Source organism: Microtus pennsylvanicus, chromosome 10 (genome assembly GCF_037038515.1).
Source record: "Microtus pennsylvanicus isolate mMicPen1 chromosome 10, mMicPen1.hap1, whole genome shotgun sequence".
Taxonomy (NCBI): Eukaryota; Metazoa; Chordata; class Mammalia; order Rodentia; family Cricetidae; genus Microtus; species Microtus pennsylvanicus.
In genome coordinates, this window is record NC_134588.1 from 58,574,898 (window position 1) to 58,863,255 (window position 288,358).

Consider the following 288,358-nt stretch of genomic DNA (forward strand, 5'->3'; position numbering starts at 1 on the left):
TATTTAATTTTCTTTAAATTTAGTTCTTTGCCTTTGGGAAATTTGGTAAATGTCAGTTCAGGTTTTCTTCCACTTTTATGAATTAATTTTTCACCCTTAATTCTTCAATCTGCCTAGAATGTTCTTTGTATAGAATGTTTATCTCTCTTTCTTAATGACAATCCCAAGTCACTTTTAATCTATCATGAGCTCAAATCTGCCCACAGGTCTCTCAACAGCAAGGTCAGACATTAAGTTACCATTCCCCTCTTAGCCTGCTTATAATCTGTGGGGCAGTCTAGAGATGCTCCATGGCCCTCAGCTTGGCCCTCGGCATTGATGTTGGCCAAAGTCAAGGCTCTGTTAAGATTCTCATAGACTCAAACTTTGGAGGATGCTTACTATGCACATGCATGCGCTCACTCTCCTTAGCTAGTCTCCAGTCTCTTCCACAACAAACACTTAGCTGGCTTTCTCAGCATCATTCCTGTGTGTGGTGCACAGTTTCTCTCTCTCTCTCTCTCTCTCTCTCTCTCTCTCTCTCTCTCTCTTTCTCTCTCTCTCTCTCTCTCTCTCTCTCTCTCTCTCTCTCTCTCTCTCTCTCACACACACACACACACACACACAATTTAATTAAAAAATAAAAAAGAAATACTTTTTTTTTTTTGGTTTTTAGAGACAGGGTTTCTCTGTGGCTTTGGAGCCTGTCCTGGAACTCGCTCTTGTAGACCAGGCTGGTCTCGAACTCACAGAGATCTGCCTGCCTCTGCCTCCCGAGTGCTGGGATTAAAGGCGTGTGCCACCATCACCCGGCCAAGAAATACTTTTGTACCTGTGCATAGAATTCCAGACAAGGGCAAAAGAGAAGAGAACCTAGGGCAGTGGGGAGGAAGGGGCCCTAGAACAGCTGAGCTGGGAACAAGGTTGGGAACACAGACAAGGCTGCAAGGGCCCGGGGGCCTGGCCCAGTTTGTGCAGACTGTATGTTGTCTTGAATAAGTCTCTTTATTTCTTTGAGCATTTGGGTGCATCTGTAAAGAACAATACTTCACAGGACAAAGCACAAGTTAGCAAAAATGCTCCCAAATCATTTTGCACAGAGGAGAAAGCAATACTCCGGGAATCCAAGCAGCGTCCTCACTGTGCGCCTCCAAATGCAGCCTTGCACGGGCAGAGATCATCTCAAACTCAAGCGTGCTGACCCTGCCACGGGGTTAGGTTCAAAAGCTGGCTTTGCCTCAGCCAGGGATTCATCCACACAAGCGCCCTTTTCTGAGGGAGCTGCGGAGTTTTGCAGACCCTCTGCAAAATGGAGGACAATAATAATCCCTTCCTCCTGTTGGCAGAGAGAATTCAAGTTACACAGCACGCTGAAGGCTGAGGCAGGGGAATCATGGGTTCAGGGTCAGCCTGGTCTATACAGTGACAGAGACCCTGCCTCAAAACAATTTCCTTTTCAAGCCAACACACAGAAACCACACAGAGACCCACCTGTAGAGCGAACACTCGGTAAATACTAGACAGATATTGTTTCTTTACCTCAGATACCAACTGGTAATGTTGAGTTTCCTCCAAAGCAGAAGTCACGGCTGTCAATACTTTTACTTTCATAAAATATAGCCATGCCTGGCACTCTTTTTCTAACCCTAGTAGCTAGCCCAACAGATAGGTGGGGCGCATGCGATTTTTTTTAACTTCATACCCAAGCCGCGGATTTGTGTTTGTCCACACACTTCCACACCAGATCCAATAGTTCTGATTCAAGAACACAACACTAGAGGTCCCTGTGGTCCTTTAAAGAAATACTTTGCCTCCTGTTTTGTTTTTTAAAGATTTGTTGTGTGTGAAAACAAACAAAACAATAACAACAACAACAACAACAAAACAGCAAGGACCGTGTGTTTGAAAACACCAGGGTTTTTTTACAGGTAGTTCTCTGAAATTTTGGGGAGCAGGTGCTGTGAGCTCTGAAGTCATAGTGTGTTCAAATCCCAACTCAACAGCTTTAGCGGCTGTCACCAGGACTAGGTCGAGGACTAGGCTAGACAGTGGCTATTGCTTAGTTATCTCTCAGGGTGTGAATGTGACCTGAGGCCCTTACACAGATGGCAAGACCAGCGAAGAAGCAAGGAATCGGACATTTCCTAGGAAATGACGCGGCCGTGAGAAGGCCCCGACTGTCGCACGTGCTTTGGTGACACGCCCCCTCACTGTGAGTCCTATGGAAGTGGAGAGGATAGGAGACCCGGTCAGGGGTTCTAGACCGCCAGTCCGAGAGCGAGCGAGGCTTCGGGAACTGCAGTTTGACATGAGAGCCGCTAGAGGTAGCTGTGGAGACGCACGGAGCTCCTAACTGGGCGGCTCTTTCACCCTCTTGCCCAGGATGGGAGAAGTTTGTCCTTTTCCCAGGCTGATACCTCTGCTTCTCTGGAACTGCGTCCCCATTTTGTCCTGATTATCATCTTTCCTTCCCTTTAAGGAAGAGGCCTAAAAAGAGGCCAAGTGTTCCCGACCAGCAGTATGCAGAGGTGGAGTTCATAGGATTGTTCTAGACTCAGGGACCTGTTTGGGAGGCTCCCCTAGGGGCAAGACTGGCTCAGCAAGGACTTCTAGCAGCCTCCCCTACACCGCATGAGGTCAGGCGATCTAGTCCTCCCTTTTGAGGGATTGGCAAAAAGTGACTGCGCGAAATCAGAAAATCCCCAGCACCATGGGATTGGGCTGAAACATCAGGCCCTAAGCCTGACCCTCCGCTCTTGGATCAAAACAGGAACACCTGCGTGACCTCTGGAACAGGACCGGGACAACCCAGAGGAAGTTCACAGCGCCACCCTGTCCCTCAGCTGAAGAAAGGTATCAGCTGAGTAGCACTCCATTGTGTAAATGGACCACATTTTATTTATCTATTCTTCGAGGGGCATCTAGGTTGTTTCCAGGTTCGGGCTATTATGAATAATGCTGCTATGAACTTAGTTGAACAAATGTCCTTGTAGTATGGTTGGGCATCCTTTGGGTATATGCCCTAGAGTGGTATTGCTGGGTCTTGAGGTAGGTTGATTCCCAGTTTTCTGAGAAATCGCCATACTGATTTCCAGAGTGGTTGTTCAAGTTTGCACTCCCACCAGCAATGGAGGAGTGTTCCCCTTACTCTGCATCCTTTCCAGCATAAGCTATTATTGGTGTTTTTTATCTTGGCCATTCTGACAGGTGTAAGATGGTATCTCAGAGTTGAAATTTGCATGCAAGTGGATGGGACTAGAAAAAAGCCATCCTGAATGAGGTAACCCAGACCCAGAAAGCTGAGTAAGGTATGTACTCACTCATAGGGGAATACTAGCTGCAAAGCAAAGGATAAGGAGCCTATAGTCCATGATCCCAGAAAAGCTAAGTAACAAGGAGAAACCTAAGAGAACATGCATAGATCCCCCAGGAAGGGAAATAGACAAGATCTCCTGAGAAAATTGGAAGTGTAGGGGTGGGAGAAGAAGGGAAGGCAAAAGGGGAGAAGGCGGGGAGAAGAGGAGGGAGAGAAAAGAAGGGGGGGAGAAAAATAGAGGGAATTAGATGGTTGAGATGGGGGAAGGACAGAGACAGAGAACAAAAAAAGAGATATATTGATTGAGTGAGCTATTATGGGACTAGCAAGAAACCTGGCACTAGAGAAATTCCCAGGAATCTGCAAGGATGACCCCAGCTAAGACCCTAAGCAATAGTGGAGAGGGCTGACCTTGCCCTGTAGTCAGACTGATGACTATCTTAAATGTCATCATAGAACCAATATCTAGCAACTGGTGGAAGCAGAGGCAGAGAACCACAGCGGAGCACTGGGCTGAGCTCCCAAAGTCCAGTCGAAGAGTGGGAGGAGTGAGAATATGAGCAAAGAGGTCAAGACCATGATGGGGATACCCACTGCAATAGCTTATTTGAGCTAATGGAAGCCTTCTATCTTTGGCCTGACAGTGAAGGAACCAGCATAGGACCAAACTAGGCCCTCTGGATGTGGGTGACAGTTGTATGGCTGGGGCAGACTGTGGGGTCACTGGCAGTGAGATCAGGATTTATCCCAACTGCTTGTTCTGGCTTTTTGGAACCCATTCTTTCTAGAGGGATACCTTGCTCAGCCTAGATATAGTGCGGAGGGCCTTGGTCCTGCCTCAAAGCAATGTTCTAGACTTTGTTGACACCCCAGGGGAAGGCTTACTCTCTCTGAGGAGTGGATCCTGGGTGGGATAAGGGGTAGGAGAGGGGAAGGTGGAGAGAGCAGGAGGAGGGGAGGGAGTTGGAACCGGATCTGGAATGTAAAATGAGAAAAGATATTTTTATTGAAAATAAATTAAAATTTTTAAAAATCCAATTTTGAAAACTTAAAAAAAAGGTATCAGCTGGTACACTGGAAGGGCACTGAGAGGCAAGAGAAATTATGCTCAAATTACAGGCTCCGCCCGGAAACCACTTTGTAGAGACTAGAGAATTCAGCCCCTCAGGGGCACACAGAGGTCCGTGGAGGGAAAGTGATTTTGTTTTGTTTGTTCAAAGATACACAGCCAGTGAAGGGCAAAGTTGGGATTGGATCCCAGGGGTGGTGTGTCCCATAACAGCAAATGAATCTAAGGCATCACTGAGGGGAAGACAGCATGGACCAATCAGAACTGAGCATGGAAATAAACCCAGGGCCAGAGGTGAGGAAGAAATCCGCTCTCTGCAATGTTGTGAACTGGTCCTCAGATGCCCTGGGGTCTCTAGGCTGAAGTGTTCTCATTTCAGACAATGATTTTTGTGTTTGCTTAGGTGCTTCAGAGCTGACTTCAGAAGGCCTCTGAGGCTGAACTCATCACAGAAGTGGGGGGCAGGGAGGTGTTTCTGTTCAATAGGAATGCAAGGCAGGGCCTTGAGTTTGACTGAATTATAAAGAGGAAGCACACAGGTCCCTACTCCAGTTTGGTCTGCGCTCCCTGAAGAACTAACTTGTCTGCCACCTGCTCTTCTCAGCCTCTCATTCATCCCAGAGACCAAGGCCCACTCCTTGATCCCAACTCCCCTCCTAGCTAGAAGATTCTTGCCAGAGCTTCTGTGGCTACACATGTAATGGCCAAGCCTCTGACATCCCTTCCCAGACAGTGACAGTAGTTATCCCCTCGCCTGAAGTACGTGAAGGGAGCCAGCTTTTCCCAGCATCCATGGTTCCTAGACACAGGGCACAGGAAAATTGGTAAGAGGCCTGCTGCCCATTCTTCAAGCAATAAAGTAAATTGGGCGTGGTTAGCAAATTCGGGACAAAGGTCAGACGCTTCTTGACTTGTCCAGACAGAGCCAGTGAGCCCTCTAACCAGGGTCTGTCTGTCCAAAGCACATACCCTTCCACTGCCGTGGTACACCAGCATCCAGAACACTTGACTGCCGGCTTTGATTTGGCCACTTGCCAGCTTTGTGACACTGGGTAAAACTTCAATTTCCTTAACTATACAGTGGAAAGAGCACATCAGTCATGGCTGCCTTCCTGAGTCATCTAAAAAGATTAAAACGCCAAAATGTGAAAATGACAGGCAAAGGGAAGGCAACCCTCCAGCAGGACAGGCTCACTTTCCAGCGGAACGTGTAAGGCCTCGTTGTGTGTGTCAACGTGACTAAGCTAGAGCCATCAGAGAGAAGGAACCTCAGTAGAACAAACACTTCCATGAGATCCAACTGTAAGAAAAGGAGAGAGGACACCAAGCGCCAGCCACCCAGCTACACAGCAAGCCATGGAGTAAGAAGTAAAGAAAGGTATACAGGAATAGAGAAAGATACAAGCCCAGAGGCAAAGGTAGACAAGATAATTTAAGAAAAGCTGGCTAGAAACAAGCCAAGCTAAGGCCGGGCATTTATAAATAAGAAAACGTCTCCATGTATTTATTTGGGAGCTGGGTTGTGCCCCCCCGCCGCAAGAGTAAGGAGTAGAAAAGCAATAACTACAGCCATATTGCAAAGAGCTGCAGGTGTCCTCTGGGGGCTGAGAGTGTTCTAATCAGTGATGACAAGAAGACGGGGACCCTGTTCTTGTAGTTGTAAGGTAATTTCCAGCCACCAGTGAGTTAGGGAGAGCAGCTGTGAAGTAGCTGTAACTGCAGATCCAAGCCACAGCCAAGCTAGCACCACCTTGGCCTTCTCCTGGTAAGTGCTAGGTCGAGGGCCAGGATGCTGGGTCCGGCTTCTGCCCTCCACCACTGTAAGGTTATAAGTTTGTGCTGTTTCAGGGCACTAAGTCTGTGATAATTCATTATGTGGAAAAAGCTAATTCAATTTTCAAAAGCCCCAACACATAAATTAGGATCCATCTGGCTGCCAGCAACAGAAATTGAGTTTGCAGAACCAACAAAAAGCAGGTTTTCTGAAACAGTACCCAAGTGGTCCCACAGCCCAGGCAGCTCCTTGGGTGAATCCAATCAGGATAAATGAACTGGAGATATTTCCAGGATGGATTCCACTTTTAAGACTTCATTCATTTTTGTTTGGTTTTGCTTTTCCGAGACAGTCTTGTACCCTGTTACTGTGCAGCTGAGGATGATCTCGAGATTGTAACCCAGGCGCCGGAATGATAGGCCTGTGCCCAGCCACTGTTAAATTCTAAATAAACAGCGGCTGGAAAGATGGCCGTGCAGAGTTTGAGTTCCCAGCACCCATCTCAAACAGCTTACAACCGCGTGTACCTCCAGTTCTAGGGGGATTTAATGCCCCTGGCCTCTTCGGGCACCCTGAAGCACATGCGCAGCCTCCCTCCCATACACACATGTACACATAAAGAAAGAAATCTTCTTAAGAAATTCTAGGGAAACAGCAGCTGAGCTGCCTTCCCTGACAACCTCATCGATATTATAAAAAGCTGGGGGCTGGGATGGGACTCAGTCGGGTGCTTGTCTAATATGTTCACAGTCCTTACCTGGCTGTTCTGGAACTCTCTGTGTAGACCAGGCTGATCTTGTACTGAGGAGCCTGATCCACACTCTACACCCTCCCATAAACTGAGCTTGGTGGCACATCCATGTGTTTGGGAAATAGAGGCAGGAAGGTTAGACATTCAAGGTCATCTTTAGTGACATAGTAAGTTACAGGTCATCCGGGGCTCCTGAGTACGAGGTCAGCCTGGTCTACACAGAGAGTTCCAGAACAGCCAGGTAAGGACTGTGAACATAAGTCTGGGTCAGTTTGCTAGGGCAGGTGCTGGGCAGGCCTCTGGTAGAGAAGCCTCAGGAGGGGTTGGTTGCCTCTGGAAACACCAGGACAGATGAAGCTTGGTATGCGAGAACTCTATAGTTTCCCCATGTTTTAGGCAGCACGCAAAAGTACCTCACTGCAGTTTTAATTTGTCTTATTCATATCTTTTTATATATTTATCGGCCATCCACTTATCTTCTTCTGGGAACTGTGTATTTAAACTTTCTGCCCATTTCCCTAGCGAGATCGTTTCCTTACTATTGAGAAAGAATTCTTTAGATAGTCTAGATTTAAATCGTCTGTCTGATAGATGTGTTTGCAAATAATTTTCTTTCTTTACGGCTTGCTCTTGTTCTTTCCCGATAGCATCTTCACTAAGCAGTCTTAGTGAAGCCCAGTTTATCATCTTATCTTAATTGAGATTTTTGTGTTCTATTACCGAGAGCATTCACCCATGTTTCACTCCAGAAATGTGCCTGCTTTGGGCCTTATGTTGACACGTATGATGCATTTTAGGTAATCTTTGTGTACAACATGACATAAGAACAGTACATGTTCCCGTGTAGATGATCCAGTTGATCCAGTACATACCATTTACTTAGAAGTCTGTCATTGTCCCTCTGAAGATTTCTTTCCTTTATCTAAAACAGTTTCACTAAATACACGGTAAGACTCCTACCCCAGCACTCGGCAGGCCTGAGCCTGCTTGTGAGATCAAACATGATTGAGCGCATTCAGGGTAGTAGAGCTGATAATGTCATAGACACTGTTTAGTAACTGCGCTCATTCGTAATGCTGGCTATCTGGCAGCGTCATTTCACATCCCTTACATCTTATTTGTTCTACATTTATTTTATATTGAGTTAGAGTTTTGGTGTCACAAATCCACTATTTTACCATGCACTTCAATGGTTTTTAAGACATTCAGTTTTCTGGTAACCATGATCTAATTCTAAAGCATTTTCACCGGCCCCTACCAAAACCTCACACCAATTGCCGGCCCTCCTAGGTTCCTGGCAACCACTAGACCACTTTCTCTATAAATTTGCCTCGTCTGGCTATTTAATATAAATAGAGTCCCACAATAAGTGGTTTTTCAGTCTGGTTTCTTTTACCCATGCAGTAGCATCTAACAGCACTTCATGTCTTTTCATGGCTGTTGCATTCCATTGTTTGAGCCACCGCACCCACGAGTCCATTCCTCAGCTGTGGTGAACTGTTTCCAGTCTGGGGCCATTATACATCACGCTGTAGGACCGCTTCTGTCCACGCTTCTGTAGACACATGTTTTCAATTCTTCCTGGTATATACTTGGTAGAGTTTCTGGGCCATGTGGTAACTCTGTTGAACATGTTAAGGAGCTGTCAAGTTGCTTTGCTCGGGGCCCTCATCATTTTCCATCTCCAACGGCAACAGCAGTTTCTTCGCATCCCCTCACATCCTCACCAGCACAGAGAGTGTCTACTGTGTTGTCCTATTGCTTTGTGGTTTTGGCTTGCATCTCCCTACTGACTAACAACACTGAAAGTCTTTCGTGCGTTTATTGACCATTTGCCTCTCTTCTCTAAAGAAATGTGTGTGTTGACTGTGTGTGTGGTGTCTGTGTGTGTATGGTGTGTGTCTGTATATGTGTGGTTGTGTATGTGTCTGTATGTATGTGTTGTGTGTACGTGTATGTGTTGTGTAGAAAGTGTATCTGTGTGTGTATGATGTGTGCCTGTATATGTGTGTTGTGTGTGTATGTATGTGCATGTATGTGGTATCTGTGTGGTGTGTACGTGTGTGTGGTGTGTGTAGTTCAGAGGATATCTTGCAAGAGATATCCTTGCAAGATTCTCTTGTCCACTGTGTGGGCTCTGGGGATGGAATTCAGATGTCATGTTTGGAAGAAAGTGCCTGAGCCATCTCTGTGCCTCCAGATTTGATAACACTGTCTTTCATTTTGGTAGATTGGCGTATGTAGAATAACTGTGGACTTAGAGAGATTATTTTAGTCAAAGAAGAAAAGATACATCCTTCTTTCCAGTCCTTTCGGTCTTGTCTCAGACACCGCGTACAGCTCTTTCTTACGTTTAGTTCTCAGCTTTCATTTTTAATTTGCTTTGAGAAAGTCTTACTACATAGCATAACTTGGTCTTGTATTAGCTATTAGTCCAGTCTGACCTTGAACTCTGAATCCTCCTGTCTCAGCTGCCTGAGCACTGTGCCTGACTTTTAATTTTTTTCTTTTGGTAAACAACTCCAAGGATGAGAAGTTGACGTTAGCAAGGCATTTGACCTGGTTTGGAGGCACAGACCTGTAACCTGGGGAATTGCAAAGCTGAGGCAGGGAGAGTTGAGTTCTAGACGAGCCTGGGCTGAATAAACAGTGAGATATTGTCGGGGGGGGGGGGTTGAATCCAATGTGAGCTATAGTATTCACACTTCTGTGGTCTGAATTGAGGCCGTTCAGAACTGTACCTCAAACATGCTCCTTTGTTTGCTGTTTAGATTAAGAACCTAAGTCTGGAGGTGCTGACTGCTTCACATGCTCACACAGCAAGCAGGAACGGGGGTCTCTACAGTCAGCCCCCCCACCGCGGGTCTAGAGCTGTCCCTCTCCAGCCCCCGTAAGGGCCAGTGTTCTTCTTCCCTGCACTGGAATCTTAGACATCCCAGGGTCTGACTTCAGCCATCAGGAGTCAGATACAAATGAGTCAAGAATTAGAAAAAAGTAAAGCACACAAAACCACAGTCAAATAGAAGAAAAAGCAAAATTCAGACGGATACGCATTCTTACACCCCAAACCCCCAAACCTCCAGAGCTTCCTGCCTATGAACCGAGAGGGGGAGTGCTAGGGTGTCTTGGCATTACTGGCAGGTGCTGTCTCAAAGGCCCACGGTCCTCCACTTCCTGGAGTGGCAGCCACAGAACAAAGCCTGCAGAGACTCCTTCAACACCTCCCTTTCTCCCATCCTTCCAGGCACAGCTGCCTCTGGGCACCATCCTGGAGGAGTAGAAGATGAAGTGGAAGGTGTCTGCTCTCATTGGCATCCTTCAGGCTCAGTTCCCGGGAGCAGGTAAGGGCGCTGTTTCCGTGGCCGGGCACTTTTAGGGGCTCTTTGTGTGTCTGAGCGGCAGCAGAGGGGTGCAGAGGACCTAGCGTTTCTTTTAAAGCCTTATCTCCCAAAGTCAATGACCAGAGGGGCAGGACTGGGTTGGGTCCCACACAGGTATCTGTTTTATGTCAGCCGTGCTGGGTACCGGCTCAGGGGCCACTGTCGGAAAACACAGCTGTAGATTGTCCAGTGATAAGGAAAGAGGAGAAAAGTCTGTGGAGGGAAAAGGTGAGGAGAAACGAAGGAAAAGAGCAACTGAGCCAGGTCAGCGTGGAGAGGCAGCATTTAAACGGAAGCCGCGCAGGATCCGAAACACCAGCTAGGCCGCGCTCTGTTCTGCCTCCCAGATAGCATGTCTCCTTCCTTCCCCCTTGGGTTGCCATTGCCACTCTGATCCGTTCTTTCCTCCTTTGTCAACAAATGACATTACCATGGTCAGTCGGGGAGGGTCATGGCCTGTGGCCCTAGGTGGCCTGAAACACTTTGTAGGGTGGAGTCAAGAGGACTTGATGGAGGGAAGGGTACGAAGAAAGCGTCCTTGTTTGCGGCGTTTGGCAAGGTGCATTGTCACTTTCTGGCCCAGAGTTCGTGTTTAAGCTCACCTTGTCAGTGCTGCCCCCACGCCATGGCCACCAGCCCTATGACACCCCCTCTCTGCCTCAGTGACACGCTCACATGGCTCTCTATGTGACCCAAGCAGTCAGACACTGACAGAAACGTTGGGGGAACAGTGGAAGAGTATGTGGTAAGTCACTATCACGAGTCCTAATCAGCCCAGAAGAGAATTTGTACCTGTGCTGGTTGCGGCCCTCGGAGGCTTGGCTTTCTGTGTGTTGTAGTACTTCCTAGTTCAGAAAGTGCCGGTGAAACATGGTGTCTCTTTCAAGAAATGGGACAGTCTGTGTTTGAATCTAGAGAAACAAGGATGGTAGCTGTGAGGGATATCCTTTCTCCACTTTACGGCTTGCCTCAGGTGGTAGTTTGTTGAGCCACAAGGCTGGCAGGGGAAGAACAACCTTCATCATGGTGGTATCACCAGGGAAGGCACAGCAGAGCCGGGCTAGCACCTCGGGGTGGTGAGGGCTCAGTCATCAGCTTTTCTGTGTGATCGTAGTGCTTTTCTCAGAAAGGGCCTGGTGGGTATGACTCACAGGCTTCTGTGGGGTAATAGCTTTGGAGGGAGCCCACGACAGCCCTTCCTCATAAGCAGAGGCAAAACCTCTTCACAGCCTGGGAGGTTCGCTGACTTCAGAGGCAGCGCTGCAAGCAGAAGTTCTGGATTTGCAGCAACAGGCTCCCAAGAGATGGAGGGAGGAGATGGTCAAACCTTCCCCTTTTATCTGCTTCTCACTGATCCATGTGCAGCAAGTTCTGGAGCTCAAGTGGAAGCTTAGTGAGTTAGGGAGAGAAACAAAGGGTGGCTGGGTTGGTGCTGGCTGCCAAGAACAACAAACAAACCCCACCCAGAGGGCAGGAGGCCTGTGGCCATTTCCACCAAAACAGAGGAGGCCTCCACTTTTCGCATTTGCATTTTTTTTGGGAAAACACAAACATTGGGGTCGAAGCCAGTGTTAAACTGGTCAGTCCACAAAGCCTAGCATGACTGTGTCCAGGGCCTCAGGCAGGAAGAACTAAGATGGAGTCTGGGTGGCGCAGAACATGTCTGTCGGCCAACCCCCAGCTTCTGGTACCTCTAACTGCTCCGCCATGGCTAAGAATGAACCAGTACAGTTTTGTCCACTCTCTTATATTTTGGTTGTGAGCCTAGCCTTTAACGGCTGAGCCATCCCTCCAGGCCTGGTTTTGTCCACTCTCTAGTGAGGAAAGGCATCTCTAGGGTGAAGCCTCAGGGTCTGAGACGCTGAGCAGAGAATGGCCTAAGAAGGTAGCAGGCAGGGGCATGCCAGTCATAGCGTTTCCTAGGAGCAAGTCCCTAAGCAACCTAAAGAATCATGATGGTCCTGGATTTTGTTAGGTTTCCTCTAAAGCAAAGATACTAATGCCTTCCTTGCAGAGACGTGATGGCAAGAAGTGAATGCAATGTTCCATATATAGAGATATACGCACATACACACACATAAAGGACAATCGATAAACAGAAATTGAATTAATTACTCGGAACAGAAGATGGAGACCTTTGGCTGGGATTCTAACTTACAAAGCACCAACCGGCTTCTCCTGATAGCATACAACTCGTCCCTTCTCTGAACTCTGGGCACACTGACACCAGAACAGAAGACCAGCTGTGGGTCCTGTGGCAAATGTGGATCACAGCTCAGGCTAGCGTAGGATGAGCCTTGGGTCCATCATTTCAGTATCTTTAGAATACTGTAGGAAAATGTTCCTTCGAAGTGAAAACAAGACTGAAAATGGAAATAGAGAGGGCAGGGGAGAATTCAAAACAAAATGCCCTGGTTGCCAGGGTCAGGGTGGCCCCCAGCTCTGCTGGCATGGGTGTACACTGACTAGGGATTTATACACACATAGCTTAAACAGCAAATCTTGGTTGACGCTTCTGGAAGTGGGCTTGAAGGAAGCGAAGTTATGGCGTCGCTAGGGGCTCACAGATTTTCACCATGGACTTGTTTTGCCCTCCAGTCCTTGACTCTTTCCAAGTCCTTCTTCTCTTAATTCCCCTGCTTCAACCCTGCTTAGACTTGGGAGACTAGACACTACATTTACTGCTGCAAAAATCTCCACTGGCAGCCTAAGACTTTAACCTAGGTTTATTAAACCGCTGTGTTCATCTAGCACTATGTTTAGTTTTGCTTTTGTTCTTTAAAAAAATAAGACTAGCTGGGCATGATGGTGCGTGCTTTAAATTGCAACAGTTGGGAGGCAGAGGCAGGTGAGTCTCTATGAGTTCCAGGTCAGCCTGAGCTACATAGTGAGATACTATATAAAATAAATTAATTAAGGCTAGGCAGTGGTAGTGCATGCCTCTAATCCCAACACTTGGGAGGCAGAGGCAGGTGGATCTCTGTGAGTTTGAGATCTGCAAAGAGAGTTCCAGAACAGCCAGGGCTGTTACACAGAGCAACCCTGTCTCGCCCCCCCCCAAAATAAATAAATATATAAGATTTAATTTTTATTGAACATACACCTTTTCTCTCAAAAGTCATCTAGCATGTATGTGTCTTATATTTGATTTAATAGGTTCTAGGCACAACAGAGAATTGCTTTAGATTTAATTAATCTAGGCACACAATTTGAAAATACCTTTCCCCCACCTCGCTTTTATATCTATTTAACCGATTAAATAAAGGTCAGAAATAGTTCAGACTGATGCTTTAGTTCCACTCAAGACAAAGCTGCTGCTTCTTTACAACAGAATGACGGCAGTGCAACCAACAGGAACAAATAGTGAATTGGGCTGAAAGAAAATTAAACTAAATCGTTTGACCTGTTAGCTGAAACAGTCATTTTGCACTCTGTGTAGTGACTGCAGTCCCCCAGGAGAGAGAGACCCTTGTTGGCTCTCAGACACATCCCGGTGCTCAGCACAGGGTTTAGAACCGAGTCGGTGCACAGTACATAGTCCACTGAGTGAACAGAGTGGAGACATTTTCACACCATCGGCTCGAGTGGTTTAGTAGGTGGCCTGTTGGATGGGCGTCATTTGGATCTTGCTTCTCAACAACTTAACATTAAACCGTGTAAGACAAAAGCAAAACTAAATTAAACAGTCAGGGATTAAAGGGGCAAAGGTGAACAGGATAATCCAATGTGGGTTACAAAGTTAGAGATTTTAAAAGATAGTTATTAAAGTGTTGTGTTTAACCTTATGGAATTCTACCGTTCAGTTTTGCAGATTTTGCTTTGGGTACTAGCAGTACTCATGCGTGCTAGGCAAGCACTCTAGCACTGAGCTGTATCCTCGACCCCTTTTTTTTTTTTTGACAAGATCTCACACAATTGCTCAGTCTGCTTGACTATTACTCATTTTATAGTCCAGGTTGACCTTGAACCCTCAGTGCTCCTGCCTTGGCCTCCCGGTAGCTGGGATTACAGGCCTATACTCTCAGTCCCAGCTATTTATTTATTTTGAATCTTAAGAAAAAATCATTTCAAATGACTAAACTGCATTCTATCTTATAACTAAGAAAATGCACTGTTTTATTTTATTTTTTTACCCTGTGTTTGCTCTAATGTGGGGGAAAGAAGGCGACCACTGCTGGAGATGGACAGTTAACAAACTAATAAAGCAATAAAGGTATGGTAGGAATAGAAGATTCTGTGGATTCTAGCATGAATCCAGCTAGTGTGACCTCCACGTGTGGTCTTCATGACCACTTTGCACAAATATGTATCATGCTTTTTTCAGTATTTCCCTCTAGGTAGATACTTAGGCTGTTTCTAATACTTGTTGTGTTTAGGAAAAATACACATGAAGCTTGCTTTACTGGGGGGAGGGGGTGTGCAAATTCGAGCTGACGATGAAAAGAGCAGGCCAAAATAAAAGAGCATTTCACAGGGGACTCTAGACTCAATAATCCTCTTGAGAAAAGAATGTGACTTTCTCTCTATGACCGTCTACACATGGTCGTGTCTTTCTGGACCATGCAGTGTGGTGAGGAGAGTGAAAACCGTGCAGGAAGAAAGATCTGGATGGAAGTCAGGGCTCGTCCATGGCCTCTGCCGGTCAGTGAGTGGCCCTCAGCTCGTTCCTTCCTAAGACGGTGGGTCTGGTGCCCTCCTCACAGAGTAGAGATGATTCAGAGGTGGCCGGGCTCAGGGTGCTTGGGAAGTGTGCCTCAGTTTCCCAGTCTTCAGAATAGAATATTGTTTTCCCAGTGCAGCAAAGCAGGAACGCAGCTCAAGTGTGCTTTCTTTTTCTCCCTTTCACCAAACTGCAGAGTAAACCTGGGCACAAATGTCTCTCCAAGCCTTAATTTCCTTGCGTGTGTGTGTGTGTGTGTGTGTGTGTGTGTGTGTGTGTGTGTGTGTGTGTGTGCAATAAAGAATGATGAGAAAGTTGAAGGTTCCTTTCAGCTACAGAGTGAATTACCTGCGGTCAGACATTGTGAAGGTTTTAGGAAGGCTTTCTCACCCCGCCTCACTGGTATTGACTCTCAGAATTTGAAAAATAACCTTTTTTTCTGCTCAGAACTTCAACTGTCTCTTCTGGTAGGGACTCCCACCCTATCACATTGTTTTAGACTTGCTAGGCAAGGCCTCTGCTTTGAAAATGTCCACATCTTCTAGGGTGTTCCTACGCTTACATATTGGTTGCAGATCTGTTGAGGGCCAGGCAAGAGTTGATGAGAAAGAAAACTGATGCTTGAAGTAACCAGATCGCAGTGGTGGACTCGCTGGGCTCCCGTGTCCACAGTGGTGGACTTGCTGGGCTCCCGTGATCACAGAGGTGGACATGCTGGGATCCTGTGATCACAGTGGTGGACTTGCTGGGCTCCCGTGGTCACAGTGGTGGATACGCTGGGCTCCCGTGATCACAGTGGTGGACACGCTGGGCTCCCGTGGTCACAGTGCGGACACGCTGGGCTCCCGTGGTCACATTGCGGACACGCTGGGCTCCCGTGGTCACAGTGTGGACACGCTGGGCTCCCGTGGTCACAGTGTGGACACGCTGGGCTCCCGTGATCACAGTGGTGGACACGCTGGGCTCCCTTGGTCACAGTGTGGACACGCTGGGCTCCTGTGATTACAGTGGTGGACATGCTGGGCTCCCGTGGTCACAGTGTGGACATGCTGGGCTCCCGTGATCACAGTGGTGGGCTTGCTGGGCTCCCATGATCGCAGAGGTGGACACGCTGGGCTCCCGTGGTCTGTTTTGCTCACCTGTTGGCTGTGCGCTCTTAGCAACATAGTTTCCAAACTCAAAGGGGGATAGTAAACAGAAAGCTCTAGAATAAGGACAGACAGGATCCAAGTCCCATCCAAATGGCTTTTTCCCATGTCCCAGCCATCTTTTCTGTTTACAGAGGGCACTTTGTGTGACTGATCTCATAGGCGTAGTTACTGTGGCCAGTAGCTCAGAAAGTTGTAGACTTCTCTATAAATGAGGGGAACGAGTCTGGGGATGGTGGTGTATGCCTGTAATCCCAGCACCTGGAGGTAGACAGGAGGACCTTATCCTCGGTGATACAGCGGGTTTGAAGCCAGTGTGGGCTACTTGTCTCAAATAAAAATGAGCATAAAAAGGAGAAAATTACTTTCAAAGATTTGGTGACTTGCTCAAGCAGGGGCTGGGCCGCAGACATTCTCCCCGGTCCTCAGCCAGTGTGTGCTCGAACTCTCTGAGGCTACTTACTTGACTGTTGTTACTGAGCGGCTTTAGCACACACTTGAAGGTCCAATTCTGAAGCGGGCTTTAAAAGAAATCCCCTTAGGAAGTGCTTAATTCTATTTTCTTTTCAAATTTTGAAGTAAAGAATCACTTTGACACTGAATATCTTTGTTTGGTATACAGTTTTCTGCTGAGTAGGAAATATGGGCGTGTTAAGACTGGAACTCTGTTCATCTCGGGCATATTATTATAGGGCTGGACTCATATTTTCCCCAAATCTGGTAAGCCCATATTTTCCATCTTAGTCTTAATAAATGTAAGTATTTGGGGAGTTTTCCTTGAGAGAGATGTACCTCAGTTCGCAATTCAGTCCATTTCTATGTGTGCTCAACACCCACTCCTACCGTATGCATGGAAAATACATTTTAAAATGTAAACTAAACCATATTTGAGAGGGGTTGACCCCAAACAATTGACCAAATTAAACTGTTAGGAATATAGCTTGATCCAGTGGAAAGTTTCATGGGTATTCAATTCTTTCAAGGAACAGCACAATGTTAGACATAGGTTCTAAAGTGAGTTTTTCCAAACTAAATCCTCAAAGAAAATGGTGAAACTGCCGTTGAGTGACAAATATCTTCAATCAGTTTGCAATTACTTACTTACACGTTTAGCCCCGGGCCTTGCATCTGCCTGGGCTGTGTTCAGGGAGGGCAAGGCTTTGTGCTGTTGATGGGGCAAAGTCAGCATCCTAAGAAGGCTGATGCTGAGAGCAAAAAGCAGGAAGCATTGCAGAGCCAGACCCGTCTCCTAGAGTGACCGCCTGAGCAGGACATTCGTACATGCAACAGGCTGTGGCACTGTAGGTACCATTGCCTTAGCCTAACTGTGGGGATGGGGAGACAGCATGCTCAAAACATTCACAACACGGTCAGCCGCTCCTGGAATTAAACAACTCCCACCACTCTCTTGCCAGAGAGACCAGAAAGCCAGCCATGCACGCCTATATTGTTTCCCATCATGCAAAATTGTACTAGCCCCAAGACTCACCGTGACTGACAGCCATCAATCAGACCTGCCTGTACTTCCTAGACCCAAAGAGATGGTGGGAGAATCCAAGAGGAGGCATGGGGGGAGAGAAGCAGCGACAGTCTGGAGAAGGGGAGCAGAGGTTGCATCCTATTGCCCCAAAGGAAAGATGGAGAGTGGAGGGGGCCACTGAGCCAGATGGGCTTGTTAGGGAATAGCATAAGCCTAGGTGCTGTGGGTTAAAACCTCAGTGTGGGTGCTGGTGAACACACCTATCGGAGCATTTGCTCTCACACTCTGGTCGGTGCAGGTGCCTGTGCACCAGTGTTCTTACATAGATGACAAACATGTCTTCTCTCAGTGCGCTTTTTTTGGTAGAATCTAAAGGAACAGCATCCTCATAGATGCAGCTTCTAAGGTGACTGTGTGTGTGTGTGTATGTGTTTGTTGTATTCTGGAATGGGTCTATGAAGATATGAGTGTGTTAGTGCATGTGTTCCATGTATTTACGCCTCTGTATGCTGATGGACATGTGCTGGTATCTGCAGGTATGTGTATACGTGTATATCAACATGTAGCCTTGTGTGTGTGGCAAGAGAAGCTGTTGTTCCAGCCCCGCTGCCCTGGAACGCCTGTCCCTAAAGTGAGCCTGGCATTTCCTCCCTTGCACCTCTTTTCACCCGGTTCCCTGGCTAAAATGCTAACTCTGCCTTACTCTCAGCCTCGGAAACCCTGCCTGCCCCTAACACTAAACCAGATTCTGAATGATCCCCAGATGCGTAACCATCATAAATTATCTGCACGAAATAGCAAAATAAGGTGGAAAATTGTTGTTCTCAGAACTCAAGTTTAAAAACAGCACACAAATATTTCCCTATCGGGAGCTCTTCTCAGAGTTCAGGGCCAGCACACAGACAGTTTCAGGACCGCATAATAATCATCAGAAAATGTCACCAGCTCCCCACACTCTCCCTCCACAATACTTATCCCGTGTGTTTTGGAGCAAAACAGCCAACGCACATTTGATGCTTTCCTTGCAAGCACTCCAACAAGGTAGTCTCTAGTGAACTTGGTCTTCAAGATAGTTGGTCAAACTGGTTTATTTTTAGTATCTGATTACCTAAGTTATCTGGCTAATTTCATTATTGATTAATAGCAATCTACCCTGTTTTCCCAGTCAAACAGCCTGTAGACAACTGCCCTGACCGGCCTATGAGCAGGCCCATTTCTTAGAGCTGGACGTTCATGATGCCGGAAATTATATTCTATGGTTTTAAAAAGAGTCTGAATGTGGCTTCCAACACACCGCTATATGGTCTGGCCTAATTTCCATCATTCTTGTCGACCTGTGCTAATTTCCACGCTGAGCTCAGTAGCAACGGAAGCACATATAGATTGGATGCCACCCAGGACTGTTTCGAGGTAGACTAGAGGGCTTCAGAAATTCCTCCTTTGATTTCTCAGAGCAGAGAAAAATCTTTGTCTTTTCTCCCACTTAACTATCAGTGCTTCAAAGCCCAGGCCCATATAAAATACACAGATGCTTTCTGGACAAAATGAATCTTGCTCGTTTTCTTTGGGCTTCGATGGGAACAATAAAGATGGAACTACAAAAGGTTAGCAAAGAGGATTATTCTTTTTCTTTCTATTAAGCATAGAAGCTTCAAAAGAACAGCTCAGAAAAGTCAAATAATTGTATCCACCACTGCTCACCCATCCATCTCCCCGCTGACCTGTCCTGTGAAATACCCTCGGAAATCTTGGCCAGCTCTCACCTGCCCATTGCAAATGCTGCTTTGTTAAATGTTCAAGTCTGTAAAGACCATGAGAAAGACCCGATAAAACAAACTCCATTTCAATGGCCACCTCATCAGGGAATAGCTCTTTGGGTTGGGGGTACTTCTAATTTTCAGAGCTTTGTAGTCTCTGGGTTGGGAGTTAGCTACTTAAAGACTTAAAAACAAGCTGCGAATAAAGTCTACAAATGTTTGCTACCCAAAGGGGCCAAGGTGGGCGCCAGAGGAAGACTTAGGGAGCAGGTTTTTGATCTTCATGACAATTTCTTGATTGCATTGATTTAAAAAGCACATTTGTCTATTTAAACACGAAGGTTTAGACTTGAAGCTGGCCTAATTACTGGTTTCCTTTCAGTCTAGAGCTTCCTCAAAAAAGTCTTCTCACTTTGAAGAGCACAAAATGGCTCCTTGGCACCAAGAGACAGAGAAGATTGGACTGTGAGGGACTTTAAAGTTTGGGATTGAAAGTTTTCTAGGCATAGCCAAAGTCTGCAATTGTTTCAGTTTTTAAATAGCAGAACAATGGTCGGTCAACTGGCCAGGCATCTAAAGTTCAGTGCAGAATGACCACGAAGATGAATACTAAGTTGCTGGCTCACATGGGAGGTCTAGCTCTCTTGGTTTGGGATGCTGCCCCTAAATAGTCTCTTCAAGCCCACTGTCTTGGTTAGGGAGACCGCTTGGTGGTAAAGCGCTTGCTTGCTGTGCAAGCATGAGGACCTGAGTTCGGTTCCCCAGCACCCACATAAAGACAGGTGGCAGCATGCACTTGAAACCCCAGCTCTGGAGGACAGAGACAGGAGCCCCAGGGACTCCCTGACCAGCTAGCCAGTTGAGCTCTAACAGTGAGAGACCCTGTTTCACAAAATAAGACAGAGAAGGAATGGTGGAGGATGTTGTGACATCAGCCTTTAGCCCCACAAAGCACACTTGCACACACACACACACACACACACACACACACACACACACACACGGCACACCTGAACACAAGTGTGGTTTGCCTCTGCAGATGTTCAGTAGAAGAGAGCATGTGACCCAAGTGCTTGAGGTTATAAACATGTATATGTTTAGACAATGCAAACACTGTGGCAAGTCAGTTAGTCTGAAAAGGGGGAAAATATGTACTAAGTATCAGGAACCTTCACTCACTGCATGAGGCCTTTGAAAGCTTCCTGCACGAGAACATTGTAACTATCTAAATGCTAAACATCCTTAGGGGAATGCTGTCTAAGAAAAGGCTGTTAAACAAAGTACAAATCAAAACAATGGCCATCAAAAAACACTTGTCCCAGACATGGTGGCACACCCTTCAATCTCCGCACTTGGGAGGCAGAGGCAGGTGGATCTCTGTGAGTTTGAGACTAGCCTGGTCTACAGAGCGAGTGCCAAGACACTCAAGGTTACATAGTGAGACCCTGTCTCAAACAACAAAACAACAAAACCCAGTTATCAGAAAGAAGATACAGAGCACACCTATTTTGTGCTTTTGAGCAAGTAGTACTTAGCATCAGAGGCTGTGGTACAGCCCAACTGCATGTCTTGGAATAAACATTTCAAAGAAAGACAGGTGATGAGGCGCTATCCGTGAAGAGGGAGTGTGTTCGTGTGTTCAGGCATCAGGACGATGGATGCTGTAGCACCGTTGGGGATGGCCCTACATTTCAGGAGGAGCAGCGAGGCCCAGAGGGGCATGGCTCGCTGCAAGTGTCACCAGAGCCAGCCTGTCCTCACAAACGCCTCGTTTTATCTTGGTGAAGGACACGCATGCAGGCTGTAGTGGCCCTAAAGTAGAGGCTGCTCATTGGTCTGTCTGACATTGGCCATGGACTTTGAGACAGGAGCTAGGTTTGTGTGCTGCTTGGAGAGAGGAGCAAGGGAAAAACAAAAGAACAAGATCTGGTGGAAGGGACAGGATACTCCACCCTTAGAAACCCAGACAACCAGCAGTAGCTCTTGGTAGCCCCTCCCACCTGCAGGCTGGTTCTTGGATGAGGAGGCCCTCTCACAGCCTTGAACACCCATTGTAGAGGCCGCTCCTCCTCCAGGTGGGGTTCTGCTTTGCCTCTTTCCGCTGCTGGCTGTGTGTGTGGCCTACTCCCAGCAGTTCTGCCTCCTGCACAGCTAAGCATCTTTCTAGTCCCAGGGAGCCATCCCTTGACTCCTGGAGAATGCCCTCCGGGTGGTCTGTACCAAGAGCACACAGTTCCTCAAACGATTCTTTTTCAAGCTGCCCTGAGAGGAGCTCCCATTCATCTGGGAAGTGCTAGCGTAGCCTACTTCACATGTTATAGTTATCCTGAACAGTGGAAGAACTGAACATCTGTGCCCCTGTGTTGTGAAGCCCGCAGGGACCCCTTCTACACTGTTCCCTAGAGTTTGCTGCCGTAGTGAAATTGCAGTTGCAACTTGAGCTAAATCTACCTCGTTCCCCACCACTGTCTCAATCCACCTTTTGTTATTAACACAAAGCCACAGTCTGGGTAAATTGCAAAGGAAAGAAGTTTTCTTGGGCGCTTGGTTCCGGTCCTAGGTTGAGAGTCCATGTGTGGTAATGACCTTGTTCCTGGGAGGAAGTCAGGGTCGCCTGTGCCCACCCAGCTCAGCCTAATCAACAAGCCCCAGACCAGAGAGAGCGCCTGTCTTACACACACACACACACACACACACACACACACACTATATATATATTTTAAAAAGTAAATACATACAGCTGGGTATGGTGATACATGTCGTTAATCCCAGAATTCAGGAGGCAGAGGTAGAGTTGGAAGACCATCCTGGACTATAGAGCGAGTTCAAGGACAGCCAGGGCTACACAGAGAAACCCTGTCTCAAAAAAAAAGGAATTTTTTTAAAGCGTCAAGATGGATGGTATCTGAGGAATGATACCAAGTTTGATCTCTGGCTTCCACACATGTGTACACCCAGGAACCAAAAAGTTTTCACCAGAGCTTTCTGAGGGGACAAACTGCGTTCAAACCCTAACATTGGCAACTGTATTGGTAACAATGTGCCGTAAAGCAGTGGCTTAAAACCTGAAATGTTATCAGGGTGGAAGCTCAGTTGGTAAAGCAAAGGTCAACACCCGAGTTTGGGCTCAGAACCCACTCTTTAAAAATGCCAGGTTTGATGGTACATACATGTTTTCCCAGTACAGAAGGGCCTGGCAGACCCCTGGGGTCACTAGCCGGCCAGTCTAGACTACGACGTGAATTCCAGGCCAGTGAGAGATGCTGTCTCAAAAGTATATTGCTTCTAGGGACAATAACTAAAGTTGTCCTCTGTCATCCACATGCACGCACACACACATATATGTGCCCCCTACACCACACACACACAGAACACACACACACACACACACACACACACAGAACACACACAGAGAGAGAGAGGGGGGGGGAGAGCAAAACAAAACCCAAATACCCAAGAAATGTATTGTTCTACAGTTCTAGAAGCTAGAAATTGAAACTCAGGGTGTCAGTGGTCTGTCCTCAACCTGCCCACACTCCTTCCCCACTCCTGACAGTTGCTGGAGTTGCTGGCATATGCATCTTAGGCGTCTTCATAATCTTCATGAGGTGTCCTTCCTGTGTGTATCTCTGTCCAAATGTCTCCATTGTATAAGGACACCAGTGTGATTGGGTTAAGGCCCATCCGAAAGATCCCATGCTAAGGGGGCTGTGCTCTGGCCTATTTTCGTGGACACAGTTGAATGCATATCATCTACCAATGCTTCCCGGGATCACCTTCCAAATAAACTGTATGGATTCTAACCTTAGCCTCAAGTTCAGTCAAGAATGTGACCTCAGGGAACTCAGAGATATCATGAAGTTCGGCTAGCACCAGGTAGCAAGTGTCACAGAAATCCTGATTTGAGTCAACATTTTGATGTCTCATTTAAATGCAGACATATTCTTCTAGGGCTTTCTGAGGGCTCTGGGCAAGGTTGTTTCTAGGGTGATCCAGTCTCTACCACCGGGCAGCAGTCAGGGAAAGGCATCTGTACTCTGGTAGCCTCTGAACCCCCTGCCGCACGGGCGCAGCTGCAGAGCAGTCTCTGGAAGATGGAATAAGAGTGTGTCACAGGCATGGTACCTCCTCTCTCGGAAGCACCGGGGTTGCCCTTTAGAAAAGCATCACCCGCACATTCTGCAGTCTCAGAATGAGTCTGCTAGTGATTCGAGCAGTGGGGCTTGATCTGCAGTTGAAACAGTTCTACCCCTTTCACAGCCTCCTTTTCCCATCCCAATTCTGCCGTCCTGGTCCCACAGAGCGGTGACATGGCAGAGGGACCCTGACATGAGAAGCCAGCCTGCAGCTGGGCCCTGACTCTTCTGTCTTCCACGTGGTCTCCCTGGCTGGGGAAGAAAAGAGTGGGTTTCCAGGTCACAGCTGCCAGGCCCCACCTGTGGGGTGGGTGGCTCTAGCTCAGTCGTGAGTGAAGAAGTGCTTCAAACCTGTTCCCCTGGGGAAGATAAAGTAGGGATCAGCTGTGCGTCCCGCTGGCTTCCTGCCGCCAGTCAACACTGGAGAGACTGGATCAGAGTTCAGTTCTCCCTTGTGAGAAAACTGTGTAGACGAAGCGGCAGCCATGTGGGGCCTGGTGAGAGGATTTGTTGATTGACGGCAGAATTGCTTTGACTCTGCTACACCCTGTCCCTTCCTGCTGCAGGGCAGGCACCTCTGTCCACTATTTGTCCCGCTCGGCCCTTGGCTATGAGCCGAGGTTCTGGAACCAAAGACTATTACTGTCAGTACTTCTTAGCTGTGTGTCCTCAGAAGCTCTGGAGGTCTGGAACTCCTTGTCTGCTAACAGCCTGTATTATCCACTCAAAGGGCTAACTTCACAATGCATGAAAAGTGGCGAGTTTGGTGGCTGGAACAAGCATTGAATACACGCCAGCTCACGAGGACAGGCATACTGTGTTATCCCCAAAGGCTGGCTTGTGTCGTCAGATAACTGCTGTCACTCATTCACTTTCCAGGTACTTATATTTTGCTTTACCAAAAGAAAGACCACGAACAAGGTCCCTGATGTTTTATTTCTCTCTGTTCTCTATATGTCTAAAGTCGATCTTTGATGTTCTCAGATGGTAACCTAGTGCTTAGGCCAAAGGACCAGGTACTAAATATTATAGGATTTATGGTCCGTATGAGCTCTCCCAATCACTCAACACTTTCATTGTAACACAAAAGCAGCCACACATATGTGCAAACAAATGAGCAGGAGACATGCCAATAAAACTTTATTGCAAAAACAGGCAGATGCCTAGACTCGTTGTTTTGTGGGCCATCCTTTGCACATCCCTAGTTGAGAGCAGTGGAAACAGAAGACAGGTACCTGGGTCCACGTCTGCCTCCACCTCTTGGTTTGTCATCTTTGTTTAGGAGGCAGTTCCATTGGTAAGCATCATCCCACCTCCGTTCCAATCACACAGCAGCAGGGAGAGACCTGGGGGGGGGGGGGTCATCCCCAGGTAGCCACACAGCCGGATGGATTGGCTCCACAAGCAGATAGCACAAGGTCCAAGCTTCAAGTCAAGATGACATAGATTTGTTGGGGGAGCTTCCTTCAGGCAGATTGCTGTCTTGCTAAAGTGAAATGGAAAATCAAATGTGATTCCGCTGGCCCTGGTGATAAAAGCTTTTGTTATTGTTCTCAGTTTTGCTGTGTTCATGGAGAGTTTAGTCATAGGGGTTTCTATTCTCAGGAACTCACGGCACAATACACAGCTCACTTACCTTCCAAATAGTTGTGCTCAACAGAATGGGGAGGGACAATTATGAGAAATCATATGTGATAAAGCTTAATGAACAGCCTGTGTGTGGTACACAGGCCACCTCTCTAATCCATACCAGAAACTCTGTTGTCAATCCAAGCACGGCATCTTTTATCTCAACCTTTTGCATAATCCTTGAAGTTGTGTTGACTTTGAGAATAAAAATCCAGCCTCCAGTCAAGAAAAGATGAAAGCAGATTGGAATTAAAAAGCCAGTTCAGCTGGGCGGTGGTGGCGCACGCCTTTAATCCCAGCACTCAGGAGGCAGAGGCAGGTGGATCTCTGTGAGTTCGAGGTCAACCTGGTCTACAAGAGCTAGTTCCAGGACAGGCTCCAAAGCTACAGGGAAACCCCTTCTTGAAAAAACAAAAACAAAACAAACAAACAAAAAAAAGCAAGTTGAGAATTCAAGTCTGGGTGAAAACTGCATGAGTCACTGTAATTCACTGAGACAGTTCCGAGATTTTCCCACTTGGAAAATGAAAAGTTCCACGATGTGGTCTGCCTCACCGTCCCAAGCATCCTCCTCTTAGCGGGGTACATTATCCTCTTGGAAGCAACCATCCCCTTTGGGTTGTGAGTAGAATAGAGTTCAATGGTTCTCTTTCATGATATAGGGGCTATTTCTCCAGCACAGCATAAGAAGTAGAACCTCTTCTAAGAGAAGCTTCACACAGTGGCAATGGGAGGAAATTAATAAGAAGCCCCCCCACACTCCACCTCACAAAGGGGAACCCTATGTGTGAGCGCATTATCAGATGAGTGCTCAGGACACATCTGAGTTGTGTCGGGGACTGTTATGCGACATTCCCCGTGAATGATCCACAGCGTTGTGAGGTGTAGAAGCGCAGCTATCTGGCTTTCCCTAGTGGAGAGGCAAGATTAAAGAAGGTGAGACTTCCAGATTGGTGCTGGGCATTGTTGTTATTTGGATCCCAAGCTTGCTCTCTCTGCACAGTTGCCTGGGGTCACTTAGGTGTCCGTCTCTGGCTGGAGAGGTGGAGTATGGCAGGGCGAGGAAGTTTATAGGAAACCTAAACTTTACACCTCAGCTTCCATTATTACACACGTCTCTCATTTTCTGTTTGTTTTCCTTTTAGAGGTTACATTTTCCAGTCCCGGTTTTAACCCAAAGAAACATTATGTAAATTCCATAATGTTTTATTCCATTGAATAAGACAAGCTGGAAAAACTACGTAAGAGCCACTGCCTAGCCTAACAGGATGTGGATACTTCAGCCATGGCTGAGTTTGAACAACTTAGCGCTATGCTTTTCTGAGGATAAGATACACTTTTAGATTCGGTCTGTCTCTGGCTGAATCAAGTCCCTCTCAACTGAATGCTGGAAACAGGGTAACTCAGCCTGAGCTCTGTTGATATTTTGACCTAAGTAATCTTTTGATGAAGCCTGGCCTCTGTGCTGTAGAATGTTTACTGGTACCTGGACCTCCACTCATTAGATGTGAGTGGTACTTCCAAGTTGTGTCAGGCCTAAGTGCCTTTAGATGCTGCAGAATGTCCCACGGGGGCTGAGAACCAGTGAGATGGAGTCGTGACTTTTGTTCAGTTGCTCAGTGATGATTAGCCCGTGATAGGCAATTCTCAGCACATTTGGTCATCAAATGAACCAAGGGGCTGCAGCTGATCCAGTACTAAGCATTTTCCCAGCATGCACTGAAATGATGATTTTGGAGGTGTCACATGCCATGTGGTTCTATCAAGGACAGCCATCAACCAAAGCCGGGTAACCACTTGACTCCAGGTGCCCTCCAGCCGGCGATTCCTTCTGTCTTTCATCTGTGTTTCTGACAATGTGATGGGGTTCAGGGAGGTCAGTTTTAACAGAAGTGAAGAGATAATAGGTTTGCGATCTAAATTAAAATTCTGGGTTTATTATGGATAGTTATGTGACCTGGGGTCAGTTTCTTGGCCTCTTTGAAACAATCTTCTTAATTAACCTTGCCTACCTTGAGGTACAGTTGGCGGGATTAAAGCTGTTGCATATAAAGAGCTCAGGCGGAAGTGGGCACGGGGTAGAGCTATAATAAACGTGTTCTGGTACTATAAATTGAAAAGGAATGACTGACTAGGGACTGGGTAAGTAGAAAGGCCAGATGGCATACTGGAAATATCAATGGTGACTGCCAGTGGTCGTGTCTGTCTGTGGCCGATCTCCAGGTTTTCTGTCAATCTCTGAAGAGTATTCTTACATTCAGCTCGCAGGAAGCCATCTCCACCTGGCTTTTCCCTCCCTGTTTCTGCTTCTCTGATTCCTGGGGGACCTGAGTTTTCCCAGGACAGAGGGCTAAAAAGTTGTGAATTCCTGTAGAGAATCAAGATTGTTGGCTTTGGCCAACAATGAGCTGAACCCCAATGTGAAAAACCAGTGAAGTCTGCAGCCTGAGCAGCCAGCCGTGAGCAGGAGCTACTGGCTCAGGGAGGGCCAGAGGAGAGGCCAGAGGACAGGAGGGGAGGCGGAAGGTTCCCACAGCCCAGGGTATCTAAGTAGAAACTACCAGCATCACAGTTTATGACAGTCGCATCAACACAAACAAGCAGGGAGAGAGGGCCAGAACTTCAGCAAACTATCTGGGCAGCGGAGCCGGAAGCAAAGGCAGGAAGGAAACTTCTTTTGGTTCTTCCTCTCTTCTCCCACTGCTACATCAAGGAATCTGGGCTCAGTCAAGAACCTTGAAGATCCTTGCGTTTGGACTCTGTTTCGGTGTCCCTGGGTAAGGAGCTGGCAGAAGAAGTCTGGTGGCTGAGCCAGGAAGGCTGCAGACAGGACTGAGGTTACATCTGGGGTTGGCTGCCCCTGAAATAGAGACTTCTGTTTGTTCCTGTTGAGACTCTGCCATTCCAGGTCTGCTCTAAGCCCAGTGCCCTGCTGGGCCAGGCTGGCTCTGCTTTACATCTTAACCACCGTGTTTTCACACCGAATGCCACATTTACAATCTTTATGTCCTTGTTTACTCACTATTGCCCTAAGAGCAGTAATTTACTGCTAGGAACGTCTCCCTTGCCGTGGATCCATAAAGAAAATTAAAACGATGCGCACGGGATCCAGAAGCCAGCAATTCCACTGCATCCTACTTTAAATCGAATAGGCTTCATTTTCTGCATTTAGAACCTGAACATAGGCACTTTAAGAGATACTATTTATCATATTTTATGAGGTCAAAGCATACTTAGCACAGAAAGCTTAGAAAATATAGAAAGAAAGAAAAAAGAACAAAACTATTTTTTTAAAAAAATGGACACACCACAACTCCTGAGTATGGTCCCTATTTTCCTGGGTAGGGAGGTGCACGCATTTAACTTTGTAACTGTTGTTTGGACTAAACTGTAAATCTCAAGCTTAGTCCCTGCAGACAGCTGTGATTTATTTTACCTCTGCCTACTGGACATTTAGATGGCTTCAAATTTTGACACATTGTGAATAATGTCGCTGAGGACACTCCCCACATTCCTGTGGATGTATCTGCCCCGCTATGTGATTTTCTCCTTGGAATGCATTCCTGGCGGTAGAGCTGCTGGGTGCCCCTCCCCTGGCTGCCTCTGGTAGCTTTATGGGCCCAAACTCTGTGTCACAGGCTTCCATTTCTGAACTTCAGGCATCTCTCTGTCAGATGGAGATTAAACGCGTGACGCGGGTACATCACACACCTGGCCTGCTATTATCCCCTGACAGAGCGGATGTGCACTTAGGAACGGCCTCCCGACCTCAGACACCATTTAGACTTCTTGCCTTGCACGATAGTATGTTTGATTGGGCTTTTTCCCTCCCAGTCCCTGCCCACTTTCTGCTCTCCCCACGAGACCTTATTTATCAGTTCGCTCTGCCAGTATCTTTCTTAGATACTGAGACTCAGTTGATCCCACCAGGTTCCTTCTTCCTAGTTCCTCCACAGGATGGAGCAAACCTCATGGTCAGAGTAAGAAGAAAGCCTCATGGTCTCTGGACTCAGTGACAAGCTATTGATTGAGAAGCCCTGCACTAAGACTAAGACCACAGGAGTTGCAGTTGATTCTCAGAGGTGGCCCAGGGCCAACTGAGAGGCCTCCTGGAGTCAGAACAGGGAAGTCTAGTGCTGTCGCTCAATAGCCTCTCCCGGGGTGGAGATCCCATCTGATGAGCAACCCAAGACACAGCTACTCTGTTCTCTCCCACAATTCCTGCCGCTCAAAACATGCACACAAACAAGAAGAACCACTAATGTTATTCATACATTTACTTCTTCAACAAATATTTACCAAGTATGTATAATACCGGGGGGGGGGGCTCTATGTGCTTTATAAACATGGACAAAACAAAATAAAACAACGCCGCCAAGATCCTACAGAGCTAATATTTTGAAGACAGAGACAGGCAATGCAACAGGATAAGTAAGTAAATATGTAAAACAAGTAGTGATAAATGCTAAGAAAAATAAGATTGGGCGGTGGGGCTGGGTACAAGGAAAGTGCCTTGTGTCGGCGGGAGGCGTGCAGGGATCCCTTTGCTGGCAAGGTGGCATCAGAATAGAGATGGGAAGGAAGTCCATGAGTGAGCCGGTCCATGTGGGAGAATGCAGAGGTCACAGTGCCAAGAGGGCCTACGCACCATGCTCAGAACTGCCCAGAGATGGGGGAAAGGCCTGGAGGAGGCACGCTCAGAGGTCCGAGTTCAGCGGTGGAGGTTGGAGCGTGACAGTTGCCTACAGGATTGAAGACTTGTGACTCTAAGAGGGATGGATGCTGATACCCGGAACCAAGAAGCATGATTTTTATGTCGTAGCAGGCTTATCTGAGCACTTTACACGTAGAAAAGACAGAAGGAGTTGGTGGTGGGCTGAGCTTGTGGCATGCACACGGCTCTGGGTTTGATTCCCAGCATCATCCAAAAACAAAATAAATCCCTAGAAGTAAATGCAGTCGGCTCTCTGTACTTGTACTTGTGCTTCTGCACCATCAGTTGAATTCAAAACTATTTTTTTTAATTATAGAAAGTTTCCAAAAGCCAAACGTTAATTGTTGTACATGGAGCCCTGCACAGAATCCGTGGAAATGGAATGGTGTGTAAGGAGCCTTCCACAGCTTCTCCCACAGTCTCACAAGGCTCCGGCTTCTCTCTGGTGTCCATGGTTGGAGTCAGGCCGGCGGGAGTGTAGTTTTGTTGTTGATTGAAGAGAAGGAAGTGTCATTGTTTCCTACAGAACATTAGGTAGCAGTCATATGAGATGTTGCCAGTCATCGAGAGGCAGCCAAGAGAGCAGGAAGGGATTTGTAGGTTATATGCAAATACCTTGCCATTTTTGAGAGGGACTTGAGCAGCCTCAGATCTTGTCTCCACAGGGATTTCTGAAGCAACATCCCACGGAGGACTGACCGTGTACTTAGTGGTGCTTGCTCAACACCTATTCACTGAGCTCCTCTCTGCCAACACTACGGTGGTGTAGACGAGGTGGAGAGCAAGCTTTCTCCTCATCACAACAGCAGGGGGGCTCCTCCACATGTGATGGCAGCTATCAGTGTCAGCTGCTCACATCTGTCACTACATTTATTCCTTCTAAAACCCTTATTGTTATTTTATAGAGGAAGAAACTAAGGCTCGTAGAGGATATACAATGTAGCCAAGCCTACTAAGTACCCAGTCAGGGTGTAAGCTCAGAACTGTGCTGCCAAAAGGCCTCTAAACCAAAGCTGTTGTTGCTAGAAACTTTCTCCTACATTTGAACTGGAAAGTTCCTCTCTAACCAAATCTTTCAGGTGGCCTCTGAGGCCACTAGCCACCCCTTTCAGCAGCTCTACCTCCTGCAGTGTCTGAATGGACACTGTTCCTGGGACACAAGAACCCTAATAGTATAAGTAAGTCATTTGGGCACACACTGGACCCCAGATTTCCCCGCTACCAGAATAAGGTCCTAGAATTGCTCCCTAAACCCACCTCCTGGCTCTAAAAACCAGCGAGTTGTGATCTGATGGAATCGCTGCTTGGTGGTAATGCTTGGGTTTGTGTGTGTGTATGAGCGCATATTCGGGCATGTGCAGGCCAAAAGTCAGTGTTGGGTGTGGGCCTCAGTTTCTCTCCATCTTTTTTAAGACTTGGGTTCTTACTGGATCTGGAGCCCTCTGAGCCTGCTATGGTGTCTGGATGGCAATCTAAGGAGTCCTCCTGTCTCCACCTCTCCAGGGCTGGGATTACACACGCACGCTGCTGAACATGGTCTTCTTACATGGGTTCTAGAGACTCAGATTCAAGAGTTTACGCTTGCCTGCCAGGCACTTTACCAGCCGAGCCATCTCCCGGGTTTAGTTTTTGATGAGATCCTCTGTTATTCTACTAAATGTTCCTCTAAATCCAGACCTTACAAGAGAGATAAAAGAACAAAGTTTCTGGCTCTTGGAAACACACGTCTGTGATAATTTCTGTTCCATATAACAGCTCAGAGATGTGAGGGGTAGAAGAACCAAGTGCAAAATAAAATTAGAGACACGCACATGACCACGGGACAGTTGAACGGTGCTGCTCGGTAGCTAGTACCCCGACCTAGTCCTTAACCTGACTCTCACGACAGCCTCGGGTAGTTTCTGGGCTGTAGAATCCCTCCATCCCCTTGCTTAGGTAAGAAAACCTCAGCTCAGTTATTTCTCCCAAGGTCTTACTCATGCCAGTATAGAGGTACCACTGTATTTTTTATTCAAACTCCACCAACAACCCAATAAGGCTCTCTAGAACAATCCAACCCATGTGAACCCATTCGGAAAATCTGAAAGAGACCCTTGAATATGTAACCAACATCTTGCTAAACTGGCCCTGAAACTCCCATTTGATTGTAGCTATCACATAGAGAGTTAGGAATCAGGTTTTGCTGGCTAGCCCCATCCATCTCTTTAACAAGTCAGAACCCCTGCTGCTGTGACTACCTGATGATCTATTATAGTCCTGGTCCCTATTTCCAAGGCCAGGAAGAAGGATCAGGTTCCCAGGCTGCTCCTGCAGACACAGTGAGAAAATGAATTGTACGTGCATTCGTGAGGACGTTGTCTGCGTCTGATGGGGGTGAGTGTGTGGGCAATTCCTTTCTAGATCTGCTGATTCTACATAAGAAAGCCCAGCAGAGCTTTACCTATGGAGAAGACTCCAGAACAGGAAGGATCTTGGTATTATGAGGTCTGTTTATAGCTGTGGGTACATCATCTGATGCCCCTGATACTGCTAAGGTCTTGGTGTAATGGGAGCTTTGGGTAGAGATGATCAGTAAGATCCTTCTGGAAAAGAAGACAAGAAATAAAAATATATCTCTACAATAATGTTGTCAGAGTCAAATGCTGATAGACCTCTTCTCTGCCCACCAGTCGCTACCTGCCTCAGACCCTGCCAGGCTCACAAACCCAATCTCCTGCCGACACGATCGAGCTTCAGGATAGGGAACGACAGGAAGAGGTTATGGAAAGGGAATGAGTGGAGGAAGAAGGAATTTTTGCAAAACCAAACCAGCAGAGTAACTTAGTAATGCATCTAGGTTCTGAGCTAGACTCTCGAGGTTCAGATCCCAGCTCTGACACTAGCAACTGTGTACACCTGGACAAGCTGCCCTATGCTATGCCTCTGCAGCCAGCTGTAAAACGGGCACAGTCTCACCGCCCCACGGGCTAAGTGCTAGCTCTGGCCCTGGGCTTGGAGCAGGGAAGGCGTTGGACGGAATGGACAGCTGATTCTGGTAGGCTGTACCTATGGAACAGAAACTGGGCAGATGGAGGAAGTCAGGCAATGGAGGGAAGGTGGGGCATGGGGAACACCAGGAGATACTTCCACCTGCCAGGAAGAACAACAGTATTCACTCCAAGAGTAGTCTGGTTCTCCGATGGCTATGCTGCCCTGCTGTCCCCAGCGGGCTCTGGAGCACCCCTGCACAGTCTGGGACCCACTCCTTTGGGTTTACTTGGCAGGCAAGGCTTCTGCCTCCCTCCCCCATACCCACCAAAGGGTCCCTGTGAACTGGATCTCAGTGGCTTCCCACCTGCTGCCAGGGACCAACTGCCAGTTCAGGAAGGAGGCTGGGGAGAGGTCTCCCCAGCTGGGGCTAACTCTGCCTGCAGAGGTTTTAAGAGAAGCTGAAGACACGAAAGGAAAAGCCCCCTCCCTGCTCCTCAGAAGCCAGCAAGTTCACCAACCTGCTGTTTTTTCTTTCTTTCTTTCTTTCTTTCTTTCTTTCTTTCTTTCTTTCTTTCTTTCTTCTCCCACCCCCACCCCTTCGTGAAAACATGAGCTTCTGAAATGGACAAGTCGGCACCGACTTTTATCTCTGAAAGTAGGGGAAATGTTGGACCCGTAAAAGTTGCTAATAGACGATGGGAGAATGACAGAGATTTGAGGGGACCTCTTTTGCTTGGTACTGAAAGGGCTAAGCCCAGCACGGGCTCCTACCTCCTCTGCTTCTCTTAGCAGTGAATTGTTGACATCTCAGAATACTGCTTTATTGTGTTGTTTGGTGCTTGAGACAATAACATATCCTTCTAATATTTTCCCTCAGATTTAAAAGTTTGCGGTAAAATACATGCAACATAAAATGTACCACCTTAGCCATGGTGGGTGTACAGTTCAGTGATATTCAGCACACTTGTTCGGTTGAACAACCGTCTGTCTCTAGCTTCTTTTCATCTTGTAAAACTGAAACCATATATCCACTAACCTCCAGCTCCTCGTCCCCTCCCACCAGCCCCCACCCCTGCAACCACCATTCTTTCTGTTTCTATGATTTTTTACTTTCCCTGTGTGCCTTATATAAGCAGGATCATACAGTATTTGAAATTCTGCAGCTCTTTATTTTAGCGTATTATCCTCAGGGCTTGTTCTTGCTGTCGTCTGTGTGAGAATCTCCTTCTTTTGGAGACTGGGTAATGCTCCAGCTGTATGTACAGACCCCGTCTTGCCTGGCCACGCACCGAGAGATAAGACCTAGGGTGTTTCTGCTTAGTATTGTGGGTAAGATACTCAGAGCGTGGACATACCGAGGTCTCTTTGAGAGTCTGTTTTCCACTCTTTTCAGATGTGTAGAAGAGGGATTGCTAGATCATGTAATAGTTGAGTTTGTGCTCTGTGCAAGAACCGCCTCGCTATCTTCCGGGGCTCTGAAATTGCTCCACATCGTGGCCAGCACTTGTTTCTGGTTTTCAATCATAGCCATTCTCACCAGGGTTGAAGCGATTTGAATTTTGAAGAGAAAGAAACATCCGAAATGAAAATCTCTTTAATGCCAGCACTCAGGAGTTCTATGAGTTCAAGGCCATCCTGGTCTAGACGGTGGACTATAACCAGCCACGGCTACACAGTGAGAACCCGTCAAAAGGAAGAAAGGCAGGAAGGACAAGTACATGCTACTTTAAATGCGGCATACTATTTTAACAAACTAATGATTTAAATACATGTAAAAATATAGTAACGGGATGCATATGGTCCTTCAGAGACAATGCTCGTAGGAGAAAGGGAGAAACATGTGAAGAACTGGAGAAGACAAGTTAAAGCAGGACAAGATGGCAGAAAGGAGACAGGCTCCGAGGACAGCTTTCTAATTGCAACTGGATGCAGCCCCTCGCTCAGTCACAGGTCCTGTGTACACACGTTTGCCTGGGGACCCTGGCTGCTTCCAGCGGGGGGGATCTGCAATAAGAACAAGCCACAGTTCCTATTTTGGGTCAGAAGGTCAAAAGTGGGGGGGGAAGCCTTCTGCCCCCTGAGGCAGACCCTGTTTCGGGGCCAATAGCCTCCCCCCCCCACTTTAGCCCCTGTGCCTTTGTAGGGCTGGGGTAGAGGCCAAAGTGGGTGGCATTCAATCTCGGGTTTCATGCATTTTTAAATCTGCTTTTGAAGGAGCAACGGCATTGCAGCCCTTTCATGTCAGGGCAACTGCCTGTGAGAATGGGGGAGGTGGGGAGGGCTGAGCTCAGGAGGGGCTGCCCTGGGCCTTTGTTTCAGGAGGCTGCATACAGCGGAGGTCTTTTCCTTTGAAAACCCCTGCCCAGGAGCACACCGGGCCACATCGCCTTTTACAGACCTCAGTGAAGGGGACCCAGATCCAGTGCTGGGCTACGCTGGGCTTGGGTCCTCATCTCCAACACCCTATTTTTTTTGGTAAACACAGCATGTGGAGGGGATGACAGCATTTCCCCTTCCATCCCTGCACAAAGTCGGATTTGCATGGAATTTCACCACCAACTGGATGAATAGAAAGAAAAGCGGATGGAGAGGGCTGAACAGACAGGGTATCTCAATGGCATGTCAGCTACACACAAAGCCGGCAGGAAACCTTTAATTAACCCTGTTTCGAGACACAAAGCCCCCATAACATTTCATCCTATTTGAATAAATATTTTCAGAGAAAGGACGGTGAGAGCCCTTTTATTCCTGGTCCGGGCACACTAATTTGGTGCCACGTGTAATTTTCAGCTGTCACACCAAAGCACCGAGGACGAGAGAGAAATTCTTCCAAAAGTTCTTCCTTCCATTTCATTTTTATTCCACGGTGACACCTCCCTCTTGGGAAAATCCTGGCCCAGATTTTATTCGCCTTTTGTCGGCTGTCGGGAGTTAAAACCTCACAAATACAGCCTCGGCCTCAGCCCGGCCTTGCAAGCCGTCTCTGCATGAGGAACCTACCCGGTGCTCAGGGACCCTGGCTTCCCTCAGCTGTCACTGCTGCAGAACTGTAAGGACGCGGTTGTCCTTGTGGTGTTGACAAAGGCAAGCGCACGCACAGATGTTTGGTTTATTCTAGCATTGGTCTTTTTTTTTTTCCAAAACATTTAAAAATTGCCATTATGTCAACCGACAGCCTCTGTTAAACCAGCTTTCGTCAGGCTCTGGACCTTCTAGGTCCGTGTGTGCTTTACCAAACACGGAGATTCCTGCTAAGTTGATTCAGCACGAAACTCCTGCTTGACACCTGGCCAAGGAATCTCAGAATCCCATGAGTCCCGTCTCCCACCATTTCCCAGGGCTGTCTCATTCCACACTTTGTCCTCAGCGGGGATCCTGTGACTTCAGTTTGGCGCGAGCCTCTCTCACTCCTGATGTGTCTTTTTAGTAATTTTCTGTCCACTGGCCCCACCTGATGCTTGGCTCTAGCTGCCCCCTTGCCCACGCTGGGTTCAAGCTGAGCCCCACTGCTCTGTCCCACTGAGCACCCGCTGAAGTGATCCTTTATCTCGAAGGGCTGGGTGACCAGCTCTTACTGTTCTTCAGCAAGGATCTCTGAGAAAGGGCTCTCTAACTCATCCTGGCAATCATTATTAATCGTTTTTACAATGTATGATGATAATCTCTGATAGCTATATTCTGATGTCCATTTTATAAAGGGTTCTCATTATGATGTCATCTGTAACCCCACGGAGACAGCGCCTGTCACTTCCTCATGACAGATCAGGAAGCAGAGGCACAGGGAGACTGTGAGATCCGTAGAGGACAAAGCAAGGGTTAATATTATGGAATGAGGACTCCCCTCTTTCTTACACCTAGTCAGGTGCTTATTCCATGCCATGATGTTTTGCCATGAAAAGACGCTATAACGCCAACGAGAGGACGGTGGGTGGGCCAGACCCACCTCGCGGAAGGAGATAGGGATCCCATGGGTCCAAGCAGAGCTAAATATTTGGGCAAGGGCAGCAGGCTTGGGGTCACAGAGCACCCGCCTGGAGGAAGGGCCTCTGGCCTGCCTGGCCGCCTCTTCATGGGACCACCTTCCTCTGTTCATACAAAGAAGGGGGATCCCAGTGGTCAGCGTTAGCATCATGATGCTTTCGTGGGGGCAGGTGGGAGTGTGCCGTGCAGACCCTCTAGGCAGAGAGCAAGGCCTGCAAGATAAGAAAGGATGTGGTGGCAAAGGCAAGCCTTCTAGCGTGGGAAAGTGATCCGCGTGCCATTGGTGGTACGCCTGCCACATCACACGGCTGGCTGCTGTGCTCCATCAGGGTGCTGGCCAGGGGGGTAGGGACACCTCGCCTCCAGTCTTCATTGACTTTTTAGTTCTCCCTTTACTGTGTTTTCCCACAAGCAGCCTGCACTGCTCGCTGGAGCAGCCCCTTGAGCCCCTCCATCCCAGCTGTGCTGTGATGTTACATGGCTCGCCCATGCCCCCGTGGCCCTTTTCCTGCAGCAGCAGCAAGGGGCTTCGGTCTTCTTTAGTGCCTCCTTTCTACCTGCAGTGAGTCAGGCAGATGCCGTGTTTGAATTTGTTTCTTTATTTGAAAATTGAGGGTAGCGAAGAACCAAGAGTTTTGGACTGTGATGGAAGCGTGTGTCCTCCACTGGTTCTTCCACACTGCTCACCTTACCCTGGCCTAGGCTCTTGCTGTGTCTTAGGAGCAGAGCTGAAGCCCCTCTGACCCAGGCATGCTCTGAGGAGTTCGGGGCTTCAGCATCCTTCCGCATCACAGGCAGAACCCAGACAGAGTGGAGACAGGCCCAGCTATCTGCCCTGGGATGGATGAGGCTCTTCCAAAAGCTTCCTCCTCGGACTCTTAGGTGGGTGCACACACACAGAAAAGCCCCAAGGCAAGAGTGTCTGCAGTGGAGTGTAGGGAGGCCAGCTTCTTAGTCCTGCCGTCAGGACTGTGACTCTCCTGCTTCTCGTTTACAGGGTAAGCTTGGGTTACAGATCATATTTCCTGGGTTGCTCAACCACCTGATACCCAGGTTCCACCAGTTTAAGGTTCCCACACTGGGACAAAGCCTGGAAGAGGAGTGGCCTCTGGGATGCACCCAAGTCCATCCCACCTGGTCTCGTCTATAAGGCTGACTGTCTAACCGTCCCCTTTCTTCCTAATATCCTTTTGGTTTGTTTGTTATCGTTTTTTTGAGACAGGGTTTCTCTGTGTAGTCCTGGTTATCCTGGAACTCACTCTGTGACCAGACTAGCCTAGAACTCACAGAGATCCTCCTGCCTCTGCCTCCTGGGTGCTGGAATTAAAGGTGTGCACCACCACCGCCTGGCTTCTGGTATCCTTTTAAAACTCCAAATCCTTCTAATAGGTGTCAGCCCTTGACTGCTACTGCAGGTCATCCGCATGTGCTCCAGGAGCTCGGGCGGGACCTCGCCCTTCGGCACCCAAAGACTTGCCACTTCAGCTTTCAGAGAATAACAAGGGCTGCTGGCTGTGGGATGTGGCTTTGAATTGTTTGAACTAGAGGCGCCCAGCAAGTTCTTATTCCCCCAGAACCTTGATCCTAGGCTCTGATCTCCTCAAGGGCCAAGGAATACAGAAGGAGGTCTCAGAGAGTCAGGAGAAGCCTCGCTGTCCTTGAAATGGAGCTTAAAGCAGCCTCCACCCAGCAGGAGGGTGGGCAGGTGGACAGGTGTCTGATCTTCAAAGGTGGAAAAAAAAAAGGTCCAAACTACTTCCAAAGAAAGGAGGAATCTAAAGGGGTGGGTGGTCCCTGCCTGCGCTGATGCCAAGAAGGAAGTCTGGGAGGGCTCCACCCACCAGCTTCCCAGCACTTCCCAGCACCAGCTCTGGCTCCTCGCGGGCAGCAGAAGCAGAAAAGTGGGCCACATGTGGTCTGGGCAGTCCCTGTCAGAAAGTGAGTCACCATCACTGTGGTCAGTCAGGTGGCCAGGGCTGCTTCGGTTTCTCAGGAAGTGGCTGAAGGGATTCTGTGTGGGGGACGGAGAGAGGACAGCCCCTCTTCTTGGCCTCAGGGCATGCCTCACATTCAGAGCTAAAGACCATCGCTGCAGGCTGGCCATATGGTGCGGTGGGTAAAGGCACAGGCTGCCAAGCCTGAGGACCCGAGTTCAGTCCTCAGGACCCACGTAGTGCCTTTGGGCTGCCACATGTGTGCTGAGGATGCGTGTGCCTCCCCCCCCGTAAATACACAAATACATGATATTCGCACAGAATATCATGTGTTGGGTACTTTGTATCATTGCCATCAAGAGGCTGACCTGTGTTTCAGGGTCATGAACCTTGCTGCTCATTAGACAGTCTCTGCCTGCTAGCTATGTGATTTTGAGCAAGTGACGTAGTTACTCTAAACCTCAGTTTCTCGTCAGGGAGGTAGGGAGAATAAGATTCATCTCCCTAAACAAACTCTGAGGAAGTATAAGACAAATGTTTAGGACCAGAGCTGGGGACACAAGACAGTAATAAATACCAGCTTTCCCGCGTGAGTTTTCTAAAGAGCATACGGATATTTAAGGTTGGTGAGAAAATAGGGGGAAAAAAGGGTGGTTACTTTTTAGGTCCCTAAGAGGGACCCTGACTGTCTTCCTTGGCACCACAGGACGTGACCTAAAAGGCCTCAGGAAGGTAGTAAGGGCCTTGCGGCACAGCCTGCAGAAGTACTGATTGGATCAGCAGCTCAGAAATGGTGGGAATCAGGACCTCTCAGCTTTTCATCTACCCTTCAGGCGAACTTGGACTCTGTCCTAGGAGACTGTGGTACCATTTGCAAAAGAGCTCACCTCCTGTTCCCCTCCCTTACCAGGTGGGAAGCATAGGTCCTCTAGGGGAAGAGACCCAGAGCCTTGGAACCTGAGTCCAGATGGATTTCTTAAGGGATTTCTGTGATGGTCCGTGGGTGCTTGGGGACCCACCCAGCCTCCAGAGCACTGCTGTCTCTTTCGTACAGTTGGGTTCCATCTGGTGTGGTGTCCTTCCTCCTAGCTCTTAAGGGTCAGCGACTGGCCTAGATGCAGAACCTGTGCTTCTGGAGAGAGCAAGGGCTAGAAAGAGACATGGGAAGAAGGGGAAAGGGAATAGGTGTCAACACAAAGTGTTTGAGAAACATTCAGAGAGGAGAGAAGCCTACTTAATCTGCACTACAGAGGCACAATTCAAAACACACCCAGGAGAATCTATGACAGGAGACTTTGACCCTAGCGATCCAGTCCCGCAATGGGGAGTCCTGGTGTGTGTGTGTGTGTGTGTGTGTGTGTGTGTGCGCGCGCGCACGCACGTGCATGTGTGTGCTGCCCTATGTCTCCGTGTTCCCTGTAAACAAAGGCACTAGGGATGCATGGCTAGTCTCCGTAATACCGAACAGAGTAATGAGTGTAAGGTGGCCTCCGTTGCCTTTCCCCAGGGAAGCTGGGATCATGGTGCCGCTTGACCCACCTGGAGTCTCAAATATCTGTCAGTTTCTTAAGCTCCTGTGCTCACGACAGTTTGTCTTGTGAACTTTGTGATTGTCACGAAGCTTACAGGTCTAAAAAGAAATAAGAGCTGTCCCACAAAATGATCACAGAAATTCGTCTGAGTTTTTCTTTCGACCTCGACCTCACTGCATGTGAATTCTAGGTGTGCTTGCTGGGGTCTCACTCTTATCTGACAAATCCATTCCAAGTCAAAAAGCTGCTGAAAGCAAATGAGTGGAAATGGCTCCAGCAGAGGTCTTCTGCTCCCTTTTAAATAGAAAGGGTCCCAAGGTTGTGTGCGCTAACTGTAAATACCAATTAGCTCCCAATAGCTCTGAGCAGAGTGGTGGAGATCCAATAGACGAGGACTCAGACCCAAGACAGAACTCCAGTGATGTTCTCTGCCAGCCTGATTGTTGATTTCAAGTTTTGTGTAAATCTTACAAGCTGTAGGAGTTGTTTATCCACAGCCCAAGAATGCACAAGAAATCGGACTGGGGAGATGGCTCAGGGCATAAAGGGCTTGCCACTCAAGCCTGATGACCTTGGTTGGGATCCCAGAACCCATATAAAAGCCAGACACAGTGGTGTAAGCATCTGTAATCCCATGGTGCTAATACAGGGAGACAGGAGGTAACAAGAAGCGTATGGGCCAGCTAGCTAGCATAGTGTATTTGTAGATAAGATGAATGATGTCTCGTAACCAGATAATTTCAACAGCAAAATTATAAAAAATACTCTCAAGTCTTTTTTTAATAGCTAAATAACTGTCTTAATCTGGGTGGAACTTGTATCTTCATTTTTATTTAATGTGGAATGGGCTGAAGACTTGAAAGATTAAAGGGTCTTGCTCAAACTGGCTTCTGAAATGTCCTTGTCTTTAAACCGATTAAGGATACCCCACAGTGGCTGCTGTTCACCTGCTCCAGCTGGTGTAAGAATTCCCAAGCTGAACTTTTGTAACTCAGTAAGATCCTGCGTTAGCTGTAGCCAGGGTTAAAGTAGCATCGAGCGTTGGCAACCCTGACCATTTTCCTTTGTATGGAGGCTAGTGTGGGCCTGCATCAGCTGGGCCGTAGCCGAACAGCTCTCTTCTCAGCTGTGTGTGAGGAAGCTGTGTTTCCCCTGCTTCTGAGCAAATGGTGTCTTAATGGGAGGGTTGCCCTGACGAGTCCATTTTAACTGGAGGCCCTACTGAACTCGAGCATCCACTGAATGATCATCTCTTTGGTTCTTGGCTTCTGCCAAATTTGGCGCTAAGAGGGCTGGAGAGATGGCTCAGAGGTTAAGAGCACTGACTGCTCTTCCAGAGGTCCTGAGTTCAATTCCCAGCAACCACATGGTGGTTCACAACCATCTGTCATGAGGTCTGGTGCCCTCTTCATGTCCAGCAAGCACAAAGATGGACAGAACACTGTATACATAATAAATAAATAAATGTTGAAAAAAAACTTGGGGCTAAGAGACCAGACCTTATAAATGGTCGTCAGGTGGCAGTGATCCAGCTGGAGCTGGTTTTTAGACTCTGGAGGTTTTGATTTGGGACATAAGCAACACGAGAGAAGTAGAAAATACGGTGCCAAAGTCATAGGTGAAGAGGCGAGAGAGACTCAGCGCCGTGAAAAATGAATGCCATGGCCATGCTAAGTGATCTGGTGCAGGTTCGGAGTGGACGCTGGCAGGGAGGTCTGTTCATGGGCATAGAAGAGACAACCTTGGCTTTCTGAGGGACACTGACTGAGGGAGGGGTGGCATTCCAGGTGATGGATCAGAAAAGGTCTAAGAACGGAGAGGGCGGGTGTCACTGAGGCCCCAAAGACGTAGACATGGCTGGCTGGAAAGGACACTGACAGCTGACATAGGTGGAAAATAGACTAACCATAGTGTGAGGCCCCGAAGCCACACAGCGGGGTGGGGGTGGGTATTCAGTGTGTGCAAAACCAGACCTAGGCTCCTGGGTGGTTTGAGCACAGAGAGCCGGCACAGCCGCCGTTAGACCAAGCTGTGCAGTGAATGTGAGTGGCATTGTCACATCAAGTAATTGTCCCCACCGTGTGGTCACAGCACTGTGAGTGTGGGAACAGATTGGCAGATATCTGGGGGCTGCTCGCTAGTCTAGACAGACCACCTTTGCTTCTGGTTAGGCCCACCACGCCCCACCCTCGTTTTAAAAATAGTAGGCACAGAGTTCAGAAAATTCTAAAATGCAGAAGAGAATAGAGAAACAAACCTGATTGTCCATCCACCCCCAGAGAGACCACTGCTGCCAGTCACCTAGTCCCTCTCAGACTTTATTTTTATACACTACTTAAAAAAAAAAAGAAAAGAAACATGATTGGGACTAAGCAACCCAACCAGCGATTAACCATATGGGATGAATATTTTTAGTGACAGGTGGTTTGAACCTTTTTAGTAACTAGGATCACAGGACATTTTTAGGTAGGAAAAGCCTACCTAGACACCTTTAAAGATCTTTTCCACTAGTAACGGATCTAGAAAACATGCAATGTTAAAGATGAAAAATTTAAGTCTCTTTAATCCTATTGTCCAGAAATCACTACTGTTGATATTTGGGATATTTTAGTTCACAATAATGTTCATTTTAAGAAAAAATAGTAAACATGGGCATGGTGGCCGCAGACCTAGGTAGGAGGACTCGTGAGTCCATGAGTTTGGGGTCAGCCTGGCCTACAGTGAGAAATCATCTGGAAAACAAATAAATGACAGCAGAAACTAATGGTTCGGTGATCTTGTTCTTCCAGAGGATCGGAGTGGTTCCCAGCACCCAGGGAGGGTGGCTCTCAACCACCTGTAACTCCAGCTCCAGGAGATCTGATGCCCTCTTCTGACCTCTGGGCACACACACACACGTGGCATACACCCCCACCTCACACACACACACACATACACACACACACACACACACACACACCTACATACAATACAGTTTTTAAAAACTAAAGACAAGGTTAGCATCACAGCATATACAGTTTGGATGTGGCTATTTTTGTCTACTAAACCATAGGCGTTTCCACTTTCTCACAGCGGTGCGTAGGATATTAATCTAACGTTTATTGACTAGGCAGTTCCAGCCAGCCCATTCAAAGCAATGGACAAAGGCTAACTGCTTTGATCCCCACAACAACCTTTCCACAGAAGGGCCACATTTCATCCTGCTTTCACGGATGGATAGGAAGGTGCAGGGGTGTGCTTGGAGCCAGCTCTCCTGACCCCAGGCTCTATGCATGCTGTATCTCCACCCAGGTCTCAGGGATGCGTCTTTCTACACACCCCAGCTCTGTTCCATTGGTCCCCACACGCCCCGTGAAGCCCCCCACTATCACATCACATGTGCACATGCTAATGTACATAACATACCCAACACATATGCTCAACCTCATATGTCCACGAGAAGCTTTTCAAATATGTAAATCCCTTTGAAATCTCCAAGTCCCTTACAGGCTTTGCATCTGCTCTTCAGGATTCAAAGACCTTTCTTCAACCTGGTTCCTTGGACAGGAATGATTGTATTTTACGTGGGTGGTTAGATAGAAATACATGGCCCAGGCAGTTGGGGCTGGCCTCTCTATCATGTGTGCTAGACCCTAGGTATCTGTCAACATTGGCTTTCCACGCTGTGGCTGAGCTGTGCTAGAATGCTTTCTTTTTATCCTCTTGTCCCTATAGCTCACTGGCTGGGTTCCACCAGCCATTTGATCCTATTTTTGGTCCTGCACAGCATAGCCTATGAGAGGAGAAGTTAAGCATTTCCATGGGACCACTGAAGATGCTCATGGCATCCCGGTGGAGACCAACATGGCAGTGCCTTCTCTGCCTGCTTCCTGGAACAGGAAGGGAGACCCAAGGCTGGCAGCTGGCTCTCCAGGTGGTTTCTAGATTTTGCACTAAGCTGTCCTAAGATGCCACTAAAAGTCACAGGGCTGGTCTGCAGCAGTGTGAATGGGTGGGGGTGTTATTGAGGAAGGGGACTTCTGGACCAGCTGGAGTTCCTCAGATGGCACATGCAGGGACAGGCCACCATTCTGGGTCTGTCCGAGAAGAGGAGAGCTTTAGGTGTCTCTCTTCTGGCACTGTCTCCTTGAAGCTGGGGTTAGGGTAGGTTTGGGGTGAAACTTCCCTCTGCCCTTTCTTTTGCTGTCTCTAGGCTTTTCCACCTGTTTTCTCTTAAGGTCCGGACAGACAAGCAGACTACATAATTTCATATTAAGTCATTAGCAGAAGGCAGAAGCCAACCTGTTACTTTTTCGGGATCATTTCCATTTTAGAAAAGAGATACTTGGAGACCAAAATACCCCCATCCAAAGATGTTTTCAGCCAGGAAAGCTCCCTACTGTTCCTCAAATTATAATAGCATGGCCAATACCCTTCCCCCACTGATGTGCAGAATGAAGAGACAGGCTTGGGTCAATGGCTGGGTTGGCAAAGTGCTTGCCATGCCAGAATGACAACTTGAGTTTGGATCTCCAGAATCCACATGCGAAGCCAGGTGTTGTGGCTTATGTCAGTCATGCAGCATTGGGGAGGCTGAGACAGGAGGATCTCTGGGAGCTTCCTGGTCAGCTGGGCCAGCCAAATCAGAGAGCTCCAGATTAATCCAGAAAATAAAGTGGAAAGAAATTGAGGAAGACAGCAGACATTGATCTCTGGCCTATATGTGTGTGCATGTGCACACATACACACAGAGAGAGAGAGGTGGTGGGAGAGAGAGAGAGAGAGGTGGTGGGGGAGAGAGAGCAGCCTGTATACCCCAGGGGCCTTAGTTTCCACATTGTATGAAATGAGACTAATCATAGCACATAACTACAAGAGATTTTCAAGAATTGAGATAATACATATAAAGATGATATGGTTAAGCATAACTCAGTATGTATCAGTTCTTAGGCATTGTTATTCTTCTGTTTAGAGAACGGCATGGTGGCTTGCATGAGAATGGCTCCCTTAGATTCATATATTTGAATGCTTGATCCCCAGTTGGTGGAACTGTTTGAGAAGGATTAGGAGGTGTGGCCTTGTTGGAGGAGGTGTGTCACTGGGGGTGGGCCTTGAGGTTTCAAAAGCCCACACTGGTCTCAGTTAGCTCTCTGCCTGCTTCATGCTTGTGGATCAGACCTAAGCTCTCAGCTACTGCTCCAGCTCCATGCCTGGCTGCCTTGCTGCCACGCTCCCTGCTATGATGGTCACGGACTCTAAACCTCTGGACTGTGAACCCCCAATTAAGACTGTGAACCCCAATTAAGTGCTGTCTTTTATAAGTTCCCTTGGTCATGGTGCCTCTTTATATTAGGAAAGTAACTAAAACAGATGAGTTCACAGATACTGTGTTATTTTATCCTGACAACATCTATGAGTTTATTGTTACTACTTTTGATTGAGAATCGGAACTTACGCAGTAAACGGTACTGACATAGAGTCCAGTGCTCTGGGCGGGCGGGAGGGCTGAGAGGGCACGCAGTGGACCAGAGTTTTCCAGGTGCCACAGAGGGACAACAGAAGCCAGAGAACCAGAGCCACCATCAGGATGGCCACACATCTCAGGGGCAGTGCCAGGTGCCTGGAAAAGTTCAATCTAGATAGTTCCGCAGCCATGTTTAGCTTCTGAACTTATTGTCTAAAAGGAAGGAACTCAGGACAGCTTTCTAGGGTAACTTCCTTTGTTTTAAAAATAAGTGAAAGTAGAGAAAAATAATGCAATAAACTACATGAACACATTTTAGTGTTTAGAAACACACACTAATATAATGTGATGTAGAGTCCTGATCTAGAGACCAGACTCTAGCCGGACTCCAGACAAGTAGGCATCATCAATCTTTGGCAGACATTCCTTAAATGGTCAGCACGCCTGTGTGCAGAGCTAATCAGGGATCTGGTCCTAAGCGAGGGAGACAGGTATGAAATGAAGGCAGAGATTTCAGGGTTTATTCCTGCTTTTTGTTAACCTTGCAGACTCAAGGAGAAGTCAGTGCTTTTTTTAGCGAGTGGAGGCCCAAAATACTTGTTCCAATAAGATGTTTCATTCTGTTTTTGCTTTTTGAGATAGGATCTTGCTAGGTATTCCAGGCTGCCTCAGGCTCCTTAGTGTTGGATTTCGGTTACATGCCACATGTCATAAGCGAAGGTTCTTAAAACAACAACAACAACAAGTCACAACACCATTGTCCCACCCACAAAATTTACAATGGCTTTTAATTTCAAATATCTACTTGAAGTTTTAATGATTTCTCCAACTATCTTACTCTTTGACTTTACAGTATTTTTGACTCAAGTGACAATATGTTTCTTTGACTCTCGAATCTCTAGACTCCTTCCTTCACCCACCCACCCCCACCCACCCACCCACCCATTTAGCTCCCCTTTCTTGAACTGCATTCATCGAGGAAGCCACGTTGCTAATCCCACAGAGTTTCGCGCAGATTGGATTTCTCTGGTTGCACACCTGCGCTGTTATTTGACACAGTCGTTCTTTCCCCCCCATACACACACGTGGAGACTTGCGAGGACTCGGGTCTGCTGTCATGGCAAGAAGGCTAGCAGGTGGCTGGTATACTTTCTCCTGAGGTTTATGACATCTCCCACACATTTTCCTGGTGATGCTAAGGGCCGATGACAACCACTGCCTGGAGTGGCCATTTCATTAGGAGTGATTTCTCTTTTCACTTAGGGGTTGGAATAGTTCCATAGAGAGACGTCTTCTCATCCCCTGATGCATACTCAGGACAAATGCTAGATTCCTTTCCTTCATCTACAATGACTGTCTTCTCTAATGAAACAATACAGCACCTGCAGTTTGAGTCAAAGCAATGCAGTGGAGAGGGTTCTGCTGTCTGAGTAGGAAACGGCCTCAGACTGATCATTATAGAGACTGAGTAGCGGGTGGATTATATCTGTTTAAGTGATTTTTGTCAGGAAAATCTTTAAAAAAAATTTTAAATTAGAAAACTGTTCCCCATAGTTGGGCCATAATGGCACATGACTTTAATCCCAGCACTCAGGAGGCAGAGGCAGGCGGATCTCTGTGAGTTCGAGGCCAGCCTGGTCTACAAGAGCTAGTTCCAGGACAGGTGCCAAAGCTACAGAAAAACCCTGTCTTGAAAAACAAAGACCAAACCAAACCAAAACATAAAAAGCAGAAAACTATTTTCCATCATCCTCAAAGGTGATATTTTAGGGTCTTGATGAGTGTGTGGGACTTAAACATACCTACGCCTTTTAACATTTGACAGTTCCTCATCTTGTAGATGCACAAATGGATCATCATTGGCTACTGGGAGAATCCTCAATTTTAATATCATCAGTTTGCCTCCCAAATTGTGTATGTGTGCTGGAGGGCATGCACACTTGTACGTGTGAAGGTCAAACAACGACCTTGGGTGTCCTTCTCTGGGAGCTATTCACCTATATTCTTTTTGAGTACCTTGCTGTCCTGGAACTAGTGAAATAAATTGGCTGAACAGCCAGAAAGCCCCAGGGATTCTCCTGCCTCCACCAGCCCAGAGCTAAGATCACAAGTATGTGTTACCATGCCTGGCTTTTGGATGTGTGCCCTGGAGACTGAACTCAGCTTCCCATGCTTGTAATGCGAACACTCCCTGACTGAGCTGTCTCCCTGGAGCCCCAGATTCTTTTAAGTATGATTCTAGAAGTGTCTGTGCTCTAACATGATGTGGTTATCCTATTTGTGTGGAGTATTTCCAACTCAGTCTTGGGCTTGACCAATTCTCCATGGCACGGCTGCTGTCTTCACAAAGGTCTTTGCGTACAGGACTCCCGTTATTTCTGCGTGGCCATTGTTGCCTGGAAGTATCTATGAGACGCCAGTTAGACTCTGTGGTCAGGAGTAGAATTTTTCTCCCCACATATCAAGCAAGTGTTTCTCTGCCACCCCCTACCCCCACCTCCACAGCGCCCCACCCCCAACAAGCAGGTGTGTCAGGATGCAGTTGACTGTGCTGGTGGGTGGGTGGAGAGAAAGGAGATTAGAATCTGACTTTAAAGGCTCAGGCAGTGACTAGTTTGAGACCAGCCCTCCTTCCCCAGCCCGAGGTGCCAGTAGAAGGAAAGGAGGGCAGTGAACGTGTTCATATCTTTAGTGTCTAGAATTAGGATGGTTTATCTCACAGACTAAATCAGAAAGAGACACTCGGGAGGTGGGCAGTAGGCTCTGCCTAATCCGCAGGGGGAGGGTGGGCTACACGGTGCAGGTAGAACCCCCCAGAGATAAGCACAAGACTGAGAAGAAAACTGAAAGGAACTGGTCAGACCAGATGTGTACAGCCGGCGTCCTGGGCCCCGTCGACCACACATCCATATCCCCTCTGAGTATAGTCACGTGTTCTGCTCGTGCAGATGGTGTGTGTCTAGTCAGCATCTGAGTGACTTCCTCTTGAACATGCCCGAACATTCTAGACTTTGTAGAACATCTCCCATGAAGGGAACTTCCCTGCTACACGAAGCAACCCCACATTCTGTCGTCACTGGGTGGCTTTGCTTGTCATCATGTGGATGGGCAGGAAGAACCACGCTTGCTCTCAAAACAGCGTCCAAGGTCAGGCTATAGCTGCTCTCAGGAAGAAGATGAGAGAGGGCCCTAGACTGGAGGATACAGAAGGCGAAGTGGGGGAATGGAGGACCTGGGGTTGTGTGGTCTTCACAAGAGACAGAACTACCCAGAGGCAAGATGAGGAAATCCGAGTAGGAAACTAGTGATGTCAGGGAAAGGCTTTACAGCTGATCTCTACTGCAGGGGAGATGCCTATGTGTGAAGATTTAGAGAAACCAATGGCTTTGGATGGCCAAGAGGTTGATGTCGTCACCTCTCAGGCCAAGCTGTTTTTAATACTTCTGTGGGTCAAAAGAGAAAGGAGATCCATCCAGAAGAGCAGGCTAGCATGGACTGTGGGGGGCCAAGACTCAGAGTAGAGGAATTCCATGCATGGGCAGGTGGTACAGGTCTAGGCCAAGACACAGTGAATCCTCCTAAGGACATGCAGGTCACTGGGCCATGAGGCCATTGAGTCAGGTACTTATGGTGTATAAGGGGTCACACGGACATGAAACCACTGTCTTTCTCAAGAGTATATAGGGACTGAGGTATACCTCAGTGGGAGAGAGCGTGCCTAGTCTTGGGTTCAATCCCTAGCACCAATAAGCAAACAATCCTTTCACATCGCTTATACAAATGACACATATATGTATAAATATTACATGTGATTTATATTATTTTACACACACACATATAGTCTGATGCTACTGAATGACATTCACAATTACAGTTAGAATTGTGTGTGTGTAACCAGGCAGTGGTGGTGGCGCACGCCTTTAGTCCCAGCACTTGAGAGGCAGAGGCAGGCGGATCTATGAATTCAAGGCTAGCCTGGTCTACAGAGTGAGTCCTAAGACAGCCAGGACTACCCAGAGAAACTCTGTCTCAAAGAACCAAAACAAAAATTATGTGTGTGTGCGCGCACGTGCGTGTGTGTGTATGTGTGTGTGCATGCATGTTCCATTGGCATACATGTGGAAGGCAGAGGGCAACTTTCAGGAATTGATTTCTGTCCTACCATGTGGGTCCTGGGTATCAGACTCAGGTCTTCAGGTTTGGTGGCAAGCATCCCTACCCGCTAAGCCAAACTACTAGTTCCTTAGTGACATCTTTGACAATGCCAGACCACATGGATACTAATAATATCACGAAGTTGTACTACTGAGAGACGCTGTAGCTATCTTTGCTTGTGTGCATCAACACTATGATGTTTCCACAAGGGTGAAGTCAATGAACAACGCCTTTCTCAGAATTAGCCCTGCTGAGTGTCCCATGACTGTTCACACTTTTAAATCATTTCTGCCAGGTGCCTGTGACCCTGTGATTTTATCTCTTTAAACAAAAATGATAAACACAATTTACAGCCGGGCGGTAGTGGTGCACACCTTTAATCCCAGCACTTGGGAGGCAGGGGCAGGTGGATCTCTGTGAGTTCGAGGTCAGCTTGGTCTGCATAACAGTTCTAGGACAGCCAGGGCTACACAAAGAAACCCTGTCTTGCAAGATCTCCAGAGTAAATTGAGAGCATGGGGACCTTGGGAGAGGGTTGAAGGGGAGGAGAGAGGCAGGGAGGGGAGCAGAGAAAAATGTAGAGCTCAATAAAAAATCAATAAAATTAAAAAAAAAGAAACCCTGTCTTGAAAAACAAACAAACACACACACACAAACAAAACAAATACACAAATTACAGGAACCACACCCTACTGGGAGAGCACTGACTTCGTCTGCGACTTGTTCTGCTTTGCTGTTTCTGCCCTTGAAAAAGCCACCATCTTGTCTTATTAATTTTACTGCCTTCCTAGGCTTCCTGTTCTCGTGCCCTGTGCTCTGTGAATGCGTGTGCACATACATGTGTGTATGTGATCTCACAAACACATGTAACAACAGATATGCTGGGCTCCCGCCAAAACTGCTTTCTGATTTTTGTTTTGTGACGGGATATCTTTGAAAATAGTGCCCCCAAGAAAATATATCTTTAACCTCAAAATGAGAAAAGATTTTCTAAGCCTATGGATAGAAAAAGAGAGAGAGAATACTAACCACACATATTATATGATGGGAAGGGATGAATAGTGTCAAGCGTGTAACACACTTGGATGAAAGTCCATCAAAAAAAAATGGGCAAAGTTCATCACCATCCAACTCATAAGATAGGAAATGAAGTGAAGAAAACGTGAAAAAAATGTCCAGAATTATTAGTAAACAAACGCACACTTAAAGTTAGATGCTGTGTTTTGTTTCCTGGGTAGACTGTATAATTTGTTTCTAATAATACCGAGCATTAGTGAGAATATAATAAATCAGATTCTTTCAAAAATTGCTGAATGTAAATTGGCTCTATTTACTGGAAAGTAGTTCACCCGTAAGTTTAATGGCTCTGAAAAGCATTTCCCCATTTCATAGCTACCTAGCTTCATGACTCTTACTTTAATCCCAGCACTCGGGAGGGCAGAGGCAGGTATATCTCTGTGAGTTCAAGGCCAGCCTGGTCTACAAATTGAGTTTCAGGACAATTAGGTCTGTTACACAGAGACACCCTGTCTTGAAGACCCCCACCCCTGCCAAAAAAAAGAAAAAGAAAAGAAAAGGGGGCTGGGGCATAGCCCAGTGGCAAGCTAGCAAACTAAAGCTTTAAGATCAACTCTTAGCACTGTGGGGGCAGAAAAATCAGTGAGAAAGCTATTTGTGTTTGAGATTGTTTATTGTAACACGATAGAACTGAAAATCCATTTCTAATGGTAAGGGTGTGTATACAGCACCATTTCAAACAGTAAAAGCAGAAACCGTAAGGATGCGATCCCCACTTTTAAAATACATTGAAACAAACACTAGAAGAAACCAAAATGTTGTTAACAGTGATGATATTTGGGTGGTGGGGTTTTGGGTAGACTTCAGTTTCTCTATCATACTCTCCAGTATTTTGCAATTTTCCTATAGTCAGTATTTTTATTTCCATAATCAGAAATGCCACACAGAAAAAAAATTAAGTTTACCCCAATTTTGAATTAAGAAATCAAATTCTGCCTAGTACATTTTGACTATTCGGAGAAGAACAAGTTTGGTGGGAGAAGATGCTGTCAGGTAGTGTTAGAGATGTCTTAGCGTGTGTGCAAACACTCTGATGTTTAAGTGGAGAGCCCAGGCTGGCTTTCCGGGGAGAGCTGTGGCTACAGATGCTAAGGTTGAGGTCAACAGCAGACAGAAGGTATTTTAAAGCCTTAGGAATTAGTGGATGAGATCACAAAATGAGTAAGTTTCAGCACGTTAGAAAATAGGTCCAGGAGTGAACTCTCAAGTGTCTCCAAGACATTCGGAAGAGAGGCAAAGCTGTCGCTGAGGAGAAGCGGCCCAGTGGTGCTCCGTGTGGTCACCCACTGGCGCTGGATTCGGCAGTGCTCGTCAGATCAAACAAATGAACTCTAGGGACTACTTTACTCTAAAACCTCCGATTTTTGGCACGGACATTTGCCTTCAGCTAGCCCTCTCCTTTCCGGCCCAACTCTCAAGGGTAAGATGCACGCGTGTGCTCGCGCATGTGCATGCATTTTGGGGGTACGGGTGGGGGGTGCGAGCAAGGTAACAAAAAAGATTGGAAAATGCAGACTCAGTGTTTGAGAAGAGCTTTAAGTTAACGAATGTGTTAAAATGTCAAGATCCACAGTAAGTATTCTCTCTTGGAAGGAGAGTCGTGGAAAGCGACAGGCGAGGATCCAATCTCCTTCCCGCTCTTCTGACTTTCTTCTGACAAAATGCTTAACCGGATGTTGTATCTGAAAACTTAGATGCCTTTCCACCTTCTGGTCGTGGTCACGAGCCTTGCAGGTGCTTACTTCGGCTAGGCCATATTTGCTTAAATGGACTCAGGACCACGCGTGAACAGATCTAACTTGTCTGTTCCTTTTTGTTTTGTTGCTGACGTCATTTGGTGGTGCCGGGGATTGAACCCAGAATCTTGCGTATGCCAGGCAAGCACTGCACCACTGAGCTACACCCTGCCCTTAAATTTTTATTTATTTATTTATTTTTATTGAAACGAAAAAAAAATTCCGCCTCCTCCCAGCCTCCCATTTCCCTCCCCCTCCTCCCGCCCCTCTCCCCCTCCCCCCACTTTTCTCCTCCTCCCTCTCCAGTCCAAAGAAAAAGTGAGGGTCCCTTCGCCTAAGCGTCCCTTATTGGGAGGAAGACACGGAGGGTAGAAAGATGAGTTCTCCATTAGCTGGACCAGGGTGACAGGGCTCAGTGCGGCTACTGAGCACACGGAAGGAGGCTGAAATGGAGCCTGCCTGCTCACTGCTTGTGGCTCTCGAGGAGGCTGGCTTTGAGGTGTCCGCGCATTAAACTGATAGATGGCTGCTTCGTGCCTCGGAGAGGTGTTTTGGCTCAATGTCAGGGCTCCCATCAGAGGAGCCTGAGCTCCAAGGGCTTTGAAAAATGGCTTAGATGAAAAAATGGACTCTGTTCAATAATAAATTATAATGATGGTTTGTATTTATGGGGCATCCTTATGACTGAGGGAGTCCTAAGTTCTTTATGGATATTAACTCGCCCTTCCCGCAATAGAGAAAAGATAATTTTATCAATTCAATATTTTTGAATCTCCTCTCTCCCTGCTCTTGCAGTAAGAGGGTAGCTATTACAGCAATGTTTTCTTGTATTAATTTGGAGGCAATAAATCTTCCTTTCATCTTTTTTTTCCTCTGCTGGAAGTTTTTTTCTTATTGGCTATCACACAAGGAATTAAAAATGAACAGTAATGCCTAAAATGTGTGTGTGTGCATTTATATGTCTCTGTGCATGTAGTATCTACATAAATATTTAATCTTTATGGGCTCAGCCTTCTCCCTCAGTTTTCATGAGCTAGAATTTATTAGCTACTGAACCAAGGAGCTATTATTATTTGCTTTGCACCTAAATGATTTAAAAGTCAATTATGAATTGGCTAAGGGGATTGGAGAGCTGCAGCATGTACTATTGCTCCTGTACTTCGATTTGTTACCAAATGTCTAGAATGAGGAAAGAGACTAACAATGAACCAGTCCGAGATGAAACTGGCCAGACAGTGGCCCTAGGTCACTGGAATATGAGTCACTCTGCTCATCTGGGTGAGTTGGGGGGTTGGGGAGATGATGATGATGGGGTTACACACAAACAAATCAGACAGCAAAGCAGAATCCCAGGACAGCCCAAAACAAGGACGCAAAGCAGGCTCACCAGAGGAGAAGCTGTGGGAGCAGCCAGTCAGCAACCCCAGCTCTGAGCTTTGCAGCTCCGGCCACAGCAACGAGAACCAGCGTCCACCTGCTTCCCAGTCCCCTGGGAAGATATGTAAACACTGAGTGCATTTTCTCTTTATCTGAGCTGTGCAGGCTGGAAGGTAGTAATAACCATTACAACAGCATTATCTGCTAAACAGAGAACTCCTCTGTGGAATTCAAGTCCTCTGAACACCCGAAATAGTGGGGGTCTGGGTGGGGGTTTGGGGCGGCAAAGGAACAGTGCAGAAGAGCAAGGCTTGCTTTCTCAGCCAAGCCCTCCACCAGGGGCACCAGGATTTTAGGCTTTGTGTCTGTAGGAAAGACTGCAAAAAAAAAAGCAGTTGATGTTAACCTCAGAATTAGCCAGGAGCGAATGGTAAATCTTTGTTAACAAGCTCGGAGCCCGCAATAAATTTTTAAAAGTGAGAGCGCACCACAATAAGCGTGTGTAATAAATCCGCAGTTGCCCGTGGGTTCTGGAACAGGAGCCGGGGTCTGGGATGCCTCTGCACGTTTACCAGCTAATCAACGTGTTCAGCGGTCTGGCTTCTGTTGTCGATTATTACCAATCCCCCGCTTTGGAAACTGAAATGGCTGCGATGCGTATCTTAAATGCAAATGTGTGTGCACGCATGTGTGTACAGTTACTGTACTTGAGTCTGTGTATGTGGATCTGTGTACATATCAACAAACACGTGCATACCCACCCAGATATGTTTTCACTCATGATTGAAACTGGATTTCAAATTCTTCCCGTACAACACGTTTTCATCACGTACATTCTCCTTCTCCCAGACGCCCCCACCTCCCAACCCATCCAAGTTTATGCTCTTTCTTTCTCTTTCTCTCTCAAAACAAATTAAATCAAATCAAAGCAAACAAACAAACCAAATCAAAGCCCACAAACATGCAAAACAAAAGGAACAAACAAAAGACCAATAAGACAAAAAAAAAAAAAAGAGCCAAGTTCCACGTTGGCCAAGGAGGCATGAGGCCTTCTCAGGAGTGAGGGCAATGCACCCTCTGACACACCACTGTGGCCATCAGGTGTCGGTTGCAAATTTCTTTTGGCTAAGGGTGAGACCCCTTTTCTACTTTTCTCTCTCAATGTTGGGACCTCCGCTGGCTTGAGCTGGGCAGGTCTCAGGTACTCTGCCATAGTCTCTGTAGTCCACCTGTGCATCAGTCCGGCCGTGTCTAAAGGACAATGATGAAACTAGATTGGACTTTATAGTCTGTATTTGGGAGCCCCCTAAAATGAAAAAGAAAATGGAGATGGAAAAACCGTATCTCTAAATGATAACTTTTCTAACAAAATTGATTCCAAAGTTTAATATTAAAAAGAAAAACCAACTGGCATAGTAGTGCACACCTTTAACCCCAGGTAGATGGGTCTCTGTGCATTTGAGGCCAGCCTGGTGCCTGGTCTCCATTTGGTGCCAGACCAGCAATAAATAAATAAATAAAGCCAAAGAGATGCCTTATACAGGACAAGCACTTGCTGTGCAAGCTTGCCGAGCAGAGTTCAACCCCCAGACCCACGTAAAGGTGGGAGGAGAGAACCCCACAAAGATGTCTTCTGTGGCCACACTCGTACCATGGTATGTATGTCCTCCACATGACACACAGTTTAACACCAAACAGAATGTAGCATAATATAGAGATGGAATTAAAACACAAGCCTATCTGTTACCTTGGGTTAATTTAAAAGCAAGCTGATTTCCCCCTAAAGTCAGTCACAGTTAACGCGGGCAAACAGACACGCGTGCTTGAGGAGGGCACTGGCGTCGGCTAACTTGTTTGGTTTCTGGTCTGCTAAGTGGCAGATTGGTACCCATAATGAGATCTGTGTGGAGCCACAAACTCCAAAGCTGCAACCCCAGCCCCCAATGAAGCTAATTAAGCCTGAGTCTTGGTCTCCACAGCGAGTTGATGCCAGAATAAATCCAATGTGCTGTCAGCAGGCTGAACCAGGAGCACAGAGCTCCAGAAAGGAATTTCTATGCAATAAATATCACTTAAATTCTTCTCCTAGTTGGAACTGGTGTCAAAGTCCAAAAAAGCAATATTCCCTGGCAACTGCTGTCTGGAGTGTGTGTGTGTCTGGCCATGTATCATCTCGGCACTCACATTAGCAGAGGAGAGACACAGTGAGTTAATATCACCCAGCTGGCTGCTCAGAGAGCCGCTTTAACTGTAGCTAGAGAAATTCTGCGAGGGCACGGCCAGTCATCAGTGACCTCCAAACGACTAGATGCTCAAAATTTCCTGGTAGCCTGGGCTAGATAAATAACTCCAGCTGCCCTGAAATAAACAGGTTCCCCCAGCTGTCTCAGAGAAACCAGTTCTTTCTCTTGCCGGTCACAGAGCTTGAGAAACCCACAGGCGAGGAGGAAGGGAGGTCGGGAAACCTCTGAACAATGACTACCGTATCAACTCTGGTTTCTAAGATGCTGGCTACCCCAGGCAGGCTGGCATGGTGAGGTGTGTGTGGGTCTCGTGGATGCATTGTTCTGTGTCCAGACAGGTCTTAGCAAGGAGATGTGTGGAGGAGAAGCTCGAGGGTGGGAGGAAGAAAAGAAGGGACAGTGGAACCAATAAAAGGAGCTAAACAAAAGATGTCAGGTGAAGACGGGGAGAGGTCTGTGTCACAGAATACAGTGTGGATAGCACTGGACTCTTTCCAGTAAGTGTCCTCTCCCTCTCCCATCTCATTTTTATTTTTTATTTTTTTTATTAGAAATTTTGCCTCCGAAACAAAAGCGACTGAGGTTTTACATCGCCGCCATCACCCTCCAGTCCCAGGTGTCCCATAGCGAGAACAACCTCAGGCAAATCCTCTCCTCGTTTCTTCCTTTTATTCGCTTTGCTTTCTCAGCTTTTTGTGTTGAGGAAAGTGGGAGTGGAGAAAGACAGACAAGGCTTTGGGGGTTTCCCAAGATTCGAGAGCCTGCACCTTTGCCCAAGGCAGGAGATGGCTTAACCCTGTGCCCAGAGAAGTGCTTCTGCGGCAGAAGGTTCCTGCTGGGCTGTCTGAGTCCCTTCAGGAAAGGCGGCCCTTACACGTGCTCCCAGAACAACGGAGTTGACACTCCCTGGAGAGAAGCAGGCCTTTACAGAGCTCCCCTGCAGTAGGAGGGTGGCCTCTGCATTTGGAGTTAAGTGTTTGTAAAAAGCCTGCCAGAAACACGGACTGGGGAGCTAGGCAAGCTGCTCAAAGAAAGCCAGAGCATAGCTTCACATTCAGTGAGCTCCAGAGCAATCCCCGGGGTGACCGGAGTTCAAGGAGAGTGGCATCTGCTTGGGGGAAATTATAAACTTGTTATTTCCATTTATAAATCAGGCTCCTCCAGGGACAGGACCTTGAAAGCAGTTTTTATTATTGCCCACTGAAAAGACAATTGCTACTGGCCACAGTTGGCACATTCTGCAGAAATACAATGTCTGAAGCACTTACTATAGAAGGCCTGTGTCTGATTAGCCAGTGCTGGAATTTCTGGAGGTGTTTTGTTTTCTCAAGTAATGAGAAGGCCATCTCCAGGGGTGTGTGCTTCTTAAATCAGCAAATAAGAACATCAAAAACAAAACAGTTTGTTTGTTTTTCCAAGCTGTACCTTCCCCAAGTTAGAGGGTACAGGAGTTCAAGGTTAGTCTGGGCTAAGGAGTGAAGTCCTGTCTCAGAGTATCAAAATTAACCAAATAAAAACTCCCTTTTCAGGGTTCCTCTGGTCTCTCCTCCCATAAACCAATAGGGCATAGTACTCACAGAAAAGGGGAAGTTTGTTAGCTAATGAGTCATTGTGGGGTTTTGCTGTTGTTTTTGTTTTTGTTTTTTTCAAGACAGGGTTTCTCTGTGTAGTCCTAGCTGTTCTGGAACTCCCTTTATAGACCAGGCTGGCCTTGAACTCACAGAGCTCTGCCTGCCTCTGCCTCCCAAGTGCTGAGATTAAAGGTAGATTACTGGTTTTAAACAGGTAATAACTGGTCATTTCTATTAATTTAATGAATTTAGGAAATTACCTTATGTAGATTTGGATCCAATTCTAAATAATCTTTTGTTTAAAATTATTTTATGTGTATGCATGTCTGCATACTACATATGTAAAGTGCCACAGGAGGCCAGAAGGGGCCATAGGATTCCCTGGGACTGGAGTAACGTGGTTGTGAGCCATCATGAGGATGCTGGGAATCGAACCTGGGCCCTCTGTAAGAGCAGCCAGTTCTCTTAACTGCTGAGCCCTCTCTCCAGCTCTCTAAATGGTCATTTTGATGAGGTTTGTCCTTTCAAAATTGCTAAAAGTTCCATTTTTAGTTCCTGAAATAAAGACTTTAAATTTTATGTTCACAAGTCTGTTCAGGCTCCAACGAACTAGGGATCAAGAGAAAAGAAAAAGAAATTAGAAACCCGGATACTTAAAAATCCCAAGAAGTTTTTAAACATGTGTGTGCATTATCTTTTTTTAAAGACAACTTTTGTAGGTCACTGCTACGCCATATGAAGGGCTTTGGGCATTTGAAGTCAGGTTGGAGGCAGGAATGAGACGAATTGGGAACAGCCTCGTGTGCTAATTTCAAAGGGCGGTGAAACTAGCTGTGGGCTTCTGGGATTGTTGCCTCCACCTGGCCTGTTCAGGGGCGTGAGAAAGCTTTGCTGGACCCAAGTCACTGGTCCCATTACAGACTCTCGATTCTCTGGATGACTCCTGCAGCTAGAAGGCTTGCCAAGATGGCCCAGCCACATTACCTCCAGCTGTGGCCGTTTCATCAAACAGAACTAAAGGAGCAAGAGTAGATGGTTGAGGAAAAAGTAAGATCTAGGGGGAAATGCAAAGAGGAGACAGAGAGAAAAAGTCTATTGGCCCGAAGACAGGATGACCCAGGAGAAGGAAGGAGGTGGGCACCTGGAAAGGGAGCAGCCCTGCAGGAAGGAACGACAGACCTTTACAGGAATGGGAAATCAGACTGACCTCTTTCCCTGTCTGGTCCATTCTCCTGACATCATAGGCCAAACCTAGGTTGGGGAAGCAGCCGCATTCCTTCTTAACATCCCGTAGTCTAGAGCAGAGACTGTATTCCCAAGCTGAGGCTGACATCCCTGCCAGCAGGGGCTAACACACAAGGGGCAGACTCCCCAGCTGGGGCTGCCTCTTCTGCCTCTTCTGCCTCATGCTGCCTGCATTTGGGGAGGAACTCCGGCAGTGCTGACTGGGGGTTTCAGAACAGCCTCAAACTGGACTTAGAGCTTGTCCTGGGAAGTGACAAGCGAAGTCAGGCTCTGCAGTTGTGAAGACACACTTCCATTAGCATCCTGGCCATGAAGAGAACCCTGTGGCCAGAGAACCTGGGTTCTGTGTAGGCTGGATATTCGACCAGCCAGTCTGGGCCTCCAGGACCCTTATAACTTTACCCTACTAATTATTCAGCCTCCTGCATTAATGGGCGAATTGGTCAGAACCAAACTTTAACTTCAGTATCCCACCAGCTGCCCTGTTTGTCCCCCCTCCCTTGAGTGTGTACGCGTGTAATTTAGGTGTCCACAGACATAAAGTGCAGTGGAGAATTGGTAGGCTGGAGGTTGGCAGGAGGTCTGGTTGGTGAAAGCTGTAGGACTGTACTTTGACTATTTTCTCTCCTTTCAAAATTATGTATTTGCAATGCGTTGTAGACGCTGGGTAAATCAAGAGGCACAAAGAATAACCAGATAACCCATAATTTCACAAACCAGAGTTGAAAACACTGTTAAGGGTTTGCAGTGCTCCCCCCCCCCCCCCCCCCCCGCCGCCCCCTAGTCTTTCTTCGGCAGACGAAGTATTTCAGAGCTTTAGAGCCAACAGAAGTTTTAAGATACATCCTGTGACTCTCATGAGTCCCTGACCATCCTGGCGAGACGTCCTGGACTCTCAAATTACGCAGCAACTGAAGAGCACCACAGGTTGAGCAGGGTCGCTTGTCAGAAAGAGCATGGGGCAGCCGGGCTGGGTGTGGCGGCCGGCAGGGTGCACTCCTTCCCCGGGACAGAGCAGCCACAAAAGCAGCTCTCCGCCCACCACCGCCGGTACGGGGCAGCATTCCGCTCCCTGCGAGTCCTCAGCTTGACAGCTGCAGGCACCGCGGGCTTTGTGGGCCTTTGATCCACGCGAAGTACGTCACAGGCGAGTGTTAGCCGGGCGTGGGCTGGGTACCCGAGGGTTGCCGAAGTGACAAACACATCTCCAGGAAAGGACTGTGATGTTGCCTGGCTCTGGCGGTCTCATTCTAGCATCCCGAGGCTGGGAAATGCAAGTGCCCTGTGCCGTCCCCTCACCTCCACCCCCACCCCTACCCCAAGCAGCCAGCTTTCAGAACTCAGAAAACAGAAAATAGTCACCCGGGAGGCAGGACTGGAGGAAAAGCTGGGTCTCTTTTCTACACCTTGCTGTGCACCGGGCAGATTCTTCTGGGGCTGCGTTTCTCTTCGACTTAGTCGTGTCAAACGTTTTCGGAGACTGGGCGTACAAAGCTGATAGCACAGGAAGGACAAGAGGCGGTTACTTTAGGCTCAGCCCCAAAGGCAAGGATACAGGTGCAAACCGCCCGTTCTGCATTCTTACAGTACTGTGGCCTCCTGCTGCTGGCTAGTGAGCGAGGAAAAAGAAAACGATTGTCTCCCATCTTGCAAGAATTCTCAGGGTTTTATTGTTGTTTTGTCTTTTGTTTTGTTTTTTTTAGACAAGGGTGGATTTCTCACCAAATAATTAGTGAAAAATGGGTTCAGAACAGTGGTGTGTCATTAAAAAAAATGACCAAACTTTGAAAATGGAACTAGGCACACAGTAGACCCTGGGCTCAATCTTCAGTCTGAAAACCAATGAACAGAACATTAGTTACAGGTTCAAATATCAGGCTCGATATGTTCCCCTCCAGCCTCAAGACACCTCCTCTGGACCTCTAAATTTAAAACAATAGGCACAATTGTTAATATGGAAAAAAATTACAAGAAATATAGGCATCTACAATAATTGGACATACAGCAGAGGTAGTGTATGGGTGGATTTTTTTAAAACTCATTTTGAAAAGATCAACAATTATATCAAATAAAAACAAATGTGTGTTTCTGCACATTCAAATTTAAATATATTATTTGTAAATGTTCTTGTATGTTTTGTTTTGAGCCAGGGTCTCACAATGTTGTCCAGGCCAATCTTGACTACAGGAAAGAAATGATCTTCCTGCCTCTGCCCCTGAATTTGCTGGGACTCCAGGTGCACAGTGCCAGCCAGCTAAGCCAATATCTGTTTAACTGTAAATGTACCCCATGGTTTCTGACTTTAAGGTTACCCTGTAGATTAGGATTTACTGGAACCACTCTGCTTGAACACAGCACAGAAAATGTGCCAAAAGGGGGAATGCTCACGCTGAGTGTTGAGGGTGAGAGCCCAGGCACGCTGAACTTGAATGAAAGGATGGGTTGGAGCTAAGAGCCCTTGGCTGGTCTTCCTAGACGGCTGGCAGCCTCTTCCAAATGAACTCTGGGTGCGTTTTTTGATCAGTTATCAGAAGGATGCTGATCCTGGCACTCTTGGTCCAGTAGGACCTAGGTCCCTGTCAAAGGCAGGGCAAGAGGCCTGATCACAGCCTGGGCTTGACCCAGGGAAACAGGAGTGCCCAACCTTTCTGAGGACTACAACATACAAGCTCAGACTGTCACGCTCCTACCAAGGCCAGCAAGTCCCTGATCAAAGGGAACGTGAAGGGCAGTCTGGGAATCTGACACTTTGTAACCATTTCATGAGGCACTCATAAGCAGTTTTTCTCTTGATGACTAGCTTTAAGCCCTGATCCCAGAGCTGGACCCAGCAGGACAGAAGAACTAGAGATGTTATTTTGTTAACAACTTATTCAGGACGCAAAGAACCCAGGGGGAAATAGCTTTACGTAGGTCTCACACCACAGGTTCTGTGTTAGCTTTGGCCAAAGCTCCCACAGGGTGGGGGTGGGGATGGGATGGAGGGCAGGTTTCTTTCCAGTCTCACACACAGGCTCTTTGAAATGTAAGCCACAAAATTCATTTATTTTATAGCACTAATGATCTTTAACCAATCAACCAATCTGCTAATTATCTGAGCAATTATATTATTAATGAGGTGGGAGGGGCTGCTAAACCTGGGTTTTCCACCAAGCAGAGAGGAAGCCACGGTGTTTGTCCTGAAATCGCACAGGAAAGAACAGCGCAGAATAAAGTGTTTGCTTTGCACTGAAAATAAACAAACAAACATGACTGTGTTTGAGGCTGCTGTGGGCTGGAGTTCCTGGAGGAGGAAGCCTTGGTGGAACAACAGAGCTGAAAAAGGCTTGGAAAAGCCTGGGGGTGCAGGACACTGGTGGTATCTGGGTGGGGAGCACTCCGCGACACTCCAGAGCACCGCTGTTTGTGCTCTCCTGACTTCACAGCAGGAGAGTTTGCCTTTGCTCCAAGTCCATCTTAAATCAGTCAGGTCTAGGCAGGGGAAAGATTGCGGCTTCATTTTGGTTGCAGTATTTTTTTCTTTTTTAACTTTTGCAGTATTTTCTTCTTTTCGCCTTCACTGACATTTGGTCTGCAGGGGGTTTAGACTTGTTCTGACAAATCGTGGGAAGGAATGCTGGAAACCACTACCAACTGAGGTTTCCCACCCCCTTCCACCCCACCTCTCAGCCCCAGCAGTTCCTTGAGTTTCTAGATTGCCTAGAGCGACTGCCTGCAGGACTGACAGAGCATGGCACCCACTCCTGCCCCTAAGCAGGCTGGCATCTTGCACCTGTTTCAGAACCCCCCAAGACACAGGTGGGTGTGAGGTCTCCCAGGGTAGTTACAGCAGTCTCCCAGCTGGTCCGCAGAGAATGACTTCAGGGGAGGAAAGTGGGCTGGAAGAGCAGAACATTCTAGGACTCTGTTTTAAATAAAGGTATACACTACACGTTGTCCACGAGACAAAATGTGAGCGATGAGCACAAGATGCCCTTACAATGCCAAAGTCAGTTCTCTTGAGCATTTCTACAGCAAAGGGACAGACTGAGGCTCTAATTCCCATTGAGAGAATATTCAGGCTGCCCTCCCTCTGAGAGTAGTATATCGGCAAATGCTGGGGAATAGATATGTTTATATTTATAGAAATTTCCAGATTATCAACCCCAGAAGACAGTGTTTCCCAAAGAATATTAAGCATGTGAACACAGGAAAACAGATTTAAACACCCTGCAGCTCAAATGATTCCAACACAGGACCCCAATCCGACTTTGCAATCCTTTTGCCGAGTTGGTGGACTCTGCTCAAACGCAAACAGAGTGAACCCCCACCACACACCCTGGAGCTAAATTACAGCTGTGTGTGTGTGTGTGTTTCTGTGAGGGAACGTATCTGCATCTGTAATTTTCTTGAGTGCCTTCTCATGAGAACTGGTTAGCTCAACTCGGACAATGCCAGCATAGGCCTGTAACCACCGTCTCTTCAGCGCGACTATCCATCCTCGCTCCTGCCGCAAATGGGAGGCCACACAGCCCTGGAAGCGTTCCTCTTTATAGGCCACATCCGAATGTCCCATGAATGATGGGGCGAATAAAATCGGCGTTTCTCTACTTGCTGGCTACGTGAGCCAGGGAAGCCCTGGAGCTCCGAGCTGACGGGGCTTCGAAATGAAAGCATCTCTAGATTCTGAGTGGTAGTTTTGACGACATTTGGAGTCCCCCTGTGTGAGAGCAGAGAGCCCTTCTGCTTCCCCCCACCCCCGCTCTCTCTGAGAGGTAGGTGGAGGATGCTTTGGGGCGGGGACTAGCCCCCACCTGCCAGTTTCTGCCCACCCGGCCTTGAGATAAGGATCCTGCCCCCGGTCCCTGCCATGCCACCGTGGACAGGCCTGAGCCTGGGCTGGCTTGTCCCCAACCCAGACAAGCTCCTGGGACTGGTTCTTTCCTTGATTTTCACGGCGGGGGCACCCGGGCAGCCCTCCGATGTCAGGAAGCTGCCCCCGGCTGCCCCCCGAGCGCTCAAGCCGGCGGCTCTGCGAAGGGTCCGGGGGCGGTGCGGTTCCGGGGAAAGGGACCGCAAGTGGGGGCGGCCGTGGCGGAGTGTGAGCGGTTCAGAAGGGAGATCACTGGCGATAACCCGGCCCAGGATGGTGCGGCTCGACAGGAAACCTCGAGCAGGGAGCCAGCTGCGGGCCGGGTGGGGGAAGGGTGCCGGTCGGTAACCGCACTGCAGCCGGCGGGACAGCCACAGGGCGTGGGACAGCGGCCTCATGCCTGGTGTCCCCTCCCTACTCACTACCTTTCACCTTTCAGGATGCATTCACTCATGCCAGGGCTCTGGGTGGGCTGGAGAAAAAAGCCTAGCAGCAGAGTTTCAAGCGTTTCTGAGGGAGGTACCCAGGGTTCACCGCAGGAGGCCTCAAGGCAGGCTGTGAGCGGACCCCTCTTTACAGTCCAAATCTGCTCTAAAATCAGAATGGCACGTCGTCCCCCAGGCTCCAATCCAGATGAGGCGAGGTGACACACCCACAGCCTGATTCATTGGTGCTGCCTGCACACAAGTGCCTGCAGCTTGAGGGGTCCCCGCGGGGTCACCAACAGCCCCGCCCCTGAGAGCTGCCAGCCACAAGAGGGCAAACTAGGTGACAGAAACCTGGGTTTCAGCTGGGGATGCTGTAAAACCTCTCCCCATCCAGTGCCCCGAACAACTGGGCCACCAAGATCAGCTCCAGGAAGACGGTGACAAGCTGCAGCCTTCTTGGTTCCTTTGGTCCCATGGATTCCCTTGGGTAATCCAGGCTGCCTTAACTCCTGAGGCCCAGAAATCTGGGGAGAGTCATGTATACTATCTCCCGGTTAGGGTGGGACCCGCTGAGGGGACTCGTGGATTTAAAGGATTGTCTTCTTTCACGCGCCAGACCCCACTCGTGCTTAAGTGTGTGTTGGGGGCTTGTACAGTGAACACGTCTCATTTCCACAGCATTGGGCAATAGCACAGTGGCCGGCACTCAGCGTTTCTATATACACACAGAAATGTACATAATGAAACAATGTTATGTGTGCTATCTGCATGTGGACACCTGTTCTTGTGTGTTCAGTGCAGGAGATCCGAGGCCCATGTCGATAACCCTTCACTTTACTTTTGGAAGCAGCCGTCTTCACTGAGCCTGGAGTCACTGATTTGACTCAGGGAGCTCCTGGGATCCCTCTGCCTCCTGCTCCCCCACCCACTGCCAGGGTTATAAATGCAGGCCATTGACCAGGCTTTTATGACAGTGGTGGGGAGCTGAACTCAAAGCCTCATCATCAGGCAAGCGCTTTACCTACTGAGCCGTCTCCTCTACCATCCCTGCTGATTTTTTTTTTTTTGGTGTTTGTATAGTCCACTTCAGTATATATGTATTTTAACTTTATTATGATGGTGAATCTTATGTATTTGGGAAGTAGAGGCAGTGCTGGGGTTTAAACACAGGGCCTTGCCCACACTAGGAAAGTACTCTACTCTAGAGTACTGTTTTGGTTCGGGCTCCACCTTTAACATTTGTAAGTGTGTCGAACTTGCACAAATACCCACAATGCCACACCCCCATCACCACTGTTTATCTCCACTCTCCTAAACAATACTGACTCTAGATCCAGACACGGCTTTCCACACACACGCACCTGTACAGCCTATATGTTCTCTTTTTACCCACACGTCCTGTATATACCCCTCTAGAGCCTGCAGTTTGCACTTTTATTTTTAACCTAATAATTCTGGAGATCTTTCCAGATTAGGAAACATGAAGAACTCAGTTGTCAGTGTGAAGTTTTCTGTTTTTCCCCTCCCCAGACAGACTCTCCTGTAGCCTAGGCTACCCTTGAATTTCTGATCATCTGGTCCCTAGCTTCTGGATGCCGGGCTTACATGTGCTGTAGATTAAACTTAGGACTTTATGCCTGTTTGGCAAGCAGTCTGCCCACTGAGCTACACCCCCAGTTTTATGTGGACATCTTAAACTGATATAAAAATATATCATATTTTATCAGATTCCCGGTTGGTGGATATTTTTGTTATTTTCATGTTTTTTTCTTCTGCAGGTAATGACATAATGAACATTTTTGTAAACACACCTCTGCATACATACCAGAAGTTTTTACAGAGAATAAGTTACATGCTCAGAGAAATGGCAAATTCCCGATTAGCATTTCGACACAGAATCTGTAACGTGAGTGAATGTCTTTTAAGTAGTCTAATGTGCCGAGTAAAATCCTGTGAGGGCTGTGAGAGGAGGAACAAAGGCCGAGGAGTGGCCTCTCCATCGGGCTGGGCCACGTGTGTGCTGCTGGACCACAGGGGCCACTTCACCTCCCTGACCTTCAGTCTCTTTACTTCCGAAGGGGAGCAAATTAGGACTGCCCCCCAGTTTACCTCACTCGGTTGTTACCATCAAATGAAACAAAGCGCTAAAAACTCCCAGTGAGGAGCCAGTGTTTAGTGTGAGCGTGACTGTGACAGTCAGCAGCCATATGCCCAAGCTGGCGTCGAGAGGAAGGAGGGACGTTCCCCTCTGCTTCTGTAGATGTATGCAGATATGTAAACATGCACACCATCCGTGGATTTTGTTGTTTATATATGCATTGTTGTTGTTTGTTGTATGTTTGTTGAGACAGGATCTCACTACATAGCCCTAGATAGCCTGAAGCTCAATATGCAGACCGGGCTGGACTCGAACTCAGAGACCTTCCTGCCTCTGCCTCTCATGTGAGGGATGCACCACCCACCTGGCCCTATATATACATTGCTTTACATGTTGCTTGTATAGTCCACCTGTAGAATAGTGAAAAGATCATTAGGGGGCCATTAAAATGAGTATGTAGAGGCTGGCTCGGCAGAGAAAGGTACCTGCTGCCGAGCCTGATGACCTGAGTTCAGTCCCTCCAACCCACACGGTGCAAGGACAGAACCAACTCAGGAAGCTGCTGTCTGACCTAAGTGTGTGCACAGAGAGAGATGTGCAAAGATAATTTAAGATATTCAGTAAACCTATGAAGTAAACTGAAATTTGAAGCATGATTATATAAAATGACATGAGATGTTGTAACATACAAGAAGTTATAGCACAGACTGAAGAAAAGCAAAGGTTTTTACTTCTTCAGGAGAAGCGTTTTGATTCAGGGTGGTTGCCAGCGATAAAGAGCAGACATCTTGGGAGGCAAGCTGCTGTTGCAGGTATAAGGGACTGTGCTTGAATGGGAAAGCGTGAGAGATTTGGCTATCTTTATTACCTTTCTGCACTTCTATCATGAGTTCATTTTACTTGAAAACAGGAAAAAACAATCACGGAAAAAAATGTAAAATTATTGCACAAGCCACAACTTTCATGAAAACAAAAATACAGAAAAGGAAAAGCACGCCCCACGATCACTCTAAATCTGAGAAATAGGCTCTTTCTCCACTTGATGTCTTTGTCTGAGGGAATGTGTAGTTTGTAGATAGTCTGTGACCAGGTTAATGGCTTCAGAACAGGACAGGCAGGACAGGACAGGAACAGGAATAGATGTAGTTGTATACCCAGGAAAGGAGAGGAGGCTGGGGCACCTCACCGTGGGGACGGACACACTATGTGGCCCGTGTAAATGATGGAGAGTGGCTTTGAAGGTCAGAGTGATCAGAGCAGCTCCACTAAGGATTTGGCCATCGTGTGTCCTGGTCTCTTGGTAACAATCTGTGTACGACAGCCAATGCCATGTGCCTCTCAGCTCCAACAACTACAACAAACAGTACAAGCAGGAGACAACCTGCCCTGCAGGCTTGACCCATGGAGAAGAAAGGGCTCTGGACCTTTCTTTTCAGTACTGAGGACCAGAAAGACGCCCAAGAGCAACACTAAGTGGTGTTTCAAAACCTCTCCGAGACTGTTTCCCCACTGGCAGTGTAAGAGTCACCGTGATGTCTGCATAAACCTCACCGTGGGTCTAGGCACCGAAGCACTCTTCAGCTAGCGGCTAGCACCACTGTGCCGTGTGTTTAACATGTATCCTTCTTGCTGCGGTGAAAGTAAAAGAAGGCAGCAAGCCCTGATGGGAAAGCCTGTGTGCCCCCATGCTGTGGTCAGTGGGTTGGCACCATGTCCAGGGCTCTGCTCTACACAGTCACCCCCACCGCTGGTGCCACTACCTTCCTGAGAACATGTGACTTCCTGTTTTCTGAATTCTTAAGCTACACTGTCATAGTCAGTTGAGTCTGAGACTGGGGGTGGGGGTGGATGTCAGCAGGAGCCTGGGTCCCAAGCTAGGGTTCCAGAGGGGAGGAAGCTTAGGGGCTAGGAAGGAGCTCTTCCTACCTGGATTGTGAACTGCTTGATTACCACAGATGACATTAAGTCCTTTGTACTTATGAGGTCTGAAGGACCATATAGCCTGGGAGGGGCCTAAGATGGTGTCAGGGTCACATGGTAGCAGACCCAGGCCTTGGTCTCACATGGGCTCCCCTCCAAGAACATGATCTTACCTGCAATGCTGAAGTACTTCCTATAAACTGGACAAAAGCTGGGCATGACCATGGGTGGGAATGGAAAGGCTGAGAATTAGAGCCCCCCACCAGGGGTAGGTGGGTGAGGAGTTTCTTACCCCCAGGCGTGTTCAAGCAGAGGCCAGAGGCACTGGTCAGAGAAGTCCCTGTGGAGGTCTGGAGCTGAAAAGCATCTCTGAGGTACCGGGACCAAGCGGGGCGAGATGGGGCTCACTCCAGGTGCACTCAGGGACTTTCCAGCTGGGTGACCTTAGGGAGCTGTGCTTCTTTTCTGCAAAACACAACTGGCAATGAACCTGTCGGGATTGTACAAAGCTGCTCTGAGCATTGAACCAGACTGTGCAGGGAGAATGCGCTTTCTAAAGGGCACGCAGACCAGCACCGATGTGAGTCTCGTCAGGATGGGTTTACGAAGCCAGTAGTCCTCAGAATGCCCCCATGCAAAGAGCATCATCTGTGGGCCAGGTCCCCCGCACACAGTGGTGATCTGACTTTATCCTCACATGGTCCTGAAAGCCAGCGTTCGCCATTGTGTGTGAGAGAGTCTGTCCAGCTTCTGTCCCCAGACCTAGCATGGAGGGGAGGGGAGGACCTGTCCTCTATTCTTCCTGCTGCTGTACCTACAGATCCTCTGTGTGACAAGGATGCTGCTGGAGACCAGCAAGGTGGGCACATGCCACCACGCAGGGGCCTCTCCATACACTGACCTGCCCTGTGGTGTCAGTCTCTTTAAGTCCTTCTTGCAGGAAGGGATTGAAGCTCAGAGTTAAGGAATCTCTCAAACACTCAGCTCATGAGAAATAGACTCCCACCTTGACCCTGAGAGACTTTCTAAGAGGCCTACACTCCTTCCTCATGTCTCCTCGTGAGAAAAACCAGAATGAACCAGCCGGGTTTCCCAGCACTTGCTGAAGAGATATGCACCAAGCGATGTGATCACCCGTCACTGTGACTGCGTGTCCAAAGCGAGGGCCGTGCATTCACAGGTGGGGTGGGGGGGATTTCTGGAGCCTGCACTAAAGATGAGATTCTCCTGAGACGGAGGGCCAAGGAAGCATCTGGAGTCAGGGGACACTCCAGCTTTGCCGTTAACTGGCGTGTGTTCCTGATGAAATTGCTTCAAACTTCTGGCCTCAGTTTACCAAGGGGCAGACCGGGCCCGATAAAAGCTTTCTACCTGCCTTCTGGACTCCTAAACTCCATCAGACACGGGAAGTCATCTTAACAGCAGAAGCTGTGGTCAGATGGTTTGAGGTAGTCTTAGAGCAGATACCCAGCTCCTCAACCGGATTTGCTACAAGGGGAGTTTGGTGTGGGGACACAGCAGGGTGTATCAGCAGCCATGACAGGGCCGGGCTTATTAAAACCTAATCCCTGCTGTCAGAAGCAGATCCCAGCTGGGAGACACTAGAGGAACGAGATTCTCCTAGGACTCCTGTCTCCCCAGGCTGCCCTCTGGGGCTTAAAATCTACGCTGACACGGGAACCAGGGCTCTCGTGAGGTGACAACAGCGTGCTCAGGGGTGGCTAGGCTCACTCTTGCTAATGATCCAGGACATTAGTATCTGAACTGACAGACACTCCTTGAGCTGTCTCTGGCTGGCTGCCCTGGGGGCCTCCATCAGTGAGTATCTCACACGGTCTAGTCCAGGTGTCCTGCCAGAAGGCAAAGACACCAGCTTTTTAGTCACGGGCTTAAAGCAAAAATAGAAGTAACCTTGCTAGCTAACGTTAGGAGGAACAAACCAGGTCCCTCTCCTGGTAGGTATAGCTGTATCTAATCCTCCATCAACAAGGGGCTAAGTAAGCTTACTCCCTTCATACAGAGAGGAAACTGAGGCTTGAGATGCTCGGAGCCAGGGGCGTGGAGCCAGCCGCTCACTGCCTTAGAGCAGAGAGACAGACAATGAATGTGTTCTCCTCTCCAACGGTGACATTTTCTCTTGTGTAGATGGTATGGTTACATAGCTGTGGAAGGCGAAATTTCCCTCTTCGTGCTCTGGCTATAGCAGCTCGGCAGATACAGGGTCTCCCTCCCCAGGTTCTAGCTCAGCCTCCACAGGGAGCCTTTCTAACAGGCAAGCTGGCTCCTGGGGGCTGTGGTTCTGGAGTATGGGCACAAACATAAGATAAAATGGCTTTCCCATCGTACAGGAAAACAGTGCCTTAAATACCTCCCGACAAGCACTCGAGTGCTGTGCCTGGCTGGCGTGGGATGTGGTAGAGATGTGATAGGATTTGCTAGCGGCTCAGGGGAGGAGATGGTTGAGTCTTTGCCTGCGGGTGGGAGGGGGAGAGCACGGTCACCGTGACAAGTGGCGCTGTGAAGAACTGCTGCTGGGTGAATGCCCTCAATATCAGACACCATTGCCCTTGCTGAGGAAACAGAAACCCTGCCATTCAGAGGGCTTTAGGCCCAGAGAAGTGAGGTTATTTTCTAGGACCAACACAGCTAGGAAGAGGCAGGTGAAACGTGGAAGCCATCTATCCCCAACACAGCCTCTTTCTAGTTCTGCAACCCCTGGCACAGAGCCAATGGCCAACAAATAGCTAATAAATTATGTGGCTGACACAGGTCCTGAGTTCTTGTCTGGGATTTTCCTGGGCCACATCACGATGCTTTTGAGGCCACCCCTCTAGTGCATATGGGACTGAGGAAAGGGAGGCCCCTGCAAGGCTTGGGCTAATGTCCTTTCCTCGCCAGCCCTACACGTAGTGCTTCTCTTGCTGACCGTTAAACTACGCTACTCTTTTAAAAGGGAGTAGGAAGCCTTGTCTCTATTACTCATCTTTGGGGGCCGGAGAGTGCCCAGCTCCCCGCCTGCCCCCAACTGTGCTGACTCTGCACAACACAGAGGTATTTCTTCTTATTTGTTCTAAATTTACTATCCAGTATTTTTTTTTTTCTGTTCTCATTTCACACGACAGGCAGCTGAGCGATTTTCTCTGGGCTCTCTCTATGAATCTCAACCACCCTGTAAATCGCCACTGACATCTTTCCAGCCCTGAAAGGAAATGTCACTCTTGCTTTGGTAGCCTTTATTGGGGGGCTGGCTGGCTTCTTAGGGGCTCTTGGGTCATTATTAGAACAAGGAGCAGCCTGGGGCTTGGCATCTCCCCATCACTGAAACATACCCTCCTTTCAACTGTAGGACATTTGATGAATGACCACCCTGGGCATGGGGTTGGGGGCGGGGCAGGAAGCAAAAATGAATCACAGCCATTGGCCTCCAGGGCTCACAGCCTGAGAAGGGAGGTCGGAACTTAAGAGAACTATCCAGGTGCATAGACTTTGCATCCTCCGCCATTCACCGGTTACCACTGGGGAGCTCAGGTGGCAGGGCATGGGCATGATTTCTGCGGGTGTGGGGCAGAGCTGGCAGTGGTGGCCCAGAGGAGGAGCCAGGTGAAGCCAAGGTGGGCACGGCAGGAATAAGAAAGCCCCTGCGAGGTTAATGGAGCACAGGGCATAAGGGACAGGAGGAAGGGCTGGGGTGTGGCTCCATAGGGACTGTGCTCCCTACCAGGCACGAAGCCCTGGTTTGATCCCCAGAACCACCAAGCATGGAGGGGCACACCTGCAAATCCCAGCACTTCAGATGTGGAGGCAGGGGCATTACAAATTCAAGGTTATCCTAGACTATCTAGTAAATTCAAGGCAAGCCTGGAATGCCTGGGGAAGCTGGAGAAGGGACAGGGTGGTGGCTTGGTCTGGGAAGGCAGAGCCTTCCTGGGGCAGCACAGAATTCCAGGGTCTTTGAAGTGTCTGGATCATCATCGTTTCTAAGCAGGGACTGTGGGAAGTTGACAAAGACATCTCTGCCTGGGGCTAGGAGGGATCTGGGATTCGAGTTGAAGTTAAAAGGATGGAGGGCTTCAGAGAGGTGGGCATGGGGACAATGAACGAGAGTTAAGTCACCAGCTTCCATGGAACGTGTGGACAGCCAAAAGCGCTGGGTACCTGCAATTCTCAGTGTGTTTCTGGTGACGATCCAATGGGGCCTTAATGGTTGTGCTCCAAGCCACAAACACTACACAGAACAAACACTGAAGCTTCCGACCTGTTTCACAGGACATACCTAGCCCCAAATGACACAGCTAGGTTTAAGGCAACGCCTGTTCACCTAATCCACGGTCTCTGCCCCTATGTGGCTGGCCAGCAGCCACCAGAGGGCGCTCCTGCCTCTGGAGACAGGCTGGAAAGCCATAGAGACCTCTGCTTGTGTGCTTCTCAGGCAGGGGCAGATGAGGGTTTTGTGACACTGGGCCAGTTCTCAGGTCCAAGTGCTGCACACGTCACCTAGTAGGGGGCTCATCAAGATCAATAAACAGGCTTTGCTTGCTGACGCGGTGTGGTTTTTTTCCCAAATAGGATTGCTAACTTCTATTTAACTAACGTCTCTCCTCCCCCTCACCCCCTACCCTTATCTAGAGATAGTGTCAGCTACACATGCTTTAAGCGCAGTGTAACAAACAGCAGAAAGGCAGGGGTGGGGGGATTAGGAATCCATCGAATTAGCGAGAATGGCTAAACAGAAGAGGTTCCGAGCTAAAAAGTGTAGGCTGCCTGAGCTTAGAGTTCAGTTTATGCAAGGTCTCCCATGCCGCCAAAGCAGAAGTTCTGTGGACAGTTTCATATTTCCCCTGGTCCCCCCCCCCCCCATTCTTCCCAGGCTCTACCTGGCTGGCTGCTGCAGGGCTAGGAGGGGTGTGTTCCTGTAAGCTCGGGCACAGCTGACAGTTTTGTCTCTTGCCACAGAGGCACAGAGCTTTGGTCTGCTGGATCCCAAACTCTGCTACCTGCTGGATGGAATCCTCTTCATCTACGGTGTCATTGTCACAGCCCTGTACCTGAGAGCAAAGGTGGGTTCCCCTGGGCTCCTGTGGGGGGGATGCCTGATGGGGCTTTGGCACTGGAGAGTCTCCAGTCTGGGCTACGCTTGGTGTGCATGGGAAAGGCAGGGGACGGCCAAGTGTGCACAGTGGGTGGACTGTCCCCAGGTGGCAGACAGGGCAGGTGCACTGGTGAGGAGGGTCTGTACGAGTGCCTGGACATGAGAGTGTCCCATGGCATCTGCTGGCCAACGGGAGACTTATGCCAGGTAGTGAAGGACAAGAAAGTGGATGAGTTGAGGTCTCTTCTTGGGGCCTGCTGCTGAGCTGCTTGCTAACCAAGGCCACACCAGCTTTTCTCTCCAAGCCTCAGTTTCCCCATCTGCAAATGAGAGTGATGGATAACACAGTGATTCACCAGGCACCAGAAACTATGAATTTCGTGGAAAGGATGTATCTGGGGCAGACAGATGTCTGATTCGTTCAGGGCACTATAACCCATTTCCTTTCTGGCATAAGATTTTATTGGAGAAAGTCTATTTATTTATTTACTTGGAGATGATGCCTAGTTGATTTGTAAGGTTCCTGCCAGAGCTCCGATTCTGTAAAAACCCTGTAGTTCCTCTCAGCTTAGGTGGCATGTGTGGTTATGCCAATTTTGGGCATGTGCTCATGACAGTAAGCCAGCACTTAGGAAAGGGCTGGCGATGATGCCAGCAGGCCAACTTAGCAGGCAGCTGTCTACCCTAAGTGTCCCGGAGTCTTTGGAGAAAGGAGTGCAGGAGAGTGCTCCCTGGAGGAAGGAGTGCAGGAGAGTGCTCCCTGGAGGAAGGAGTGCAGGAGAGTGCTCCCTGGAGGAAGGAGTGCAGGAGAGTGCTCCCTGGAGGAAGGAGTGCAGGAGAGTGTTCCAGGAGAAAGGAGTGCAGGAGAGTGCTCCCTGGAGGAAGGAGTGCAGGAGAGTGCTCCCTGGAGGAAGGAGTGCAGGAGAGTGCTCCCTGGAGGAAGGAGTGCAGGAGAGTGTTCCCTGGAGGAAGGAGTGCAGGAGAGTGCTCCCTGGAGGAAGGAGTGCAGGAGAGTGCTCCTGGCTCCCAGCAGGCAAAGACTGAGAGCCCTTTTGGCACAGGGGGAGGGCCAAGGCCTTTACTTGGGATAATTAGCTACTTTTAAGACTAAAGTTGTAGAGACATCTTGGAGATGGAGCTGCATTGTGATTTTCTCTGCTCTATTGCAGTTCAGCGGGAGTGTAGGTGCTGATGCCAACCAGCAGGGTTCCAACCAGATCTACAATGTAAGTTTCCAATCTGCAGACCTGCCTGCACAGTCTTATCCTAGGACCCAGGGAAGCGGAGCTGTAGGTCTGGTCCACAGTTATCAGCCCGGTGACTGGTGGCAAGTTGTGCGATGCCAGTTTTCTAACCCAAAGACTGGGGAAGCAATGGTCTTGTCCTCACCGTAGCACAGAGCGGAGCATGATGGTGAGATGCAAGGCATAGCCCCGCCTCTAGTGAGTGAAGTCCCGCCCACCAGCAATTCTAGAGCGCACCGAAAGGCAGTGGGTCCGCGATTTCCTCTCTGGGAGCCTTGGTTTCACTTGCTAATGAAAATGTTATCATGAGCCCCAGTAGACAGCTGAGCAGGAAGGAAAGCACACGGTAACTCGGGGTTCCTGCCATACACCATGCTAGTATCAGCTGTTTCTGAGGTACTGGCATGAAGAGGAAGCAGTTTTCACGACTCTCATCTCTCTCCATGCCTTTTTTCAAAAATTACATGTCCTGGAATTGAAGAGTCAGCTAGGAGTGGTTAGTGCTCCTACAGAGGACCCAGGCTTTTCCCCAGCACCCATATGGCTCTCAAACACCTGTAACAACAGTTCCGGGGGGGGGGGTCTGAGGCCTCTTCTGCAGACATGTGGTGCGCAACATACAGCAGGCACACACATGTACACATGACAAATAAAATGTAAAATGATTTGAACTTATTGTGCTCTGTGTGTGTGTAACACGATGCACACATATAAGTCAGAGGACTCTCTCCTTTCACCACGTGGGGCCTGGGGATTGAACTCAGATCCATAGGTACCTTTCCCACAGAGATACCTCACCTTCCCCACGCTGCTTTTTGGGAAACCAAAGCCCAGTTTCAGTTGATGAGGTTCCGTTCTCCTGAATGTCCCATCTCCTGTTGTAGGAGCTCAGTCTAGGACGAAGAGAGGAATATGACGTTTTGAACCAGAACTGGGCTGGGAATCCTGAGACGGGAGGCAAAGAAGTAAGGATCTCCTTCATCTCTGGGGTGGGAGGGCTTTGAAGGTGGGCTGCTCATCCTAGCACAGAGGGCGCTAGACTCGCAGTCACATGGCTAGGGACTGGGACAAGGGGATGACAAAGAACCTCTTGCTGCCAACCCCTCCCTCTCTTCTTGGTTCCATTCTGCATCATAAGAAGCCCGGTCATGGGTAATGTCACCCTAGTCTTCACCCTAAGCTCCGTTGACCTCTCCTCCGCTGCTCCTTAGCCAACCCAACTGTACACATGATAGCATCACTTGCCTCCATAGGACAGCCCTGATGTCAAGATAGACACAGGAAGGGGCTAAGACCTGTATTCTGAATACCCTTTTAGAACATGGCCACCTCAGCTCCAGGTGACTGTGTCCTCTGCCCTTTGTAGATTCCATTCCTGTAGGGAGGGGAAGGGCCAGATGACTCCTCTGTTGGGCTAGAGGCCTCCTAATTGCAGGGGTCAGGACAAAAGTTCAGTTTAAGGTCAGTACTACCCAAAGCTACCCAATGTCCTCAGTGTCTTTGGTCATACCTGTCCACTCAGCCCTGACCTAGGTCCTCTGAGTTCGGTGTTGGGTATACATTGCTAGAGGGCGTGGAAAGTAGCAAAGTCCCTAACCCCTATTCCATCCTCCAACCTCAGCTCTTCTCCTTAGGATCAGGAGGGGGAGGGGAAAGGCAAGGAGGGAGGGTGCCAGAGCTTCCCGTGGCCACAGCTCAGTAGAACCTGATGAGCATTGACTGGCTGGCTGGGCCTTGAATGAGGGGACCCAGCCCCTGTCTCCCTTTATGGTGCATATAGGAGTTCTTTAGCAGGGGTGGGGACGGCTGAAAGACCATCAGCAGATCGCCCCTAGGGCCTGCCCAGGTGGGGACGGGAATGTGTGTGCAGGAATATGCATAACCAAAGAAGTCTAAGGCGCAAGGCTGAGGAATGTGGAGGAGACAGACACAGGAAAAGGCAGTGTGGGTCAGGCAGCATGGGGTCCATTACACTTTCCAGCCTGATTTCTCTCTAATCTCTCTCTTTTCTGTTCCTTAACAGAAGAGGAGGAACCCCCAGGAAGGCGTGTACAATGTACGTAGGAGAGAATTCACCATTCACTCTAGAGAGCTGGAAGAAGGCTGGGGGGAGGGGCTGTTCTCCCTTCAGTCTTTCCATCTAGGCCAGGCCTCCCCTGCATGGTTATGTGTCACCTGCTGGTAGGTTTAGAACATCCCTTGAAGCTGAGCAGGGCCACTTTTTTTTTTTTTAATTTTAAAACCATGGGCTCTGAGCCTGTCCTGTGGTTGGGGAACATGGTGGGAGCTGCAGCTGCAGGCTAGGCTGGGCTGGAGTGTGGAGCCGGCATGTCTGAGGGGATGCTGAGCCCAAGGGCTGGAGTATTCCGAGCACTTTCTCTCATTGCCAAGTCCATCCCATCGCCACATCAGGCCACAAAGGTGCCACTCCCACTGGTGGGACCTCACAGTAACTGGCCGATCACAGCCTGTGGTATTAGCTGTGGAGAGATGACTTGTTCAAATAAATGACTCATTGCTCCTCTTGAGCCCTTAAGTTGTCCAGTCACCCACACCTATCCTGTACGGTTTATTATCTAGAGCAGGTAGACCAGAGAAGATTCTCCAGTCAGGCTGAGGAGCACAGGAGACTTAGTTGTGGGCAGTAATGTTCATAAGTCTAGGCCTTAGAACCTCGAGGACCAGAGCCTGCCAGCTTGGGAATCCAGAGGCTTCTGGGGAAAGGCCCATTCTGTCTCGGTTAAGAAAATACATCGCCTCTCCTCCTTTAGGCACTGCAGAAGAACCAGATGGCGAGCGCCTACAGCGAGATCCGGGTGAAACAGAAGGTAAGTGCTGCTCTTCCTCGACACCCAGGTAGGTGCCTTCTGGCCTTTCGGACATTCCTGCTAGTCTTCCTGTTCCACCTGTGCCCATGTGATGGCTGCCAAAAGTGAAGGTGTCACTGGAAAGTACATGAGACTAGGGATGGGCTGAGATGTCAGGGCTAAATGGCAAATCTCAAATCCATGGCTAAGCTTTGCTGGAAGCAGATTCAAACATTTAAGTAATGCCACTGTTCTGTACTTACTGTCCGGGGACACTGGGTCCTAGGGGAGAATGAAAGAATGTTCATTAATGATTGCATAAGGATCTCAAAATATCCAGAGTAGAGCACTGAGTTCTGAGTAGGCAGGCGACTCTGTATGATGAACCGGCTAGCATGTGTGGACAGTATCTTCCATGGGCGAAGACATCAACTTCCCTTGGCAGGAACAAGGTTTGAGCTAACTCAGTATCAGAGCTCAAAACCATCACCTAGATGCCAGCCTCAGTGAGCCTTTCTGATGACAAGATTTTGGAGCTGTGTGGAGGTCCCAGATGCCAATGATCTGAGTTGGACAGTGTGAACTTAACTGCTATCTGAGGCACATGTCATCTTATTCTATAGAAGCAAAGGTCTGGCCAATGGCCTTCTGTACCAGAGGAAGGGATGCTAGCTGGGAATTAGTCCCTTCTGATCCTGAATGGGGCAGTTGAGCAAGAGTGAGTGCTACTGCTGATTCTCCTCCTTCCTAATCTTGCTTACAGAGGCAGAAAGACAAGGGGCACAATGACCTTTACCAGGTAAGAGCTGTTGTCCACTTCCTGGGAGTGCTGTTCTGACATGGGATAAAGCTGAAGCTTCCATGGTTTGCTTGCTGGTGGCACCAGCCCTTGTCAACAGACAGGGAGAGCAAACCCAGGGCACACAAGCAGACCGGAGGCCACTCCACTGCCATTATGTCTCTATAGCCGGGCTGGGATCCAGTTGTGGAGGCAGATACTTAGCTTTAACCAGAGGGCTGCGGGAATTCCATGCCATCTGGGGATAGCAGACAATAGCAGCTATCTAAAGAATGGGACGGGAGCCCCCAAAAGGTGCAGGCAGAAGTAGGTAAAGGACCCTACACAGGTGATTGGTTCCTTTGTCCACTGCCTTAGCTTAGCTCTGCTCAAAATCCTAAGACTTAGGAAGATCTAAGAGAGTGAACAGAAAGATTGAAGAAAGAAAAATAGGCAGCTTCAAAAGAGAAATGTTGTAATCAGGTGCCTGGTTTATGTAAATGAGTGAAAATTATGCAGACTATGTGCAGAGAACCCACTTTCTAAAAAGAGATCCTCTGTTGGCTTCGTCTTTTTTGTTGCTGGGCTTGCCCAAGTGCAGCTGCTTACTGGCAGCGCTGAAGCTGAAGTCCCGTTGCCTTTTCAGTCCCTGGAACAGAGAGAGGCTTTCCCACCCGTGAGACTGGGGCCAGCGTTGCCTGCCTGTCCAAACAATATACCACAGTGGCCAGAGACTAGAAACTCCTGAATAAGGACTGAAGTCAAGGAGCCACCAATTGCCCTATGACTAGTTCAGACTTTCTGTGGGCCCAGGAAGTACATTCTCTGGAATATCCCAGATTCCAGCTTAGTATGTTACATGGGGAAGCTGCCTTCCTCTTTGGTTGGATGGGGAGTCTGATAGATCCCTGGTACTGCAGGGGATAGTGTTTGAGAAACTGACAAAGGGTGAGAGCCAAGCTGGAAAAAAGTTGCTTCAAAGTCATTTTAGCAGGACAGAGAACCCACCTTTCTGTCAGCCTTCTGAGGCACGAGGTGATCTTCTCGGGCTGCCAAAGGCAGTGGAATCCATGATGAGCTACAAACAGTAAACTTGTGCCTGTGGACTCTTGTTCATTCTTTTGTGATTTGCTTCCACCAGGGGCTCAGTGCGGCCACTAAGGACACCTATGACGCCCTTCATATGCAGACCCTGCCCCCTCGCTAAAAGCCAGGGGATTTCCCACCCATAGGCCTGACCTGCTGTTGACTGTGAAGGACAGAGGACAAAGCGTATACAATTCAGTTTATTAATTTCGCTGCCACTATTTTATGAAGAGGATGCTTCTGGTTGTCACACCCGTCTTCTCCAGTTCCAAAGCACAGTACACAGAATGTCGTCCCTGAACTCTCTAAAGGGAGCCCCCCTCACTCTCTTACCTCAGCCCAGTTCCCACAGCAGAGCCAACCCCTAGCCAGGGGTTCGGGGTGGGGGCACTGACATCCTTCCTTCCTTTCACAGCTGAGTTCAGTTTGCTTTTTAATACCCCTAGAGAAGGCCTGGGTACTGTTTGTATTGTTCTATTGATATTGACTTAGTTTGCTCATGCTGTAAATTTGGCTTCTGTTGTCATCCTCCCCACAGTCAGGATGACCTATATAATTAGGCCACGTTGTAAAAGAGAGAGACAGGTAGGAGGGAGCCTAGGCAAGTGTCAGCCAGAAGAGACTGAAAGAAGGGAAGCAACATGCTTGGAAGGTCCCCAGCAGTTACAAGGGGCCTCCTTGTATCAAGCGTAAATCTCCCAGCTACCGTGCCAAGCACTCCAGGAATGGAAAGATGCCTTATCTTCATGGAAAACACACTCATAAGAGTGCAAATGATTTGTGCACAAACTGGCACAGAAAACAGGACGTCACTGCATACAATAAACCGGTAATAATAAAGCCAAGGGAGTAAGAGAAAAGGGGGCAAGTCCTGCTTTCTTTCCGGAACTTGGGTCACTGCTTCTTGAGTGGCAAGAAGACCAAGCCCACTCAGGTCTGCAGTGCTCACACAACAGTGGTACAATGAGCCAATCAGTGGACTGCAACCTCATGGTAGAATTAAAGTGCCTGTGACCATGGATGGAGGACCCACTCATCTTGGGGGTTTTAATTTATACTAAGTAAACCCTCACTGTTTTGAATAATAAATGCTTTGCTAAAAATGTTGTTTGAAGCCTTATTTCAGTGGTGAAGCCTGGGTAGTAATGGAGACAGGAAGTTAGCAGGTGGGTACCAGTAGATGAAGCCATCCTGAAAGTTGCCATGAGGATGTGGCATTAGGCTGGCAGTTGTGCCTCCAGATAGGGAAATGCCCGGCCTCGTGACTGAGCTGGAAAAGGATGGTGGGAAAGCTTCCTGAGGTGAACTTCATTACGGAGTGCAGAAAAACTCAGGCGGGGCAGTAACAAGTAGAGCAGAGCATCCAGGAGTGAAAATGGAGCACTATCACTTGTTTCATAGGATTTAAAGCATGTTAAAAACAGTCTTATCTCGTGGTTAAAATGTAAAGCCATGTGACTTAAAAAATCATGATGAATCAGTTCAGTGGTTGAGAACATTTGCTGATCTTGCTGAGGCCCCAGGTTCAGTTCCTGGTCTTGGGAATGAGAGCACCTCTTCACAGAGAGCACGTGCTCATCACCTCATCTCATGGAGAACTTCTTCCTATGGGGCCTTGGGAGCAGCTAGAAGACAGCTTATAAAAGGAAGGGTCACAGTCTCACCTCAGAGGTTTGTCACATGGAGTTTGACTATCTCTACCAAAAAGGATGTTCAAATTTTGAAACTACTTTAAAAAATAACTTCATAGACTTACATGCAAGACATAAATATTAGAGGGAAATAATGGAAAATAACAAGTTAATTTGACTTAGGAACAAAAAGTAGGTCCCACATCTGCCTTTTGGCTTTGGCACTTTTGTCATTTTGAGATGGGTTGTCAGCATATGCCTGTCAGGGGTACCTCCCAATGCTCAAGTCTTCTATCTGTGGGATTCTCCTTTCCTCAAGAAATCAGTGAGCTCTACCAAGTGCCAGATATTTGTGTCTAGAGCAGAGGCTTAGGTATGCGCATAGCAGGGCCGGAGGCCAGTTCGAGATGTGCCACTTTCAGAGGATCCTCTCCCACCACCTCTGGTTCAGGCCTGGCATGAGATGCTAGAGGTATCTGGGTCTGTCAGTCAAACGACAGAGCCCAAAGAGCCAAGTCCAATCCCAGTCAGCAGTCACACACACAGTGATTCAGACGCTCCAAGGAGTTCCTTTGAAGGATCAGTCAAGGGCCAGTGTGTTTGATAATGCAGAGCAGTCAGGTCTGAAGGAAATTCCTGCTACTCAACTCAAGGTTCCATTGAGGGTTTGGGTAAAGAAAACAGGGGCTACAGCTCACTAAGGAAGTCAGAGGGTAAGTTTTATAAGACTAAGCTTCTTAGACTCTGAGGTTACTAGGAAGACCTGTGGAAAGAAATGATTTGGAAGGCCCATGTGGTTATCTGTGCAACTGCCTGTGTAAAGCAGCCAGAATACCAAGACAGCAACTTCACAGAGATACAGACAATGTGAAAACACTTGGAAAATGGTTTAATGTTTTACAACAGAAATTGCAACTGTACAGTTACAGTAAGTTTAATATATATAAAAATTACAGCAGACAAATGCATCTACACAAACCCACCATTTCATTCTGATTCACTGGCACCCACACAATCTCTCCCAAGCCCTGGCCCCTCTGCCAGCCCCAGAGGAGGAAATCACATAAAGGGCACTTTTACAGAGACAGCACCGCTCACAGTCCCCACCACTTCCCCAGGCCTCTGGAGGATCAGCTAAACCCCAACAAGTAGAACTGCTTGTGTTTCAGGTTTCTCAGGGGGCACAGATAACAAGGACCAACACTCCAAGTTATCAGCTGACTTCTATAAACTATTCCCACGGGAGGAGAAATGGCTACAGACGCTCTGGGGCAGTGAGGCTACACAATAGCCACCCAGACTGCAAAGTCATCTTAAGGAGAAATGTAAGAGGACACCCAATAACTACTCAGGAATTCTTACTGCCTATTACAGCTGCTGGGCAGTTCTGGAAAGAATCACGTACATTATATTGTAAGTTTCCACAAAGAAGAACTCAAAGTCACATTTGAAAGTACACAAAATAACATTTGGGGAGGCCAAGGTGCCAATTTCCCTTGTGTTCCTCCCTTGACAACAGTGGAAAAACACCCCTGAATCAATATTAATTAAAAAGGGGGGGGGGAGAGTGAGGGAGTTAAGATATTTAAAGACAGAAATAAACATCTTTAGAAAAACACAATCACTGTCTCTTTAAAACCAGACCCCAGCTGGGCAGTCATCAGTGACTCCACACTCGTGTGGACACCGTGGAGATTATTACTGAATAGTATGTACACTCAGAACCTTTCATTTTTATTACGAACACCTAGGCAGTGAAAACTGTTATGCTAATACATACAGACACACCCAAAACATACAAAAATACTATTATTTCAAACTACCAAGAATGGGACAGCGCAAGTTTTCATGCTATGACTTTAAGAGCATTACACTGAAACAAACAAGAAGTTAAATGACATTTTTCTTTTAATATCCTGGAAATATACCAAAATATACATCTAAGCTTTGGAATTACTGAGGTTAGACTAATGCAAGTGCTGGGTAATCGTACTTAATACACAAGTCTAAGGTTCTGCAGGAAAGAAATTGTCTTTGGTATCTGCATCAGGCTAATATTATTAACATTTGGATTTTGCTTTGGGATAGAGCTTGTATGACCCTAGAACCAAATACCCCCCTCCCCCAATGAACTGAGATTAAAAAGATCCATGTAAAAATCTCCTTCATTTGAGACCCCCCACCCCACCCACCCCAAGTTAAAAAGTCACAGGCATCTACCTAGCACAAAGGTTATGAAATACAATGCATAGTTGCACAGTGGTGCTGCAAAAGGAAACAAAACTACAAACAAGAAAAGAAAAGTTTGATAATTGCTCTGTATGTTTCCTCACAAACGGGACAGCCACTTCCAAGCAGTTCCAGTAAAGAAAAGAGAAAGAAGGCTCAGAAGGGCCCCTTGGGTGTGTAGACCCAGCCCCAGAGGTGAAAGCACCCAGCAGAGCAGCCAATTCTGTGCCAGTGTCTTCAGCGTCCCCATTCTGTGGAGCGGCCATCATGTAGCAGCCCCAGCTCTAAGGCCTTGTGCTAAGCTCTGGTGATGACCCTGGTTGTTGTCAGAGGGGTTGTGGTGATGGGGTTTTGGCTTCGGTTTTGGAAAATCTCATGTGCCAGTATTTTTCATGCATGTTCTGCTCACAGCTAAAGAGTCAAAACTACTGAGCAGGCACCTGAACAAAACTCTCAACTTGGAAAAAAAGCTTGCTTGCCCTTTTGAGCTGGTCAGAGGTGTCTCCACCTGCCCTTGGGCATGTCTCCAAGTGCCAGGACGCCACAGACTGGATTGAGGCTGAAGACTTCCCTTTTCTTTGGTTTTTTTGTTTGTTTTGAGTTTATACAATCATTAAGAAATCTTTGGTTTTGGCTGGAAATGGAAAAACAAAACAAAACAAAGAAACCACCCTCCCCTGGCTTATAGCAGCAGTGTTATGACCTGACCTGGTTAAGCTTCTTATTTATCCCCCCAACTTTGGGAGTGGGGATTAAAAGTTGAGAACTACATTCAAAGAAAAGGTTGAAAGGGCCAGGAATGCAGCTTCCAAAAAGCCCATTGGATATAAGATTGTCAAATAATAATAATTATTATAATAATATCAACAATAAACTTAAATATTTGGTTGTTTCTTTGTTTTTGGTCATGTCACACAGGAAACAAGAGAAATGTGTATGCGGCAGTCATCTTAAATGAACCTTTGGGTGTCCTTTCTACCAAGTCTTGGCAATGAGCAGAACCCCAATGTTCAGAGGAAAAGGGTCAGCTGTGACCCCACTTGGAAAATGCCAAGGACAGAAGCTGTGTGTGTCTAGCAGTTGGAAATATGGGGCAGATGGGGGAGAGGAGAGCTGGCAGTCTTTGAAGGCAAGGTAGTGGGGGAAACATAGGAGACCAGTAATGATCCCTGACAACAAAACAAACAGGAGATTGCAATTTGCCCTCAGTTTGTAGTAGCTTCAAAACAGAGACATTCAGAGGCTTAGGGGCAGGGCTCATCCCACCCTAGGCGACAGGTCTTATGATGCTATAGGCCAGAGTTCAATGTTGCTGAGAAGAGGGAGGGCAGACTTGGCAACTCTGTAGGGTCGAGAGGAAGTTAAAGCAAATTACTTAGTCACGAGTTAGAATGAGGTATACGACAGCTCCTGGACAACTGGTGGGCAAGAAAACCCCACACTTACTCACCTAGCCTTCACTACTACCACAGAGAAGAGGAATGACTGAGGTCCACTCTGGGAAGAGGTACCTCCCCCAGTGAGTCCTCCTGTGGACTGAGTAATGCACACATTCCCATGGAAGCAGAGGTAAGGAGTGGGAAGAAGGAAGTCTTTCTCTCACCATCTGGTCTTAGAGGAGACACCATTTACCATTTATATCGTATAAAGCCAATGTTGTAATATTGTCACAGTCTTGGCAAACATGCCACCCCCACAATGTTTGCAATTTTATACCTAACCAGGCTAGCACTAACTAGTTTACTTTATCCTTATAAAACATGTGCCTTCTGCAGACTCATGTAGGAATGGAACCCAAGACACACTGCCTCCAACCAACCTAGCACAGTGCTTCTAAGAGAGACAGTCACACCAGTGTGGGAAAGTGCATTTTGTTTCTGTCATTAATTTTCAGACCTGAGACACTCTCAGGGCTGGATGGGCACTGACCGTTTTTATCTAACGAGATCACATAAGGAGCTTCCATGCAGATGCTTCCTTGTTGAACCAGCACTGTAGCCAGCTGTCTTGTCTGCCTGCAGACCTTGGGATACAGCGATGGAGATCACTACCACTGGCAATTTAGGAGAGAAGCTCTGAGCTGCTTTTGTGAGGTTGTGGTTACGTTAAACAGTGATGAACAAGTAAAGAAAACAAGGGAAAATGTTACAGCAGACCTCAGCTTCTCCTTTTCCCCAGTAAATTAGTCTGGGGTTCTTAACTTTCTGACAGTGTCCTGGGTTTAAACCAGAAGGTAGCAAGGGTGGTGGAGTCCTGTGCAGTGTGGGCAGACTCAGGGATGCAGAAGAATCATAAACGGCTTCCCTCCCTGAACCCTGGAGCTTCACTTTCACAGTCGAAATGATGTTCATGATGCATATTGTTTTCCCACAGCATTTGTTTCAAGTGCTCTTATTTTAATATCTCTATTACCATATAAACCTACCTAATGCTTTGAAAAGTCACACGACATTAACACTACTTTTATATAATGTCAGAATAACAACAAGTAAAGCTTTCATGAAGTTTATCAACCCAATCACGTTTGTTGGACCATTAGTAACACGTGTTTTTTCCTTCTCTCTCCATGTCTATGTTTATTTATCAATAGTATTCCTAAACAATGAACATCTTAATTTCCCAGAGGCCATATCTTAAAAATACTGTAGAGCAAAATAGCTCTACAGGAGAGTAAGAGAACATCATTTGGCTTTCATGTAGTCTGCTCTTCATAATTAAATATTGACTGTTATCTAACAACCTGCTATCTAACAGGTTGGATGGACTAGTTTTATTTTTAAGAATTAGATAAAGAGAAATAAAAATTCTACTGCTATTTTTTTTTGCACTCCTCAAGTTTCTTGCTCGGTAAGAATATCAATGCCATGCTGAGCAATTCTAGTAGTGTCCACAGAGCAGCAGGGAGGAAGAAAATCAATCTCTGCGAAGCAAGAATGACCGAATAGACATCTTTCCAAAAGTGAGGAAGGAGTGAAGGAATGGGAAGAACAGAGACTAACTTAAGCATTTTCTCTATCCTTTGACTATTTGGAAAGCTTACTGATAAGCAACAGTACAGCAGTGTCTTTGGCATCAAAATCAAATCCCACTCAAGTTCTGTGAGCTGGGACATTTATTAAAAAAATAGTTCTTGAGATATAGTTAGTATCAGAACTCAGGGAGTCAAGAAAGTCTTTTTCCTTTAACCAACATAGTTTCACACTTCTTCCATCTCATCAACCAATCCTTAAACGCCACACCTTACTATAGGTGCCAAGTGTGGGGTTAGCTTTAAACTTCTTGATTTTTCTTTTGTGTTTTGGTCTAGACAGAATTATCCTTGAAATAAGAAAAAGAAATAAGGTTTAAAAAATATTGGGCTACTACTAGCACAGCATTCACTAACATGACAGAGGATGACTCACTTCACCTTAATTTTCCTAGATCAAGATATATCACTTACCTCCTCCTCTCCATTCCTCTCCAAACTCCTTGGACACATGTCTCTATCTGTCTCTTTTCATCTGCACAGTTGGACATGCACAGTTCCTTTGCCTAGGCTTTAGCTATGTACAGAGGTAATGGATCATTAGGAGAGGTTGGTAGGTCTGGTGAGGGGGGGCATGGCAGCCACAGACAAGAAGGGTTGTAAATCTGCCCTTGGGCACCCTGAACTTACTGGACACCCCACATGTCACCCGCATGCCTCTGCACACTGTCCTGCATATCAGATGACAGAGGCCTCAAACCCCCACCCAGTCACAGGGAATATCAAGTTTCCTTTGGCAAGACAGATATAAAGAAAAACACATATGAGCAATATTTTCCTTCTAACATAATCAATTTCTCCTTTCTCCCACTCCAACCCCCCCAACCCTATAAACAGGATCCCGAATACATACAGCATCAATCATGTTTATCAACCATAATAAACATTAGTTCAACTAAATACTACAGCTAGAATTATTTCCACTATTTATAAAGATTTTTTCTTTCACTTACTTGGTTTTTACGTCTAAAACCAGTTCGCAACAATGCTAAGCTATGCTGAGGTATTTTATGAAGGTGCCAGAAGCTGTTACCCACGAGCATTATTCTCACAGATTAAGGTACCACCATTCAAAGAGAAAAAGGGAAGGAAAAAGAGGCAAGAGATCCAGATCACAGAACTGACACATGACTCACAAGCTCACTGCTTTTAGAAAAGGCCAAGAGCAGAAAAGTCAAAATAATTTAAGAATAGAATGCCGGTTAGAAGAAATTCTAGACACAAACCAACTTCCAAGGAACCCCCCTGCCTCCTGGTAGAACTTTATTACACTAACTCTCCATGGATGAGGAGGAGAAGGCAAAGAGATTCCATCAACCTTTAATAATGAAAGCAACTCATTTCTGCTTTTCTATTCAGGCCTGTGTGTACACTGTGGGTGCCATCATGTAAGCCTAGAGTGGCTCTTAGTTTCAGAGAAACAAGCAAAGAATTATTTTTCCTCCTCAAAAGTGAAAATAATATTAAGAGAGTCTTATTTTTACAAGTCTCTGAAAATGATTTCAAAATAGCCAGGGATTTCTTTATATGAACAATATAACATGGTAAATGCTGTTCACACCCACAAATCAAAGTAAACTCATAACAGTTATGAATGAATTACTAAATCAATTTCTGCCCACTTGGATAATTATGGGTTTTAGGTCTTTTAGTATTTCCCTCCCATTAGCACTGTAATCGTGAATGTTTTCGGTTCCAATTAAGTACACTTTATGCTCATCAACTTCAGCAGCCAATTTAAAGTTTCTGAACAAGCTTTCCTGCTGAGTTGCTAAGGTCCTTCCTTCTGTCTTATCAAGTGCTCAGGTAGATTTTGGTCAGAGTTCCTCAGGGCCAGGGCCAACTCAGGTTGCCAGCAGGAAACTGTCTTCTACACACTAGGGCAGCATCTCTCCTATTTTGGGAGAAACATGAACAGGTGTCTCTTTGCCTTCCTATTTCAATGACCTTATTTTTCTCTTGGTCAAGGAAGATTTGTGAGGATTACATAAGAACTTAGACTGTAAACTAAAGCATTTTTTTCTAACATAATATCCCTATATTTACAAATGTACCTGGCGTTTCCAGCAAGTTAAATGTTATCATTTAAGCTAAACTGAAATACTGTCAAGCAAAAACCTGTGCTTCTGGATAATAAAGAGATAATTTCTCCAATTTTCCCAAATAATTGAAGGATAGACATAATATTAAAGAGGTATAATTGTGCTTTTTCCTAAAACAAATGAATGATGATATAGAACAAACTGGCAAGATGATCACACCCAAAATCTTTTAATTGATATTGTCCCTTTAAAAATATTCTATTAAAGCTCATGAAGCACAAATAGGTTGGTCCTACACAAGATGAAAGCCGGATTCCTTTGGTTCTATTTTGGAGTAATAAGTTACATAAACAGGATGGTAATGACCTTCCTGACAACAGATAAGTTTCCTCATTCTAAGGAGCTGCCTATAGAACTTCAGAGACATTCAAGCTAACAGAGCATTCTACTGATTCCTAGAACAGTAATACTGCTCCTGTGAGAAGCCTTATAGATCCTTCTGTTGTCATTCAGATTTACACAGGGTATAAATAAAGTTTCTGCCAAACTGCATTGTGAAACAGATTGAACAATTACATTCACTACTCTCCAGGCAAATATATCACAGGCAAATAGAGTATCCTTAAAAATGTATTTAAAATTAGTCTTTGGCTTACTATGTGTTAACTAATATTCAGGGCTGAAATAAAATCTGCATCAATGTCAGGAGGAGGAGAAAAAGGAAATAACGAGCTATAATAACCTGTCTGGTGTTTCTTCTGGAAATGCAGAAACTCAACCAAATGCTTTTTATTCAAATGACCCCTTTAGTTTCTAGACTCCCTCATAAAAGGCAACACTTTAGCTTAAAAGATAGATCAGTTAATTCAAAAAGCATTTGAGATCATTAAAAAAAAAAAGGTGCTATCAACTGAAAAGTACTCAAGGTGTTTGTGAAACAGAGACTTAGAGAATATCGAGGGTGGTGATGAAGGTGGCTCTAAACTGAACGCCCACCAGCAGGTGTTAGTAGTGTGTCACGTACACATGTACTAAGTACCTTTTGTTTTACAATTTAATTTTGAATATATGAAAAAGGAGAGGGAAAAATTAAAGTTATCTTCTTCTAAAGATTTTTTTCTTCTCAATACAGCACTTATGCTGGTTTTAATGTCTATCCTCAAAGACATTAAAAGGCAGCATTTCTTTCTCAAACCAACTAGAAACTATAGACAAAGGAGGACTGACAAACCATTGGACTGACATGTAAAGTTAATATCATCTTTAAAAATCAAAGTCTGGCCGGGCGGTGGTGGCGCACGCCTTTAATCCCAGCACTCGGGAGGCAGAGACAGGCGGATCTTTGTGAGTTCGAGGCCAGCCTAGTCTACAAGAGCTAGTTCCAGGACAGGCTCCAAAGCTACAGAGAAACCCTGTCTCGAAAAACAAAAACAAAAAAAAACAACAACAACAACAAAAAAAAATCAAATTCTGTAGGGGAATCTTATTTATGAAAGATTCTTTTAACAATATAGGATTAAACAAAACAGCCTTTCTCTGTCCTTTTTAACTCCCTGGGCCAGGTCCCTTGAGACAATACTTACTTTGGTAGCGATTCTGGGCATTAATGCTATAATGTCTAACCTGGTATGGTGGGCAATCAACATTTCTCTCCCTGAATTCTTTCTCCTAACTTCATCACTCCCAAGGGAGGGTCTCTCTGCTAGGAGGAGAAATAGTATTGACAGCCCTATAATCATGTGCACAGATTAAGGTTAGAGTGTTAAGTCAAAATAAAGATTAAACTCACAGGAAAGAAAGAACTGATGGGGAGGAGAGAAATTATTAACTGACACAGCCATTCTATTTACACACTGACCTAAACAAACTAGCTAAAAATCATGGTAATGTCTGCCCAGAGGATATTACAATTTACCAACATAGAAGATAAAAACAAGCAGCAACTTTCACATAAAATTAATCAAGAAAAATGAATAAGAAATTGTCAGTAGCATCTATCTCCTCAATGTGTTTGAACTGCACATTATAACTAGTCCATTAGTACAGCAGCTTGCTAAAATTGACTTTGGTTCAAGCTTAGTTTAAAGAACAAAGCAAAACAAAACCACCCACACCATACAAAACAGGTGGGTGAGCATTTGTTAGTTTCCCTGCTTGCAGTTCATTGATTCTTAAAACAAGTTTAGGAAAAGTTAAGGGTCAGAGAAATTCGGGGGTAAAAATTCAATATCCAAGAAATAAAAGGAACTAAAGAAAAATTTAAAGGGGAACCAAAATGATTCTGACCTTTAATACTAATATGACCTTTCTCTAATTGAATCACAAAAAAAGATACACATTTGTGTCTGTGTTACTGCCTTTCTGAGCAACAGTGCAGAGAGACAAATGCACAGAATCCAAGTTTCCTATGGGCATAAGCAAAGCTATCAGAAGGAAAGTCACTTCAGCTCAGTGCAGACCACAGAAACTGAAGCAAGCACCTCAGACACCAATGGGGACCTTAACTCCAGTAAGGGCAACTTAGATGAACTTCACTGCGATGACCCAGTCATCTGTGAAAATTCTGGTCCAGATAGTATAATAATAGGGCATTGTCAAAAGGGGGAATTTAATCTCTAAATTACCCTCATCCATCTTCATCCATTTTCACAAGCTCTTCCTTTTCAATGGGCTCATTTATGTAGTCTAGAAACACCCTGAAAACAATTACAGGAGCAAATCACTTTTTTACATCAAATAAGAGATGTGTATTGTCACCAAACCTACCTAGCAGGGGCATAACAAACCGGAGACACTAACAGGGTGTGAAGTTCCTGCTCAGCCTTTTTCTGAGGTTCTATAGATCCTTTGCCTAGTCAGGAAAGTGCCTCTGTCAGTCAAAGAACTGAGGAAAGTCTGAGGCTTGGAGGAGCTTCTGAGCCACTCAGCGGACAGGAAGTCTGTGACTCTAGAGCACTGGTTCTCAACCTTCCCAATGCTGTGACCCTTTAATACAGTTTCTCATGTTGTGGTCACCCACCAACCATAAAACTATTTTCATTGCTACTTCATAACTGTAATTTTGCTACTGTTATGAACTGCAATGTAAATATCTGATATGTAAATAGTCTTAAGTGACCCCTGTGAAACAGCTGTTTGACTCCCCCACCTCCCCACGGGGTCAAGACCCTGAGGTTGAGAACTTCTGCTTTAGAGGAAAAGGTGGCAGATTCAGACTCTATATATTGACCTTTTTGGGATATTAATTAGTAGGAAACAGTCCAAAAGAACTTCTTTAAGAAAACAAAGAAGACTTGTTTCTTAGTTTCAGTAAATCAATTTGATCTTGACCAAAGGAAGTTTGGATAGAAAATTTCCATAAAATGAAAACAAACAAGCAAACAAATAAACATCAACAGTAGGAGCATTAAAAAAAAAAAAAGAGATAGAAATCAGGAGAACCACCAAGTCAGGTGTCTGCAGTAGTCTTTGCTCTCCGGAACCAAAACCTGCCCTGCAACAGGCACAGCTGTTCCCATTGAAAGTAGCAGAAAGCAGCACTGTTGCACCAGAGGGTTTGGGCCTCGGGGTTGCTCAATGATTAGGGGTGAGTGAGAGCTACAGTTCAGCAGGAATTCTTCCTACACAAGAGTGCTCCAAAGGCACCACCTGATGGGGAGGAGCGTGTGTGGAGCAGGAGTGTGCACACACTGCCTTCAGCTTCTGCACCAAGCCTCTTGCATAAGTGGCAAAAGAAAATCATTTTCTAGCACCTCTGTAAGAGTCATCAAGGATAAGGAAACCAGCAAGAACATTCCTGGAAGTTAAGAATGCAATTCTCCCTTAACCCCAAAACCCTCCCTCCCCACAGTGTGGGAGCTCACTGAAATAGGATCCAGGAGCAAGAGATAAACATGTCCAATATATATATATATATATATATAAAAACAATAACAGAGATACAGTAATACAGGCCTGCCTAAATTGTACCAGTTAAGAAAGGAACCCCCAACACAATTGATACGATTATAAACACCTTGTTATGACTTAATGGCCTGTACAACAGACCTATAAAAATGATTTTTTGAAAAAAAAAAAGAAAGAAAGAAAGAAAGAAAGAAAGAAAACACAAGACACCCCTTCCTCTACTGGAACTGGTCACCCACCTTCGCTTGTCATCATGACTGCTGGAAATGGGAAGTAGTCCTTTCATTTATTTTTGTCTGTCTGTTTTGGATTTTTTGTTTCTGTTTTTTTTTTTCTTTTAAATTTTTGGTTAGAAAGTTCTCTAATCCATGAAGCAATCCTGAAAAGACATTGTTTTTTTTCTTTTTTCTTTTTTTATAAAATTAGGCAAATGTTGTTCTGTCTCCATTCTTTTTTTTCCTGGTAAGTGTATTTTTTCTTTTCTCCATGTCTCCCTCATCTTCACAACATGGTGGGAGGAAGCCAATCACACCTGTCTGTTTCCTAACAGCTGGCAGCCCTTTATGCTGCACTGGCGAAGGTCTGTGGCAGCCCAGCTCTGCACCCAGCTCACTGTGCCTTGGAGGCAGTGGTGGTGGTGGAAGCAGCCCCACCGGCAGAGGCTACTGTGAATAGAGAGTTCTGGATGGATTCAGCAGAGGTGGAGGAGGCATGAAGGCTGGCTGTAGGTGCAGAGTTTCCTGTGGAGGCTGCAGCTGCAGAAACCAAGCTTACTGGGTTGCTGGTGAGCAGAGAGAGGTTCTGAGGGTTCAGGAACAGAGGGGCAGTCACGATGTTGGGGGCTCCTCCTGCATTGGCAAATACCAGGTTCCCAGTAGCATCCAGTGACGTTATTGGAAGAGAACCACTAGAAGCAAGAGCTATAGACAAGAACCCAGAACAGAAAGAACATTAAACTTCATCCTGAAGAAGCCAAACCACCCATCAGCAAAGCTCTACTCAGCAGCAGAGTATACTCTTCACTGACTATATACTCAATTCTAATGCTCCAATTATAATGTTATTATAATGCTATACTTAAATTACAATGCTATACTGACATCAAGTTTATTTATAATTTTGAAGCATCCAAAGAACTGGAAGTCAGTTTAATAAGTATAAGCAGGACAAATGAATGGGGAAGAATCAATCATGTTTCTATCTTTTAAGTCTCAAGTTTATGTCATTTACTTACAAAGATTTGTTAAAATCCAACAATTCTGTTTTTTCAATGAAATTGACTTAAAACTATCTCCACTCAAAAGACTACTAGTTAAAGTGACTGAGTGTTAAAAATACATTTAGCTTTTAACAACAACTACCATTATGTAACACTATTTGACAAAATTTGTATAAGATGAAAGTCATCTTTCCAAAGGCTTTAGTCATGAAAATTTATATATTACTAAATAAAGAAAAAGGCACAATTTAAAAATTTTGTTTTTATACTTCTAGAGGCAGAACACTTGACTCTTATGAACTGTGCAAAGAATACTGTTTATTATAGGAGGAGATACAACACACAATGATGTGTGAGTGATCTAAGGCTAAGATTTGCTAATGAATGGTGCAAAATTTTTCTATGATGCTTCCCCACAGGACATATCACTAAATGTTATTTCTAGTTGAAAGGAATCTCTGATTTTGAAAATGAGTATACATACAATATACAACCTGGAGCCCTGGTGCAGACTGACAGACGTGTCCTGGACTCAAGGCTCAGGGTCACAGAGTGACTGTACGTCTTTCTGGAGAATGCTCTACAGACACTCATGCCTTAGGAAAGGCATAAACTGTAAGCCAGAGATATGCCCTATGCAGGAAAATGGGACTCATCCCAAATATTCTAAAGGATGCTGTTGCACAATGAAAACACTACACATCCATCTAACCATCAGTCCGGACACAAGTCGGTCAAATAGAATCCAACAAACCAGCAGGGCAATGCAGGCCACAATTCGATTTCTATCTTGTAGTTTAATATTGCCTACAGTAAGTATCTGGTTAGACATATCACTCATTGAAACGTGCCAGGACCTGCCAGCTTGTTTTTGAACCTATAATTCTTATTTAATTATAAAGTATTTTAAGAAAAAAAAAACCAAACAAACCCAAAAATTCTTTCAGTCCAAACATGAATTTTCCCCAAATAAACATCTTTAGGCATAAAACTTAGATCCTGAACAAGACAAGGTAGATCTTTCACTGTATGAAGAAGTATCACCTTAAGTAACAATGAGAAAAGGCTGACATGGACCCAAAAAGGCCTTGGAAAAAGTATTTATAATCCAAGAACATATGTCCTACACTGATGGGAATATACAGAGGGGTAAATTTAACAAGGGTGAAAAATATCCCAGAGATCTGTGGGATGTATGCTACCATTCCACATGGCTATCTTCAGGTGGGGATAGAACTGGGGAGTTTTACTTGAAGAAGCTTGCCTTGAGATAGGTTAACATCAGGAGGAAATCTATCTTTCTATTCATAGAGAAAGTAAAGTGCAGATTTCTTGGAATAAATCAAATTATGCAATGTTTGCTGTTCTGACAAACTCACCTGTACATTCTTCTACAAAACTTTTTTTTTACAGGACATCTTGATCTTCAGGAACAACTTAATCAGCATTCAACTCTCTCCTCACCTTAATCTCTAGCAAGGCAGATAGCCTCCAACACACACACACACACACACACACACACAAACACACACACACACACACACACACTCAGGTGCAAGAAGCAAGAAAAAAAATGCTACTGACCTTGAATAGTAGCCAGTGTACTGTTGCTCATCAGGGCTGGGCTCAGAGCCCCGCCCAGAGTTCCCGGATTGAGACTGAGTAAGGCACCTCTGCAAGTGCAAAAGAGGAGTCACTCTACTGCCATGCACACATACCTGTTATTTTGACAACATACCAAATTGATAATAAAATAATAATGATAATAAAGAAAACTTCAGCTTAGGAAAAATATGGGTATCTTTGTTACTTTCTGTATACTTTCAAATGGTTACAAGTTACTGCTTCTTTGATATTTACTTGTATAAACAAGATTATGATAGGCATAAAATATAAAACTTTTAGTCATTCTGACTTTTCTTTGAATTACTTCATTAATTTTTTTCTAGAAAAAAACTGGAAAGGATAATCCTTATTCAACAATAAAAATATAAAATTACCACACTATACTCATTGCTTCTCTATTCACAATAGCTAAGGAATAAATGAAATTAACATAAATTGATGAATGGATAATAAAACTGGTACAAATATACAATAAAATTTTATTCAGCTGTAAAGAAAAGTGAAACCTGTAGGTAAATGTAGAGAACTGGAAAACATTAAGTGAATATCCCGGGCCCAGCATGACAAAGGCTGCATGCTCTCTTTCATATTTGACTCCTAGCTTTGAATCTTTAGCTTATGTTTAACTTGGAGTAACCATAGGTTAGAAAGCCTGAAAGGGTCCATGAATGGGGAGACAAGAGGCCTTAGTAGGGTAGGAGACAGATGTGTGGTATGAAAAGAAGAGGAGGGAAATATGGGGATTAAATGTTTGAGCAGAGATGGGGTGAGGAATGGTGACAGAGAAGGAAGATGGGTCAACAAAAACTAAGGATTTATGAAAAGCCTTATGGAAACACCCTGTGTGTAAGCTAATTAAGACACACGATAAACAAATAACAGAAAGCCAGGCAGTGATGGCACACACCTTTAATCCCAGTAGTCAGGAGGCAGAGGCAGGTGGAACTCTGTGAGTCTGAGGTCAGCCTGGTCTACAGAGTGAGTTCCAGAATAGCAAGGGTTATTACACAGAGAAAGCCTGAATTAAAAACCAAACCAAACCAAAACCCAAACAAAAACCAATGTTGTTCCCAGAAGACACAAGTTATTAAACAAAAATCTCAGTGCCATTCATGGGATCCTTCCCTACAAGTTATTGGTCTGTGAGGCTCCAGAGGCTAGCCCTCTTATTTAAAAAAAAAAAAAAAAAGTTAAAACAAACACTATAGGCTATTGCCTCTGCTCGTAGTTGTCCATCATAACTAGATTTTAAGACCCTATTACTGAACACACATATACTTAGGTTGCAGTATATAGAAACATCAATCTGGAACTGACAAGGAAATTTCCTCTCTGCTGGCTAGCTTTCACGGTGCCAAGAGGTGCTATATAAACAACGGGAGAGAAAAGGTAGCAATAGTCTTATCCAATGCTAGATCCTGTATGTTACAATACTGACCAATCAGGCAAAATATATTTATTGGTACAATAGTGGTATGACTGTACCAGGGGCAAACAACTGATTTCTGACTTGACTTGTGACCTATTCATAGAGGGATACAGCCAGGTACTGAAAATCTAGTCAAAAGGCCATGGATGAGGAGGTCATGTCAGCAGACACCAACTGTTGTTGTTTTATTAAATGGCTACAGTGGATTGCCCTTTATAACTATGTTAATACCCGCAGATCTATGATGCTGTTAACCCGGGTCCGAGAAGTTTGTTTTTGTAATGGACAATGATAAACGCAGACTCATAACTGGTCAAATTATTGAGTGACTGTTGAGTATGCAGCCTTAAATAGGACATCTTCCTGGGGCAGACAGGGTGTAAGAGCTGGAGTACTATTATAAAATGCTTTCTTCTAGACATGACAGTGCAGTCGCACACAATGATTATCTGAATAAGATCGAGCCAGCCAAGTTAGTGTGGATGGAGAAGGGCTCAAAAGGCTGCATCCCCAGTTAAGGAGCTAATGGCAGTTGATGGCTGCAGAAAGAGGGGAAATAATTTTTCTTTTGTGGGGGAGGATATCTCACATTGGTAGGTTACCCAATTCATATGCATATAGGCACACTAATTAGATTAGCTACTTGAAGAAAAAAAAAGACAGGAAACACGAAGTTGTGTGTGTATGAGAGTTCAGGGCAGTTTGGGAGGAGTGGGGAATAAATATAATCAAAATAAACATTGTATACATGTATGAAATTATCAGAGAATAAAAACTATATGAAAATATATAAAACCAGACATGGCTTTACTCCAAGTTTTATCCATTTTTGAGAATAAGAAAGAAGGTAAACTACAATTTAATGAAGAAAGCTTAAGACTATGGAGAATTCTGAGCTCTCTTCCTGGCTCTTACAGCTGAGTCACTCACTGACTCAGTCCTGTGTCATCATGTGAAAATGGTAGTGTGGCTACTTAGAAACTTATGTTCATATCTGTAATCAAAGCAGTCCAGCTCAGATTTGCTGTTCATTTAAGACAGTGATGAAAACTCTTCCCTATGAGTTACAGTAATGGGTTTCTAGTTGTATGGTGGTTTGAAAGAAAACAGCACCCCGCAATGGGAGTGGCACTATTAGGTGTTGTGGTTTTGTATGAGTAGGTGTGGTTTTGTAGGAGGAAGTGTGTCACTGTGGGGGTGGGCTTTGAGGCCTCCTTTGCTCAAGCTATGCTCAGCTCAGTGTAGTAGATAATTCACTTCCTGTTTTCCTGTGGATCAAGATGTAGAACTCTCAGTTCCTTCTCCAGCACCATGCCTGCTTACATGCCAATATGTACCCACCAAGAAGATAATGGACTGAACCTCTAAGATGGTAAACCAGTGAGGTCATGTCTCTTCAGTGACTGAAACCCTAACTAAGAGATTCTGTTTTGAACGCAAATGGAATTGGAAAGCTTCTTACCCAGCAGCAAACTGTGAGGGTGCCATCAGGCCTGGGTTGAGTCCTGCAGCAGCAGCCATGGCAGCAAGACTGGCATTTGCTGGCAACTGAGCAGCTCCTTGGAGAGCAGCAGCAGCTGCTGTTTGCAAGCCAGATGGTGTCACCATCACCTGGCTGGCCCCGAGAGGAGAGGGAAGAGGCGTGGAGGTGGTCTGTGTTGTGCTGGTCTCACTGGCACTAGAGGCCTCAGAGGTGGAGGCTGAGGCAGAAGGGGAGGGACTCAAAGAGGGAGATGTGACTGCTGAGGAAGCAGGGGGTGCTGTAGAAATCACGGTGGCTGTGTTGTTGGATGTGGTGTCTGTAGTGCCTGAAAAGAGAATCAGATTAGGAAATGACCTTCTGTAAATGTGTTTGGAAAACTAGTCATTTCATTCAGTATCTTGAATCAAGGCGATTATTAACCTACTACCCATTAATCCTTAATTTTTCTTTTTCTTAAGAATAACCTAGTTTTCTAGATTTATTTCTACAGATAATAATAATGATGATGATAATAACAACAACAACCATTTAAAAACCAAAGCTATCAGTCCTTCTTTAAGAGACAAGAGCAATAACACAACTCTGAAAGAAACAAGCCTCTCCCCTCCTTCAGCATCAATGTTCTATTAAAAAAAAAAAGAAAAAAAGGAAATGAGGGGCTGGAGATATGGCTTGTTAGGTTAAGAGCATTGGCTGCTCTTGCAGAGGACCCAGGTTTGACTCCTAAAACTAACATGGAAGCACACAATCATCTATAACTCTAGTTCCAGGAGAATCTGATGCCCTCTTCTGGCTTCCAAAGACAACAGACACAATTATACCAGCATTGGTATTATGAAGCCTAACCCCCTTCATTATGTCTTCATAAATCTACAGGACCAAACAATGCCCTGTTGCTGTGGTGAACCTGTCTGGTAGACTCAAAAGTACTTCCCCAGTTGCATCCTCTTCTAAGACTTAGCCCCTTGTTTTACAGGAAGATAAATGTACTTTCTTATTTCTCTTCTACAGGCAAAAACGTTTCAATGTACTTTGAATCTTTTCTTGACCAATTTTCCATTTTATGAAACCTAATTTTACCGGTAATGTTAAGTTCTAAAACTGCCCATTTTCACAAAACCGCAAGTCTTGAGGTCAAAAAGCTTAAATTATTACACTTTCCTCTTCACTACATAATCAAATATATCAGCACCTTGCTATGTCTTGTAGGCTTACTAGGACAATACTAGCCAAATTAGTGCATTTAATCTAGGCTAGGAAGTGATGAGTTCAGAAACTATCCAGGGTTATCTAGTTGTAATATATTACCCAAATCCTAGGTAGGTATCTCCAATTTGAGTATCATGAAACCACTATGACATAATATATCAACATGATCTTTAAATAAATCCTCCCAGCCATAGAGTCATGTTCCAATTCATATACCTCCTTTATGCTCCAAATTCTTGGCAATTTAATTTACCTGAGCACTCTACGCAGCCTTTTGGGGCCTTAGCACCCTTAACAAGATGCTCTCACATGTCTTACAGGGTACTTAGTAGGCATTAGATCCAAGCATAAGTAGGATACCTAGCACCTGTTTTCCACCCTTTTCTCTCTTTTTTTTTTTTAAAAACCAGCTTATTGAAGTATAATTTATATTCTATAAAACTTGTCCAATTTAAGTGTAAAGCTCAATAACTTTTTATCAATTTCCAGTGTCACACAATCCAGACTGTAACACTTGCACCACCAAAAATTGAGATCCCTCACTCCTACTTGTAGCCACTTGCCAACCCTATCCTGCCTCCACAGACTGGTATTATCTTTTAACATTTCACATACATGGAATTGAACAATATGTGATTTTGTGCATCTTAGGCTATTACTTTTAATGTTTCACTACAGTGAAACAGAGTCAACACTTAGCTTTTTGAGGATGAATTCTACTCAATGGTGCAGATATGATGTGTGAGCTTTGGCTTGTTTCCAGTATGGGGTTGTTATAAATATGCACACACAAGAGTTATGGTGTGGATATGTTTTCATGCTTCTTGAGGAAACTGATTCACTGGATGATAAATCTATATTTCTAACTTACAAAGAAAATGCTAAAGTGTTTTCCACAGTGACTGTACCACTTTACATTCTCCTACGTCATGCACTATGAACTGTAGTTTTTCTGATCCTCAAACCTCATCTATCTTTTGATTGCAGGCATTCTATGAAGTATGTTTTAAATTTCCCTAACAAGCAATACTGTTGAGCATCTTTTTCCTGTGCTGTTTTCACTTGTGTACCTTCTTTGATAAAGCATCCACTTAAATGTTCTGGGCTGTAGTTTTACTATTGAGCTTTGACAGTTTTTAGTATATTCCATATATAATTTCTTTTTTAAAAGACACATGTTCTATAACAAACATTTTCTTCCAATCTTTGTCTTGTGTTTTCATTCTCCTCAAGATGTCTTCTATAGCAGAACAAACTTTGTTTTTTATGATCTTCTATTATCTTTGTGTTTGTGTATGAGTACAGATGTCCACAGAGGCCAGAAGACGAAACTGGACTCCTTGGAGCTGGAGTTACAGGTAGTTGTGAAATACCCACCACAGGTACTGAGAACTGAACTCAGGTTCTCTGCAAGAGCAGCAAGTGCTCTTGATTACCGAGCCGTCTCTCCAGCACTCATTTGTAGGTGATGTATCTATGAGTCCTTTGCAGTACAAAATCATAAAGACTGCCTACAATTTCTTAGAAGTTCTATGGATACATCAGTCATCTGACCCATTTTACTTGCCATGCACAAGAACCTTAAATAATCTTTGTGCATTTTGGCACCCAACTGCTGCAGGAACATTTGTTAGGGACTTTGAATTGTCTTAGCTATTTGTCAAAAATTAACAAAGGATAAATTTAAGCCTCCTCCCAATTGAGAGCTTTGTTTCATGTAATCTACTTTATGAACAGTTTATTCTTGCCTTGATTACTTGTATCTTTATAATTAGCTTTTGAAACCTGGTTATGTATATCCTCTAAGTTCATTCTTCTCAAGTTCTTTTCATATATATTTAAAAATAGATCCCCGTTATATTTATTTTAGAATAAGGTATCAGTTTATTGTTTGAAGTATGACTGTTGAATAGAAAATAAATCAATTAAGCTAGAGACAGACAAGTGTCGTTTTAAGAATGCTGAAATGTGAAATGTCTCTTAGAAGTTAATCTCAGGCCAGAGAATAACAGAAAAATATTTGCCATACAAACATGAATACCATGTCTCATCCCTAGAAAGCATGCACACAAACACGCACTTGCACACACAAGCACACAGTGTACACAATGCCAGGTAAGGTGCTGTGGGCTTTCTAATTCCAGTGCTGGTCAGCTAGCTCAGCCAAATTAGTTAGTACCAGGTCCCAATAAGAGACTTGTCTCAGGGGAAGGTGGGAGGAGAAGGGAGGGCAGACAGAGAAGAGGAGAGGAGAAGAGGAGGAGGGAGGGAAACGGGCAGTCAAGATGGGGAAGGACAGAGAGGGAGAACATGGAAAGAGATTTCTTGATTGAGATAAGCATTGTGGGGCTAGCAAGAAACCTAGAGAAATCCCAGGAATCCACAGGATGACCCCAGCTAAGACCCTAAGCAATAGTGGAGAAGGTGCCTGACCCTGTAGTCAGATTGATGACTACCTTCACCTAGCAACTGATGGAAGCAGATGCAGAGATCCACAGCAAGCACTGAACTGAGCTCCCAAAGTCCAGTCAAAGAGAAGGAGAAGTGATAATATGAGCAAAGGGTCAAGACTATGATGGGGATACCCACTGAAACAGTTTACCTGAGCTAATGGGAGCTCACTGATTCTGGCCAGACAGCAGGGGGACCAGCATAGGACCAAATTAGGTCCTCTGAATGTGGGTGACAGTTGTTTAGCTGGGACAGACTGTGGAGCCACTTGCTGTGAGACCAGGATTTATCCCTACTGCTTGTACTGGCTTTTATTTGTAGCCATTCGCCTTGGAGGGATACCTTGCTCAGCTTAGATATAGATATAGTGTGGAGGGGCTTGGTCCTGCCTCAAAGCAATGCCCTAGATTTTGTTGACACCCCTTGGGAAGCCTTACTCCCTTTGAGGATTGGATTGGGGGTGGGGAGGGAAGGTGGAGGGAGCGGGAACTGGGATTAGAATGTAAAATGAGAAAAGTTTTTTTTTTTAGAGAGAGAGAGATAGAGATAGAGATAGAGAGAGAGAGAGAGATTTGCCTCAAAAAAATAAAGAGCTGTCCTTAGGAGCAGCATTTGAGGGCTGACTTCCAGTCTCCACATGCATGTGCATCAGCATACACATGTAAACACACATGCACAAGAATTTAGTTTCAGCTACTTACTAGTTTTCTACATAAATTCTGCATAAATTATTTTCTTACTATCATTTTTTGGACCACTTTCTTAAAGTACATACAAACAGAACTGATTTCATATGTTGGTTTTGTTATCACACAACAATAGGACAATGCGAATAGGGGCAGTTTAAGTTCTCCCCTTACTAAACTGGCTGTTACAATGTTAATGGTGAAACAAATTAAAAGATCAGGAGAACAAATGTCCTCAGCATAAGCTGTTAGTCTTTGGTCATTTAAGTATGCTTTTGCTGCAGATTTTGAGTAGCTGCTCTTGATCTGTAGAGGCAGCTTCTTCTGTTTCAGGTCAAAGAGCTTTTATCATAAATGGGTTTGGATTTATTAAATACTTTTTATTCAACTATCCAGGATTTATCTCAATTTAATTTCTATTTCTATTTTTCAATATGTTAATTGGTGTTCAGATACTAAACTGACTATGTATTCTTGGGGTAAATTCCTCAGTCATGATGAATAATCTTCTTTTATATGTTGTCAGTTTTGATCTGCAAAGATATTCTTTTCCTTTCTCCTTCTTTCCTTCCCTTTCTCATTACTGGAGATTGAACTCAGGAACTTACACATAACAGACAGGTGGTCAACAATTCTCAGCTTCATTTGCAAAGATTTAGCTGAGAATTTAAAATATTTTCATGAGGGCTACGAGTCTGTATTTTTTCCTAATGTATTTATCTAGCTTTATATCAGAGCATTGCTTGCTTTGTTCAAAATAGCTTTCTCTTCTTTATATTTCAAAATTATCTGACTAAACAAGAAATTAGTAACAAAAAGTTCCACAGAACACTATTAAAATCATCAGGGGTTGGGCTTTTATTTGTTAAGTTTTTAATTAATTATTGCTCAACTGCTTTTGGTCTATTGTCAATCTGTTAGTTCCTAAGTTATATGTCATTTCAATCTACATGCTCTTTGTTTAGAGAAAAGTTGTCCCAAGAACTCCAATTTGCCACATTGTACAGCAGTTCTAAGTATAAACTCTAAAGAACTGAAAATACACGCTCACACACAAACCTGAATATGAAATTCACAGCAGTAGTACTAAAAATAGCTAAAACCTGCTACTACTTCAATGCTATTGACTCATAGATAGTAAACAAAATGCTGCACATCCACCGAATGGAATGCCATTCAGCACTGAAAGGGAAGTACTTATATATTTTACAATATTGATAAAGTTAGAAAACACGCTAAATGAAAGAAGTCTGACACACTGAAAGGGCCACTTACTTATATGAATTCATTTCTATAAATGCTCAAAGTAGGCGATACAATGAGATAGAGTAGAAGAATAATGCCTGGATAGAGGGAGGACTAATAATTTACGGACTTATTCTCTGAAGTGATGGAATTATTCCAATATTAGGAATTATAACAGTTCCACATGTTTTCAGTATATCAAAACCCATTGAACACTTAAAATTATATACTAAAAAATGTGAGCTATAAGCTGAACATGTGCCTTTAATTCTAGCTATTTGGGAGGCTAAAACAGGATTGAGGTCAAGGATAGCCCCATCTCAAAACACAACAAAACAAAATCATGAACTATATCCTAATTATAACATTTTCATTATGTTTTTTGTTTGTTTCTGAGGCAGGTTCTATGTAGCCCTAGCTGTCCTGAATCTCATTATGCATACCAGACTGGTTTTGAATTTAGATATCCACTTGCCTCTGCTCCTGAGTGCTTGGATTAAAGATGTGGGACACCACACTGTTATTCTGGTTCTGTTAGTTACTGATTTTGATGATATGCATTGTTTTCTTTTTTCTTGATTGCAGATGAATTTGTTAATTTTTAGTTGCATTGCTTTTCCCTGACTTACTTCATTATTTTTTGCTGTAATTCTTGTCATTTTGCCCTTTCTGCTTACACTGGGACTAATTTTTTCTATATGATGATTTTTTAATTTTTTTCAAGAAAGGGTCTCACTATTTGCCTAAGCTAGCCTTGCACTAATTCTCTTCTTGCCAAGGGTTACAGTCATAGGTATGCAGTTGATTCCTACTTCCTATACTCCCAGAAGCTTAACTGTTTCTCTGGTGTCTCTGTCAATGGGGACTGGCTGTCCTGATGACTGGCCCTCCCTGCTTGGATCACACTGCATCACTACTGCGTCTGTGATGCTTCATTTTCAATTTTAACATTTTTCTTGATTTCTTGATTTTTTCTTTGGCATAAACTTTCAGTTTAATTTCCAAATATTTGAGGACTCCACAAATATTTGTTGTTGATTTCTAAAAGGACAATATATATTACACGATTTTAATTCTTTAAATTCACAGGGTCTTGACCATATGTTAATTTCCAAATAACCAAGATTTGTCAAGTTTTTTTTTCTCCTGTTGATTTCTATAAAGACAACATAGCAGGGTGTGGTGGCACACCTTTAATCTCAGCACCCATGAGGCAGAGGCAGGTGGATTTCTGTGAGTTTAAGGCCACCCCAATCTATACATTGAGTTCCATGTCAGCTGGGGTTACATAGTGAGACCCTGTCTTTAAAAACAAACAAACAACCCCCCAAAAATGGCTAGAGGGATGGTTCAGTGCTTAAGAGCACTGGCTGCTCTTCCAGAGGAGCCAGGTTCATTTCCCAGCACCCAGATTGATAGCTCACAAATATCTGTGACTCCAGTCCAGAGGCTCTGACTGCCTCACACAGACATACAGGCAGACAAAACACAAACGCACATAAATTAAAATACAGACACAGACACGCACACTCTATGATTTTAACCCTTTAGTTTACTGAGCCGTGTTTCCTGGTTGAAAGTGTCCTGAAAGAAGGATGTTCCAGGTAAACTTGAAAAGGTAGTTTTTACACAGGCATGATAGCTAGGTCATAATTGGTTGATAATTTTCAAGTATTGCATATCTTTGATAATATTTTGACATAGTTCAAATTAATCATTACAAATGGAGTATTGTTGAACTATCCATTTCTTTTAATTCTGTTCATTTTTCCTACCTGTATCTTGGACCTCCATTGTTAGGTAACTAATTCAAATTGCTACTATCTTCCTGAGAAATACATTTGCATCATTATGAAACATTTTAGAAAGATAACTGGAGACAGAACACTCATAGGTGTCTGTAGTTTTGAGGTACTTCTTTCTGGAGGAGTGCTATCTTATATCCACTCTAGAAATGTTTGCCAGGACTGTTTATGTGCTAAGCACATGAAAAAGTGAAGACAAATACATCATTTAACAAGTAGCCAGCAGTGGTGGAGCACACCCTTAATCCCAGCACTTGGAAGGCAGAGGCAGGAGGATCTCTGTGAGTTTGGGACCAGCCTGGTCTACAAAAGAGCTAGTTCCAGGGCAGGCGCCAAAGCTACAGAAAAACCCTTTCTGGGAAAAAAAAAAAATCACGTGTTTTATTATAAAGTGGTAGACGGAGAAAATATTTTTCCATGTTTCTTAAACCCCATTCCAAATGGCAGTAAAGAAACAAAAAAGTAATGAGATTTCCAGGGATGGGAAAGAGGACAAAACGGGTAGTGGTAGAGAACCAATCAGAGGACAGTTAGTGAAGGAGAAGGTTATGATTGAGGTGGGAATTAATCCCTTTGTTGGAGCTCCAAGAGAAGTACAAACTCAGAGTTGCCATACATCAAGGCAGGAGAAGGAGAATGGAGAAGAGACTGATTATTATGGAACTGTTCATACACTAGCTCTGGCAGTGGGCTTGCCCATCTCTCTCAAGATCTTGTATATGAGCTGAGTTAATATTATCAACTACTCAAAGAAAAGAAAGAAATCCAACTGAGAAATTGAGGATTCAAGTGTAGGTAACAAGCAAACAAAGTACCTGCTTTGGTGAAGTGTTAGTGCAATGGGTAGCAATTTCCTCTGAGATAAGCCTCTACTGTGGAGTGAAGCTCGTTAAAGCACAGGGTGTTCTAAAAGGAGTTTACAAACAGTCCATCTGGTAGAGAAGTTCTTTAAGCTCAGGAAGTAAACAACCCAAAGCTTCTAGAAGTCCCTGAAACTGACCAGATATACTAGGGCCCTCCCACAGCAAGCATATATAAGAACTTGCTGAGAGACACTCAGCCAAGCCACCCAAAAGAAACAGAAATAAGCTGAGCAGCTTAGAGAGGACACACTGCAACCTGTCAAACTCTGTAGGCTGTGTATTGCAGTCCACATTCCCAGCTTTTGTGAGTTGTCCCATGCTGGGGTGGGCTTTAGGTGATGTAGCTGACTTTGAGTCATTTCTGCTCCTCTAACTACTCTCTCACCCATATTCCTGTAAGAAACACCAAGTTGGACTCTGTGGTACCCTTACTCTGGTCTGTCATTGGTTTACAATCTAAGGTAGACAGATGTTTTTGTTCACGTCTTCTTCCCAGGAATAGTATCACATAAGTTTTTAAAAACTGCGTATGCCTATTTTATGAGATGAAATTCTCAATGAGGCTTAACAGTCAAGAGTTCACAAAGTGCTGTTTATAACATAAAAACCTAACATTTTCTAATGGCTTAGAAACACAGTATGAAGTCATCTACTGAATTTTTATGGCATGGTAAAGTCACGTAACTGAAGAGACATTATGAACCTAAAACATAAATTTATAAAGAAGTCTTTAATTCCAAATTAAGTTAAATTTGCTCATGAAATATCATAAAGCAATCTAATAGCTTACTAGCACATAATAAATTAGTATAGCTTATGTATTATAAAAAATTTGATGACAATCCTGAATCATTTTAAATGCTTTGGAAAAGGTTTTGTTCAGGAGGCCAAAGGAAAATATTTATTCATTTTATTATGAATATATCAGGCAATAAGCTGGGCATCAGAAAGAGCACAGTACTTACTTCTTTAGAAGTAAACACAAAGGCACCAGGTTGATGGTGCACATCTTTAAACACAGCATTAGGGAGGCAAAGGCAGGCAGATCTTTATGAGTTCGAGGCCAGTTTGGTCTACAGAGCTAATTTCAAGACAGCCAGGGCTACACAGAGAAAATTTGTCTTGAACCCCTGCCCCTCAAAAAAGAAGTACAAAGCCTATTGGGAAAGACAGATTTGTCAAAATAGATTGAATAATGAGTAAATGACAACTTTTAACTTCCTGGAGAAGGGGAAGATAAAGAATACTTCCAAGAGAAACTGATACATAAGCCAGAGTAGCTTATCAACATCACACCAAGAACTGAGACGATGGGTATTTCAAGAGGCAGGAAATAATTACAGCGATATGGATGGAGTTTGCCCATGTGTTGGGTGGGGTAGGCAAAGGTCTAGTATAGAAATACTCAATACAAATGATTTTATATGTTTCTTTAAATGTAAAAAAAACATTACTACTGAAGGTTTGTGAAGAAAGGAATCGCCTGAATAAAGGATGTTTCAAAAAGTTAAGTTTGAAAACAATGTAGGAGATGGATTAACAGAAGAAAAAACAATTTTAAATGTTTTCCTTTTTTTTTAAGCTGGTCCAGTGGTGCACACCTTTAATCCCAGCACTCAGGAGGTAGAAGCAGGTGGAATCTGAGTTCAAGGACAGCCAGGGCCTGGTCTTAAAAAAACACTATGCTGAGCTCAAGTTCAAGTTTACACACATACACAGATAGAGCTTATGTGTTTGCATGTATGTGGAAGGAGGCCTGAAATTGATGTTTAGTGTCCTCCTTGGTTGTTGTTCACTACTTTATTTACCAAGGCAGGGTCTTTTACTGAATCTGGAACATCTGGCTAGCCTGGCTACCAGCTTGTTTTGGGGAATCTCTGTTTCCCCAGCACTGGGATTAGGGATGGGCTGCTAAGCCCACTTGACTTTTAAGTGTGCACTTTGTATCTGGACTCTAGTTTTCATGATCATGCTCACTGGGCAATCTCCCTAGACCCCTAGAAATAGATTTTTTAAAAAAGCAATTCGCAACTAAGTAGCATCTTCTTGATTTGGCAGGCCTTCTGCTTACCTGTAAGAGAGAGATTAGTCACTGCAGCGCTGGTTAAGGGAAGAACAGGGTTGACTGTGAGGGTAGTTGCTGTACTGTTTGTCACAAGGCTTGGAGTGGTTGCCACCTAGAGGTTAGATAAGAAGAAAAAAATGCATGTTAACATAAGCAGAACTGAAATGGGCCTTAAATTTGAATAACGTTGAGTCAGACAGACTACATATAAATCAGCCAGAAATAGTATAACTGTCAAGATTACCTAAACAAGAGAACTATTTGGTAGCATCAGTGCTTATATTGTTTTTACTTTTGATTTTGTGGCTGCATGATTGATTGTCTTGTTTTTAATCTTAACTAAATGGCAGAGAATGTGAAGCAGACTCTTTTTCTGTTTGTTTTTCCAGACAGAGCTTTTCTGTGTAGCTCTTGCTATCTCAGAACTCACTCTGTAGACCAGGCTGGCCTTGAACCTCAAGATCTTCCTGCCTCTGCCTCCTCAGTGCTAGGATTAAAGGAATGGGCCACCTCTGGCCTGCTTTTTTTTTTTTTAAAAAAAAAGACAATCTTATGGTGAGGTATAATGGAACACGCCTTTAACTCCAGAGGCAGAGGCGGACAGATTTCTGAGTTCCAGGCCAGCCTGGTCTACAGAGATAGTTCCAGGATAACACAATGAAACCCAGTCTCAAAAAAACCAAAAAACCCACAAAACAAAAAAACTTAGTATGTAGCTGTAGCTAGCCTAGAACTCACTTGACTCGACTGGCCCTCATACAGAGATCAACTTGCTTCTTCCTCCTGAGTCCTGAGATTAAAGGTGTGTACTGTTATTGGGGCCAGGGACCCAGGGTTAGACAGAGCATAGGCCCAATATTACTCGCTAAATGGACATAGCATTAAATCAGCTTCCAAATAATTATCATTACAGATTATTGCATCTCTCAACTTCATCAGACAAGCTCCTTTTAGAACTAGATGGAGATTACACAATAGGAGATTTAGGAACATGTGTTCCTAAAATGGACATCTAGCCAGGCAGTGGTGGTGCACCCCTTTATTCCCAGCACTCAGGAGGCAGGGGCAGGCGGATCTTTGTGAGTTCAAGGCTAGCCTGGTCTACAAAGTGGGTTCCAGAACAGCCAGGGCAACATAGAGAAACCCTGTCCTCAAGAACCAAAAATCCAACAAACAAACAAAGAAAGGGAAATTTATACTACACCCACTCTTTCCAAGGCTCAGGGATCATTGCAGAAGAGGAAAAGGGAAGATTTTAAGATCCAGGGAAAATGGGTGATTACAAGGAAACCGTTTTCTTGAAACAGACGGGCACTGTACATATGAACTCACAGCAATTGTGACAGCATGCATAGGACCCACTGATAAAATCCCAGCGTGCAGGGAGGTGGGCATCAACTCCAACTCCTACCTGTGACATCTGTTAGGAGCAGGAGAGGTTTCTTTAAGGTGTGGCCATTGGTAAGTTAATCATACTCTAGTGGATAATCATACACCTAAGAATACATAGACAGCACAACTTGGTCCTGATGGCTTTAAAAAAAAAAAAGGGACACAAGTTTTGTGTGTGTGTGTGTGTGTGTGTGTGTTTGGAGTTGCAGGAGTTGGGGAAGGGAAAACAGAATCAAAATATACTGAAATTTTTAAACTAATAAAAATGAGGTTTGTCTATATAACCAACGCTCAGCTCTAGTGAAGCAGATTTTCTTTTGGTTTTTCGACACAGGTTCTCTGTGTAGCCCTGGCTGCCCTGCAATTCACTCTGTAGGCCAGGCTGGCCTCAAATTCAGAGATCCACCTCCCTCTGCCTCCCGAGTGTTGGGATTAAAGGTGTGCACCATCTCTGCTCGGCTGTGAAGCAGATTTTAAAACACCTAAGCATTTCCTTTTGAAATATTATGATAAGCATCCTATGATTTTGTAAGACACTATCTTTTTCCTATGGTAGCTAAGCCTAAAAACAAAAGTCATAAAACTGTTAGCTAATGACTATGATTTTTGTAATTAAAACTTTACCATTTAATAACCCACAACTTTCACTTAATAAATAATGCTGATCTTAGTTTTAAAAACCTTGTGGAGTCAGGCGTGGTGCCACATCGCCTTTAATTCAAGCACCTGGGAAGCAGAGGCAGGCATATCTGTTGAGTTTCAAGTCAGCCAAGGATACACAGAGAAACCCTGTCTCAAAACTTTAAGGGGTAGCACTAACATAAAATAATATTAAAATAAAATAAAACAGATTAACAAGAACAAAAGGAACAAAAATGCAGACTTAACAATCTGTCCATCTTTTGAAGCCTGTCTGGCATCATCTGGCAGTGATCTATAATTATCCTAAAAGGAAGAAAAAGTGAATGAGGGAGTCCTATGACCACGGCATGTCTCTTCCATCTAGGAATAATAACGTTCTAATGGGAATGAAGAAGTGACTCAATAAGGTTCTATATGAAATGCTGACCTACTGTCTGAGAGTGAAGATTTGAGATGACTATGCATACCCGAGAATTTGCTGTCACTTAATTATCTAAGTTTAGCCGGGCGATGGTGGCGCACGCCTTTAATCCCAGCACTCGGGAGGCAGAGGCAGGCGATCTCTGTGAGTTCGAGACCAGCCTGGTCTACAGAGCTAGTTCCAGGACAGGCTCCAAAGCCACAGAGAAACCCTGTCTCGAAAAACCAAAATAAAATAAAATAAAATAAAAAAAATCTAAGTTTACTAAAATGGGCTTTGGGACTGAACAGGAAGGAACATAATTTTTTTTTCTAGGTAACTAGAAATCAGGAGCAAATCTACCATTATAGTCACAGTGTAACCTTATTAGCTACAGAAAAAAATTGCAAAGAAACAGAAGAGAATTCAAATTATTTACCTTAAAAAATAAAGGAAACCGTTAAGTTCTTGGGTTCACAATGAAAAATTTCATAATTTTGGAAATATTTAAGAGTAGACATTTTAGCCGGGCAGTGGTGGCGCATGCCTTTAATCCCAACACTAGGGAGGCAGAGGCAGGCGGATCTCTGTGAGTTCGCGGCCAGCCTGGTCTACAGAGCTAGTTCCAGAACAGGCTCCAAAGCCAGAGAAACCCTGTCTCGAAAAACCAAAAAAAAAAAAAAAAAAGAGTAGACATTTTATATATTTATTCAACACGTATGCTACACACACACACATACACACACACACACTTCCTTAACTGTTATAGTTTGAATAATGACGGCTCCCATTGGTTCCTCTGTTTGAATTCTTGGTCCCCAGCTGGGAGTTAGGAAGGATTAGGAGGTGTGTCACTGGGGTGGACTTTGAGGATTCAAAAGACCATCCCACCAGCAGTCTCTCTCTGTCTCCTACTTGAGGATCAAAATGCGAGCTTTCTGCTGTCCCTATATTCCAACATCAAGGACCCACCCTCTGAAAGTGTAAGGTGAAATTAGCTGCTCTCTTGTCAAAGATGCCATTCATTGCATCTTATTGCAGTAACAGACAGGAACTGAGAGACATCTGCTAGGAAATGAATTCCCTTAATAGGCCATTTGTAAGACTACAATTTAGCCTGTGAAGAGTTTGTCTCTTCCACACCCATTCTTACCAATGAGGTTGGGCTGGGGAAAATTGCTTTGATAGGTGAGCTGCTGGTTCCACCACTGCTTGGTGGATTGATTCTTTTTTCCTTCTGGCGGCGGTTACAAAACCAAACACGAATCACCTCCTTTTCCATGTTGAGCTGTTCAGCAATCAAGGTGATATCTTCCGAGGTAGGCTTTTGATTCTAAGAGGGGGAAAAAAGTCCACCTTTTTAGAATTTCAATTTATATATTTGTCACATAGAAGATTGAATCCAGGGACAAATGCTCTACATCTGAATTATATCTCTAGAAAATCTTTTTTTCTCTTTCTTCGTCCCCTCTCCCCCAAGACTGGGTTTCTCTATGTAGCTTTGGAGCCTGTCTTGGAACTCGTTCTGTAGACCAGGCTAGCCTTGAACTCAGAGATCTGCGCGTTTCTGTCTCCCTAGTAATGGGATTAAAGGTTGCGCCACTTCTGTTTCTTCTTCTTCTTCTTTTTTTTTTTTTTTAAAGATTTATTATGTGTGTGAGTGTTTTGCCTGTGTTTTTGTATAGTGTCTTCAGAGACCAGAAGTCAGTGCTAAATTTCCTGGACCTGAAATGGTTGTGAGCTGTCATGCAGGTGTTAGGAATCAAACCTGGACCTATGTAATCAGGCTGACCTCAAATTTACAGAGATCCACCCAACTCTGTTTCCCAGGTGCTGGAATTAAAATGCCTCATTCCTGGCTAAGGTCTATTAATCTTAACATTTACAAAAGAATACAAACTTACATATTACTAGCAATGTATGCATTTCTCAGTGCTTTTTGCTTACTACCTACCTTGGACCTCATACTATGCTTCTGAGGCAAGAAAAAAAGACAATTTCATAAGTGCAGCAATTTAATCTTGAAATCAAGTGAAGTGCCCCACCACACTTTAACAAGAAGCAAAACCAACAGACTCCTGAATCAAGTAAACATAGCTCTACAGCTCTTTCATTTTGGTCGAATCCTTTTTTTTTTTTTAAGCCAGTATCTGTTGAATTAACTTGAACTATGTAAAAAGAACATTCAAGGTCATTAGTGTTGTGTCCCTAAAATACCATTCCAGACATTAAAGATGATAAAATTGAGGGAACCAAACCACACGTTTCTTCTGGAACAGGTATGGTTTCCTCTGGAGGCCTATGCTCATGAAACTGCTCTGCCTGAGGTACTTTTCTCCCACCTTTTCCAGTCTGTAGGATTAATCCCACGCTGCTCCGACCAAATGCTCACATAATTAGAACCAAGGTCTCTCTTGAGCCCTGCAGTATTCAAGTGTCAGTCGTACAGTATCTTACTTCCTCCATATTAAGATGCCTACCAGGGCGGAGGAAGACAAGGCTATGCTTTAGTATCTACAGTCCCCCAACAGTCACAACCAGATGCAGATGAAAAGTCAACCTCACTGACCTCCATGAAACTCTTCTCTAAGGCCACACGGATGTTGGTCTCTATGCTGGTGCGTTTTTTCCTCCTACGATTCAAGCCCTCAGCCCCCAACCCTGGAGAATTCAGGGCACTTGGGCTAGATGCTGTAGAATCAGATGAGAGGTTCTCTATAAGAGTGAAAAAAATACAGGGAAACACAGCTGAGCTTAAGGATTCACATACATAATAAATATGAATAAAACTGACCAAATATTTAAGGCTTGATGTTGTGTGACATCTGTAATATAATTCACACGGAAGCACTGCTCAAAACCACCAATTCTGTACTGTTGCTCTTAGCACTCTCTGTCTCAGGAGTAACTTTTGTCACCATTCATTTTCAGTTTGATTCTGAGACTACAAAGGCTCTATTTTTCACTCATATTTCCTTTGGCTCTGTTCTTTTGTTTGTTAATAAGCTCTGAGGATACGAAGGAAGAAAATTCTCATAAATCATTGGATATTTAATATTTAATTTCAGAGATGATTTCTCAGTTTCTCAACATAATTCAAACATAGTAGGGAAAGAGTACTTCTAAGTTCTTTAAAGACAAGAGGGTATTGTTTCTTAACAGCTGAACAAGCCAGGGCATGGTACAATAGATTTCTTTCTACTGCATATAAATTGAGATGGAGCACATCAATGGTTCTTGCCTGTGACTGAAAAAACAACAGCAACAGCAACAGCTAGCTAAAACTTCACCCCTATGCTAGAGGTGTAGGAGTGTCTCAAGTTCTTTTTATCCAAAGGCCTAAATTTTGTATCTATCTACAATAGAAACAAATAGGCATCTTTGTGGTTCATTTTTAGCTCCTGAAGTCTATGATTATGTGACTCAAAATTCAAAATTTCTGCAAGGATATCTCAATAGAAAATAAATAATTCAAGACCAGAAGCCTAACTTTTTTCTATGAAAGGTGACCATTTTAAACAAAAGTACAAATATTACAAATTCTTTGGCAATCTATCAAGGAAGGGACAATCTGTCTTTCTTCAAGAATCATACACAGAGGCCTTCTTATCCTCATTCTCAAACCCTGTATGTCCATCCCTAACCCTGAGTTAAATACAGAAACATTAAGAGGCTACAATTATTGCTTGTTATTTATGTGGCAATTACTGGAATATTAAGATGAAATATCTCTCTGACTTACATAATCATAATTTATAAAAGTCTCATAGGATTAGTGGCTTCTACATTCTGTTTTATCAGCAATATAGTAAAGACCTCAGTTCACAGAATAATCCCTCCTGTAAAATCCCACGGACAACGAAGAAATTTCTTAGTATCGTCACTTACCTGCATCATTTAGCCACTTCTCTAAAAGTGGCTTTAACTTGCACATGTTCTTAAAGCTGAGGTTCAAGGCTTCAAACCGAGAGATGGTGGTTTGGCTGAAGTCATTTCCATATAATTTCCCCATTGCGAGCCCAACATCACCCTGAATAATGTAAAACAGAAAAGGGGAGAAAGGAAAAGAGATTCAGGTCATTAATGTTTCCAACTTCTATTCCAATAACTGCTGCTCTAGGAAAACAATTAGCCATCTTCTATTTACTCCATTTTTCTATCAACTTTACCCCAAAGCAGAGCCCAGAACTCTAGGGAGATCTCAGCAGGGCCCTGATTACAGAAGACTTCAATATTACCTCAAGGGCTTTCTATTTTTAGTCTCTTCTTGTTACCGTATATAATTATAATCACCATACCAAATTCTCAGTCTTCAAAGTTCTGATATACTAATGCCTCTCCATTAATACAACCAAAAGAATCTGAGTATCCTTTTAAATCTGTGTCACTTATAGTGATTAGATGTTTAGATAGCCCAGCAAGTTATTCTTATTCTTGCATATTCATTCACTCATTTATTCATTTAATGTATGTGTGGACGCAAGAGTGCCATGGTGCCCGTGTTGAGGTCAGAGGACAACTTGAGGGAGTTTGCTCTCTCCTTCTACCATGTAGGTACTGGAGATTGAGGCCAGATCATCAGTCTTAACCAGGAATTTCTGAACCAACCAAATTTCATAAAAATCACTTCAAAATTTAGAAATGACCCTTCATTCTTTATAGTTTTCCTCATAAGTATTTCTGGAAGCTGTGAAAAAAAATCTATTTTTACTTAGTTTAGATTTCAAAGTTGGCCACAAAACTAGGTATTCTAAAAGACCACGTTTGTAGCCATTATAGAGACAGAAATTCACAGTAGAGAGGTTTGACCTATTTAGTTAAACCTTCATAGGCATTGGAAACTTGGTAACCTTACTGAAACAGAACAATGATCCTCTGAATATATTACAAAAGATGCCTTTCTCCATGAGTCTATCACCTTTGAAATGTACCCAGTGCTTTTCTTCCAGCTGGATCTCTCTTGTTCTAGTTTTAAAAAGATGTATCTTAATAGTTATTTTATAGATCATAGGAGAAGCTCATGGAGTTTGAACAACTCACACCACCATTTCAACCAGATTAGTGACGGCAAAAAGTACAGCATTTCTCATTCAAAATATGCACAGCTAACTCAACTGTGAGAGACTCAACTCTCAACAGACCTGCAACATTATTTTTAATTAATTATTTTTCTAGATTTTTACTTATTTTGTGTGTATGAATCTTTTGGTTTTATGTATGTATATATAACACATGTGTGCAATGCCTACAGAGGTCAGAAGAAGGCATCACATCTCCTGGAACTAGAGTTACAGATCACTGTGAGCCATTAAAAAGAAGCTGGGAACTAAATTATGTCCTTTACAAGAACAGCAAGTGCTCTTAACCAATGAGCAATCTCTCTAGCCCCAATCTGTTGAGCCCAGAACTGACTTTGAATTTGTGAGCTTCCTGCCCCAGTTTCTCAACTGCCAGGATTCTAAGCTTGTGCTATTATGCCCTGGCTTTAGGAACATAACTGAGTTGGGATTATCTGAGTTCTTTTAATCTCCCAGATCCATATTTTTGAGATCAGATTGTCTATTATATGTGGAGTCAAAGAAAAGATGTATTTAAAAGCAGTTAAGTGTGGTTTTCTTCATTTTAATTTACTACTACTACTACTATTTAAATAGAGGTATCATGAAGCCTAGAGTGGCCTTAAATTTGTTATTTAGCTGTACCTGGTTTGAACTCCTGATTCTTACTTACAATGCTATACATAGCTTCCCAAGTGCTGAGCTTATAAGTATGTGCCATGAATCTAACTATGAATACCTTTCACTAAGAAATTCAAGACAAATGTGGAACTATAATATAAAACGAAGTATACTGAATATTTAACCTCAAAAGCTATATACACTATGCCTGCCATTAGTCACTACTTGTAAGTGACTGCTTAAATTTAAATTGCAGAAAAGCAAATAAATGAACATTTACCTTCTCAGCACTACTACCCTTTCAAGTATTCAGTAGCCATTAGTGGTGAAGGTACTGGGCAACACAAATCAAAGACTTTTCAATGTAGGCTTTGAATAAGTAGAATTGAAGTAGAATATTAATCAATTTCCTTCTAATTACAGTAAAATTTAAGAGAGCCAAGGTAGAGTGAAGAGGGGCAGAAATACTATTTGTTTTTATACAAATGTATCTAAAGATATGGATAGATGAATTAATCTTCATTTATATATTTATTATTGCCACTCCATTCAGTGAATGAACCATCAAACCGTGCCTACCATACATATGTCAGAGACTCAACTTACACTTTATGAACCACATATATTTGTGCCTTCATCATTTTGTTTTGATTATGGCTTTCTAGAAATCTGGGGCTAAATAAAACATGGAGTTTTTTGAGTATGACATTAAGTGACAATAAATGTTTCTGACACTTTAACTACATATTTCACTAAATATTTTCACAAATGCCTGCAATATCCTAATGATTTTGACAAGTAAGCATAAGGAAAATGCTTATTAAAAACCACGTTATTATTTTAAGTTTAAGGAGCAATAACATAAGACTAGGAAGGCTCAGTCAGTGAGTCCTTGCTCCACAAGCATAAACAAATTTAGGTCCCTATCACCTATAGAAAATGCAGATAATGTGCCTGTAATCCCAGCACTGGAGATGCAGATATGCAGAGATCTCTGGAGCTCACCAGCCAGCTAGTATAGTTAAATTTCTGGCTTCTGTAGGCATGCCTCTCTGCCCCCTCCAACCACCAATAAAGTAAGTTGTCAGCTATAAATAAAGTTGTGCTACTAATCCACTAGGAACAATAGCAGTAAAAAGCAAATTCACTTAATGGAGATTTGTAATACAATTTCATTAAATTTAGGATTATTTTAAACAATAAAAAGCAGTAGATCCTGTAGTAGTTTGAAATATTTGAATGACTTAACCCCTATTTGGTGGAACTGTTTGGAAAGGATTAGGAGGTGTGACCTTTGAATTTTCAAAAGCCCATGCCATTTCCAGTTAACTCTCTCTGCCTCTTAGTTGTGTCTCAGGATGTGATCTCTTAGCTACTGGTCTACCGCAAGGACTGCCTGCTGACATGCTCCCCACCATGTTGGTAATGTACTCACATTCTAGAACTTTAAGCCCCAATAAACTTTCTTCTATAAATTTCCCTAATCATGATGTCTCTTCACAGCAACAGAAAAATAACAATAAAGAAGTTGGTACCAGGAAGTGGGTTTTCTGGAAGCATGTTTAAGACATTAGGACTGTTGATTAAGAAAGTGGTTCAATGCTGTAAGTAGGGTCATCCTTGAAAGGAGCTCGAAAGACAATAGTGGTAAGAGCAAAGTGGGCAATAAAGGCCCAGCTCAAGAGGTATCAGAAGGGAACAATATTAGCAACGAGGCTGTAGGTGATTCTTGTGAAATTTTGGTAAAAAATTGGTTGCTTTTGCCCTTGTCCTAAGAATCTGTCTGAGGTTAAATAGAAGAGGTTTTAGACTGATTTTATAGGCAGAGGGGATTTTCAACACAGCTTAATATTGATTCTGTCATATGGTTATTAGTAATCATTCTTATATAGGTCTATAATAAAAAAGAAGAGCAAAAGGAAATATAAAACGTACAGTTTGAGAAGAAAGAGCACCAGGAAATTTAATGTTGGAGCCAAGGTTTGTGATGAAAAAAATAAGGAAAAATGGAAAAGGGAGTAGTAGCCTTAGAGCAAGACTCCACCTAGTAAAGCCTGCAACTTGTAAAAACAAAAGGACTAAGTAAGGAATTAATTTGTTCCTAAAGAGTAACAACACACCAAAGCTTATGTAAATTAATTCAAGAAAGGGCCACATTCCAGTACCAGTAGGCAGAAGAACTTGGCAGCACTGGCCATGTTGTTCTTCCTTTAGAGTCAAAAAATTATGTAACAATAAAGGTGTTGTGGAATCTACCATGAGACAAAGGACAGCCACTGAGATCTGCGAGATAGAGGAAAGTTAATGAAGCCAGGCATGGGACAAGAGTCCCTGTATGGAAGCCTAAGAAACCAGTGCATGAAGTCATCAAAGTAAAGCCTGAAATATATTGGAGACCTTAAGATATTAGAGATGCCAGAGCCCTGGATGTCTGCCAAGGAGAGCTGTATACAGGGAGTAGAATCAGTCTGATACACCAGAGAAATGTATTGCAGTCAAACAAAGCTGGAAGTAATAGAAAATGTGGAGAACCAACTGAGCCCTTTGACAATAAACTAGAACTAGAGACCTTGCCCTGATGAAACCTGATGGTTTTCAAGTCTTGCTCTCATCCTGCATTTCCTCCTATTCTTCTCTTTTGGGATGCTTAATGTATATTCTATGCTATTATATGTTGGAAAAATGTAATCTGCTTGTTGGTATTACAAATGGTTACAGATTAGGAGGTAGTCTTGAGACTCACAAGAGGCTTTGGACTTTGAAATAGCCTTGAGATTCAAAGACTATGGGGAATTTTGAAGTTGGAAGAAATGTATTTTGCATTATGATATGACTACAAGCCTATGAGGGCCAGGGAATAGAATATGATGGTTTGAATGAGAATGTCCCCCAAAGGTTCATATATTTGATGCCCCAACCCTTACACACACACACACACACACACACACACACACACACACACACACACACACACACACACACACATCCCTGCCTGCCTGTACCAAGCTCCCCACCATGATGGTCATAGTTGCCTCAGTCATGGTGATGTTTCACAGCAATGAAAAGTTACTATGAGAGGTCCCTCACTTACTATGCTAATTTTCATTAATTTGGTACATCTTGTTTTAGTAGTAGTATAGTTCTTGGGATCATCATACAAGTAAGCAGTTTTAATCAGTTGATTTCAACATATATAATATAAACTATATTGTATCCCTTTGACCTTTACTAAACAAGTTGAACAAAAGGAGTGAAGGAGCAAGGGGGCAGTGAAAATAATGAATCAATGTACTGCATCTGAAAAATACTATATACTACAATATTATTTCTAATTATGTAATGGCATATATTACTTACCCATTGCTTATAAAGAAATGATAAACACATGATGGAGGAAGGTCATTGGTTAATTAATAAAGAAACTGTTTGGCCCTGATGGGTTAGAACATAGGTGGGTGGAGTAAACAGAACAGAATACTGGGAGGAAGAGGAAGTGAGCTCAGATGCCAGGCCGCTGCTCTCTGAGGCAGACGCGATGAAGCTCTGGCCTAGGATGGACGCAGGCTAGAATCTTCCTGGTAAGCGCACCTCGGGGTGCTACACACATTAATAGAAATGGGTAATCAAGATGTAAGAATTAGCCAGTAAGAAGCTAGAGCAAATGGGCCAAACAGTGTTTATATGAATACAGTTTGTGTGTTGTTATTTTGGGGTATAAGCTAGCCAGGCAGCCAGGAGCCGGGTGGCAGGAATGCAGCCCATAGCTCCTTCAACAAACACATAATTAGAAAATAACCATTTACAATATGCATCTAATCAAATAATAGGGATTTAACTCAAGAATTAACCCGAATACTGTATGTATATATAAATACGAATAAACTGAATACATAGCTCCTTTTGAATAATTACAATAAGGTACATGAACTAAAAACAAAGTTCAGTAGCTAATTTTCCCCATCTTGTACCAGCAGTAAGTACTCTGATACATGAGGCAAGATTTGCAAACCATTCCCAGTTCTGTATCAGCCATTTTGAAAAATAAGTAGTAGTAGTCATCTAAGAACAACACAAAACAAATCATAAAACAGAGTAAGCTGCTGGGGTGGAAGTATAGTGTGTATGGAGGCAGGTGGGAAGAGGAAGAATGAGAAGTGGGGAGAGGAGAAAAAGGGAGGGAAGGAAGGAAGTGGAAGGGATTGATTTCCATCCACTCAGTGGTCATTTTTGAATCAAATGCCACAAAAAGTGAAAAGGGAAAACAATATTTGATTAAAGGTAAAGATTTTGAAAAATCTAGTATCTTTGATTTAGCATTTATGCAACTGTTTATCAAAGAACCCCAGAGTGTAATGTGTTAATAGCCAAAACCTAGCCACCGTTAAGCATTCTTAGTCTATTAATTTATCTCTATCAATCTAGTTTATCTTTATTTCTATGTCTAAAACAAGTATCATTTAAGTGCTTCAAAATTACTAAAATGTTACTGAATTTAATTAAAAGTTTTATATTTATCTATTTTGTGTTAAGTGCTTAGGTGTGTGCAGATGTATCTGTGTATGGGTGCACCATGTAGGTTCTGGGGATCAAACTCAGATCATCAGGTTTGGTGGCAAGCACCAGCTCCTTATTTTGTTTCTTTATATCTGAAACTCCTCAAAAACCTAACTGTAGTTCATGTAAAATTGTATCTATTTTAAATTCCTAATATACAGTTTCTCTGAGCAAAAATAAATCTTCAAATACAAGGAATAAAAGAAATCCAACAACATCTAGAATACAGTAGACAGTGAAGTCACCTTGATTTTTGATCTACCAGAGCAGGTGGTGTATTATGTACTTTCAACACAACCTAATTTAGAAAGCATATGAATGGAAGCTTTTCTGGAAAGAAAACAGTTTTTCCTGATTCTATAAATATACAACTCAATCCATATTTCAAGATTTTTTTTTCAGCTAATGATCTTTAGCCATTTTACAAAAATAAAAATTTAATTCCTTTCCTGCTCTCAAAGCATTGTTTTTGACAGGCTAATTAGGGAGTATGGTCAGAGTCAGCACTTAGAAAAAAAAGGCTGTGTATCCAAATGCTTGCTTAAGGCATTAAAAGCACACTCATTTCACTTTTTCAAGCCTCTGCTAGCTGACATTAAAAGATTTGAATCTTGATTAATTTACTTAAATAAAAATCTTCAATAGATTCTTACTTGACTAATCTCAGTGTAGATTAAAAGGAGGGGGAGCACTCTCTATCCCCAAACTAACTTTAAATAAATCTTTCAAAAGACTTCAGTCCCTACTCTTTCCACTTTACATATGTATAGTGTAAGCTCTATCATTACATGTTCTTTAATAAAATCCTTAGCATAGTCATGTCCCCCTAACAAGGTCTACTAAAACACACATTTTACTGATACAATTTCAGAGGCCTGTGTAGTGAAACACACTTGGAAATTTTTAGCCTAATATTATATCACAAATAAATGTATGGACATAACATAACCAAATGCACAATATTCTAAAATTGTAAATGTTAAACTCAAAATCGGTATGACCGAGAAACATCCAACTCCTCAGAAAGTATTCACAGCCAGCCTCAAAAGATTGTAATGGTAAAATAGGTTGTCAAACGGGACAGATCTGGAAAAAGGGAATTTTAATTGAACAGTTACCTCTATCAGATTGGCCTTTGGGTATATCAATAGAGCATCTCTCTCTCTTTTTTGTTTTTTTAAAAATATGTATACTGTGTTATGCCTGCAAGACAGAAGAGGACACCAGATCTCATGAGCCACCCTGTGGTTTCTGAGAATTAGATAGCCAGTGCTCTTAACCTCTGAGCCATCTCTCCAGCCCCAATAGAACATTTCTTGATTGCTAATTGATATAGGAGGGCCCAGGACACTGTGGGCAGTGCCATCCCTGGGAAGGTGGGCCTGGGCTGTTAAGGACAGTGGAAAAAGACAGCAGTGTTCCTCTGCGCTTCCGCTTCCCTCACTGATGGGCAGAACTGAAAGCTGAATAAAGCCTTTTTCTCCACAAGTTGATTTTGTTAGTGTTTTATCACAGCAACAGAGAGTGAGCTAGATCAGAGGTCATCCTACCTGAGTGAATCCAAGTTTGATTCGTCTTTGTTTGAAGGTCTTGGCAAATTGCTCAAGCTCCTCAAGGTCACTGGGCTCCTCCAAGCTGGGAGTATCAATTCGCTTTGGTGTTGTCTGGCTCTGTGGAAGTGTCTGAATTGGGGTTGCGGCTATTGTGCGAGTTGGGGTGGCTGGCTGTTGGACAAGGAACAGAATAATAAAGATACAACCTTATAGCTGTAATGTACAGGCAACTTAAGGAAAAAGAGTCACACGATCCCAAGTCAGACAAAATCCTAGCATGGAAGAGAGAAAGTGGGCATAGAGTCCCACTCCAAGCTGAGGAGTTATTAGCATTTGCTGCAGGGAGAAAGCCAGTTTTCTTCAATGAAGTGACACCTGGTATATTGGGCAGGCCCAATGCTCAATTAGCTACTCAATACATCCTGGGCTCCATGGGATTTTTTAAGTTAAAAAATAGTAAGAAACAGCGAAAAAGAACATGAAGTTGGGTGTATATGATAACATGAATTTGGGTGAGTTTGGCTGTGGGGGAGGAGTTGGGAGAATGAAGAACATGATCAAAATACAATGTATAAAACTTATACATAAATACATAAAAAAGACAGTCTCAAGAAATGCAAATACAAACAAAGAAGTATCTTCTTCTCTACCAATTAAAAAAGAAAGGCTCTTACTCTGTAGCCCAGACTGGCCTGGAATTCACTATGTAATTTCACTGCCTCAACTTCCACAGTACTTGGGTTAAACAGGTACTACCACCAGCAGTAAAAAGTTCTTTAAAATAAATTTATGAAGGACTTTTCTGGCAACTAGGTAAATAATGTCATGCTTCCGATAAACAAGATGCTGTGATCCACCACACGACACACAGTTTTTGACAAAGGACTTGTGTTCTCAGTTTAAAACAGCATTCTGTTCCTTGGCAAGCCAACGGCACGTCACTTCTGACATAATACTTTTCTTTACAATACTCAAAGCAAGACACTTTCCATGTATCAATTAGTACCTGTATTCCCTTGTACTGGACTCAGGTCTCAATCATATATTAATGATATCTTTATTCTCACTCTTACTTTAGGTCAGTTCTTCAAATATTATGGTATATATAACCTTTTCTTATCGTATTAGTACAAATAATTCAATCAGCTTTTAATTTTTTTCAGTGTGTATAAAATTCTGTGAACTTTCCCCCATTGCTACTATCTTGCTTTGAGAAAGAAAGCTTTAGTTATTTCTCAGTGATGAAATCCCTTCTGGTAAAAAAGAAAAATTCTTCCCAAGAATATGACACCTTATTTTTTGCACTTTAACATAATTTATTTTATTTTATTTTAGGAAATGAGAGCATAGTCCTGTTATTCCATCATGCTACCCCTTGTGCTAACAACTAAGTCTGGGATTCTCCTTTCTTTTTTATTGTATTTTAAATTTTTTTTTAATTTTATGTTTGTGCCTCAATGTATAGCTGTACACCATATACATGCAGTGCCTGCATAGGCCAGAAAAGGGTTTGATTCACAGGAACTGGAGCTAAGAGACAAATGTATTAGAAATCACACTCATGCCCTCTGGAAGGCAGCCAGAGGTCCTAACTACTGAGCCATCTCTCTGGTTCCCTTTTTTAAAGAAAATACTAAATTTTCTTATCATTAAAATACCAGGCTCCTCTTCTACTTACAAGTGTTGGGTAGAACCTTCCTTCTGGGGGTTCACTAATAGAGGGGCTCCTGATTCTGCATCCTAATTGCCCAGTTGAACCCTCCCTCCTATGAACAGCAGCCCAGGTGAGATTATAAACTAGGATTTTCTTCTTGTAATTTAGATGGGCTTTATATTACCTGACCTTGACCTCATTATTAATGCTTGCTCCAAGGGAACTAACTGACCCAGAAAACCACATAAGAGGCATGACATAATAATTGGGGCAAATCTCTCTGCTATCTTGCTTTAGGAAAGTCAATAAAGCATGTCTCCACAACATGCTGACATTGGGTAATTTTAATTCCACTTTTTGGAGGAACTACACATGACACCAAATATGTTATAATCTCACACTGTTGAACGCGGATAGGTAGAGATGAGTCTCAACTATAACACTATTACTTCATCTTCAGCATCAAGTAGCCTCTTTGTCAAATCATAATGTACTAAAAACAGCTTGGGTACCTTTCAATAGCTGGTATCTTACTAAAATCCCTGGCCGGATTGGGCCAGATCTAGAATGGTAGTACAGCATTTAATGAGAAGAGTCAGGATGAAGTTTGCTAAATGTGCACAGCATATAGACCAGAAAGAGGTCTCTGGTGGGTATATGTCAAAACAGCAAAACTTATTTATTTTGAATTGAGCATATTAAAAAACTTACCACTTAAAACTGTAGTATACAGTTTGATGCTTTTGCAGCTGAATATAATTGTGTAACTACAAACACAATATATAGATTATTTTTTTTCATACTTCCCCAAATTTCTTCTGAACCCTTTGTGATGTGATCAGTCTTCAGTGTCAATCCTTTCTTCCTGACAAGCACTGATAGGATTTCTATACCTATAGTTCTGTCCTGTCAAAATGTTATGTAAACTGAAATCATACAGTACTCAGTCTTTTAAGCCTAGCTGCTGCCACTTAGTATAAGGCTTTTTAAATGCATATGTGCCACTGTAGCTATTGGAACTACATTTCTTTTTCCTGCTGAATAGCAATCTGTCACATGGCTATTTGGAAGTTTATGCAATGTACTATCTGATGATACATTAGGGTAATTATTAATTAATCTATTATAAGCACTCATATACACATCTTTGTGCTTTCATTTTAAAGAGTAAAACTACTGGGTTATAAAGTACAGCTTGCTTTGTTTGTTTGTTTATTTATTTATTTATTTAGAGACAGGGTTTCTCTGTGGAGCTCTGTAGACCAGGCTGGCCTTGAACTCACAAAGGTCTGCCTGTCATCACCTCACCAGTACTGGGATTAAAGGCATGTGACACCACCCACTGGCTTATTTTTTAAGTGAATGCCAAACTAATTTTGTAAGTGCTGGTACATTTTGCAAAACTACTACTAATGTATAAGAAATCTAGTTGCTTTGCTTTCTCACCAATACTTGGTCTCAAATTCTTCATAACTGTACCCTGTCTAGTGAAGGCACATCCTCATTGGCAATCACCTTTTTTTTCTTCATGCACTGGAATGTTCAATGACTGTGTATACTGCTCTTGAAGAGGACCCAAGTTCAGTTTCCAGCGTGCACACCGAGCAGCTCACAGCTGCCCGAACCTTCAGCACTAAGGGATTCAACAAGTTCTGGTTTCCTGGAGTATCTGAACAAAGACCCCACTCCCATATTGATTACAGAATCATTTATCAAATATTTTATTTGAAGACTGCTTTTTTCTTAACTTTGGTTTTCTTCCCATTCTCTTAGATAAGTTTATTTTATTTGCATTGGCATTTTGCCTGCATGTATATCTGTGTAAGGCTACCAGATCTTAGAGGTACAGACAGTTATGAGCTGCCATGTGGGTGCTCTGGAAGAGTAGGAAGTACTCTTAAATCACTGAGCCATTTCTCCAGCCCCTTAAGATGAATTTTTAATTTTTCTGAAATTTATTGTTTCTTCTATGGTTAAGGCTTCTTGTGTCTTGTTTAAGAAAACACTGCTTTACCGGAAGGTATGAACATTTCTTTGTAAAATTTAGGTTTATGACTCATTTCAAGTTAATATTTGTATAAGGTATGAAATAAGAATGGTCTCCACCCCCTTTTGCTTATGAATAGTCAATTGTTAGTTATCATATATTAAAAATACTTTCTATTTCCACTGGAATCCTTTGGTGCCTTTGGAAACTTAGTTTGCTATTTACATTTCTGTCTATTGGACAGATATATCCCTTTGGCCTACATTTATTTATATATGCCAATACCATGTATTCATTTTTATGGTTTTGTAGTAATTCCTGACATCAGATGGGATCTAATTTTCTACCTTTAATAAATTGTTTGGCTACAAGAGTCAGTGGTTAATAGCAAGTAACTGGCTACTAAAGCTATGAGTCAAAATAAACCTTTGACTTTTAAATTATTTTTCTCAGGTATTTGTCATAGTGACGTAAACAAAACAAAACAACAACAACAAAACCCCAATAACCAAAAACTAATCCCTTGCAAAATGACCAAGATGGAGAATTATTATAAATATCTAAACCTGTGAAATTAGGTAACATATTAAGTTTTAATTATATTTTTATTTTCATGTTTGTGTGTATGCAAGTATGCATACATGTGGATACATATACATCCATGTGTGTGTATATGTGTGTATATATGTGCATGTGGAAGGCAGAGGCTGATGAAGCGATCTAACCTGATCACTCTTCACCCAAAGCTTGGCAATAGGCTAGTTTCAAAAGCCAGAATGCTTAGGAGATCTCCTGACTGAAACTACAGGAGCCACCATGCTCACTCAGCATGCATTTAAGTGCTTCTTAGGATCTGATCTCCGAACTTCTTGTTTGCTCAGCAAGAACCACTGAGTCTTCACTCACTCCTCCAACCTCTACACTTTAGAGTCAGTTCATTCACTCTCCTCCTCCAACCTCTACACTTTAGAGTCAGGACAGGGAAGGAGGATTCAAGGTCAGTCATTAGGATGAGGAAGGAGGCAAACTCACCACAGTCACAATCACCACTAGATAAAAAGACAAACATGGAAATTAAACTTGCAGATGCCTAAGAACTGTGCTTTCTATATGATTACGATTGTTAAGTCTTCTGAGGAAATGACATAAAATAACATTTAAGTACTGAAAAAATATAGAAATCCAAGCTCCTTCACTGTTTTAGCAAAGACAAAGGAACAATGACAGGTTTTAATTGAATTCCTAGGCCTTTCATTTCAGTGTTCAGACAGCTATAATTCATCCACATTTACTATCTACATGGCTATTCTTTATGAACGTAAAAAAGGACAACGAAAAGTAACAGTCTCCATCAATTTGGTAGTACTGCTTTATCAAGCTAATAAGGTCAGCACTGAGTTTTTGGTCAGCTTCTAAACATCTGAGACTGCTATTACTGTGGGTGTTTCTGTTTCATTTTTCAATTAGTAAAACAATAGAGTGAGAAAACTGACCTGGGAGGTGAGGGTGATGCTTGGCTGTGGCTGTAGGAGGTTGGCTTGGCTTTGCTGAGGTAGTTGCGTTAAAAGATTTTGCGCTTGCAGGAGACCTGTGAAAACCAAATATTTCAGGGAGATAAAAAAAGAATATAAACTCAAAGTTTCCAACTGGTTTCCTGGTAGTTTTGTTGGTCTTCAGACTCATCTAATTCTTTGCCTAAAATTCAATACTGTTAACATGTTAAACACAAGATGGCATGAAAATACATAACATCAAAGCTTGTATATCTTTTGTGTAATCTGAGTAAGTTCTTTGAAAGGCTTTTATTTCCTAAAAAGAGGAAGAATATGAGAAACTATTCTAAATGAAAGGATCTGGAATTTTAAATATGAATTTAACTTCTTAACTCTGAATTCATTAGAATCCTTTATCATAGTGATTTTCAATCTTCCTAATGCTATGACCCTTAATACGGTTCCTCATGTTGTGGTGACCCAACTATAAAATTATTTTCATTGCTACTTGTAATTTTGATACTGTTCTGAATCATAATATAAATATCTGATATGCAGGATATCTGATATACAATCCCCGTGAAAGAGTCGTTTGACTCCCAAAGGGGTGGTGACCCACAGGTAGAGAAATGCTGCTCTAAGGAATCTTGGGACAGGGAATCTGTTTCTGAAAGAAGCAGGCAATCCTGTAAGTGGAAGAAGATGCTGTTTTCAAGTTCTTAGCACATGCCACTTTGGTGATAATAAAGGTGAAATATAAACAACCATCTGCACTGAACCATTTTAGTTTAAAAGTTATTGATAAGTAAAATGATTATAAATGGGCATGCCTGTAGTCCCAATTACTCGGGAGGCGGAGGCAGAAGGGTCACTTAAGCCCCAAAGTTGGAGGCCAGGCTGGACAACATAATGAGAATTTGTTTTGAATCCCTGAAGTATTTGTAGTACATACTCAGTTGATTATTTAAGCCTATAGGATTTTGTTGTTGTTTGGTTTTCTGCAATGTTATAAATACAGGGGCAACCCAGAATAAATTTGTATTAAAGAACTTAGTTTCAAATATAATCATGTTGAAATATTGAATATAAGGTTATGATGAGTTAGGAGCAGAGGCATAATGAGAGACAGTAAGTTACAGTGGGTTAACTTATCTTTCTGATTTTCTTAGTTACTAAATTTGGATACAGTGAAATGTGTAAAACAATAATAAAATTAAACCTGTCAGATTTTATCATCTGTTTGTAAGTAAGCAAACACTGCCTAAATTTAAGAAATTAACATAGGAGTTTATTTGACGATGTAGATCTCCAATACAATATAGATTTAAATTTTCGAGATTTTCTTTTGTTTATATTATGAAGCAACTATGCTAAAACTAAGTAAACTGAATATACATGGTTACAAGCTTCTCTTGCTGGTGGGAGTGCAAGCTGGTACAGCCCCTTTGGATGTCAGTGTGGCAATTTCTCAGAAAATTAGGAAACAACCCTCCTCAAGACCCAGTAATACCACTTTTGGGTATAAACCCAAAGGATACTCAATCGTGCCACAAGGACATGTGCTCAACTATGTTCATAGCAGCTTTGTTTGTCATAGTCAGAACCTAGAAATAACCTAAATGCCCCTCGACTGAAGAATGGATAAGGAAAATGTGGTACATTTACACAGTGGAGTACTACACAGCAGAAAAAAATAACGACATCTTGAATTTTGCAGGAAAATGGATGGAACATCATTTTGAGAGAGGTAACCCAGACCCAGAAAGACAATTATCACATATACTCACTCAGAAGTGGTTTTTAAACATAAAACAAAGAAAACCAGCCCACAAATCACAATCCCAGAGAACCTAGACAACGATGAGGACCCTGAGACATACACAGATCTAATCTACATGGGAAGTAGAAAAAGACAAGATCTCCTGAGTAAACTAGGACCATTGGGACGTTGGGAGAGGGCTGAAGGAAAGGGGAGAGGCAGGGAGGGGAGCAGAGAAAAATGTAGAGCTCAAAAAAAGTCAATTAAAAAAAAGAGAAAAAAGCCAGATTCAGCAAAAAATTATTCATGTTTGAACGACTACCATACTTTCCCAAGTATCTTTCTATGGTTCAATCTTTTAAAAAATATTTTTAGATTTATTTAATTATTTTACGTGTATGAACCTGGCTCCCCTGTAAGAGCAACCTGTGGTGCTAACCACTGAGTCAACTTTCCAGGCTCTCTATAGCTCAAGCTTATAAAGTATTTAAGGTAACCTCTTTGGTTATATCATACTAGTGAGCCAGGCTGGGTGGTATATGCTTGTAGTCTCAGCATATTGAAGGCTGATAAGGTTCAAGCTCCACTCATTCTCCATAGCCAGACCTTGCCACCAACCCAATCTAACACTCTAGTAGTCTTCCATTATACCTAAAATAGAATATGTTTAGTCCTAAGTAATCTGGCCCTGTATTGCTTACTTTTGTTTTCTTCTTCATATAAGTGTGTATAGTCTTCCTCAATCACTGTCTACCTTACTCGCTGAAGAGGGATCTCTCTACTCAACTCCAAGCTCTCTGACAGGCTAGTCTAGCGAAATAGCTTGCTCCAGAGATCCTGTTTCTGTCTTCCAAACACTGGAATTAGAGGTGGAGGCATCACACTCACTCAGCACTTCTATGGGTTCTACAGATCTGAACTTAGCTTTGCTTGTGTGGAGAGACTCACTGGCCTTCCTTTTTTTTTGGCTTAGGGCAGGTTCATCTCCCTCTCAGGTTCTCTGTATTTTTCACTGCCTGCAAAGCTAGCATCCAAATCCACAGCCAGCTGCAGCTGTCTCCACCTCTGAGGGGTGCCTCAGTTCAGACACGACTTTCCAGACCAGCCTTCTTCACACCACACACCCTGTCCCACCTTTCTTGGACATACTGTTTATCCAAATTATTTGTTTTTATATTTGCTACTCTTTGACGTTTAGTAAGTGCAGGGGATTTCATCTTGCTGAAAATTTTAACTTGAATAATTACAGTGATATATGCCACGTAGCAAATATACAACAAACTGCTAAGCAGATTAACTATAATTGTAGATTTTATGGGTTTGAACACACTCAAGAGTATTGTCTAGTATGAAATAAAATTACATTTATGTGAATAATCAGAATTAATTTATTAAATTTAGATAAAAACATAAGATAAAACACTGAAAAATTAAACAGAAGAAAGTACATTTTAACGATTTTCTTTAAAGTTTAGCAGAAAAGTTAGATTTTTGTTTCTCTTTGACAACAGCACTGAAAGTTATATTTAATCAGAAATTATAATACTGAATGATTAATTTTAGTTCACAGTAGCATATTCTAAACAAATTGAAACTTTAAGTCATATTAACCCTCCCTTCCCCTCCCTGCCAACTAAAAGCAGCTGAGATGCTGAAAGGGTCCAGGAGAGGCCTAGCACTTCCATGAGGACCAAACCTTTCTCTTGTTCCATGCCTGAATAACAGAGACCACAAACACAAAATTCAAGATTTTTTTTAAACAAGAGTGTTTCTTTAGTTTCAAAACTAATGCTGACAGTAGAAAAAGCAGAATACAAGTTGTAGTGAAACAGACTCAGAAACATATTAGTAAGAATTTTTCCATGAAAAATCAATTCTGGGAGAATATTATTTCTCTTGTTTTTAAATATTTATATAATCACAGCAATATTTTCAATGTTATAAACTATACTTTCAAATTTTTAGATTAACAATATTCCCTCCCTCAAAAAAGCAGAAATGATTACTCAATTGGAGGCTAACAGCACACTAGAAATATTTTTTTGTTGTTGTTAAAATCTTAAGAAATCAATCCTGTCCTCTCGAAACAAAACTAAAGACTGAAACAGATTTCCAGTTACTATTAATCACAGTGACTCTACTAAAAATAAAGTTTTTTCAAGGCTCTGATCCTTCATACTGCTGGCTAGTCTTATTAGATGAAATCTGTATCCTGTCCTATGTCACTAAGATTACAACTCAACAACAGTGGTACAAACTGGTTCTAGATCACTTTGTGTGTGAGATGCTGAGTGCACATGTATATGGGTATGTACATACACAGATTTGCAGAGGTCAGGTTTAGGTCAAGTCTCTTCATTCTGTATCTGCCTTATATATATAAGTAGGTACTCTCATTTGAAATTGCCTTGGCTAGATACATTAGCCCCCCCCGCCCCCCAACTTGCTATTCCTATATGTGCTTCTTTCTTGAGCCCTTCCAGGGCATGATATAGGTGCTAGGGATCTGAACATAGGTCCTCATGCTTATGCAAGTGCTTTACCCACTGAGCCATTTCCTGAGTCCTGTTTACTTTCAAGCTGATTTTTACTATATAAAGGAACAAACTGCTCATTCTCTAAGTTTTATCTATGAACTGCTGCTGATATTGATATGATGATGTCAATGGTTATAGTGACAAAAATTGATATATATATATATATATATATATATATATATATATATATATATATACACACACACATAAATTTTAAGAAAGTTTCCTAACTGAATCCCTACAATTTTTTGGACAAAAATACTAAAATTATTCTCATATTTCAGGTAAGAAAATGGAGGCTCAGGAAAACTAGATTTCTTCAGAGAGAGATAGCTTGGCTTTAGACTACAGCCTATGCTTTTTACTACGTATCAATGGTCTTCCTGACATTAATAAAACATTTTATATAATTTACCCATACCATAATTAAAGGGAAAGATAAAGAGTAAAGGGAAGATGAGAAGGGAAGTATGTAATTGAGAAAACTTAGGTAGCCTCCTTTCCAATTTGAATCCCCTTGATCTCCTTTTGGTTGTCTTATTGCTCTAGCCAGAACTTCAAGAATGGGACACAGTTGTATGGCTGTGACAGACTGCAGGGCCACTGTCAGTGGCACCAGGATTTATCCTTTCTGCTTGTCCTGGCTTTTTGGGAACCCATTCTATCTGGATGGATACCTCCCTAGATATAGTAGGGAGGGCCTTGGACCTTGCCCAAAGCAGTGTGCCTTACCTTTTTGAGGAGTGGATGGGAAGTGGTGTAAGGGGTGGGAAGGTAGGTGAAGGGAATGGGAGGAGGAGAGGGAGTGGGAACTGGGATTGAAATGTAAAATGAAAAAAGAGTTTCTTTTCTTCTCTTAAATAAAATAACTAAAAAAAAAAAAAACAAAAAGAGAAAAAAAAAACTTAGCTTGTCCAAGGTTTCAGGCTCTAAAGCCAACCAATATTCCTTCCCATTATGTGCTATATCTCAATCCCATGAAAGGTTGGAAAGGAAGAAACTAAGAACATAAACACACACAAAAAAATTAGAATAGCCATTTCTTATTTTAACTATCTTATGAAGGCTCAGATGTAAAAGACAGTAATATCCTTGGACTTTGTAAAAAAGCTAAAGAAAAGTGATCTCTTTCAGTCTTAAGGTCTCAACAATTACCAATTAAACACACACACCCTTCATTCAGGTGTGGCCTGTGAAAGTCTTTCTGGTCTAGATAGATTATTTCATCCTTCTCTCTTGGAATTCTCTTTCATTGTGATGATCACTTTTTACTGGCTCCGACCCACAAACCAGGTATCATCTTTAGACTTACGTATCCCTGCTATTCCAAGGGTTGGTTTCACTAAAGCTCTCCTATTGCCATGCATACATTCTCTTTAGATGACCTACCAATGCTTACAGATTCCTAAAAACTTAATCACCTAAATGCCTATTCCTTACAATTGACCAAATATAACTGGTCACGAGGTCCTTTCTTTGTTTTTAATTTATTTTGAGATAGGGTTTCACTATGTAAATCAAGCTGGCCTTAAGCTCAGAGAACCTCTTGCTCTGCCTGATTCCCAAGAGCTAGGATTAGAGGCATGCATGTGCCAGCATGCCTGGTCCAAGTCCTTTCTTTCTGCTTTATCATTTTCTCTTTTCTGACTGACAAGCCGCTCAGCTTTTATCAATCCCAACACGATGTTGCAAAACTCTGCTGACCAGTATTCCTAACTTTATTCTTACCTATTCTAGCCTCTCCGAGTTTTAGTGTAAATAAGCTTTCTTAATACAAATGATTAATGTAGCTTTTCTGCTTCAACCTAAATATCCCACAGAAAACATAATTCGAAGATATCACACATTCAAATTTAACTCCATAAAGAACTAGTTAAATTTTTGGGAATAGGACTCAGAAAGCTATCCTTTTCATTCTTCCAAATAAACTGAGCCTTGGAAATGATTAAGCTGTGTGATTTCAGGTTAAAGTCATATAAATTCCCTGTAAGATTCATTAATAAGCTAACCTTTACTGATCTTTCAGGCCTCAAATTTTATTCTTACTTATATATGTAACCTATGTTCCTTATTTAAATCATTCTTACAGTTCTCATGAATACTGGTAGTTTGAAACCAAAATTTAAAAAAAGCATTACTCATAAGGACACTGTTTGGGGAAAAATGTTAGTTAAGGTGTCTGGAACACTAAATGGACAGCTTTGCTGCACCACTAGTAAGCTTTAGGGAGATGCTTACCCTGCTGGCCCTGGGGGGTCTGTGAGATGATAAACTGTGCTGGTTGCAAGTTGGTGGTTGGATGCACCAACACAAACTGCTGCAAGTTGAGATTTTGCTGTTGAAGCTGTTGCAATTGTTGAAGATCCTAAAAGCTCAGAAGCAAAAGATAGATTAGAGAGATCCAGAAATGAAAGCTGGCTTAGTTAAAAGGTTCCTAGATGATGACTTCTGTCACATCAAGTAACAATGAGACAATACTTAGCAGTTTTTCCCCCATGTCCTAACAGTCTGGCTTCCAGGATTATGTCAGTATGTGAGAAATCCTTGGGTCTCAGGCCAGAGAGAGGCTAAGTAAGTCAAAGTGCTTGCTTTGCAAGACTGAAAACTGGTGTTTGATCCCTAGAGCCCATGGTGGAAGAACAGAACTGACTTTACTGAGAATTGTCATGACTCACACACATAGAAAAATAGCAAAAATCAAAACCAAAAAAACCTTATGTCCTCTGCGAAAAGTTATTATTTTCGAGGGCATGATGTATATAGCATCATGACTTATGCTAAACCAAATTTTCAATAGTCACTAATATCTGTCAAAATGAATGAATACAGAATAAATGTCTATAGTTCTGAGGGGGCTGTTTTCAATTTTAAGACTCTATTATTGTTATTAGTGTGTGGTGGGTTTGCACATGGCACACATACATAAGGAAGTCAGAAGACAACTGGAGTTAATTCTCTTCTACTGCTACCATTTTGAAGGTTAATCTTGAATGTCAACTTCACTACCTCTGGAATCAACTAAAATGCAAGCAGCTGGGCATCGCTGTGAGGGACTTTATTGATTGGATCATTTGAGGTGGGATAAGACCTGTGTAAATCTGGCCCATTTAAAAGAACACAGAAGAAGGAAGCTCTTGCTTTTTGTCTACCTGCTCTCACTCTCTCTGGTTAAGTCCATCTACCCTGTTGCTGAGGCACTCCTCTGCTGGTATTAGAACCTACTTCTTCAAGAGTCCAAGAGAGAATAAAGAATAGCAGAGACATCCAAATGTACAAACTGAACAACTGCTGGATCTTGGTCTTTCCTTTGAGAGACAGCCATTGCTAATAAATTCCCTTTTATTATGTACTCATTCTATAAATTCTGTTCCTTTAGATCTGGTCTAAATGAAGTTCAAGATGGACTTTAAGAAAGCTTTTAAATATTTGGCCCAATTTTTCTCTATAAAGTAAAATTTGAGAGTGGAATATCTAAATTTCCATCGATAAATTCAAAGACCTAATTCCTGAAATTTGACACCAGTTTATTCAACTTAACTGAGAATTCATAAGGCATAAGTGATCTTATTTATATCAATTTCAGATAAGGTCTCAGAGTTTACTTACTAAAATAATTTGTTTGATGAAGAAAATGGCCCAAATCAAAACACTATCTTGATACAGACTGTTCACACAGCAATAAAGATTACTTTGATTCCATTTCAAGTATCTAGCTAAACTCTTGTTACAGTTTAAATGTACTTCCTTCCCTTCTCTACTGAGAGATATAAAGACAATTTGCTTAGTTCTTCTTCCGAGACAAGGTTTCTCTGTAGCTTTGGAGCCTATCCTGGAACTACTCTTGTAGACCAGGCTGGCTTCAAACTCACAGAAATCCTCCTGCCTCTGCCTTCCGAGTACTGGGATTAAAGTCGTGAGCCACCACCACCTGGCAACTGCTTAGTTCTTAAAACTTCTTCATATATCTCATATATAACTTCTCACACTCCCTTTCATTTCCTTGAGATAAAGGATTTCACTTATTTTCCTTTTTGATCCTATTCTTTATGATTCTTAATGTAAATTCTTATTATCTATTGATATTTTATTTTCAAATGTGAAAACTGAAACCCTCTAACATTTTACTGCAGTTCTCCATGGTCCTACTCATTCCACAGCAGAAAGAAGCCTTGCTATCTTTTTCATATGGTAGCAACATTTATTGTAGAGCACATGAAAGAATTCTTCCCTGCCATGATTAGCTAATTAAGATAAAATCAGTAATCCCTTGCCTCTGAAATATGCCAGCTACTTACTCAAGAATTGTTGCTTAACATAAACATTCAGTTGTCCAAATAATCAGTTATATATTTATAATATCAACTCAAATTAGCAAACAAGTATATTGTTTCTGACTCAGTGAAGAAGAATAATGCCTCCTGGATCTAGAGTTAGAGTTCCTTGGGCGTTTGAAGACCCACAGTAACAACTAGAAGGTTAATACTACTCAGTAAGGTATTTCCATTTTACCACTTGCTTGCTGCCCCTGTAACATTGTGCCTCACTCACCTGTGCAATCTGTATGGGTTGAGACAGGGGAATCTGCGTCATGGGTGTGGCAGCAGAGGCTGAGATGGTGGCCCCAGCAGCGCTGTGCTGTTGGCTGGCGGAATGCTGCTGGACTGCAGCAGCCAGGAGCTGGGCCTGGGCCTGGGCCTGCTGCAGTAATAACTGCTGCTGGGCTGGTGTCAAAGTCAGCTAAAATAAGAACAAACAAGGGAAGGATTGAAGAAATGGGGCCTATGATACAAACGAACTGCTTTCAAATAGGTAACTCAAGTGGTATTAAGCCCTCACTACTCATGACATTACTAACATGCAGCTAGCCTGTCCACAAAAACTACTAGTACTAGCAGAACATTTAAATTAAAGTAATAGTCCCTATTTCAGACAAAAACATTTAGGCAAGAAAGGTAACCAGTACATAAAAAAACAAAGAATCAATGCTGACAGGATATGCACAGAAATGTATACCCAAGAGCAAGTGATTAGTCAGATGAATGAGGGACAAAAGGCTGCTGAATATGATCAGGAAGAGAACTGACAAGGTCCAGCTGTTTAGTTAGAATCCCCACTAAATCTCACCATTTCCAGTATGTTTTAGATGTGACTAAAAATCATGAACTGTACTTCTTTTCTATCCAAATCTCCCTACTGGACCTTCCTTCACCCAATTTTCTGTCATTAGAAAGCACTGGTTTGCAGCTTTACAACCTCTTTCCAACTCTAGGAAACAGGCAGTAAGAGACATTCTTTTAAATGCAAATGAATCTTAATGCCCAGATTTAATAAAATCTTGAAGATACATGAACCCGGCCAGAATCCTAAGTGCTTGTTACTAACTAGTCACCAAAAACCAAACCCTTATAGTAATGCAAGAACTGTATTGAGAACAAACCTAAACTTTCATAATATAGCATTTCGAAAATGCTTACATAAAAGTAATAAGTATGCTGGACCTTCCTTTTGATGGTATGTTCTGAACGAACAAGTAGGGTAATACCTATATCTCAATGAACAGTCATTTAGTAGAACAGCCTGCCTTCTAACCTAACAGAATCTAATTTATCCAAACAATTTGCATTAGAAACCCAAGAACCAAAGCAAAACTATTCAAAAATGCAATAGTCTTCAAAATGTGTGTGGATATTTCTATTTGATATGATACAGGTATATATATTAACCTCTAGTGATGGAAGTGTCATAAATAAATGTGTAACAGGTCTTAGAAGGGCTGTCCATATAAAAAATTCTGAAGGTTGATATAATATGAATTGATTAGTATTTTTCTTACCATTCCCTTGACTCACTCTCCTCACAAAAGAAAACACATAAGCTTCCAACATTGAAAAATTATTCCAAATAATAGCTTAGAACAGAAATCACTAAATAGTTAAACAAAAGCTTAACAGTCACGAAGGACAATCTGTTACCAGTAAAAATAAGTACCACTTATTGAAGGTTACATGCCAAGCACTGTTTTAAGACCTGTATATAAATTGCAATGGTACTTAAAATAGTTATTATTAATATTTCCACTTAGAGGAAGGAAATCTAAGGTATAGGGAGATAGAGTAACTAGTCCTTTAGTAATTAAGTAATTACACAGACAGGATATAAGACCACATGCTTTATTTTAGGATATTACAAAGCCACTTGAAGAAGATGTTTTACTTTCAGGGTATTGGCCCACTGTTTAACTATTCTACAACAACACAACTCCAATTTTATCATACATATGGCAACGACTTCCTTGCACAATGAAGCAATACCATATTTTAATGTGAGTTAAAAAATTTGCAGTTTATTCTCAACATCTGCAGTTGTAATAAAAGAAATCTTGCAAAGTAATGACAAAGGTAATTCTTACAGAGCTTCTGTATCCAGGAAGTTCCTTAAAGATAAAATGGTGCCATGCTAGTGCCGGCTGCAGGGAAAGAGTTTCAATACAATACGAGCCAGTGGCAATTCAGACACAGAGGAAGTTCAGTGCAATTTTTCAATGGAAACTTACCCCAGTTATCTGTCCCCCAGCCAGCATTAGCTGGGTCTGGGGAATGGCTGACTGCACTGAAGGCTGCTGGGAGGGCTGGCTTGGCTGCTGGGAATCCCCGGATTCTTCACTAGATTTAGACTGAAGTGGGATTGGATAGGAAATAAGTAACTCAAGTAGGTGATTAAAAGAAATGCACTTCTAACTCTAAAAATTCAAGAATTATTTAAAATACGTGCTATTCAATTTTGAGTTTTGGGGTTTTCTGTTCCTTTTTTACATGCCTTTTCTTTCTACTTAAGTGCCCTTACAGCTTTTTTATTCCAATCCCAGAAAAGTTGCAGGTATAAATTTTTAACAGAAAAGTAAATTGGTCCTCCATGAATCAACAAAACCTTTCACAACCCCAAATTCCCAGTTCAGGTAATGAAGAGAAAAGGAAAAAAAATGATTTAATTCATTTTAGACCCTCCAAACTAACATATTTCTTGTGGCAAGTCTCAAACTTCTTTATATACTATATTATAGTTAAATAATTTGACCCAAAGAACTTTTTCTCTACTATTTTAAAACAACTCTAAAATGCAGCATCTTCCACCAAGTAATTTACAAGCTTGAAGGAAAATGATATAGTCAAGAATTTATAGGTCCTTAAATGGCCAGAGAGAGAAATTTTTATGGTAATTAAAACTGGTTATACAGAATATTAAAATTCTGCATAGATTTGCATATTTTCTACCACCTGTTTGGGAGATTGCAGCAAAGCTAATTAACATAAAAGCTCTGATTAATGCTGCCAGTCACTGAAAGATAATTACAGTGCAGGACTGTAAACATTCTGCACTGGAGATATAGCCTGTTTGCCAACATCTCTCTAAGGGATATTAAGTTTACCATGGCAACCAAGGCAATTTTCTGCCTCTTCTCCCTCAGAAAGAAGGGTCACATTATCTCCTTTTTTCTCCTTATTTCTATGTGTTACTAGGTCCATATTCCACAAGGTTTAATAGAATGTTCAACCCAGAATCTTTAGTCTTTAGTGGCACTCAATCAATCTTCTAGAATACTGTCTTTCTCTTCTGACTGTTAGTTTCCTAAACATTACACTGAAAGGCTGACTGAAATGTTAAGGAACTGTGCAAAATACTTGAGCCTTGAGTCTTTCTATCTGATGGTTTACAGAAGCAAAGTAAAGCAAAAAAGAAAAAAGAAAAAAAAAAGAAAACCAGATTTATAATTTTGACTATCTAACCAATAATGACTTGCTTTTTGAAAAAGAAAGATTCTTTATCATTTTAAATTTTTCATGTGTGTGTGTGAAAGAGAGAGTATGTGCACATGGTGTGTGCAGATTCCTACAAAGGCAAGAAGAGGGTGTCAGATGTCCTGGAGTTATAGTTATACATGGTTCTGAGCCTTCTGGTATGGGAACTAAACTGGAGTCCTCTGTAAATCCTCTTAACCACCAAGCCATGGTTCTAGTGTCTTTAAATGTTACTTCTGTTTAGATCAGAGAAGATCATTATAGTGTTATCAATGTCTTTATTTAAATACAGGTAAACAAAACTGAAACCCGGGAGGCTGTGATTTGCCAAAGATTACTGGTAATTATTGGTACAATGAGATTTTGAAACCCACGTTCCCTGACTTTCTGCCCAGTGTTTCTTGAAAAATGATAAACAGTCTGGGAAAAAAAGAATACTTCATAAGCTATTTAGTTTTGTGTTCAGTTCCTGAACTTGATTCTAAAATTTTGAAAGTGAACTTTCACTTGTCCACTGCTGGCTCACACACAGTAGCAGATTAAGGTGATTTTCATCAATGACAATTATCACCAACTGGATTCAGCAATAAAAATATAGAAATAATAAAATTAATAATTACTAACAATCACAAGTAGTTCTTATTCTAAATTATATGCTCATTATAAGTTATGAAAAAAATTAATAGAAGATATAACCTATGTGTTCATATTTCAACTTACCTGAACGTTTAAAGATTGAGCAGCAGCCTGTAAACTTGTCCCAGCAAGCTGAACCTAGAAGGAAAGTAATCAATGGACATAATATAAAATAGTTATTTATAACTAGAGGATGCCATCAAAAAATAAATTCAATACAAAATGTATACCACTGAGTTAGACTTCAACATACAAATAAATATTTTATGGAGTTAAAACTTTACATACAAACTCAACAACCCCAACTGAAAACTGCAGAAATTTCTTCTAAATTAGCATCATCACTAAATGAGCACTATCAGTCACGCCACATGTATACTGGTTGGGTGCTCCTTATTTAAACTCCATTTGTAGTCATAGTTCTGAAAACCTAACTTATATCTTCCACATTGTTTTAAAGAACACATAAAAACAAGCTATCAATACACACTGATTTTATCATTATAAACAAAAGGACTAGTTAAGGGAATCTACCCTATAAGCCATACAGGAAAAAAAACCTGTCTTACTATTTAATATTTGAATTTCAAAAGTTCAAATCACAGTCATGTTAAAGTAAGGACACACATGCAATTAGAAAACCATCATTTGGCAACCATGACATCAACCTAATTTTAAAAAGGGTCATCTACATATATCTATCAGGCCAAATGAGAATAAAGTATTTCTCCACAGATGCTGAGAATTACAAAGGGTACAACAGTAACTTCAGAGGGAGGGCTACCTGTCAAGCAAATGATCAGGTTGAATAATTAATGCTACCAGTAATGAGATTTGCCTTCTGTTGCAAGCACTGTGAAGACTGTACTTTTTATGTTGTAATCCTACCAAAAATGGATAACCTGAATTAAAAAAAAAAAGAACACTCAGTATGACAGGAAAGCAGACAAACTCAAACTGAGAAAACTTCTTGATCTGTACTCTTAAAAATGTTAAGTTTTTTAAAACTAAATATTTATTTATTGAAGGAGTTCGTTGTCTCCTAATATCTTGCAGCCTCTCAAAGATTAATGTCTTCAAATTAAAGAAAGACTAAGAAGGGAGAAGAAAGATTATAAACTAGACTAGAATAAATGCAAGATTAAAACTGAATGCTGATAATGAAAATAAACATAGAATACGAAAGCTATTGTGTAAGGATCCAGGCAACTAGCTGAACATAGATGCAAAGAATTATGAACCATTCCAACTTTGCTTCATTTAAAAACAAACTTGATAATAGTTTTCCTATATTTTTACCTATTTTCAAGTAGAGCAGCTTTTTTTAAAAAAAATAGTTTGGTAGTCTAATAACATTTTGATGAAAAGAGCGGTAATGTAAATTAAATGAACAGAATGCATGTTCTATTTTAGATTGGGGGAAATCACATGGTATCAGGGTAATAAGTTAAAACTTGTTGTTTTAAAAATCTGAAATTAAGAGGTTAACAGTCAAGCAAGTGTCTAAGTAGTCACCTAAATTACAGTGGCTTTAAGGTAGTGATAACTGGGAATTTTGACAGATTCAAGGTCATTTTCATGAAAATAGTAACCTACCTGTTATATATGTCCTACCAAAATACTCTTTTGTTCATAGTTTTAAAGTCAATAGTTATGTAGAAACTATTAATTCTACATGAATTATTCAGCAGGATAGTTACACATGATTTGAAATAATTTCCCTAGCATTTTATGTCTCCTTTAACAAGCATTCTCAGCTATGGCTGGGTTAAACTGTCTACCTGGTGAAGATGTCCAAGGAAAGCCTGGGCCTGGGCTGTTGAGATTGCTCCTCCAACAGGAACAGGCTGTTTCTGGAAGTCCAGGCCATTTGTCTGAGTGCCTGGAAAGCAAACAAAATAACTATTAAGTGAAATAAATTCAAATGAAGCAAGTACTCAAATTCCAGTTACCAACATCCATTAGGAACTTGTTTTGAATAATCATTTTTCTAAGTATCTTCAAAGAGAAGAAGGGATTTGGAAAAAGGGAAATAGAACATCACGTAAGAGGAGTCAGAAACTGTAGCAAAGGAGATAGAAAGAGCCAGAAGATGAAGTGCTGTGAGATGCTGTTTTCTGGATGTGCAATGGCTATGGCACTCATGAACTCACAGCATGTGTGGTTACCTCCTTAAGACCTCCACAAACCAGCCAAAATCTTAGCACAATGGGGACGTACCAGCCAGGCTCCATCCCTTAACGAGGAGCCACTGGCAGTTGGCATTTGATATAGGAGGGAAAACCAATCTATTTTGAGGGTGTTCCTACTAGATTTCCTGTGCTCCAGTAGATGATCCCAAACCCATACAATACAGCCATCACTAACTGAACTTTGTGGACTGTCAAAACAAAAAATAGCCTGGTGGTGGTGGTGCACGCCTTTAATCCCAGCACTCGGGAGGCAGAGGCAGGCGGATCTCAGTGAGTTTGAGGCCAGCCTGGTCTACAACAGCTAGTTCCAGGACAGGAACCAAAAGCTATGGAGAAACCCTGTCTTGAAAATCCCTCCCTCCCCCAAAAAGAAAGAAAAACAAAAAATAAATACACCCACAAACTAAAAAAAAAAAGTCATAAAGTTAGGACAGAGACATGTTAGGAAGTATTAGGGGAGAAAAAGGAGAGAAATAGGGAAATACTTTACTATGTATGTATATGCACGGAATTCTCTAGAATAAAGAAAAATTATAACAAAAAATAAAAGGAAATGCAATGAAATAGAGTTGTGGTTTGAATGAGAATGGCCCCCATAGCCTCATATATTTGAATACTTGGTACCTAAGGTGTGGCCTCGTTGGAGGAGGTATGTCATTGGTGGTGGGCTAAGTATATAACACCAACAATGCCTAAGAAGCAGGATTACAAATAAGAAAATGACTGACAATTGCCAAGAATTATTATTATTTTTTTATTTTTATTTTTTTAAAATTTATTTATTAAGGATTTCTGCCTCCTCCCCGCCACCGCCTCCAATTTCCCTCCCCCTCCCCCAATCAAGTCACCCTCCCTCATCTGCTCGGAGAGCAATTAGGGTTCCCTGACCTGGGGGAAGCCCAAGGACCGCCCACCTCTATCCAGGTCTCGTAAGGTGAGCATCCAAACTGCCTAGGCTCCCCCAAAGCCATTATTGAATACACAGAGATACAGTGATTGGAGCAACCAGGAATCTATTCATTGAGTTCTTGGCCAATGAATTTCATGTAAGATGATTATTATTAAATACACGAGGGTCTAGAGACCCTGAAAAAAAAAACATCAAAGTAGTCTAGAGTGCATCAAGAAATGACAGGCCAGAGCCAAAGATTCTGTAGAATAGTATTACCAAGGAGAATCTTCGTAATCCTGTATCCAAAGCTACTTAACAATGTATACAGAGAAAAATGGGTTGAAGACAAACAGGCAATTACAAAGCAAAGAAGTAGGGAATCCTTGATCTTGGTGTTTCTAAGAGCTAAGGGAAGGATAGTAGTTTAAATGCTACAAAAAAAGATCAAAGCATCGAGAAACAAATTAATCTGAAGAAAATAGAAGACAGTGATAAAAGTAGGACCGATACTTAATGAAAGTGGAAAACAACACACAACAGAAAAATATCAGCTTAATTCTTTCAAGGGAATCATGTATGTTTCTGGTAAGAAGAAGCAAGGGGGGAAGCAAGTAAACCATTTAAGGACAACATAAGAAAAAAAACAAACAAACATATCACTATGTTGCAGGCCAAAAGATGCAGTGGGTAAAGCATTTGCTCTGCATGCCTGAAGACCTGTACTTGGGTCCCCAGAAGACAACTAAAAACTAGACATAGTAGCACAGGTATTCCTGAGATGAGATGGAGGCAGCAAAATCTTTCAAAGCTTCTAGGTCAGCTATCCTTGCATGACCAGAGTTGAACAAGAGAACCTGTCTCAAACATGGTTAGAGGTAAGGACTGTTACCTGAAGATGTCCGGTGACTTCCACACATGTATGCATACGCAGGTAAAAACAAGATTTGATAAACCACTTCACATTAATAAAACTGAAACTTAGAAATGGATTACTTTCCAGAAAACAGAATTTATCAAGACTGACTCAAGAAGAAATAAAAAATACAAGAGTCTCACAACATTGAAAGAAACCGAATTAGTAGGTAAACAAACAAACAAACAAAAAATTTCACCCAATGAAAACACAATGCTTAGATAACTACCATGGAATGGTTCCAAAAATTCAATAAATAATTAATTCAATTATTTTTCCAGAAAACAACAAAAACAGAAAAACACATCCTATCTCATTTACCGAAGTCAGTGTAACCTAGATAACATAAATTAGTACAGAAAAATATAAAAAAGGAAAAAAAATACATGCCAGTTTTATTCATAAACACAGTCACCTTCAGAAAAAAAGACAGGAAAAGAAAAAATATTTGAGACTACAGAATGACGACTGAGACGAAATGAGTTCAAGTACAGCACCAAGTTCCAGTTACACGGCACAGGCCCAGCTAGATACTTGGAGTTTTGTGAAGTTACGAGTCCTTGTCTCTCACAAAGTTCCATTTCTCCCTTCAGAGCCATCAAGGAAGGACCAACATGCAAAAGTTTCCTCCCCATATCAGCAGATCATGGCACTAAGCATCTCTTTGTTTTCAGTTGTTAAGACTACTTTTCCTCTTGTTCCCCACTCCTTGAACACAGAAGCAATATATCTCTACCTCTTCAATACAAAACACATTTTGTACTTCTCTAACATTTGGTGGGCAGCAGGAGAAATAAAACTGAACCAATTAACACACAATACAGATGAATCTCAAGTCTGCATATTTGGTCAAGGAGACACTCCAAGACAACATTTGGATGATTTCATTTCTATGACATTTAGAAAAAGGCAAAACTTTTCGAAAGGAGACATAAAAAAAAAACCCAACTAATTGACCTTGCTTTATAAATAAGAGAAAAAATAAATAGAAATATTTTCACCATATAACTACACAATAACTAAGACTGAGATTGAATCTTTTTACATCCCCCCGCCTCCCATTCTTCTCCAAATATTTTGATATCCTATTACCAAGGAATCAAAGTCATTGTTACTTGAAAAACAATACTTAAGTAACTAATCAATAACTGGAGCAAACTGGGGTTATAAGGAGACATAAGGTGTCATAAATGGGGGCTTTTGGAGTCTGTCTCAGAGGTTATTCCAGTTACACTAACAACTTCTTGAGAATTTATCTATTATTTTATTTAATGAGTAAGAGTGTTTTGTCAGCACGGACATATATGCACCATGTACACACAGTACCCGGAGGCCAGAGAAGGTTGGATCCCCTGAAACTGGAGCTACACATGGCTGTGAGCTGCCATGTGAGTGTTACAAGTCCAACTCAGGTCCTCTACAAGAGCAGCACGTGCTTGTAGTTACTGAGATATCCCTCCAGTCTCCACTTACAATTCTTTTAAATTGAAGGAGATTTTAAAAGAAGAAATCAAATTTTAAAACTCCATGGGAAATATTACTAATTTAAATGATGACAAACTTTGGCACAAATGTCTTTAAACAGGGCATGTGTCAAAAAATATTTATAAATACATATTTTCAGTAGTTTTCAAATTCTATACCACAAGTGTTAATATTCTGAGATCACTTAAATTTTTTGTTCAGTTTCAGTTTTCCTCAGGTAAGTTTCCTTTTCTGCTTCCTTCCTGCTCATTGCTATCTCCAAAGTGATCTACTTTTTAAAGGAGAATCACTTTTGTCCAGAACTATTTTTTTTTTTTGGTAGAAGGCATACAGCATTTCTGTTTATTCTACTCCTGTTGCCATTTCTCTACAAGAATGGAAATCTGTATCTTTTGAACATTGCCTAAAAATGTATGGACAGGAGTATCAACATTATCATATATATGAGATGGAAAAGGACTAACAATGAGAGAAAGAACCCTAAGGTGATGGTATAGTCACAAGGAGCAGACTGTGGATACTGCCATCTTCTCTAGCCACGGAAGTCACAGTGAAGTAACTAAATTCAGCCTGGGACTTATTTTCTTTGAAATAACGTTAAGGGTCAAACTAACTATAAATAATCTTCCCCAAATTTTAGACCTTTTAAACCTATTTTTTCTCAGCATACACAGTCATTGCTTAAAAGATAACATTAATAGTTTCCAAACAGAACAATCCTTTGAGAAATTAAACTTAGATTATAATTCAAATCCTTTAGTAACTGCAATCTTTTTCAGGACATAATGACACTTGAAAAAGAAAAATCCTCTCCCCTCCCCAGTGTCAGGGGCCCCGAATTATTTTTTCTTACATCCATAAAAATCCATTTGTTACTGTGTCAGATCCAACTTCAGAACATCAGAATCACACAAATCACAACTAATTCAGAGTTTGAGGATTTTTTTAAAAAAAAAAAATCGTAGGAATAGTTGCAAAATTTCCCAAGCCCTGGAAACAAACAAACAAATCATATCTATTCTCAGATCTGAGAGGGCCTGATTACACAGGCAGTACTGTTTCTTGTTTCTATCCTCCATTCTGTTAGGAACTCTGGGAACATGCAGAGGTGTGTGTGTGTGTGTGTGTGTGTGTGTGTGTGTGTGTGTGTGTGTATTACACCTATTCTGAACTTCTGTTCCCAGTAACAATAACACACTATTAAAATTGGAAATTTAATCTAATTTGCAAGTACAAGATCTTTGTTACTATGAAATTGGAGTCCACCTAGAATGCTATATAATCTTTATTTACTATACCTAATGTGATGAGGACTCTATGTAACAAGACGATTATTCAGCTACTTTACTAAATCTTCACCATCATTGAGTGTTCATCTTTTGAAAGGGGAGGGGAAATACATGACTTCTTCAAAAAATAAGCCAGGTGCCTGGCACTGGGACAAAGATGCAATCTGCCACAATCCCCACAGCCAGACACATCCCTGGGAGGCAGTTGTAGAAGAAGCAACACTGACAAAAGGTACAGGTGGAAGAAGGCTCAGCTCAGGTAGTAACTTGCATAGAGAAAAGTAATGCTGACCTCCACTGCTTGAAGCAGATCATATATCTGAGCATATCCCTGGCGTTTGACAGCCCTTAACCTGAGGTTCATAAGGGCATCCGATTTTGGGGATCACTTATCTCCCCATTGTTGTAGAGTCCCAAAATTCTGAAGCTCCAGAGATTTACTTAATACCCACAACTGCATGCTATAACAAGTGATTACCACCTAGGTCTTCAAAGTATAATGACAAGCCCATCACTTACTGTTGTTGCTTCCCACACTACCAAACCATTGGGAGATACTCCCAAACCTCAGGGAGTAAAAGCTCAAAGTTTCTAGAAGGTGGTAGAACCCACCCAATCTACAGATTACAAAGCTAAGTATAGACAGCATGGGTCACTGGTAGGAAAGAAAAAAAAACCAGTAAAAAGACAACTCTTCAGCGTGGGCTCAGCACAAGCGTAAGCCACTCAAAAGACAAGGACAAAGTTCACCTGACCCTCTCGCCATACATAAAACCATCTATCTTCAATTTTAGAGGACCCAGTACCTTCATCTCTTTCCCTCTGTACTTCCTTTCTTCTTTTTATTATATTCTTAAAAATATTTTTATACCATCATATTCTAAATGTTTTATTTGTATTTCATTCTACACACTCTTTTAGGTACTACTGTTTATTTCTCAGCTTATCTTTTCTGATCTTCCCTGCCTGTAACATTCTTCTCCACTCCCTTCTTCTTATTTAATTTTTCCTCTACTCTATTTTCACCCCTTTCCTTGGTTCCTTCCTTATCTTATTTATTTATATTTCTATATTTATCTAATTTTTAGTACATACAAAATTAGCTCCCCATTGTCTGGTTTATGCTCACGGGTTATAGACTAGACGGCATTAGCTGAGTTTTAAGTGTATTTCTGTCTCTTATACACTCTACTGTTGTTGCTCTTATGAGTTGTTTTCTCTTCATTGAATGATACTGGAGACTGATTCCTCAGACTAGGCTGTAAAGACTCCTAAATAAAACTGGAAGTGATGTCCAAGACAACAGATACACAAATCACAAGCCAGAAATACAAAAACTAGGGAAAAAGTAAGGCAATATTACTTATCTAAAAGATCATAACTCAATACCAAATTCAAAGATACCGAAATAAGCACAATTTCAAAAGTTCACTAGTAAGAATAATCCAACGTCTTTGAGGAAGACTCAACTAAGCAGACAAATTCAGTCTAGTCTTTGGAGAGTTGGCAACACAGAGGAAAAACTCAGCAAAACAGACGAGAAAACGAGCAGTACTGGAGAAAATGTTAGCAGTATGGGAGAAAAAAATAAGCAACATGGGAAAATTTTCAGCAAAGAAATTGAGACTCTGAGAAAACAGAAAAGAGTATTAGAAGCAAAAATACTCAATGAATGAAATAAAATACCAGCCTAAAATATTACCAGTAGACTTACACAAGCATAAGAAAGATTAGGAATGGAGGACAAGACTGAAGAAACACTACATACTCAAACATCAATGTGGCATGCACATTGCTGGTGGTTGTGGGGGTGGGGGCACAAAAACCACAACCAACGACCCTGGAGAACTAGTAAGAGACCAAGCCTAGAGGGAGGAACTGAGATTAAGAACTAAAAGCAGAGAATCTCATCTAAAAAAATTAAAGCAGAAAATTCTTCAAATTAAGAGAAACAGGAATTCAAATGCAAAAGACATTTAGAACCTGAAATAAAAATGGAGAGAGAAATATACCACAATGGATTATAGTTAAATGTCTAAAATACAAAGCAAACAGTGTTTAAAATTAAAGGGGAAAATGACAACTTACTTACAAAGGCAAAGATCTCAGAATAATATCTGCTATCTTGTCAGCAACCTAAAAGTCTGGGAAGCATGGAAAGGCATATTTCAACACCTGAGAGTCAATTAACTGCTAGCTAAGACTATAATATACAGCAAAGCTACTCTGTAAGATAGGCAGAAATATAAGGGAATTTGTCAGAATAAGGACAAATTAAGGCAATTATGTCAATCAAACCAGTACTGTAGAAAATACTTAAAGGAATATTATACACAGAGAAGAAAGAAAAATTCATAGTAAACCAGAAAACCTCTACTAATAGGGGAGAAAGAAAAGAACAAGTAATTGAACCAACCAGGCAAACAACCAATAAAATCAGTAAGCCTTTCTCAGTATCAACTTACAAACTGGCTGACTGGATTTCAAAACAAGATTAGACTAACTGTTGTTGTCAAGAAACACACCAGTACAGTAAGATATAGACCAAGAGGTACAGTATGGAAGTCAACGAATCAGGTGAATAAAAGTAAAAAAAATAAGCTTGGTGGAGCTGCTCTGAAACCTGATAATGTGGACTTCAAACAAGAATTACAAAAAGGCCACTATATGCTAGCTAAAGCAACATTCCATCAAGATGATACAACTATAAACATACATACATCAAATATAGGTGCTCCCAAATTTATCAAATAAACACTAATGGGTATAAAAGGTATGAGAGGCTCTGACAAAACAAACATGACTTTAATATCCAATCTAAAAAGTCAAAAAAGAAATTTTAGACCTAAATTACATCATAAATTAAATGATCTTAACAGATATATACAGAATATTCCTTCCTTAGGTCACAAAGTAAGCCTTAACAAATAAATAAGGAAATAAACTAATTTCTTGTACGTTATCTGATCAAACTGAAATAAAACAGTCAACAGCAAGAAAACTATGGAAACTACACAAGCACTTGAAGCTAAACAATAAATTGCCTTTCTGGTTTCTTTTTTCTTTTTTTGTGGAGTACACAGAAAATCAAAGTTTATTTTGCTAATGTTACATAAAGAATCACCTCCCTACTAGAATACTCGTATCTTGGTTACTTTTCGGTTGCCGTGATAAAATGCCCCAACAGTAGCAATGTAAAAAGGGGAGGGTTTACTTTGGCTTACAATTTGAGATGCGGTAGAACAGCTGGTCACGTTGTCCTCAAGTTGGGAAGCAGAGAGAGATACATGTCTGTGCTAGTCTAGCTTTCTTCTTTTTGTCTGGTTTAGAACTGAAGCCTAGGGACTGGCATAAACCATGACGTCTAAAATGCACTCCTTCTTGAGTGTGTAGTGAGTCATCAAATCAACCAGGGAGGAAATTTAAAATTTCTCAACCAAATGAAAATGAAAGCATGGCTTACACAACCTTTGATGTATCCATGACTAAATGAACTTACCAAGTATGTCAGTGTGTGGCCAAGAACTGATTTTTTTGTTTTTTGTTTTTTGTTTTTTTTTTTTAGAGACAGGATTTGTCTGCAGCTTTGAAGCCTATCCTGGGACTAGCTCTCGTAGACCAGGCTGGCCTGGAACTCACAGAGATCTGCCCGTCTCTGCCTCCTGAACTCTGGGATTAAAGGCGTGCGCCACCACCGCTCAGCCCAAGAACTAGATTCTTAATTGCATACAAGTTAAATATCAGTTGTAGCTACTGGATACCCAGAAGCGGTATGGGGTTCCTAGTCATCTACCACCCCTTTCTATGGTGGAGAAGGGTTCTGTGATTATCCTTCTTTTACTTGAACTCACTCTCTTACTTGAAGAACTCCTTGTTTAGGACCTTCATGAATAGGATTCTTTCCTCAAGAATTTACTACTCTCTTTAACTGCTGGTACCTTCCCCTTCAAATGGTACAAGACATCCTGAATGTCATCTGTCTTCTGTCTCTCTTTTAGTTTTTCGAGACAGGGTTTCTCTGTAGCTTTTGGAGCCTGTTCTGAAACTAGCTCTTGTAGACCAGGGCTGGCCTCAAACTCACAGATCTGCCTGTATCTGCCTCCCCAGTGATGGGATTAAAGGCGTGCGCCACCACCGCCTGACCTGAACATCTCTTTAACTGCTTGTACCTTCCCATTCAAATACTATAAGACATCCTAAATTTAACATTTTCAGAGCTGAAATATATCCCTCTCTCTTCTACTTCCCTCCTCCTCGGCAGTCCCTACTCTAACAACTGCATCACACCCCCAGCCCTCCACCGACACAAGTATTCCTTTTAGATTCTAGTCTCTTCTTTTTTATTTTACTCCTTCACAATCTTCTCACCCCTACCAGCGATGGCTCATTAAATTTGACTCCCAATTTCCACCGCCAATGCTCTATGCTGGGATGCTCTACAATGGATTTAATTGAAAGAACAGTGAAGTTTAGATTTTTGCTCCAAGCAAGATGTAAAGTATAACATGGTGGAAAATTTCTTTATATATATATATATATAAAGTTCTTTGATTCCTGTTGGGGAAAAAAATTGTAAAAAATGTCATGAAACTAAGCTGCCCTTTAAAGAAGAAGGAGAAAGCTACAGACAATTTCTGATAATTTGTGCCTACAAATCTTCTCATTAATGTTCCATATTTTAATTAGTAATGACTAAAATGGATACTGTTAAAATTCTAAGTTTGTTACTAGTTTATCTCTTCTCAAAAGGATGAGTTGCTTTCTCATTCATTTACTATAAAAGTACAATAATAATTCAGTGCCATTATTATTGTTTGTTTGTTTATTTGGAGACAAGATCTCTCTTTAGCTCTGGCTGTCTCGAAACTGACTGCGTAGGCCAGCCTGGCTTCAAACTCAAAGATCTACTTGCTTCTGCCTTCCAAGTGCTGGGATTAAAGGTACATGCCATCACACCAGCGCTACCACTCTTCAAGGCTCAGTCATTATAGCTCCTTTGCTTCTTTCTACGAGCGTACATGGAGAGAACCAAGGCAAATTCCTCAATATGTAGTGGCCAGAATCTCTTAGAAATAGCACCAGAAGAAGGACTATCTTTCTCTTACAGTATTTGATGTCTGGTTTTAGAAAAAAGAACAGCATAAACTATGTTTAACTCTACTCCCAAGGCTCTCTAGGAACTCTTGAGCCACTTTCACAGTAACCCACAGAACAGTGTGGTTCTCAACCTTCTTAATGTTGTGACCTTTAATACAGTTTCTCATGTTGTGGTGACCTCCCAACCATAAAATTATTTTCATTGCTGCTTCATAATTGTAATTGTGCTACTGTTATAGATGATAATGTAAATTTTTTGGAGACAGAGGTTTGCTAAAGGGGTCATAACCCACAAGTTGAGAACTGTTGCCACAAAATTTCCTATTTATAATTTTACTATGAAAGCACTCCAATAAACACTAGTGTCAGAATGTCTACTTTTGGGCTTGTAAAAACAGCACCCTTGCCAATGAAGAATGCAATAAACACTATGCTAATGTTAATAATGATAAAAGGAGAAAAGAGTATTAGAAATAGTCCCTACATAAATCAAAGTTTAAAGGGAAGATAGTCCAGAACCTGAAATCTGTAATGACACTGGTTTGTTTTGTTGAGAATTTCATCTAGAAATGTTTCTAAGATGCAGGCTGAAGAGATCACATTCTTAAATTATTAAAAAACAACAACTATATCACAAATGTCCCGGTCTTTCAAGATTCTTTTCTTTATGTTAGAGTGAATGCTGTCTGGTCATCCTTTATGAATGTATAATATCTTAATAACAACATTGTACAGCAATTTCCTTTGAGTTGACACATTCCATCCTGATGGGAAGTGTGTTAGAACCTAGAAGATTCAAGAAGTCCCTGAAACTGACCCAGATGCACTTGGATCTTCCCTCTGCAAGTTTATATAAGCAGTAAAGACTGCCAAGAGACACTCTCAGACAAGCTGTGCTGCCTGGAAGAACCACACTCCAAACTGTCCAACTGCCTGCACACTGCTATAGTGAACTCTAGGCTTTCCGCGTCTTACTTGTGTTGGAATGAGTTTTAGCAATATAGCTGTTTTAGAATTGTTGTTTTTGCTCCAGTTTAAGTACCCCCTCACCCATACTCCTATGATTAATTTTAAACTTACTGGTTTACCAAGTGGGACTTGGTATTATCTTTACTTTGCCTGTTGCTAGTTCCCTATCTGGGGTAAGAAGGTCTTTATTCTTAGCTCCCTAGGGATAGGGTCACATAGCCACTAGCCACAACACTAATAATTAGTAGAGAATGAAGAAATCCTTGGTTATCAGGAATTTCTTACAACAAAACTTCTTGGATGATAGTCCATAAATGTACACTGGCATATACAACTAAACCAATCTGGCTTTTTATTTACTATAAGAAAAGGTTTAGATACTGTCACAGGAGAGGCCATTTGCATGAAAATAATTAGTGAAAAAGGATAGGATCTGGGCTGGGGAGACGACTCAGTAAGAGCACTTGTTCTACAAGTGTGAGAACCTGAGTTTGAATTCTCAGTCATCATGTAAAAAGCCATGTGTGTGCTTGGAAATCCATCACTGAGAGTAGACACAGGTGTGGCATTTCATTTGTATTTTAATAAATAAAACCTGCCTGAGGATCAGAAACGTCAAACAGCCATACTGGCCAGCAGCCTTACAGATCAGGCAGCAATAACGCACACCTTTAGTCCCAGAAGCCACACTAGGCTTGTCATAGAAACCAGGAGGCAGTGGCACACACTTTTAATCCCAGAATTAGAGGGGATTATAAAACGGGAGACAGTTCTCAGTTTCATTCTGAGATTCCTGGAGGCAGGATCACCATTTTCGGACTGAGGTGGAGGTAAGAGCCAGTGGCTGGCTCCTTTGCTTTTTTGACCTTTAGGTTGAACCCTAATTTCTCTCCTTAGCTTTTATTAATCATGCTTCATAAAACAGGAGAGCTGGTCAGCCAACCTACCCAAAACAACAAGCTTCCAGTTCAATGAGATACCCTTTTCATTGCAAATGAGACAGCAACAGAAGACACTTAACATCCTGCACATGTATGGGAATCCTACCAGCATATTCACGTGCTTGCATACATGCAAGTGGCAGAATAAAGGAGTTTTGGATCAATTCCAAGGAAAAAGATAGTTAACTGGCTATGAACTTAAGAATGAACACAGCCAATTGCTTTAAATATTCTAGTAAACTAATGGTAATGATAACTGAATTAAAGTCTATCCAAATGGAATTCTGAGAATGACTAAGTGGAAAAGGAACTGGAAATCATAAAACATACTTTAAAACAAAGGATCAGAGGTACTTCGTACAACTTTCTTTCACCTCTTTTAGATTTTACTGTTTCTTCATGCTGAAGGTAAACTGTCAATCACCACTACATTTAAATGCAACCAATTCGTTAATGGGCAGCAAAAACTCTACCTCCTCTTTTGTCTTTCATAACCCTTCCTTATAACTAGAAACAAAACTTTCTTACACAGAATTTTCATGAATCACACACTCCATAATGAATATTTTCAGTATTGACTGCTTATGTTTTAAATGTATTTTTCTCTAAGATGAATTTGATATCAACATTTTTATTCCACCTTAGTGATCTCTCTAGGTGTCGTAGGTACCTACAGCACTGGAGCCAAAATACAGTTTTCCTTTCTTCTTCCCAACTTCATTTGCAAAGTTAACCTTTTGTTCTATATACTTATCTTACTCTTTCTCATTTCTTCTATTTTTTTGTTATTTAATTTTTCATGTGTGTGGTATGTATGCATGTTTTTATGTGCATGGATGCATGTGTATGTGAGGTTGATGCTGGGAATCACATTTGATCACTCTTCCACCACATTCACTGAGTAAAAGTCTTCGAATCAAGCACAGTGCTAAAAGATATGGCTTGTTTTGAAGAATCCCCACTTCTACCTTCCAAGGTTGGAATTATATGCAGACCACTCTACCCACCCAACATTATGTGGGTTTCTTGGGATCCGAACTCTGGTCTCCAAACCACTTGTTTTAATTTGTATACTTTCTCAATGGTGGTTCTTTTTTACCTGGCCTATAGGTATATTTAAAAATTGTCAAAGAAATACTTAACCAACAGAGCAAACACAGACTATAGATTGGCTGAAAATCATTACCAATTACACTCCAGACAAAGGGCTAATCTCCAGAATTTACAAAGCACAGAAGTGAAATACCAAGGAACTACAAAAGCCAATCAACAAATGAGCAAATGAACTCAATAGACCCTTCTTAAAGAAAGAAACACAAATGGTCAATAACTATTTTTAACTGTTTAATATCTCAAGCCATCAGGGAAATGAAAATTGAAACTACTTTGAGATACCACCTCATAACAGTGAGGCTATCATTAATAAATTTGACAAATGTTGGAGAGGATGTGGTGAGAAAGGGTTATTGGTAGAGGAGATGCAAATTAGTACAGCCATTGTGGAAATCGGCTTTGAAATTTCTCAAATAAAAGAAAAAATTATCCTGCTATTTCACTCCTGGGCATATACCCAGAACTCCACACATATTTGTTGCTGATTTATTCACTAGAGCAAGGAATTGAAATTAGCCTAGTTGTCTATCAACAGATGAATGGCTAATGAAAACCTGTTATAGAAAATGAAATAATATTCTGTTCTAAAGAAAAAGGTAATCAAAAATTTTCAGGAAAATGGGTGAACTTTGAATGTATTATGAAGTGAGTTCACACATCTCAAAAAGAAATCTGAAGAAAAATATAATCACAAAATTATAGCAGGAAAATTCATAGGACTTTGTCTAATATTAAAGAAGGTCACACAATTTCAAAGAAAAAGACCATCATCTCCCTTATATGTGGAATCTAGCCGGTTATATGCAAATGAAAGTACATATAGGTACAGAACCACATAGAAAGGAAAAGAATCAAGGTACAGGAGGACTGAATGAAGGTAATGGATACAAATTATGAAAAAGGATACAAAGCTAATTGCTTTTGTAGTTCCAACTGACATGAATTTCTTTTGTGTTTGGTAGTGGATAATGCACAAAAAATATATTTGATACTGAAGTATAAAATTCATGTTGAATTTCATAACTTCTATTATGAATGGATAATATATTGTATAGAAGTTCATTGAGTTGTATAATCTTTTGAGTCAGGTTAACTTCAGTGTGTGGTGTCTATTTCTTTGCAACTTATGTTTTATAATTTTATAAAATTAAAAATTGTTTTGTTTATCTACTCATTCATTTATTTTTGAGACAGAGTCTCTCTATGTAGCCCTGGCTGTTCTGGAACTCACTATGTAAATCTGTCTGCCTCTGCCTCCTAAGGGCTGGGACTAAAGGCATACACTATAGCACTGGATTAAAAAAATAATTAAAAAACAAAACAAACAAACAAAAAACAGGCAAGAAAGAAATACCATTTAACAACATCATGTTGTTTCTCTATACCTGCTCTTGGATGACTCACCATAATCTGTCCAGAATCAGCTTTCTGTCTCTGCTTTGACACTTGGTGGATTGCTAAGCCTCTGAAGACAGAGAGTCTCATAATAATATGAGTCTCTAAAAACACCAACTATAATATTTAACATACAAAACATGCAAACCTGAACAAATTCAAACCACAGACTTTTTGTGAACATATAAAACTTATCTGTATAAAATGCACTGTCAGACGCGTCTAAACTTTACACCTCTCATTACCCTTAAGCCCTTATAATTCAAAATTATTATAGCTGTGAACATTTCAGGAAATAGTGATCAACACAAGTTTTCTGAATCTATAAAGTGTTAGACTTCAATTTTATATAATATTTAAGGTTGTTGTCTTTAAAAATTAATATATAGGCTTAAAATAATCTAAATAAGCTATTATTTTCTTTCCTTATCAGTTTGGCACAAATGCTACACCCACCATTCCCTTTTTCTTTTTTCAAGGCAAGGTCTTGTTAAGTAGCCTAGACTGGCCTCAAACTCAGGCAATGCTTTTGCCTCAGTTTTCCAACTGCTGGGTTTATAGGCATGGCCCATCATACTCTACTTTAAAAAAAACCTAATTTTATTTCTAATGCACCAAACATGATAATCTAATAAATAAAGCAGAACTCAAATATATGTTTATATTTCTAAAGCAATAAATTAACAAAAAGAGGGAGTGCTAAGGACATAGCAGCAGACTTTACTTAACGTTGAGAAACTGATGAAGGATGTTATTCTGAAGTGAACGAAAAGGTCTAAACAATGGAAGTGATTTGTGTCCATGAAGGTAGTGCACACACGGTAGATAAACAGCAACTGAGCTGCTATGCTTCCTAGGCTGGGAACAAGCTCATATTTGATCTAGCTAGATGTTACTGTATTAACAGAGATCTTACAGAAAAGCAATTTTCTTTCTTTTTAAAGAAAAGAGAATATTAACCACCACTACAAGTTATGGAAAAGCAAGGAGGTCTAGGAGAGTATATTACTGGCCTTAAAAAGTATCTTTCTTGAACTGTGACACACTCCTTTGATCCCAGCACTCTTGAGGCAGAGGCCAGCCAGGGCTACAAAGACCAAAAACAAAACAAAACAAAACAAAACAAAACAAAACAAAACAAAACAAAAAAAAAAAAAACAACCAAACCACCACAATAGGAAAAATTAACTATGTGATTACTCTCAGCTCTATGAAAAGAAGTCTGCTGTTATATATTTCATATTGTCATAAGGCAAGAAAGTCACAAATTGTTCAACAAGTGTTCCAGCCAGAATTTATATCTTATATAGTTCTAGAAGTTTGAATACACACAATGCCATTCCTTAAATTTTCAATTTTACATTTATAGATGATGAGAAAAACCTTTTATAGGGTCCAATTTCTAAGCCTGACTTTATTTCCTTTCTGGTTTTATACTTCCATTCCCTATTCCTTAAAATAATATCTAACTGGTCATTAAGAATTTGTTACCAGGTAATATGCACAGCACTAAAGATTTTAAGAAGCACAACAAAGACTGTAATTAAATACTATAAACACTCAATAAATTATATTACAGAAACTATGGTATTAAAAGTAAACATAGAATTTCCCAGGGGGTCTGACACTGTGGATATTTTCGGCATTCTGTAATCATTCTGAGTTCATTTCTCTTCCCTTAGAGAAATTTGGAAGCTATTCTTTAGGTGTGGGACTTTTACCCATATTTCTCTTGCTTTTTCATAGGTTTAACTACCTACTTACTCTCTGCAAACAAGTTCCACTCCTGTGGCAATGGTACTTATGTCAGCGTAAGTCAGTGCTACAAGATAAAGGAAGAAGGGGCCCAAACAAGGAACAGAAATAATGGTAACTTGGGCAGAAAGCAATGCATTTCTTCCGCCTCTCGGGTAGTCTTGGCTAGCCTCAGTAAGAGAAGCTGGAGCATATTAAATATGACAAAGATGAACATGAAAGCCCCAGCTGAGTCTCCCATAAATAAGTACTTATTTTTCAGAGGTGAAGAGGTTAACAAGCCACTCCAAGTACAGGACAGTTTGCAATCATACAGGTGCAGACACAAAAGTATTTTTTTGGGTCAACCCAGTCTTCTACAGTAAATAAAAAGGTTCTAAGCCAGGCAGTGGTGGCACACACCTTTAATCCCAGCAGTCACGCCGGGCGATGGTGGCGCATGCCTTTAATCCCAGCAATCGGGAGGCAGAGGCAGGCGGGTCTCTGTGAGCTCGAGACCAGCCTGGTCTACAGAGCTAGTTCCAGGACAGGCTCCAAAGCCACAGAGAAACCCTGTCTCGAACCCCCCCCCCCCCAAAAAAAAATCTTAGCAGTCAGGGGGCAGAAACAGGTGGACCTCTGGGAGTTTGAGGTCAGCCTGGTCTACAGAGCAAGTTCCACGACAGGTTCCAAAGCTACACAGAGAAACCCTGCCTCGAAAAACCAAAAGGTTCTACCTATGATCAGGAGCAGTGGAATTTCAAGAGTGACAGTCACTCTCACCACCTCCCACAGTTAGGCATATTTTGAAATAACAGTCAGAGGAAATCCTTTCTCTTAAGTGAAAAACCTAGTTTACTTTACAATGACTTTATACAATTCCTTCCACACAATTCCCTTAATGTTTTAATACTTTTACATTTTGCCTCTACTAGAAATTGGGGAAATCCTTGTAAGATATCTGTCAGATGACAGAGTTATACTGTCAAATGTTCTATGAACCCACAGACTTACAAGGATGGGCTGAGACAAATTGTACCTATTTTTAAAAATAGATTTACCTCTCTCAAAGAGCTTTCAGTTTTTTTTCATTTATGATACTCAGTGTTCTGATAAAAGGTTTGATCAAGAATAAATTTTATTGAAATAAAAGGACGAATTAGGAGTGTCTGTAACTCCTCACTGACACCATTATAACTTTTGCCTAATATATACCAAAGGCAGGATGGATAGCATCTCCTATTCTGATTATACCTATAACCAAGAAACATAACAGAATATGATGCTTTAACACTTCACATATATTCTAACTCAATACTCATGATGACCCATGAATATCCCTACCGAATAAATTAAGTCTCAAAAAGATTGAGGAAGTTGCCTAAAGTTACACAGTTAGTGGCAAATCCATAATCCAGACCTAGGTCTATCTGTCCCAAATGACCATTCCCATAATTAAGCAGTTTCTGATGGATGGAATCAGGTAAGTGAAGCCCTCCTCAGAGGAGTTAGATAATGTTAAAAATAATTTCAGTCCCTAAAAGTACTAAGTCACACTTCATAAGCAAGTACACAAATTTGTCAAATATGTGTCCAGATAAGTGTACAATCTCTTGTTTTAGCTCTCTAAGAGTTAATGTAAAAGATAGATAAAAGGGAATGTTTTCTTACCAGTGCTGCCATCTCCACTCTCCATAGATGATTTATTGGTTTCTGAAGGATTGTTCATTCTTGAATCTACAATAAACCAAAGGCAGAAACGTTGTTTAAACAACTAGCGGTGAAGATGAAGCTAAGGAGCCAAAGTTACAGCCAATGCAAGGGTTAACTAATATGACAGCTTCATTTCAAGAAGCCCATGCATAGAATATGGCAGGCTACAACACTACAAAGTGAGTAAAAGACTACCTCAGAGATATTCAGGAGCTCCTGAATCATAAATAAACTCATAAATAAATTATCTAACAAATTTTAAGATTCTTTAAAGAAAGGAATCTAAGTTGAAAAAGATATTACTGACATGCTAAAATATTTTTACCAGACAATAATGTATGTTAAAATAAACTAGGAAGCAGGAAACACCTCAAAAAATAAGAACTATTATTCCCAGATTATTTTCTTCTAAAAGCAAAGGTATTAATTCATTATAACTAAAACAAATTCACACTTAATAATAATCTAACAGATGAAAAGATCTGTTTGAAACATCCATCTGACTTCCTTTACCAAACTAGAGTCAACACAGGGGTATACCAAACACATGTCTCATTAAAAACAAGCTAACAAATTGTAACAGGAATCTCTGTAGTTCTAAAAGAATCACATCCAGTTACACACTAATCTGCTGGTTTAGGGCTGTTACTTTTGAGTGTATTAAATTCTAGTTTCCATACTAAAACGTTGTCAACCACTATTAGCAATCCTGGAAAATATACAGGAAGGGAGACAAGAACACCTACGCCATGCTTCTTTTCCCAAAGGATAAACAGAACAGACAAAATAGTCATTTTGTTCTATATTTACCACAGATTTAGAGTATTTGTCATGAAATAAGCTTATTATCAAGTAAGTTCTACACCTTTTCTCCCTCATTAAGACCCAGTAACCAAGTTATTATTAGAGAACAAATCAAACTGTATTATACTGACTTTTTAAAAACATCTGTAGGACATGTTTAATTAGGAAGTTAAAACAATCATTCAAAATCCCAACCATGCTGTCAACAGCTGCATTACCTACACGTATAAGAAATGAGGAAAAATATCAGGAACCTTTCTTTCATGTTTCATAACCTAGAAAATGGGTGGTAAGTTTTTTAGACACTGGGTAATAACTTTTCTAATACAGTAATTTTTTATAACCAATACATGGCTTATGGTTGAGGTAGTTCTATGGTATCCCTGGCTTGGCTTGTTCAAAGGGTTAAAATTTGTATATTTGTGGTCATAAATGAGGCCGTTCTACAACTTCCTCCCCTACTGCCCAGAAAAATTTAAATACCACCCGAAAGCACACTTATTTGAAAGGACCAGGTGTACAACTTAGTAAAAATTAGCTTTCTGTTTGACTTAACCAAAATCTTACAAGTCAACAAATATCACGAGCCTCAAATATGCCATTATATACATGTTCAATGTTTCCTTTATATTTTAAAACAAAGCAGAAAAAAATGAACCTGTAAATATGTATAAAAAGATGTAATAATTTTCTCATGCCCAGATACCACAGTAACCAAGAAGCCTAATTCTTAACAAAATCATGAGCCTGGCCTTACATATTTCATAGCCTAATTTCCACACCTATATATAAATTTGAAATTTATGTCACAGGTATGTTACAACTTTTCTTAGGACCTTTTATTTACTGTCAAGACCTTCAATAGCATTTAACAAAATTACTTCAAACACAAAACAATAAATAAAATCCTAATTAGCCATACAATGACGAGAAGGCTGTTTCAGTGATACTAAGTGTCAACTCTAAGTAGCAGATACAGTTTCTGGCATTTAAAAATAAATGGTAAAAATAGTTCAAAAAAAGTTTTTCTTTCACTTCTTGAATTTCAAATTTGGTAAATGTAAAAGAGAACATACAAGTAAATTACTCATTGATATTTACAGTTTTTTTTTAAACAGAAAAAGCCCAAGCCTATGTTACTTAGCTGATCATATAATGAGTCTAACTTTATGCCTAAAAATTAGTACTGGATTAACTTCCTAAGTAATATCAACGTCTTGTGTTGTATGTCATGTGCAATTTCACTACTATCTCTGATGGACAAGTAGTACTATTGAGTTTAGTCATTCTTTCTGTATAAGAATTAAGACATTTCTGGAAAATATCAATTTATTTTATCATTAACAACTGTTTTAATTACAAGAATGGAAAATGACACAGTAAATAAAATCATTTGCAAATGTTTAAGCTTAAGAGATACAACTCTTGGAGTTTATGTCAGATGACTTTCCTAAATAGGTGCAATCATTCTTCATGTAAACATTAAAAAACTCCTCACAAAATACAGTCACCGAGAGGCATCATGTACAAAGTACTTCAATCCACCTTGCCTAAAAAAATGTTACATTTATTCAAGCAGAACATCTCCCTTTCCAAAAGACTTCCTGTTCTGTAGAGAACACATTATAACAGGCTTTCCACAATATTTAAAATGGCAGATTTCTAAAAATCAGCTGATTTGAAGAAATCAAAATGATTAATCAAAGGCAAAATTTGAAAATGGCCTATAGCTTCTAAAATCTGGAAACCGATCAACAGTGCAGTAACCACTATAATTTCCTTCTGCATTATGACACTACTTTAATTTTTCATTTAGTATTTTTGGTTTTGTATGAGGCAGTCTTATTAGATATGCAAAACATTTTATTAGTACGTATATATTATTTGGATATAGTATATATTTTGTTTCTGATTTAAAATGTGTTTTCAACTACATATACTACTTTCTATAAAAATTTCCAAAAAGCAAAAATGTCCTCCATGCAAGTCAAATTCAAATACATTATTTGCTGAAAATACCTACTGAAGCAGAAGACCTAGTCCAAGGGAGGGACCTACAGCAAACTCAAGCATGCTCTTGCCTTGCAAATACTTTCCACCTTCTCTGCTCAAGCTCTCCCCTCCCGGATGATGGTTGCATATGTGATTGAGCATTTATGCATAGTCAATCCCACACATGCTATTTCCATATTAAAGCTGTAAGAAAAGAACTGTGCTGGTACCCACCTAGAACACAGTCACTGCAGTCCAGCATTGCTGTGAAATCTTCAGGAGGTGCAGACAGTCCAAAGCAAGAAAGAACAGGTATCGTTTGGGGTGGGAAGAAGGTACTACTATTTCTAACAAATCTGTACCATGTTCTTTATGAGAACAAGGGTGGGAGGAGTGGAAAGTGAATTAACAAGAGAAGCAAAATACAACTTCAGTTACACCATAGCAATCTTCAACTGAATAAGGAAACTTCAGTTGCTCAGAGGAGTTTTAGTCTCTTCTACCAGCTAGGGCTGACATTGTCAAGGCAACTGAAGCATGAAAAGTTCCCCTTTTTGTAATAAAATAGAAACAAAGATTGCAGCTGGCAGTTTCCATAATGAAGCTTAATCAGTATGCGTGTGATTAGGGCCTTATGCAAATCTCTCCTCGTTAGCACAGCAGCTAGCACTTTGAAGTCCAGGAACAATTCATTTACAGAATACAGTGAAAGCACTCCCTGCATAATTTAAATGAATACATAAATATTTATCAGCTTATTTGCATATTAATTGGCAGTGCATGAAGGGAAAAATTATCTCCAGAGTGCCAGCATAATAATTAGGAGGATAAAATGAGATTTCTTCCAATGGTCTGGCATCTTGGACCTAACTTGAGATAGTACCAGGGGAAAAGGGTGGGACAGGAGACAGAGTTCTGTTAAAATGCCACTGAAATGACATGAACAAATTAGAAACAACTCTACAGACTTAAGCACCTTTAATCTTATTCCTGCTGGCAACAATGACTTCAGTAATAAGAGGATTTGCAAAAGGCTTTCTACACAATCCAAATAATCCCAAGGAAACAATTAGCAAGGTAGAAGCAGAACACAGGGTTGTCATGATGGTGCTAGTCTACAGATAGGGAATTTTTTCAGTTATTAACACATACTGTCAGGAAAAAATTCTACTTAAAACACAAAAACAGCATAAATGCAAAAGCAGGGGAGAGTATACATAAACATCTCTGAAAGGAAATATTCATTATATATGAATCTTTTTATTCTACCAAGTTAACAGAGCACATTAGCTGATTGTTGACATGAAACATGCTCCTATCAAAATCAAACTCAAGGGGAAAACAGTTTTTACTTAGAATAGACATCATTCCCAAATAGGTCATGCAATTGTAGAATCAGTATTTTTTAACAATACCATTTAAAGGATCTCTCTGTGTGTGACTTTCTGTACTAAACAGGTTTATTAAAGTTTGAAATTAAGTCACAGCCTTTCAGATATCAATCATTATAAAGAATCTAGGAGATTCATAAAAACACTGAATTGTTAAATTCTTAGGAATAAATAAACCAAGGTACATAAAACTAAAAAAAAAATTTTACTCAATGGCACATTAATAATTTGGAGCTAGGATTTCAAACCAAATTTTGTTGACATCAAGATCCAAGTTCTTCTTAAGACCTACGCATTAAGGATGAATTACACATTCAGGGAACTGAAGAATAGGAGGAGAGAGAAAGGAAGGAAGGGAGAGGGGAAAAAAGAGACTAAAGCAGAAGACTAACACAATTTGTGTCAGTACTGAGGAAAGAGACCAGTAATTGGTAGAAAAGACACTTCTTTTAAAATTAAAACTGTATACAAATAATACACTAGATAACAATTGAGTTCTTTAAGGGTACCCTCTCATTAGTAGCCTGTTTCGTGGTCACTTATCTTCAAGACTGGTAGATGTCTGGTTTTTAAAATATGTTATGAAAAAGATGTCTAATAAATATACATAAAATGTGTTATAAGCAGGGTATTACTGTGAGTATTTGTCCAATGTTGTATTACACAGCTTCACTACAGCCTTGGTTCTGAACATACAATATATTATGTGCTGCACATGCTAACACACTACCCAGTGTCAACCAATGCAGATGGAGACAACTCTGTTCAGATTCAAAATTAATGTATTATAAAGTATAGTATGAAAACTGCACTTACTAAGTTTTCTGCTCTAATAGAAACATATAGGACTTAGTATTTTCCTACCATTAAAAGTACATAAATATCAAGTTACAGCATCTTTGGGGCTGGAGAAATGGCACAGCAGTTAATGGTGCAAGCTGCTCTAGCAAAGGAGCCAGGTTTAGGTTTTAGAACCTACACCAGGTGGCACATAATTATCTGTAATTCCAGTTACAGAGGATCAGATACCCTCTTCTGGACTTCTTAGGCAACTGCACACACATGGCATATATAAATTTATGCAAACACACACACACATAAAAAATCTTTAAAAAAGAACACTGTATCTATGGATGTATTAAGAATATTTGATTTTAAGAATGTCTATGGATGGATAATCTGAGTTTCATAAAAAATTATTAAATAAATTTTGGCTTGGTATTAGGACATTATTTCCAACAATATCTGAAATGGACCTTAACCTACTTCTGCCATTTTACACAATGTACTTATGTCCAGTGGCATTCTCAACACTGTCGATTTTTAAAATAAAAATATTGGTCAACTCTGAAAAATGTTGAAAAAGTACTATATTTTTCAGTATCAAATATTCAGCCAAGAATTCTACATAAAATAAGCAGGTACATCTTATTAGCATGCAAATTTATATTAACCTTTAATTGACATGGCAAAATATGCATATACCCAGAAAATATTTAAAACTATTATGATTTATTATTTATTGGAAGTTAATTTTGATTTGTATACCTATTTTATTCATTTATATACCCATGGTTGCCTGAAAATTTAGGCATAAGGGATCAATAGGAAAAAGTCTTAGAAATTCTAACCTGGAGCAAAAACTGGAATAAGAGACCGCACATGCCAGAAGGAGATACAGTCATCTGCTAAACAACAATCTTTATAAGTACCAAATTTACAGAATAATAATTCATACCGCTTTGCATTAAAATAAGCATGAATAAGGTATAGGATGCAAATTCCAAATGGATATTTAAGATACATTGTGCTGGATTGGACAAGTTCTGCTTGGTGAGAAAAGAAGAGAAGCAATGATGACATGGATCTAAGCCTACTTCCATCATCTTACAGGATGTACTTAAGTGAAGTACTTATTTGACTAGAATACACTTGATAATGATAAAATGCTTCATTCCCTCCTCTTGTGTATTTACAAAACTTTTGTTTTCCCTTACAGAATGCCTCTGCAATTTGCTTTCCCAAAATAAATACCCTACACAAGAATGTCTTTAAGATATCTGTTCTTTGATAATTTGGTCTTCTCTATTCAAGCAGGCAAGAAAGATCTGGAACAATAGACAAGCAATAACTGTCTACTGTACTGAGGCAGTGTGAGTAGCAACTGCCTTAGACCAAGACAGTCCCCAGATGCCTCTGTAGAGAATGAAGGTTTGACCCTATTCCTTCTACAAATCTCACCTAGGCAGGTGACTGTGCTTCAGTGGAAAGGGCAATAAAAAGCAGCCCTTTTGGTGGTTATTGAAATACACACTCTGACACCTCTAGAAGAGGTTTAACACTGAAAGAATGCACAGGTTTCTATAAATAAACAGGGGCAAAGAATGAGAAGCCGACATCCTCCCCTTGTACTCCCCAACCATGGACCATTTATATCCAAAAGAAAAGGTCAGATAACTTCTACCACAGAATCAAATGTACACATTATTTGGTCCTTTGATATATCAACTAAGAACTTCTAAGTTTATTTCAAATTAAACCAAAACAAACAAACAAACAAAACACACCTTAGGAAAAAAATCTGTAAGATGAGCAGGAATTCAATAAAACTCCTTTCAATACCTTGATTAGGACTTGATTAGTGGCCTATAGATAACTTCAGAGAAGAGGTCAATAAATATCTCAATAATTAACAACTGGAGATATGAGATGGAGGAACAGGGTTTATGGAAAGAACAGGGAATAATATTATATGGTAGCATAACATAGAGCTAAAAATGGCAACATTCAAATTATACATTTCAAAATTATGTATGTGGTGGTTTGAAAGATAATGGGTTTATATGTTTGAATGCTTGATGCCCAGTCGGTAGTAGAATTGTCTGGAAAGGATTAAGAGGAGGTGTGGTACTGTTGGAATTCAAATGTAAAAAGTACCCTGTAAGATTATGTTTGAACACTTTGTCTCCAGATGGTGGCACTATTTGGAAAGGCTATGAAACATTTGGAGGGTGGAGTTTTGTTAGACATGTGTCACAGGGTGATGTCTGGGGGAGGCTTTGAGAGTTTATAGTTAAGCCCTACATCTTGTCCCTTACTCTCCCTTCCTGACTGTTGGGCAGCCTCAAGCTCCCACCATCATGCCTGCTTTGCCAAGGATGAATTGTCTCCCCAGTTCCATCCCTAGAACTGTAAGTCAATTAAGTTGCTTTAGTCAGGGTACTGTAATCACAGAAATGGAAAAGAAACTAATATGATGCCTAATATGTGTACCCTTTTATTCCAAATAGGAGAGAAAATTTTTCATGATCCAAAACAAAAAAAGATTATGTCTAACATGACTTAAAGTAACTTTATACTTGTGAGCAAAGCTTTAGGCTAGTCTTTTCATTAGAAAAGAAATTAAAAGCAATATAACCTTTGTCTGTGTGAGTGAATTAAGGTTATGTTGTGTTCTTACTGTCTAAATCATTGATGCCCAACTGATCATGTTCTAGGGAAACGATCAATAATAAAGAGCTTCCACCAACATGAAACTAACATTTTTTAAATGGAAAGGTTGGGGAGTAAGGGGTACACTCATCCATTGCTGGTGGGAATGCAAACTTGTGCAACCACTTTGGAAATCAGTGTGGCGGTTTCTCAGGAAATTCGGGATCAACCTACCCTAGGACCCAGCAATACCACTCTTGGGAATATACCCAAGAGATGCCTTATCATATTACAAAAGCATTTGTTCAACTATGTTCATAGCAGCATTATTTGTAATAGCCAGAACCTGGAAACAACCTAGATGCCCTTCAATGGAAGAATGGATGAAGAAAGTGTGGAATATATACATATTAGAGTACTACTCAGCAGTAAAAAACAATGACATCTTGAATTTTGCATGCAAATGGATGGAAATAGAAAACACTATCCTGAGTGAGGTAACCCAGACCCAAAAAGATGAACATAGGATGTACTCACTCATAATTGGTTTCTAGCCATAAATAAAGGACATTGAGCAAAATAAAAAATAGAGAAATCAAATGAACCAAAGGTACTGTCAATCTGGACAGTTTAACATTTGCCATAAATCTGAATTAGTAATGAGAAATTGGGTTATATACAGGAAGATTAATCTAATAAATAAACTGAGCTAAGTTTATCACTGTTAGAAAAGAGAATTTAAATCCCGAAAACAGGAATAAAATGAATTCTAAAATACTGGATTAGAATTAGAGTCTGGAGATAAGGATTACTGGTTAAGAACAAATGCTGATCTTGCCTAAGACCTAGGCAAATCTCAGCACACATATCCCAGCTCACAACCACATGGGACTCCACAATTTGTGGGGATTCAATGCTCCTTTCTGGCCTTCATAGTCACCAGACAAGCACAAAAACATTCATGTGCATAAAAATAAATCTTAAAAAATAATTTATATAAAAGTGATATCTTTTTTTACGCACATGAACAGAAATGAAGACATGTGACATCCAGACATTGTTTTTTTCTTTTTTTGTTTCTTTCATGTCACTACCATCTAAAGTAGTGGTTCTCAACCTTCCTAATGCTGCGACCCTTTAATACAGTTCCTCATGTTGTGGTGACACACAACAACAAAATTATTTTGTTGCTACTTCATAACCATAATTTTGCTACTGTTATGAATTGTAATGTAAATGTAAATTATGTGTGACACCTGTGATCACGACACCCACACGTTGAGAACTACTGATCTAAAGAGAACCCAGGGTTCCAAAGAAACTCGTTGACTTGTTGAAATGTTTTTAAATTTTAAACTCTTAAGGTGCAGTTTAATGGTACTTGTCTAACATAAACAAAGCCCCACACTGGGAAGGGAAAAAAAAGGAATGTGGAAAAGATGCCAACTTAAAAGATTTCTTACCAAATTCTGCATAATTTGAGTAAACTAAATAAAAATGATAATGAATGAGGGGCTGGAGAGATAGCTCAGTGGTTATGAGTACTGGCAACTCTTCCAGAGGACACAGGTTCAGTTCCCAGAAGCCACATGATAGCTCACAACCATCCATTAACTGCAGTTCAGGGGACCCAACACTGTCACTGTCCTCTGACTTCTGCAGGCACAAAGCATGTACATGATGTACAGACAGACATGAATGCAAAATACCCATACCCATAAACTAAAGCAACAATAATGAATGAAATATAACTATTATTAATAAGACTTCATGAGTAATTGCTGACATAAACAAACAGATCAACAAACTGTCATAAACTGGTGTTTTCACAGCCCTCAGAAACCAAACCAGCTAGCACCTTATGCTGAACTTACAATTTCTAGAGCTATGAGGTATTAAGCTCCTGCTGCTTAAGATGCTTTCTTTGGCTGGGTGGTAGTGGTACAGGCCTTTAATCCCAGCACTTGGGAGGCAGAGGCAGGTGGATTTCTGTGAGTTCGAGGCCAGCCTGGTCTACAAGAGCTAGTTCCATAACAGCTAGGACTGTTACACAGAGAAACCCTGTCTAGAGAAAACAAACAAAAAACAAACAAACAAACTGCATTTTTGGTATTTTATTACATCATCCATAGGAAACTAGCACAGCTTCTGAACTTTAAACTTGTTTATTTGAAAAATAGGATTTGTGGTCTAAGAGCATTCTTAAAATAAGAATATTATTTTAAAACAATCAGGGTTCATGAAAAATAATTTTGGTATTATTATCATCTCTTGATGAATATTCAATAAATGCTTTCAAGATTCTTCTAGTGCAAAGGGAAAAAATGTGCGTGGATAATCTTGACTATTTCTGTCTTTTACTAGGCATTATTCATAAGTCAGAAAGCATGTTTACTGTACATGGTAAAAAATCTTAAGACTGCTAAGACTACTGAAACGTATTTGAAGAACAAGATTTTTTTTCTTCATGTTTTAATCATGAATAATATTCTCTTTTAAAGTCTTGAACTGCAAACAAAGACAAAGATAACTCTCTGTCCAGGTGGACAGGCTATGACAATCCCAGGAAGAAACATTTCAGAGTATTAGAACAAATCAACAGATAATTGGAGTTGCCAAAAACTGATGAAGAATGTATGTAACCTGATCATCTAAACAAAAGGACCAAATTTTATATATATTTATATATATATAACATACACACACATATATAATATATAAATATATAATATACATATAACAATATGTGTGTGTGTTTTCTTTTTCCCTATTTTCTCTACTCTACTCTACTCTAAAACTTCTTATGTATATTAGAAATGCCGGGCTGGAGAGATGGCTCAGAGGTTAAGAGCACTGACTGCTCTTCCAGAGGTCCTGAGTTCAATTCCCAGCAACCACATGGTGGCTCACAACTATCAGTAATGAGATTTGGTGCCCTCTTCTGGCCTGAAGGCATACATGCAGGAAGAACCCTGTATACATAATTAATAAATAAGTTTTTTAAAAAAAAGAAATGCCATCAGCAAACAGACACAATAACACTCTCAAGAGTTTGTGCAAAAATTTTAAAGAACCAGACCAGTCAACAAAGAGTTGCACAAAGTGTTAGGATAGGCGAAGCATTTTACAAAGATCACATGAAACTAGTGTCTTCTTTACTCCTATATACAGGTAAGTTTTAACAAAAGAAAAACCCACATTAAATGTTACTATATTTTTTTATTCTCTAGACATATTATTCCATATTTAAGGAAATTCTAAAAAGATCATAAAAAGCATAACAGATTCTGAAGTCTGTTTCAGTTCTTTACTATTTAGCTGAATTTCTTTAAGTGAGTTACTTGTTCTCTCTAATCTTAGATCATTAAGGATATAATATTTTAGTCATTATATAAATGCTTCCTATAGACTAAAACTATAGTCACACAGTGGCTCTCCTAAACTACCATCAGGGATTATTGCTACTGTTTTATTACCATAAAATACAGATGATATACTAAATGCTAAAGCTAACTTGACTCTATTTCCATTGTTTGCTAGGTCACAGGCATCTTAATCATTACTCCAACTCATCAACAAATCTTAAACAGACTTTAGAGTTAAAATTAAAAAATATGTATTTGATAAGTCATTTTAGTAGTCAATCCATAAAATAAAAGGCAATCATCACAACACCTGTGTTTATCAGTGGCTACTAAACTAATAGTTTTATTTAACAGAAAATATTTACCAGGTATAGAGAAATTGCAAGTAGTTTGGTAATTAAAAAGACAGAAAAGCTCATCTTACTTTTCCAGTCTAAGAATACAAAAAGACAAAAAAAAAAGGCAAAACTGGATTAGCTGTATAAAATAACCTAACACTTTAAGGGGATAAAAATCACATAAAATGGAAAACTCTAATCAGTCAGCAGGGCATATTTAGCTCTCTTATGTAGCCATCTCTCATGTGCTTAATTCCTCCTCAACAAAGCATATTTTACAATCCTCCTTTACTGAAGGAACAGGGAAGTTAAAGAGAGTCCTTGAAGTACGTATTTTAAGGTGTCATTATTTCAATTTTGGCATTCACTCCCCTCAAAGTATCAGATCACATAGGAAATAAGCTACTGATAGTTCAATGGAGGTTTTTCTTATACATCTTAAAAGATATATGATGACATTTTGTATTTAGAAAGTAAGAAAAGTCAGTATTTGGTACACATAGTATAGCAATTCTGCATCACTGGTTGACATTAATTGTCTTTAAGTCTCAAGAATTTTGATCATCTGAGAGCACTAACAGTCTTAAACAACAAAGGAATTAGTACAGGCACTGACTTTCATTTGCCATATATTTTTAATGCCAAGTTATTTTCTAATGAGCTTAACTAATTAGAATAACTGGTATAACACAGACATAACCAAACCTGGTGCTCTCATTCATGTAATTTGGAGGTCATATTCCTAATTCATGAAAACCTAAATAAGTTAGGTGTAATGGCACACACAAATCAACAGTGTGGCAGCTACAGATGGCTCAGTCAGTGAAGTACCTGTTTTGCAAGTATGAGGACCTGAGTTCAGATTGCTAACACCCAAATAAAAAATAAACAAACAAAATTAGGCATGGTAGCTATGTTTGTGACCTGGTTGGGTAAAGACAGGTGAATTCCTGGAGCTCATTAACTGGCCAGCCATTTTAACAAATCCGTAAAAAGACTGTCTCAAAAAATGAGGTAGAAAGTGATTGAAGATGATACCTAACATCATCATTAGGCCTCCATAGGCACACATATGTACTTACACATACACACAAACATGTACTTACATATATACTACACAAAGGCACACACACAAATTTTTATTTTAGAAAAAAATTTAAAGTCAAATATGTAACTAGTTCAAACTATCTTCTTTATAAAATAAAATTTAACTGAAATTATTATTATTGACACATCTCTGAACATTAAGCACAGTAATTAATTTTCACTATCAGTTTGCTTGCACTGATAGTTACCTAAGAAACACCTCTGAGCATACCTGTGAAGGTGCTTTCAGACTGGTTTAACTGAAAAAGACCCACTTTGAATGTGGTCCCATACATTAGGATCATGGACTGCATAAAAAGGAAAAAGGAAGCAAATACACTCTCCAACAGTGCGATTTGTGGACTCACCCTCTTGTCATAGTGAGAGCTAGGTTTCCTGCTAAGCCTTGTCCTCCATGATGGACTTAAGCTGTGAACTAAAATACTTCCTTTGCTAAAGCTGCAACTACCAGGAACTTTGTTACAGCAGTAAGAAAAACTATGTGGCCACTATACTGCCTATCTGTCTAGGATAGGCTTGACAGTTCTTTATGTGTGTGAATTTCAGAGTATTTTAGCAGGCATATCATTTGCTACTTGTAAAATCTCTATAGCAATGTAATACTCCCATTATCCAGACAACACCTCACATTACCTAGGCCTAGATATTAATAGTTACAAAAACCAGTGAAACTGAAAATAAAGATTCAGGCTACACTAAACTTAGCAATTAAGTCTGAATATTTATTATTTTCATGTGGTAAAAGTCTCAATCTTGAACCACAGAGACTGGATTTATATCATACTCTTTGGAAATGTTTTTCAGAGTTTTCTCCTGCAGTGTTCTCCTAGTCAGGCATAATAAGAATGCCCTATGTGTGGCTGAAAACTTAAAAAAAAAAAACATACTAGAAAACTACTTAATTTTATAAGTCCAGAGCTTAATTGGAATTTCAGTCATTTGGTAGGGTGGAATACAAATGTGTTGTTTTCTTTAAGGTGTTGAGGTGTGTGTGTGTGTGTGTGTATGTGTGTGTGGTTTTAATGCTGAAAAGAGAGAGCAACTTAAAATTCTCTTGTTAGTCTGTTATAGTGGCAAAACTGTACTAAAATGTTATTACAGAAAACGAAGAAAAATTTGATTTTTTTCTATATGAAAATTTCTGATATGTATTATTTCAAGTTCTCTCTTAAAATATAAACACTTTAAATTTTAAAAAGAATAAACCAAAGATAAAACCTAAACAAAACAATAAAGCACTTTAAACAAAAAGGACAGCAAAGCATTGAAAAGGTGAATTCACTGAGCAAACATGAGCTTCAACAGTCACTAAAAGCCTCAAGCGAGAAAACCCACCCACCCTGAAGGCTACAAACTGACAAGCCTTTTCTGGCTGTCCCCTGGCAAATGGAGAAACCTTTTATTCTTTTCAAAATGTCCTCAACTTAAATTGGATGCAAATAAGCCAGGTGTGGTCCTAACAACTGTAACCCTGTTAGTCCCTGCTGAGTTTCCATAGCAACAGACACAGCTGGTAATGGTAAGGAGGTTGTACTGACCTCAGACTGGTTTTAAAAGTTTCAATTGTCCAATTAACAATTAGGTATCTTAATAAAAAATAGATACAAAATTATTTTTAAAAACCTATCTTTGCTTGAAATATCAAAGAAACAAGGCAAAAGTGACTTTCAGTTTAACAGCAGGGACTAGTGAGTCTATAACTAGTGTGTACCATTTTCTCTAATTAATGTGCTATGGCTGGGTTTTGGCCTTATTAAAATGTTTGCAGTCAGGAAAGTAGTAGCTGAACCAGCACTATCATCAGCACCATCTGGGAACTTAGAAATATAGTCTTGGGTCCTACACCAGATCTACAAAATCAGAAACTCTAAGGGTGAGAGTTCCAGAAATGTGGCTTAACAAATTCTCTAGAAGATTCTGACACACACCACAGTGTGAGTGAGCATCACGGATTTACAACAAACTTCAGAGCAGACAGATAGATGAAATAAACACAATAGTTTATTCTACTTCCTGAAACCTGTGTGCTAGTAAGAGTAAAATGTAAAGAACTCACTACCCTCCTGAAATGAGTCTGTTGGCTAGTATCCTCGTCTTAAGACCATGAAGAGTATCAGTGGTTGAGCATGCCTACTTCTATACATGCCAAATTATCAAGGGATCGATAACACAAAAGTCTATGATTAGTCAAGGAAAAAAGAGTCTTTTGAATACAGGAAACTCCACTCACTGCCATTCATAATCATCTAGCTCTTCACACAAAGGACAAGAAAAACTCAACTATTTATCTTTTTATAAGAACAAATTTTCCAAGACAGAAAACGCATATATAGGGATGAGTATGAAATCTGAGCAACAAACTTCAATATCCTTCACTACTAAATTCTTTAAAAACATACTACAAAATATTCTTCACATGTTTCCAATGGGCAGCACTTCAAAGAACAGCTAGGCTATAGTAGCATTAAAGCGATCACTGGCATACTGAGATAGTTAATGGAGAAACTCAAACATACCAAATGCTGTTAAAAATGATGAATCAACCAAAACTGTGCTGACTAGTTTTTGATCAACTTGACACAAGCTAGAGTCATCTGAAGGAGGAAACCTCAATTGAGAAAATGCCTCCATAAGATCCAGCGGAAGGTCATTTTCTTAATTAGTAATTCATGGGTGGGGACGACCCAGCCCATTGTGGGTGGTGGCATCCTTCAGCTGGTGGTCCGGGGTTCTATAAAAAAAGCAGACTGGGTAAGCCATGATGAGCAAGAAAGTAAGCAGTACCCATTCATGGCCTGTGTATCAGCTCCTGCCACCAGGTTCCTTCCTTATTTGAGTTCCTGCCCTGATTTCCTTCAGTGATGGACTACGATCTGAAAATGTAAGCCAAATAAACTCTCTCCTCCTCAGCTTGCTGTTGGTCAAAGTGTTTTAGCATAGCTATATTAACTCTAACACACCAATCAAGTCATTTGTGAAGCTCATAATTAAAAAATTAATGTTAAATGCTTTCGGTACTATCTCACGAAATGTACTTTTAAATGTATGTAGCTCAATAGTAGAACACTTGCTTAGTATACAGGCCTTGGGTTCAACCCAAGTATGGCAATAAACTAAAATGAACTAAGTATATCTCAAGATTGGATACAACTAATAAGAAATCAAACAAAACAAAACAAACTAGAAAGACGGACATTCAAAGGAAGTGTTTATCACCAGGATTATTTTGAGATCTGTTTATAATTAAAATGAAATTTACTTAAGTCATATATGCATGCATACTTTATTTTACCTTATTTACATTCTGACTGTTGTTTCCTCTCCCTTCTTTCCTCCTAGTCCCTCTCCCACACCTCCCCTCTGACCCCGCCCCCAACCACTCCCCTTTCATTTCTGTCCAGAAAAGGGCAGAGTTCCCAAGGATACCAGCCAAACATGGCACATTGAGTGCATTCATTTTGTTTGAGGGAGCATGCCACTGTGGATGGAACCTAGTGTCTCACACACTATGTAGGTGGTCTCCCACCGAGCTACACACATCTAGCCCCAAACAGGTGACTTTACATATAAGAAAGAAAAAAATACAGTATTTCCTTTCTTTTGCTTGTCACACCGTTTTGTAAAACTGGGGTAGTTGTACCACAGGGGTGTCTTACTCAAATATTCACGGAATGTTTTTACTTAAGGAATGATTCAACTGAGTTCTACTCCTAATGTACTTCAGCACTTACTCCATCCTGTGGGAAAAGAACTGCAAAAGAATGAACCCTACCTGGGTTATCACTGCCTTAAGACAGCTATAAAGAATTAACAGGAACCGGAATCCCAGGCTCTTTTTCCTACCTCTACGTGTTAGGTGTCAATGGTCTTCAGTCTAACACCCGCCCACTGAGCCACTTCAGCCTGAGTGTGTGCCAATGGTCTTGACTATGTGCTATCGCCACAGTCCTATAGCTGTTTCTGAAAAACATTATTAGCATACAAAATATTAAGTTTCATTATGGTATGTATATTCTAACAGTGTGTTTTGTTTCTCTTCCCCACCTCTTCTCTCTCATCTCTTTTTTTTTCTGCAGCCTCCCACTCCCAGCAGCTTCCTTCCCACTTGCTGCCATGTCACATGTGTCCTATTCCCTTTCCTCAGCACTTCTCCTTCCCACCTTATGGCCTCTTATATAGTTTCATGGCTTAAGACCACTCTCACATTCTTTTATTTACATACATACAAACATTCAAAGTTAAGAACTTCATACATGACAGAACATGGGATTTTTGTCTGTGTCTGAATTACCTCATTTAATATACTACTTTTCATATCTAACAGTGTTTATGCAATTTCATTTTGCTTTACAGCTGGGTAGAATTCTACTTTGTATACACCACATTTTCATTATCTACCTGCTGGTAGAGCATTTCTATTTTTTCTTAAAGGAACACATGAAATGTTTGTAAATTTCTATTTATTGATTAAAAGATTTTTTTAGCTAAACTGTTAAGTTTAGCTTAGTACATTTGGTTGGCTTCCAATATCTGACCAAATATCTTTACCTTAATAATGAAATCTATGTAGTTAAAAGAGTAAAATCCTATGCAATCAATTCTGTAACTTTGACACAAACCATCAAAAGAAGTGTTCTGGTTCAGATAACAAAGACTTTAGACAAACCAGTCAAGATGCAAAAGCTTGGTTTAATAAAGAACTTCAAGAAAGATGCAAAAACAGAGAAATATTAGTCAAGGAAAATTTTGGTTTTAAGCTTAAAGACTTGTTAACATATGCAAGTCCTGTAATCAAAAGGCAATGGGTAAATACTGGAAGATTTTCCAAATGAAAGGTTAGGTTGCTCAGAAATAATGCTAACCATATATCTACCCTCACTATCACTTTACATGAATTAAAAAAGAATAGTTGAGTAAACTTCCAAAATGCTGCCCTTAATGAGTTTCAACCAATAATCTTCCAGCACCATAAATCCTGTCAACCTGATGTCATATTACACATCAATTAAGCAAAATTGCCTACTTATGTTTGCTTTCAAACAAAATAAACATTGTAAAGCAGCCACAATAAATGCTTTCTGAATTACCTTTTGTAGAGAAGGGCAGCCCCAGAACATCTCTCCTACATAGGCTCTTCTTACTTCATATTCAAACTCACTCATTCTGCAATTACAACAAAAATTCACAATGACCCTTAAAGGGATCCCTGGTCTCCTTAAGAGGGGGGGAGAAGCCTTCTACATGCATCACAGTATACTACCTATGGTGATACCAAGGAACAGACTCCATAGTATATTAAGAGAACTAGTCTATTATAATTACGGCTTCTCAAGTCATTTTCATACTAGCATGGCAGAAATTTCAACAGCTTTTCAGTGCTCCAGAGTAAATCTGAGATAACAATTACCAATAACTCTCAAAATGGAAATTGGGAATAAAAATTCCATTGAAAAAGTACACACACACTAATGGTTCAACAAGAAATAAAAATGTTTTCATACATTTTTAAAGAATTCATTGTGTAGAAACCTATGAATAATTAGCTATTCAATAAAGTACAGTTTATTCTAAAGAAATGGATGTTTAAACTCTATAATATGGCCTGGGGCTACAGGTGTTGTTTTTATATTATCTTCTATATCTAAAACACTACGATTATTTGGTATTATCTTTTGTCTCCATATGTAAAAAGAGTGGTTTATTTCAGCTAAAGTTCACAATTACTTCATGCTTTTTACAATACAGTGGTATCACAAAAAATGTCCAAGTAGGAACAGACCATACAATGCAGCCAACAAATCAAATATCTGGGATCACATGTTTTAATGTGGGTTGTGTTCCCCTGGCCAAATATATAATAAAGATTAGCATTGTAAATTACAACCCTTGAGATGGGGAAGATAAGCATTTAAGTTGTGAAAAGCTGTTAGGATATATATATATCATTAGAAAGTAAAAATCCAGCCGGGGCAGTAGTGGTACATGTCTTTAATCTCAGCACTTGGGGAGGCGGAGATAGGCAGATCTCTGTGAGCCGGAAGCCAGTCTGGTCTACAGAGTGAGTTCCAGGATGGCCAGTGCTGTCACATAGAGAAATCCCGCCTTGAAAAAACTAATAAATAAATATAAAATTCCTCATTACTTTTATATATATCTTCTCAACACCCCCAGTACCATAGGAAAACATGCCACACTCATTCACAGATACCCAATGGCCTTTGCGATTTCTGTTCATTAAGGTGAGGAGCAGCAATTTGGGTTCTGGCTATCCTAGTCTCTCTCTGTGTCTCGCCCCCTCAGACTTTTTCTTTATTATTTACTCTTTTAAACAAACCAACCAACAAACACTACCCACTCATTTCACCTAATTCTGTTTTCTCTGCATATTCATGACTTTAAAATTTGTACACTTGTTTGGTTTATGGTTTTCACCACCAGAAAGAAAACGTCCTGAGCACAGGACATTAGCAGTCTTATTTACTACAGCAATTTCCCATATGTAGTAGAACCTGAGGCTCGAAAATATTTGTAGATGAATGAAAAAATGGTTCTAAGAAAGTCAGCAACTATTAAATCAAGCATATTAGACTTAATTCCACAATTAAAGGGTTTTTTTGTAATTTTTTAAAAATGACTTTATTTATTTCATGTGTATGAGTGCTCTATTGTATGTACACCTTTATGCCAGAAGAGGGCATCAGATCCCACATGGTTTTGAGCCACTATGTGGTTGCTGGAAATTGAACTCAGGACCTCTGAAAGAGAAAGAGCTTAACCACTGAACCATCTCTATAGTCCCTAAAGGTTTGTTTTAAAAGATTAGAATATGAGCAGAACACTCATTGTTAGTTTTGAGTAAAGGCAGCTAATAAAATCCTATATATTGTTTTCACAGAATGTCTGGGCTCAACAATTACAAATGAACAAACAGAATACTCTCTAGCAATTTCTCTATAAAGGGCATTATGCACCTCCAGTGATACCCTTGGCCATATGAAGAATATCAAGCTCCATTTTGTTATGTCTGTGCTTCTCCAGGATTAGCACATATTCTTAAAAACAAACTTACATCTGTCTTCTAATGAGTGTGTATGGAAGCAGAGAATATTGTCACTAGTAAATTCAAATTTAAATCTATAACACTAGTACTAATCTGATTAATTTCCCAATATCTACCACTAATCTCCTTTTCAAATCTATTCTCCATTGAAATATAAATTTAGTACCACTTTTTTCTTGTTTAAAAATGATTTCTCTGCCAAATCTGCCAGGTCATTTTTGCAACTTGTTCTGTGCCCATGCGCCAATCCCCCTTGAGAAGTATTTTTAATGTTAATTTAAATAGTAAATTACATACTTAGAATAATCTGAAGTTCACAGGGAAAGAAATCTACTTCTATTGCCAGTTGTTTTGCTATAATTTTCTGATGCAAATTTGATCATATCACAGTTACATTTTTAATAATTCATTTGATGGATATAGAAAGTCACACTGCAGGAAGCTTACACTTGGTTACTCCGGTTCCTCCCTTCATCTAGTCTGGGGGCGGGGGGATCCATATTCATGACTTCCTGCAACTGTCCTGCTCCTCCCCTTTGTCCCACTTGGTTCCTGTTATCAGAAACTCTGTAAATATTCATATTCTATCTCAACCTTCTACATCTAGTTCTACCGCCAATTCTTACAGAAACCTGAACAACCTTAATCAACTCTTGAAACTCTCTGAAACCCTATCACAATGTCTTACCCAAAGACAAAACTCAACAGCAACCAAATGTATGAACACTTGCCAAGGGTACTAGAAAATAAAATAATTCTTCTAAGGGCAATGAGGTTTAAATTGTGATATCCTCCCCCTTATTCTAAGTTTTAGTGACTCTAGAGCTTTTATTAAGCTGGGTGGTGATGGATTGGTGTAGAAGGTCCTTCTGTATTTGTGTTGCTTTCATTGGTTAATCAATAAAGAAACTGCTTGGCCTGATAGGGCAGAAGTTAGATAGGCCGGGAAGACAGAACGAAATGCTGGGAGGAAGAAGGGCAGAGTTGAGACACCATGGTTCTCCTGCCCTAGACGGATGCTGGTTAGACTCATGCGGGTAAGCCACAGTCAAGTGGCGATACATGTTAATGGAGATGGGTTAAACTAATATGTGAGAGTTAGCCAATAAGAGGCTAGAAATAATGGGCTAGGCAGTGACTTAATTAATACAATTTCTGTGTGATTATTTCGGGTGTAAGCTAGCGGGGTGATCAGGACAAACAAGGGGCCCTGCTCCGTACTACAGTGGCTCACGCCTTTATTTAATCCCACCACTCAGCTAAAGTACACTGCTGTTGTTTAGTTTTTAATATAAAACATTTATTTAACATTGGTTGGGAAAAACACTGTGCTGGACAGGCTTAACTATTCCCCTTCTATTTCTAACAAAATCCTATAAAGAAGTCATTCATTGTTTTACAGTTGAGAAAAAGATATTCTGGCAGATTATCTTAATAAAGATACTGTACACAAGCAACAGCAGAATATAGATACACCACCTTTAACTTAAAACTATTACTTTTATACCAATATCAAAGTGCCTGATTATTAAAATAGTTTAATTTCCACACCCAAATAAAGAAAAATACGTGAGCATGAATTGAGTATAAGACAGACAAAAAGCCTATTGTTACTGACAATCTTCATAAGGTGTGTTCTGTAAGAACAGGATTTCCTATTCTGTCTCCAGACCAGAAGAGGTGCAGACTGCCTACAGGAGACGCTCTAGGGTCTATCTCAAGCAAGCAAGCAAGCAAGCAGGCAAGCAAGCAAACAAACAAAGAGCAGAAGCCAGAGCACTAAGCTGTCTCTAATTCAACTAAAAACTCCAACCATTTTTAAATAAACAACCAATCTATGAAATGAGAGCTGCTTTAAACACTTCATGGACCTCTTCAGATTAGGAATATCCAACCTAATTTTCAATAAATACTAGTTTGGAGATGTATACAATTTTTTAAAACAGGTAGGTAATTAAAATCATTAATCGTGGAAATAAAAAATAAAAATTATCCCTAAATTAAAAATAGGTGAGAGGGCAAATAGGAATAAATACTCAAGAATTTGTTTGAATTTGCTGTAACTGAGATTTCACTATCTCCCAAAATCTACACAGCAGAATGTATGAAAGTGGTTAAAAGCATTTATTGATGTTTATTATGAAGACAAATACAATTAATCACTAAAGCTGTTCTTATTGCTTATTAAATAGCAGTGCAGCCTCTCTCTCCATAAAATAAGGGATGGAAGGATACTTCATTAAAACATAGAAAAAGGCTGAAGAAGTGGCTCAGTGGTTAAGAGCAGATGCTGCTCAGTCTTAAGGACCCAACACCCACACAACGAGCCCAATGTTCCACAAAAAAGCCTGTTACTCTAGCTCTGAGGATTCCAGCACCTTCTTTTGGCCCTTGCAAATGCACTTATGCACATGGATGTGCCCGCATGCACGTGCAAGCACACACACACACACTAAGTAAGCAAAATCTTTAAATATAGAACACTGGGGAACCAAAACGATAGCTCAGACAGTGGTTCAAAGCACTGGCTGCTCTTCTAGAGGACCTGAATTCAATTCCCAGCACCTCCTTGGTGTGGTTCCTAACTATCTGTAATTCAAATTCCAAGAGATCTGACACTCTCTTCTGGCTTCCACTGGCATCAGACACACAAATGATACACAGATACACATGCATGCAAAACACCCATACACATTAAATTGAAAAAAATACACAATGTTTTTTTTTACTTGCTGATCTTAAATATAGAACAGTGAACTAGAAAGATGGTACAATACTGCGCTTGTCATAAAAGCATGAAGACCTGAGTTCATGTCCCAAAACCCACGTAAAACTGATGCAAGGTAGTGTGTGTCTGTACTCTAAATATTCCTAAAGCAAGATGGGAGGTAGAGATAAGAGCATTCCTAGAAGTTCATAGGTTATCTAGTTTGGAATACAAACCAGTGAACAAGGTGAAAGATGAGAACTAAGGCTAAGGCTGTCCTCTAGCCTCCACAACTGTGCCACGGCACACCCCCCCCCACAATTTAAAAAAAAAGAGAGAGAGAGAGCCCTGAACCTTAAAGTCATGGAACACAACTAGCAAACTAGTGTCTTCTATTATGTTGACAACTAGGAAACTATGAATCTGAGCATCATTCTTGAGTCTAACTTTTTAAACACAGCAAAATGATACAGGACCCAAAAACATTCCGAATCCAATTTGCCAAATGAGGAAGTTATTCTGGATTCTACTGGTTTTGCTACTTCTACAATGTTACTACCATTTTACTGGTCTACACGAGCTAGTTCCAGGGCAGGCTCCAAAGCTACAGAGAAACCCTGTCTCAAAAAAAATTAAAGGCGTGGGCCACCATCGCCCAGCCACCTTTTTTTTTTCTATAAATAACCCACCAATATTCACAACTGTGGACTTTCTTCTCTCGTCAGTAATATCCACAATCCTTCTTTTCTGATTCCAGCTCTCATGTAACAACTATTTTTTATCCTAACATTCATTGGCAAACTGCCATGCTATAATATCATCAACATTCCCAGAAGCTAGCGTTTTCTGAGAAATAATTACATATAGCAATAATTATTTTAGGCCTTGTGAACCTATAATCTGTCACATACTAACCTTGCCCCTTCTTTAACTTTAAAAATATAAAAAAACTAAAGTTGGTCCTGGTGAATCAGGTGTATAATCCCAGCACTTGAGAGATTGAAGCCTTTCTGATCAACATAGTGAGATGTGTGTCAGCCTTGGCCTCACCATGAAACCCTATCACAAAAAAATAAAATAAAACCCATTGCTAGCTCAGGGGTTTTATAAAAAATATATAAAAATGGTCACAGTGTGGACTTAGTAAAATATCAATGACTTGTGATGTTGAATACATATGTTTTAGTAAAGTTTAAACAAAAATGATTCAGCTCCTCTTTTTAAAAACTGTTCACAACACAGTGGAAGAGGGAATAAGTAAAACAGACATTCAATCCCACCTTTGTTTATAATGAATAAGGTTTGCACAAGACAAAAACTTATCCCAGGCACTATTCTAGGAGTATGACAGACATTAACTAGTTTCTTCTCACAAGAACAATCATGTAACTTCTTTTATTATTCCCATTTACATATGAAAACTGGAGAAAAGATACTGGATAAATTGAACAAGAACACCTAGTAGCAGAGTGTAATCATATTGTAGTTTTCTTAAATCTCCACTAGAAAGTCAAGAATATCTTAGTTTTCTGGTATCTATCTTTCTTTAATCAAATCAGTTTCCTAGCGTGGTATACTGATATTCAGAAGATTGCTATTAAGAATCGTATTGTAATATCTACTCTAAACAAATATTCTTTACAATTCTTTACCTCCGGGAGGAAGAAAAATAAATGCAGAACACATGGGAGATTATAGTAAATTTAGCTGGCTACATTTAGCATCTAGTTTGCACTGCATGGGGAAAGACAATGCTGAGCAGGTAGAACTTCTAAAGCTTCTGTTTTAGGAACACACGTATATTATGCTGAGCTAAACATGTTTGAGTTAAATTTGTACTCATCTTTGTTTATTGAAGAGTAGCTAAATGGCAATAATATAATGCAGGTTTCTATTAGTCACCTCTAATTGTACTCTGAATGTGACCACCATTTCTTGACCTTTAGCATTACAAAATAAGGAATTTCTCCTATATATTGTAGGATGTAACATATCAAACGACTAAAAGTTATTAGTGACCTTCTTTTCTCCAACTATGGCCATTTCAAAAACCAAAGCCTCCTCCAAAAGCAGGCACCAGTATTCCTAACTACTCAGGAAGCTGAGACAGGAGGACTGGGACTTAGCCTGGGAGTTAGAAGTCAATCTCAGAAATTTGGGATTTCATCTGAAAAAAATAACAATGTCTCTAAAACAGCAAATGCTGTTCTCAGTTCAGAGTACTGCTCTATACACACCCACTGCTTAGCCTTCCCCAATGTTTTCCTTCCAGCTCGACTTATCCTCTATAATTCCTAGAGTGTCCTTCCACATTGAGCACAATCTCTGTAACAGGTATTTACTCTGTGTTTGTGTGCAAGTGTGTGAGTATGGGGGAAAGTGCACACACAAGCCAAAAGGAGACACCAGATCCCAAGAACAGGAGTGAGAGCCCTTGTGAGAGGCCTCTCTTCTTTCTTACATGGCAGCTGGGATTCTCTAGTACTTAGGACTCAACAGTAAGTGCTCCTAACTGCTACTCTAGCTTGGCTTTATTATTTTTGACACCACAAATTTATAGTAAGCTTTCATACAAGATATTATATCAGGACAGTTCCTACTGTTTCTGGTTCTCACTAAGCACTTTTTTTCACTCTGGACTGGCAGTCCAGCTACTAACCTCTCCTTCAGCCCCTCAATCCCATCATGCATTTGTTCTTTTTGAGACAGTTAGGCTATAATTCCCTCTACCAAGAACTCCACTTCTCTTTGCACTAAGTTCTATCCCTTAATATTTCTCAAGTTTTTCTTATTTGAATAAATAGAAAATCTAAATTATCAAGTATTTCCATTTTTATGTGGGTTGCAAGGGTGGGTCATTCCCCCAACCCTAATAAACATTTTATCAAGGAGAATAGAAATCTGTAAGAAAAAGAAATGGTGCTGGGCGATGGTGGCGCACGCCTTTAATCCCAGCACTCGGGAGGCAGAGGTAGGCGGATCTCTGTGAGTTCGAGACCAGCCTGGTCTACAGAGCTAGTTCCAGGACAGGCTCCAAAGCCACAGAGAAACCCTATCTCGAAAAACCAAAAAGCCAAAAAAAAAAAAAAAGGTTTTGCATAAATCTATTATTGGTAATGTCTAACAGCTCTTGTTTACAATCAAGGACAGAAGTCAGCTGCATTACACCTGTAAAACAAAGACTAGATTTCTTCATCAATACATCATTTTTTTAAAAGTGTGTTTTACCAGTTTTACATCATCACCTACCACCAAATACAATGGAAATATTCTACATGTTCATTAGACACTATCAGCCTTATGTATTCTGTACCATTGGGGAAGAGGAAAAAGAACACAGGACATCAACCTTGTTTCAACAGCACTGAATATCTTTACTATGTAATGATGGATAACACTGGCTGAACTTGACAGGATCCAGAGTGATCGAGGAGACAAGTCTGACTGGGTATGTCTGAGAGGGATTTTCTAGGTCAGGTGAACTTAAGTGTCCTTTAACTGTGGCAGCACTATTTCATAGGCTAGAATCCCAGACTGAATAAAAAGAAATGAGCTTAATGCCAGCATTCATTGCCCTCTGCTTCCTGGTTGTGGATGCAATGAGAGCCAATGTCTCACACACTTGCTGCCATGACTTCCCTACCATGGACTATACTCTTCAAACTGTGAACCAAAACAAACCCTTCCTTCCATAAGTCACTTTTGTCACAGCAAAAAGAAAAGCAAAGTCACAGTGTCATTAATTTTCCTACCTAAATATAGTCAGGCATTCTTAAAGTCATCATTTTATTTGTAAAGTACTTACTTACATCTGGCACTCCCAATTCCCACACTTGAGAGACTAGGCAGGAGAATTAAGAGTTTAAGGCCAGGCTAGGCTGTATACCAAGAGTACTCTCAGAAAAAAAAAAAAGAGTATTTACTTAAAAAGGTATGTCCAAATATACACATATGTACCCAGGTGATTTAAAAATAAATTTACTGTCATAGAGAGATAAAGGGGGCAGTGGTGGCGCACACCTTTAATTCCAGTACTGGGAAGGCAGAGGCATGCAGATCTCTGTAAGTTCAAGGCCAGTCTGGTCTACAAGAGCTAGTTCCAGGACAGACTCTCAAACTACAGAAAAACCCTGTCTACAAAAAAAAAAAAAAAAAAAAAAAAAAAAAAAAAAAAAAAGAAGAAGAAAAAAAAGGAAGAAAAAAGAAAGATAAATGGAAGGATGGAGAAAAGCACCTAAAATTTATAAAAAGTCAAGTATATTATAGGCCCTCAAATGTTTGTTAAATTAAACTCCTATATCAGCCTAAATTCTTTTATGTAACAGGTAAAAACAGATAGAATGCAGCTCCCAGATGATCTGAATAGATATTTCCAGTTCTGGAACTGTTTGGGTTTATCTGATTTTTAGTTTCAAAATTGCATCACATGACATTCATCTTTCAGGCCTACATGGATAATGCTATGCCCTTAAATTCCCTGAAAGCAAAATGCATAGACCAATGATTGAGTACACAAAAAAAGGTCAAACTAGAGTTATTAAATCATCATTTATAAACCATGTGCCAGGTACTGAGAACACAACAGGGAATAAAACACACCAGTCTCATCCTTCTTCAGTTCTCAGCCATATCAAAGAGAGAGACAGCAAACTAACAAATTCGATGAAGAAAAAGAACGACCATGAAATCCTGTACCAAGCAGTTTTTGTATGGAAACTGTCTTTGGGTTAAGATGTAAAGAATAAAAGAAGAAATGACTAGGCAAAGAGAGGTGGAAGGCCAAAGCAGGGTTATCCGTAAGAATCTGGACACCAGCTTAAGTACAGAGAGGGGAGACAAGAGGTGAGGCTAAAGAAGTAGAATGGGACATATCGCCCAACTTGACTAATATATAATCCTAAGGGTGATTAAATTCATCCTTTCTTGATTGACATAAAACACAGCTGCTTCATTACAGACCACAAGTTACAGGAGGGTTACAGGTGCGCCTGTGGTGTTCCAGGAGGGTGATGATGGTTACTTACTCTACGATAAGAGAGGACGTGGACTGGGGAAGTTAAAGGGAGAGTGCCTTTTCTTTGGGCATGAATAATGACATTCTTCACTAAAATACAGGACACAAGAAAATGTCAGGTAGCACCAGCAAACAGTAACTGAGGCCATGAACAGAATACGTAGTCTGTAGAATGAAAAGGAAATAGAATCCTAGAATCAAGCCTTCATGCATCTAAGGACAGCAAAGGAGACAAAAGAGAAGTTAGCAGGAAGATGAGAGAAAACAGAGGGCATGATTCCAGCTTCCAGGGAGGGAGTTTTAAAAAAGAGAGTGGTCAAGGGTCTCAAAGAAAGGTCTGGGTAAATAAATGTTCACTGTACTTTCTGAACTGGTGGTCACTCCCTCCAGCAAGATCGTACCAACTCCCAAACAGCATCAACTAAGTGTTCAAGTACTTGTGCCTATGGGGGACATTTCTCATTGAAACCACCACAGTAACTGAAAAGTTACTTACACATGCACAAAAGTTTTATATAGAATAATCCTTAAATCTGTGTAAAGTAGCCACTATGAAGTCAAAGAAATCACTACTTTATCACTCTTGTTACTGCTTGGCTATGATAAGGGCTGAGAAAACCAAGCTATGAGAGAAGTCTCATTTTTTGTTAGTAGCAGTTCATTCACTCAGAATAAATCTGTTTAATCAATGGTTGTAGCTTTTGTTTTGCACACAAGGGATCATTCAATTATAAACAATGGTCGAGTCAGGCTTGGTAACTCAGGAAAGAAGGCAAGAAAATGAACACTTTACCTCTGTTAAAACTAATAATTTCTTCTGCTCTATTTTTAAAGGTTTTTATTAGTGCTTGTGCAAGACACGTATTTGTGGGTAGCCAGAAGGGGGTTTCAGGTATTCTAGAGCTGGAGTTACAGATGATGTGGATGCTGGAAACCAAACTCAGGTCATGTAAAGAGTAGCAGCTGTTCTTAACTGTCAAGGAAAAAAGAAAACACTTCAGCTTCTCATTCAGTATTTTAAATCTTTTTTATTGTCTGAAGCAGGTGAAGCTTAATTGAAAAAAAAGAAGAGAAATGGACTTTAAGTTCCAATTTTTGTGCATACATTATTCCCTTCACTCAGGCAACTCAATAAATACTAACAGAAGTTATCCTAAGTTCTCATTCAGAATAGTACAAGAGCTCCCTGTTACTCCCAACAACTGCCACAATTATGCTAAGAATGACAGGGAACAGACAGCATATACTGACTGGCCTTAAGACCAAGAGAAAGATAAGCCAGTGTTTCCAGTATAAGTTTAGAAAGTGATCATTTAGTACGCCTTTAAAAGTTATTTACTTATTGCGTGCGTGCACTAGGGTCAGCATGTGCAGGTCAGAGGACAACAACTTACAGTTGTTGATTCTGCTCTATTACCATGTGGATTTTAGGAATCAAATTCAGTAGTCAGGCTCGACAGCAAACACCTTCACCCACTAAGTCATCTTGACAGTCCTCACATAAAATATCTTAAAATGCCTAATCTATAACTTTTGGAAATTCTAATACTTTTGTGAAAAACTAACTGCTCATCTCAATGCCCTTGCTCAAATGGAGCAAAATCTTTTCCAAATAGCAATTCTGATGTTCAAGATTTTATAACTTTTCCAAATGCTGATAAAGACGGAGCTACAAAGTTGTCAGTAGACCTCGAACAGCAAATTAGACTGACCGCTAAAAACTGTTTGATTTTTCACAATTCAAATGAGAGAATCTAACTAAATACTAAATATTTTCCACCCTCAAGACAGGTGTAAAAGCTCATACCTATAATCCGAGCACTGGGAGGCTAAGAGGTGTGTGCAGGGTATGTAGGAGTTCAAGGCCAGGGCTGGGCTATCTATGAAGAGTCTTATCTCTGAAGAAGAAAAAAAAGAAAAAATACCTTCAACCAAGGCAGTATTTTCAAGAACAAAAATAGATTATTGACACTCCAGGTATTGTGTTGAAATAATGAAATTATGGGAAAAGCATGTATTCCTGATGAGAAAATATAAAGGATTTCACTAATGGCCTAGAACTTCAAGTTTAAGAAAACATGCTATATTTCTATGACCAGCAAACTTGTGTAAAGAGTCAGGAAATAAATATAAAACTTAGCTTTTTATGAGCCACATATTCTCTGGCACAACTATTCCATACTATCACTACAGCTAAAGAGCCCCTAAAAATACCAAAGACAATACATACACAAATGGGTATTTCTGCGTCTTGATTCAAGTTTAATTATGCCTGTTTTGATTAAAAATAATTTTAATATGCCATAAAATCTTGTTTCTTCTTATTTTTTACACAACTGAAAACATAAAACCAACCTTTGCCTCTGGGCCAAGCAAATATGGAGAGCATGTGAAACAGGGAGAGTATGCATCACAGATAGTGTGGGAGACACAAAGAGCATGTCAGACTGGCAGAAGGAACACTGCCCACCTGTGTTTTCATCATGTTTGTAGAAATAAAAAATTGTTTTCCCTTCGAAAGTTTCACTAATTTCTTTTTTCCATTCCCAGTTATACATACGTGTTTCAAGGAAACTTTCCTAAGTTCTCATTTCACTGCACACCTCCTGTCCTTGTACATCTCTCTCCCTAGGGCACAGCTTGAATGCTTTTAAATCAAAATCAACCCATATGAGAGAGGAAAAAGAAGCCACCCATCTCAACTTTTTATGAATCCTACCACCTTGAACTATGGTAAGGCTGCAAATCTTTTCATGCTCAATCTTTTAATAAATATAGGTTTGATCAATCTTATTATTCCCTTTCTCTTTCAACCATCATTTAATTCTATACAATGAGACCCCTGTGAGGCCTTGGCAGCTAGAGAAAGAAGGTTTTAGTAACAAATATATTTAATGTTTAAAATCGCCAACAACTCTTCAAAAAGCTTCTATGAAAGCTCAAAAATAAAAGTTAACTCACTGCTCTATATTGCTTCTATCACCACTTTCTCAGTTATTCTTTTTTACTTTAAAATGTACTGTTTAGTTGATTTTTCTAATTCTGCTTACTAAGGTTATAACAGGAGAATGACATAAATGCTTTAAAAACTTAACATGCCTTTAAATTTAAGCTGTATAGCTCTAAAATGTTAAACTATTTAAAACAATATAAGTTCAGTTTAATTTATAGTATAATACATAAAATGTCAAAATCAATACTAACTCAGAAAGTTACACCAACAACTCTTGGGAGAGAGGAATCATTTATCTCAGAACAGTAACTCTATGGGTGTGAACTGTGTGGATGTGTAGGCTCTCATGCTGAGGACTTTCAGATTAGCAAAGAGAAACAGCAGGGATTTTAGTGACAAGCTGCTTGGTAGGGACAAAACCGTGTTCTTGAAATGTGATGGTAGGAAATGGAGTATGAAATACAAGAGTGAGATTTCACTCTCCATCTCTCAACGGCAAACGCTTAAATGTACCCATACCAAAACCACTGCCAATGAATGTAGCAGAACATCAGCACTGGAGTCCAGCAATCGGTGAATGTCTCCTGAAGACAAATGCCACCCCCCCCCAAAAAAAAACAAAAGAAGAAAACCAATCTAATATGTGACTAGAGGCAAAAGCAAGACAAGAACAAGTCTTTCTTACTTGCCTCTTAAGGTGCTGGCTAAATCTTTAGAACATCCCACACAGCCAACAAAAACAGTAATTTCCTACACAAAACAAAGCAAGAGGCTTGCTGCCTTTTATTTTGCTGTCAAGTAAATAATCTGAAGGATTCTTACTTACTACTCTGCCCTCAAATCATGAAACCTAAAAAGTAACAACTAGGGTTTACAGAAGGTCAAAAAACATTTTTTTCAACTATTTAAAACACACACACACACACACCCCAATTACATTAAGCTGGGTTTTAATAGTAATGTAAATTTTAGAACAAAAAAAGTTAAATATGTTTGGTATTTTTAACGTGAATGCCATGTAGGAAAAGAAGTCAGAACATCAATTTCATGAAAACTTCAAAATAAAATGTCACTATTTCTAGAAAGATTTATTTAATGTTTTCTAACCCCATTAAATCCTGTCTATAAAAGGGCAGCCTCATAATGCATAGTGAGTTCAGGATAGCCTGTAAATGTTCCAAATTGCTTACTATAAGTTCAGTATTACAGAAAGACTTTCCATGAAGCTGAAAGGTCAACTTTTACCCTTCTCTACATTAAAATAAATGTTTTTATTTTAAAATTACAGTAAAGACATCCTTTCTCCTTCTGACATTCTTTCCACCTCTCTACTCCCTAAAAATACCACAAACCACTTGACTGTTCGATCTCTTTCAAAGAATAAAAATAAATAAAGCCAAAACCCAAACCTCCAGTCATCAGGTACTCCATCTTTACAGCAAAATAAGGAGGCCTTTAGCTATCCTAACACACTTGGTACCTGTCAACCTTTTTCTCTATAATTAACTGTAATCAAAAATCAAGAACCACACCCTCCTTTGTAAGGAAGTTCAAATGGCATTTTCTACAATGTTAAAACAACTGTACAATAAGCAGATTTATCTTAAATGTATATAACATGAATTTTCAGCAACTTCCTGCCAGGTATGGTTACACACATCTATTACCCCAGCAACAGGAAAGTGGAAGCAGGAACGTTGAGTATTTAAGATATTCCTCACCTACAAGGTGAGTTTAACACCAACCTGAGCTACATGAGACCCTGCCTCAAAAAATTAAAGGCAACCAATTTCTGTGCATTTTACCCCTACTCTATTTGCTACTTAAAGCTTTTTTTTTCCCCAGTCCTCAGTTCAACTCCAATGAAAATACACAGTAGCAAACCTATCTATAAGTCAGTTCAATTTTAAGAAAAATACAGAGTAACAAATCTCTGGGTAAGTCATGTATGTGACAACAAAAAGGAAACATGCAGATTACCAATTTGAAGACTGCATTCAGCAATTAAATTTATTACATTTGCCTATTCTGTTGCATGAACAAAGAGAAGGAAAACTAACTCATAAATCCACAGTGAATATAAATCAAAGATGAAAATTTAAAAAAAAAACCTAGCACAGAGTAGAATAATACCGTAAGTCTTTGGTTCCTTCCACCTGCCCTGGATTCTTGGATTGCAGCTTATCTAACAACTAATTTTCTCTTCTTGTGAGGTTTTACTTGGTGTGCCTCCTTTCTGCTTCCATTTCTATCCCTGTAGTTTTTAAAAGGACATAAAGCAACTTTATTAAGAATGCCTAAGATATCAAAGGCCTAAAGCTTCACTGGTTGTGTGTGGCATAGGAGGAAGGGGAGGAAAATGTGAGGTAATGAGGATCTACTATATTTACCTTATGTGCAGGGCATGTGGACAACAATAGAAACCATGCAGGGTGCACTCTTGGTCAGAAAAGAACATGGCAGCCTAATGGGAAGCCTTTGTTCTTCAAAAGGGTCTCCTTTCTCCCTTTTGTGCTTCACTTAATTCATGGCATCTGAGCTGCTCTTGAACTTGACAGGCAGGAAAAGAAAGGGAGAGGAGAGGGAGAGTCACACACAAAGAGAAGGGAAGGGAGGGCTTCAAAGAAAACGCATTGTGATAATTTAGTTTTGCTAAATGTGGTGAATTTTTGAGATTTTGAGGAGTTGGCAAGTATAATTCAGAATTAAAATCGCTTTTTCAAAAGATTGCACCAAGTAGTAGACAAGTGAGATAGATGTAAAATTAATTCTGCAGGAAAAATTTAGATAGATTTTTTTTTTCTGTTACAAACATTCCTTGAAATAATAGCAAGGAAATATGATTTTTCAATAGTTACATGAAAGATAAGCATTCTGTTAGCAGCATCAGTAATTAAATGATCCCTCAGTTTAGGGATATTCTGAGAGATAAATAGCACTAAAGAAAACCACAAAAAAAACCACGAGCGCCACCTACAGTATAAAAACGTGCATTAAAGACTTGTATTTTAAAAGATATTAACTGGCTTTCATCTTTAAGTCATGAATTAAAAAATATTAACCAGGGGAGGGAGTGGGATTGATACATAAAATGAAAAATGGTTTTTAAAAATTAATTAATTAAAAATATTAACTAAGCAGCAAATAACGAAGTCCCAGGAATCATTACCTAATTTAAAACCGTATTAATATAAATAACTGGTTTATACTATAACATGCTGACAAAAGTCAACTTAAAGCAATGAAATATACAATTGTAGGGCACTACAACTCTGTCCAGTTGTAGGTGCCAGAGAGATGGCTTAGCAGTTAAGAGCAGAGGACCCAAGTTACATTCCCAGCATGTGGAGCAACTCAAAATTACCTCTAACTCCAGCTCCTAGAGATCATGCTTCTGGTCTCTGCTGGAACTTGCACTCACAGGCACACACCCACACAATACACTTAGTTAAAAACCACTTTTTAAAGAGGGAAAAAGACAGTTATAAAATGAGTAAGCAACCATGCCAGCAGTAAAGTAGATTGCTGTTACTGACTAAAAGATACTGTGTATGAACAACCAAGTAAGTTTAAAACATAGGAAGTTATCCTATTGCTCTTAGATTTAGTATTTACTTCTCCAGGTTTTTCTGCAATGGATGACTCAGATATGTAAATGTCTTTTGCTATACACGTACACACATTTGTGGTTTTTATTTCCACTATTTTATATATTTTACATTTCTTTATTATTATACACATAGCTCTCATTTTGGGGGGGTGTAAAAACAATGTAAAAACACACTAATGATTTGTGAGCAATATGCTCTATTGAATTATTTCTATTTCCACTTAACCAGCATTTCAAGAATAGCACTATTTATATCTTTTTCTACTAGCTTAACTGTTTCTGTAAACAAAATGACTAATGACAAGCATCTAACTAAGTGAAATAGTACAAACATAAACCGCAATGTATATCAAACTGCTCTCCAAAAGTTGTGCTAAGGCAACTTCCATTATTATCATTTTGTTCCCCCTTATACCATCTTTAAATATTTGACATCTGGTAAATTAACTGAGAATATCTACATATGCTTTCCTTTAAATTAGGATAATAAGCTTATTCCCAATATTCGCTAGTAAGATTTTGTAAAAGTATCCCTTTTAAACTGCATTAAAGCCAATTACTATTTTATAAAATCTTACTTTAGTCAATACTTAGTTGACTAACACCCAATCACAGTGTATTCAAAAACCACTGATCTTAATGCCAGTGATAGACTTACAAAATTTGCAGTATCTCAAAGACACTGTAATAACAGGCAGAATTAAAATAATGTAATTTTTTCCAAGATAACTATTTTTAAAGGATATGTATTTATGTGCACGTACATGGAAGTGAGTCAATTTGAGAGAGTGTAAAAGGGGAAGCATTGGAAGGGTTGCAGGGGAAGAAAGGGAAGAAAAAAAATGGTGTAATTATAATTTCAAAAAAATAAGAAAAAGAAAATGCAACATTTCTAACCACACTATGAAGTTATTTTTAGAGTTCAAGGCTATGAATGCAACATCACTAACTCTAGTTTCTCAAATACAGCACGACAGACTTTTTGAACCAGACAATTTTGGGAGGAAGAAAAATGGACTGACCTGTTCACTGTAGGGTATTTCTCCCTGGGAGGAATAGGTGAGCAAAATCCGGCCTAGGTGAGAACCACAACCACAGGGTACTTATTATCTCACAAACTCCACTAAAATTTTAAATGTGTTTTATTTATTTTGATTGTGTGTAAGTGTGTGGGCTTGTGATGCCTCTTTGCATATGTGGAGGTCAGAGAACAACTTGTAGCAGTTTTTTTTTTCTTCTATTTCCACCATGTGGAAGGAACTGAACTCAGGTCATCAGGCTTGTCAGAAAGCACTCTAAATCATAGAACCATCTTGACGGCCATCACAAGGGCCTATTTTAAAGTATACAAGGACGCTAGCTCATGCCTGTAATACCAACATGCAGAAGGCTGAGGTAAGAAGATTGTTGCTTAGTCTGAGGCCAGTCTTTAAGTTCCAAGCCTGCAGCATGAGACTGTCTCCAAAAACACAAAACAAAACAGTATACAAGGACTGAGAACACAGAAGTATTTCCTCCTGTGCATTGCTTGAGCCTTTGAGTACAATCCTCCCAATGGCCAATAATCAACCAATCAAATAAATACAAAAAATTATACAAGTATTTTCAGCAGTCGAATACTTATCAAATTCTTATTAGTCTTTACTACACAGAATAAGATCTCTCATCTAATTACTAACATGGTAGTTTAAGAGAACGCTATGCTTGTGAGACAACAAACCAGCAAACAAAAAAATTTTTTTTATCACTGTGAACTATTCTATTAATTTTACCTCAAAATCCTAACTTAAGCCCACTACTTCTCCACATCTTTCCCAACTCCTGTCTCAGTTACCATAACTATTCAGACTGTCTTTTAATAGTGCCCTCTGCTTTTACTCCATTCATCTACTAAACAGTAATACACTGCCTGGTATATGCAACACTCTACATACTAAGAAAACACAAGTGACAAAACCATCGATAAAACTCATTATCTAGTTAGGTGTAGTGGCGTATGACCATACCCTAGCGAGGTGAAGATAGGAGAATCAGAATTAATTAAAGGCCTATTTCAAATAAGAATATAAGAAAAATAACCTAGCTCTGTGTGCACACATATCTTCTCTCTCTTTACCCAAAGAAACTTTTAAAACATGCTAGGTCACAAGGCACTAAGTGTTTTGGTAGGTAGGTGGAAAGGAGGAAAGGAAGAAAGGAGGAAGGGAGGGAAGAAGAGAAGGAAGGTGGGTGGGCGAGCGGCTGGGTGGGCAGGGCAGGGCAGGCAGGCATGTGAGGCAGACAGGCAAGGAAGGAAAGCAGGCAGGAAAGGGAGGGAAGCAGGCAGGAGAAAGGGGGTGGGCAAGAGTGAGATCTGATGTTAAGTGCAATGGCCAGTCATGTAAAGATCCGAAGAAGGTTAGGAGGTGAAGAGCATGGGTACCTAGTAAAAAGCAACCTTGGTTTCCTGATGTGGAAGCATACTTTTTCCTTTACTCCAAAGGAAATGGGAAGGAAACTCTTAAAAGAGCTGAAGAAAAACACTGTTAACTTAAACAATAGGCTGCAATGGTGAAAGCAGAAAACAGTTACTCATGAGATGTAGATTCATAGTAGGTATAGTGGAAATAAAGAGATGGATGTTGCATATATCATTAATAAACATAATAAACATAAGTTGGATTCTATCACTTCAAAACCTTCCATTGCTACTTTTTCCCACAATGAACTTACGCTCCCCAGACTGGTCTTAAACACCCATAACTTCTGAATCTCCTGCCAGTACCAGCACGTCCTATTTATGTGGTCCTGAAGATTGAATCCAGAACTTCATGACTGTTAGGAAAGCACTCTACCAACTGAGTTACATCACTCTCAACCTCTAATGTGGTTTCAATGGTTACACATAACCTGGTCCTTCTAGGTTTTTCTTATGTCTTCAGCCACACTGGCCTTTCAGGCCATCTAATTCTACAAATTCTTGTCCATGTGAGGTCCTTCATGAATACTGTTCTCAGCCTGGAATACCATTTTCACCCTACCTATCTACATGTTCTCCCATTTCAATTCTCAGCTTTAAATTCACTTCTTCCAAAAGACCTTCCCCAAAGTGCCTCTCAAAATTCATTCCCTTTGAATTTCCCTTTCCTCATATAATTTCTTAAAGTACCCCAGAGAACTTCCCTGACAGGACTCACTCCAGTTTGTAATTACCACAGTAGTCTAATTATTATTAATGGTTAACATCTGTTTCTGCAGATGAAGTCTACAAAGAGCAGAGATCACTTGTGCGTCACTTACCATCCGTTCTCCATGATCTGCCACAATACCTGGCACACAACAAGTCTAAGAAGTTCCTTTCATCTCTGCTCCACTAGAAATAACCTAGTCTTCTAAGTTCTTGGCACCTCAATATGCAGCCTCCTCTGCAATCTTAAGACTCTCTGAAGTCACAACAACTATAGCAGATAATATAAAGAAATAAAACACCACAAGGAATCTAGTCTATTGGATAGGGAATGTAGGGGAGATGAATAGGGAAAGGTCTGTTACTGGGTTATGAAAGCTGCAAGTTATTAAGCAGTCAAAAAAGAAAAAAACAACAAAACAAAACACTGCATGGAAGGCTTAATTAACTTATCTTAATTAATCTGGAAGATAAATTTGTAACACAGTTTTTTTTTTAAAAAAGTCATTTATTTATTATGTATACAGTGTTCTGACTGCATTTATTTCTGCAGGCCAGAAAGAGGGGATCAGATCTCATTATAGATGGTTGTGAGCCACCACATGATTCTTGGGAACTGGACTCAGGACCTCTGGATGAGCAGCCAATGCTCTTAATCTCTGAGCCATTTCTTTAGCCCTGAAAGATTAATTCATCTGTGGTATATAACTAACTCACTGTCAAAGAGTCTGAACACAAAAATTCAAACCACAAGTTGACGATGGATGAATTTAATCAGCTTTAAAAATCAGTGCAGCATTAGCTGGGCAGTGGTGGCCAGTATTCGGGAGGCAGATGCAGAAAATATCTAAATTTGAGGCCAGCCTGACCTATAAACCAAGTTTCAGGACAGCCAGGGGTACACAGAGAAACCCTGTCTTGAAAAACCAAAAAAAGGGGGAAAGGGAAAAAAAATTGGTACAATATGCAGATATAAACATGTATTTCTTTTTGCCATATTCATTGGTAAGATTCTTACTATTTTTTTGATAGTTAAATTAAGTTTACATTTATTTTAGTTTTACAGGGAGAAAAAAGATACAACAAAGAAAAATCATTTCCTCAATTGTTCATTACTAATAATGCCACTGGATTATTTTATACAAATTATAGTTAAGATCATGTTACTCAAAAAACTGCAGTGGCTCCCCACTGCCTACTGAATTAATTCCAAACACCTTCATCTGATATTTAAGATCCTACACAAATAGGTCTCAACTTATTTACTTTTTCGTTACCATATTCCAGCCAAGAAGACTACTTTTGCTCCAAACATAGCTGGTGTTTTCTGTTTCTGGCCTCTATCAGACCTCACTTCCCCCCAGTTTTTTTCTTTTTTTAATTTTAATTAATTAATTTTAAGATATGAATGTTCTGCCTGCATGTATGCCTGCATGCCAGAAGAGGGCATCATAGCATTATATATATATATATATATATATATATATATATATATATATATATATATATATATAGAGAGAGAGAGAGAGAGAGAGAGAGAGAGAGAGAGAGAGAGAGAGATGTTTGTGAGGCTCTATGTGGTTGCTGGGAATTGAATTTAGGACCTTTGGAAGAGCAGGCAGTGCTTTTAACTTCTGAGCCATCTCTCCAGCTCCTCTTCTTTCTTTTTGAAGTGCAACCTCACCCTCCAGATTCATAATCCACCTGTTAAAATACTATCTTCTGGATTCTTGCTCCATCTCTCAATTCTGAATGGACAGCTCTTGGTGTACTACCCCAGCTCATTTAAGTGTAAATGATCACTCCTACAGCGCATGGGAAAGCAAAACTAAAGCAAACAACTCCCTCTGTGAAACAAAGATAATACCTATGCACACAAAAGCAAACAACTGTATTTATAATTTATAAATTGCCTTGGAAACTATTTCCTTTGAAGGCAATATTGTTTCTGATTTGTCTTTTGTTCCTTGCCATTCTTTAAAACAAAGTACATACTGAGTAACTGTTGATTCAAACAGTAAAAAAAAAAAAATTTACATAAAAAATTTATCTTTAGTCTTCCTCATTGGCCCCACATTAAAAGAAGAAAGGGTCTATTAAGTATCTACACTGTAGCTACTATAATAAAAGAAAGCAGAGATTATAAAACTATGTACAAAAATTATAGATAACTCAGTGGTGTAGCATTTACCTAGCATACCAAAAGGCCCTGGGTTTGATCCCCAGTATCACTAAATTCCCCCCCCTCCAAACGTAAAATTTAAAAAACTTTCTTAAAAAATAAGAGACAATATAGCATCAAGACTTTATAGTCAACACTGTAGAGACCAGGAACCCAGGTCCATACTCCTAGCTAAAGGAACATCCTCCGGGTGTCACCTAACACAAATCTAAAAGGACAAGAACATTGTTTACCCTGCACTATTCTAAAACGCCAAATGAATACATTAAAACTTAAGTATATTAATTAATTCATCACAAAGTAAACAAACAAAAAACCACTTACTGCTATTATTAAGGTCCCTAATTTAATTAAGACTGCTAAGTAACACAGAAATATATATTTCTTCCCATATTTTATTTTTCCTTGGTACTTAATGGAAGCAGGGGTTTCTGTTGTGTTTCACTGTTCTCTTAGCACCCATAACAAAGACTAGCAGTCACTGTAACTCAGAGCATCTCAGGCTGCTTAATCTGGCTGGGAATTGCTACTCCCCTGAAACAAGCAGTAGAGCAGCCATCAAGATGGACTGGTGAACTGCCGTCTGTGATGACACCCTGACACAATACCTGTTTTATATGGCACACAAGCTAAGAACAATTTGGGTTTTGTTGTTGTACAGATTTGTTTCTTCTATTTGTTTATGTATAATTTTTTTGTCTGCAATGTATGCATGTATATGCAGCACACATGTGCCTGGTGCCCATGGAGTTCAGATAAGACTGTAGGATCCCATGGAACTGGTGTTAGAAATGGTTATGAGACACCGTGTGAATTCTGGGATCTGAATCCAAGTCCTCTGCAAGAGCATCAAGTACTCTTAACTGCTGAGCCATCTCCCAGACCTACTTTGTTTGATTTTTTTTAAATGTGTATTATGATGTACACATGTGCATGTTCTTGTATGAATACGAGTAGGTATGTATGGAAGTCAGAAGACAAATCTGAGTGCTGGTCTTTGCCTGCCATCTTTTTTGTGACTGGGTCTCTAGTCCTTGAGCTCCCTGGGATTCTCCTGTCTCTACTCTCATTTCACCGGAGGACTGGATTTGTGAGCAACCATGTCCATCTAGTCCTATGTGGACTCTATGGATCCAAAATCTGGTCTTCACATTTACATGGCAAGTTCTTTATCCATGGAACTACACAGTGAGTTTCAGGACAAAAAAGCTACACAGTGAAACACTGTCTCAAAAATACCAAAACCAGGTAAGATCACACTGTTCATTCAGGTAACTGCATTATAAAAGCTAAAAGTAGGGAGCGTGAAAATAAGCTTTCCTATGTTCAAATCTCAACTATCATACCTAGAGCTTAACTTCAGAACCTTGGACAAGTTTTTCCACCTAAATCTCAAGATTCTTCTTTAATGCAGGGTTTCAAAAAGGTACATCCTGATATACTTGGTTAAGCAACACAGCCTAATATATCACCAGTGTTAATAAATGTTAAGTAGTCTTGTCTAAATAGATACCTAACTATTTCCTACAAAGCATTCAATTAGTCTGTTTCCCACTTGTTCTTCTGGTTTCTGTTTTAACAAAAGCTTTTATTTCGCCTCTCGGCAACTTTCTTTAGATCTGAAGCTATCATATATCCTAAGTGTTGTCTATTTTCAACTGAAAATCAATGTTAGTGCCCAAAAGACAGACACTTTTCTTTGAATTACAGTAATTGACATTAGTCCAAATACTTAATCATTTGGATACAGATATATGCTATTATTGTCTTCTGGCTTTTCTTATTCACAGAGCAAAAGTAGAGCCAATGCATTAAAAAGAAGTTGTTAAGCTATCTTGTTTATTCTCAAATGAGCACTGGCTGGTTTTTCAGTTTAAATCAAAGAAAACTAGTGCCAATGTCAGATTTTCAAGCAAAAGACTATTTGATGCCCCAAATAAGACATGATTCCTCAATACTACCTACTCTTGTACAAAACAATAAATAATTCCCTGAAGGTCATGGTCTACAACTCACCTATCCAACTTAATAACAATCTTATTGCCAAAAGTACCCTGAGCAATAGACAGCATCAAGAGATGGCTCTGTTGAACCTAGACAACAATAAGGACTCTAAGAGAGACATACATGGATCTCTCCTGAGTAAATTGGGAGCATGGGGACCTAGGAGAGGGCTGAAGGGGAGGGGAGAGGCAGGTATGGGAGCAGAGAAAAATGTAGAGCTCAATAAAAATCAATTTTTTTATAAAAAAAAAGGGAAAAAAAGAAATGGCTCTGTTATAAGTTTAGGAACAAAATTAAAGGTTCTGGGGAGACATTTTTCACTAGTACATCCAGACAGTAAAAAGGGACTGCCAAATTCAGACAGTATTTTACTGCTTTGTAAGTATCTCTTTCCCTAAGGCAACTAATGACAGTGCACCCAGACCTAACATATCAATAGGCATTCATTCAGGATCTTCACAGGAAGAAAGTCATTGCATGGCTATATCAAAAGATTTCCATATACACATATGTTCATGTTCTTGTGCACATGCACACACTTACACTTCCCCTTTATCCAGACAGTTCATCCAAAGACTACCATTTCTTAACTTTTCAGCTGAGATGCATGAGACCATATAGTACAAACACCACTGAGCTATGAGCAAGATCTGAATGCCAGTTTCAGTTGCTTCTAACCACATTCATGCAAGTCAATCAGACTCAGTTAGTCTTAACTCGGAATTCAAGGGTACTTTCATATTGTCACCAATTATTCAGCTAAAACTATCTCAACCATCTAATTTCTGTTTTAACAACTCTATAATTTCTGTTATCAGTTGTGATGCTAATCAATGTCAAGGTACAGAATGACACAACACAAATGAAAAGAAACAAAAAAAACGACCTAGGAACTCATGGCCTATGTAAAGCATAGCACACTTTTAGACACTCAAGAAAAGTTGCCAGGACCTGATACTACACATTCATTCTCTTGCTTCTTTGTTCTCATCTCCTCGGGTTTCACATGGTGAGCAGATAACTGCAACATGCCAGTTTAAAGAAAACAAACACCAATCCATCCTCTAGGAAGCATGGTGATGTCTCCATCTGAGCAGTAAACTCAGTCTGAACCAACCAAGTGAGTGCAGACAAACCTGAACCTGCAATCAGAGCTGCAGCACACACTGGGCATGGAGCAAACATGGAGACAGACGTTCTCTGAACAAAAAACACTGATCTCTTTTCTATACTCTCTCTAACCAAAGCAAATCCCTGCATTTCGGACCCTGTCCCCCAGCTGTTTTCTCTAGTTTCCCATATTTCCGCCTAAAAGCTAATCCTTCCCTTTTTGTTTTTTGTTTGTTTTTATTTGAGACAGGGTTTTTCTGTGAAATAGTCCTAACTGTCCTGGAACTCACTTTGTAGACTAGGCTGGCCTCGAACTCACAGAGATGCACCTGCTTCTGCTTTCCAAGTGCTGGGATTAAAGGCCTGCACCACCATCTTAATGTCTGGCACAGCTGCTATTCCTGTGATTGAAAAAAAAAATTACTCTTACCTCCTAAATCTAATCAATCATCAATTCTCAAAGATTCTACCTCCTCTCCTACTTTTCCCACTCTCCAACTAGGACTCTTAGGACTCTTAATCTGGGCCTCTAAGTCACCCCACCCCAACCCCACCCTAGCAGTGGGACTCAAACCCAGACCTTGAGCACACTGAGCAAGTGTTCTACCATGACTCTCGGTATCATTCTTAAATGGATTATTCTGATGATCTTCCAGCAATCTTGTTGGCTCCAGTTTCCTATCACTAGAATGTATGCTCTGTTCTCTTCCCTTTCTGAAGTTCAAATTTAATTTAACTCTCCATGTTATAAAGCATTTTATTTGCTACTGCCTCTACCCTATAGTTTTACCTCCATTTCTAAAATGGAGAAAGCTGTTTCCTACCTATCATTTGGTTCATACTGATTCCTAGATAGGAATTTTCTTGTGATAAATCTCTAGATGCAAGGGGTCTCCCTTCTAAATCACCTGGAAGAATAAGGTTGAGAGAAGGTCTGTGCTTTTATGAAACCCTTGTGAGATATCTAGAAGTACTTTGTACCTTTTTTAAATATCTATGTGGTAGTTCTCCCTTGCTGGCAGAGGAGAGAGGGTCTAAGACCTCCACTGGATGTCAAAAGACAATAATAACCCTGCATAATCTGACCTTTTTTCCTTATAAACACATACCTATTATGAGGTTTAACTTATAAATTAGGCATGTAGTGATATAGAAAATTAGAATATATAGTGTAAAAAAATATATGTGAATGTGTTCTCTCTAAAGACCTTTATTGTACTACAGTTAAATCTCAGCATGTTTTTCTTTTCTTAAATGGATAACGTTTTTTTTTCTTATGAGACAGGGTTTCTTTTCTTTATGTAGCTTTGGCTGTCCTGGAGCTTTCTTCGTAGACCAGGCTCACAGAGATTTGCCTGTTTCTGCTGGAATTAAAGGAATGCACCACCACTGCCAGACCTTAAACAGATAACTTCCATGTTTTCATTTAAAGCAAACACTATGCAGTCTCTTGTGCATATCCCAGGTGTATTACTAGCCTTTATCTGAGTTCATTATTAAATAAAATAAAGATTACTTAAATACAAGCACTAGAAAACCCTGATAGCAATCTAGCAACCAAAGCAGTTACATTTAATGTGAGGACAGCATATATAATATGAACAGGATAGAACAAAATGGTACAAGATTTCACCATGTAGCTCAGGCAGCATGTAGTTCCAAATGTTTAAGTTGTTATTTAAACATTTTTCCATGAAATATTTTTAAATCAAAGTTGACGATGAGTAACTAAAACTAAGAAACAAATTTGGGATGAGGAGGCATCTTGTTTCCACCTCACTAGTGCTGGGATTATAGGTGTATGCCACCTTTTTGCTGGGGGATTAACCCCACTCCTTGTACATACTAGACACAAGCATAATACCAACTAAGCTATATCCCCAACATCCATCATAATCTTTAAATCAGATTAATGCTCTAATTAACTGTATGAAATTAAAATAATATTAAGAAATTTTTCCTAATTTCAGAAAGTAATAAAACTCTTCTTTAAAAACCAAGTAATATATGACAGGCTTATAAAAGCAAAGTCTTTTATTTAAGTAATTTAATATACATTATCCAGGTATCTAGACTATAGACTATTACATTCAAAGACCCAACCATACCAGAAAAAAAAGACCAAAAACCCTAAAATGTATAAAACTGCCTAGATGCAGTAAGAGTCTGAATGTTTCTAAAGTTTTTTCCCCCCTTCTCCTTTGCTGCTTCAGAAAAGTAAGGGAGAGAAAGGATCAAAAACCAAAGGAACCACAGCAAAAACTGAAACTTTCCACCAGCCAACATTTCTACTATTTTGCCCATAGAAGCAGGCACACCTGACACCAGATTCAGAAAAAGGATTGCAAGGACAACCAGGGGGAGGACAAGGAACTGACCACCACCCACAATGACCTCCTCCTTTGATGAGCTATGAATAAAAACTTACCTTAGTTCTAATTTATACTCAAGAAGAATAAGCTAAAAAAATTAAGAATAAAACAGGACTGGACAAATAGTGTCTTTTTCTACAGAAGCTATTTAATAAACCATTACAAAATTTTAAAGGCTGAAAGTTTTGTTTTATAAACTCTTGAGCTGACGACAATAAAAACAATTAATTAAACCCATTAAACATAAGAACAACAGAAACTCTTGTTCTCTTATTCTTGAAAATCACACTTCCATCTTTCAGAAATATCTCATTAGCAAATTCATCATTAAGCTCACAATGGGCCATCTTATTTTAAAATATACACTGTAACGAACAATGAACTGCATGCAATAAAGAACAGGCATTAAAAAAAACCCTCAGGCCCAATTTGATTGTGTAAAGTGGAATTAAATGTACACACAAATCAGTTAATAGAAAGAACCTGGCAAAATGCCAGTGACTGTAGCCTCTGCAATAAAGATAACAGAAACATCACCTTAGAGAAGTATGTTTTTCTCCTAGTGTCACATTATCACATCAAGTCACATACTAGCTGGGCATGGTGGTGCATTCCTACAATTCTAGTACTCAAAGAGTGAGGCAAGAAGATCTTGAGTTCAAGGACTACCTGGGCTATATAAGGAACCCAAGCCTGGGCTACATAGCAAGATGCTCTCAAAGAAAAAGGCACGAACTAGTTACCCACATCAATTTGCTTTGATATAAGAAAAATCAAAATCAGTTATAATTTTTAAGAATGTTTTAAAACCTTTTCTAATAATCAAACTATTTTGTCTTGCCTTTTGTGGCTTAATTATGAACATTCTTCAGTTTAGAATTTATAACTAAAAAGAAAACGGAACAGAATAAAGGATATAGCTTAACTACAATTAATCAGAACATACTAATTAGTTTTGTTCTAATACAGTGCTGGCTCTTCTTTACAGTAGAGAAAAAAATGAACATCAAAGACATATTTGGAGGGATGGAGAGATGGCTCAGTGGTTAAGAGCACAACCTGCTCTTTCAAAGGTCCTGAGTTCAATTCCCAGCAGCCACAAGATGGATTACAACCATCTATAATGAGATTTAGAGCCCTCTTCTGGTCTGTAGGCATATATGCAGGCAGAATACTGTATAAATAAATAAATCTTAGAGAGACAAAGAGATTTCGAGTCTTAAACTCTCCTACAACACTTATTTAATGGTTCTTGCAGACATCTTCAACATGGAAAACTGGTTAGGAAGGAGATTTGAAGAGTACTTTGGAAAGCACACTGGGAATTCTTCACTAGTCCCTTGTGGTAGTTTCAGTAAGAATGGCAACCATAGGCTCACAGATTTGAATGCTTGGTCTCCAGGGAGTAGCACTTTTAGAAGGTGTGGCCTTGTTTGAGGAAGTGTATCACTGGGGGTGTGTTTTTATGTTTCAAATGCTCAAGCTGGGCCCAGTGTCTCTCCCTTCCTGCTGCCAGCCAATCCAGATGTAGAACTTTCAACTCCTTCTCCAGCACCAAGTCTATCTGCAGGCCCTGAAGACAATGGGGCCAAACCTCTGAACTGTAACCCAGCCCCAACTAAATGTTTTCCTTTATAAGAGTTGCCATGGTCATGGGGTCTCTTCACAGCAATAGAAACCTTAACTAAGGCATCTCTGAAGGGTATATCCCCATGAGTTCACCTCAAGTTTGGTTATTATTAGTGCCTATCAGCAGTCAGCTCCAGTCACATTCTCCCAGGGATGTGTTAACAATAAACTAACTCTCTGAAAATAAGATCACATTTTCCCTTTCATGTTCTTGCGGTGACATCAAGAATAAAAACGCTACTAAGTATTATTTCCTACTTTCACCTAAAATTCAAACAACACAATCTAAATTCTGAGACGTACCTATAACTTAATTACACATGATTAACACAACAACAAAAATCAAACAAACCAAAGAAGACAAGCAAATATATCCCACATCATGACAGATTTGTTTCTGTCTGGGCTGTGGCAGACATTTCTCCTCCAAACCACCAGCATATCTCTAACATTCTGAAACATTTATTCATTTGTTCTCCCTCTCATACCCCTTTCTGTTCTTTGTTGTTCATAAACAAAATGCCCAGAATGACAGTTAAGATCAAAACACTCCTAACATAAAGTACAGTGCTAGGAAATATCCTCAAAAGACAATACAAAAAAATCTCATTATACACACAATGCTACTTTCCAGTCAAGAGTATGCAAATGTCAAATTACAAAATTAATATTCCCCTGCTTAAAAAAAATGGGTATCTAGCTGGACGGTGGTGGCTCACACCTTTAATCCCAGCACTTGGGAGGCAGAGGCAGACAGATCTCTGTGAGTTCCAGGCCAGCCTGGTTTACAAAGTGAGTTCCAGGTCAGCCAGAGCTAAATGGTGAAACACTGTCTCAAAACACAGGGAAAAAAATGGAGGGAAGGAGAGAGGAAGGGGAAGGGAAGGAGGGGAGAAAGAGAGGGACGGAGGAAGGGAAGAAGGGGAGGGTAGAGGAAGGAGAAAGGAAAGAAAGCCGGGAGTTATCTCATCTGACACTAAAAAAGGGGCAAAGATAACAGAAGTGCCTTCCAGATTATGCTTTCGAGGCTTATCATATAGAACTGCACTCACTGTACAAGAAAGGCCACTGTTACCCTACGTGGGTCATCACCCTCAATTCTATAATTATCTCTTTATTTTTAATCTACCATATCAACAGCCAGATCTTAAACCTTGTTATCACCTAGAATTAACTGGTCCTCCTCTAAAACTTTAAACTCTCCAACTGTAACCCCAACCTCCTAGATCTTTCATCCCCTTCCTCCCTTTACAGACCATTCTCAAACTCATCCGAACTTCCAGCTCTTCCATCCTCATAGGAGACCATTACTTTACTAGTCTTCACTTCCCTTTTAATTATACCTTGTGGAACTGCATGTGCCAATAAGGTCCTGGATCCTGAAAAGCTATCTTCCTCATCATTTCCTTCTTCACTGCTCCTTCTACATCTTGGCTTCCTAAGCACCATTAGGAAAGTAAAAATAGAAAGCATAGTCATATACCACCTAAGTTTTTTCAAAATGTCTTTGGAACTTAGATTTCAATAGTTTTGAGGAGAATTACAAAAGTAGTAAATTTAGAGTTTACAGTACTTCAAAAAAATCAAGACATAGGACGGGAGAAAGCTGGTATCTGGAAGGAACACAAAGAAGAAGCTTGAGGGTGCAAAGGTTTAAAAGTACTGACAACTAAAGGGTAGAGATGAGACAATGATGAAAAGTATAGAAAGTTCTGGACAGGCTCAATGGCTTCAAACTTTGCAAGTTCTAGTAATACAAATAAAATGTAGAGTTTTTCTGTATACTCAGCACAAGACAGGATTTAGCTTCTTACATATTAAAAGTCCTTCCTACTTACTCTGGAACCAGACAACCTGGGTTTAATGCCCAGCTCTAATTCCTAGCTATGTGGTCAAGATTAGACAAGTTATCCCATCATTTCTAACTTTTGTTTTAAGTTACCGTTATCATAGGTTTAGTCATTCATTTTCTATTTGAAGCAAAGCTATCAAAACAAACATGCAATAAATCAAAATGCCCCATGAAGCCATTCAGAGCCTTCTTATTATGTAATCCGAACTCAAGTTTGCAGATGAAGAAATTTTACCCTGAACAAATCATATCCAGAGCCAGAAGTGGCAGGTAACATCTGTAATCCCAGCACTTGGGAAGCAGGAGGATTTTGGCAAGTTGAAGCCTGTCTATGAACAGTATGGACTCCCTCCATCTCAAAAAAATACAATAAAAGACTAAGACCACTGAAGGAGACAATAACAAAATACAGAATAGATCTTTTTTTCTGCTATGCATATCTATAGGGCTCCTGGAGTCATTTCATCAGGCACACGAAAAGCTGACCAATCAGGAAAGGTAATGTAACTTACCACTAAATAGTATTCTATATCTCAGACAACCAAGTAGCATACCAACACCTTGTTTTTCCCATGAATGACATGGAGTTTCAAAGACTGTAACAAAACCATCATGGGCTCACAACACCTAGAAGTAAGCTTCAGATGTTTGCTTTTCCAAAACTCATTACTCTTCCTTTTACGGTTGTGCTACTATTTTGATGTTGTTAAACATTGAACACAAGTAATGTTAAGATCTTTCCTTCTAGAAAATGAAGTCCATAAAGCAGAGTCTCTCATGTCATCCTCACACCCCTATGCCATAAGCAGTCTTTCAAAGCCTAAAACCAAACCCGACAGAACAACTTTGAACATTTATTTCATTACTTCTTGTATGTATGAATTTACTATTTATTATAATAAATTTATTTCACTACTTTTTTGTATGTATTAATGTTTTGCCTATAAATATGTGTGCAACTCATTGTGTGCTTGGTACCCTCCGAAGTCAGAGTGGATGCCCTGGAATGAGAGTTACAGATGTCTGTAAGCCACCACATGGTTGCTGGGAATTGAACACAGGTTGGCTACAAGACAAACAAGTTCTCTTAACCACTTAGGCAACTCTTCAGCCAGCAAACAATCAACTTTTGGGCTTGTGGATCTTCGGATCCTAAAAATTACTGAAAGTTACGTTTAGGTAGATTTCTAAGATGGCCTCCTCTGACACCTGACTCCTAGTATTTCTACTTCCCCATGAGTGTGGAATGGATCAAGTGCCTTGCTTCAAATAACACGACAGAAAGGAAGGTACTACCTGGGAGATTATACTCATATTCAAGAGAGGATTCTTTTGCTCTATTTAGATGAAAAGAATGCACAAGCAAAGTATCACTTGTTTAGTGTCAGTAACTCTGAGCCTTGAATGTTTAGGACTGCCTACTTTCAGTGACACCTCTACACTTAAGTTCCCGTTCCCTAGTACTGAGATTGAAGTGTTAGGACCCTCAGCTCTTAGAATTATGGATCCTAGGAAACCAGAGCTCTTAAAAGCATTCTGGAGTTCTCCCAGCAGTTAGGCAGAACATGCATCTTTTCCAAGACCCCAGCTCTCCTTCACCCTCCTCCTCCATTTCAGCTGTGTTCCAAGGCTTTAGCTTTTTACTGTCTCTCTCCCATATTGTTCTCTTCTATTGACTATGCCTTGGCTGGGGCTGAATTACTGCCTCTTTGTGGTTTTGGCTGAGCCTTCTCTAACAGAGAATAGGTCACAGTGTGGGAGAAGGGTCTGAAAACTGTCCATCAAGCAACTAAAATATCTGTGCCCAACAATTTGTGTATGTGTTGTGTGTGTGTGTGTGTATACAGTGCTAGCTACAAAGACTGCGCATAAAATTAAGTCTTATTTTCAGGCAATTTTCATCCCATACTTAGCCCTTAGCCAAATACCATTTCAGAGGAAAAACATGTCCTCTTAGAAGGAGCTGAGTCTTCCTAATCTATCTCAATTCAGTTACAAAGGCAATGATTTCCATCCTGCTAATGTTCTTTCCTTGCTAGGATTAATCTCTTATTCTATCAGAGGAAGCTGGTGAAGCCACAAAGCAAAGGAGTAAGGGCAGTTTCTGACAAACTAAGTGCCTGACAAAAGAAACTAATGTCCTCATGTTGTAAAAGGGAGCAGCAGGCCCACTTCCCACTGCCCAGCCTTTGACTAGCTTACACCCAAAATAATTACACGGAAACTGTATTCATTTAAACACTGCCTGGCCCATTAGTTCTAGCCTCTTATTGGCTAACTCTCACATATTAGTTTAACCCATCTCCATTAATGTGTATTGCCACTTGACTGTGGCTTACTGGCATGAGTCTAACCAGCGTCCATCTCAGAGAGGAGAGCCACGGCGCCTGCCTGACTCTGCTTTCTTTCTCCCAGCATTCTGTTCGGTTTACTCCACCTATCTAAGCTGCCGGCCTATCAAAAGGCCAAAGCAGTTTCTTTATTTGGCCAATGAAAGTAACACATAGACAGAAGGCCCTCCTACACCACCCTCAGCCAAACAGCCAATAAGGAAAACTGCCATCCAACAATCATGTAAGCAAGCTTAGCAGAAGATCTCTCCCACCTGAACCTTCAGATGAGACTATAGCTCCAGCCAATGTAAGTCCTCACAGGGGACCCAACAAAACCATGCTCAGATTCCTCACCATGAAAACCTGTGTCTTCTTTTTATGTACTATCTATCCTTTAACAGAAAATTCATTCTTAATTCCACATTCAGGCTCAAAACTACAAACTCTTATACTGTTCAGCCCTATTCAGGGAGGGTCTTAAGTTCTCTGAGGTACTCTGTACAGAGGATTCTCAGAGCAAGAATGAAAAGGAAACTGGCAATATTATTAAGTACATGAACAAACATGCTCTGAGTAGCTTCATTACCTATGCATAAATATGCATAGCAGAACAAAAAAATGATATTGCTAAAATAGTTATCTACTATGTTTAACATGTTTGTAGTAGTGGGTATGATACAAGCAACATAAGGAATGTCATAATGAACACAGTCAAACTTGAAACTAAAAAAAATATTTAGTAAATATGTATCCATTATCACATGAGCTAAGAACTATGCAAAATGAGGCACTAAAATGAACACTTCATTCTCACCTCCAGAAACTCTAATATTTATATTAGACTGAGGAACTTAAGAAAACTAATTCAGGCATGATGATACATGCCTTGAATCCCAGCAATTGGGAGACAGAGACAGGTGGATCAGTAAGTTCAAGACCAACATAGTCTCCATAGCGAATTCTAGGACAGTAAGAGCTACATACTGAGTCTCTGCCTCAATCAATCAAACAATAAAACAAAAGTGAGCAAGAGAAAGAGAAAAACTAGTTATCATAAAATAAAAATTACATATAACCTTAAATATGGTAACATTACTATTTTAACTGATGTAAGTTTTAAAATAAAAGGAATTTTTAGACATATAGAATTTTGGCTGCTGGCTGGGCGATGGTGGTGCACGCCTTTAATCCCAGCACTCAGGAGGCAGAGGCAGGAGGATCTCTGTGAGTTCGAGGCCAGCCTGGTCTACAAGAGCTAGTTCCAGAACAGGCTCCAAAAGCCACAGAGAAACCCTGTCTTGAAAAACCAAAAACCAAAAAAAAAAAAAGAAAGAAAGAAAAAGGAAAAGAAATATGGTTGCTGTTATTAAACAACTAAATACATACGGTAAAAACAATTACGTAATCTGTGATTTTCTATTATCCAGACCCATTCTACCTTAAGCTAATACTACCAACTGAAGTTGCATATAGATTAATTTTAAAACTAATAAATTTTGCTGTCAACTTACTATAGCAAAGGTTACCTTCAAATTCTTTTAACTATATTATTACTTCATCTGCTTAAGTGACTTTTTACTGACATCACTATGGACAAGTCAGTAGTAACTAGACTTAGGATTTCTGATCCCTTCCTTTGAATAGCAAAGTATTTAGTTGCTTCCTCTCTGTCTGTCTGTCTCTGTCTGTCTCCCTCTCCAGACAATTTGGAACTGTGTATAATAACATAAACAAGTTATAGCATATGTTTTGTTAGGTTACTGCTTGATATCATTCAATGAGAAATGGTGAAAAAAAGAGGTCAGGTTAACTGCTACCTCCTGGGTAAGAACTTCCTGAAACAATTTCATACAGAACCAGGAGTCTCTAAAAGCAAAAGATCTAAATTACAGCAAATCTCTACAAAAGATAATGATAAAGAACTCTAGAGAAGACTACAAAGTAAGCAAAAGAGGAACAGCAGGGCATGGAGAGGATGTATTAAAGGTATTTGAAAAGATAACAAAAACTAAATAAGAACAAAACACAGAGGGAGCTTCATTTTTTTTTAAGTTATTTGTAGAGGAATATCAGAAAAGTTGACAGGAAACTTACAGTTACCTTGGAAACACTAAGGGAGAAATGCAGAGTTCTTTACAAGCTTCTGTCGTCCATCATCATTTATCTGTGTCCTGCACATTAAATCAGAAAAGGTGGGAATCCCTACTTGACCAGTCTGTGATTTAAAATGGTGCTTGTCATTTAATAAAATCACCACAGTTATATACAAAACATTCGATTACCTCTAAATTACAGTCAGTATTCCTTCTAACACTTTTCTTTCCGTTAATATTTTAATTTGTCCACTGTATCACCAAAATATTCATGTCTCAACTTCTTCAATCTTCTTAAAAATAAATTTATTTACTACTGTATGAATGTAAAATGTGCAGGTGTGTGCATGCTGAGCACATGTGTAGAGATCACAGGAAACTTTGTGGAGTCAGTTCTTTCCTTCAACCTTTACGTGGGTTCTAGGGATAGAACTTGGGCTTGAGCAACAAGTGTCTGACTTATAGGCTGAGCCGTGTATGTCATTGGCCCTTCATCCTTTTGTGTGGTCAATCTTCTATTGGAGTTTTATCATGCATTACCAATGTTGCAAAGTATTCATAATTAACCTAAGTTAATCCTCAATCTTTTACATAAGCCAATATTCTCTACCATTTATTATGTTCATTTTGTCTGCAGATTCTGATAGAACCTTAAACACTGTACACAGTTAAATTTTCCCTTTTATGGCTTCTGAGTTGTCATGTCAAAAGCTTTTTGATCCATAAAACTAAATAAAAACTTTTCCTACTCTTGTAGTACTTACTTTCAGTTACCTTTTGAACATTTAAATTTTAATCCCTTCAAGCAAATTTATGTGACACTGACATAATTTCCCCCATCCAAACAAGGAGCCAACTGTCCCAACCACCTGGTCTTTCTACCTAATGCCAATTTCAATCATTCCAGGCTCCTAAACTCTAGTTTAGTGATAACAAGACATTTTCATGACTGCATTAAAGAGATCATTTTTCAAAGTTTATTGTTGTTCAGGGGGCTATGCATTTTACTTCTAACATTCCCAGCACCTGCTTGAATGAAAATAAAAGAGAGGGTGGGAGTGAGAGTATCAAATTTGACTACAAAACCAAATTTTAACCATTAAGTCACCACAATACTTTATTATGTATTTGTACTTACAGTGTGGTCTAAAATTACACTTGAATTGTTGCCTATGGCTAGCACGCTTACATATGATCTTTCACTGGAATAAAACAGCAAAAACTATAGAAGATAAGGTTCATATTTATTAGAACTGGGAGTTAACCACATTTTGATAGCACAGCAAACAGGAATGTGGGAGCTCACCAATAATGCAAACATCTAACAATCTTATCCTTAACAAAATATTTTAAGTAGGCGTTTAACCACAACACCTTTGCTGTCAGAGACAAATGGACTGTTTTTAGGGGAGCATTTCATTCGATTAAGAAAAGGACTGTTAATGTGACCTGTTTCTGAGCTGCCCCAACATCAAACAGTAGACCATAAAAAAAAAAACCAACCCAAAACAAACAAACAAACAAAAGGCAAACTACCCATGCAGCAATCTGTCTCCTGACCTCTCAAAAAAGCCAGCAGGCAGTCTAGATAGGTAGTTCACATATACAACATACAAAATATGTTCTTCCTGAAACACCCTCTTATTCAGGGTCATTATCATCTTTCCTCACCACCTCTGGACTTTCTGAGGCTGTTGCTGCTGTTTGTCAACCATAGTTCACACATTCCACTCACTAAAGAACCACCAAACCCATCAATTGAGCACTTCCTCCTACTCTCATCCTTTAATTGGTGTTTCCTATGTTCCAGAGAAGCCCAGGCTTGCTGCAAGGTTAGACTCCAGTTTGGGCAATATGGAAAAGATTTTAGTATAAATCTGGCAGTTCTATTCTGCAAGCAGGATTAGATTGCTAAAACTTTATTATCTTCCCATTCCTCCTTTATCCCTTCCCCTAAATCTTTGAATAAAATTTTAGAGTAGGCCAGAGTAAAAATGTATGCACCCTCTAGTTCTTTTCTATTAAAAGAAGCATTTTCTTTGTGAAGGTATGGTTCCCCAAGACCACAGCACCACAGCTGACTCACCCCTACCCAGACCCTGCAACTAGACGCTCTCTAAGTAAAGGGCTAGTACATGACTTGCAGGAAACTCATCAGACTACAGTGGGAGAGTGACTTCAGCTCTAGTCTCAAACCTAAGCTGCTTCTTCACAGTATAGAAATAACTTACCTCTGGGTGATCAGAGGGAAAAAGGATCCCTTGTGGATCAGGTTTTCAGGTAATAAACTACAAGTACTCTGAAAATGCTAAAACTGGGGTGATATAATAAAAATAAATCTGTTTTACATTTGAAAATATATAGAAAAAAATTTATGATGCCCAACTGAGAACAAAACTCAAAGCATTCAGATGTCCTTCTACCAACCTAGAAAAAAATCCAAAAGACTAATGTAAGAATTAATTGTACTAGAGAGAATATGAAGAAACTGATACATATAAACACTACAAATAAGACTGCAGGACCAGTGATGGTGGTGCTTGCCTTTTAATCCCAGAACTCCAGAGGCAGAGGCACAGGCAGATTTCTGTGCACTCTGTAGGCCAACTTGGTCTGCATAGCTAGACCCAGGATGACCAGTACTAAATAGTGAGACTTGTCTCAAAAAAGGAAAAGATAAAAAGAATGTGATTTGGTATCATCCTCAAAGGTCTGACCCCAGTATCTTTAACTGTGTATTATTCTATTAGACAAAGATTTTGAGAGGCCATTGTTTGGGTCCAGTCCCTGAACGTCAGACCAAATCAGAATGAAGTTATTTATACCAAGAGTCACTTACTCAAACTGAACTTTGAAACAAAGCAGTTTTCCAATCAGAAGGGATGTAATTTAGCTAAGCCAACAAGAAAAGAAAATCTCATTTCAATCCTGTAAAGGAAAATAACTTTTTGTCCCATTTCTGCTTCCCTTAGTCTTTTTCTGCCTACAAAGCCAAGTCTCTTTGCTCAGTTCACTGGAAGATTCATTCACTCGATCCTAAAGAATGAAATGTTTCCCAAATCTAAAATGAGAATAAAAACCAACTAGCTCTTTACCCTAGGTTTGGTACAGTCTTGTCGCCAAGCTATTCTTTAATCCTAAAGCTCAATTTCTAAGAATTTTATTATTGTTTTGTTACTTTATAGTTACTAGGAATCAAAACCCAAGGTCTTGTTGCATACCAGGCAATCAACCAGTAAGCTATTACCCCACCAAAATCTGTCCTAAAACACAAAACACTATACATTAAATGTTTACTACATTAAAAAGGAATGGGGGTCCAATGTACCTTAAAACAAACCAAGTAAAAGAAACCAGCAAACTATTCAACACAATTAAATACTATGTAAAGTTTTTTCAGAGATAAACAGCAGACCAAATAAACAAGGCAATGAAGAACATAAATAAATAGGGTGTACCCAACTGGGGACCAATGCCACTAAATAGTTATTTCTCACCAGAAACAATAACCAACTATCATGTTGCCCCAGGTGAAAGGGACACCCCTGGATTAGTAACAGCTTAATAAGGGAGAAGAAATGTGATAAAACTAAAGTATCTTTTTCTCTGCAAATTTATTTCATATAAATTTTTTTTACTACAACCCATCTAAGAATAACTAAAACATTTTAAAATGTTAAAATAATAAATAACCACGAAAGTCCCAATTTTCTTTCTCACAAACCAGATTACAGATGACACACAAGACAAATAATCCTTCTATTAAAATTATCCAGATGTTAACAACTATAGTTGGTTTTATTTATTTATTTATTTATGAGATAAATCCTGACTATACAGATCAGACTGGCCTTGAGTTCTCCAGTCTCAACCTCATGAGAACTATGACTAGGCCATCACAACCAGTTTACTATTTAACTTTTAATTCAAAAATGCTAAATATTTATGGATTACTAGTATTAGCAATTTGCATGCCAAACACTTCCAAATATTTTATATTCATCATCGGGAAGCTAAGTTAATGTCTGAAAGCTAAGTTAATATTAGATTTGGTAATCAAGTGTCCATCTCTCCATGTCTTTATATCAAGACAGAGATATAAAGACACATAACTAAAAGCTGTGCTCCAGGGCAGTGGTATGTCAAGACCCTGTCCTCAAAAACAAAAATTAAAACACACAATTGACTCTTTTCTACTACAGGATCTGGATCTAGGAACTAAATGCTGTTGTTAAGTAGAGATTTTACAAGCAGAAACTCAGAAAGCCCCCCAATTCTTACTATAAAGATTTTACAAGCAGAAGCCCCCCAACTTACTATAACTCATCATTCAACTAGCTTGAAACAGAAGTCAAAGCCCAAGGGAGTAATATTGTTCCTAATTACTGACACTAAGACTGGGATATGCTAATCGGTCTCATTAATTCTGTTTTGTCAACTGAAATCTAGGAGTGGTATTTCATTCCAACAGGGTCTTTGTTATTAATATGAATCTGTGCAAAGCATTTGGTACAGTAAGTAACACAAAAACTTTATAAATGTGATCACTTTGAGAGAAATCAATGCATTCTGTCAGAAGGTATAGAAACTGCCACAAAATCTGACTGCATTTTTGGTCACTGAGACATATAAAGATTATGCAAATAAACTCAAAATGTAGGTAGATATGTCCAACTCTACAGCTAAATCTCAAGTAGTAACATTGGACTTGAGTAACATAAAAATGCTATTTTCAGTTGTGTGTATATGTTGTTCTGTTCATTTAGAACATTTTCAACACCATCTAATCATCACCTCCTACTCATCCCTTATGTCTTAACATAAACACACTTTCTCAGAAAGCCCCTCTAATCCACTTGTCCAGATTAAGACAGCTTATAGAAACCTTATGTTTCTATAGCAGTAGCCCTCATACTTACCACTGAACCAATATGAACAGTGTCACTGTATGATTTCCCCAACACTGTGGGCTGTCAGGAGTGACATGTACTGGTACTCTATCTCTAGTTCAAGGCAAGGAGTGAAAGTAGCTCTGTGTTTATTGAATAAAATGGAGGCAGAAGGGCCGACTGGTTTGTTCATATTCATACCGAGTACTACAATTCATGATAAACTTATGCCCTGATCATTTACATTTGGGTATATCCCCAACCATTCTCTAGTGTAGTAATTGAGAACCATCTGTTGAGACACTCTGTATGTCTATAATTTATGTATGTAAAATAAGTAATCGTTTGATGCTACCAAATCAATGTAAAGTTTTATAAAATAGGGATTTTCAGACTTCATCTGCGTTAGAATCTCAGTTGATGGCTAGGCCTTCTAACATACCAACAAAGAATTAGAATCCATTTCATTAAACAAGCATTATTTGCTAAATGTCTACTCTATTCTGTTTTCAAAATTCTTATGAGACAAGATTTTACTTATATAATCAATTAGAGAAGAAAATAAGACTGTCTACAGTGAAGCGCTGAATTAGCTAAATGAACACAAATTAAGAACTAAATTCAGATTTGAAAGTAGGGCAGAAGCTCAGACTGAAAAAGAGGCTATTTATGGAGACAAGCTATGAATAGATAGGTCCCTAAAGATAAGCAGGGCACAGACCCTTCATATAAACAAAGGGGAAGGTTTCTAGATCCTTCCCCTAACTAAAAATCTTGCAGAAGGACCTGGGGCAGTGACTAGGTAGAAAGTCAGGTCATGATGCCCAGTCTCCTTGCTCCTACTGAACAGCAAGAACAGAACAGCCTCAATGTGACCAAAAAAAAAAAAAGTACCAAAGACTTTAAAAGTGTGAAATCTGGACTGGGAATGCTGCTTAGTGGTAGAGTACTTAAGTAACACTGGGTTTGATCCCCAGTATCACAAAAATAAAAATAAAAAAAAGTGAAGTTCCTCTAAATTTAAATTATAAAAACTTTTGAAAGTCCATTAAGTAACATCCTAAAATTACATACTAGGTCATAATATGGAACACAGGTTCTCAACTACGAGAAACTTTTTTATGCTCCATATATCACAGCATTCCATGGCAGGGACAATGCAGCATAGGTTCTCAGAACAGTCCAAATACTTTGACCTGACAAACAGAATGGTAGGTTTACTTTAAAGGCCATGTCTCAAACTGGAATCGGGGTAGGGGATTCGGAGAAAGAACCAGCCAAGTCTCAAGACAAAATATAGCCATCCTCCTTCCAGGGGCAACTTTTCTAAAAATCAAAACTTTGCAAAAGGAATACACCATTTGTGTGAGGTTGGGGGGCAGGGGTTGGCGCTTCCCGCTGGAATCTTGATAAGGAAGTGGTGAAAGATAACATACAGGTAGGGTACCACTAGAAGGCAGAATACAATATTTCCCTGCAAAGCTTTCCAGAGTACTAAAACAGCACACTTCTTTCCCAAGGGGGGGGGGAGTGGCTACAAGCAGAAATGTACAGCCTTCAAAGGGACCCCACAGAATCCATAAGCCACTAACACTGCTCCTTTTCTCCCACAGCACAAGTAATAAAACTGCAGATTTTACTCTGGTGCTCCTCTAAGAAAAACTATTATAGTACTTTAAAGATGCCTCTGCTATCAATTTGTTCCTCCCCACAGAATACCTCTAACACTGTCATTATCACCATCTTATTGTTGAGAAACAGCCACAGATGACAGTGGCAAAATCAAAATTAGGTATCAATGCTCAATCCACATACACATCAGTATGTATGGACATCACCCTTTGCATGATGTTTATCATCCATTTAACTGACTAAAATTATTTTTCAATTTTCAAAAGGAATGTAAATAAGATCTGCCCGAAATGTGTCAAGTATGTTTGAAATGTTCATTCTTAGATGACTCTACAGTTTAAGAGCACTTACTGCTCTTGCAGAGGGACCCAGGTTCTCTTCCCTGCAATCCACGTGACAGCTAACAAATGCCTCTAACTCCAATTGCAGGGGATGCACGTGTGACACTCTTGTCTGCCCCTGGTGGGCTGATCACCACATGTGGTACACATATACTAATGCAGGCAAACACACATAGAATTTTCTTAAACTGAATTCTTCTTATTTTCCAAACAACTCCCTCTCCCAACTTCCTTACCTCTATCTGTTCATGATACAAATCTTCCATACAAAGAAGCCATGTTCAAATTCTTGATATTTCACCCTTCTCTAGCTGCTAAACATTTTAAAATAAGGGTACTGTCCAAAACAACTAAAAACTGACTCCTTGCTGCCTAACAAACAAAATAAATTCAAACTCTTGAACAAAAGCAAAGTATTCACATGAACTCAAAGCTCCTATTGATAAAGCTCCAAACCTGTTCTCCAAAACAGTGCTTATTAAAGCACATAGACCTTGGGAAAGTCACTTAATCTGTCTTTATTTTACTCAACTATAAAATGGGTATAATAATACTTGCCAGTAAGGCTAACTGAGGTTATGAAAATAAGAGTGCTGCTATAAAAATTAAGGTACTATAAAAATACAGACATTATCATTATGTCATGATTATGGTAATTTTATTTATGCCTGCCCTTAAGAGGAAGTAGTCCACATAAAACACAGAAGAACAAAACTTTAAAGATAGATAAAAGAAACAAAAAAAAAATACAAGGACGTAAAATGAAAAATGTACACCACAACTGACTATGCATTTGCTTCCCTTCAGGCCACTAATTTGGCATGAACGTTCTTTGATTTAGAAAGAAAGCTAAGCCAATCAGATAGATCTATGTCCACAAGACTAAAAGTGAACTCGCTGATCAAAAGTAAAAGTTCCTCTTAAAGACAGGCCAGAATCTTTTCTAAAGGACTAGTTTCTGTGTCATAAAACTGGACTTAACACCATGTCTAACCTATGCTATTACACTAGTGGTTCTCAATCTTCCTAATGCTGTGTGACCCTTTAATGTAGTTCATCGTGTTGTGGTGACCCTCAACCATAAAATTATTTTGTCATTACTTTATACTGCAATTTTTCTACTGTTACAAATTGTAATGTTAGTATCTGAGGTGCAGGGTATGGTATGTGAACCCTGTGAAAGGGTAGTTCAACACAAAGGGGTCAGGACCCCTAGTCTAGTAGCACTGTACTAGACTGAAATGCTCAGAGGGGAAGTATATGTAAGCATCTTGATTGTACTTACAGCATTAAACCGAACACCTCAATCTGTAGACTTGTTTCTATGAATCCAATCCCCCCTGTTTCAAAATACCCTGTGCACCACTGTGTTACTCACAGCCAGTCCTTAGTCAGCCCTCTAACAACTTCCTAGCAGAGGACAAACGACTCTTGGTTCCTCACCTAAATCAGCAGAACACCCAATACCAGCTCCTCTGCAATGGCCTCCTTTCCTTCTTATCCTTCTTTCTCTTCCTTCCCTCCTTTCCTTCCCATTCCTCTAAATTCTTTCACAGATTTCATACTGACAGCAGTCAGAAAAATGAGGCAGGAGGTTCCACAAAGAACCCAAGACCAGCCTGGGCGACACTGGAGTCCCAGCCAGTCTAACGTACAAATTGAGACTTTGGTTTGTCTTGGCTGATAGCAAAGAGTTGAGGGGGCGGGAAGGATGAGGTGGGGGGGAGATTATAATTATCAAAGTCAAGGGTAGGAGGACACATCACCTACCAGCTCAGCTGTAAAACAGTTACCATGCAGAGGGCCCTGCTCATATCTCCTGCACCAAAAGAAAATCAGAAATCTATGTTCTTATATGTTCACTCACACACACATATTCATGTATGTGGTGTTACATGTGCATATGTGTATGTGAAGGACAGATATCAACATGACCTGTCTTTGGAAGTGGCTCTTTTCTTGAAACAAGGTCTCTCATTGAACTGGAGTTCACCCGTTTTCTGAATAACAGGTTTCAGGAATCCCCTACCTCTACCCCAAACCCACCCAGGGCTGGAATTAGGGATCAAACACCTTACTAGTCGAGTCATCTCCCCAACCCCTGCTATTCAACAGTTGAGTGGCTGGTAAGCACGACGCTAAAAACTGAGGACTATTTTCTCACAGGGAAGCAAACATTTTGGCACAGATTACATCTAAATTACCTTCTGGCTATAACATTCTAGGATGTTTTGATTAATTCAAACTTGAACACACCCTGATTTCTTTCCTGATCTTCATCATGTTGCATATTTTAATATGTAATTATATACATTGTTTTAAATTTTCCCTGCTTAAGTAAGCATACCAACCCTATTATAACATTCTTACACTTCCTTGCTGTCCACAGGAAGAATGGAAAAAGATACACAGTGGATATATTTTTTATAAGCTAAGAAATGTTAATTATGTTTAAAGATTCATTATAATATCTTGCTGTAATATAGATCGGCAAAAAAGCATTTTTTCATTACCAAACCATTAAAATGTACAAAACCAAGGAAACACCTAGATTAGTCTCCTTAAAAGCATATTCCCTTAAATCTACCATTAAGTATACTGCTTAAGGTGACATATTAAAACACAAGTATTATAACATACACAGAATGTTTATTTTCTAGCCATTTCTGTTAATACTTTCTAATACAAACAGAAAGCTCACAAGAAGAAAAAGAATCTAATATTTATCACTGTACTGATTTAATTTCATCAATTATTTCTGATTCTAACATAAAAACCAATAAAGTTACAAAAAATTATTAAATAAATCATGTGGCAAATTAAACTACACTTATTGTAACGTTTTTTCAATATTATCACCTAAGGAAAACTACTACAAGCACTCACAGAGCTTAGTTTTGTGCTGCTTTTTAACCTATTTTTGAAAATTAATATAATGTATCCTCTCTAAGTAAATATCCAGTTTTCTAGACAGCATTTCAAAGGAGAATCTTATAAATCTTAGTTCAATTACTAGTTTCATAAAATTTACTCAACAATGAACACTTCAGAAGAGTGACATTATTAGAAAAAGAAATAAGTTAAATAAGTTGTATTAGTCACTGAGTATATAAAGACATCCCATCAATGCTCAGTGAATTAATGATAAATAGTAAAGACACATGAAGCTCTGTAAATATCATGCAAGGCATGCAACAAGTTTCTTCAAGTCAAACGTTCTGAAGCTCAAAACAATTCTCATACTTTAAATTCTAACTACACTGTAAATGGATCAGTAAGTAAGTCAGGCAAGGGCTCAACTGTGCTGCTCCACTACTGCAAGAACTTCTATCAAGAGCTCACAGACAGTTTAGTACAGAAATATGTTGAGTGTAAAATAAAACCACATTTTAAAATCACCTCAACTGTCCTCATTCACAAAATAAAGATGTCACTAACATGCTTTATAACATGCATGTAGAAACTGCTATTCCCTATGAATCGTAATTTTTACCTCTTTTAACCACTCAAAAAACCCATTTAGATGGTATGATGGAAAAAAATAATTTAAAACACTGGCCCAAAGAGTTTTCTTACAAAATGAAAGTGAAGTAACCTCACAGGAGGCTGAGAGTTTAAGGCCAGCATGGACTATATTAACAAATCCCAGTCTCAAAAACATAAGAGATTAATTCAGAAAGAATATAGAAATTGATATGATACTGAGCCAAATCAAAACATTCACTCTAATGCCTAATGTTGGATTTCTATGACAAAATAAATAACATGTTCACCCAGACAGTTAGCACTTAGGAGAGCACACGAGACCAAAACCGGATGTTTTATCTGTGACTTGTTCAAGTTTCTAAACAAAAATTTCTTGAATGGTTCCAAATGAAATCACTTCCATTAGGAAACATACATAATTACCATTCACCAAAAATGTGCTAATGAATCAATACTGATGTAAAAAAGCAAAGAGATGGCAGCCTGCATCATTATTTTTAGTAGCACTGAAAATAAAACTAAAATAAAAAGATTAAGCTATGATTTTCAACAATTAAAAAAAAACAAGGCAATTGCCACTACATAATGCTAGTCTTCTCAATACAAAGGAAACAGTCTCAATTTAAGCCCACACATTTATACCCATCAAGATCAAGCAATACAGATTCAAGAAACAATTCAAATATTTCATTTATAAAAGTGTTCCCAGTTCTGTCAGTTTAGAGCACTTGCCTGTGATATTTAGGGTTTTTTTACATACGTATCTTTGGTAACCTGGTAAAGGCAGTTTGACATTCTGAGCCCTAAACTTATTCCAAAATCTAATTTGGCGAATGATGTAATTACTAATAGTTCAAACTAGGGCAGCAATGAAACATAACTACTGATGTAGAAAAGAACAGAGTTAAAATATGACAAAACATTGAATCATTGCCACCGTTTGTGTTTGCCTAAACTAATGGCATTTTTTTGACAATGCCAAATGAAAAGAAATCAAAAGTGAATTGGAAGAGAAAGGTTAAAAGTTACTTTTACAGTAAAGACTTGGAAGCATAGTCCTTTAGAAATGAAAAACATTTCATCAGCTGTCATGAATGTCAGAGACCTTAATTCAAAAAGTTTCACTATAATTAAAAGGTGGGGGCAAGATAAGAAAGTGGCAACAGATTTTCTAGAAACTTGTATGGGATACAAAGGAGACAGGCAAGTTTCCAAAGTAACCTAAATACTGTACTAAGCCTACCTTACAATCAGTGTCGAGAGTAAAATAGCTTTTCTAACCACTTCCCCAGAACTATACCATCTCCATAAGATAACATAAAAAAATGCTACAAAAATCAAGTAATATGTCAAAAGCTACACACAGAAATCACTACTTTGAAATAGGACTTTAAAATATCATTCAAAATAAAATGTACAAACATGCAGACAAATTAAAAAATAATTCTAGATTCTTTCCAAAGCACAAGCCTTCCCTTAAGTGTTTTACATTATTTTAAATATCATAATTTTAACAAAAAGAATATAGTGGCCTCATTATCTTCAACTCAATTTTAGCCATTAAAATAGGCTCCAAAGCAAATTCCACAGGCCTGAGCCATACTGTGGTTAAAAGTGGTTTCTTATAAAGATTACAAAGAGCAACTAAACAAACAAAAACATAAAATAAGCAGGTATGTATCACTTCTACAAGTATCCTTACTTTAAGTCTATAGTCTCCATCTCAAACTATGAGGAAATAAATTTTTTACTATACCAAGGACAGCCAACTGAAATAAAATGCCAGTTCACAAAACTCATCGTTTTCTGTATGACAAAAAATGTAACAGTGAGCTTTGTTTGCAAAATGTAATGTGTATTTTATCATTTTGAATAAAATACCTACAGTCTCAGCAGCTGTTAAACTGCAGCTATAAAGGAAATTGTCCAGAGACAAATGGTTTCCCTATGAGAAGGCTCCATTGCTATACTTCACCTCAGGACAATAAATCACATTAACTGCACCTTGTCCTCTGTCCAGTGACATCATCAGTCTGACCACATCTTGGAAACTGGGTGCAAAAACATATGCTACTTAAGGCGTGAAATCGTATTACTGTTTTTTGTCCATCCAACCTCACGCACCAGCTCTCTGAAGTGGTTATTCACCTGAGCATCCTCTCGAAAGCTTTTTACCCTTTACTTCATTCAGAGCCTACCTACTGGGTAGAAAAGAGGGGAAAGTGGTGAGACCTCGTTATTTTAGTTTGCACTGAGTCCCCCTAAATCTGAAATTTTAATTAAAGTCTAATATAACTCCATATATTCACCACAGTGATTTAACACATTCAACTTGACTCCTCATACACTTGCCCTAGAAAGCAATACCTTTTCAAAACAAAACTCTTACAGGACAGACCAGAAATCAAAATGATTGCTTTCTCTGAACAGTAAAAGTTAATTGGTTTTCACAAGCCGATTGTCCTAATTCTAGATAAAACAAAATCAATCCTGACGCCTTAAAGCAAGGGGTGGGCAGGCTGAGTAAGTTCCAAGATCAGGGTAGACACAATGCCTGTGTTTCTCTTCTTTTCACTCATTTAACCATGACACCAACACTCAAAGAAAACATAGTCCCATTTCTGTTTTCGGTGCTGCTACAATTAAAATAAGCAGGTCCGTCTCACTTCGAGTCAGTGCAGAAACTGGAAAAGCAGCACCGCTGAGAAACAACCCAAGTGTAGTCAACTGGACTTTCTAAACTACCTAGTTACTCCCCAGGTCCTAGAAGGGGAAAAAAAAAAAAATCAACCGGTTTTACAAATACAACTCTTTACAAAGCCTGTGTTTAACTTGGGGAGAGGAAGACTATGCCCACAAGGCAGTCCTCCGTTTGTACGAACCCAGTAGCTCTCAAAAGCCTCTGCAAATGGGAATAAGGTCCATGTTTCTGCAAACTGTTAAGAGAAACCCCTTTAGGAGAAAACAAGCCACCACGGAGCTGATGCTCAGCTCGAGCTGTTTTTATGCTGGAAGGCCCCAAGAGGATGTGTTCTGCCCGCGGAGGAGGGGACTCAAGTGGCAGTTGGTGAGGGAGTCATTTTGGTTATTAGTAAATAAATCAAGCAGCAGAGAACAAGGCCTAGGCAACTACCAGGGCAGTCCAGGCCTAGTTCTCTCCTTGTCTTCCTAGCACAGACTGGGTTTGATCTCAGAGCTTTGCGGATTGCCAAGGAGGAGGAGGAAAAAAAAATCATATCGAACCACAAAAGCACATGGGGCGAATGTAAAATATAAACACGGCGTTGGGCTGTGAGTGGCTGTTATTAAAGGTCTGAATTACTAAACATGAGAGGCGGGGAAAGTCAGGCGGCCATTTCAAGAATATAAACCTCCCTGAATTAGACATTATTCAAATGAGAAGCAAGTAGAGGACCCAGCACGCAGCGAGAAAGCACCACCACACACAGGAGGGAGGGGGATCTCCGTGTCTAGCCACTAACCCTGCTCCCCACAGGACAGGGGAAATCTAGAATATGATCAACTTGTCAGGCCAGCCCTCGGAGGGCAGGAGGGCACTCCTTTACGGTCCAGTTCTCGGGTGGTCTCCGGGAGCTCCCGGGCCTCGGAGCGAGAGGGCCCCCAGGACCACCCGCGCGTGGGGGTGGGGGCGTGTGCGGAAGAGCGACCAAATCCTGCCAGCACCTCCAATCCAAACTGTCCCGCGACCCCACGGCAGCGAGGGTTCTCCAGATTCGCGGGGACCTCTAGCTGGGGGCCCGGGACAACACGGACGACGAGCCATTTCCACGCAGGGGAACTTCCCCGAGGGCTCCTCCCACCCAGTTCAGCCTCCAAAGGAACAGGAGGACCCCAGAGCGGGCTCAGAACCCGAAGGCCACCTCGCCGGGCCCATGCCACGCAGCCCCTAACCACAGACGCGGACCTGCTGGGGTCAGGCCGCCGCCCGGGGCACGAGCAGGGCGCGGCCGAGGGGATCGGGGCCGTGACCCCAGGGCTCGGCCCCACGCGGACCCCCGCGCGGTCGCGGGCAGGACGCCACCCCCGGGCGCTCTGCGTGGCGAGCAGCGTCCCCCAGCCCGAGCCGACTCCGGCTCCCAATCCTGGGGGCGCCGCGCGGGTGTCCGGGCACTGGGGTCCGCTCCGGCCTCGCCACCCACCGGCATTGTGTTCGCCGCCACCTCTGGCCCCTCCACGCCCCCCCCGCCCGCCCGTCCGGGTCTCCCGCCCGCGCCCCGCCGCGCCCCGCCAGCCCAGCAGCTATGAATATGTAAAATGTCTTTATTGTCCTCTCCCGGTGTCCCAGCCCCGTCGCCCGCCGCGGACCCGCTCGGATTCGGGCACCGTGCGAGGAGGCGGCGGCGGCGGCCGGAGGAGGAGGAGGGCCGGTGCCGGCGGGCGAGCGGGCGGGCCGGCGCGGCGGCGGGGTGGGCCGGGGGCAGGAGGAGTGCGGTGGCTTCCAGCCCCCTTTACCCCGGGTCTTCTTCCCCCTCCGCCCGGCCGCTCCGAGCTCCTTTTCCCCCTCCGCTTGGCACCCGGAGGGGGCTGTGTTCCCCGGCCCCCCATCTCCTCGCCGTTAATTATAATAATCCTGAGTACTAATAAATTATGCTAAGTCGCGGGGGGGGGGCCAGCGGGAGCCGGGCTTGAGTATGAATATGAATATGTAAAATGCTGTAATGATTACCTGCTGCTGCTGCCGCCGCGGCTGAACTCTCATCTTGACTCGCTGCTCCTCCGTCCGCCATTTTGAATATTTTAACCAAAATCGCCCGGTCGATAAACCCTCCCTCGCTCCAGCTCCCCTCCCCCTCCCGCCCTGACCGCCTCCTCCCTCCCTCCCTCCTTGCGCCCTCCCGTTCCTTCCTCTCCCTAGGCGCGCGCCAGGGGGCGCACGAGGCCGGCGCTGCTCTCCGCCGGCCCCCTCGGAAGAGCTCCACCCCCCGCGCGCACTCTGCGCACGCGCGCTCCTGCTGCCAGGCCCCCTTCGGCCGCTCCAGTGCCCCGAACCTGCCAGTCAAGCCTTTCCCTTCAGGACTCCCCGCCCCTCGCGACGGCCGTGCGCGTGCGCAGCTCTCCCCACGCGCTGGCGAGGAGGAAGGCGCATGCGCTTTTCTCCCCCCTCCTTCCCCCAGTGTAACTTCACCTCAGAGTGTGGGGTGTCAAGTGCTTGTGTGTGTCTTCCGATCGTCCTCCCATCTTCTGCGCTGTTCCCCGCCCGGATTAGTTCGGGATGTCCATGGCGGGTGTTGTTGGCAAAGGGCCGCGTGCGCGGAGGTTAACAGCCTGGACGGAGGACCGGGGTGCGCTCCGCGTCCGCACACTCGCCCGCCCGCGCCGCTCGGTACTTTTCTTAAGGCTTCCCTCGCAGTTGGCTTGGGACAATGGAGGGGCCGCTCCCCCTCCGAGGTAATTTCCGGCCCTGCGGGCAGGTGGGGGCGGAAACGCCCTCGGCGGGCAGCGGGCACGAGGCACCTGCTGGGCCACGCGCGGACTGCCCGCTTTAAATTTGAATCCGCACTAATCCCCGCCCCGCGACTCTGCCCGTGCCGCAGATTCGACCCCGGCCGGCGCGCGGGGCGTGTCCTGGCGGCGCTAATTAGCCGGGGCAGCTTCTGCTCCACGCGTCGCGAACGCCTGGCGAAGCATCCTGGAGAGGCTCGCCTGGGCGCTCATCCGCTTCCCTTCCTTTCGGCCCGGTCGCCCTTGGCGCACCCACACGGGCGAAACAAACAGACTCCATCTGCGCCAGGACTTGGCTTCTGGTGCACCTTTTAAAGGCTGCTTGTGAGCTGACCCGATTAACTGTGGACGCTGCCAGTAGCGCCGCCGTCAATTCTCCTGACTGTGTGTGTGTAGCTCAGCAAATAGAAGAGTGAAGGAAAGTTTCCACGTGTTATCTTCCTTCGGAATTAGCCAGCATATGGCCGAGATTTCTCTAAACTGCTAAAGAGTTTCCTGTACGAAGAACCAAATCTATTTTACTAATTCTTAACAAGTCTCAAGATTTTCCTAATTTTTTTTCCAAGTTAAAAACAAAAGTAGTTCGTGGTAAGCGAAGTAAAAACAAATAAGTTAGTCATAGACTGTCCTTAAGAGAGACTATCCAAGTTTCAACTGGCTAAAATTGCAGTTTCTCCCCAAAACAAACAAACAAACAAACAAAAAACAGATCACTGCCTGAAAGCAATTATTTTAACGGCTAAAGTTTTCATTATGAGTCTGAGCTTACTTGTTGAATTTCTCACACTGTACAGGTACAGTTAAAGCTATTGTCAGTTACAAGCCAGTGATTTGGGGTGAGTTTGATTTATTCGTGGTAATTAAGGCTTAGGGTGTGCACATGACTGCTTAAGCCAAATAATTGGACCACTCCGTAATTATTTCAAAATACTCAAACCAACATAGTGAAGTAAATGCAAATTTTAACCATGTTACAATTAATCTTTGGAAATACGGCACGAATTATATTCACCCCTCTTACTATAGAGGAAGACTCGGAATATAATTTAAAGTGAAGTAATTTAAAATTTGTGCTTCTGGCGGGCACAAACTTGAAGTCATTATCCACTAACCTATTTTCTACCTATTTAGTCTTAGTTGTTTTTTGATTCAAAAAGTAAATGCATATGACCTTCATCAAGTCATTGGAGCTAGTGTGCGCGCTGTTTATTCTGTACGGTTTCAAGTTACATAAAAGGACGTTTTGTGGAGAGAATTACAGAAGAATAATTTCTGAGGGGAAGAAAGGTTTTAAATAGTCTGTTCCAGTGTTTTCCATAATGGTAGTATTTATGTTTGTATCTGGATCCCCAGTGCCTAGCACAACTCTTGGGCTTAGTAGATGCTCATAAATGTTTATTGAATTTTTAAAAAGCAAATAAAATTGTATGAGTTTTTTTAAACTGATGAAGTCATTTACAAATGTATTAATACCTACATTCTACAATTTTCTTTACTAGTTACTAAGTATAAGACAATATCTAAGACAGTATTTTAAGTTCAGCAAACTTACAGTTAACAACTTTTCTTTCTCAATCTCTGTGGACCTCAGAAGGTGTGAACCCTATTATCTCAATTTTTCAAGATAGAAGAATTGACACACAAAGATTGTCTAGTGTCACACCACTCTAAAGTGATGCATCTGAGAGCCAAGCATAGGCAAGGAACCGTGTTACCCATTCTCCCATGCCATCTGCTGTGGATCAGGCCATGTCTTCAAGGTCTCTATGTTTCAGAGTGAAGGAGAAAATACATTAACAAGTAATGTTCTGATTTGTGAATAGGTGTGGTCCTGTAACTTAACTTTCATGTATTGACTTATAAGAAATTATTGAGTGGGATTTTGTGACCTTTCTTAAATAAAGCAAATATATTCTGCTTCCTAAAATACATGTATCAGGATCAAAATTCCTTCAGCTTCCTTGGTGTATGAAGTGCCAGTGTTCTCATGATACAATGTGCTGTCAGGAGTAAGCGGGTTGGCCCTGTCTCTACCGGAGAAGGACTCTTGAGACAAAGAGTGTGGCACTGCCTTCCTTAAATTGACCTTAACTCTCCACGCTGCCACATGTACTTGAAAAGGACTGAGGGATGGAGACTGGGAGAGACCTTTTCACAATAGGTTAAAATAATCATTTTTATAAACATTTTGTCTGTTTATAAAGATTAACGTTCTAATAGAGCAAAGCAATCTGAGTATATTTGGTAACTATGGAAGAGTTTGCAAACTGTTCTGTGACACCTTCAGGGTTAAAGTCAGATTTTTAAAAAACAGAAACAAGACCCCATTACCAGAATGGCTCTGCTTTACCTATATTGGAGCACAAATGAGATTTTATCTGCGAATATGATAATACTACTATATGTGTGTGTGTATGTGTGTGTGCGTATATATATATATATATATATATATATATATATATATATATATATATATATATATATATATATGGGATTTACTACCTTGGAAGACTCCGCCAGGCTGTTACATTCTTGAAAATGCAGATGCCAAGGAAGTTTCAAGATAAAATGATCAAAAGCATTACCTATGAAGCATTGGGATCTTCATTTCCCCTTTTCCACTGTTTACAGTGTATCCAGAAGATATTCCAAGAAAGACCCTGATCCATCCTTGAATATTTCAAACATTTCAGTGAATCTCCTCATTCAGCCATCAAGAGGCCTTCTATTAAGTCAATGACTATATCTTGATCACATGTCTTAACATTCATGAACGTATGGCAAGCCGACTGCCTGTAGCTGACTGATAGAATTTATGTTCTACCCCTAATGTGCAATGTAGACTATTTCTACTTCTCAAAGAATGTACACTGAGGTCTTTACAATTCAATACTCATCAAAAAGCTCAATAACATTTATGGAGAGCTGTCTGATAGATACATAGCTATTTTCCCCTCTAGTTCAGGGTCAGCAAATATACAATACAGCTCTTGCTACTCTCTTTTCCAAGCCGCTGGCCAACTTTAATCCATAACCCCTTTCTTAAACTGAGTTTAGACTCTTGCTCAAACACAATTCTTTCTGACTAGTGCTTCAGGCAGCCATTGGCATCTCATCAGCATTGGCATGCAACATGAAATCCATTTGCTATTTCACCTCTGGATACTCTTAAAAGCCAAACTGTCAGAAAGCCATGAACTTGAAATTCATCATTTTGTCCCCTTGTAAGATTCTTTCCTAGAATTGCTCTGTGGGCTTGTGTCATCAGCCTACATTACAATCATAAGAGAACCTCTTAGAAAGGCATCATCGTTACTGTAGGGTATTTTTGGAGTGCCTGTCTTCTGAGGATTCCTCTTTAACATTGAAGGGCAGAGGTTAAGTAGCACACCTAAATTCACTCAGTGAAGGGGAGACAGAAATTGAAGCAAAGATGGCGGGATTGCATATCTTCCTCTTTTCTGTGTGTCCTCAGACCTGCTCCCACCCATCTCCCCAACCTGTCTTCCTCTGCTGCCTTATGCAGGCAGCCTTTACCTTGTTTGCATGCACTGAGATACCTATTCTATTGATTCAATTTTTGCCCCTCGTCGGTTTTTCTTGCCTCTTCCTATCCTTCCTTAGAAACTTTTTCTAGATAAACTCCCCCTGCATTTACTCATCAACTTACTACAGTCTAAATCTGCTCCAATCGTTTTCCTGGAATTACTTTATTGGAAGTCACTGATGACCTCCTAACTGCCAAATCTGATGACATCTTCAGTCCTCATCTTGGCCCATCTCTCAGCAATTTGACAATGTTGATCACTCCTTTCTCCGTAAAATCATCTCTGCCTCTGGCCTCAATGACAAATTGCTCTCCAATTTCTCCTCTTATCTCTCTAACCACATCTTGATTTTTTCGCTGGATCCTCTTTTTCTTCCCATCTAATATAGGTACTCTGTTATCTCTGTGTGTGTGTTTTAGAGATCCACCTTTATCTCTCTCTGCATGTTGCAAGCCTGTTTGATGTCGTTATCTATCCCCACAATTTCAATTATTATCTTCCTGAAGCCGACCCCTAAATCAACCCCTTCAGTCTTTTCTTATTGTCAGAGCTGTTACATTTATCTTTTTCACTCGAGTATAAACGATGAAGGGCCTGTGCATAATCTATGCTAAACATTTTTAAAACACATTTTCTTGCACAATTCATCTATATTATAATAACTGTCCAATACACATATGAAGTCTTTATTCACAAGCAGCAATGGAAACATATTTGGCACTGTTCTAGACAGAATATTTTCTTTGGACTTTTGGAATATCCTGGGATTAATGCATAGTTAATTCAACTTTTAATCTTCTAGCCAATGTAGCTCTCTAAATTTTATGTGCTCTAGATAGACATTTTCCACATATCAGTATCTTTGAAATCAAGATACATGAGGACTTGATTTTAAAAGGTATTTTGCTAATCAGTTGGCAACATTTTAATAGTATGTGAAGTAATGGTACTTCTTACCACCTATGTTATTTAAAATGCTATGAAATACCATCTTTTTATTGAGAGTTAAAATTTAGAAATGGCGTCTTGATATTCTGTCAGCTAAGAAATGCTTATTCTGATCTGCTGTGTTTTTAAGGCAGAAAGAGATCTTTAAAGGCTTTTCAATATTAGAGCTAAGATGAGATTTCCATCTGCACATAGATCCACACCATAAACAGTCCTCTGCTCTAGATACATAGCAACACTAAGTGATAATACTCATCTCCATGAATCAGGAAAAAGGCACAAAGGAAAGTCCTGAGAGATCAGCTTCCAACTTTGTCAGCATAATTTATAACACCCACTATACAGGGGACAGGAGAAACTTTATTCTTGTGCCAATTATGAGTGATCCTGGCCCCAAAACATGGACTAACGTTGCTTTTTACATGTTCTAACCTGGTGGTGACACTCACTTTCAATCCCAGCACTTGGGAGGCAGAGGCAGGCAGATCTCTGTGTGTGCAAGGCCAGCCTGGTCTACAAGAGCTAATTCCAGGGCAGCTAAGACTGTTACACAGAGAAACCCTGTCTTGAAACCCCCCCAAAAAATGTTCTAGGGTCTTAGAAGTTAAGGGCATTGGCTGCTCTTCCAGAGAACCCTAGTTCAATTCCCAGCACCCACATGGTAGCTGGCAACTGTCTGTAACTGTAAAAAATAAACAAATGAACCAACAAAAACAAAACCATGTTCCATTCAGGCTGTAGTGATACTCGCCTTCATTCCCTCGGTTCTCTATGAGTTCCAGGATAACCAAGGCTACACAGAGAAACCCTGTCTCGAAAAGACAAAAACAACAATAAAAATGTTCTAACGTGGAAACAGTTTTGTGAAATCTTTAGTTATAAGAGCAAAAGGAAAGACATTAGAAATTTTTCAAATATATTGATGGAAACATCCGGTAGGCAAGACATCAAACTGCAGTGCTTCGGGAGACAGACCAAGAGCCTAAGCAAAAACAGCAGTGCTTCAGGTGGCGAATAAAATGTGGCTGCAACTTTGACGCTTGCCTGAGTCAGACCTTGTATCAACAAAAACAAAAACACCAAGATGTACAGAAGAAGAGCCCTAGCACCAGGCTGACTAAGGTACCGGTAACTCCAACTCCCTGGAGGCTCAGGCCAGAGGATCATGAGTCAGAGGATCAGGGGTAGCGGGGCAATAAGAACAAGAACCCCAAACTCAGTAAGACACATGGATGGGTTGGGGAAATTAGAAAGATGACAATTAAGAAAGAGTTCTTATTCCACAATCATGAGCTCCAAGGTGGGGAGGGGATGTGTTAGAAACAGGAAGAACCCTGAGGCTTGCTGAAATCCAGCCTAGCTGAGAAAACAAAAGCCCCAGGTTCGAGGAGAGACCTTGCCACAAAGGAATATTTGGAGAATGAAGCGGGGTGGGGAGAGCATTGTGGCTGGAGGTAAGGGACAGCAGACAAGTGTGGGACCACAGTTCCCACATAGAGGGATGTAGACAGAAGAAAGTACTTTTTTTTCCTTTAGGTCTTATACAATCCTTGGACAGGATTGTCAAATGCATGGTCAGAGGGACTAAGTTTCAGAGAAATTTAGTAACTTGCCTAAAATTACTTAGGGGCTGCAATTTGAATGCAGAACCACTGACATCAGCTTTTCTCACATAGGAGGCTGCCCTGCCTTCTCTGCTTTCTCTCAGGAGAGAGAAACTAGTATTTCTCATTGCCAGATAGTACCAATTGCTATTTACTTTCTCGTCTATTTCATATTATGATAATGTTTTCCTGGAATTGGATGATATAATACTAGAAATTGAAGATGTTTATTCGCTACAAAGATTACATATGCAGGCTTCCTGTCATAATCAAGGGAAGTTGCTCACATCATTTATGATTTCCAGTCTTCTCTGTAGATGATAATGCTTATTTTAAGAATTGGGTTTTACTAAGTCTGCTGATCTTCCACAGGAAAGTAGGTGATGGGGAACAGAAGGGGCAATCACATACCCTTTTGATATTTATTGAGTCTGGAGTCCACCTTAAATTGGCTTGCTGGGAAATATTGCATGTGATGAATGATGTAGTATTTAAATGATACTGTGGATGTTTTCCTTTGTAATAAAGCAAATTACTCTAACAAAACTATTTTGCTTCATTTCTTCATACAAAATTCATGTTTGAAATCCATCTAGGCCCTAAAACTTTAAATTTCCATAACAAGTTTTATGCATTATTAAATTTTATGCACTACTGCATTGTGCTCTTGAAATTGATTGTACAATCTAATTAATTCAGAATATTAACTACAATTTCCATAAAATGAATAGGATAATGTTGATGGGGGTGAGATGGAGCGCTAAGATCATCTTGTCCCCTCTCTCTAGCATCCCAATTATGTGTATACTAAAAACAGCTTCTATGGAAGTCCCCTAGCCAGTAACTTCAATTGGGAAACACAGCCAAGATCAAAATTTAAATACTTAATTTAAATTAAATTAATACTTTAATTTAAAATACCTTCAAATAGACAGTTCTTAAAGACCTGTGCTTCATTCTCAGACAAACATTTCCAACTTTCTGTCAAAAGTTAAAGCCCCATTTTTAAAAAAATTTGCTTATTTTGCTTCTATTAGCCAAAGTTTTCATAAGCCATGGGATTTCTAAATCCAAAATAGATAAGTGATCTAATTAAAACTATGGTGGAGGTGAAGCTATTTCTTGAGACTGCCTTCCCGAGAAACGTCATTGGCAGTCAAGCAACAGTGGGGAGAGCAAACTGTCAAGACTGAGTAGAAGTCAGAAGCCATGGTGGTCCAGGGTTCTTTATCTTAGAGAAAGCAGCCCCATACTGCCAGAAGAGCCTTCCCATCTCATGACACAAAACATGATCAATGTTCAAGGTAACTTGGAGAAAAGGGGAACAACTAAACTCACATTCCCCAGACTCGCCCTTCTATTTAAGAAGATAGTAAACTGTTGTATAAGATGTTGTAAATCTTAAAGGGCTGTTTAAATGACATGAGAAATTGACTTAGGTGGAATATCAATTTTCTATACTGTAACAAAAGTAAAAACATGGAAATATATTAGAGTTGAATCCTCTTCTGAAAAACAAAAGCAAAAAAACTACATAACCTATATTGGTATAAAATAACTCAGATGTCTCAATACTCAGGCAGACTCTGGATGGAAATGAGGTCAAGATATCATTAATAACCCAAAAGTTCCTGCTCACAACACCTGCCCACATAGCTGCAGAACATTAGCACACCCCAGACCCAGTTCTAGATTGTCATTTGTGTCCCACTGTAGAGAGCCACCTGCTGTTCCTGCCAGTAAGGAGACTGCTCCCCCTGGAACTCTCAGCCACGAACACTGTCATAGCAAGCAGCTTCAGGACCCCAACATCCTGCCATGCTGACTGTCTAGTCAAATGGGAAGAGGGCACCTTACTACCATGGTGTTGAAATCTGTCTCCTGAGCCAAAATGTCACTGCTTGTGTCTCAAGTCCTTCCAAGTGCTTCAAGAAAACTTCTATTTCTAGAAACGGCTCTTATGACCCCTCAGGTTGGACTGGGGAACAGGTACCATGTTGTAGGAGGCTGCTAATGTGTTCCCAGCTGCTCTGACTCCAGAAATAACCACACAGAAACTGTATTAATTACATCACTGCTTGGCCAATTACTTAAGTGTATTGCTAGCTAGCTCTTACATCTAGAATTAACCCATCTCCATTATTACATTTTATCACAAGGTTTGTGGCCTACCAGCAAGGTTACAATATGTCTGGCTCCAGCAGTGGCTCCATGGCTTCTCCAGACTCTACCTCCTTTCTCCCAGCATTCAGTTTAGTTATCTGGTTCCTCATCCTCCCTGTCTCCTGTACCCTCCCCCCAGCTGTGCTCTACCCTATCACAGGTCCAAAACAGCTTCTTTATTAACCAGTGGTATTCACAGCATACAGAGGGGAAGCCCACATCAGTACCATTCTGTATTTATTTAAGGTTTATTATATTCATTTTAAAGTTTTGTTTTATTTATGTATTTATTTATTTATTTATGTGTGTATGTACATGTGTTCATAGGTGTCATGGCATCTGTGAGAGCCTGAGGACAACTTTCAGGAGTGAGTTCTTGCCTTCCATCATGTGATTCTGGTCACTGAACTCAGACCATCAGACTCACAATGCCTCTAACCACTGAACAATCTTGCTAGGCTCGTTTATTATTTTTTTAATTGTGTGTATGTGCCTATGTATGTTACTGTGAGTGCAGGTGTCCTTGGAGGTCAGAGACAATGGATCCTCTGGCTAAACTTACATATATAGAAGTATTTCATGTTTAGCGTATGTAGCTTGTTCCTGATCTCAGAGAAAAACCCTTCAACTTTTAATCATACAATATAAAACATGTAGAGGTTTCATATACAACCTTTATTATATTGAGTTACATTTGTCCTATGCCTAGTCTGTTGAAAATTTTTAGTCACAAAAGAATTTTGAATTTTTGTCAAATGTTTTTCTGCACCAACTGAGAAGTATATGTTTTTTGCCTTTTTGATTCTGTCTAATTAGTGTCTATGTTTCTAGCAATTTATCAATTTCTTTTAAGTTAGCCATTTTGGCATAAAGCTGTTTAGAGCAGTCTCTTATAATTTTTGTATTTCTGTGGAATCAGTTGTGATAGCTCCTTTGTGATTTTACTCGATATTCTCTCTCCTCCTCCTTTTTGTCCCATCTATGAGGAAGGATTTATTAGGGCTACCAATCTGAGAGGACACAGTCTATCTCGGTGAGAAAGACATGGAGTGTGGATCCATGACAGCAGGACTGTAGGTGGAGACGTGTTACATCTCTGGACTAGGGCACAGAGCAGTATTCTCTTTTTATCTTAGTCTGGTTGAGAGTTTATCCACTTTGTAATCTATTCAGAGAAGCAATGCCTAAGTCCATTGATCATTTCTAGTGTCTTTCAGTCTCTATTTCATTTATTTCAGCTCTGATCTTTATTACTTTGTTATTTGTACTGATTTTGATCTTAGTTCATTTTTCAGTTCCTTGAAGTATGGCATTAAGTCATTTATTTGAACTGTTGCTGCTGCTTCCCCTCTCCGCCCCCTCTCCTTTTTCTAAGCAATGCTTTTGGGTTTATTTCTGAAATGGAAAGTAGAACAGAACCAGAAAGTATGTATGGGAGGTGGGGAGGGTGTGTTTAAAAACAGAGCTCCAAGTTGGAAACTGGATTTTTCTATGAGATCAGCCAAAAGTCTAAGAGATGTTTGCAAAGGGCTGGATTATGTAACTCTGAGGAGAAATCCACATTGTCATCTATACTAATGATGTCTCTGAAATTCTGCAAAATTGTGCCTCAGGAAGATGTTTTAAAATGCAATTTTTCTATATTAGTCTCTATCTTTTTGAATTTGGCAATTCTATTTGAAACCTTATGCATTAGCACAAGAATCAAAATCCACAGAAAGACACCAGGAGAGGATGAGTTCTTCCCACATCCCTTGGTTTTAGTTGCTTTCAGAATAAGAAGAGTTCAGAGGATGTTGCAAACCAGACTTGTAGCAGCTCTCCCATCACCCAAAATAGTGCAAAATCGTGTGCTTCCTGCAACAGTCAGGTATGAACAAGATGGTAAGAAAGGGAAAGTCTGGCCAGACATGGTGGTATGTGCCTTTTTATCCCAGACAGAGCTCAGGAGGCAGAGGCAGGTGGGATCTCTTTGAGTTTGAATTCAGTCTGGTCTATACATAGCGAGTTTCAGGACAGCCAGAGCTCCATAAAAAAGACTGTCTCAAAAAAAACAAAGACAAGAAAGGAAGAAGGACGAAGGGAGGGCAAGAGGAAGGGAGGGAGGGAGGGAGAGAAAGTGTGGGTAGTCTGTTGAGCAAACAGTAAGAGAATAGAGAAATCTAATATGTTCATGTATAGACTCTAATTCACCAATGATGATGGCTTGAATTCCCAACAAAACTTCCCTATGAAGCTAATTGTATTAAATCTATATGGGACAGAACTCCCTTCATTCATTCTTTCATTTACTCAGTAGCTTCAGTGAACATTCCTGTGTGTCTTCTGTCTTAATAACCATCAATGACCATGATATTTTTGTTGTTATTTGTTTGACAGTAAGTTTTCCTTTAAGGAAACTACAAAACCATTTTAAAAATTTATTTGATAGATAGCTAGATAAATAGATAGTCATCTGTGTGCAGGTGCACGTATGTGTGTGGTTGCATATATGTGCTTGTGTATGTGGAGGCCAGAGGTAAACCTCAGGTTTTTTTGTTTTTAAGTATGGGTTCTAGAGGTCGAACTCAAGTCTTTATGCTTGCACTATACCGACTGAGCCATCTCCCTAGTTCACCACATTATTCTTACCACTTCAATGGCGACTTGTGTCAACCCCGGGTATGTTTCATCCTTTCTTTTTTTGTTGTTGCAGAGATAGACTTTAGACACAACCACAATATTTTGCTCCAATTATTGACAGTCAAGGTAAGAACAGAGTTTCGAAGATTCAGTATTCAGAAGGATCTCCTGGAGCTAGAGTTACAGGTGGTTGTGAACTGCCTGATGTAGGTGCTGGGAACCTAGTTCAAGTCCTCCACAGGAGCAGCTTGTGCCGTTAACCACTGAGCCATATCTCCAGTGTCTGAGATGTCCCCCCCCCGTGTGTGTGTGTGTGTGTGTGTGTGTGTGTGTGTGTTTGTGTGTGAATGGGAATCAACATAGATGTGCCTGCCAAATGCTTTAACCCTGAAAGATAACCCCAGTCCTTAAATTTCATTATTTCTTTTTTGATCTATTGCTGTTTCAGGGCATCTTGCTTGATTTTAATGTCTTTGTGAATGTTCCAAAATATCTACTCTAGTGGATTTCTAGTTTCCTTTCATTATAGTCAGAAATGTATTTGATGGGGCTGGAGAAATGGCTTAGCAATTAAGAGCACTGACTGCTCTTCCAGAGGACCCAGGTCCAATTCCCAACACCCACAATGGCAGCTCACAATGGTCTGTAACTCCAGGACCCAACACCCTTGCATAGACATACATGCAGGAAAAACACTAACAAGTACAAAATAAAAATAAATTTAAAAAAGAAATGTGTTTGACATAATTGCAGTCTTCTTAATTTATGCATTTGAGGGCAGCCTATTCTATACAGAAAATTCCAGGACAGCCAAAGCTGCATAGATAGACCCTATCTAAAAAAAAAAAAAATTAGAAAAAAGAAAAGAAAGTGAAGGTTAGGGGTCAGGTGGTGGTGGCGCATGCCTTTAATTCCAGCACTCGGGAGGCAGAGGCAGGCAGATCTCTGTGAGTTCGAGGCCAGCCTGGTCTACAAGAGCAAGTTCCAGGACAGGCTCCAAAGCAACACAAAAAAACCCTATCTCAAAAAACCAAGAAAAAAAGGAAGGAAGGAAGGAAGGAAGGAAGGAAGGAAGGAAGGAAGGAAGGAAAGAAGGAAGGAAGGAAAAGAAAAAAGAAAAAAGGAAGTGAAGGTTGTTGAGCAAACAGTAAGAGAATAGAGAAATCTAATGTGTAGTGGTATAGACTCTAATTCACTTACGATGGTAGCTATGATGGTAACTTGAATTAGGCCTTATTTTGTGTTCTCAAATTTTATGCTATTGATTCAGACTTCACATTTATTTTTGCTATGTACATGTTAAGTGATTGCTTGTAGTCTAAACTGTGTTTAGTATGCGTCTTAACTTCCAGGTTAGAGTTAAGAGTGGTTTGCATGCCACCTTTATGCTATTGAGTTTTCTGAATTTTGTTACTTGTCTTTCTGTTTCAACTCAAAGAGCTCCCTTTAGCTTTTATAAGACCAAAACAACGAAACACCTCAGAATGTGTTTGTTTCTAGAATGTCTTAATGTCTCTATTCCTAAAGGACAACTTTGCTGGGTATACTTTTCTTAGTTTTCCTGGGTTTGTTTGTTCATTTGTTCAAACACACTGAATATGTTGTCTCACCCCTTGCTGGGTTGCTAAAGTTCTGTTGAGAAGTACACTGATAACCTTTATGTGATGACTTTCTTCCCTCTTCCTGCTTTCAGGAGTTTCTCTTTGCCGGTGACTTTCCATGGCTTAGCTACAGGGCGTCCCAGAGCTGCCCACCTCTTTGCTTCTGTCTCCTGTGAGTACTTCGTTCTTCATATCCATACATTTGATATATGCCGTACATAAACCCTTCCATTTATTTTCTTTTGGTTCTTCTAGTTGCTTGTTTCAAATGATGTCTCTTTTTGTTCACTATTTCTTTCTTTGGCACGACTGAGTCTGCTATTGAAACCCTCTGATGTTGAGTCCATCAGGATCAGGATGTCTGCTTAATTTTATTAACAATTCTTTATTAAACATCCAACTCTGTTCATTCATTGTCTTCCCATTTCATTTAGTTGTCTTATTTTCTTGCATCTCAAAGAGCTTCTTTAAGATCATTATTTTTAATTACTTTTCAGGCGATTTGTGCGTTGCTGTTTCTTTGGGATCAATAGTCAGAGCTTTGTAACTTTCTCCTGGCGTCTCGTGTTTGTCTGCTTCATTATCCATGTGCATTTGCACTGATGTCTGCACATCTGAAGGAACAGCCTCTCTTTCACTCTATAATTACTGTTTTCAGAAAGTTAAAGGTTTGTTTTTGTTAGACTTTTTGGGCTTATGGGATTGCCTCTGGGATCACAATTGAGAGGGACTGAATCCAGGTCAAGTGGGTGATGTTGGCTATGGTGAAGACTTCAGTTGGCAGACATACTCCCAGAGGCTCTAGACGGTGTGTGTGCTCTCTAGTCTCTGGACTTATTCTTTTAAGACCTTGATTGGTGGGATGGGACTGTGATGAGGACCCTTTAAAGCACACAGCAAGTATAATCTCAGTTTGGACTTCTTCCGGATCTCTTGGAAGGAACCCAGTTAGAATACTGGGTGGGTTCCTAGGTTGGCTATACTGCCATCGATCACAGTACAGATGGCCTAGCACTGAAACCATGAGATGGTCTGGAGCTAAAACACAGGGAGACTGTGTGGCCGACTGGGGCTGTGGTTCACTACCACTATCCAACATCAAAAGAATCTAATAATAAATGTCACTAGTGTGGGAGAGATTAACCTTAGAAATCTGAAGTATAGCTTCTGCTGAATGTATATTCCTGTTAACTATTATACAATTAAAAATTTTAAGTTAAGTCATTGCTATAATCTGAGAACTATCTGTAAAGATAATGAATTTGGCACACAGGACGAAGATAAAATGAGAAATGGCGATGGGGCAGAGGAAAGCTGTGAAAGTTACAGTTTCTTTTTTAGAACTCTCCTCTTTGGGGGTAGAAATGTAGGCATTTAGTCAGGCATTTGAAATCTCCCATTGGAGGTGCTCAGGATCCTGATGCAGTGACCTGAAAAGTCATTCTGAAAAGTGTCACATATGTATTCCCAGAGGAATTTACAAAAATCTCATCTAATGATCAGATGCTCTGTGTGCATGACAGAATTTTGAGTCATGGCATTTTTGCTTATTAAATGCAATCCGTGTTGAATCATCAACTTTTGAGTTATTAGTCCTTTGAAATTTCCTAATTGTTTTGGATGGAAAGAATTGTATCTCGTATATGGTAAAGGCAATGACTTGCATGGACTCAAGTGATCAGTTATTCCCCCCTCCTCTTCTTCAAGAAGATGGTAGTTTAAGTAAGTGCAGGCACTCATCTCTTGCACTAAAAACAAGTACTATATCTGATTGACAGTTTCCTGGCACCTAAGGAAGGTTTATCAATCATCTTATTAAGTAGAAAACGAAGAAAAAAGCCCTAGAAGGCTACTTTTTTATCCCCTACAACTAACACTTATACAGCCCAGCTCATGAAACAGTACTCTTAATTTCATACATTTAAATTTTTGAGCAGCCTGTTTCATAGATGAACAAGAACCTCCTGGAGGCTAAGTGAACCAACTGGCATTTACAGGTTAAAAGTAAAGTTTCAAATCCAAGTCTGTATGCCTCCCTGCAGAACTTTGTAGGCTCTTCAAGGTGGTACTTACACTATATCTTGAAAAACCTTGCACAATATATACTTGCCTTTTAAAACCCCAAGAGCCAGCTCTGTTCACACACTGCCAGGATAACAGTTGTACTGGCAAGATACACATCACCATCAGCTCCCCGTCTAGTCTGGACACGTTTCCTATGGCCGTCTAACTAGAACAGTAGTAGAAGCCCCAGTGCCACTTTAAACGCATACCATACCAAACAGCTTGCAATCCACTTGTGCATGTTCTTTTTTTGTGTGTGTGTTCTTTTTTTTGTATTTATTTATTAAAGATTTCTGTCTCTTCCCCGCCACCGCCTCCCATTCCCCTCTCCCTCCCCCAATCAAGTCCCCCTCCCTCATCAGCCCAAAGAGCAATCAGGGTTCCCTGCCCTGTGGGAAGTCCAAGGACCACCCACCTCCATCCAGGTCTAGTAAGGTGAGTATCCAAACTGCCTAGGCTCCCACAAAGCCAGTACGTGCAGTAGGATCAAAAACCCATTGCCATTGTTCTTGAGTTCTCAGTAGCATGTTCTTTGTGTGTTTAGATATAGTCGCCTACGTAGTTTTCAACTTTAGCATCAAGTCCAGTGACTAGATGTGGCTATTTGGGATACTATTCTGAAAAGAACTCAACAGTATCCATCCATATGGATCAGGCCTGTGAAGAAATGACTCATGTACGGACACATAAATAGACAAACTGAGACCAAAACTCAGGCTTCCTTCAATCTGTTGCCATTGTAGTAAAACTACATTATATAGGGAGATATTAATACTCTGGTTTAGCATTCAAAGGCATTAGAATTGACTATAAAGTTCTGAGCTCAATGTTTATAGCAAAACTGGCTGTTTTATCTGACACAATGCAAATAAAATTTACTGCGGCTATGAACAGGCGTGTAAAAAGGTCCCCAGGCATCGGAGTGCTATGGAGTATACGTATTATAAAGATAAAGACACACTGAGCTTTCTTCAGCTGAATTGTTATGTTACCTGACTGATAGTAATTTCTGGAAAGTCCAAGCTCAACACTATTTCAGTGGCTGGAGAGATGGCTTAGTCATTAAGAGCACTTACCGTTCGTGCAAAGGACAAGGATTTGGTTCCCAGAACCCAAATCAGGTAGCTCACACCTGCCTGTAACTCCAGTTTCAGGGGATCGGATACCCTCTGGGCCCCACAGGTACCTGCATACATGTGGTGTACATAAACTAATGTAGTTACATACACAGACACATACATAAGTAAAAAGTAGATAAATAAATCTTAAAAAAAATAATAACCACCATTTCAGCCAGACGGTGGTGGCACAGGACTTTAGTTCGAGCACTCAGGAGGCAGAGGCTGAGGTGGAGAGGGCGAGGAAAAAATGACCTCCTCCCTATGCCCTGCCACCTGTGCTGGAAGAGAGAGCTGACCCTCTCCAGCAGCACTGGGGGAAAGTGGGCAACACGGCAGAATTGACCCTATCGACAGGGGAGTGGTTCTAGAATAGTTAGTTCTGGAACCTGAGCATGGGAGATTCGGCTTTGTCTGTCATCTGCCATATGGTGGTGTAGGCGCCCCTCCCTTGTGCGCATCACTGCCTGTGATGGGTGGGAGAGGTGGACCTGAGGTCATTAAGAGCAGGAAAGCTGTTCCTGCCCCTCACCAAATGTAGCACTCAGGAGAGTGGCCTCTGCACCTCGCCTGGGCAACACATTAGAGCTGGCCTTGATGGTCCAGGTGTGAGAGACCCAACCCTGAGGACTTAAAAACCGGAGAGCTGGCCTGCCCCTTGCTCATTGTCAAGTGGTGAACTTGCCAGGGCAATGCAGGAGAGCTCACCCTGGTGGTAAGGAAGGGGAAGAGCTGGCCAGGCTGATGCCTGCAACTGCCCAGGCCCAGAACCAGGGTTAAGAATTGGTCCGCCCCCACGTCCACGCTATCATGTGATGATCTTCAGGAGCACATGAAGGGGCCAGTCCCACAGACCCAAAGCTGCAGGATCTCCAGGACACGGGGCAACAACAAGATATCCAAGAGGAGTCTTAGTGAGAGTCCAGCATTAATACTGTAGCAGAAACCAGAGGCCTGGAACTAGACCAAAGACTCTTTGCATCAACACTTGCAAGTAAAGATATATGGACAAAAGGATTTACTGTGTCTCACTGGATCACACTATCATGATCAGATTTTTCCTTCTTTTTTTTTCTCTTAAATTTTGATCTATTGGGGCGGGGGGGGGGGGGAATCAAGGGCAGAGGATGGATACAAAGGGGTGGGAAATAAATGGGATTAAGATGCATGATGTGAAAGATACAAAGAACAAATAAAAAGAAAGTTAAATAAAATAATATAAAGCCCTATTTCAGCCAGGCCGTGGTGATGCACACCTTTAATTTCAGCACTCCAGAGGCAGAAGCAGGCAGATCTCTGAGTTTGAGACCAGCCTGGTCTACAGAGTGAGTTCCACAACAGTCAGGGTTACAAAGAGAAATCTTTTCTCAAAAACAAAACAAAAATGAGGAAAATTCCATTTCAAAGGCCAAGAACATTTTAGATAGCGCCAGTATGATATCAGACATGACATAAACCAGGTATGGAAGTCCATGCCATTAATCCCAGCACTTGCGAGGCAGAGGCAGGTGGATCTTTGCAAGTCCAAAGCCATCCTGGACTATGAAGTGAGTTCCAGGACAGCCAGGACTACATAGTGAGACCCTGTTACAAACAAACAAACATGACATGAGACACCACTGCAAACCTTCCAAATGCACAGAAATAATCATCACCAATGCTTTAGTTAATATAGAATCTCCAGCCTATGATGGGAACAAATTCAACTGTTGAGGGAAAAAATCTATTAGTACAGTTTGTATGCAAATAAGTATTAAAATGTAAGATAAGGTTAGTAATTAATATATAAGCAGTGACATAAAAACGACCTTTGAGAATGATAGCAAAATCTATCTGTTTCTTCTAGCTTTTCAGAGTAATCGCTACAAAGTCATTCACTGTGGTATAAACTGTGAAGAATAACTAGGCAGTGGAGAGACTGTATTGTCCCCAGTGTGGGTCAGAGGTTCTGACACTGAGGACACACTCTTCTCAGTTGGCAGTGTTATCTTTGAAGACAAAAGGCAAGAAGGTACATATTATTCATTCAGCTGTGGCCATCAAAGGGCAAACAGCTTTTTCTTCCAGCTGGAGTTACCTGCCTGACTACCACACTCAGGGCAGTTGAGTGGCAGGGTACCCCACCCCACTACTTAGCCCGAGCCACCTCTGAGAGAACAGACAGGGATTTCTTACAGCTATGCTCACTGCCTTTGTTGGTTGTTTCCTAGGTGACCAAAGTGTTCTGTCCTTTGCTGTAAATAAAGACAGGGCAAAGCAAAGGGATCCAACCCTTTCCTCCTCCGATGTCAGCCTCTGTCCTTGGAGAAGCCCTGATCCTGGACTCATGCCTTTCTCTAAAAAATCTTTTTTTTTTTTTTTGGTGTGTTTTACAAGTATGTGGAACTTTACATCACTCCCAGAGCTTCGCAGCTAATATTCAACAGCCTCCTATTCTCACGCCTACTGCATCCCAAAATATTTTCTAAGCAGAAGAGGAACATATTCAAATACTATTGGAGGTGGTATTATGTGTCCTTAATTACTCACTAAGTATCCCCATGGTAGAATTCTGTTGTCCTAAGCTATTGACAACAGAGTTTGCATGTGACAGGTTTTGACCAAATGTCTTATCAGAAGTGATGTGTACCATGGCTGTGTAAATGTTAACAACCACTCTCATGGTCCTGCCATTGTTCTCTTGCTCTGTGCCCCCAATAAGGGGACAGAAGAGTCAAGGCTGTGGGTTCTCAAAGTGAGGAAGGTATGTGAAGCATAGCCACAACACACTGAAGATGCCGTGCAATAAAAAAGAGAAATAAAACTCTGTGGATCCAGTCTCGAATAATTGAGATGTATCTGATACTATAGCGGGACACTGACTGTTGCAAGGAGGCTGCTTGTTTCGTTCCCAGCTGCTCAGCTCCGATATAATCACACAGAAACTATATTATTTAAAACACCGCTTGGCCCATTAGCTCTAGCTTCTTATTGGCTAACTTTTACATATTAATTTAACCCATTTTTATTAATCTGTGTATCACCACATGGCTGTGGCTTACTGGCTAAAGTTCTGGCATCCATCTTCGGTGGGACAACATGGCTTCTCTCTAACGCCTCCTTCTTTCTCCCAGCATTCAGTTTAGTTTTCCCCACCTAGCTAAGTTCTGCCCTGCTATAGGTCCAAAGCAGTTTCTTTATTCATTAATGGTAGTTACAGCATACAGAGGAAAATCCCACATCAATTTGATGTGGGAGTGTCATATATCAATCTGTTGATTTCATTGGCTAAGTAATAAACAAACTGCTTGGGCTCATAGCTTAGAACATAGGTGGGTGGAGTAAACAGAACAGAATGCTGGGAGGAAGAGGAAGTGAGCTCAGAGACTCGACAGCTCTCCTCTCGGGGGCAGACTCCTTAGAGAGATGCCATGCCCTGCTCCCAGGCAGACACATGCGATGAAGCTCTGACCCAGGATGGACGTAGGCTAGAATCTTCCCGGTAAGACCGGTGCTCACAGATTATTAGAAATGGGTTGATCCAGATATCAGAATTAGCCAGTAAGGGCTAGAGCTAAAGAGCCAAGCAGTGTTTAAAAGAATACAGTTTCTGTGTAATTATTTCGGGGCATAAGCTAGCCAGGCGGCCAGGGTGTTGGGAATGCAGCCCCGCCGCTCATATCACTACATCAACTGACTCATTAGATACTGCAGCACCCACATAAAAGGCAGGCATCTCAGCGTACCTGTGTAACCAACCACAGAGCTGGATGTGAGGCAGAAGCAAGTGGCTCTTTGGAGCTCATTGGCTGGCCATCCTAGCCAAATAATGAGCTTCAGATTCAGAAAGAAAGGGTGAACAGCAATGGACCAGCAGTGTCAGCCTCTGGCCTCTATACACGGTGCACACACGTGCATATACAACTGCACATACACCTGCACATGAGCACACACATGCACCACACAGACATACAGCTATATACACATATTAAATATGTGCAAACCCAAGACAGAGAAAGTAAGTAATGTAGTAGGAGCTGTGGGCCTCTTCCCACAGCCCAGCTCCCAGCCGCCTGGCTAGCTTATGCCCCCGAAATAATGACACACAAACTGTATTCTTTTAAACACTGCTTGGCCCTTTAGCTCTAGCCCTTACTGGCTAATTCTCACATCCCGATCAACCCATCTCTAATAAACTGTGTAGCACCAGTCTTACCGGGAAAGATTCAGCATGTCTGACCTGGCGGCTTGCTTCATTGTGTCTGCCCCAGAGAGGAAAGCTATGGAGTCTGTCTGAGGCGTCTGCCTCACTTCCTCTTCCTCCCAGCATTCTGTTCTGTTTACTCCACCCACCTAAAGGCTGGCCTATCAAATGGGCCAAGGCAGTTTCTTTATTAGCCAATGACCTTCCTCCATCAAAGTAAGCACCGGGTCATGTGGAGACTGCATCAAAGTGGTACAGTAGTAAGGCCGAAGCTCAAGATGCTTTCACCTTCCAGGTGTCGTGTAGGCCATTGCTACTAGACTTTCCAGTTTTTCTTTTGTTTTTTTTGAGACAGGATTTCCCTGTGTAGCTTTGGAGCCTGTCCTGGAACTCACTCTACAGACCACGTTAACCTCAAGATCTGCCTATCTCTTCCTCCCAAGGTGTGCACCGCCACCGCCTGGCTGACTTTCTGATTTTTAAGAGACTATCAGAAGTCCAGATTTTGATTTCAATCCCACCATTTTTCAATGTTCAAAGTAAATTCCAGTAGATAATATATTCCACAACCCAAATCAGTCATGAGACTCCAGCTTGCGATCTCTGTTTGCACTCTGGCAAACCCAGGCAGTCACCCTCCCAGTACCACCCCCATTCCCTCCACCTTGCTCCACCCGCACTGTGCTTACCCTTCTTCCCAATACTCCCAGAGTAGAAGGTCCTCTCACTCAGAGCCTTTGCGTTTCCCCAACCTGAGTCTCCAGCTCTGGTCGTATAGTCTGTGCTGTATGCAGCCCCTTGCATAAAGCCCTGCTATCAATTGTCCTTCTGTACACACACTCCACTCTTTTACAAGCCCAGCGAAGCAGAAGCCATGGCTGATACTTGCTGGCACGCTTGCTGCATTGCAGACATGAAAAGCACAGATGAATGTTGCTTCCATACTAATGGTTTGTTGGTTTAGATAAAAACCCACTGTCAGTTATCTCCTTCTGAGGTTCTTGAAAACAATGACTAAAGCTCAAAAGAAGTCAGATTGTGGGCATTTTGTGCCTATTCTTATCACAGTACAGTTTGTTACAACCACATACTGAGATCTGAAAGTTGCACATACCACTCTTGATAATACCTGGGCTCCTCTGTGAATTATTTTCTATTTGTTATGATGTGTGCAATTAGGGAAATTATGTCAGAATTTATGAATTTCGCCTGGGATCCAGTTAGACTTTAGACTTCTTACCCTTTGCAACTTATTTCATGCCCCAACAACCACAAGGGGTTTCGCCATTTTTCTGTAAGTCTTATAGAAGAATATTTCTTTGTGTGTGGGTTCAAGACAGGGCTTCTCTATGTAGCTTTGGAGGCTGTCCTGGAACTCACTTTGTAGACCAGACTGGCCTTGAACTCACAGAGATCCACCTGCCTCTGCCTCCCAAGTGCTGGGATTAAAGGCATGCACCACCACTGCCTGGCATAGAAGAAAATTTAATTTTTAAAAAATATAATCATTTTTTATGTGTATGGGTACTTTGAGTCATCTCTCCAGCCCCAGGAAATTTAACTTTTTAAGTTTTGGGACATCCTCTCAAGGGGCATCCACTACGTGCCACAAGCATGGCAGTATTTTTGGCGAGCCTCAATGTAAGCTTGTTGAGTGAACAAATGAACTGGCAAAGTATTCTAAAATTTCTCCAGCTTAGAAGGACGTAGTTTCAGGACAGCCATGGCTACTCAGAGAAACCTTGTCTTGAAAATTAATAACCCAACTAATTTTACTACTTTTAACATATTCTGGTTTCATTCTTTTCCTGTTTTATTGAACCACGGTCTCATGGCCTCAAATTCATAGGTAGCAGAGACTAGCCTTAAACTTTTGATCTCTTGTCTCTGTGCTCCTGAATGTGGAGGTTTATAGTCAAATGTCAGCACGCCTGATGTTCGGTGATGCTGAGAACAGAACCCATGGCTTCCTGCATGCCATGCAAGCACTTTGCCAGTGGAATTACATCTTCAACCCTAAAGCATTCTGTTCTAATGAGCCTCTTCCTTTTTCTAAGACCCTGATTTAAGCTTTAGGAAAATAAAGTTCCTTAATTACCAATTGGCTTTTTTATACAGCATTTTCAAAGTAAATTGTTCGTTACCTACGTGAAAGGGAGCCAAATAACACCCAAAGGTATTCAACCAATTGCTATAGGACACAGGACTAGATCCGCACTAGAACTAATCACTTGGAAGTAAATCTCTTCCCTTTGGCAACTGAAATTAATTTAACCTCCCCCACCCCCACCCCTGCTGCTGCCGTGCTTTTGTTTGACATTTCTTTCTGATGCCAATGAGCACCTCGCTTTGTCAAATTAGATAAACCCAAGCTGCTGATATTTTACAGCTTTAAAACCATATGGCCATGCTTCTAGGATGTTTTGAGACATCCTGACTTCATGCGATTTTAACATTTTAAAACATCTATTTGTTAAATGGGTAACAAAATATGAAGCTATTCTATATAGATTCCATATCGTTAAATTCAGGAGTTAATTTTTTTTCTATTATCATACAGTTCAAGCCCTCCAGCACTTATGGACTAAGACTAAGCTATGTCTATCTGCCCCTAAATTAATTGAAAGGGATAGATATGTCATAACCAGTGCTCTCAAGAATCTTATGAAATAAACAAAAAAGTAATGTCTGAACTATGTTCCAACAAAAGGGAGAAGTGGTTGACTTGGATGTAGAAGCAGCGCTGTGTATGAAGGCTTCCAGAAGGGGTGGCACCTGAGCGGGACCTTAAAGGTTAAACAGGAGTCTGCTCAGCTCAGTACTTCAGACAATCAAAGTTAGATGCTCTGGTCAAAACACAGCCTGTATGTGTCCTTAATTTCTTAAGAAAATAGGAGCATCCTGTTAAAGGAGCAGACCCAACATCTAAAATAGAGATATTATTAGCCTAGCGATACTGTAGTCCAGAAGGCTCCGGATTCTACGGGGCTTAAAATAGTCTCTGGGTCTCAGGAAGAAATGTTCTGATTAGAGAGTTTGATTTGTTTAAAACTGTGTGAAAATCATCCTTTGAATTTTATTGTACTGACAATAAGGAAGGAAGAGAACCGTTTTCTTTGTGTTACCCCAGGTTAATCCCTTCTAAGCAGTCAAAGACGTCTCTGGAGGCATCAGTCTTGATCTAATCTCTGTTGCTGTAGTCTGGTTCCTAAGCCTGGGTCATTTATGAAGAAAAGAGGTTTGATTTGGCTCATTGTCCTGGAGGCTGGGAGTCTGAGGGTTTGGTGCTGATCAGAGGCTCACACTATTACAGCCACTGTGAAAAGCAGAAGGATGAGCAGGCATGAGCAGAATAGAGAAAACATGGCTGCTCTGGCTTTGTAGCAGCCTGCTCTATTTTGCTGTTGTTGTTGCTGTTGGAGGAGGAGGAGGAACAGGAGGAGGAGGAGGAGGAGGAGGAGACAGGATCTCTCTACATAGCTCTGGCTGCCCTATGTATAAACTAGGCCGGCTCTGAACTCACAGAGCTCTGCCTGCCTTTCCCTCCTGAATGCTGGGATTAACAGTATGCACTACCATACCTAGCAACAATTGAAGTCACTAATCTAGAACCCAGAACTGTGAGAACGTGAATCCCTTTATGGATTTCGACATCTGTCAGAGGCTGCAGTTTCCAATAGAATCTCAACAGCAATTCAATTTCAGCATGACAACTGTTTTCAAACCATGGCAACATCTGCATTTATTTCACGTGCTGCACATACACGGTGTGCCCTTGTGGTCAAGGCACTTTTGGGAGCGCTGTGAAAAATGCCGAGTTGTAGGTGACCCTTTGCTGTGCTTGAGGGACTCCTTGTCTAGAAGGAGGATTGGTCCTCTTAGGGAGATGGCCTGCATCTCTGTACCTGGAAAGGAGACTTTTCGGTTTTGCAGGATGGGTCGAGGCTCACTTTCAGGCAGCTTTTTGGAGCTCTTGAAAACCTTTCAACTCTGTTCTCTTCCAACATGATCGAAAGGGGAAGGGAGGGCCAAGCTGTAAGAGGACAATGAATCTTTCTTTCCCTGGTTGTAAAAGCCTCCTAAAAGGCCTCCCTAATGCAACCCTGGCTACAAAATAACTCAAGAGAGAACAGCCGAATTGTTCGCCACATCCCCTCACCTTCCCCTGCTGTCTCTGACAGACACATTAGCTTCCCTGCTGCTCTCCCCTGCACTGAACCTTTTCGCTGGGATGTTTCTAGAAGTAGAGCTCAAGCCAAGCTTGACCCCTTCCACATCATACAGCAATGTTATGAGTTGTTTTGGAACAAAGGTGAACCTGCCAACTTGCAGGACCACAATAAATCAGATGAGAGCTTGGTTTGTTGGGAAATGCCAGTTGGTACATGTACAGTGTCGTTACAAGACCTTAGACAATCTTGACATTTGCTTCTGTACACTTTTAAGAAGAAAATAAAATGGCTTCTCAGTGGTATTGATGCTGAAGGTGTGGGGAACATGAGGAGACCAGGCCATTTAAACATGATTAGGAGCTGGCAAGCTCCAGGTAGACCATCAGCTCTGAAGGCTACAATCTCAGAAACCACAGAGATTTTGGAAGTTTGGTAAACATGGTTTCTTTTCTAGACTGAAAATATACAACAGGCTCCTGGCCAAGAAGAGTTTTCTGGTGTACAAGCCCAAAGTAACCAATAATTTAAATGGCCTCTATGTAACAACACTGCATCGGATGGAAGAAACCTTTGGAAGTGAGAAGAGCTTGAAAGGGGAATGTAGCTGAAAGGGGACCTTAGGATGATCTGGTTGTGGACAAGCTTCTGAGATTGCAATATGTGTTCCTCTCCAACCCCACATAAGACGTTCTTAAAATATGCCTGGGAGTTACGCATATAACCGTGAATAAATGGGCTCATGTAGATGATAAGAGTTTCCTTTTCAGAGTACTAGAAACAGTAGAGGCACCAGAATTTCACTCTGCCATCTAGATGGAATCTTTTATTATTATTTTTTTATTGATTTTATTGAGCTATACATTTTTCTTTGCTCCCCTCCATTCCTCTCCCCTACCCTTCAACCCTCTTCTATGGTCACCATGCTCCCAGTTTACTCAGGAGATCTTGTCTGTTTCTACTTTCCATGTAGATTAGATCTATGTAAGTCTCTCTTAGGATCCTCATTATTGTTAGATGGAATCTTTAACAATCCACTTCAAACATTTTATGTTGGCAAATGTTTTATTTTTTTCTTAAAAATTGACTATATTAAGCCCCATGACTTAGCCTAAAAACTGACCACTTCGGCGTACTAATGGTTTTCTATTTCATCTGATAATGACAAGCTTCCCTCCCCACCACCCCATTAAAAAAAACTGTTAAAAAGACTTCCATTATCTATTCTCCAGTCATTAAATAACTTATTGTGCACATCAAAACAGAATACATAGGTTATCATATTATAACTTTTAGAATTCAAAAGTCTATCTCTTGGCCTGGGGAAATGGCTCAGTGGATAAAGTATATCTATACTGCACAAACATGGGGATCTGAGTTCAGATCCTACTACTTGTAAGTCAGACATGGCAGTGCATCTACAGTGATATTTTGTGTGGAATCTAACAAATACAGCTCTCCTGAAGATCAGCGCGCAGAGCTAAGTTAGTCATAGAGGCCAGGAAGTGGTGGCACACACCTTTTTGTTTGCTGTTTGTTTTTGGAGGTAGGGTTTCTCTGTGGCTTTGGAGCCTGTCCTGGAACTTGCTCTGTAGACCAGGCTGGCCTCAAACTCACGGAGATCCACCTGTCTCTGCCTCCAAGTGCTGGGATTAAAGGTGTGTGCCACCACCACCTGGCTGTGGTGGCACATGCCTTTAATACATACAAGGTCTCAGGAGACAGAGGCAGATGGATCCCTGTGAGTTCAAGGCCATCTGGGCTATGTGAGATTGAATGTGTCTAAAAGAGAAAGAGAGTTTAGATTCACGCCTTTGATTGATCCCATCTCTAGGGAGGTGGAGATAGGAGTGATATGGCTGGGCAGAGAGAGGACAGGACTTTAAGGCGGGAAGAGATAGGAGCTCACTGCAGTCTGAAGATTCAGTCTGAGCATGCGGTCTGAGGTTTCGTAGAGACAACAGTCAATCTGAGGATGCGAAGAGACAGGATCACTCCTTATAGAGATAAGCATTTCTGACTAACATTACTGAGCACCAGCCCCATGTTTCCATGGTCTCCTGCTCATTTTATCATCGTTGCCAGTTCTGGCTTGGGTCAGTCCACTTCAACCAATTAATTATTCTCCTTGATCTGAGTGAGACATGTTTTTTTATTTTGTTTGTTGAGACAGGGTCTTGCTAGGTAGCCTAGGATATCCTTGAACTTGTGATTCTTCTGCCTCAGTCCCCACACAGTGGGAGTACAGGCATCACCACACCTGGAGTGTTTGGTATCTTTGCCTACTCAATCATCTTGGCATGGGTGGCAAACATTGCGAACTGTGAGGTATCTTGTTGGGTGATAGATAATTTGGTGGTAGTTAGCTTTATGCTGAGGTGAAGTTATTCTGGAAATAGTTGGATTCTTTTGGTCCTTACTTCCATGTTAAGTGTGGTCAGGGCAGTGTTTAATCCAAGACAAATATTTGTCACTGCGCAGGCAAGACTTTCCCAGTACTCCAATCAGTGCCCTGTGCATTAGGCAGTCTGGGCAGGTAACTGGGTAAGGGCCCATTTCTCACTCTTCCTTTCGGGTGTTTTCCCTGCCATATCTGGGACTTGGATCAATTTTCTCTCTCCAGATTCCTAGGGTCCTCTCCATGTACACCCCTCTCTTCCCTCAGACTTTGCTCTTTGAACCGTCTAGGTGTGGTCAGACGTTTCTGTCTGTCCCTTTGACTCCAGATCAGCATACTCAGTTCTCCTCACTGAGCCAGGGCCTGGAGGTGCTCTTAAGGCAGCATCATGGGAGAGCTCATTAATTTTATTTTTCCTCTTTCCAGACCCAACACCCAATACATTCGCTGCCTTTCTCTCTGTTATGACGAAATGCCTGACAAGAGTGATTTAAGGAAGGAAGGAAGGCTTGTTCTAAGTCACAGTCTGAGGGTAGTGACCATCACGGCAGGGGGAGACATGGCAGCAGGAGTGTGAGGTGACAGGTCACACCGTGTCTGCAGAGATGAGGGAGAGTTTAGCTCACTTCTCTTTTTCATTCATCCGGGAACCCAGCCTATGGGACTGCCCCACCTGCTTCCCACCTCAGTGAAATCTTTTTAGAAACACCTTTAGACACACCCAGAGGCGTATTTTGTTGGTTTTTAAATCCAGTCAAACTGATCGAAGATGAACCATTACCTCTGGTGTCTCGAAACTGTTGTTTGGTGTGTTTCACCTCTCTTGTCTGCATTGTTTCAGACAGAGGATAGAATCAGGTCACCACCCTGGTCTAAGCCAGGAGCAGCAGCCAGAGCCTGATGTTTGAAGTCACCTAAATTTGGATTAAATTGCTTGTATTGTGCGCGTGATGCTTGTGCGGCTACAGTCAAGTTATGTAAACTCCATGCGCCTCGGTTTAGATTTTGCTAAGTGATGTAAACAAATCCTTGCTCAGTCTGGCACTGCAAGGCAGGAATGAGAAAATGTGTAATACAGAGTGTGTGCTGAAGGGAGAGGGCGAGCAGCTGGGGGGCGAGGACAGGGGGCTCTTCATCGCAGACCGCACACTGAAGGCAGGGAGGGGTGCAGAGGTGATGACTAGGGAAGGCTTATGGGAAAAGAGTGTGGAAAAGAGTGTAGGCGTGTAAATGACGAGGGCGAGGAAGGAGATAGAGGGAGAGCTGGCACGACAAAGGAGAAAGAGAAAGGTAAAGAATTCTACAGCCAAGAAAGGGAAGACCGTTCAAGTGGCTGTGTCCAGCCTAGGGGAGTGTGGGACCTGAACTCAAACCTGCATAAAACAACCCAGGATAATTTAATTTTTAGTTTAACTATTCTGATTTATTGAGTACTTTCTACTCATACAAGTGTGTTTCAAGAGTAAGATCATTGTATAATGTTAATGAATTAGTCATTCTTATGAAATTGTATTGAATATTCATCTGAAAGTGAATATTTTGCAAGTTATAAAAATAGCTGAGGTTTCAAAAGGAGAACAATAGAAATTGTTGTCAGTACCATTTTAGATCTATCTTGCTCTAAATTTAGTCTGTACTGTGTAAACAGTGCCAAGCAGCAAATACTTGCCTTAAAAGTTTCAGAGATTGCCAAGCGGTGGTGGTGCACACCTTTAATTCCAGCACGTGGGAGTTGGGGGGGCAGAGACAGGTGGATTTCTGAGTTCCAGGACAGGCTCAAAACAAAACAAAACAAAACAACAACAAAACCAACCAAACAAAAAAAACCCAAGCTGAGCTTGTCATGTTTTATCAAATGTTTATAGAACAGAATTGATGTTTGTGGATGAAATCTCACAATTTACTTAGAAAGATTAATTTGTGGGTCTAGGCACATAGCTCAGAGGTAAACGTAGCACGACAAGATCCTGGGTTCAATCTCTGTCACTGCAGAAAGAGGGAGCAAGGGGTGGGGGAGAAATGGATCCGGGAAAGCTGGCGTCTAAAGCAAACACAGGCAAGGTCCCCTGCAGAGCACAGACTTGCAAGCTCTACCTGCTCCAGGGAGACTGTATGGAAGAAAGGACAGGGAGGTGTGGGAAGTAGAAGCTGACAAACAAACAAACAGTGACACAGAATTTGGTTCTGACAGTGACAGTGAATTTTTTATCCTAGATTTTTTGCCCCTTGTCTTTTGCTTCTGGACCTCGGTATAGTTTCGGGTTATAACTGTGAGATAACCTCATGTCCTTACCATAAGCCACCTCTTTGCTTTGGCTTCAAACACATACACACAGTCTTTCTTCTGGTCTCTTCCTTATCAAAGGGCAAGCAATTACCAAAGCTTCTACTCCTCTGCGTCTTGTGAGTGTGGTATCTGTCAGTCACATCGGATGAGACTGGCATGTGGTTTTGATTTACCCAATGAACCCACATCCATCTAAACCTGTAGCTGCTAAGCATGGCTTTGCAGTTCTTCACCAGAATCCTTTGCGGCAGTGGGGTGGGGTGGCGTGGGGGTGGTGGGCAATATGGTGTAAATACATACCCTCTGGATGACCCAAAACCTAGACAGCCAGAGTCGGCCTGAGTAGCGTGTGAAGAACATCTGAGAAGATCTCTAAAGCGGATGCAGACGGCCTAGCATTGAGAACGGGCAGGAGCCACTATGAGACGCCACCAACAAGGATGGACTTCATCTGAGCCAGGCAGGGCAGCTGCTGCTTGGCTGTTTCACAAGGATCTCAAGGTTGTCCCAACTTCCAAGCTAGATTATCCTTTCTCACGTCCCAAAGTTTCCATAGTGCCCCTTTATCTTCTTTGAATTGGGGAACTAGGTCAGGAGTAGGAGACACAGAACCAATCGGCGAAGTTCAGCCTACACATGGCTTCTCTAATTTTCTTTGTTGCACAGTAGTGAACAAACATTACTGCCGAAGCCAGCTTCCATGCGGCTTCTTTGTAAAGTGACAGAGGTGGCCAGATTAGTGGGTGGACCCTCAGAGGCTACTTAACAATACAGACACTTTGTAATTACAGGCCTCTCACTTAGAACATTCCCAGCACTTCACGAAAGGCTTTAGACGCTAATGTGATTTTCAATGCATAAATGAGCCCTGTGTTTTCTAATGTGCACACCTGGAATCTGTGGGCTGTTGCTTAGCCAACCAGGGGCCGTTCGGGTTTAGAGCTGGCTATGTCTTTGAAGCAAGTACTTCACAGACAGGCAAGACCACCTCCCACCTGCATATGCTTCCTGGATTCTTTGTATTAATTTTGAAAGAAGTCACAGGAAAACACAGGGCAAGTGCACTCATGTGGAAGCGGCTCCCTGAAGAGCCCAGCTACAGGTCAGAAAACTTTTGCTTAAAAAAAAAACAAAAAAAAAACCTATAACATTAGGGCTCAAACTAAGTGTTCTGGAGGAATCTACTGCCATGTAAAAAACCAACCCTGAGAGTTAGAAACTAAAAGCACAGCCCCTGAAAGTACTGATACATGCTGCTGCATGGATGAGCTTCAAAAAGATATGTTCCATGACAGAACCCACATACAAGAGAGTCAATATGTATGAAATATCCAGGTTATGTAAATTTGTACAGACAAAGCGAATCTGCGGTTGCCAGGAGCCCAGGGAAGGGGGTAGAGGAGGTTAGATGTGGGGGGGCGGGGCTTCCTTTGGGGCTGACTTTTAAAAATGGCTTGAGAATTAGAACTGGTGGTTGCAGAAAGTTTTGAAAGTGCCAAACGCCAGAGAATTACAAGCTTTAGGATGACCTCGTTTATGTTAGGTGAATTCATCTTTACTTTTTAAAAAAGTCACACTTTTATTTCATCGGCCACGGTTTCTGGAAACCTCCATGGGATTCTGCCACAGTTGAGAGAAATGACTAGCAGAATTCAGATTTTCACTGGGCTGCTGAGAGAATCCAAAGTAGCTCTGTCCCTGTCCTGGCAGCTTAAGAGGGGACAATTGGGAGAGCGGGTTAAGCTGGGCTCCTGTCACTCTCTATAGATCCTCTTAGAGCCTCTCGGCATGGTACCTCCAGCAGGATAATCAGCCTTCTCTTGGGACAGCTTCAGGATCCAAAAGACAAAAGCAGAAACTCTCAGTCCCCGCAAAGGCGGGCTCCAAACCGGTATGGCATCTGTTGGTTAAAGAAAACAAACTTTTCCTGAATCAAGAGGAGGGGCAACCAACCCCTTCTCTCAACAGGAGTGTTTTTCAAAAAAATATTAAGCCTTCTTTGATTTCCTTGCTCAGGAAACACCACGAGTAAAAGCAAGCTGGGGAGGAAAGGGTTTATTTGGCTTACGCTTCCACATCGGCATCACCGAAGGAAATTAGGATAGAAACTCAAACAGTGCAGGAATCCAGAGGAGGCGCTGATGAAAAGGTGCTGCTTTCTGGCTCGCTCTTCATGGCTTGCTCATCCTGCTTTCTTAGAGAGCCTAGGACCACCAGCCCAGATACAGCACCACCCACCATGGGCTGGGTCCTTCCCCCATCAGTCTCTAATTAAGAAAATGATCTATGGCTGGATCTTTCTGTTTTGTTTTGTTTTTCAAAATAGGGTTTCTCTGTGTACCTTCGGAACCTGAAACTAGCTCTGTAGACCAGTCTGGGCTCTATCTCACAGCTATCCGCTTGTCTTTGCCTCCCGAGTACTGGGATTAAAGGCGTGTGTCACCACCATCCAGCCATTATAGTATGGACTTTTTTTTTTCTTTCTCCAACACAGGGTTTCTCTGTGTAACACCACCTTTTTCTTGATTGAACCCAGGACCTTTCACATGCAAAGTTTGGGCCCTGCCACTTCCCAAGCCTTACAGGGGTGTTTTCTCAGTTGAGGTTCCTTCCTTTCAGATGACTCTAGTTTATGTCAAGTGGACATAAAACTAGCCAGCACAGCTCTCAACTTGAGCAAGCGTCTGAGAATGGGTACTTAGGTGCCCTAATGCGACTGGATGATTTGTACTGATTGGGTCTGCTCCTAAAATAGAAACATAGTTGGCTACCAACAGTGATTATTCCTGGACTGGTGGGAGAAAACGAAGGTGCCTTCCAAACCGTGAGTGGGCACTGCTTAAAGACTGCTAGTGGTCAAACAGTGTGCTGTGAAATAGTTTACGGATTAACCGGGGGTGGGAATCCAGACTGTATTGGCTTTACTGCTAACTATATCCTCTTAGGAGAGGAACCAGCTGGAAAAGGGCAGAGGAAAAGAGTCCAAACTCATTTGCAAACGTGTGTGTGTTTTTCCAGCTTAGATTCACTGCCCACAGAATCTCTTGAGGCAGTAGCCTAGAATACCATCTGTGTGTCAGTTTGTAATTGAGGGACATTTGACAGGGGCACGTGTCCCGTTCGCTGCAATGCTTGTCTCAGTTGGATCTGTGAGGTTTGGTGTGTGAGGTTCGGTGGGCACTACCAGCCAGGGTCCTGGTGTTTCAGTGCCTTAGAGAAGGCATGAAGTATTTGCTATAAGACTACACAGAGAGAAATGGAGAACAGCTCCCTGCTGATGTGACGACTCCTTGGCTGATTTTGGGAAGAATTTCTCTGGCCCTCTGTGGAAAAAGAGAAGGAACCTGTCCAGTTTCCCCCACGCTGTTTCATTTCCTCTTACGACCCCGTGGCCATTCTGATGTTCTCCTGGGCAGTTTGTTCCCCAGAGCTGACGTCTCTCGAATTCCAGGCACGGATTTCCCAGTTTCTTCAGAGTGTGTCCTCCTATGCCACCCACTTTGTGTACCTTAAACTCTTCCATTAGCGTCTCATCGTTGGTTGCTCATTTCTTTTAATAGACACCTCTCATAGAGTAACCCAGACTGGAAAGGGCTCATCTTAGCTATTTCCTGTGGCTACTAAAAAAAAAAAATAAAAAAAAAATAAAACACTCTGACAAAACCAAAGGAAGGAAGGAAGGCTCACAGCATATCATAATGGGGAAACCATGGGGGTGGGAATTGGAGGCAGCTGGTCACATTGTTCCTGCAACTGGGAGGCAGAGAGTGGTAGATGCTCGCACTCAGCTGGATTTTTTTTTTAGATTTATTTATTTATTCATTCATTTATTATGCATGCAGTGTTCTGCCTGCATGTATGCCTGCTTGCCAGAAGAGGGCACCAGATCTCATTATAGATGGTTGGGATCACCATGTGGTTGCTGGGAATTGAACTCAGGCCCTCTGAAAGGGCAGCAGTGCTCTTAACCTTTGAGCCATCTCTTCAGCACTTAGGATTGGTTTTAAGGCCAAAAGATGGTGTTGTACTTTTTAGGGTTCAGTCTTCCCACCTTTATTAGTCTAATCTAGATAATCCCTTAAGGGTATACTCCAAGATTGCCTTCTGTGGGATTCTAGATCTTTTTTTGTTTGTTTGTTTGTTTGTTTGTTTTTTGAGACAAGGCTTCTCTGTGGCTTTGGAGCCTGTCCTGAACTAGCTCTAATAGACCAGGCTGGCCTTGAACTCACAGAGATCCACTTGCCTCTGCCTCCTGAGTGCTGGGATTAAAGGCGTGAGACAACACCGCCTGGATGATTCTAGATCTTTTTTAAGTTGACAGTCAATATTAACCTCATGGGATTGTAGTGTTTGCAGACAATTTCCATGTAGGCTTAACTTCAGAAGCATCTATCAGGACCATAGACCCTCCTGCACGCATTTCTGCTCACCAGCATGCGCTGTATATACCATGCAGTCAAACCTCCCTGTCTGTAACTGACTGAACCAGCTAGCCTACATCGAAACCACTAAGAACGTTGCCTCACAGAGACAATGGCTATGTACACTAAATGTTTGAGACTTCCCCTCCCCAAAGTGAAAGTATAAGGAGTGGAAGACACACACAGGAAACATGGGGTAGAGGTATAAAGTCATGTATGCCATAAGACTGCAAAATATAAGGGGAAAGAAACAGTGAGAAGAAAAGTCCCAATGGAAGACAAGACCAATGGCTGCTGGTGAGTGGAGGCATGCAGCCTTCTCTATAGAGTGGCTTCAGTCCCCCAACTTTTATGGAATGCCTATTTTCTGGCGACACCTCTGTCCTTGTAGTTCTGGATAGAGTGATTATAAACTGTTCTTGCTGAGTGTGCATTTGGGTGACAATCCTTTTTACACGTTCTGAAACTCTAACACATACCTGTAGTAGTTTGAATGTAATTGCTTCCCATAATCTCACAGGAAGTGGCACTATTAGAGGGTGTGGCTTTGTTGGTGTTATAGTAAAATTAAAATGCAATGAATTAAGTAAAATGCTGCAGTTCCCCGAGTGGCTGCAGCGGGCAGCGGGTCCCGAGAACAGCAAGTTCCAGGTAGGGATAGCACAGTTTTCCAAGTGGTTGCAGTGGGCCACGAGGGGCAGCGAGTCCCAGGCAGGGAGCCACGTGGTGGGTGAGAGACCTTGAAGGGGCAACCAGTCCCACGAGGAGAGACAGATGGATGGGCACGCCACAAGACCATGCTGCAGGTCTCCATTGGTGGCTGGTCCTGGGCAGGGAGCCACGAGGCAGGCGAGAGATGGACAGATAGGCACACCATGTAGGGCGAGGTTGGATATTTATTTAGTGGGTTATGGGAAAGGGGAGAAGTGGAGAAGAGCAGAAAGAGAGAGAGAGAGAGAGAGAGAGAGAGAGAGAGGGAGGGAGGGAGGGAGGGAGGGAGGAAGGAAGGAAGGAAGGAAGGAAGGGAGGAAGGAAGGAAGGACTCAGACTGGAAGCTGAAGATAAGCTTGCCTTGGCAGATGGGGGAGGGAGTGGGCATGGGGGCATAGGACAGATCATTACAACTGGAGTGGGTAAGACCTTGTTGGAGACAGTGGATTACTGTGGGGGTTTTGAGGTTTCCTGTGCTCAGGATACTTGTGTCTCAGTAGACTTCCTGTTGCCTGTAAGATGTAGGATTCTCAGCTACTTCATCATCACCATGTTTGCCTCCACACCACCATGGTACCTGCCAAGATGTTAATGGACTGAACCTCTGAACTGTAAGCAAGCCACCCGAATAAGTGTTTCCCTTGTAAGAGTTGCCATGGTCATGTTGTCTCTTCACAACAAACCCTAACTAAGTCCTATGAGTAGTAGCCAGGCCTCTGCAACTCCCAAAGGCATCTCCCTGATCTGCCGCCTCCCCCTTGTGTTCTCTCTGTCACTGTGAGGTTTAGGTTCTTATTCTTTCTCATCCAGAGTGTTCTGTTAGTGTCCCAATGCATCTCCAACTTCCTATGGTTTATATATGAAGTGTAACCTCCAGAAGCCTTGTCCCCATTCTGATGTCTCAAAGGAATGATGTATGTTATTGGACAATGGAAGAAAGGACATCCTTGTCATAAAGTGGCAAAGAACCTGCCTGAATTTTGCTCACATCCTGGTGTTTGGTGGGAGGTAGAAATTGCAGAGGAGGCAGCTGGGCATTAAGCTCAGCTGATGGCTAAGTCAAGTGTTTGAGTAGTGCGTGCTTCCTTCTCAGTACCTACAGTAAAATGCAGGGGGTACAAATGACCTGCAAGAATTGTTAAACAAAAGGAACCAGAAGAAAAGATGTGGAAAATTCTCAGCCTGTGCACAACACACACACACACACACACACACACACACACACACACACACACGGGATATGATATTGAGAAGAGAACTTTGGGGTAGTCAGACTAGCCATCAACTGAAAAGATTAGCATAAATGTGAAGCATTTGCATCTCAACAGAAGTCAGGAAGAGAGGTGGGATTACTGGACGGAACAGACAGCAGGCAGGCACCAAGAGGAACAGCAAAAGTAAATGGAACAAAGGAAGGCTGAGAATGTGCTATTCTTAAATGACAAAAAAAAATCTTTATATGTTTACTATGAGTACAATTACTTTTTGAATATTTTTAAATATTTCACTTACAAAAATATTTAATGTCTACTGTAGTTATTCGTTTACACAGCAATAGATGGATAGAATATGAATATGTCTCAATGTGGTCTTTCTAGAAAATAAGTTCTTATATGTGAGTCTATAATGTTAATATTTCACATATAACAGTTTATTTAAGAATCTTTTAGACTGGTAGAAAATAATTGCAAGCAATACGAATTTCCATATGCCACCCAGTTTCCCCTATAATTTGTCACAATTAATGACCCAGTTCTGATGCACTGTTATTAATAGAAGTCTATTTACTCTATCCGTGCTCTCTTTGGATTTCCCATTTTCCCCAACTATTCCTTTTCTGCCCAGGTTCCTGTCTCAGTACACTATCTTTAATTGTTGCATCTCTTCAGCTGCTCTTGGTTGTGGTGATTACTCAGGTTCCTAAGATCTGAAAAAGTCCCAATTTTGGGGGGTCAGGTCAGTCTCCTCCATGGCCCTAGCCAACTGTCATTTCCCTGGAAGGGGCTTTTGAATGCAGTTGTGAAGGCTAAAGGGAGTCACAGACTCGACTGACAAAAAGACCTGAATGAAGTTCTCTGCTCTTGGCTTCCTAGCGACAGCATGGCCAATGGCATTGGGAGGATATAACCTGGGAGACATCGCTAACATAAACCATGACATACGAGGGATGGGCCATCTGGTTAGACAGATTTTGGTGACTCTCGCTGACTTTGTTTCCCTCTAGAACCAAGTGCTGCAATCCAGCGCCCATCTCGTAGGCATTCATTTCCAGGGCAGTCCTAACTCTAGGAGATCAAACCTCACACCCCACCTTGCCCTCAGGCCAGCATATTCACGTCAGCTGACTGCCCACCGGCAGCACAGGTGTCCTTTTCGTTCCCCCACCCCCAGTTCTCTTTCCAACTCTCAAGCAGGAGAGGGTCAGGAGATGGGATGAAAGTTTCAACCGTTACCTCTGGTCTATTTCTTTCATCTCTTAAACTAAATTCCAAAGGGGTAATTGTATTAGTCATCCCCACATCCAGGCTTCCCAGAGAGGGCAGCCTGTGAGTCCCCCCCCTCCTCTTTCTTTTGGGGAGCTGGGGGGCAGTTTATAAAAGCCCCACTTCTAAATCCCCAATCTGAACTCCCTGGGATCTTGTGTGTCTTCTTCCCAGAGAGCAGTCACTGGAATGGCTTAAACACTATATAACCTTTCTTCTCTCCCCTCCACCCCGCCCCCCACCCTAGGAGAATGAGCAAGAGGGGTCTGGTGGGAGGGAGGGCCTGCCGAGAATGGGGTTGGGGCCCTGGGCTAAGCAGGATGGAATGTGCCCTGGGATTTAGGAAAATCGAAGCTGAATACGAGACTCTGGCAGCCAAATGCTGCAGCCCTGGTGATTAAAACTCACAAGCATTTGCCAATTTCCCTACCAATTTGTCACTTTCTCCAGCCTAGTTTTGACTGTGGACAGGGCACAGGGAACTTCTCTATGGTCACTCACTACATCATTTTATGTTGCTCCAAAACCTAGGTAAATATTGAGATGTTGGAAGAATTTACCACCCTCCCATGGGGAATTTCTCTCTTCTTGCAAAGAGCCCCACCATCCAACCCAAACCACAAGCTCCTTCTGATGTCTGCGCTGGGCGTTTATAGATAGAAACAAGAACTTATTTGTTATGTGTTATTTTGTGATTTGAAAATAAGCAGGAAGATAGATAAAATTTTGTAAAGGAAAAGACAATGGACGACGACTCTTTTGCCATTAGTTCCCCTTTTGTGCTGATAGTTCTGAAAAATGTATTTTCTGGGCTGATAACGTGGCTCAGTGGATAAGGGGCTTATAGAAAAGCCTGCTAACCAACAAGGTAGGTTCAGCCAATGGTTTCTAATAGTGCAAGTAGAAAACAAAAGATTTATTAATGTAGCCACATCAGAAAGGAAGACAAATAAAGGAGTGCAGGGACCTCCAAGTCCATCTTCTGAGGTCCTGACACAAGGGCAAGAGATAGACAGGAGGAAGCAGTCCTGATTCTGACCAAGGCATGGCCCTGACCATCATGTCCATTATTGCCTTGGCTCCTTCGCCAGTCTCTCCCACAACGTAGTCCGGGAAGTTGCTGGAACTGAATTCTCTTCCTCCTCCTGCTGCCTTCAGGACTTCATCCTTCCTTTCTCCCAGCATGGGGTTCTTGGAGACATTTCAACTCTCTGGAGTATAGTAGTCTGATCGGGGGGACAGGACACACAAGTGTCTCTTTATCTGTATTCCTGCCTGTGCCATTGGAGAACCCCATTTGTTCATTCATTCATTCACAAAAACTTCCTTGTGCCAGGCATGTGTGAGATGCTTGGATACATCAAAGTCCCAGGACCAGGGACTTTGATATTCAACGACAACAAAATCATAAGTATGGAATGTGATAGGTGCTAATAATTGCTATAAAGAAAACCAGAACAGGTTAAACAGTTAGAGAACAAGGGAATAAGGGAAGGCAGTGGTGCATATATATGTATATATAATTTTATATAGATATATAATTATATATATATGTATTTTTAAAAATTTTATGTGCACGGATGTTTTGCCTGCAAATATGTGTGATGAGGGTGTCAGATCCTGCATATATTGATGTTTGCATGTATGTGTTGAGTGTGCCAGGACCTCTGGAACTAGAGTTACAGACAGGTGTGAGCCACCATGTGGATGCTGGGAATCGAATCCAGGTCCTCTAGAAGAGCAGCTCTTAATGGCTGAGCCACCTCTCCAGCCTCAGCAGTGGCTTTTACTGCATAGGGAGACAATCCTGTTGGGAGGTGACATTTGAGGGGAATTGGGCAAGTGAAGACCCTGAGGAGAGACAGTTGCTAGGGGGGGGGCAATGTGGGCAAAGGCTCTGTGCCCTAATCCTCTCAACTCCAGAAAACCAGTACTATTATTATCAGCATCTCATCTTTTTTTTTTTTTTTTTAAAAAAAACCATTATATCAAAAATGTTTGCATTTTATGTACATGGAAGTCAGAGGACAAATTTTATGAGTTGGGTATTTCCTTTCATGATATGGGTCCTGGGGATCAAGCTCCATTCTTCAGGTGTGGTAGTAGGCACTTCATGGCCCTCTTATTCCATTTTAAAAACAAATTAGAAAAAAAGAAAACCCTCAAACTTGCTGTATCTCCACTTTCTTCATGTTCTTATCCCCCCTCTCTCTTATCCCATCCATACCTTTCCCTTCACTCAGTTCTTCCCTTTTTTATCTACTATTTTTATCATGTAGATAAAATAGAAGTTTTATTATTTCTATGCACAATCTTGTAGTAAGCCTGGTTGTCCAGAAAATGCTAAATTAAAACAAAACAAAAAATATGAGGTTAAAGGAGTGGAGGGGGAAATCTGAGCAGTGTCCAGCGTATACCCAGCCTGTGCCTGTGTTCTGGACACCTGTGGAGCAAACCTCCCTCCTCTGATCCTGGGTGTCAGGGCTTGTCAGTATGTGCCGGCAAGCGGACATGGGAGGCAGACGGAGTTCTAGGAAGCTCTTGTCTCTGTCAGCCGCAAACTGAAGGCTCACCAGGGCTGCCAGAAAGATTTACTGGTTCATGAATTCAAATCAGAACGCTTGACTCTGCCACTTTCGCGACCGTCCTGGATTCAGGAATGGTGCTGCACTCTGAGGTAAACATGTCTCAGGGCAATAGTGCTGCTTCCATGTTCTTTAATGTTGTACCACGAAATACCCCATGGCAGAGACGCTAGGTCTGTAGCTGTCGTTCTTTCTTTCTCTTTTTTACTCTTTACACTTTTGGGGGCCTGCCACCGAGCTCCCAAATAAACACACTTAGACTTATTCTTTTTTATGAATGCCTAGTCTTAGCTTGAATTACTTCTAGCCAGCTTTTCTTAACTTAAATTATTCCATTTACCTTTTTGCCTCTAGGCTTTTATCTTTCTCTGTTCTATATACCTTCCTGTACTCCTTCCTCCATGGCTTGCTGTGTAGCTGGGTGGCTGCCACCTAGTGTCCTCTCTCCTTTTCTCTTGCTCCCTCTTCTCTTTATTCTCTCTGCCTGCCAGCTCTACTTACCCCTTCTCTTGCTTACCTATTGGTCATTCAGCTCTTTATCAGACCAATCAGGTGTTTCAGACAGGCAAAGTCACACAGCTTCACAGTTAGAAAAAATGCAACATAAAAGAATGCAACACATCTTTGCATTATTAAACAAGTATTCCACAGCGTAAATGAATATAACATATCTTAAATTAATATTCCACAACAGAAGTCCTTAAAGGAAAAACTCGTATTCAAAAAAGAAGGCTGAGATGCAGCTGCTCAGTGGTAGAAAGCACATGACTGGAAAGAGCAGAGTCCTGGGTTCAATCCTCAAAGAAAAATAAAACAAGCAAACAAACAAAACTCCCACTCACAAGCCCGGCAGTGGTGGCTCACGCCTTTAATCCCAACACTCAGAAGGCAGAGACAGGTGGATCTTTGTGAGTTCAATGCCAGCCTGGTCTACAAGTGCTAGTTCCAGGACAGGCTCTAAAGCTACAGAGGAACCCTGTCTCATCGGAAAAAAAAAAAAAAAAAAACAAAAAACAAAAACAAAAACAAAACCCCAAACACACAAGTGCAAAGATCAGCATGACTGCATGCATAAAAGTTTATGCTGTCTTTCAAGGCACAGTTGGAGTGGAAATGCCTGATTTATCTGTGAGCAGAGGCTGACAGTAAGCAATCCCCCTTGTGTTACCTTGCCTCCTTTCCCTGTCCCCGAGTTCCCTTCTGATCTCGTCTTCACTCTATCCTACCCAGATGGAGTTAATTCTTGCTCGCATCTCTCTGTCATGTCCTCTGTGGAGCACTTCCTGGGCTCCACTTGAACTTTGTTTCTCTGCTGCAGCACTTGCTTAGGTGGAAGGTGGCAACCTCATCAGCCTCCCTCGCCAGCCTGCAGCCACTCACACCAGCAGGCTCTGGGCTGTAAAACGGCCAGACCAGAGGAACAGAAGTCTGCAAAGGAGGATTGGCATCCTTGCCTGGTGGTTACATCTGCCCTTCTGGCTTCCCTGTGGTGGCTTTTTCTGAAGCAGTTCTCAGCCCTGAGGAATCTTGTTGCCTCCTCTATGTTTATTACCTCCTGGGTCCTTCGTGGTCTGCTGTCTTTGCATTCTGCCTGATTTTGAAGAGGAAGCTGCTGGCTCTCACTGTAAAATACTCGGTGCGTTTCACAACTGCAAACCCAACTCGGAGTTTACACGGACAGTAGCAGACCGCTAACTCACAACACATGTGGAGGCATCAGCTAGAGCTGGAGTGCTGCCCTGGAAGTCGCGGATATTTGTAGGTCAAAGAAAGGGAAAGCAGGAGGAGGAAAGGAGGGGAGACAGTGAAAGAATAAAGATGATGCTAAAAGGGCACACCTAGAGTGTGACTTTGTTGCTCTTTCATTCATCATTCATTGACTGGGAAAATCCTGGTACAAATGTAAGAGACGCTAACTGAACCCTCATTATCACAGGCACTGTCTGCATAGCAGGAGTGTAAGAGAGGGCATGGCTGATGTGGCCTCACTAAGTACCTCTTGGGAGGCTGGATATAGGAGTGGCCCGAGTCACATAGCTGGAATATCTCTCAGACCCCCTTCCCCTGCCTGGTCTCCATGGAGACTCCAAAGGAGAGGAGAAGAGGGAAGTCCTTTCTGGCATCTTCCAGCAGCTTCCACTGTCCTTTCATCTTAGCGGGAGCTGCAACTCTCTCTGCAGCTGCAGTCTGCACCCACAGAAGACTTCTGGCAGAGGTAAAAGACTCGCTGGCCTCTGGGGGGTTCAGCTGAGACTGATGGATGCTGTGCAGGAGGAGGAGGAACAGGAGGAGGAGGAGGCTGACTGTGCCTCAAGGCTGCCAACCAGAGCTGCCACGGAGAAAATTATGAGGTGAATTAAACTTTAATTTGATTTTTATTTGGTTTCAGCAACCAATAAAGGGGTAGCAATTTTCCAAGCCCTGTCACCGGTTGGAGGAATGCTTTGAGAACATCTGGCTTATTAACAGCGGTGACAATAAAGGCCAGCCCTGTATTTGCAGAGGGCTGCCTTCCAAGGCTCTCCAAGCACTTTGACTGATCATATCTGCTTCCTTCGCCCACAGCAGCCCCAGAGGAATCTTATTTCCTTGTAATTAAGCATAACCGCTAACCTCTCCCCCAGCTCTCCCATAACTGTCTGCTGGACTGACCTCCAGAGCATACAGAAGGGCAGACCAGCAAGGTGGAGGTGAGGGCAAGGCACAGGGAGAGAGGGACTAAGGAGCAAGATGGCCACTTCCTTTTGCTCTTGACTCTTCCCTTATTCCCTGAGGACTTTGGACCAGGTCAGCATAATGCTGTGTTCTCTGGGCTTAATAAAATATACGAAGGCCGGGCAGTGGTGATGCACACTTTTAATCCCAGCACTTGGGAGGCAGAGGCAGGTGAATCTTTGTGAGTTCGAGGCCAGCCTGGGCTACAGAGCAAGTTCCAGGATAGGCTCCAAAGATACACAGAGAAATCTTGTCTCAGGGGAAAAAAAAACAAGAACAAAAACAAGTATACAAAAATACATCCACACTGGAAAAGGGTTTAGAAAATTATTTCTGGCTTGCATAGAATTCTGTTTTCCTGGAAAAATGGAAAACTATAAAAATTTCTTGGTTCCCCTACAAATTTTCTTTTCTTTCTCTCCATCTTGCAAGAATGCTTAACTTGTTTAAAAGTTAAAGACATAACTTATCCTACTTAGCATAATTTCTAAATCAAGTGCAGTTTCGGTGCTAACAGTGATGCTGTTGTAAATACTGAACAAAATATGGCATATCCATACAGTGGAATATTATTTGGCTAATAAAAGAGATAACGTACTGGCATATGCTGCACTGGAGCTGAACTTTGAACACATTTGCTAAATGAAAGAAGTTAGCCATAAATGAGAATATAGTTCATGAATCTACTTGTGTGAAATGTTCAAAATAGGGAAATTCATAGAGACAGAGAGAAGGTTAATAGTTGCCAGACTTGGGGGGGGGGGATTGCTATATGAGGACTTTTTTTATTTTGAAGTGATGAAAATGTTCTAGAATTAGCTAATGTGGTTTATACAGCCATACGAGTATATTTAAAAACCACTGAATGATACATTTCAAGTTATTTGTTTTCTTACATATATTATGTCATTGTGAGTGCAGGTGTCCCCAGGAGACCGGAAGGTATTTGGTCCCCTGGAGCTGGAGTTATACGCAATTTGTTGTGAGCCTCCTAAGAGAACCAAACTTGTAACTTCTGTAAGAACAGTACTTGTGTTGTGGGAAGTCCTTCTGTATATGTGTTGCTTTTATTGGTTAATGAATAAAAAAAGTTGTTTTGGCCAATGGCTTAGCAGAATAAAGCCAGGTGGGAAATCTGAACAGAGATATATAGAGTAGGTGGAGTTGGAGATGCCATGTAGCTGCCAAAGGAGGCAGACACCCCAGAACCTTACCAGTAGACCATAGCCTCACAGTGGTACACAGATTAATAGAAATGGGTTAATTAAGACATAAGAGTTAGTTAATAAGATGCCCGAGCTAATAGGCCAAACAAGTGCTGTAATTAATTTAGTTTCTGTCTGATTATTCCGGTCTGTGTGGCCAGGAAATGGAACAAGCAGTCTCCTGCTACATAAATGTCCTTTTTTTGTTTTGTTTGTTTGTTTCTTTTATTTTATTTTTTTTGAGACAGGCTATCTCTGTTATGTAAATCTGGTTGTCTTGGAATTCGCTCTGCAGAGCAGGCTGGCCTTAAACTCACAGAGATCAGCTGCCTTTGCTGGGATTAAAGTGCACGGCTATGCCTATCACAATGTGTGTTCTAAACTCCTTAGTCACCTCCCCGGCTCCTGAGCTGTACATTTTAAATAGGTGAAATATATGCCAATAAAGCTGTAAAAATTCCATCATTCTGGTAACTGAATGTGATCCGAGGGTCTGCGGCACCCTGTCACTTAAATTCCAGTCCCTTTGTATCCAGCAGCAAGGCTTGTCACTCTCAGTATTCAGTAGGCAACAAGATAGGAAATAAGTGTTCAACAGTGGGATAATTTCTGAAAAATTTCATTGGATGAGCAAAGAGAGAGTAGGCAGACAAGATGGCTCAGTAGGTAAAGTCCCTTAGCACCAAGCTTGACTGCCTGAGTACGATCCTTGGGTCCCATGTGGCAAAGGGAGAGAACTAACTCCTGCTAGCTGTCTTGGGAGGAGACCACGGCTCAGCAGCACTGCCTGCAGGGTGCTAGCACTATGCTGTGTTCGCTGAGCCTCAGAGTGGCCAAGGACAGGGAGGTATGGGGCAGCCTTGAGCTTGCTCAGCAACTTGTCGTTACTGGAAAATGAGCAGGGCCAAGGCACTGCCCTCAGGCTGCAAGTATAACGGTCAGTCATGCCAGGTGAGCCTCGAGGGCAGAGCTCACAGGTATCCTGCCCCCTGATGTCTGCCTAGCTGAAAGAGCACCCTAACTGTGGGCAACACCAGGATATCCGAGATGAGTCTTGATGATGGTCCAGTAGTTATGATGCTTCAGAAACCAGAAACCTTGAACCTGGTCAATGACTCATTGCAATGAGTATCTGCATGTAAAGGTATTTGGGCAAAAAAATATACTGTGGGACACACTACAGTTTGCAATGCTGCTTCCATGAACAAATATGATATGGAGTGGGAAAGATGGGAGTGTGCTGTTGCCAGGCTGGGCCGGCAGGGTGGTCTGCAGCAGCCTGGAGCCTGAGAAGGCTCTACCCCGAACACCCTGCCTGGGTGCACAATTGCCCCGCCTCTGAGCAACGACAGGATGTCAGAGATGGAGAACAGTTCATTTTCTGGATTGGGCCTCCTCGAAAGACCTTCATGTTGCTGTCCATGGTCCATGCTATAGCTGGGAGATAGGCTGGTGTCTGTAGTCCATACTGCGACCCCAGGCCATGTTGATGTCCACAGTCCATGTTGATGTCTGTAGTCTGCTATGCTGCCTGAGACCATGTTGGTGTCTGTGGTCTGTGCTGCGGCCTGAGACCATGTGATGTTCGTGATCCATTTACTGCCAGAGGACAAATGGATGTCCATGGTCTGGACTCCATCCTGAGGTCATGTCGATAGCTGTGGTCTGAGCTACTCCCAAGGGCCAGGTGGATGTCTGCGGTCTGTACTGCTGCTGCGGGCCATGTTGATGTCGTTGGTCCATGCTGCCCCGAGGGCTCCGGCTGTGACTGAGGGCTGTGTTGGTGTCTGTAGCCTGTACTGCCTGCCATTGGGCCCATGCTGAGATGCACGGTCTGTGCTGTTGCTGGAGGCCATGTGGATGTCTGTGGTCATCCACGTTGGTGCCAGAAACCAGGTGGAAGTCCATGACCCAAGCTGCCACTGGCTGTAAAGGCCAAGGAAGCTTCTTTTGCAGTGGTATCCATGTTTGCAGACTCGGTTGAGAATGAGAGACGTGGAATGTGTCAAACTCTCCCCACCACCCCTACCCCCAAAAAGAAACAGTCTAGACAGGAAGTCACTGAAGAGAACTCTTAAACATTGTGATAGGGATGCTGAAATGTATCCCCTTCACTGCTGACGGGCTTCTAGTGGGGGTGGGGAAGGACTCAGTTTCTTTAAGGGGCTGGCCACTGGGAGTTTGACCATGCTCCAGTGAGTGTGTGGGCAACACAAGCTGGAGTTGATGTATAGCTTTTGTTTTACTTTTTCTATTTTTTGAGGGAGGTCTAAAGGGTGGGATTGAACCTGGGAGGACTGGAAACTGAATTTGATCAGGGTGCATTATATGAAATTCCCAAATAATCAATAAAAATATTTTTGTGTGCTTTTCCTTTTTTAATTTTACTTTTGAAAAAGAAAACGAACTGTCTTCTTTGACTTTACATACCAGTCTCAGTTCCCACTCCCTCCCCTCCTCCCACCCCCTCTACCTTCCTCCCAACCCCCCAACAAAAATATTATGCTGGGGGGAAAAGTCAAAGCGTGCCCCAACTGAGAGATTGAGTGCATTTTGAAGTTGTTAAGATTTTTCAGAAAGAAGGGCTGGGGGCGGGTGTAGCTCAACAGTAGATTATTCATCTAGCATGCATAGGGTTCTGGGTTTAATCCTGAACATTGTAATTTTTAAAGTTGAAATATTGCAGGAAATATCTTAGAAAACAGCTGAAAAGACGAATTATCACAAGAACATCAAGAGGCAAATGTCACCAAGATGTGTGTGTGCTGCCTGGTTTATAATTCAGTAGGAACACGCAGCCACTCCCCCAATTAAGATTACCGTTCAAAGAATACTATACAAAGGGTGTAGAGATTTCTGAGTCAGTAAAGTGCTTGCTGCACAGCCTGAGGACCTAAATCCAGTTCCCAGCACCCACTGTGCTTGTGATCTCAGGGCAGGGGAGGTGGAAGATCCTGGGGCGTGCTGGCCAGCCAACCTAACAACCAAAGTCAAAGTCCTTGAGAGACACCCTAGCTCAAGAACAGGTAACGTCTGAGGAGGAAACATATCCCAAGTTGTCTTCTGACCTCTTCATGCATGTGTACACAGATGCATTTTGTACGCACGCACACACACATGTTCATGTGCGGACACACACACAAAATATAAAAATTAAAAATACAAAGGAATATGTTTACTTCTACTGTTTACTCCTATTTTAATTATGTGTATGGGTGTTTTACTTGCATGAATACATATATGAGTACTCCTCCTCACCCCGGGCTTGCTCCCAAGCGTGTATGCACACAGTGACTAACGGCTGCAAAGGCCAGAGGAGGGCACTGATCCCTTGGAAATGGAGTTAGAGGTGTTGTAGTCACCTCGGTACCCTGTCTCTTTAGGAGACAAGCTCCACCCACTCCTAATCTCCCCTTTTCTGCTGAGGCAAGCGCATCTCCATCCCTTACCCCCATTTCTTGTCCTTCTGCCTCTCTTCTCCCCCCTTCTCCCTTCTTCTCTTTTTCTCTCTTTTCTCCTCCCCCCAAATAAACTCTATACCCAAGCTCTCTCTGTGAGACCCATGACCCTCCCTCAGGACTGGATTCGGGTCACCTGCCTTTCGTGGGACCTGCCCATGAATGGTAACAACAGGTTGTTGTGAGCTGCCCGATACTGGTGCTGGAAACTGAACTCAGGTCCTCTGCAAGAGCAGGACACACTCTTAACTAAAGAACCATCTCCCCTGCCCCTATGGCTGCTATTTTAAAAGTTGCATTCAACACTGTGTTTGTTCCTGTCACTATTCATTTGTAACACACAGCAGACTAATCGGGAACCTGATGGTTGTGATATTGTCCAGGGAAACAGATTCAATCTGATTTGCTCTGAATGCTCAGAGGACGAAATCTCGTTTGTAAAATAAATTTCTGCATTAAAACCCACTGTCTCAGTTAGGGTTTTTATTGCTGTGACGAGACACCATGACTTTATAAGGCAACTCTTATAAAGGAAAACATTTAATTGGGGTGGATCACTTACAGTTTCAGAGGTTCAGTCATTATCATCATGGTGGGGAGCATGGCAGGCTGTAGGTAGACATGGTGCTGGCAACAACTTGATCAGAATGCAAGAGAAAGCCAACTGACCCGCTGGACATGGCTTGAGCATATGAGACCTCAAAGCTCACCCCCACATTGGCACACTTCCTCCAACAGGGTCATACCCACTCCAACAAAGTCATACCTCTGCCTCCCAAATGCTGGGATTAAAGGTATATGTCACCACTGCCTGGCTCTTTCTTTCTTTCTTTCTTTCTTTCTTTCTTTCTTTCTTTCTTTCTTTCTTTAATTAACTCATTTCTATCTATACTTTGTCATGTGGCTTATGGTTTTGTTACTTCATTTTCTTTATGTCTTGCCAGTTCAGTGATTGGCATCTCTAGACTCCGTCCTTTTCCTTCCCAGCATCTTTAGTCTGGTAGTCCAGCCTATACTTCCTGCCTGGCTACTGGCCAATCAGCATTTTATTAAACGAATTCGAGTGACAATCTTTACAGAGTACAGGAGGATTATTCCACAGCACCCACATATTGTTCTCACCAGGGACTCAGGAAATACAATTAGAAAGTTAAACAGAGCAAAGGTAGAGTCATCATCTACTTCACCAGACTCTCAGTAATGAAAATTTAGACAATAATGTTGTAGGGAGGCCACTTGTTCGTTTCCCGGCTGCTCAGACTCCCGAAATAATCACACAGAAACCATATTATTTAAAACACTACTTGGTCTGTTAACTCTAACTTCTTATTGGCTAGTTTTAACATCTTAGTTTAACCCATTTCCATTATTTTATATTTTCCCACAAGGCTCGTGACCTATCAGCAATGTTTCAGCAGCGGCTCCATGGCTTCTCCTTGACTCTGCCCTTCTTTCTCCCAGCATTTTCCCTGCCTAGCTAAGTTCTGCCTTGCTATATGTGCAAAGCAGCTTCTTTATTAACCAGTGGTATTCACATCATACAGAGGGGAATCCCACATCACAACAACTTCTCTCAGGGTAAGGACAGATACAGGATAAGGCTGGAGCACAGGAGGCAACCGAGTTATTGAGTAGTGTTGTTTGAACTCATAGCTGAAACAAAAAGTCTGGGAAGACAAGGCACCAGAGAGTAAAAGGTTTTATAAATTTTAAAAGCTGACTTTGAACATTGAAAGCCGGAGCCCAAAGCCCACGGCCGGAAGGAAGCAGGTCATACACTTCATCCACAAGCCGCAGAATGGCTCAGGACAAAATGGGCTCCCTGTGAGGCCTGTTTACTGAGGAGATAAGGAGACCGCTCCAGAATGTAAATCAACTCCACCACACAGTTCTGCTGGGCGCTGGTTTTGTTTGGTTGCAAGACTTTCTCGATGAAGAAAGCAATGTGTTGATTTATGTGCTGGCCGGAAGCACTTTGAGGAGTTCTGAAGGATGGGAGAGACTTCTGTCTGAAACCCAGAGAAAGACCCAGAAAGGAAAACAGAGTGAGAGACTATGGTTCTTCTCTTTGAGGATGCTTGGCCCTGCTGGCCACTGGCCCCCATCCTTATCCCGTCACACAATCACTTTGCCTAAAGCTAGGTGGTGTCGGGACCTGGGTTGTAGTGATCTCAAAAGTTGAGGAGGTGGGGGCTTGATAACAGGAAGTCCTTAAGGGAGATGAGGAGACTCTTACTTCTAGAAAGTACCCTCAACCCAATCTGGTGTGCCCCCAACATAGTGTAGCTAAACTAAAAATCACATTCAGTGTCCTCAGAGCCCCGAGGTCAAGAGCTCTGGTACAGGATGAGGAGAAACCAATGTGACAGCTTAGGAGACCCCAGAGGTCTTGGCAGCGCTTGGGCCCCCACCACACAACAGAGGGGAAAGTCACGTGACTGTGACAGCAAGTGGGTGAGACAACAGGCGACAAGGGTCACCTCCCTAGCCTCCTTTCCAGCATGGGCTACATGAGGGCTGCTTAAGGTTTTTCCCCTTGTGACTCCATTTGCCTGAGAAATTCTCATGTGGTCCTTGGTATATACAGGTATATAAAATAAAACACACTCAAAGCATTGATATTATATTATAAAAATATTAATATCAGTTGAAACAATATATTTAATTGCACCATTAAAAAGATGAAAATTTGCATAACCATGAGATGGGTGTGCGTCTTTATATTTGCGTAGCATTTTCGAACGTGACTGAATATTTGATACAGTGGAGCCTAGAACATCTTCAGTGTTTTTCAGAGCAAACTGATTTTTGTTTAAAATCATTCAGGGCTGAGACTGAAATGCATTCTATAAGACAGCAGAAGGATGTTTTAGGGCCAGTTTTTAAAATGTTGGAAATTTATTCTGTTCTAATCAAATCCAAAATTCCTGTAACAATTTCTTTTGAAACTCAATACAACTCAAATAGAAGTTTTTAAAATATAACATCTAGTCCAAAACAATCAATCCAAAGACACACACATTTAACACATGATGAGAGATCATAGTAGGAAGTAGTAAAAGTCTTTGTTTTTTGTAATTAAACTCTTGTGTTTTTATTTATTTCTTTTTATTTTGTATATGTATGCACCTGAGTGTGTGTGCAGGAACCTCCCTCAGGTTGCTAGGAAAGGGTTTTGGATCCTCTGGAACTGGTGTTACAGATGGTTGTGAGTGGATGTGTGGATGCTGGGACCTGAACCTGGGTTCTCTGTAAGAGCGATAAGTGCTCCTACCCGCTGAGCCATCTGTCCATTTCTCATTGTTTTCTTTCAGAACAGAAAATAAACAGTAAAAGCTGCAATTCTTACATACCTGTCTCGGGTGTTGTGTGGTGTGACATGTGCAGTGCCATGTGAGCATTTTGTATGTCAGGAACCACAGCTGAAGGGAAATCACGAGCTGCAACCTGGGCGAGCATAGCTGGAGATCCCTCGGATTCCTATGCATTGATTTTTTAATGAATGTTTGGTCGTTACGCATTCAGAAACCTTTTATTGCTGCCAAACTTTCCAGAACCCTCACATTCGGTTATGCGGATTTAAGAAGCTGGGGACTGGGTGCTACTGCGGTATCTCAGGCATGGACATATGTACCATGGGTTGGCTAGACGTGATTCCTGTCAACCTCACCTCAGGATCTGTGCTGATGGAGCTGGGGTTTGACCATGTGCAGAATAGAAAAGAAGAGACAAGGTCCCTTCTCTCGATGACTTCTTCCACTCTGGTCCCAGTCGGTCACTGAAAGGGAGGAAGAAGCCAGAGACTGTTCGGACTTCTGCCTCTTTTTCTCGTTTTGACTTTCCCTCGCTAAGGAAGGAGTTCGGGTTTTGGCTGTAAGAAAGTGAACAATTTTACAATAAAAGGCACATTACTCTGTGTGTGTGTGTGTGTGTGTGTGTATGTGTGTGTGTGTTACAGACTTGTTTTCTCTTTAATCATCAGTTACTCAAGTACTATGGCTGATTAAAGTAGCCATCAAGGTGGGGAGGCTTGGCCAAAGGCAAAGTGATGATGCTTTGTGGAGAACAGCTGTTGCTCTCAGGATAGTTCTTCTAAGCCCCGTTACACTGTAAATCAAACGCTGTCACAGAAAGCGGATGCTCCCTTGGATTAGCTGTGTCACCAGCCACCCATCCCCCATGTCACCCTAGGAATAAAACAAAACAGAGGCACAGAAGTATTTTTTTTTCTCCCAGAGACCAATCCTCAGTATACATTCTGCAGAGGGAATAAAAAGTGTCCTTCAAGGAAGGACAGCTTTAGAAATTGTGCTCTCTTTTAAAATTAATTTCTAAACCCAGTGGCGAGGGTGGGAGAAAAACCTTTAGCATCCCTTATAAGGCATGGGATAAGGTCAACCATAAATAGCAGAGTGCCTCTCCTAACTTAGTTTGCAGGGAAGGTCAGCCCAGGAGGGGTGACAGAGAACGACACGCAGAATAAAGAAAAGAGTTCACAGGAATAGGATGGCAGAAAGTGGAAATAAATTAGAGGAACCTGCAGAGTGAGCATGTAGACCTCCTGGAGGACACAGACGTCCTGTCTGGACAGAATGCTGGAAAGGTGTGATCCAGGCTGCTCTCCCCATGAGAACACTGAGCAGAATCAGGGGATTCTTTGGATTCTAAAGCAAAGCCTGCTGTGAGCAACTATCAGGAAATAGTAGCACGGGGTTAAATAGAAGCCTTGGAAATCACCTGGGGAGGGGGAGAGATGTGTGTGTGTGTGTGTGTGTGTGCGCGCGCGCATGTACACACGTGTGCATGTGCGGGTGTGACTGTGTGTACATGCACACGCGCGTGCACACAAATGTGTGCTTGTGTGTGTGCGTGTGTATCTGTGAATGCATGTGTGTGTGCACGCAAGTGGCTCCTTTGTCATTCCTCCACAGACAGGCATCTCACCGAGCTCCTCTTCTGAAGGTACCAGAAAAAGAAGAGAGATGTTCCGGAAGCTGCTTTCCTCTCTTGCTCATGATGCAGAGAACGAATGCCTGTTTGCTCCAAATGCATCTATTCTCTCTCCCTCTACCACTTTAAAGGCTTGTTTACCTGTGACTTTACAGAAACAGCAGCGTAATTCATTGAGAGTGACTATACCCGCAATATTAGGACACGTGACCTGGCGGCAGTTTGTATATATGACTATAAACAGTGGACTAAGTAAATGTCTTCTCGGATATGATGGTTTGAAGTGTTGGGTTTTTGGTTTTGTTTTGTTTCTTTCTTTCGTCAAAGTGGACTATGTTTATGAGTTCATCACTTCATCTCCTTCCAGACCAAGCAAGACAGGGCAGTGGGAACCAAGGCCTTTGCAGCTGTGGGGCTTATGCCCTGTCTTCTCCGGATGGGTGTGCTCACCTTCTTATTCTGCAGCAAATATACTGCGTTCAGTTCTGCATAGCCGGCCACTCCTTTGCCTAGGGTTGTAGTGGGGGTCCCCATGGACTGGTGTGAGAATTCTCTGGAAACAGAAGGCAAGACCTAGTAACTACTGTGGGGAGGGGAAGAGAGAGACAGGCAGAGAGAGAGAGAGAGAGAGAGAGAGAGAGAGAGAAACAGAGAGAGAAAGAGAAACAGAGAGAGAGAGAGAAAGAGAAACAGAGAGAGAGAAACAGAGAGAGAGAGAGAAAAACAGAGAGAGAGAGAGAGAAATAGAGAGAGACAGAAAAAGAGAGGGAGAGGGAGCTGTTCCTTACTGTGCTCTGGGAAGCATGCAATAGCAAGTGGGGGTGCAACTCTGGCCCTGGAAAATTCAAGACCCCTGCAGAACCTGGAGTAGCCCCCACAGATCTGCACCCAGCTGAAGAAGAACAAAGGTCCAGCAGATGCCTTTGGCATGGCTGGCAGCACCCTCAGTGCCAGCCCTGGCTGTGGGCATTAGGAGGAGACAGCTGGCAGTAACGGGGTTGCTATGGATTGAATGAATGCATTCCTACAAAGACACACGTGTGAGAAGCTGATAATAGAGAGATAGTGTTTATGTCTTGTGCTGCTCACTTTTGAGTCACTATGACAAAATGAATTGCCAAAACCAGTACAGTGGAGTAAGGGTTTATTTCACAACTTCAGGAAGGGCTGGCAGTTTCAGGGGTCAATCCTGGCGGGGAGGCTGTGGCAGAGGGGAGCATCATGCTAGCGAGGAAGCAGAGAGATACTTCATGCATTAGCTCTCTCTTCTTCCCCCCATTTATTACATCTGGATGCTCAGCTGTGGGATGGTGCCATTCATATCCAGGGCAGGTCCTCCCCCTTAACTAATCCTCTCTGGAAATACCTTCACTAACTCACAGCTACTTCTCACCCCAGTCAGCTTAGTGGTCAAGATAAACAATCATATAACCGTTATGTGACCTGACTTGGGGCTGTAAGCAATTGTGGCTTTGGATGGCTGGGTTATCATGTCAGGGCATTTATATAAATATGTAGTAAACTATTTTATTCTATGTCTGGTTTATTTAGGTTCAGCCATTGAGGTAGAGTCTTCCTCAACTATAATTTTGTAGACTATAGGAGTAAAGATGCAAAGGCAACCAGATGAATTCAGAACAGAGCTGGGTCTGGCCATTACTCTTACAGATGCTGTGAAAAATTCAGCTTTCCAGGGTCCTAGAGGTGCTCAGGCTCAGTGGTACGGAGCCATGCTTACAAAGCTCCTAAAATACCATGTAAAAACAACATGCCATTTATTAACGCACATTGAGATTTATAGCCACCACGGTGACTAGGTATTCCTGACCCTTGTCCCACAAATGCTCTCCCCAAACGAAAATGACCAGGCCAGCTCATTTATAATCAGAAGCGCTCCAGGTTGAGTGTGGAGTCAGAGTGAAAATTGGTAATGGGATCGCTTGCCACTGACAGCTGGTTGAGCAAGCCCGAGGCATCTGTCCCTGCAGTGGAGAGATGTGTGCAGATCAGAATCGAGAATGGGCGTCCCCTCTAATGGGCTGTGCTTCAACGGGTGTTCCCTGTGCTGGTATCTGTGGTCCTTTCATTTCCAATATCCATCTCCCTGTCACCTGACTTCCAGGGAGAGCAAACGAGTCCTTCCGAAGCCATCGCTGCTCGTCATTTCACCGAGATGCAACTGTTTGTCAAACCACCCGCTGACCGAGTGCTCAGTTCACCCAAACCTCACTTCCACTCAGCGCATATGGTGCTTACGACGGATCTGGATTGTTTGCAAGTGGTTGTTTCCGTTGTTTTTGAGGACTGGTTTTCAGTTTTCGTTTGGTGTGGCTCACGTGAGCAACTTCGCCCAGTTTTCTCAATAAGAATTTGTCAAGACTGTTTTATTGTAGAACAGTTTGTAGGTGAATTGGTGAGTTTGACCTTCAACTTAGATTAATACCTTCCCCGGTTTTGCAACCTTCTGCCTGTCCTAGACTTGATCATATTCCTAAATTTATATATAGACCTCATTTGATGGAAAGAATTTTTTCTAGTTCATAAAATTGCCATATTAAAAAACTGAAATATAGGTAAAAACTGCTTCAAAAAACAAATCCAGCAAGAATGGAGGACGCATTGGCACAGAACGGTGCTTAAAGGACAAACCACTCTTGTGTGTGTGCCTTGGAAGGGTCTGAAATTTCAGACATGCGCAAAGGGTTGCAGGAAAAGCAGTGCGCTCAGCCCTGTTGACAGGGCGCAGGAACTGTTTCCAAGTCTTTGGCATTGGTAATGTGCACCATGTGGGGGATTTTAAATACACGATTCTCTCCTTAATAACACAGGCTAGAGTGTCGTGGACGCTAGCACTCAGCAGCCAGTTCAAACTGGCTTAGGGTAAAATTGCTTCCATGAGTAGTTTAAACATGTTTGGCTACTTGTTTAGGGTGAGTTAATCTTTCTAATGAAGTGAGTTAGTTTTGGGCACATTGGATTTTGGTAAAATGATCATGACTTCCACTGAATTGATATTTGGAAGAATTTTTTTTTATCAACTTTGCCCATTGACTTTTAAAAAAAAATTTATTTCCTCTATTGGCTAGGCTACCATTGAATCTTTCCTCCACTGAGGCATTCCCGGATCATCAACATATTCTAGAAAAATTTCCCAATTCAATCCTGTGATGTTGATGTCATTTATTGCTTCATTCATTAAGGGAAAGTTTTTTTTCTTTTCTTTTTTTTTCTTGTTGAGAAATTTGTCCCTAAAATGTGCTTGTACTTGGTCAGCATGACCTACAGAGGGTTAAGGTATGTAATCTACCTGCCAGGGGTTTCCTAGGCTCACCTCAGACACTGACCCTGTGTGGGGTTGTGTACCGGAAATGGATGGAAGGATTTTTGCTTATTGCAACGACTAGAGGTGAATGCAACTGGGAAAATGGGGATCAAAGGTGTTCCTTTGCTTTCTAGAATGTGCTGGGTAACCCTTTAGATTAGAACAACATTCCCCACATTCTTTTAGAAAATATGCTAGGTATGTATCAAGGAAGACCTCACAGAAAACTATGTGAGCCTAGAGTGTTCATATTTTACCCCTGCAACAGTTTCTTCGTGGCTTTAACACACCCTGGAATTTCTAGGACTGGAGCTAAAAAAAGACGGTATTTTATTTTGCTCAAAACTTTACCAAGAATTGGTCACAATTGTCTCTGACAGCTATACCTCTCATAATAATAATGAACCTCCAATTTAACTACAGCTCTATCAGCTTGAACTCAAAGCTGCATTCACAGAGACCTCCAGTAAGGGGACAAGTCTTCTGGGAAACTCCATGTGTCTTCTTATCTGTGGTTTTCCTTTGCACTATTTCTTTATGTGGCAAGATTATACGTGTAGGTTAGATGCCTAAGGGTCTCACTTCTAGGTGGTAGCAGCTTTTTTTATAGGCTATGTATGACTGTTTCTGAGAGGGCTGAACATCACATATCCAGACTTCTTTCTCTTCCCACTACGCTGTGTTTAGTCTCCATAAATGGACTGCTTCTGTCTTCTGCCTCTGTCTCTAACTGCCCTGGGGATTTGAAGTAGCTTTATAGTCTGCCCACACTTTGGGGCAAGGAAAGATAACCCAAACAAAACCAAAACAAAGCAAATAAAACAAAAAAAAAAAAAAACACCTCTGAGCTGAATCAAGACGCAGGGCCCTGAGGCCATTTACTTTCTGTGTTTCTCTCCACCACCCTCTCTCCCAAACTCTTGCTCCAAAGCTTGGTATCCGGAGATTTGGGGGTGAAAACACTGCCTCTGAAGTCACCACTGCTCACTGAAGGGACAGTGAGCCTTGAGAAGATCCCAGTTGTCTACCCTAGCTGTTAGGAAACTTTTAGCTAAAAAGAACATCTTTCAACAGTGCCTGTCTACTTAGGAGCATGACACCTGGGAGAGGTCGCCCACCAGTGAGAGCACTAGCGGTCATTCCCTGACACCAGGTTGCTGGGACATAAGCGAGAGAAGCCAGACCTCTGCAGAAAGGGTTTCAGAGTGGAAAACAAGAAGGGTGGCTTCAGGGAATGGGTCCAGAAACTGCTGCTATGACAAGTTGGTGGAAGGCAGCAAGGTAGAGGCAAGACTTTGCCAAGGGATGTCGGTGGACTCCTGAGCTATGAACAGGGTAGCATCGGGGAAACCATTTCCCCCAGGCATGTGCTTGGCGTGCTAACATCAGTCACACCCAAAGGCTGAGTCTGCTTTAAGGCTTTCAGACGGGAAGAAAAGCAAACAGTTACCTCTGTGAATAGATTCAGAGGTGACTTCTGCTCTCCTCTTGTTTTCTACATTTTATAGAAAGGAGTAAACAGTAGAGTGATTTAATTCCAGCTCTATGGCACACCACCTGGGCACGGCAGATCCTAGGGTTGCAAACTCCACACCATGATTTTGCAGGAAATACCTTAAGTTTGTATACTTCACCTTAAAACAAGGGTAACAACAGAACCAGGCTGGTGACTAGAGGAGCTAACACAGAGTGTGGTGGTCCCCAGTAGCTAAACAGTTATAGAAGTTGCGTTACTAAAACCTAATTAAGCCCTCTAGCTTCAATTCTTTTGGTTAACTCAAAAAAAAAATCACTCATTTTGGAGGTCACACAGCTGGGCAACGCATTATTAGTCTCCCGCCAGCTTTACTGTAGACAATTCCTGTGATCTAGGGATTATGATGATAATGGTTGCCTGGTTACTTTTCAAAGACTTAAAAAGACCACTTTTGCTGAAAATATGACTTTTCGCTTTGGTCTGCAGATGTCCAGTTAACTGGGACAAGATGAAAAGCTTGACATCTCTGACTTCACATGGCGTCTGCCTCCTTTGCAGCCTCCACTCTTCGGGCAGATTCTACGCGGCTCTGCATGTAGACATGTTAATGATTTGAGAAATGTTTTGTCCAGAACTAGAATACTGGGTTGCCTTGACCTAGACTTACCTAGGCTTTCTCCTTTCTCTCTTGAAGGTTAAAGATATACTTACCAGCTACCGTGACCACAAAAGACAGTAAAAAGAGCGGAAAGAGGCGACACTCAGGTCCTTGAACCATCTCAAACTATTCCCAGAGAAAAACACGAGTATCCCTCCCATTCATTATAGCGGCTCTCTAGAAATATTGCCCTATTTCTCTATAGATTTAGAAGCAGGGCATCTAGAGGCTCACCTCCCTCCTTCCAGATTGCTGGCATCCCCAGTAAACTCTACTTCCTTTACCTTACACCTGTCTTAGGTGTTGGTCTTTGGGTGGATCAGGCTTCTGGACCTTAGCTTGGTACCAAATATTACTTTGAAGGAACATGTTTTTTTCTGCGATTATGTGAACTAGGGAGCCTCTGAGGTGAGTATCATCCATATCAGCTTAGCCTTGACTCCTCTGCTCTAGGGAGCTTCAGGTACTCGGTGCCACAGACACCTTACCACAAACCAACCAACCAATGGATTAGTTTCCATTGAGGAGAAATGCAGATGTGTGGAAGAAGCCAATCAGACCAGAGCAGGCAACTGGCACACAGAGGGCTTGCTTAGAAGCGAAATGGTCACTGTGGTAAGTACAGCTGGCTTTGAGAAAACCAGTAGCTCAAATAAATGGGCCATGGGTGTCTCTTCGTCCCTTTTAGGTCCTCCTCCAACTGTGTGTTTGTTTGATTTGTTACTGTGATCATAGTATGGATAAGAACCACGGACTATTCTTAAAGAAGACTATTTCCCCCTACTTTCCATTGAATATCAGCATAGATCGTAACTGTAAATTGTTGCTGCAATTTAAAAAAATACCATTCTCCTCAATCTTTTTGCCCTTGAAAATTACAGCCGTGTTTACTTTGAATTTGATTTCCCTCATCTTCCATAAAATACAACCAATATTTACTGTGTGGGAGGTTTGAATCAGGCAGCTGCCAAGTTCGAGCCATCTTGGGCTCTTAGGGCATTCTAAAAGCAGAGGTCAGGAAACTGTTCCTACCTGGGAGCCAGCAATGGCTGCAGCACCCATTCCAGAGCCTCTGGGATACGAGTCAGTTTCAAGCTCACAGGGGTGCAAGGCGGGTGGGGGGGACAGTTTTGGTTTGCATTAAAGATGCCAGAATTTTTTCCTCTTCATAACTTTCTTTTAGCCAAAAAAGGTAGTCACACTTTCAGGGCTTCTTGTCTTTATTGTTTTCCTGAGTGAGAATGATCTAGACAACCCCGACTTCCTCTGGGGGTTAAGTACTATTAAATACTATTAAGAATGTTAAATTCATGATAGGACTTTATTGTAAGCACTCCTGAATGCTTGCTTTTCCTCGGGTAATCTAAGCTGCAAGGAGCAGAAGGATTCGCTGCTTGATGAGCAGCTGTCGAGCTTTCCCTCATGTTCGGCTTTCCTGAGCACGGAGTTATTTATCACAGAAGCAGCTCCATTCTTTGGCTCTCAGCCAGGATATCATTCTGGCAGCCTGGCTGCCTTAACCCTTCCTTCGAGGAATTCCCTAGAAGACTCCAGCTGTGAAGACCACGAAATTGATCCTGATGCGATCCTGACTGCTGGACCACAGCGTCTGCTCTAGAAGGTTCTGTCCCAGGTAGGCTGTCCCAAGCAACTTGCATCAGTTCCGGGAAGCTCTACTTTGATATGATAAGCCTCAGGGACTAGATGACTGTAAACTGAGAATGCCACTCAAACCCAAATAATCACACAAAATCTTATTAATTACAACACCACTTGGCCAATGGCTCAGGCATATTCCGAGCTAGCTCTTACAACTTAAATTAACCCACTTCTATTATTTTATATTTTACCATAAGGCTCAGGGATTACTGGTAAGGTTCTGACATCTTTCTCCTTCAGCAGCTACATGGACATCTCTTTGTCTCTGCTTACTCTCTCTCTGTATCTCTCTCTCTCTCTCTCTACACACACACACACACACACACACACACACACACACACACACAGTTATCAGTCAGGATTTCCTTCCTGACTTTATTCTGCTTAGTCATTGACCAAAATAGCTTTATTCATCAATCAATAAAAGCAACAAATATACAGAAGGAGATCCCACATCAAATGACCTTATCTTCAAATGGCTCTGGATGGGCCCCAATCATCTGATCAGACAGACCATGGGGACACATTTCCTGGGGACTTACAAAAGTCTGTGAGTAGAGGATTGGCCACTGTGCAAAGCCTCCCATGCCTTTTTTCTGGCTATATAAACAGTAGGTTTTTTGGTCTCTTTGGGTGAGGCTGGAGCTCCTCCTGTGTATTATCTTCCTGTGTCACATTAGGCCCAATTAAAAGTGTCTCCCAAATGCTCTTTTATTACCCGATTGTATTTATCACGCATGGTAGGTATAGCTCACTTACCACCTCTGGGGTGACTTGTCTGGCCCGTGGGGCATTAGGAATTACTTTATGCTGTTAGCAACAGATGTCTAGAAGCTAGAGGCTTATTTTGTTTCTCTAGTATAAAAGAAATTAGAATATAGATAACTAAACACAGACATGCAGGGTCTATGGAGTGACTCTTTCAACAAGGCGTCCTTTCGGCTCCCACTCGCAAGGCCACCTCAAGTCACAAATTAGATACTGCCCTTCCAGCTAGTGAATCCCGGTTCTGCATGAAGAGGGGGTGGAGAAGGTCAAAGGGGACAGACAGCTGGTTTAACAGTCATTTTACAAGGGTTTCCCCACAAAGACCTAGGTATTTGAAGCTAGAATTTAGTCATGGGATTGTTCACTCGCCATAAGAGAAGCTGGGAATTTATATTTTTCAGCAGTATACACCCCCACCTTTGATCAAATCAGAGTTGTTATTGACAAAAGAGACAGGTTGGGGGGGGGGGCTGGAGAGATGGCTCAGCAGTTAAGAGCATTGTCTGCTCTTCCAAAGGTCCTGAGTTCAATTCCCAGCAACCGCATAGTGGCTCACAACCATTTGTAATGAGGTCTGGTGTCCTCTTCTGGCCTGCAGGTATACACACAGACAGAATATTGTATACATAATAAGTAAATAAATAAAAAAGAAACAGGTTGGATTCTGGGTAGACAGTAAATGGTCACATCGCTGCTATTATTATGGATGATCCCGGGTAGATAACTAGCAATCTTACATAGCCGATAGAGGCCCAGGACCACTTCATTTGGCTTACAGAAGAGATGGGTGACTGACTCTTTTCCACCCAGGATAGGTGGGATGCGG

General features: G+C 41.8%; 2 protein-coding genes across 8 annotated transcripts; one reads left to right on the forward strand and one right to left on the reverse strand.

Annotated features, from left to right (window-relative positions):
* Nucleotides 1-9,974: 9,974 nt before the first annotated feature.
* On the forward strand, nt 9,975-80,462 carry Cd247 (CD247 molecule). The gene is made up of 8 exons (XM_075988500.1): nt 9,975-10,230; nt 73,309-73,412; nt 74,614-74,670; nt 75,573-75,653; nt 76,712-76,744; nt 77,460-77,516; nt 78,259-78,294; nt 79,415-80,462. Exons 1-8 carry the CDS (start codon nt 10,173-10,175, stop codon nt 79,478-79,480), a joined length of 492 nt encoding a protein of 163 aa, XP_075844615.1. The 5' UTR covers nt 9,975-10,172; the 3' UTR covers nt 79,481-80,462.
* A 1,396-nt stretch (nt 80,463-81,858) lies between these two features.
* Nucleotides 81,859-230,237, reverse strand: Pou2f1 (POU class 2 homeobox 1). 7 transcript variants are annotated; one of them, XM_075988496.1, is made up of 18 exons: nt 227,640-227,709; nt 177,607-177,682; nt 176,363-176,479; nt 160,049-160,114; nt 142,139-142,239; nt 140,442-140,495; nt 138,479-138,598; nt 136,474-136,662; nt 134,164-134,290; nt 127,630-127,724; nt 122,493-122,666; nt 114,599-114,740; nt 113,280-113,425; nt 111,864-112,043; nt 108,283-108,388; nt 97,932-98,277; nt 94,999-95,087; nt 81,859-93,115 (listed from the first exon to the last, which is right to left on the reverse strand). In XM_075988496.1, exons 4-18 carry the CDS (start codon nt 160,104-160,106, stop codon nt 92,805-92,807), a joined length of 2,238 nt encoding a protein of 745 aa, XP_075844611.1. In that variant the 5' UTR covers nt 160,107-160,114; nt 176,363-176,479; nt 177,607-177,682; nt 227,640-227,709; the 3' UTR covers nt 81,859-92,804. The 7 variants fall into 7 exon arrangements, 5 of the variants coding, with proteins under 5 accessions (XP_075844611.1, XP_075844612.1, XP_075844613.1 ...); XR_012912082.1 differs by lacking the exons at nt 176,363-176,479; nt 177,607-177,682 and having other exon boundaries at nt 81,859-90,985; nt 92,435-93,115; nt 227,640-227,710; XR_012912081.1 differs by lacking the exons at nt 176,363-176,479; nt 177,607-177,682 and having other exon boundaries at nt 81,859-89,629; nt 89,741-93,115; nt 227,640-227,710.
* Nucleotides 230,238-288,358: the final 58,121 nt, after the last annotated feature.

Excerpts from the sequence above, each read along its gene's own strand:
- Cd247 (XM_075988500.1), top strand. The coding sequence starts at position 10,173 with ATGAAGTGGAAGGTGTCTGCTCTCATTGGCATCCTTCAGGCTCAGTTC. Across the intron at positions 73,413-74,613 it reads CCCTGTACCTGAGAGCAAAG|TTCAGCGGGAGTGTAGGTGC; the intron begins GTGGGTTCCCCT and ends GCTCTATTGCAG. Across the intron at positions 75,654-76,711 it reads CTGAGACGGGAGGCAAAGAA|AAGAGGAGGAACCCCCAGGA; the intron begins GTAAGGATCTCC and ends GTTCCTTAACAG.
- Pou2f1 (XM_075988495.1), bottom strand. The coding sequence starts at position 227,700 with ATGGCGGACGGAGGAGCAGCGAGTCAAGATGAGAGTTCAGCCGCGGCG. Across the intron at positions 122,667-127,629 it reads GCATCACCCTCACCTCCCAG|CCAGCCACCCCAACTCGCAC; the intron begins GTCAGTTTTCTC and ends CTTGTCCAACAG. Across the intron at positions 112,044-113,279 it reads TAGAGAAGAGTTTCATGGAG|AATCAAAAGCCTACCTCGGA; the intron begins GTCAGTGAGGTT and ends TCCCCCTCTTAG.